General features: G+C 40.6%; 1 protein-coding gene across 2 annotated transcripts; it reads right to left on the reverse strand.

Annotated features, from left to right (window-relative positions):
* Window positions 1-74,205: 74,205 nt before the first annotated feature.
* On the reverse strand, window positions 74,206-208,542 carry LMO1 (LIM domain only 1). 2 transcript variants are annotated; one of them, XM_089523456.1, is made up of 4 exons: window positions 208,483-208,542; window positions 120,268-120,481; window positions 90,674-90,799; window positions 74,206-74,626 (listed from the first exon to the last, which is right to left on the reverse strand). In XM_089523456.1, the coding sequence occupies exons 1-4, from the start codon at window positions 208,502-208,504 to the stop codon at window positions 74,521-74,523; spliced, it is 468 nt and encodes a 155-aa protein (XP_089379582.1). In that variant the 5' UTR covers window positions 208,505-208,542; the 3' UTR covers window positions 74,206-74,520. The 2 variants fall into 2 exon arrangements, with proteins under 2 accessions (XP_089379582.1, XP_089379580.1); XM_089523454.1 differs by lacking the exon at window positions 208,483-208,542 and adding an exon at window positions 199,791-199,948.
* Between the last annotated feature and the right edge of the window lie 34,227 nt (window positions 208,543-242,769).

Below are 242,769 nucleotides of genomic sequence, written 5' to 3' on the forward strand. Positions count from 1 at the left end.
TCCAGTTCTCACATCCAGACATGGTGATGGGAAATATAATGGTTTGGACAATTCTAATTTTAGTGCTCAGTTGTATATCTTTACCCTTTAGAATCCTGTCTAGTTGTTTCATTGCTGTCTTTCCCAGTCCTAGTCATTTTCTGATTTCTTGACTGTGGTCTCTGGGCATAGTTAACCAGGAAACACCTGTCCCCATTAATGTTGCAACTGAGGAAGAGAAATTAGACATCTCTCCTGGTTCAAAGACAACAACCTCACTTCTCTTTTCCTAGCTTCTGTTGCTCTGCTTGGTCACCCTATGAATAACCACAGCAGTACTCCCAGGGTATGATAGCTACTTTGGGTGTTGGATGTGCTGCATGGAACGATTTGTTGGGAGTGCTCTATGCACTCCAATATAGGATTTTGGCAGGTGTATGCCTTCCTTAAACAATGGCAAGGCAGAATTCTCCACTATTTGAATGGCCTGCCTGTCAGTCAAGCAAAAGAGATTTAAATTCACCCTCTATGGACATATTTCAACATGCATTTCCAAAGGAGGCTCATATGTAATAGTCACATTGCCATCGGTTTTGCAGTGCTCATCCTATTGAACTTGGCTGGATTTTCTTCTCTGGGCAAATAGGGTATACAGACTACAGCTAGATAAGCTATAAGTCCCCACAACTGTTAGTGACTAAATGACATAAGCCAGACAGTACTGGAGCCATAAAACATTAGTTTGAATCCTACTGTGAGTGTCAACTAAAGTAGACCCACTGAATAAATGTGATTACTTACATGGCTCACTGTTTGACAACTATGCCAATGTTGTTTTTTTTCTTTTCCTAAATCTTGAAAAGGTTTTGTGGAATGAGGATGTGGTATCCGATTGTTGACTGTGCCAATGTTTTATAATACTTTGCTATGCCAATGTCTTATAATAATGTGTGAATTTTGTGATGCTATGGGGGATGGGACTGTGGGTATTCTCCCCTCCTACTTGGATATATAGAAGATATAGATCTTCATTCGGAGTAGAATGTAGATATATTTGTGCTATGGCAGTACACCTGATGTTACATGTTTTGTATTTTTGCCATATTTTGGTGGTGGCCATGTGCCGTAATAAATTCATTCTTCATTCATTCGTTTGACAATTTGAAGTCGAAGGCTTTCATGGACAGCATCCTGAAGCACCTGGACCGGGCTCTACAGGCTAATGGTTATTCCAGCTCAGACATCAGAAGGGCTGCCAGGCCCAGGAAAACCCAGAGGAGGGAAGACAAGCAGCCACTCAAAGGGAAGGTATTTTTACCATACATCACAGGAGTCACAGACAGAATAGGCAAAGTGGTAAGGAAGCACAACCTTCAAATGGTTTACAAACTGATGAAGAAAATACAGCAAATGCTTCACTCAGTCAAAGACCAGAGAAACCCTCTCACAGACGCAGGAGTTTACCGCATACCATGCAGCTGCGGACAAGTCTACATAGGGACCACCAAACACAGTGTGTAAACAAGAATCAAGGAACACAAGAGACACTGCAGACTGGGCCAGACAGAAAAATCAGCAGTAGCAGAACATGCCACAAACCATCCTGGGCATAAAATACTGTTTGAAGAAACTGAAATTCTGGACCATGCCAACCACTACCATGTCAGGATGCACAGGGAAGCCATTGAAATCCACAAACATCTGGATAATTTCAACCGGAAAGAAGAAACCCCTAAAGTGAACAAAATTTGGCTACCAGTCCTGAAAAATAGCAAAATGAGGATTCAGCAAATGCAAATGGGAAACCACTCAGAGTCAGGAGCTTTCCCAGCAGATAATGATCACCAATTAGCAGACACTAATCCCCTTTTCCATTAGACTCCCAGCCTGAGGCCTGCCATCAGCACAGAACAATAGACATGCAAATCACTCCTGCATTCCCAGGCTCACACAGTATATATATATATATATGTGTGTGTGTGTGTGTGTGTACACACACACACACACAACTTTTTCCAGGCAAGCATTCTCTGAAGATGCCAGCCACAGATGCTGGTGAAATGTCAGGAAGAAATTCTTCTAGAACATGGCCACATAGCCCGAAAAACCCACAAAAAACCATGTTTGACATGGTTTCAGCACATGTACTCTAGTGGGGATTAACCAGTTAACCAGGTCACTGTAAGCCCTGAATTTGACAAGTGATAAGAAATATTTAGGCTTTGTTGAATACTGAAGAAATTCAAGAACATTTTTTGTCCCAAGTGTGACTGACTCTACCATTAGTAGGATGGCTGTATTAAATGGCAAATCATGGTGTGTGTGTGTGTGTGTGAGAGAGAGAGATCTATAGAAGTGCAGACCTGGAGCCTATAGATGTATGTGTTGATGAAACAGCTTCCTTTGCACCTCATGAGCTAGCCAGTTGCCTTCAAATGCACAAGGAATAATCAGTAGTGAAGTATGATTCATGTATGATTTTGGTTGACATGGAGTGTAATGGGGGAGAATCTTGTCCTTCTCTGCAGACAGCAAGTATACCTGCTTTTCACTTGTTCCCCTTCCCCCAAGGTCTATAATAGATTCATCTACGTTCATCTACGAAAAACACCCCTCTCTAAAACTATATTTCTAACAGGTGAGATGTATACATTCTGGACATAGATTTTATGTTCTTAGAGCCATCTCAACAATTGAAATTCCTCCAGTAATTCTAATGATTCATCTTTACAGTCTAGAATGATCAGATGAAAGAGGGGAAAGGGCTTCTGTGCTATCTCTTTTATATTTCTTTATGAAAGAAAATTTCAGTGTTGGAAGTGGAGCATACCTACAGAGGCAGAAAGTAGTGTGGGATGCCTGGTGTGTTCACTTTTGTCTTACTTTTTTGTTGCTTCTTCATCTACGCATTGATAGTCTCAAGCTTGACTTCCCCTCATACACCTCTTCCTCTCTTATTCATATAGTCTGTGGTAAAAGATCCCATCTTTTTCTTGGTCCTGAGATCTACATCTCTAACATACATCTTTGTCTTCACTGTGGATAGGTTTTTTGTTGATAATATCAAATGTAAATTTCTGTACAGGCTAACATTAAACAAGAGCAGTTTGTATTCATAGTATTTTTCCCAGGTGTGATTCTACAGTTTGGGTGGATGGAGCACTGATTTTTCCTGATGAAATTCCTTGATTTATAAAATGATTAAAATTATAGGAACTATGTGCTATAACTCATGCTAAAATGCATCTGCTCATACTAAAATGGTCTCCAGAACATTCAAAGGATTAAATAGTTTGGGGGGGGGGGAAGTAATTAATAAATTCATGTCTAATTCATGTAGAATTTACAGCTATTGGGTATGGCAACTGTAATTTGAGTCCCCATGTGGTACCTAGAAAAGGGGTGGACTACAGCCTTGAGAATCCTGTAACCAGCATGGCCACTGCCAGAGAATGCAGGATGAATTTTGCTGTTGTGTCCCACTGCAAGCTTCTCAGCAATTAGCCATTTTTGGCAACAGGATGCTGATCTAGATAGGTATTGATGTTATTCTTGGACTTTTTCATTCTGGGCAATGTAGAGTTTTTATTTGCACAGGTATACAGTAGTATAAGATAGGGGAAGGCATACCATGCTTAAAGACCCTGAAGGTACTACACCCTGTTTGATCTTGAAGGCTACGCAGGGTCTGGTCTGGATAGGGGATCACTTGGATAGAAGACCACCACGGAATATTGGGTGCTGAAGGCAGTAAAGAGCCTCAGGGCCCTTTCACACTACACAGTTATACCACCATGATTCCAATTTAATAAATAAATAAATAAATAAATAAATAAATAAATAAATCGTTTGGGGATCGAGGTGGGTAACAAGAGAATTTATAGGATACACAATATAAGAATAATAAAACCCACAAAGCCCTGACCCAACACTCCCTCCCAAACTATAAAATTAACGTAAAACATGATTAAAATATATAACAGTACTACACTACAAAGTTATTCTACAATCTGCAAATGACGAGGAGATATAGTAAGAAGGATGGGTAGAATCGGTTCTGGGCAGTTATCACTCAGGATAGGCCTGCCAGAAGAGAAAGGTTTTTGTTGCTTTTTAAAAAGCTTCCAATGAGGATAATTGGCGAATCTCTTCCGGCAGGCATTCCAAGTTTTAGGAGCCATAGCAGAAAAAGACCTCCGGGAAGTCACTGCCAATCTGGTCTTTTTTGGATGATAAATTTTTTTCCCGGAGAAACGGAATGTACAGGAAGGATTATATGGGAGGAGGCATTCCTTCCAGTAGACTGGACCCAGGTGATGTAGGGTTTTGTAGGTAATAACCAACACCTTGTACTGTGCCTGGAAGCTAATAGGCAGCCAGTGACTTTAGAATAGGTATGATTCGGTCAAACCTAGATTTTCCAGTAACCAGTCTGGCTGCCATGTTTTGTATCAACTGAAGCTTCCGGACATGGCACAAGGGTTGCTCCATGTAGAGCACATTACAGAAATCAAGACAAGAGGTTACCAGGGCATGTACAACCGTTTCTAGGTTTCACTGTTCCAGGTAGGGGCGCAACTGGCATATCAGCTGAAGCTGATAACAGGTACTCCTGGCTGTCATGTCAATCAGATGAAGCGACGGATCCAGGAGCACCCCTAAGCTGTGGATGCAGTCCTTCAGGGAAAGTGTGACCCCATGTAGGACTGGCGAACATTTCTCCATACCTGGGTTGGGGTTACCTATCGTAAGTACCTCCGTTTTGTTTGGATTCAACTTAAGTCTATTTTCCCTCATCCAAACCATTACTGACCTCAGGCAGTCATTCAGAGGAGAGATGCCCTCCTTGGTCACTGAAACAGTCCGAGACATAGAGAAATAGATTTGGATGTCATCAATGTACTGATAACATCCTGCCCCATGTCTCCAGATGATCTCGCCTAGCGGCTTCATGTAAATGTTGAATAGCATTGGCAACAGTATCATGCCTTGAGGGACGCCCGATTTGAGCTCCCTCTTGGCTGAACAACTGTTGCCAAGCGACACCATCTGGAACCTGCCTGAAAGATAAATAAATAAATAAATAAATAAACTTTATTTGTATATCGCCCTTCGAAACATCAGGGCGGTTCACAGCAGACATCCATACAATTATTAAAACAACATATTAAAACCATCAATACAGTAAAAATAGTCTGTGCCAAATCACAGATGTCTCACCAATGGCTAACAGGGGAACTAACAAAGGGACTTAACAGGGACTTAACAGAGGGGGGAAGGGCTCACAAGGCAGAGGCTTAGGGATAAGCCTGCCTAAAGAGAAGCGTCTTTAGCTCCTTCTTGAATTGGGCCACGGAGCTCGGTAGGCAGCGCGTTCCAGAGGATGGGGGCCGAGGTCGAAAAGGCCCTTCTGGTGGTGTTGTTCAATCTAGCCTCTGGAACTTTTAGTAGCTGCTGCCTGCTGGATCTGAGCGTGCGGGGCGGATTGTACGGAGAGAGGCGGTCCTTCAAGTACTCTGGGCCCAAGCCATTTAGGACCGGAACCATTGCAAAGCAATGCCTCCAATTCCTAGTTCCCTCAGGTGTTCCAGAAGTGTGGCCGCTGAGAGGTCCAAGAGCACCAACAGGGCCACACTTCTCCTGTTGATGCACAGACGGATCTCATCGACCAAGGCAACCAGTATCTCGACCTGAAGCCAGTTTGAAATGGATCAAGATAATTGGTGTCATCCAAGACTGCTTGGAGCTGGTTTGCAACCGCCTTCCTGATCACCTTGCCCAGAAAGGGAAGTAGAGATACTGGTCGATAATTGTTTTTGTCCAGGGGATCCAGGGAAGTTTTCTTTAGAATGGGTTTTACCACTGCTAATTTCAGACTAGATGGAAAACAACCTTCCCTGAAGGAGGCATTGATTATAGATTGTAACAACTTTAGAGTTCCCTCACCTCCCTGGATGGCCAACCTGGATGGCCAGGGATCGAGAGGGCAGGTGATCTTTTTTACCTTACCAAGCAGCTTGCCTACGTCATCAGTACTCATAGACTGAAACTGATCCAAGATAACCTCATTAACAGAGTCACTAGACACCTCTGTTGTTGACTCTGTACTAATGCTGGTGTCTAAGTCGGCCCTTATCTGAGAGATTTTATCTGCAAAGTGGTCGTTAAAAGCGTTAAAAGCATCACAGCAGGCTCTCGTGGATTGAACAAGAGGATTCAAGGTGGAAGGAGTAAATTTCTTAACCACCTTGAAAAGCTCTGCTGGACGAGACTTCGTAGACACAATAGATGCAGAGTAGAAAGACTTCTTCGCTGCAGCTATTGCCACTCGATAGGCTTTAAGAAAAGTCCTTTGATGTGTTTCGTCAGATAAATGTAGAGTCTTCCGCCAGCGATGCTCTAGTCGGTGTCCAGCCAGCTTCATCCTCCTAAGATCTTCAGTATACCAAGGATTTCGATTCGGAGCGGGCTGGAAAGGATGCTTGGGAGCGATTGTGTCAATAGCCTTGGAAAGATCTTTATTCCAGGTAGTCACCAAGGTTTCGACAGAGTCACCGATGTTGCCATCCATTAAACCCTCTAGGGCTTCTTGGAACCTTTTGGGTTCCATCAGCCTTCGAGGGCAGACCATTCTAATAGGTGCCCCCCCCCCCGAGGAGATTGAGGATAGTTGCCTTCAGTCCAGTCTTGACCAGGAAATGATCTGTCCATGACAGAGCGGAAGTAGAAATAATTTCCGCCCACGGATATCCTGATCTGTGCAAAAGATGGCATTGAGGGCGTGACCTGCACAGTGTGTTGGGCCAGAGACTATCTGGGTTAGGCCCATGTTAGACACATCAAACATGAACTTCCAAGCTGCACCAGTGAGATCTGAAGAGCTGGTCTTGAGGGGGATGTTGAAGTCCCCCAGAACAAGAAGCCTAGGGGTTTCCAATACTAGCTCCGAGACCAATAGTGTCAGTTCGGCTAGGGAGTCTGTTAAGTTACGGGGTGGTTGGTAAACCAACAGAATCCCCAGACTATCCCTAGCCTTTAGGCGAAGGTAGATACACTCGATGGCTCCATCCTGTGGAATCCTGGAACTTGGAATTTAGGGAAGGGTATTTATAATTCTCAACCAGAGAGGCTCTGGTGCCTACCAAACTACAAACCCCAGGATTCCATGTGATGCAGCCATGGTACAGTTGGCCTGCCTCATATGTGGGCTTCCCATATGTGGATTTGAGGTCACATGGATGAGACACACCATTTAGATGAATGGTGTGCATGCCTGTGGTGTGCGCACCACATTAAGCCATGCTGCGCTGCACACGGGAGCATGCCCCATTCATCTAAATGGGGCTTGAGCATGTGCAGAATTCACTTTATGCGGGGGATGGGTGGGTGTCTAGAACAGATCCTCCATATAAAGCAAGGGTCCACTGTAGTTAAAGTGGAATAATGGTGCTATAATTGTGTAGTGTGAAATAATCCTCACTCTCTCTCTATATTCAGAGGAATGAAATATGACTGAGAAAACCCTATGATATTCATGGGGACATCATAAATTGACTGGTGACTTGAAGGCACATACACACACAAAGGGACACATTGATAATTTAGACAGCAAGATATTGTTCCAGAAGTTCTACTGTGATGGTCTCTCTGCAGTTCATAAAGTTCTTCAGGAATTGAGAAGAAGACTGTAAAGCAAAGGTGGACAACTCAGTGAGACTGGAGACCACTTTTATGGCCTTGGGAGCCTCTAGGCACCACACAGATGCTAAAAATTCAAAAACAAAACAAATCAGCAAAACAAAAAACAGAAACCTCCAGAAGTCCACTTCTGGTTTTGAATTTTTTTTTTGGGGGGGGGGGGGACATTAAACAGGTCCAGGGGGATGACTGCAATCTGTGTAAAAGATGGATAACCCATTCATACTTTTTGATGGGCAGAAAAAGGGAGAGCCAGGGAATCTGGAAAGGATGCAAAAGCTGCCTTGGAGGGCCACTTTCGGCCCCAGGATCACATGCCATCCATTCTTTCAATAAAAGAGGAAGAATCATATTGGTTTGGTCTGGTGAAACTCTGATGCCCATCCACGATTTGATCAACTGTGCAAAGAGGTCTGTTGTAGAGCAAGGAAGTGTTCTAAAGAAATATGAAACATTGTGTACCGTGTCCTCTCACCCTCTTGTTCCCCCCAGCAAAAGAAATATATCTGCTGTAATTGTCTTCTATTCAAGAACCTGGTAATTGTACACTTGTTCACTTTATGGAGGGCTAAGATTTACAGGATAAAGATGGTGGAGGAGCTAGCGTGCAGATTAAAGCGACTGGATACTGCTAGATTTATATTCCATTTGGGATGATAATGAGGTGGTTAATATAGAGATACAAGGCAGTAATAAACCATAGACTTTTACAGATCTCTCTGTGAATCTGAATCACTATTTGGTGACCGGGAGATCAATGATATACAAGAGCCCATCCAGTTTTCTCTCAGCTCACCACTCCTAGGTAAAACAGGCTTGGCAATGTCAGAATTTTCCCCCTGTCTGTCACAAGAGATTGTACAGGCAATAAAAGCAATAAATCTACCTCTGACTCCCAGGGAATGCATATATTGAATTGAGCTTTATTAATGGTTCACGGATCAGGTAATCTCACTTCAGAAATATTCCTTTCAAATAGATAATTCTCTCTCTCTCCCTCTCTCTGGCATATAGATTGCAATAATTTCTTTTAAAGAAATAGCAATCAACTTTAAAACCTTTATGTGGGGGACGAGGTGGAGTAGAGGCTCAAGGTAAAACTTAGCATTTGTTTTAGATTTGGGTAGTGCAAGAGAGAATAAAAGTTAGCTAATGCAGATTGTGTTATCTGAAAACTACAATTAAAGTATGAATTCCAATAATGTTAAAATTATCCTGTCAGAAAACAGGGCAGCTAGCAGGATGACTATACAATTCCTGCACTATACAAATGAGTTATATTTGGCAGGTGTGTATATGGATGTTACCTTGTATGCTAAAACACAACAAATATGGCAGTCACATATTCCTCAAAATGCTTCCAAAATAAACTGTTCAGATTGAATAAGAGGCTTAATTTTCCCAAATTATTTCAGTTCCAAAATGATTTCAGTTCCTTGTTTCTCAAGGACAGGAGGAGAAGAAGGGACGGATGTACAGGGGAGATGGGTACTCAAACAATAATAAATGTTGAGAAACTGGAGTGTCTCCAAAGGTGGATGACCAAAATGGTGAAGGGTCTGGAAACCATGTCCTATGAGAAACGACTTAGGGAGCTGGGGATGTTTAGCCTGCAGAAGAGAAGGTTAAGAGGTGATATGATAGCCCTGTTTAAATACTGAAGGGATGTCATATTGAGGAGGGAGCTAGCTTGTTTTCTGCTGCTCCAGAGACTAGGACCCAGAGCAATAGATACAAGCTACAGGAAAAGAGATGCCAGCTCAACATTAGGAGGAACTTCCTGACAGTAAGGGCTGTTGGACAGTGGAACACACTCCCTCGGAGTGTAGTGGAATCTCCTTCCTTAGAGGTTTTTTAAACAGAGGCTAGATAGCCATCTGTTGGGGATGCTTTGATTTAGATTTCCTGCATGGCAGGGGTTGGACTGGATGGCCCTTGCGGTCTCTTCCAACTCTATGATTCTATAAAGGGAATTGGGATGATGGGTAGCTTGCTTTTGTTTTATCACTGAGGTACTGATGCACATACCACCTGTAACATTTATTCCGTTAATTTAAATGAGAAGGGCTAACCCATGTATACATTTTGTATGTGTGCCTTCAGTTCATCCATTCATTTGTAGTGACCTCATGAATTTCATAGGATTTTCTTAGGCATTTCTTTGCATAAATATTGGATCAAAAAGGGATCTTCATGCATGTGGGAGAGGAGGATGGAAAAGATCAATCACATGCTGGCCTCATTCCCACTACCTTTTAAACTGGTTTGCAAATAGGTCTGAAGTGGTTTAAATGGCCCTTGTTCACACTTGAGCTGAATTGCAGAAGTGATTTGGAGAGGGAGGCCATGAGCTAGACCCATTTAACCTGCTTTTGAAGCTCATTTTTTCCTCATCTTTTGCAATAAATCAATTTAGCACAGGTGTGAACAGGATACGGATTGGAATCAATTCTTTGTCTGCTGAAGAGGGTCCCTTTGGAATTGAATCATTGGTTAATGTGAATGAGAAGTGGGTTATTTTACAACAATAAAATGTGATCGGGGCAAATGCAGTTGGAACCACGCTCCACTGTCGAATCGATCCATTGATTTGGATCACAAACCAAATTCTTTGTAAGTGGGAATGAGGCCGCTGTGTGTTTACCCCACAAACCTCAAGATGAGACATTTTATTCTTCCAGAGTTGTGTTTCTTTGAAGAATCCACACCTAACTAGAATATAGACATTCTAAAAAATAATTACTGGAAGCACTGTAAACAGTTGTCATCCCCCCTCACCCCGTGTTTCAACTATTTGTCAGGTACTTTTTTAAAAACAAAAACAAAAACAGATAAAACATGGCTGGGAGTTGTGGAGGTTCAAGCAGAAAAATGATTGCATCTCTGGTAATCATAATTTGCTTAAATATGCCCATGGATATGGATATTTTTGAAATCTATTGAATGCAATGCATAGCTACCATTCTCTGATTATTTACTTACTACAGTTGACTTGTGTTCTCCAGCAGTTCCCTAGGGAATTGTCTCCTTACCTAACACTGAATGACACTAATTCATTTTGGAAGGTGTTAGACTTACTTCGTTATTTACAGAATCTTGGCTGATCTTTTCTTCTCATTTCAGCTTGGAGGCAAGTAATCATATCCTTCTCCCAAACCTAGATTCCTCAGCCTAGATTTGTTTTTCTCTTTTCTAGCTGCGGAATGGCTTGATTCCATGGGGACTGAGATATATGAGGATTTATATGATGATGGGGGGAAAGATAAAATGTTAGAGGAAATGGTTCAGAAATGCTGAAATAGAAATGAAGGGCTGAAATAATCTATCAATACTTTATGCAGAGGTATGAGATATAAAAAATACTAGTTTTTATTGAGAAATCTCTCTCTCCTTCAAGAAAACTGTTTGTGCAGAATCTCTTGAGAAGATTCATTTTTTATTTATATATCCATATATATGAGTGCTGGTAATTTGAACTCCTCCAAACAATCACCTGTAAATTATAATCTTCCCAAGCAGCAATATATACCCACAAATCAGTCCCAGGGCACTGGAATTATATGTGAAAAGATCTATTTATATCACCCCAGACAGAGGGAAGAAATTTGCACAGTTTTATAAGAAAGAAATTTTCTTATTAACATGTACAGCTAATTGGATAATAAAAAGAGAAAAGCCCTTTAAAAGACCCGGGATGACTGGAGAGTTAATCTATCGAACTCTTGAGCAGAGTGATTTAGAAGAGCAGTGACACTTACGTCTTTTCATACTGTTCAAGGTGTAGATTTATGAACTGTACAATACTGCACAAAACTCCTAAACCTTTCTTATTACCCCATCTCTCTCTTTCCCATTCTCTCTTTCTCGCCCCCATTCTCTCACTCTCTGAAGCACACCTACCTAGATACCTACAAATACATACCACAGAACAGTGTGCTGTGAGACAGGCCATCTCCATTATGTTAAAAGCTATTACTTTCAGAGGTTTATAATGAAGTTATTAATGGAGATGACCCAGCAGTTAACAATATATTTCTGCTATTACAACAGAGGAAATGGGGGCAAGGGTTGGCTTTTACTTTGCATATTCCCATTCCCTGGCAAGTCATTTGAAATGATCAGAAACAGAAAAAAAATGAGCACTAAGAAAATATATTCTTCACTGCAACTGTCAGTTAACAGCCAGGCAGTTGTCTCGTCTATTTTTCCAAGACAAACCCAAATATCAAACTTTGCAATAATCAAACATATATGATGAGAAAGCATGGGTAATTGTGGCTACATCATATTTTTTCTTAGAAAGGGAACATCTGGTATACCAAACCAAAGTGGTGAAAGACACATTATGCAGCCAGTGTCACTTGCTAACAGAACTGGATTTACAATCACTCTAAAATTCTGTGGGCTAAAAATACTGCCATTGTGGACAGACAGATCCCTGGCCAACAGAATGCCCCAATTTGTTTGGATTATTAACCATTTATACTCTTCTGTTCAGCACATAACTGGCACCATCTATTTCATACTGTGTGCCCATATTTCCTGCTAAATCTCATGCATGTAGCATTGAATGTACTTCATTAGCTCAGAACTGGAGAACCTTCAGCCCTCCAGATATGGCGGAACTAACATCATTTGTCATCATTTGGCCAGACATTATGGTAATGGGAATTCAGCAACATCTGGTTCCTCTTTTGCATATCCTCCTACTCTGAGGAGGCCATCAACAACAAAACAATACACAGATTAACATGGGAATCACCCCTCCTCACCCAGGGTCACACAGTATATATACAGTATATATACAGTATATATACAGTCACTTCCACATTAGCATTCTCTGAAGATGCCAGCCACAGATGCTGGCAAAACGTCAGGAATAAACTCTTACAGAACATGGCCACATAGCCCAAAAAACCCATAAAAACCCAACATTTGGTTTCCTAGTCCTGCATTACATATCAGATAGAATGGGGCAACAAAATAGAACCCACACAGATGCACCATAGCACAAGGGCCATGAAACTGAGCACTTGTTATTCAGCCTAACTTTCAGGAATCAGTCAGTGAGAAAGGAATATAGTCACTGGGGTACAGTGCCTCCAGCTTTTAAGATGCATCATTTGATTGCCCCTGGACCTCTGCTTCATTTGGGGGTTGGGAGGGTGCCTCAACAGTCCTGTTATTGCTGCTGCTGTTACTGTTGTTAACTACTCTTGAGTTGATCTCAACTCAGGGTGATCCTGCAGATGAGACATCTCCAAGATTCCCTATCTTCCACTACTTTTCTTAGTTCTTGCAGATTCATACCTATAACCTCCTTAATTTAATCTAATCTAGCATGTGGTATTCTTTTCTTTCTCCTTCTCTCCACTTTTCCTAGCTTTACTGTCTTTTCTAATGAGTTGTGTCTTCTTATGATGTGGATAAAGTATGACAGCCTCAGTTTAATCATTTTGGCTTTCAGGAAGGTCTCAGACCTGATTTGTTCTAGGACCCCTTTATTGTTCTTTCTGGCCATCCGTGGTATCCTCAGCACTCTTCTCCAGCACCACATCTCAAATGAATTTATTTTCTCTTGCATCCATACATGGTAATTTCTAACTTTCATGCTTAGTTGTATATCTTTGCTCTTTAAGACCTTTTCTAGTTCTTTCATAGCTGCCCTCCCCATTCTTAGGCTGCATTCACATTGCACAAATAATCCAATTTGACACTGCTTGAGCTGCCATGGATTCATGTTATGGAATTCTGGAATTTGTAGTTTTGTGAGCCATTTAGCTTTATCTGTTAGAGACCTCTGGGGCCACAACAAAACTACAGTTACAAGGAATCCATAGCATTGAGCCATGGCGGTTAAAGTGGTGTCATACTGGATTGTGTCTGCAATGTGGGAGCAGCCATGGCCTCTTCTGATTTCTTGGCTGTAGTCCCTGTTCTGATCTATGTTTGATCCAAGGTATAGGCACCCTTACTATTTCTGTTTCTTCATTCTATAGGTTGAATTTGTGAATATATTCTGTGGTTATCATTTTTGTTTTCTTTATGTTCAACAATAAGCCTGCCTTTGCACTTTCTTCCTTGACCTTCCTCAGTGGTTGCTCTGGGTTTGTGATGATTTCTGTTAGTAATGTGATATCATCTGCATATCTTAGATTCTTGATATTCCTTCCTCCTCTTTTCACTCCTCTTGCTTCTGTGTCCATGCTTGCTTTTCATATAGTATTTTCTGCATATAGGTTGAACAGATAGGGTAAAAAAGATACAGACTTGCCTGGCCCCTTTGCCAATTGGGAATCATTCAGTTTCTCCATGTTCTGTTCTGACAATAACCTCTTGTCCTAAGTACAGATTCCTCATCAGGACTATCAGATGTGTTGGCACTCCCATGTCTTTAAGGGCATTCCATAGTCTTTCATGATGTATGAAGTCAAAAGCTTTGCTGCAGTGAGTAAAACATATGCTGATTTTCTTTTGGAATTCCTTGGTGTGCTCCATTAACCATTGTAGGTTTGCAATGTAGTCCCTAGAGATTCTTCCTTTTCTGAACCCTGCTTGCACCTCTGGGATTTCCCTTTCCATGTATGATTGAAGCCTATGGAATCATGGAATCATAGAATCATAGAGTTGGAAGAGACCGCAAGGGCCATCCAGTCCAACCCCCTGACAGGCAGGAAATCACAATCAAAGCATCCCTGACAGATGGCCATCCAGCCTCTCATTTACTTTTTTGCCTGATCCGGGCATGGGCCGGAATCAGGCTGCAACAGGGAAAATCCATCCTCAAGCCGGCTGATTTTGTCTCTCCTCAAGCTGGCTGATTTTGAAGGGTGGAAAGCTTCTGTCCTTGCAAAACTGGCAGGATAAACATGGCTTGGGGATGGGTCGTGGTCAGTCAGTAGCACAGCAGCAACTTCATTTGCAATAACACCCATTTCCCCTTGTTGCAACCTGATATTATCTCACGCCCCGATTGGGCAACAAAATATACGTGTGATAATCTCCTATGTTGCAGAATTTTGAGCATGATTTTGCTTGCATGTAACATTAACGCTATGATCTTATAGTTTTGCAGCCTTTGTGTCACCTTTTTTTGTAGATCTTTTCCAATCTACTGGCCATTGTTTCATTTTTCCATATCTGTTGGATATGATTGGAGTTGATTCTGTCAGTGCGGATTGCAGTAGTTCAACTGGGATGCCATCGGTTCCTGGTGGTTTATTCCCCCCCATTTCTCTTATTGCAGCTTCTACCTTGCTTTTTAGAATTCACGGTTCCTCTCCATATTGCTCTTCATTCCATCTCTTCTTCTTCAGTTCTGCTATGGAAAATTACCCTGATGTGAAGAAAATAGTTCAGCAATCAGTCACACACATGCAATGGGTTCACTAACCTACAAAACATTACTGAATATTTGTTGATGGAAGCTCTTCTTCCACAGTGGGAACCTCTGGTGTAATCCATTTTTTATCACATTTATAATAGCTGAAAACTGTAAATGAAGCCGAATTCTCATTAGAAATCAAAACGATTAAACAGAGGCAACCATATTTGAGACATATCCTGAAAAAACATGACTCATTAGAAATGATGATAATGCTAGATAACATTGAAGATAGTAGGAAAAGAGGAAGACCACAATACTGGTAGATTGATTCAGTCAAGGAAGCCATGACTTTGAATTTGCAAGTCCTTAGCAGGACTCTTTCATAGGGTCAGCATAAGCTGAAGCTGACTTGACAGCAGTTAACAACAACAAAAGAAGCATATTGTTTGCAGGTTGAGATAGCAAGTCACATGACAAATAGAAATTTAGGGTAGCTAAATTGGGAAAGTAGATTCTTGACATCTTTTCCTGCTGAAATATTGTAAATTGCTTGTGTTTATGCTGGAAATCTACCCACAGTACCCACCACTCTGTCACATCACTATACTGTGGTGGCATAGCAGCGGGATAACATGCAGCTGGGTAGCAGTTCCAGCAGTATCCTTGTAGGAGAGCCCCAAAATATAGTGATAGAAGATTTTTTTTTTGAGCCATATAACTGTTTTTCTTTTGTGCTAAATAGCAGATATATAGACACCCCCTTATTTAGTAATAATAAAAAACAAATACAGAAAAGAGAACCATCTGTTAGAAGAGTTTAGTTTAGCTCTGCAATTAAAATAATAGGGTTGTTACAATGAATAAAGAAAACATAAGTGATTCGACCCTGTAGCATTGTTACAAAAAATGGAAAATCTCTCTGATAAGCTGAGGTTGAAAGTATCAGGGGGGAAAACATGGCTGAAAAGAGAGAAGGTTGCATTCAGTCCATATAAATTTGATTTCAAATGAAACATAATAAGAAGACTACAGGCATGAAGAAGTACCCTTTTCTATCAATACAACATGTATGGAACAAATGGCCTAAAAGTATAAAAATGGAAAATTTAAAATGGTACTCATTAGAATATCTACACAAAGGAGGAAATCAAGAGTTAGGAAGAGTAATTAAAGTAATAAAAGATAAAAGATATAGAATTGTAGGGGACCTATTTGAAGAAAGAGGGGAACCAATTAGGATTAAAAAAATAACTGAACCATTTGGCAAGAAATATTGGCTTCAGTTAATGTCAATAAATAGAACTTTACAAGAAATAAAAGGTACAGGTGACAGTACATCACAATTTGAGGATATATTGAAAAGAAGAATTAGGAGAGAAAAGGGGTTAATAGGAAAGATTTACAAGTTTCTTTTGGAGAAACAAAGGAAGGATTGGTGGGTATATGGGGAAATGAACTAAAAATAAACACAGAAGATTTAACATTTTAGCACTGTCAGATAACTAAAATTAAAAATATAAAGGTAAGAGAACAACAATTAAAGTTAACCAGCAAATGGTATAAAACCCCACATCAGATAGCAATGATAAATAAAAAAAACTTTCTCCAAATTGTTGGCATGGATGTGGTCAAAAAGGAACATGCATTCATATATGGTGGTAGTGTCCCTGTGTACAAATTTTTTTGTTATATGTTAAACAGGAGATAAACAGGATGATGGGGAGAAACTATCAATTTGATAAGGAGAATTGTTTAACTCTGAATTTGAGAAAATTCAGATTGAATAAAACAGAAGATTACATAATGAAAATTTTGTTAAGGGCCACCCCAACAATGTTTTTTTTGGGGGGAATTGGTCACATTATATTGCAGAATATCTTTTATTGGAATATTTAAGGGAAAGAAAAGGAAAATATAATGGTCAAACAAACGAAATGGTCTGGTGGGAGAAATGGGGATGTGGGATTGAAAAGTTGAAAAGGGGTACAACAAAGTTGAAGAAATTATAAAATATAATAAAATATAAGATATTCCACATTATGGGTACTGGGTACTAATGTGCTTGGTCATAGCCATCAGAGGGGGAGGAGGGAAGGAGGGGCAAAAAGTATGTCATCTAATAATGATAATATTTTGTTAAGTTTTATTATATATGTTATGTTATGGATCATAAAACATTTATATATATATATATATATTTGTTTCCATGTTCTGTTCAGATATATAAGGAGCTCAACACTGCCCATTTGCTTGTAAAAGGCACTGATAAAATCATCTGTCTAAAAATCTGAAGAGTCACAGGCTATCAGTATAGATAATACTGAGCAAATTGGATAGAAGACCCAACTCAGTACATGGAAGATTCCTGTGTTCTGTGATTTAATTTCATTTGATTTTTATTTCCAGCATTTATAAACCAAGTTTTCATTTTAAAAATCCCAAAGCATCCAACATTTTTTTCTATCAGTGGCATGCATCGTATCAGGCATGTTGCCCTGCTATAAAACTAGTTACAAATGTGTCCCAAGACTTCTGAAGGGGGTAGTCTAATTTTATAGTCATACCTGACTGTTGTTTTGTGCAGTGGGTCATGCTACATCCAAACTAAGAGAATAAGAAAAGGCCGCATCTCCCAGGATGTTTCTGCACTATATTATTACATGATGCGCATGCACATGCATGCGTGCACACACATGCACACATACACACACACTAGTGGGGGGATTCATAGGGTATAGCTCTAGTTTACTCTCATGCCAATCTTAGATTTGAGACACATATTTTAAGAGCAAGATTTTTTTTTAAAAAAAAATAAGATAACATACAGGTAAAATAGTTACTAATATCACATGGCTTAAACTGCATATACACAACCCTCTACATACCTGGGGAGTAAGCTTGTTGAATGCAATGGGAACATATTTTTGAGTAAATAAGTATAGAATTGAGTTGTTAGTCCAAGAAATAAAATGTCTTTGTTGAAAGTTACCTTTGTCTCTGTTTCCCCTGGATGAATAGAAAACTTTATTTACCCTGCTAACTTGAAGTCTTTCCTATTAAAGTAAGAGGATTCTTCAAGGTTTGAAAGTAGGCTTAGGCTACCCATCATTTTTTTTTAAAAAAATATTATTATTGGTGCAGTATTATTAGAGGAAACATCAGCTGCTTCAGTTTAATTTCCCTTGACTGTCTGCCCCTTCCACAAATAAATAAATAAATTTCAAGGTTCAGCAGGGTCAAGTTTACTGCTGATAACTTTCATTTTTATAAAACCTAGTGAACAAGAACCATAAGGGATCAACGGTTATGTGGAAAATCAAGTCAATGAAATCGTTTGCCTCCTTGAAATGAGAACGGAAGGAATGAGTGTCAGTTGACTGCTGGTAGGGAAAGACAAAACAAGTCTCCCAATAGACAATCTTCAATTTTTTGTTGCAATCATTTTGTAATCTATTAACCTTCAAGCCTGGGAAAGGCCAAACGCTTTTGGACAAAATTTGCTCACCTGTATTTATTTGCTTTGCCACCTCACTTATTGTCTGGCAAAACATGAACACTGGCATTGCTGTCTGCATGTAAAAAGAGTGAGCGCAATTAGCCATCATGTCAGGGAGACCCTGTTGACATAAAAGAATGCTCTATGTGAAATAGTATACCGAGTATCTATTATTTAATCCTGTCTCAGCTATTCATTCAAGCACTCTGAAATTTAATTAGGGACTGTGTGCCTAGATCTAAGGGAGCTCCCTTCAGGGGATTGGAAGATAATAAAACACTATTATATTCCGGTTTCACCTGTTGCCTTAAAAAGACTGGCCCTGGGTGTACATGGCAAAGGAAGGTGGAAATGGTTGCATTCCTAGGCTGTTATTTCTTTTCTGAGCTCAGGAGGTAAGGATAATGGAAACTCAGAATGGATAAAGCAAAAATCTCCCCCATAGTGGCAATGGGCTCTTGAGAAAGTCCCTGTGGGTCAAACCTCTTTAACATGATATTTGTGATAGTAGTTTAATACTATTTTAACTCCCACGGCTTCATCCTCTGGAGTCCTGGGATTTGCAGTTTGATGAGGCTCTTGAGTTCTCTGGCAGAAAATTGTAAATACCTCATGAAGCTACAAATCTGAGAATTCTATAGTTTGGAACCATGGGAGGTAAAGTGGAACATCAGTGCTATGGTTGTTTAATGGGACAGAGACTTTAGACAGACTCCAACCTGAGATGGCATGAAGCTTTGATGCAAACCCTGTATTCATAGTCTCCACTTTTTGCCTGTCTCTTTTCACCTGGGGTATAAGTCCTGTCATCACTGCCTGTCCTTCATCGGGTCTGTCTGTCTTTTTGTCTTTCTCTTTTTGATAGATATCTGCTAAGCATTTCTTAGCTCTGAATGTACTAGCTTTCCAAAAGTTTGTAATTCTCAGCAAATAGTACAGAAATATCCTCATGACTGTTATGGAACTGTCTAATAGGAAGTAGTCTTCAAGCTTTCCCAAAAAGTGCTTCAAAAACCAAGCATGCCTCTAGTTTGTTAAGAGGTGGTCATGAAATGAAATGCCCACTGGACTATACAACAAAACCAGGTTTTAGATAGGAAGTAAAAATGTGTGCACATATAAATCTCCAATCTTATGGTCTATACAAATTGATCTGGAATAGATATGTCCTAATCCCCTGGTGGACTGTTCTGAGGGCACAGATGAATGGATGGAGGTTGGTAGCAGACATACTGACCCAACTTAAAGATCTTCACATCTCCAGGTTCCTATTTTGCACTGTCAAGTACATGCATGCACTTGCAGGATTGTAGACTCCCTACACATAGCTGATTTTTCTCCAGAGTACAGACTGTGTCAGGGGGAGGGAAACATCCCATTCACATCTTCAAGCATAGATCCTTGTGATTAATGGACTTTCTTGAATATGTGGAGGTTAACCGGTTAATGCAATTTTGCCTCTCATTTTTGTTTGTTCACTTGATCAGCATCTGCAGAGGACTTACATTTGTACATGTAGAGAAAAAAATCTTCTTCACCCGTAAACATGCATTTCTATAGTAGAAAGATTGGGTAGGATATACAGAAGATCTGTTCAAGAGCTCTACAAGTAGGGTTACTAGATTCGTTCCAGGATGGGGCTTCTGGAACAGGAGTTAATCATATGGGGGAAATCCCGTGCAAAAACAGGGGTTTAAAATGGAAAAAACCTGCAAAAGTGGGTTGATTTTCACACAATGTCATTGTTAAACTAATGTTAACCCAAACAGAAAGCGGAGGGAAAGTGGACAAAAGCATTCCTTATTTTTATTTTTGGAAAATCCCAAAAGTACAAAGGAGCGGCTTTTGCTTCCTTTCCGTTCAGATTAACACAAGTTTAACAACGATGTGTGAAAATCAATCTGCTTTTGTGGTTGTTTCTACCTTTTAAATTCCATTTTTGCATGGGATTTCCCCCTTGTAATAAACTCCTTAGAGCAGAATGAAATACCATAAAGCTCCACCAAGTAGGATGAAGGTGCCTGTCCTTTACTACCTTCCAGATCCCTGTGTTCATTTGTTGCCATCTCTTGTCAAATGTCTGTTACATCGCCAGTGGAAAGCAGGGTGGAATGAGAGAGGGTGTTTAAAGGAGTGTCCAGCTCTGTTCTTATTGCCAGACAAGTACTTAGAGAGGTATTTTTCCAGAGTTGGAAAGTGAGGGAGGACAGATACCTTTGTCCTACTTGATGGAGCTGTATAGTAACTAGTGCTGCTGCAAGATCTTCTAAGTATTAAAACTGCAGGAGCTCTATCCCAAATTATTATTATTATTATTATTATTAAACTTTATTTCTAGAGCGCTGTAATTATACACAGCGCTGTACAAAGTCGGTAAAATTAAGGAGTATATAAAAGCCTGCCCAAGGCGTACACTCTAAGATAATAACAATTAAATAGAGGAATAGATAAAATTACCATGTAGAAGAGAAAAGACAAATTAAAAACATCAAATATAAAAGCAGATCACATCACATCAAACATTATCAGACAGCCAGTCTGGCAACCCTATCTATAAGGGGTAACAAATCTGAGCAAGCTGAACTTGAATGAGAGTACAGAGCATAGCTTCGAAAAGTTACTTTGAGCCTACATCTCCCAGAATCTCTCAGCTGCCAAGGGCAGATAGAATCACAGAATCATAGAGTTGGAAGAGACCGCAAGGGCCATCCAGTCCAACCCCCTGCCATGCAGGAAATCCAAATCAAAGCATCCCCAACAGATGGCCATCCAGCCTCTGCTTAAAGACCTCCAAGGAAGGAGACTCCACTACACTCCGAGGGAGTGTGTTCCTCTGTCGAACAGCCCTTACTATCAAGAAGTTCTGCCTAATGTTGAGGTGGAATCTCTTTTCTTGGAGCTTGCATCCATTGTTCTAGGTCCTGTTCTCTGGAGCAGCAGAAAACAAGCTTGCTCCCTCCTCAATATGACATCTCTTCAAGTATTTAAACAGGGCTATCATATCACCTCTTAATCTTCTTTTCTCCAGGCTAAACATCCCTCTCCTCATAGGGCAAGGTTTCCAGACCCTACACCATTTTAGTCACCCTCCTTTGGACACACTCCAGTTTCTCAACATCCGTTTTAAATTGTGGTGCCCAGAACTGGACACAATATTCCTGTCATAGCCAGTCAAGAGCAACTCTCGGAGGAGGAGGAGGAGGATGAGCCTCCTCCAGAGCAAGTGCTAATTGAGGCTACACCAGGTGGTAATCCTGCTCTGCCAGGTCCCAGCTGTGCTCTCCCAGCCCCAGAGGAGGAGGCCCAACCAGGTCCTAGTGCTAGTGAGATGCCTCCTGTGGTGCAACAGCCTAGTGGTGACTCTGGGGAGGAAGCTTGCCTGGATGTGCCTACTTACAAAGAGAGAAGGGCTGAGAGTGCTTGCAGGCACAGATCCAAGACGATTGCAGAGAGGCAATTAGCTAACCAGCCTCAGGTGGCATGGGGGAGAGTTTCCCTTACTTAAGCTGTAGAGAGGCCTCCATTCAGTGCCAGAGTTTATTGCATGATTCCTTGGTGTGATTGCTGCTGGCTCCTTGTATTCTTATTGCTTTGACCTCGGACTGGACCCTTGTTATCTTCTGGCTGCTTTGATCTTGGACTGCTTTGACTACTCTGCCTCCTGGTATCCTGACTTTGGCTTGGCTTTCGGACTGCTCTGACTTCTGCTTGGCTTCTCGGACTGCTCTCACACTTACTCCTTGCAAGGTCTGTGTTCTGCTTCCACTTGCTGGGCTAAGCCATTCTTATCGGCATGTGTCTGTGTGTGCTGGCCGCAGTCCAGGACAATTCCAGGTGGGGCCTGACTAAAGCAGAATACAGTGGCACTATTACTTCTTTTGATCTAGACACTATACTTTTATTGATGCAGCCTAAAATTGCATTGGCCTTTTTAGCTGCTGCATTGCACTGTTCATTCATGTTCAACTGGTGGTCTACTTGGACTCCTAGATCCCTTTCACACGTAGTTTCATTCAGCCAGGTGTCCCCCATCCTATATCTGTGCATTTTATTTTTCTGCCCTAAGTGCAGTACCTTACATTTCTCTGTGTTGAATTTCATTTTGTTAGCTTTGGCCCAGCTTTCAAGTCTTTTCAGGTCATTTTGAATTTTGATCCTGTCCTCTGGGGTATTAGCTATTCCTCCTAATTTGGTGTCATCTGCAAATTTGATAAGTATGCTCCCAATTCTGTCATCCAGGTCATTGATAAAGATGTTGAATAGCACTGGCCCCAGGACAGACCCCTGTGGGACTCCACTGGTCACTTCTCTCCAGGATGAAAAGGAGCCATTGTTGAGCACCTTGGGGTTCGGCCAGTCAACCAATTACAAATCCATGTAACAGTTACCTTGTCTAGTCCACATTTTACAAGCTTGTTTACAAGAATGTCATTGGCCTTACTGAAATCAAGATATACTATATCCACAGCATTCCCTTCATCTACCAAGCTGGTAATTTTATCAAAGAAAGAGATTAGATTTGTCTGGCAGAGACTTCTTTCTCTGAAACCTGTGTTGACTTTTTGTGATTATGGAATTGCCATCTAGATGTTCATAGACTCTCTGTTTAATGATCTGCTCTAGAGTCTTTCCTGGTATTGATGTCAGACTAACTGGACGATAATTGTTGGAATCCTCTTTTCCCCCCTTTTTGAAAATGGGAATAATGTTTGCCCTCCTCCAGTCTGCTGGGATTTCTCCTGTTTTCCAGGAGTTTTCAAAGATTGTTGCCAATGTCTCCGATATTACATTTGCCAGTTCATTTAATACCTTTGGATGGAGTTCATCTTGTCCTGGAGACTTAAATTCATTTAGATTAACAAGGTATTCCTGTACTATCTCTTTACTTATTCTGTACTGAAATTCCCCTAATTTGTCCCCTGCTGGAGATGCTGGAGGATCCTGGGAGTGGTATCTTCCAAAGTAACTTTTCCAAGCTCTAGCTCAGCATACAACCCAGCTAGGAGGAACCAGTGGGATGTCTTCAGTCCTTTTGCCATATTACTATTGCTCTTCTCAGATCCTGGAACAGTGATGTTGAATGGAACCACAAAATGTTCTCCTCCCATGTGATTGTAGGCTTCTGAAATTATTGAACAGTGAAGGAAGGAGTCATGCTGCAACAAAGTGAATGCTGCTGTGCTGAAGGTCATATATAAAAGGGGCCTATGAAACTGAGCTCTTTGGAGGTTTGCTTTCTGTACCCAAACACTGATACAGCCTAAAACATGCTACTTCTCCCCCACTATCCACAAGTTGTGGTTGTTAAAAATGTCACATTAACAAGGCATAATTTTAATTCTGAAAATGTATCTTTTCTCCCACATTGCTTTTGTCAAACAAACATAAAAGAGAATAGCTTACAGCATATTGTACAGAGGAACATTTTGTATGGGTCTGACATTTGTTAAATAAGCCCTGTAAATACCCTGAATTAAAAATATACGTACATTTTTTTTGGAGTAACATACTAGAAATAAAAGAGTAGCTATCTATTTGGAAACTTGTTTTATAATGCAGTATGAATAACCAGCTGACAAAACAGGTTTCCCCCCCACCACCACTTTGTACAGCCAATGGCTAACAGCCAGCCAACTTTATTGTCCTTGAAATGTCATGATTTTGAGCATGCACAGAATTCTTAACTGCCCAAATTATTGCAAAGCAATCCTTTTTATTATATGGCAACAATGTGATGCTGGGCTCAAAGACTTACTAGTTAAGAAGATTATGTATTTTCGGTTTCCTGTTTTGTTAAAGTGCCAAGTCTTGCATTTTTGGCATCTTCTAAAGAATATGAAATATTCTCTCAAAGCGAAGAAGTTACCTCAGAGGAGCTCACAAACCCAGAGCTTTTCAATACTTTCTCATTTACCCAGAAGTTCAGACACAGTTTTCCTTCAAAAGCTTCCAAATTTTGGCTCTTTGTCTGTACTGACAGAAAAAAAATGTCCTTCATAGGTGGAAGTTGTACTGCTTTTGTGCCATTAATTTTGTTTTCTTTCTTTCTTCCCTCCTCCCTGGCTCTTTTTAATGTTGTGGGTATTCATATTGATAAGGCTGAGTCAGACATCGTTGAGGCAGGTGGCAGGAAGGCTTTTCCACAGAGTTCTGCCAGTGGGACTAAATTCTGATCTACAGCTTCCATACTAATCATAATGCCAGGCCGCTCCTGAAGCAAGTGAAACAACTGTGCCAAATTATGGTGTATTGTTGTAAAGAGGGGAGGCTGCTACATTCTGAAAGCACTCACATTCATTGAAAGCTGAATAAAATACACAGTAGAAAGGGAAGAAAAACACATGAAGGCTCTGTAAGATGCATGGTGTAGCAATAAATTTTTGCTCTCACCTCATTTCATGAACCTTTCATTGTGAGAGATTGTCAAATGGGCAGCCTGAAAATGGGAGATCACTGTCCTATATGATGGTGAGTTTTCTGGTTTTCTGGTGCAGTACAGTTTTAAGGTGTCTCTCCTCTCATCCACCAGTTCTCTGTCCTTGGTGGGAAAGGGAGTCTGCAGGGCTGATTCAGGGTATTTGCAGCCTGAGGCAGGGGTAGATGGATTTCTTAAAATGGACTGGGGTGGTATTTATGGGGATTAATAGTAAATTAGTAGTCTTACTGAATATAGATCAGTTATAGATTTGTAACTCTGAGTCATGAATTTGTAACCGCATAATGAATATCTGTCAATGTTTTCTGCAAAAACACAGCTTTTGCAGAAGTCCATTAATTTTTTTTGTGCACAAATGAATATTTCACCCAAAAAAATGAAATAAAAAAAAACCCTCTATGGTATTACATGCCGAGGTACATATTATCACTAACAGTGTTGCCGTAGCCATGCTATACTACTTAAACGGTCATCAATCCATCCTAAAGAACACTAGGATTTCTAGTTTGCTGAGGAATTTAGAAAAATACCTGCTGTGGAACTCTAATCCTGTAGTTCAGGGAACAATTAATGCCTCAGCAAATGGCATATCCCAGTGTTTCATAGGACAAAGCCATGTTCCATAGAATAGAATAGGATCATGGCAGTTGATGCACTCTGAATGTATAATGCAACAGATGTTCCAACCAGACATATAAAACTGGGGGGGGGGGGGGGGGGGACGACAACGGGAATTGTGTTCAGTATCAATACACATGCCACTTTTCCATCATGCAGATATTTTCCCCATAAATTACATTTGCTATGTCTGCCAATGTTCTTGCTTGTGAAAACCCTAACCCATCCAATTAGCAGTGGAAGAGATAAAGGCTGGCATTCTGCTTGGGACTTACACCTTTGTACATGGCCTTGAATTGAGTAGTTTTGCAACATCCATATTCACTTAGGGGCTGCCATGATATAACAATGTATGGGTGTCCAATGTGTGGTGGTAGCCAGTGGAGTGACTGATGCATGATAGCATGATGTGCAGTGGGTCATGATGAACATTGGAGTGCTCCAAAACTGTATCTGTACATGGGCTAGGAAGTGCCAGAGCACAATGGAAGCACCAGATGCACTTCAGAAGTGCTCAGTGCCCCATTGGAAGTGCCCAATGCTCATCACAAGAGCCTGATGCACATTAGAAATGCCGAAATGCCCAGACATGTCTGAATAGTTATGGAAAATACTTGATTACAGTGAAATAGATAAATTAACCTATTTTATTAGTAATGAACCAATGGATAGATTTAAGAAATATTGGTCAAGAACTTTAGAATACATAAAGTCAATGTGGGGTCATACGTTATGGCAAGGAGTATATGATTAAGAGTAAGAAACTGAAGAATTTCTCTGAAGATGCCAGCCACAGATGCTGGTGAAATGTCAGGAATAAACTCTTCCAGAACAAGGCCACATAGTTTAAAAACCCCATAAAAAACTGAATAATTAGTTTGTGTAAACATAGTTTTGGAGTAATATAAGGATAGGTTTCTACAAGGATTATTATAATGAAGATAAGATAGATGTTTCCTGATAAATGATGAGTAGTAGCAAAAGTGGTTAATATCAACAGAAATTAACCATAGGGTAGAGATTAGGAAGTATTTTTATTGTTTAGTATTGTAATGATTATATGTTTATTTTATTAGAAGATGGATTGTAATAGTTATATTAATTTTACCTTTATGTTTATTTTGTGGTTATCTGTTTAATTAAATTTCTTTATGTTAAAAATAAACTTTTAAAAAGTATCCAAATGTGCATCAGAACTGCCCAATGTGCACTGGAGAACTCTTGATGGTGCCCAGATGCATATCTTCACAATGCATAACAGGGTTTTGTCATATTTCTGCAATGTATCCACAGATTCGTAAAGTTACAAAACATAGACTGTGATTCTTTCATGATTTCTGATGATTTCATGGTGATTTACTCATGGCAAGCCTCCCATGTGAAAGAGTCCTATGTTACAGATTTTAAAAAATATTAACAAATTTAAAAGGGCTTTATGGAGGCAAAATAGGTTAAAAAGAGCATTCCCATATGACATGTAGATAGCACAGATTTTTCAACAGTTTAGCAGTTCTTGTGCTTATATACCTTCACACTTATCTAAGCACTCAAATTTGAAATCCAAGATACTGAACTTTTTTAAAAGTCTGGTCCAAACATTCCTTGTAAAACCTATTCAGTTGAAAGGCAGAAAAATATGCATTAAATGGAACATTACCAAAGAAAATCTCATTGTGAAAGTTAAAATGAGAGCAGGAAAAGGAGACAGTTGCAGTATCTTACAATTACGAATTCCCTCTGCAATTTTATTGTAGGTATCTGTTAAAATATATTATGAGGCAAATTACCAAAGGCACTGTGGTGTGTTAAAATTACATTACAATGTGTGCTACAGAGGGGAAGCCATTTCAGTACCTGTACTAGTGTAAAAGCCAAACCAATTTTATGACAAATGAAGTTGTAGTATTGTCAGAAATAATGAGAGAAATGAAAGAAATTAAACACACAAAACCCTCCTCCAACATCAATTAAATTTCAGTGTCTTATGGATTTATGTCAGACCCTGAATGCTAATGTGAATGTATTCTTTTTGTTAAATAATAGACTTGTTGAAAAGAAATGTAAGAAATATGGTTGTAACAGGACATGCATTATTCTGTCAGTGCTGTATTTATTTATGTATTGTAAAAACTAATCAAGCTTTAGCCTCACATCTCAGGTAACTGGAGAAGATGCCCCAATCACATCACCACTAATAGAACTGTCAACTGCCTTTTCTTCCTGGTATTAGTGCCAGGAACTCAGTCCTTACCTCACAATTACACAGCTCCCTGCATAGAATGTGTCTTTGGCCCTTATGGCTTCCTTTCTCCTTGAGCACCTTAGACCAATGGTTCTTACAGGGCTATCTTGCCCACTTTGTCTATGGTACCTCACTGTGAGAAGAAGCTGTCAGAACATGGGGTAGGGATTATGTAAATAGCAGAGGGAAGTGGCTAGATACAGTAATCAGGCATGGTTATAGTTCCAAACTAATTAGCTGAAATACCTCTTGACTATCATATTTTTGTTGCATCATTCTGTTCTTTTTGGTCAGACCTCACCTGGAATGTTGTCTCCAGTTTTGGACATCATCACCAACTACACTGACAAGCTAGAACATGTTCACAGGAAAGCAATCAGGATGATAAAAGATCTGGAAACTTAGCTGTATGAGGAATAGCTTAGAAATACAGGTATGTTTAGCTTGGAGAAGAGAAGATTTAGAAGTGACATGAGAACTGTATTTAAATACCTGAAGGGATGCAGAAGATGGAGCAAGCTTGTTTTGTGTTGTTCCAGAGACCAGAACTCAAACCAATGGATGTGACTTGCAAGAAAAGAGATTCCACCAAACCATTAGGCTGGACTTTAAAAAAAACAACAACTGTAAGAGCTGTTTGACAGTGGAATGTACAGCTTCAGAGGGTGGCGGTTTCTTTGGAGGTTTTTAATCAAATGTTGTAGGACCATCTCTCAGGAGTGCTTTGGTTGTGCAGTGCATCCCTTTATGGTAGGGCATAGGACTACTTGTACAGGGCCCTTACAGTCCCTTCCAACTCTATAATTCTATCACTCTCCAGAGTAAATAAAAGGCTGCAGGGGAAGGTGAGCCACTACACTAAGTAATACCAGGACACACCATTTGGTAGGAAAAGCTTTATTGAGTACTGCTGGCAAGTAGGGTTGGCCCAAATGCATGGGCTTGGAGTTGTCATCGACCAACCCGCCTTTTGTTAGATGAACCCAATTGCCCAATCATGGCCGGGTTTCGGGATGACAGAAGGGGAAATCAATAGTGTGTGTTCACCTCCTTGCCCCTTTGTCACCAGGGGACGCTGTTCCAGAGTTGCCCCCGCAATGGCAACACCTCAATGCTCCCAGCACTCCTGGGTCTCCTTGGGACTCCCAATCCTGAGCATCAGGGCCAGTGAAGACAGCATGTCCTCCATCACAGCAAGTTTCCAACCTCCCACAGATCCTCTAGGAAAGGCATGGGCAAGGGGTCTCTTTGGGACGCCAAATGCTGTAACCTGGCCTCCTGAAAACAAGAGAGAGTGAGTCTGCAATTTCATTCTGTAGGCTGGGCACAAAAAAGGTTCTGAACGTGGTATTGTTGTGGAGGCACAGCAGAACCAAGTGGTGCACCAGCAGCATGACCCACTCTGACTTGGAGGTTTGGTGGTTGAGAATGCTGACCACTGCGTGATTGTGACATAAAAAGCACACCACCTTGCTGGTAAAGGCCTCCTTCCAGATGTAGAATGCTACCAAAATGGGGAAGAATTTTAGAAAAGCGAGGTCACTGAGGATGCCCTTCTGGTTCCATTGGGCAGGCCATCGCTAGGCGCACCAATGGCCTTGGAAGAAGACCCCAAAATCTAGGCTCCCCACCATGTCAGAATGGACCTGCAGTCCTTGCCACAAATCCCAAGGGTGTTGCCACAGGGACACCCAATTGAAATCCCCGAGAAACTCCTCCCACAATCTGAGGTCCTCCTTGATGCCCCTGGTGAGGCAGATGCAGTGGTGGGCCTCCCTGACCCCTACAATCAACCTGCCATGCCGGGTGCAGAAAGCTCTGCCTGGGGAAACCACCCTGCACGCAAAATTGAGGTGTCCCAGAAGGGCCTGGATCTCTCTGAGTGTGGCCTTCTGGGATGCAAGTGTGGCCCGCAGTGTGGAGATGAGGGAGCGGAGCTTTTCTTCTGGCAGGCATGACACCCACCACCAAATCCAACTGAATATCCAGGTATATGAAGGAAGTAGTGGGGCCCTCAGTCTTCTCAGATACTAATGGGATCCCCGGCTTAGCAACTAGGGCTTGGAAGGTGGTCAAGAGTTTTGTGCAGCCATCCCCTTTGGCCTTTCCGATGAAAAGGAAATCATCAAGGTAATGGGTCACCAGAGGGGATGTGGCACAGCTTCATACTTCCCATTCCAGGAAGGCACTGAAAGTTTCAACGGTTGTGCAGCTGATGGAGCAGGCCATAGACATGTCCTTGTCAAAGTACCATTGACACTCAAATTTGAAACCCAAGAGGCAAAAATTATTCAGGTGTACAGGCAGCAGTTGGAATGCCAACTGGATGTCACACTTGGCCATGAGGGCTCCCCGACCTGAAGTACCCTCTTTCTTACCAGAGGCTGCTGAGCCAGGGCATCCTGTGCAAAAGGGCTGTTGGGCAGTATCCAGGCGATACCAGCTTGGCATGTGAGACCCAGCAAAGCTCACAGCAATGCTAAAATTTGTACTGCAACCACACACATTTCCCCAAATTGAACTCCCAACAAAGCAGTTGATGATCTCCGTCTGGACATCGACCGGGGAAGTGTGACCTTGTTGGTGCTCTTGGACATCTCAGCGGCTTTCGATACCATTGACCACGGTATCCTTCTGGGATGCCTGAGGGAATTAGGTATCGGGGGCACTGTGCTTCAGTGGTTCCAATCTTATCTCTCGGGCAGATTCCAGATGGTGCAGTTGGGGGACATTTGCTCCTCCAAGAGGGAGCTGACATCTGGTGTCCCCCAGGGAGTTATTTTGTCCTCCACTTTGTTTAATATTTACATGAAACCGCTGGGAGAGATCATCTGGAGACACGGGGCGCAGTGTTATCAGTACGCTGGTGACACCCAAATATGCTTCTCTGTGTCTCCGACTGATGCAGTGACTAAGGATGGCGTCTCTCCCCTAAATGCTTGTCTGAAGTAGGTAATGGGCTGGATGAGGGAAAACAAACTCAGACTGAATCCAGAGAAAACGGAAGTACTTGTGATAGGTTCCCCAGGTCTGGGGAAGGAAATTTATCAACCTGTCCTGGACGGGGTCACACTTCCCCTAAAGGACGAAGTTTGCAGTTTAGGAGTACTTCTGGACTCATCCCTGCAGTTGACATCTCAAGTAGATGCGATGGCCAGAAGTGCTTGCAACATGCAATCTTGACAAGCCAATTTTGAAAGCAATGTACCATGCAAGAGCCACATTTCCAACGTATACCAGTTTATGGTCAGAGTATAATTCAGAATGCTTGCAACATGCAATCTTGACAAGCCAATTTTGAAAGCAATGTACCATGCAAGAGCCACATTTCCAACGTATACCAGTTTATGGTCAGAGTATAATTCAGTTGATACACCAACTGCGACCCTACCTGGGTCAAAGGGACCTTGAAACAGTGGTACATGCTCTGGTAACCTCTCATCTAGATATCTGTAATGCACTCTACATGGGGCTACCCTTGTACCAAGTCCAGAAGCTTCAGTTAGTACAAAATATGGCAGCCAGATTGGTCACCGGTGCATCTAAGTTTGAACATATAACACCTAAATTGAAAGATCTTCACTGGCTGCCCATTTGCTTCCGGGCACAATACAAGGTGTTGGTTATAAAGGCCTACATGGCTTGGGCCCGAGTTATTTGAGGGACCGCATCTCCCCATATGACCCGCCCTGCACATTTAGAACATCAGATAAGAATTTATTGGAAACACCATCTTCCAAATATGTTTCCTCATCTCAAAAGGCCTTTACAATAATGGCCCCAAGGTTGTGGAATAGTCTTCCTGACGAGCTCGATCTCATGACCCCCTTGGAAACATTCAAAAAGAGACTTAAAACCGTGCTCTTTCACCAAGCTTTCACCCCCGAGGAGTGATAACCAGTCTGCCTGTCTGACAACGATATTCTGCCCTTGCCCCTGGATGTCTGATCGTTTGATAAGCTATTGATGTTATATTTATTCTTCGTATTTTATAAGATTGTTGTATGTATTCTGACTTTAGTAGCCCGAAACCCCGCTTTGATCCATCGGGAGAGGCGGGGAAACACAAATAAAATTTTATTATTATTATTATTATTATTATTATTATTATTCCTCCTCCCTGCCCTCTTTGATGACCCCCCAAGGGGCCCTATTTTGTCCTGATGTGGGGCACCACCTCAACAAGCCAGATCAGGTTGTTGATGAGGTCTCACCTGGTTTTGCTGCTCTGTGCCGCATGCCTGCAGAAGGTGGTGTCATACGCGATGGCTGCCACCTCCCCAGCAATATCCCAAGCCATGAGGATGTTGACCTTGTAGATGTTTGGGTGCCAGCCTCTCTCTGGGTATGACATTATGACCACCAGCATGTAAAATGAATAGCCCATCATCCAGTTGGTGAAGGATTGCTCGATGGGCACCCTCTTGGTCTTCCACCTCTCTTTTCTGCTGGACCCAGGGGAACAACTCTACGCCCCTTCAGGCTTAAGCAGGGTGAAAACATCCATATAGTAATCTCCAAGGATACACTTCCTGGTCTTCTTGGACAAATGAAGGCCAGAGGGCTCTTCATTGTCCTTGAAAATGGGGAAATCGGCCACCTGGAGGTCCTCCCACACTCCCTCCAAGCCTGAGCATGTGCTGGCCCACGGAGTGAGCCCAGAGGTTAGGGCCTTTTCCAACTAATAGTCCTCCCTACTGACTGAATCAGCGGACTCACCAACCCCATCCCTCTCGGCTCCTTGGCCTTCTTCTTGCTGTTATGCTTCCTTCTGCATTTCTTTTTCCTGGCAGCAGAGGAAGCACTGACCAATTCAGGGCTTGATGAGCTGCTGGTGGTGCTGCTGTTGCTACTGTTAGTACTGGCTGAACTGTTGCTGCTTCTGCTGGAAGAAGGCATGGCACGCCCCTTCTCCTGCCATTATTTCTGGCCTCTCTCTTGCCTCACTGGAACTGGTGCTGCAGCCATCTGCAGGAGGGGAGTAGTACTAGGCTCTGTGGGAGGTAGGGCACCCACACACCCCACCTGTGTCACAAAGGCTGAGAAGGTGCAGGTGAAGCCCTCTAACAGCTCATCGGGGGTGATGAGGGGGGAAGAAGGACCCTCTGCTGGTGGCGGGACTGCCCTCATTCATTTGCCCATTGGGGCCCGGGCAACCTGGCGGTTCTCCCTCTCCTCTCCCGCAAAAAGGCCAGCCTGGGTAAGTTGAGCGGCCTCATTTCCTTTAAAACTGGAATGTTATAAGACACTGGCCTTTGATATAAAATACACTATCTTCTTATCCACCTTGTCAGTTGCCTGAACCCCTACAGCTGAACATAAGGTAGCAGTAGGAGACACAGGAGGAGACAATGCTTGAGATATTCTTCTTCCATCAATTAGTGAAGCCACACCACACGTTGGAAAAATCACTTTTCTAGACCACTCCAAAGAGCCATCAGTCAGCACAGCCACAGTGAAAGGGTGGCATTCCAGGAGTTGTATTCCATCATCATCATCATCATCATCATCATCATCATCATCATCATCATCATCATCATCATCTCCAAGCACTGTAGAGGGGTATCACTGTCCTCTCTTTCTATGAAACTAGCTTTTTGCCTGTATTAAAAATCTCCTAGCTATTTATTTTTGAAAAGCAGATCTCAGAAAGACTTCACACAGTTTCATTTAGTTTTACCCTTGAGCAGTGCATTACTAATCTCTCAGGCACTGGATCTGACAAAGAAGACAGGGAATGCTGATGGCCAGTCCACATATCTCAATGAGCTTGTCCAATAGTCTCTTGAGCAGCAGATACGCTGTGTTTTGGGAGTCATCCTTGACACTTTGGGTCATTCACACTACGGAAATAAACCAGTGTGGAACCGATTAATTTCCATGAAGTTCACACTCCCCCTAAATGTAATCGGTGCAGTTTGCGGGGGGGGGGGGCAATCAAAAAGCCCATTTATACTGGTGCATTTTGCACCGGATCCCTTAGTGGTTCTTTTCTAAAGAACTGAAATGAACCAAATCTCCGATAGTGAGACTAAGCTATCAGAACGATTTAGATCCCACAGGACTCCCAAGTGCAGTCCTTCCTCCTCTTCCTGCCACCACCACCCCTCCTATATTGTTGAAAGTCTTTGAGACATTGAAGACTGTCTTTGGCAGAATTGCATACAGCTGGTATACCAGAATGGGCTACACCTGGTAAATCTGATCAAGACTGCATCCCCATTGCAGAAATAATCAGTGCTGACACCATTTTAATTGCCATGGCTTAATGCTATGGAATTCTTGGAATTGTAATTTTGTACTGTAAAACTTGCAGTATAATAGAAGATGAGAGCAAACAGCACTTTAGATGTCTATTCATCAATGCACAGAGTTCAGGAAACAAACAAGATGAACCTGAATTCCTAGTGCAGGAAGGTAAATATGATTTTATAAACATAACAGAGATGAATCCCCTGATTGTAATACACTAACTGAAGGATAAATAAGGAAGAAAAGGTGTGTTTCTGTGCATCAGCAATAACATTATATATCAAAGACAAATTCACTTGTACAGAAATCCACATTCATGATCAAACACGGCAAGTGGAAAAATAAATGGAGCAAGAAATAAAAACAACATTATGGCAGGAGTTTACTACAGGCCACTAAACAAATCTCAGAAATCTCCAAGAAACAAAAACTAGTAGTTATAGGGGATGCCAATTACCTTGATACCTTAGCTCTGCTGAGCACAGACAACAAATTCCTGATGTACCTTTCAGCTAATTTCCTCTTTCAGAAATGAAGGAAGGAACAAGGGGATCCACAATTCTGGACTTGATCCTAACCCACAGGGAGGATTTGGTTACTAGAATCAAAACAGTAGGTATTTTAGAGTGGAGTGACCATGTAATGCTAGAATTCATGATAGGTCAAAGAAGAAGGAATGTAAGATAGGCCAAAAACATATAGTCAGACATGAATATTGGATTTCAGAAAAGCTGATTTTATCAATCTCAGGATGGTGTGGGGGCAGCGTGCACAGAGGAGTGTGAGAAGGCACGAGGAGGGTGGGAGAGCATGGAGAGGAGCATGGGAAGGCATGGGGAAGGTGGGAGAGCATGCAGGGGAATGTGGGACAGTGCAGAGAAGATGGAAGCATGCACAGGAAAGTGTGGGAAGGTGCAGAGAGGGTGGGAGAGCATGCAGGGGAGCATGGGACAGTGTGGAGAGTGTGGGAGAGCATGTGGGGGAGTATTTTATGTTTTTAATTATTTTTAAAACTTTTACTGTAAAATATTTTTAAATGCTTTTATTTGTGAGCCACCTTGTGTCCCTTACTGGTAGAAAGGTGGCATAAAAATGAAACGAAATGAAATAAATTCATAGGAGCCAGCATGAGACAAGAACTAATCATGTCAAACCAACCGTACATCTTTTTTTTTTATCAGTTCACGAGTTTTTAGATGGTGCTTTGAATGCTTTGATCGTGCATTCCTCCATGGCAGGGGATTGGACTGGAAATCCCCCATGGTCTCTTCCAACTTTATGATTCTGTGAATGCTGCAAAAGTTACTTATCTGTATTTCAGCCAAGCATTTGATAAAGTTCCTCATGATAGTTTGATTAGCAAACTGACTAAATATGGAATAGATAGGATCTTGATAAATAAGAAAACTGGGCTGAAATTAATAAAATAAAATTGAACAGAGAAAAATGCAAAATTATACATTTAGGCCACAAATAACAAACCAAAAACACCAAAGACACGGGTATAAGATAGGGAAAGTTAGAAAGACTCACATCCCTAATGAGGTATGGAAAAAGCAGAGCTATCTGCTGCCTCTACTTGGAGAACAAAATGGCTTCAGCCAGTTCTGGTTCAAATATAGAGGTAAGTCTCTATTGGGGTTGAATTCCTGCATTCATAATGTAAACTGAGACTGAAGTCATGGGGGAGCCACTCTCATAGAGAAACCCAGGAGAATAGGGATACACATTCCTACAGAAATAAAATATACACAAAGTTAATGATATCACTCAATCCACCACCAGTTTTCAAGAGGGTTAAAACAGAGACCAGGGACATCAAAGCCTCCCCTCCCCCCCTGAGATGAGAAGAGTGATGGACAAAGAGGGAGGCTTAACGCTGCAGCCCAGGAACATCTGGGCCCTCCCCAACAAGAAGACCAGAAGGCCACTGATGGGCACAAAGCGGGAGCTGGGGTGGTGGTGGAGGGAAGGGTGAGAAAAACATCTAGGAGTGTAAAAAGAAAAGGGAAAAGAGAATTGAGGGAGGAAATTGAGGGAGGGAAAACATCAAGGAGTGTAAAAAGGAAAGGGAAGAGAAGGGAGGAGGGAGAGAAGGGAATAACAGGCATAAAATATAGGAACAGCTACTGGGTCGCAGCAGTAGTGGTGAATGACACTAAAATCAACTTTCACAGAGAGAATAGTAGTGTCACCATAGCTGGCACTTGTCAGCACTGTGCAAAAGGTGTCCCTCCTTGAGAGACTATTTCACCAGGAAATAGTTGAGACAGCTCAAAAACCAACAACTAGAGGGGGGAGGGAGACAGAAAACATATCCAATAAAACAAACATAGATGTTTATCACACTATACTCTTAAAGTGCTACTATTCCACTTTGACTCCTCTAGCTGCCTCCTGTTGCATTCTGGGATTGGCAGTTTTAAGGAGGGGTATTTAGAATTCTCAGGCAGAAGCACTTTAAGAGTATAGTGTGATAAACATCATAGTTAGAAGCAACGCTACACATGTAATTGAAACATGGCACATGAGAAGCATGAGCCAAGGAAAACTAGACATAGTAAAGAAGGAAGTGGAACACATGAATACAGCAGTACTAAGAGTGAGTGAGTTAAAATGGACAGGAACGGGTCACTTTGACTCAGACAACTATGCAGTGATCTATTCAGGAAATGAAAAAACAAGAAGAAATGGGGTGGTTTTCATACTAAGGAAAGATATAGCTAGAGCACTCAAAGGATACAACTCAAAGACAGACCGTATATTATCAATAAAGTTTCAGGGTCAATTTATAAGCATCACAATAATCCAGGTATATGCACCAACTACAGATGCAGATGAAGAGGAAATTGAGAGATTCTATGAAGCAGTCCAGGAAGAAATTGAAAACGTACCATCACAAGGTTTCAAACTAATCATTGGAGACTTGAATGCTAAAGTTGGCAACAAAGAAGAATCAAAAACAGTAGGAAGATTTGGATTAGGAACAAGAAATAAAGCAGGAGAGCATCTGATAGAATTCTGTGAGTCCAACAATCTATTCATTGCAAATACCTGCTTCATACAACCAAATAGGAGACTATACACCTGGACATCACCAGATGGTAAACACAAAAACCAGATAGACCACATTATTGGAAGTAGAGGATGGAGAAACTCTACCCTTGTGGCCAAAACCAGATCAGGAGCTGATTGTGGCACAGACCATGAACTGCTCATAACAAAAATCAGAATTAGGCTGAAGAAGAAAGCAAAAACCATCATTATACTAAAATATGACCTGAATAACATTTCAGATGAATTCAAGGACAATGTAAGAAACAGATTTGAACTAATGAGTATAATCATCTGGAAACCCGAAGACCTATGGACAGAAGTCAAAGACATAATTAAGGATGACTGCAAGAAAATGATAATAGTAGATTTTTGTAGGTTTTTCGGGCTATGTGGCCATGTTCTAGAACAAAAAACTATGGATGCCGGCCATGAAAGCCTTAAACAATAATAGTGCCCCAAAAGAAAGATAAGAAACAATGGATGACAGATGAAATACTTCATGCAATAAAAGAAAGAAGAAAAGCAAAAGGAGATAGAAACAAAGCCAGAAATGAGAAGACTAGGAATGGGAAGGGCAGCTATGAACAAACTGGAAAAGATACTGAAAAGCAAAGACATACAACTGAATACTGAAGTCAGAATCATTCAGGCCATTGTATTTCCAATTACTGTGTACGGATGTGAGATCTAGACAGTGAAGGAAGCAGACAGAAAGAATATCAACTCATTTGAAATGTGGTGCTGGAGAAGAGTATTTAGGATACCATGGACAGCCAATGGGTTCTTGAACAGATCAGACCAGGGCTCTCCTTGGAAGCAAAGATGATCAAGTTGAGACTATTGTACTTTGGCCACATAATGAGAAGGCATAGATCACTAGAAAAAACAATAATGCTAGGAAAGGTAGAAGAAAGAGAGGAAGACCATAAACCAGGTGGATAGACTCAGTCAGGGGGGTTATGAGCAGGGGCTTGCAGGATCTGGGCAAGGCAGTGGAGGATAGGGATTCATGGAGATGTCTCATCCACAGGGTCGCCATGAGTCGGAACCAACTCGAGGGCAGCTAACAACAACAACAACGATGATGATGATAAGGCTCCAGGTGCTCATCTCCCACCCAATAAGAAACCACTTCCAGCCACACTAAAACTCCAAGAATCTATTTTCTTTATTCACCTCAACCCATTCCTACAATAATAGCAAGATTTCAGTTTCTTCATGTGCCCACTCTCCCACTCCAGGGCAACACAAATTGAGACTTGCCTGTATGTAACTCATTGTCACCCAGGTGTATAATTTTATACAGAAACAATGCATAGATTTGTTTTATGCCTGTATATTCAATGTTCTTACAACTCAAAAATAGTTTCCTGATACTTGCAAATGAAATAGAGATAACATTTTGATAGCAACATGAGAAATCCGATAGGCATTTTAGGACCAAATAAGACTGACTCAGGGGCCATCACTGGCACAGCAAAAATTCAGTGCCTTTCTGAATCCTGCAATTCTGTGATCTGCTGTATGGCATAACTGCTCAGAATGTGCATCATAACCTATTTAGACTGCACATAAGCACATACTATGCTGTGTAAAAAGATAAACAGCAGGAAAAATTCCATTCCAGTACAAAGCACCTTGGCATTACGCATGCAATATCTGTCATGTGCTTATTGCGTTGGCCAGGTAAACTGCCAACAGACAGATTTTTGTGTGTGTGTATTTCAGTGGCAGCAGGGGAAGGGAGAGAATAGAAGATTAATTGTTTCAGAGAATGTGATTGTCTGCAACCTGCATTATGAAGACCAGATGCAATTGCACTGCCCTAGTCCAAATTGATACAGAAGGCGCAGATGTGTAAATCAGGATCTTTTCCAGATTATCTTTCACAAACGGTCACCCTCAGGATTGTCAGCACTAAACAAGATGTGTCTGTTTGTTACACAGAAGAAGAAATGACACACAGTTTGTTTGAAAACATGTTGGAAAACCAGGAGCTCAGGTGTGGGACAATGTATTTGATTTTAGGAGCTGCTGCACCTCCCCCCCCCAGCCTCTAACATGCTGGAACCTGTTTCTGGCATCAGCAGAGTAGTCCCTTCCTCAAATAATTCTAAATACACCTTCCCAAACTGCAGAACCTCAGATTCCATAGGATGCAACCATGGCAGTTAAAGTAGAATCACAGTGCTATTTTCCTGCAGTGTGAAAGGTACCAGGACTGCTGTGTGATTAATACAAAACATCAATTTCTGTTCTTGCATTACTTTTGGAAGGATGAGGAAAACCGCTGACTGACCTTACTAGGTGAGGGCAAGAAAATAAACACCAGTTCCTTTGCTCTTTAGAGTTACTTCTCATTATAGTAAAGGCTGTCAGCTTCCAAATCATTCCTAATGGCAAAGGATAATTTTCTTGTACCACATCAGGCTGAATGGCTACATAGGGTTGGGGAAAGAGTGCCACATGGCTCTCCTGGGCGACTTTTGAGCCATCAACTCCCAGCTTCATTTTTAGACTAAGAATGCGACACACATCTGTATCACTCATAAAGCCGTTCTTAGGCCTAAATCAGCCTAGGGGTTCCCCCCTCCCAACAGAAAGGCAAGCATTTCACACAGTTTTCACCTGGTATTCATACATTTGAAATTGTTTGGGGAAATTATTCTGTGCAGACAAGTGTGTGAGTTTTTTGCATAATGGTGTGTTGGTTTTATTGCATGAAAACATTTTTGTGTGCACCTCCCCCAACATGTTACTATGATTTTTTTTGGGGGGGGGGATAGAATAAGTTCTTGAAACACCTTGGGATTTGCACATAACAGTCAAAAGCTGCACAGGAATATCTGTTTTTTTCTGCAAGAAATATAAAACTACATTATTTGTCTTTGCATGCAACAGCAAAACACTTAAAGGCCCAGTCAGCATGGCCAAATAAAGTGCTGTCTCCCATCCTCTTGGCTGCAGACTGGACAATGCGCAGACCAAACCCCGGTTCTGGCGCGAACAGATTTGATGATGGCTAGCCTCCTCTGCACAAGACCTGGGGTATAACTCCATTAGCACAGATTTAAATACATCACCCTTTGCTCCATATCTTCCCAGAAGATATGGAGCTCTCTGGTCTGATGCTGGGCAGCTGTTTGAAATGAACCCTCCCTGCCACCTTGCACACCCACCACTGCTGCCAGTCACTTGCTCTGACATCAGAATGAGGTGCCCAGACATGTGATGGAGGCTGGGCACCTTGTTCTGGCTTCCAAGCAAAGTAACCCACAATGGTAGTGGACATGCCGAGCAGCATAGAAACAACTGTACAGTGTCAGAATGGAGATATTTTGCAACGGGAGAGAGCCAGGGCAGCTCTTGGGCCAGGATACCCTATGTCACTGCAGACAAGAGCAAAGATTTACATCCCTTCTTAACTTCACAGGGAGAAAGAACTCCAGGATAGATTGGTAAGGGAAGAGTTGGGTAAGGAAAGAGTACAGGTACCTAGGTGGATGGGAACTAATGGGTTTCTTAGTCATGTCAAGCTGGGTGCTTCTGCTAATCCCTATATCCATAAACAATATGCAGTATTAGCAGTCTTTCTGTGGCATTAGTTTCCAATATTGTCCCTATGGCATCATATTTGACAATGCTCTATCTATGACATTATCATTATTCTTCTGTTTGGAATCATTGGCAGGCATCCTCTTTTCTTCATTCTCTCCATCCATACTCGCACAATAGCAACCAATCTGCATGACAAGATAATACACTAACCTTCTTTAGCCATTCCACCGCACAGATGGTTTCTCAGTTTGGCAGCTGACAGCACATCCTCCCACTAACTCTCTGGTTCCCCCCCCCCTCTCTCTCTCTCTCTCTCTCTCTCTCTATATATATATATATATATATATATATATATATAGTAAAAGAATATAAACTGCTTATGGCATTATCCTACATCCACTAGCCCCCCAAAAAACTGCTCAGGGTACTCCTATTGACTCTTTTAAATAAGTATATAATTTTATCTGAATATGGAACTGTGAGGTTGTTGTTGTTTTTTTACAAAAAATCCTAGTGTGCATCTAAATAAAGTTTTGTATAGATTGAGAGTTTCAGTGACATGTTATCATCATGATCCCAAAACCTGATTCTCGAAACATGATTATTCTTGGATTTTTATCAGCCTTTTAAATGTAAACTGCAAAAAGGTGTCCTGATAACAAAACCCATGATAAATAATATAAAGATTTTAAAAACAGGACAGAATCCTATCCAGGCTTTATTTTCTCCATGTGAGTTCCACTGTGCAGGATTGCTTTACCCAAGAAGGTTTGTTACACATCCAATAGACCTCTACCCCTCTTCACCACCTTCAAGCCTTCTCCTCACACGAGGCAAAGAACACCATGGGATATAGCTGGCAAGGGAAAGTATAGTAGGGCAAAGCTAATGTATGCAGTGGCATGTGGAGGTGGGGGGGCTAGGAGCATTGCCCCCTATAAGGATTCTTCCCCCAATGAAATATACCTTTGAAATCTGGATTTCTAGCATTGCAGTAACTTTAAATTTCAGTTCAGCATTTAGAAATACAGTTTAGACAAGGAAAGGGGGAGGCAAAGATACCAAAGTAATGTGAACTTAGCAAATAGAAGAGTTCTAAGTGTGAACAAATATTCAGTGGAGCTTATGCATTAACAAATAAGCCACTTTAACTCTTCTGGTTTGAATTCAGGATCCGGGAAGGCCCCCAGATGTAATTATACCTAAATCACTGCCTATCTAGGTGGGATGCCACCACCTGGATGCATCCAGGGTAAAAGCCTCACTCATATGGCCCATTTTTTAAGTTTGAAGCTCCCTGACTTCAAAAAAGTGCTGGATGAGCAAGGCTTCAACCCGGGAAGCATTTGAACAGTGGCATCTTGCCTAGATAGGCAGTGATTATTTATTTATTTATTTATTTATTTATTTATTTATTTATTTAGAGTATTTATACCTCGCTCTTCAGCCACAAAGACTGTTATGATAACATCCGGGGGCATCCTGGATCCTGAATTCAGGCCAGAAGAGGTAATCTGGTTTATTTACTAATGGGATAAGCTCCAATGTCTCACTCACTGCAAAGATAGCAATTTGGTAGCTGCAGGAAAAGTTCATTTGGGAAGACAGAATTCTTATTTGAGGGGGCGTGCCCTCATTTTGCCCCACCATAGCTACACTCCTCATGCTGCCCCATTATCTCTACAAGAGGTTACTAGCATAAAGAGAAAAATTCTTGAAGAGTCATTATATCATTGGTCTCAAAATCTCTGATTTTTGTTTCTCAATATAAGCCACCGAGCAGCAGTAGCAGTAGTGGCTTAGAGTCCCATTTTGGGAGAACAGTGGGATATAAATCAAATCAAATAAACTATCATATAGAAATGTGTATATGTGTGTGTGCACACACATCTCTCTGTGCATGTGTGTGTATATCTGCACAAAAACACAACTGTAGCTCAGGTTAATATTTCACTCTTGTGATTAAGTGAATTCTCTTGTTGTCTACAACAGCTCATGCAATAATATTTTTTATTGTTTAAGGCAGGACTCACTGTTTTCTTTACAGTGTCTGAAAAGACATTGGAGTGGCCAATACTGAGTTGGTAACATTAGACAAAACAGATTGATAAACCATGACATACTCAGAATACCAGACAGAATGGATAAACTCCTGCCAGGGCCATAGCAGTCCTTTCTTCTGCTCCCATCTGTAAATGAGAACCAAAGCTCTTTGCACTTATAATAACATTGCCATCATCATCACCATGATGATGACCCTCGTTGGAGCACATTACAAAGGACTGCTATATTTCCTTGGAATATTGGCTAGCTTCTTTGGAGTAACATCTGCAGATTCTGAGGGAGAGAGGAAGTGATAGGTGCACACCTGGTAAGTCCTTCCCTGTATTCCAAGGGAAGGAGGGATGAAGCAAATAAAAACAATAATGAATACAACCCATGACCCCCTTTATACTATGAACTGGGAATCATGCTCCCCAAACCTTACTCTGATAACATCAAGGACAGATTATTTCTTAATTGTATCAAAGCATGGACAGCTCAAGGTATGGCCACCGCACTGCTGAGACCCTATGCCAGCACTGGGTCCTTCTGAGATGTTACTCTACTTTCTGTGGTCCAGCACAGAAACCAGGAATGAGCTAGCCATCCAAACTTCTATTACTATACCTTCTGCACATGTCATATACTGCTATACGGCTCTGTGGCAGCGATTCAAGGCTATTTACTATAGGTTTACATTTCTAATGTTTGCAACTCTTTTCTGCATGAATTGGCAATGTTAAATACACTCTACAGCTTTTATATTTACTTGATCTTTATTGTGTATATTTTGAGTCCAGCATATTGGCCAAAGATATTCCAGTGCTCAAGCATGTATTTAACAGTTTTATCTGTCTCTTGCTTATTAAATCATTACATATGTGTTTTATTGGTTTGTATTTATTTTGATGTGATTCCTTATATTTTTACAGTGTCTCAGAATCTATCTGGATCCAGGGCATTTTAGAAGGATCATAAATAGATAAAGAAATATGATTGAATGCTTACGTAAAGAATCTGAAAATACTGAGAAGTTTTAAAGCAAAGCAGTAAGCATACAAAAATTGATAGCCCGGGTTAGTTAATTGCAGGCCAGTAGTTCATGAGAAAAATAAAATATAAATCCAGTATATAAATAAATGAGAAGAAGTGATGATGGCAGTCAGCTTTTACTCACAGTAAAAGTCATAGCAAACATCAATTTATAGTAGCAAAGGGGGCATATCTTTGTGTATCAGCTGCTGAAGAGAATGACCAGAAAAGGGCTGTTACTCTCAAGCCCCATTACTGGTCTTTTCATAGTGTAAACTGGTGGGTTAATGCGTGAATACAACACTGGAGTAGATTGACATTTGGCCTGAACCAGCATGGCTTTTCTTATATTTTTGTGCTCTTATGGTGTCAATCTTCATCAGAATTTGAAAATCTGTCGTATGCACTGCAGTTTTGTTTGTTTGTTTGTTTGGGTTTTTTTTTTTTACTAAGTCATGCTACAGAAGAGCAGAGACTGACTGACAGGGCTGACTTCAGTTATTTTGCTGCCTGAAGTAAAAGGCAAGATGGTGGTTCTCCCCATGCAATGTACAAAAACCAACAGGACTGTTGGTTGCATCTTATGTCAAATGATAGAAAAGCATTTTCTGCTACATCTGAAAGCATCAAACTAGTTTTTGAACTCAGCACTCCCCCACCACTGCCCAAGCCTTAAAACCTGTGTCTGAAGTCATCTGGCTCACTCTGCTTAAAAATAGGGCCAGCCTTGATCATAGAACATTCAAAACACCATTTTGTCAACCACTGAAGTGTTGTTGCTTCCATCTTAGATTGCATTTATTGACCAGTTCTCTACATGCATAACACCCTTATTTGCTGCTGATGCCACTGACCACAATGCCCATCTAATTAGATCCCACCTAATTTTGTAAGCTAAGCAGGGTCTGATTAATCCTTGGATAGGAGATTGCCAATAAATTCCAGGCACAGTAGGCTATAATTCAAAGGAAGGAATTGGAAAAACCACTTCTGAGTATTTCTGGCCTAAGAAAATGCTATGAAATTCATTGGGTTTCCATAAGATGACAGGTGACTTGAAGGCACATTCATATAATTAGAAGCTAGAGCCAGCATGGTGTTGTGGTTTGAGTGCTGGACTATGACTCAGGAGACAAGGCTTCGAATGCTTGGCCATGAAACCCCATTTGGTGGCCCTAAGCATGTCAAACTCTCTTGGCTTCAGAAGATGGCAATGGCAAACACCCCTCTGAAGAAACCTATCAAGAAAATCATGTGACAGGTTCGCCTTAGGGTTGTCATGAGACAGAAACAATTTGAAGGCACAGAATACAATGTACTTCCGAACACAAAAAAGGCAGAAGCAACTGATGGCTCCATGGCAGTGGACTGGATACACTCCAGGTTTTCAGTCCAAACTATAAACAAGCTATCCTATCCCACAATAGGTGTAATACCTTAGATACCTCCTGTAAATCTCAGGCTAAAACCCAGAGGAGATTCACCATACCACTGATACAAACGCCATGAACTACTAGTAGAAATAATAATAATAATAATAATAATAATAATAATAATAATAATAAATTATTTGTATTTTTCTGCCTCTCCCAGGTGGATTGAGGCAGGATTATAACCCAACAGTTACAATAAAATACAAGAATAAAACATATAATTTCAAAAAAAACCCTCAGTGCAGTCAACATTTATAAGATAAAATGTTCTGATCCTGGATAGAAGAGTGAATGATGTCGTTACAGAAGATTGGGTGGATAGGCTGGCCAGAAGAGATCCGTCTTAACTGCCCTCTTGAAACCCTCCAAGGAGGTAGTAAGACGGATCTCTTCCGGGAGGTTGTTCCATAGTTTAGGAGCCACTGAGGTAAAGTTTCTTTGGGAAGTTGAGACCAGTCTGGTTGGATGGGATAGGAATGTCTATTCCTTGAGCCCCATGCATCCCTAAACAATTCTCAGTAAAGGGACTATTCCCAGACTCAGCTGCAGCAACAAATCCATGTGAATGGTTTGCTGGAAAGCATATGGAATGGCAAAATTAGTCTACAAACTTCCCCCTTAATGTCCTTACTGCAAATGTGCAGATGGTTCATTCACTGCCTACGTGTTTTCTACAGCCAAATTTCATGCCACTTTGTTTGCCTTGGACAGGGCTCTCTCAATCACATTAGAACTGCTTTTTCCTGTAATTTTCTTTTTTGCAATGGTAAATCTTCTAGGGGAATTTTCCCTAATATTTCAGTGAAACCTTGTTTTTAAAATAAGCATTGCATGTGGAGGCAAAGATTAAAACACATATCTAGACAGGCAATCTAGGTTAAATTTCACATAAGTGGATAGAGAACTTAAGATAAAATCGTTTGAAAGCAAGACTTTTATTTTCGTTTCCTGTTTTACCAATGCAAAATTAAGGGGCAAGGGAAATGAATTTAGACTAGACAGACTAATGCTGGATGAGTAAAGGAATTTCTGTTTAAAAATTAAAATAAAACTAAAATGAGGTGGTGGAGATACTGTTGTGTTCATTTGAGAGTGGTAGCCATGATGTTCCAAGGTTTAAAATACAATGGATCCTAGTTATATGCTGGAGTTTGGTTCCAAGATCCCCCGTGGGTAACAAAACCTATGAATTCTCAAGTCACATTAAATATAATGACATAGCAAAATGGTGTTCCTTATAAAAAATGGAAAATCAAGGTTTAATATCTGAAATTTATACTTTTTTGAACATTTTCAAACCGTGGGTGCTTCAATCCGTGTACAAGAAGGGCCGACTGTATTTCCATGATTCCTATTGTTATACATTGCATTTGAAACAAAGATCATTATATAAGAATGGGGTTAATTTTAGCTCAACTATTTTTATCATTATGGTATTGATAGGATTACATAAATACAGACCTTTATTAAGTCAGGTCATGCAAAAACTGCACACAGAGCAGATGTGGGAGTGCACATCCACACTGTGCTCTGTACTACAAAAATTATGTTGTCCCCATTTGAACAAGATGGCAACTGTATGGATGGAGTCCAAGTCCCAGTTATCATTGCAATATCAGTGAGAAGGTACTTCTTCCTGATTTACATTCTTAAGTGGTGCTTGTGTGGGTGTGGGATACCCAACCATATCTGGGCATAAGTAAATGTCTTAGATTAGATGAGGTTATTTGTCCAGAATTATCTTGCCCAGTCTTATATGTACATTCTGCCAATAGCTTTCAAAAGTCTCATCCACAGGTCTTTCCTATGACTTACTACCTGATCCATTAAACTAGAGATACCGGGGACTGAACCTGGGACCTTCTGCATTCAAACTAGTTTATGTACCACAAAGCCATGGCTCTACTCCTTTGAATATTTTAGAATGAATCATAATTCATGTATGCTTGCAGGCTACACAAGCATGTACACTAGAGTAACCATTGCAAAGCTGCATACTGAATTGTGAGTAGTAATGCACCTAGTTAACTTTGTTCACCTGATGAACTATGTAATGCAAGAGTGGATAATACATAGATCCCAGTCTATAGAGCACTCCTGGCATTCATAACAATTGGCTATGCCAGCTAAAGATGACAAGAATTGTAGCCCAACAACATCTGGAGGGCCACAGTTCCCCATCCTTGGTGGGGAGGATTCTGTGTACACCAAGTCTATGGGCATTTGTTCTTCTAAGCTGTTTAACCAAGCTGTTGTGTGTCTATCTGTTCTATTATGAGTGATGGAAGAGTGAACTGTGCACCCTTTGTGCCAAAGACATGAAGGGTATTAAAAGAACTGGCAAATGTAATATCGGAGCCATTAGCAATTATCTTTGAGAACTCCTGGAAAACAGGAGAAATCCCAGCTGACTGGAGGAGGGCAAATGTTGTCCCCATCTTCAAAAAGGGGAAAAAAGAGGATCCAAACAATTATCGTCCAGTTAGTCTGACATCAATACCAGGAAAGATTCTGGAGCAGATCATTAAACAGAGAGTCTGTGAACATCTAGAAAGCAATGCCATAATCACAAAAAGTCAACACGGGTTTCAGAGAAAGAAGTCATGCCAGACAAACCTTATCTCTTTCTTTGATAAAATTACCAGCTTGTTAGATGAAGGGAATGCTGTGGATATCATATATCTTGATTTCAGTAAGGCCTTTGACAAAGTTCCCCACGATATTCTTGCAAACAAGCTTGTAAAATGTGGGCTAGACAAGGCAACTGTTACATGGATTTGTAATTGGTTGACAGACCAAACGCAAAGGGTGGTCAACAATGGCTCCTTTTCATCCTGGAGAAAAGTGACCAGTGGGGTCCCACAAGGCTCTGTCCTCGGGCCAGTTCTATTCAACATCTTTATCAATGACTTGGAGGAAAAAATTGGGGGAATACTTATCAAATTTGCAAATGACACCAAAATAGGAGTAGCAGCTAATACTCCAGAGGACAGGATCAAAATTCAAAATGACCTGAAAACTGGGCCAAAGCTAACAAAATGAAATTCAACACGGAGAAATGTAAGGTACTGCACTTAGGGCGGAAAAATGAAAAGCACAGATATAGGATGGGGGACACCTGGCTGAATGAAACTACGTGTGAAAAGGATCTAGGAGTCCAAGTAGACCACAAGTTGAACATGAGTCAACAGTGTGATGTGGCAGCTAAAAAGGCCAATGCGATTTTAGGCTGCATCAATAGAAGAATAGTGTCTAGATCCAGGGAAGTAATAGTGCTACTCTATTCTGCTTTGGTCAGGCCCCACCTTGAATACTGTGTCCGGTTCTGGGCACCACAATTAAAAAAGGACATTGAGAAACTGGAGCGTGTCCAAAGGAGAGCGACTAAAATGGTGAAAGGTCTGGAAACCATGCCCTATGAGGAACGACTTAGGGAGCTGGGAATGTTTAGCCTGGAGAAGAGAAGGCTAAGAGGTGATATGATAGCCCTGTTTAAATACTTGAAGGGATGTCATATTGAGGAGGGAGCAAGCTTGTTTCCTGCTGCTCCAGAGACTAGGACCCGGAGCAATGGATGCAAGCTGCAGGAAAAGAGATTCCACCTCAACATTAGAAGGAACTTCCTGACAGTAAGGGCTGTTCGACAGTGGAACAAACTCCCTCAAAGTGTAGTGGAGTCTCCTTCCTTAGAGGTCTTCAAACACAGGCTGGATGGCCATCTGTCGGGGATGCTTTGATTGTGATTTCCTGCATGGCAGGGGGTTGGACTGGATGGCCCTTGTGGTCTCTTCCAACTCTACGATTCTATGATTCTATGGTTCTATGATTCTATGAAAACCCTTGAATTAGAAGGTTACAGACAGGAACATCTCGATTAGTGATGAAATTCCTGTGTGAATCTAGTTTTACATGATGAGTCAAAACTTTCAGAGTATGCTAGATTCTTAAAAATACAACATACTTTAGTAATGTTTTATATTCTGCTTCTCGTGTAATCAAAATGTAGTGATAGATCAGTTTGTGCTGAATACTGAACTATCTAAAGAAAAAAACACAGACACCTTCCGTTTGATTATAGATGTGATATGCACCGATTTTATCACCTTTTAAATTCATTGCCACTATAACACCTGGAGCCTTTCTGAATTTCCTAGCACTTGAAACGAGCATTTAGATGGGCTTCAGCTATGACAATGAAAAAGAACAGCACTCACTGACTTTGCAGGCAGAGAACTGGAAAGTTTACCTATCAACAAATTGACCTACCAACAAATTATCATTGAGCATTGATTGAAAAATGGTATCACCTTCACAGGGTTTCATGAATTATATCATCTGGAATGGCCATGACAAAAAAAAGCTCTGTAATAGTGAACTGTAACTGGCATCTCAGGTTCTCAGTATGGCTCCCAGGAACTCCTATATGCTCTATAATAATAATAATAATAATAATAATAATAATAATAATAATAATAATAATAATAATAATAATAATAATAATATAGTTTATTTGTATTTCCTGCCTCTCCCTACGGATCGAGGCGGGCTTACAATCATAAAAATGGAAATACAGTTACATATAAAACACAGCTTAAAAACATAGTATCATATTAAGATCAATTTATCGTCATCTTGTCTACTTAATATACTCAGAGTGGGATGTCCCTTTATATTTATTTACAAACTATCTGGGGGATAAGTCTGCCGGAAGAGATCTGTCTTAATCGTTTCCCTAAAGGTTTCTAAGGTAGTGATAAGTTGGATCTGTTCCGGTAGGCTATTCCACAATTTAGGGGGTATGACAGTAAATGCTTTATGGGAAGTTGATATCAATCTAGTATTTGGATAGTCTAATAGATTCGTCCCAGATGTTCTGAGAGTTCTGAGCAAATTATGTAGGGAGAGGCGTTCCTTCAAGTAACTCGGGCCCAAGCCATGTAGGGCTTTAAAGGTAACAACCAACACTTTGTACTGAGCCTGGAAGCTGATTGGTAGCCAGTGAAGAGATTTTAATACAGGCGTGATATGGTCAGACCTAGGTGTTCCTGTGACCAATCTGGCTGCCACATTTTGCACCAACTGAAGCTTCCGAACTTGGTACAGAGGTAGCCCCATGTAAAGCGCATTACAGAAATCAGGAGAGATTACCAGTACAAGTACCACTGCTTCAAAGTGCTTTCAGTCCAGGTAGGGACACAGTTGGCGTACCAGCCGAAGTTGATACCAGGCACTTCTGGCCATCACATCTACTTGAAATGATAAATGTAGAGATGGATCCAGAAGTACACCCAAACTGCGTACTTCATCCTTTAGGGGAAGTGTGAGCCCATCTAGGACAGGTTGACAAATCTCCGTCCCTGGACTTGGGGAACCTATTGCTAGTACCTCCGTTTTCCCTGGATTCAATTTGAGTTTGTTTTCCTTCATCCAGCCCATTATTGACCCAAGGCAGGCATCCAGAGGAGAGATGCCATTCATAGTCACTGTGTCAGTCGGAGACATAGAGATGTGTACTTGGCTGTCATCAGCATATTGATAACACTGCTCCCCATGTCTCCGGATGATCTCTCCCAGTGGTTTCATGTAAATGTTAAACAGCATGGGGGACAGAATGGTGCCCTGAGGGACGCCAGATGTCAGCTCTCTTTTAGCAGATCAGCTGCCCCTCAGCTCCACCATCTGAAATCTACCTGAGAGGTAGGATCGGATCCACTGGAGCGCAGTGCCCCCGATACCTAACTCCCTCAGGCGTTCCAGAAGGATACTATGGTCAATGGTATTGAAAGCCACTGAGATGTCCAAAAGCACCAACAGGGTCACATTTCCCCTGTCGATGTCCAGATGGAGGTCATTGACTAGGGCGACCATGTCCGTCTCAACTCTCTATCCCGTTCTGAAGCTGGTTTGAAATGGGTCCAGATAATCTGCTTCATCCAAGACAGTTTGGAGTTGGACGGTGACTCTTGAATGTACAATCCATCTCTCCAATTATATTTCCTAGGTCTTTATTCCTAAAACCAGTGAAGCTACTCCTTTCCATGTGAGAAAGAACAGAGGATCTGCCAAAGTTCTTCCTTTGATGCACTTCTCTCCCATTGACCCATGCCTTATGCATGGGAATGAGTGGCTTATTTGCATGGCAAATTATAATATTTCTTTCTTTGTTTGATTTTTTTTATTGATTTTGACTTTTCTCCTGGAGTGGGAACCAAAGCAAATCAGCTAAAAAATGAATAAGCTAAAAACAATAAAATATTAAACACAATTGAAATCATCAGGTTGAAACAATAGATCATAAGCACTATAAGATAATTACAAAGCATGTAAAAAAATTAAAAATAAATCACAAACACTACCATAAGTAACCTCACTTCAACAACAACAGAAAGATCTTTTCATTGTGGTGAAAGGAGAACAGGGAGGGGGCCAACTTAGCCTCCCTTGGAAGGGAATTACAGAGGGTGGGAGCACCACTGAGAAGTCTCTCTTCTGTAGCCTCACCAAATAAGCCAGTGATGGTGGTGGGACCAAGAGAAAACCCTCCTTTTTTAGATCTTAAGACTCCAGCAGGTGTGAAGAGGGAGATATGGTCTTTTGGATAGACTAGATCTAAAAGGCATATAAGTCTTTATAAGTCATGACCAGCACTTTTAATTGTTCCTGGAAATGAACCAGTAGTCATGGAATCTTTGGGCCAGAGCAGACAGGCAGGAAAAAAAACAGCTCAATCCTGGGTTGTCTGAAAGTGGGTTGAAACCCTCCTGTCTGCGCAGCCCACTTCCAAGGCTGGCCAAACACTGAAGGGCTGTCCTCACCATGCGGCATCAAGCCACAATGCAGAGTTTTTTTTGCTTCCTCCACACCATTTATGGGCACCATTGTGCAAACCACCTGCAGCCTCCCATTACCTCCTTCTTCCCAGCCAGATGACATTGCACTGGATACCTACCTGTATGATTGGCCACACAGTTGCAGGTGCAATGCACCATTGGGACAATGCATTGGTGCATTGGTGTTGGAATGTCTGGTTTGTGTTTGTTGTAATTACATCCACCTCAACATTAGGAAGAACTTCCCGACAGTCAGGGCTGTTCAACAGTGGAACAAACTCCCTCAGAGCGTAGTGGAGTCTCCTTCCTTAGAGGTCTTTAAACAGAGGCTGGATGGCCATCTGTCGGGGATGCTTTCATTTGGATTTCCTGCATGGCAGGGGATTGACTGGATGGCCCTTGTGGTCTCATGCAACTCTATGATTCTGTGATTCTATCCCTTGCATAATTGGCGATCTGATTTTTGCTTTGCCAGAGTCCCATACTGGTGCCAGGCTGTTTATATGCCAGTGTGATGATGCACATTTTCTGCCTTGAGTCAGAGGATCCCAGGTTTTTTTGCTCCAGTTTTTAGCCCCAGAGCACAGCTTCATTTCGCTTTCCACCTGGTTTCGCTTCATTTGTTATCTAAACAGCTAGGCTTCAAAGCAGTTAGACTCAATTCTATTTGGCCAGTGTGGATGATCCCTTTGAATACTAAAGTTGGAAGAGGCTCCATGCACCATCAGGACCAGCCTCCTGCTCAGTGTAAGCTCTCCAGCTACAGCATCCCCACCAGATACCTGTCAAGCCTCTCTCTGAAGACATGCAGAGAAGGAGACCCCACCACCTCTCTACAGAATTTGTTCCATTGCTGAACTGCTCTTACTGTCAAGACGTACCTTCCAATGTTCAATCAAAATCTATTTTCCTGAAACTTAAAACCAACCTGATCTTACCCCCTGGGGTAGCAGAGAACAAACCTAGCAATAGCAATAGCAAGTACATTTCTATACCGCTTAAGCACTCTCAGCAATCCTTCCCCAGTAGGTTTCGAAAAAGATTATTAATTTTCTCCATTCTTCTGAAAACTTATCATCCGAGTTATTCCTTAACATTTGGTTGAGTTTATCCATTTCCATCCCCTCATAGAGCTTTAATAACCAGTCTTCTTTCGTTGGGATAATGTCGCTTTTCCATCTTTGTGCTAAGCAAATGCGAGTCAGTGAGACCATATAATATAAAACTTTACCATGTTTCCTTTCTAATATCTCTTCAAACATCCCTAATAAATAAAATTCAGGCTTAAGTTGAATCTTTTCGTCTAATATCTCACAAATGGTGTCATTAATCATCTTCCAATATTTCTTAACCTGCGTACAGGTCCACCAGCAATGATAAAAGGAACCATAATCACTTTTACATTTCCAACATGTAGGGTTGCCGTTTTTAAACATTTTAGCGATTTTATCAGGTGATAGGTACCATCGGAAGAACAATTTATAAAATTTTTATCTTAAATTTTGAGAACCCGTATATTTGTAACCCTTTGACCAAATTTTTTCCCATTGATCAAGTTGTATGGGGTGCCCAATATTTCTTGGTTCTTTTATGTAGTTCTTTTATGTAGTTTTCTTCTGTTTCAAATTCAAGCAGAGTTTTGTAAATTTTACCAATTATTTTATTTTCTTTGATAAGTATTTTCCCCAAATCATATTTTATTTCCTCTAGATCAAAGCCATATATTTTTGAATCCATTTTAAATCTTTCTGTTATTTGCCTGTAGGTGAACCATCCGATATCTCAGCCCAGTTCCATAAGTTGTTCTTTGGATTTCAGATCTAACTTTCCCTTTTTAACCTCTAGCAATTGGTCATATGTGTACCATATTTTGGGTTTGGACAGTTCCCTTCTATGGAAAGCTTCCAATGGTGAAACCCAGCCTCTCATTTTTGGTAGAATTCCCTTTTTGTATTTATTCCATACTTTAATCAATGGTTTTCTAATGGCATGATTACGAAAACAACTCATATGTTTATCTTTTTCGTAGGCCAAGTACGCATGCCATCCTAAATTTATTCCATCCCCTTCCAATTCTAAAAGGTCTTCATTTTAAAGAGAGACCCAATCTTTGATCCACCAGAAATAGCATGCTTCAAAATAAAGTTTTAAGTTTGGGAGTCCTAAGCCTCCTCTACCCCGTGCATCTTGCAATGTTTGTAGTTTGACCCTTGCTTTTCTACCTCTGCAAATAAAACAAGTTATATCTCTATGCCACTCCTTAAATATTTTGTCTGAGTGAATAACTGGGATCATCTGGAAAAGGAAAAGTAATGTTGGTAAAGTATTCATTTTAATCAGAGAGATTCTTCCTAATATAGATAAATTTAATTTATTCCATTTAATTAAATCATTTCTAATTTCGGTCCAAGCTCTTTTATAGTTATTCTCATATAATTCAGTAGCTTTTTTAGTTAGGAATATTCCTAGGTACTTTACTTTCTTGCTTATTTTCATACCTGATTTTTCTTCTAATTCTTTATCCTCAGTAACCTTTAAGTTTTTTTGTTAAGGTAGCCGATTTGTTTTTGTTAATTTTGCATCCTGTTGTCTTACCAAATAATTCTAGAAGTTCTAGTACTCTCCCAATATTTTCTTTGGGGTTTTCCATCATAATGACTACGTCATCAGCAAATGCTCTGATTTTATAATTGCACTTTTTTATCCTGATTCCTTTGAATTCATCATCCATTTTTATTCTTTTTATTAGGAGTTCCATTATTAATAAAAATAATAGAGGGGAAAGAGGGCAACCTTGGCGGGTCCCTCTGCAAATTTCGATACAATTTGTCTTCTCATTGTTGATTCTTATTTTAGCATTCTGTTTGTTATAAATTTTTGTCATCGAATTGTAAAAATTTGATCCCACCTCATTTTTTTTTAGAATATCCAATAGAGTATCCCAGTTCACTGAATCAAAGGCTTTTTCAACCCCCCCCCCCCAAATCCTAATTTTTTGTCATTATGTTTTTCAAAGTATTCTAAAATGTCAATTATTAATCTCGAATTATCTTTCATATGTCTGTTAGGTAAAAAGCCTCTTTGGTCTTTATCAATCAAATTTATCAGACATTTTTTCAGTCGGTTAGCCAATATGTTAGCGAATAATTTATAATCAACATTTAGAAGAGAAATTGGTCTATAATTGGAGGGGTCTTGAGAGTCCTTACCTTCCTTTGGGATTAAAATTATCTCTGCTTCTCTCCAAGAGGAGGGTAGATCGCCCATCAAAATATCATTCTTTACCTGTTGTAATGGGTTGATTAACTCTTCAACAAAGGTTTTATAGAAATTTGCTGTCAACCCATCACTTCCAGGGGCTTTCCCTGTTTTACACTGTTTGATCGCCTCTCTAATTTACATTTGAGATATTTGTTGATTCAACATTGCCTGCTGGTCTACTGACAGCTTCTCCATTTAAGTTTTCTCAAGCAGATCATCTCTAGTTTGTTCTCGAATTGTCTGTTTTGAATATAAGTCACCAAATTTTTTTAAAAATTCGTCTTTAATGTCTCTTTGGCTGATGAGTATATTATCCCCCTTTTTAAATTTACTAATTGTTCTCTTTTCCTTTTCTTTCTTCACCTTATGAGATAACCATTTTCCTACTTTGTTTGCATGCTCAAATTGTTTTTGTTTTGTCAACTTTAATTTGTTGCTAATTTCAGTCAACGCCTCAAATTCTAATTGTTTTTTAAAGAGCCTTCTTTCATTCTGAATCTCTTTATTCTTTGGGTTTGTAGATATTTTTTCTTCTTTGTCTTTCAATAGTTTATTCAAATCGGTAACTTTTCTCTTTTTTTCTTTTTGTTTAATTATATTTTGTTGAGTGAAAAAAAACCTTAATACCGCCTTACCTGCATCCCAAACTATAGCCCCACTGGTTTCCCCATTTACATTTTCTTTGAAATACAATTGGATTGCATCTTTTGCTTTTTTCACTACCTCTTTATATTTTAGTAAGTCCTCATTTAAGTGCTGATTGTATGATTTCTTTAATTCTTTTAATGCTAATGTCACCGGATTATGATTTCTGTATTCTCCATTTCTCTAATTAGATTGTTTGTTATCAGAATTAAACTTAATCTAGACAAGGACTCGTGTCTGTCAGAATAAAATGTATATCCTTTTTCATCATTGTGGAAATATGTCCAAGTGTCCACCAAATAAATTTTTTCTTTTAAATCAAAAAAAGTTTTAAGTAGTTTACCCTGATTTAATTTGTTTTTCCCCCCTGATTTTCTATCTATTTCGGGATCGATAACACAATTAAAGTCCCCCAATACAATTATATTTTCATATTCATATTCTAATAATTTTTCCTGCAATTTTTTGAAGAATTTTCCTTTCTTTTCTTGGGGACCATATACTCCTACTATCAACATCTTTTTACCACCCCTATTAACTTCAATTCCTAAGTAGAATCCATTCTTATTGTTGAAAATCTCTCTAGATTCAAACTGATCTTTTACATAAATAATTACTCCTCTCTTACTTTTTTCAATAGCGGATATATACCCGTTCCTTAGTTTTTTGTTCTTAATCAGTCTGACATCTTTTAATCTTAGACGAGATTCCTGTAGGCAAATAATATCAGCCGGATTTTTTTCTAAATGATGAAATACTCTCTTTTCTGAGGTGAATTTAAGCCTTTTATGTTCCATGATAGGAGTTTCATTTTCAGGATATGGAGCTATAGATAAAGGGAAGAATGGGGATGCCTTTAAAGGAAGAATTGAGACCAAATTATTTTGGTTTTACTTAAAGTATTGTATCTTTATCAAAAGAAAGTCAAAAATGTTTGATGTACAAAAGGAATAACATTTAATATATATAAGTCTACAAGTGCTTTATAAAATAACTTGAATCTTGTAATTAGTCCTATATTGAATCAGAAGAAGACATCCAAGAATTTTCCCATTCTTGAAAAGATGCAGTAGAAGCCCAGGTTGCAAACAGTTTGCATACTCCCTGGTGATTGGGAAATGCGATAAGATCTGCTTTCTTAAAGTTACATCCCACGTCTATCATTGGAGCAAAATCAATGTGATAAACTCCTAAGATAGCATTTGCTGCAACATCATACTGCTGGCTCATGTTCAACGTATGATCAACAATAATGCCAAGGCCCTTTTCATGCGTAGTATTCCTGAACCAAGTATATCATCCTATACCTTTGGATTTGTCTCGAATTTCCTTTTGCTAATTTCAGTCCCATTTGCTAGTTTATCAATTCTGATCCTTTCTTCCAAAGTGCTAGCTACTGCTCTCAGTTTTATATCATCTACCAATTTGATAAGGATTCCCTCCAATTCATTATCTAAACCATTGATAAAAATACTGAAGAACATTTGCCCCAGGATGGAGCACTCAGGCACCCAGCGTCAGACTTCCTTCTATTTTGACACACAGTCAGTGTTAACAACTATTTGAGCACAGTTATCTAACCAATTGTAATGAATCCATCTGATGCTGTTTCCCTCTTCCATATTTAGTCAGTTTGCTAATCAAAATATCTTGGGGGAACTTATCAAATGCTTTGTTGAGATCTAGATAAATGATATCCACAGCATTCCCACCATCTACTAAAATAGGCTTATATAGGTCTGTCTTTGGGTTCTCCACATATGCATCTGAGGCAGTAGGCTGAAGTCTATGAAAGCTCATGCTACCAACTTCTTTCTTTCAGTTAGTCTCAAAGGTGCTACAAGATCCCTTTGCATTCCTTACTTGATATGCATGGAATATATCCCATCTCTCTTTCCACTTACACTCTCAATACAGTAGGCAGATATTTGGAATATGGTGTACAAGCATTTTGTTCCTGTTCTCTAGAAGTCACTTACATGCCTCACCCAAGTGGTCACCTAAGGAGCTGTTCAAGTCCCCCTTCTCCTTCTCCTTGAAGTGTACTCCCAGATTCCAATGAGAGGAAACTGAGGTGGGATTAAAGCCAGCCTTCGTAGGCTCAGGCATGTCAGCTTTGAGTTATATTATGTAGTCCATATTCTTAGGAGGTGTGATCATTGCATTTGGGGTTGTTAACTTTTAAATGTAAAACTTGCAAAAATATGATAAACAACTACAGGCATTGTAGGTTCTACTGGATGCCTAATTGCCATGGAAGGGTGGAGGCATAGGCATGTGTAAAATAGCACCTGTCAGTCTGTGTTTGACTGAGCCAGAAAGGCTGGATAATATACTTTGTAAATTAAAGATCCAGTGCCTCTATGTTGTGGGGTGGGGGAGACACAGCAGAACAGAATGTACTGCAATTCTTTGGTGGTTCACTGGGTATCTAGTGAATGCAACCATTCTGACAGAACACCTGTTTAACCAAAAAGCTAAATCTTAATTATGAAACTGGTGTGTACCACTATCTTTCCCCCCCAAACTGAGTACTTTTTGTGTGTGCTGGGGGGCTCAGTGTGTTACACAGGCTGGGACAAAAAAGTGTGCCAGTGGCAAAAGTCATAGGTTTGTAGGGACACATTTATTTTGTCCCAGCAGTTCTCTTTTTTGTAAAATGGCATAACCCCAAAACTATGTGTAGTAAGTGGCTAAAACTGTGGGGGAAGTGTTTTATATTGTCAGAAAATCTACATTGTAGGTCTAGTTCTGTGCAGATTCTGTACCAAAATGTGGCTTGTGAGAACAAAAGTGTTCCATTCAGCCATGAGGTTAAACAGGAAATGAAGGTAAATTTATTCAACTGAACTTTGACATAGCACCACTTTACAGATGCAATGCTACATACACTGAGGGTCTGAGCAGATGAAGAGGAAAAGCCGGCTTGCACCTAAGGTTTCCCTATTTGCAGGGTGAACGCACTGATTTTACACCACTGGCTCCCACAATGAGCCAAACACTGAAGGGCAGACTGCACTGCACCCTTCCTCTGCAAGAATGGACCCACCAAAACAAGGCATTCATAGGTACAAGCTGTGAACCACCATTATTATTTTTTCAGCTCCACTGCAAATGCATGCACATGAGTGCATAGACACACCTCCAGCAGCCGCCAATCACCACTCTCATCCCATCCACCTGCAAGCCCAATCTATGTCCTGTGCAAGTAGCCATGCAACCAGCCACTCGATTGCACAAACAATTAACTGCCCATATGATGCATCATTGCACCAAGTGACACACTGGTACACCACAATCATGGAGTCCCTCCGTATATGTCCTCTTTCCCCCCTTTCCCACTTTTCGACTGGCCAGTTTGTTAATATTATGATTACATCCATTGTATTGTTGGTGACACCCTGTGTTGGTCATCATTTTGCCTTACGGGGTCTAGGATGAATCGATGGTGCAATAGGTTAGTGGTGTAGCTGACCACTTGTGCATATGTGCAATGAATTCACAGGCAGATGACAAAAATTATGAGCAGCAATGGCTCTGGTGGCTTGCCGGTCCCTTCCCTTCCACACTGGCATGCAGTTCACACACTGTTGCAACAGTATGCATTTTCTGGCTTGACCTGGCATTTAGCCCTGGAGCACAACCTCATTCCAGATTGCTCCCATGACAGCCATGTACATAGTTTAAACATGTAAGTTTCAGAACTGGGTGAAAGAGTTGAAGCAACTGGATTCATGCCTGTAAATCCAGGCATGAATCAGAATTTGGGTCAGAATTCTGTTGGGGCATTATACCAATGTAACCCAGGGTTAAACAGACAGTTGTACCATTTACATACTTGCATGAGGAGGTATCAGATACCCCCTTATGCAAGTGGTCCTCCTTTTGCCTGCATCAGTGAGATGATATACCCTCCCGTGATTCAGAATGACCATTGTTAAGGATGACCACTAGTATGTTTCCTGAATTGTTGCTAATACATAAGTATGCCAATGGAGCTTTATGATTTGTCACTGAATGGGATCATGCTGTGGCAAAGCAAAGTTGTTTTCCTCATAACTACACACCATGAGACCACTACTACTTTGCCATAATGGAACATTGCTGAACACTGGGAGAGGGAGCTATATCTGCCATTGTTAGTCTGTAGAATTTAGGGAAAGGAACTATTTGCACAACAAACTTTCTTTGATTAATAGCATTATCACAGCCCTAGTGATAGTTGTTGAAGGAAGCAGCAGCTGGGCAGACTCTGCTTTCCTCCTCTAACCCAAATGGTGTTCAAATATTTAATGCTTTCACAGGTGTGAAAATTCTGTTTGTTTTGGTCCACCTCATGAAGTTTGCTTGGCAGTGCTTCTGCTTGCCTGTTAAAGTGGGTCATCTCCTCATTAACTTTCATCTTTAAATGAAGGTAAAAATCAGTTAATTGCTAGAAAAATGTGTTGATAGTATTTGTCTTTAAAATATTTAGTTAGACCGACTTCCATTTACCTTTTGGAATGAAGGACCCTAAACCTCTTTTGAACTGCACGGTGACTTAGATGTTGATTTTCTGCCATTATCCTTTGCAGGGAAACACACATTTTTTGAATTTTTCAGTGAAAAATATATTTTCCTAACTCCTGGATTTATGGTAGTTGTAAGCTAAAGAGGAATTCAGTGTTCATGGCCTATTCTTTTACTGCAGGTACTGGATATTGAAGCTGCTGAATATTAACCTAGCACTGATATTAATATGTTCTGAAATGTTTTGAGAAATTATTCTGGGCAGAAATACATGTGTGTATGGTGGTGGTGGCAGGGTTGCATGGAAAAATGTCAAAATATTTTTTTTCAAAAAACAAAACAAAACACTGACTGGTTGTGATGACCACAGTTCCAACTCTTGTGTCCATGTCCTGCCTTAGGAGTGGGCTCTGTGGACATTGGGGTTCTGACTCGCTTCTGGCCAGAGTGGACTTAGGCTGCACATTTGTGTCCATCTGTTCAACTCCCTAGAGTTGATATTCATAACTGCTCAGGAATCAACTGTGTTCTGTATTCACTATCATGGCACAATTGCCATGACTGTAAATGCTCCCTCAGATGTACCTTACCAGCCAGCACCCATATAAAGTGACAGAGATGATCTGTTCTGCTGGCAATCAGGGTGCAACAGGATGATGTCTCCTATCCTCACCCACCAATGATAATAATAATAAATAATTTTTTAATTTGTATCCCACTTTTTGCCAGGCAATCAAAGTGGCGTACAACAAGTTAAAATACATCCATATATATATATATATATATATATATATATATATATATATATTGCCCCCCTTAAAACAAGATTAAACAGTATAAGATTAAAAACTACATATTAAAAACCAATTAATCTAAATAATCATCATCATGGGCAGAGTTCAGATGGGAAGTCCTATTCGTGGCTGAGTATTTTATTCTGGGAAGGCCTGCCGGAAGAGATCCGTCTTAATGGCTTTTTAAAAGCTCTCTAGATTGGTAATTTGATGGCTCTCGTCCAGCAGGCCATTCCATAAGTTGGGAGCGGCTGCAGAAAATGTCCCCTGGGAGGTCGCCTTTAGCCTGGTTTTTAAGGGCTGTAATAAATTCCTCCCTGAGGACCTGAGTGTACGGGGTGGATTATATGGAAGCAGGCGATCCCTTAGATAGGGTGGGCCTGAGCCATGTAGGGTTTAAAGGTGATGATGGCCAGTGCAACAACCAGAAGTGCGACCTCTTTTGCAACTCTTTGTTGCACTAGTAACTGCTGGTAGATGCTGGAAATGTCATTCTGATGGAATTTTAGTTGTAAATATTATGTTTTGTTTAGGTATTTTATTTATTTGCTTGTGTAAATTGTTTATGCATTTTATGTGTTTTATGTAGTTTTGTAAACCGCTTTGATCTTTTTGGAAAGGCGGTACATAAATAAATTTATTATTATTATTATCATTATTATTATTCTGATCACCAGCAGAACAGACCTCTATCACTTGATGCAGGTGTTGGCTATTAAAGTAGGTTCTGGGAGTCAGGTCGAGAGCTGATACCTTGTCTCTGATATAAGCATCTGGCAAACATTTCCAGACAGCAATGTATTTTGGAGGGTCAAAGTTGCTCTTTTTTGCACAGAAAAAAGGTTACAAATACGTAACTTAGAGTTATTCACTTATGACTGTTAGGTATTCATGATTCCCATGTAGTCCCTAATTTAGGAGTTATGTAGGGACCATGAATATCCCCCCACCTACTGAGCATCACCAACTGTGACTGATGGAGGTCATTTTATCTCTTGATCAGGAAGCAGCTGCCTGCTGTCTCCTTCTCCCATAGGCACAATTTCTAGTGCCAGGGGGAATGCAGCAGGTACCCTGATTCTCCCTGCCACACTGGAGATTATTCATGGAAGAGGGTGGAAACACATGGGAGGGACCAGCTGCTTCGAGTGACAGGGGAACACATTGATCACAGCAGCTGCTTCCAGTAAGAAGAGGTTGAGGGGGTCAAACCTTTAAGATCCTTTACGTCAAAATATAGCGCGTTACAGACCGCCGGATTGCGGCGGTCTGCTGCCGCCGCTGGTTGCTGCATCTGGAAACCGCAGCAGCCAAACGGCATGGTTCCTGGATGCAGCAAAGAAGGAGCGTGAAAATCGTGCTCCTTCTTGCAGCCCAGAAGAGACGCTGCAAGGCGCTAGTCACGCACTCGCGGCGTCACTTCTGCTGCGCAACGTGCGGACGCAGAGCGTCTGTTACATCAAAATGGCGGCGGCTGTGATGAACGGCCACCGCCATTTGTTACAGACTCAGACCGTGCTAGGGTTAGGGGCGTCTGGAAGAGACGCCCCTTTCTAACCCTAGCACGGACTGAGTCCGTCCTCGGGTGCTCGTTTGTAATGGGCCTATGTATATGAACTCAGAACTTTTTAGCTTTTTCACATTTCCATCACTGATATGTGGGTTTTAGTGAGGGCATAGCATGATCATTTGGAGTCAAATTTGACACAAACAAACCAAAGTTGGCCAGATTGTATGGCTATCAAGTGCAAAACAATTTAGAGCTAGACATAGAATTTGGAAAAGTAATTTTTTTGGAATGCAACTCCCAGGACACTCAATGGGATGTTCTAGGTGAAATAGTTTCAAAACAGTAAAGTTTCCAAGCTCTGGAGGGGGTTGATGCAGAAGTCTGAAAAGTTACATTTTTGGAATACACATCCAAGAATCCCCCAGTTAGAGTTCTGGGAGTTGTAATTCTGAAGGAACTATTATTATTATTATTATTATTATTATTATTACAGTGCTGTAGATTTACACAGCGCTGTACATACTTTGGGAAGACCCAGTGTGTAGCCTCTTTGAACAAGCGTACAACCACAGCAACTCTCATAGAACAACCAGGCTCACAAAGGTAATGGACATCTCCATGTCACGTGATGGGGTGGTGTGGGGGAATCTTTGTTAAGCTAATGTGAGATGGAATTCACCACTTAGGGGAAATGTGTATTTTGATAAATTACTTCAGGTAGAGCAAAATGCTATAGCAAAATACTGTTAAAAAGTTAAATAAATGGGTCCTACAGCAAAACATTACCACACGATACCTGTTCTTGCTGTGATCATGTCAGTTAATGAAAAGGGAAACATACTAATTTCAGAGCAGCCATTACTGCACCTCTCAGCAATCACATGACTGGGGCAGCTTCTGCCACCACTCTTTCTTCTGCACTCCCTCTTAACCTCGCCTCATTGCCCTATGCCCTACCCTTTTGCAGATTTTAAATTATATTTTTATCTTTATTTTTAAGTCAATTCCAGGGTTAATTCTTCTGGCCACTCCAGCTGCAGTTGTTCCCCATTCTGTGTGGGATTGCAGTGACCAGATGCTACAGTCCCAAGGCTGGCCACGGCAGCAGTCCACAACAGACTGTTGGTTAAGAGGGCTTTTTTGTGTTTCTTTTTTGTGCCTTAGGAGGCTGTGGCATAGTCTTGGCCCAATCCAGGGGCATGTGTCATCTGAACACAATGCCCCTGGATCAGTCTGAAGGCAGTGCCTTGGCCCATCTGTTTTGGGCCACTAACACCACGTGACTGCCAATAGTAGAACTGCTGTGGCAGCAACACTTCATACCTGAGGTCTAATGGGACTGCAGTGTGATTGATGGGTTATTCCATCAATAAAAAGGGATTCCTTCATTGTGCTTCAGAGACATAGCAGCAATGGGTTGGAGGCAATGTTGTGTGATTAGTACTAATTTACAACTGTAATTGCAGTTTAAAAGTCATATGTAGTAATCTCCCTAGAAGCCAAGGTTGCCAAACTGTCGTACCTTGGCCATATCATGAGAAGATATGACTCATTAGAAAAGACAATAATGCTCAGTAAGGAAGAAGGCAGTAGGAAAAAGGGAAAACTACCATCCAGATGGGTAAATTCAGTCAAGGAAGCCATGGCCATAAGTCTGGAATACCTGAGCAGGGCTATTGAGGATAAGGTGATTCATGGAATCACCGTATGTTGAAATCAACTTGATAACAGTTAACAACAACAAAGAGCAAAATTTCTGATACTGCCAAAATGTTATGTATAGTCACCATTTGTTATGCATATGTGGCTCATACTTGTGGACTTTCCAGCTATAGACATTGCTCCTTAATTATGTGCAAAACTAACTTTATGCATCTATGGTGTATGGGAATCCAGCATTAATACAGGCTCAGCTTGAGTAATGTGGGGCTTTTAATGACTGGATCCATTGAATGAGTGCAGCCTGAGGTTGCCATGCTCTGTATTTGGGCACTAGTTACTTTGCAAGAAAACGTTGTTCTTGAGAAGGGCCACTGGCAGAAATCATACAATGATATCCAGGGTGTTATGGGTGTTCATTATGAAAAAGAAAGGTGTCTATAATGGGACAAGAATTAAAATATAAATTATAGGAGAACCAGGAAATTGGGACAGGTTATAGGAAGAAATGTTAAAATAAAAGAAAATCCTGCCTGAGGTATATTTAAGAGGGAACAAAGTAAAAGTTATAGATGGGAAGAATCAAGAGTCAGTGGCAGTGAAAGGAAATTTTGACAGTTGTGAAATACAGAGAAATGACAAATGTCAACCAGCTACTATAAAACCAACTTTTGATCTGGATGGTTTTACTGCATTAAATGTGACAAAATGTGAGTAGACAGCATTGTGCCAGAATGTGAAGTTGGATTTGAGTGCAATTATTTGAGACTTGCAGTGAGGCACTGTAGCATTGATAGAGTAATAGTATCAATATGCATATCAGGAAAAATTACGCCAATTGGATCTTAAGAGCTCATTAGACCAGAATCTAATTAAGCAGTAAAAGTGGGACTTCCTAGACTCCAGTCATAATTTCACACTAATGTAATGTCTTCAAAATCAATTCAGCACCTCAATTCACAGCTTCTGGAAACAGTTCTAGGTCACAGAGAAGATGCTGTAATAGCATAGGATTTTGGGAGAGATGGAAGATTGTCAAAGTAGCTGTTCTAATAGGATTCACCATTACTGAGCCCAAAATACTAAGCTTCTTACTTACTTCAATGGCAGCTTGTGCTACGTTATCAAGAGCTGACCTCAAGACTGAACAGGGATGTACTCTTTTTATTTCTGTATTATACAGTGCATTTTCCCCCTTTCCATAGTATGTTATGATCAGGATTGGATAATTGATATTTGGAGAGATGGTGGATATATGCCCTTGTGGTGAGTTAGGGTATTGGACAAAATATTTTGAGGTAACTTCTCTGAGATTCCTTGGGTCCATTTACACAGGCATGTGTCAATAAATGAAGACCCAGTGGAAAGTTAGAGCTGTCTTATTTGATGATTGAACTCTCATAAGATATGGAGGTTCCATGATGGTTAAATAGAATATGGAAGCCACTTTGCCACTTCTTGTCCCAACCAGGATATGCATGCATGCACCATTTCCACAATGCATCTCTATTATCTTAAAGCCATTGATGAAGAATCCTGTTAAAATAGCAAGTACCTATGCTCCAGGAAACGGGTGGATAGAATATCTTTCTCCCATTGTATGCTTGTGATATTTCTGAGGTGAAACCATCTTGTTATGCTTAGTCATGTGACTAAACCAAAAATAAGAGGCAATTCTACTTTAATGATATTTTACTTATTTTCAAATTAATAACACTATAGGACTTCAGTCAATATGCATCCCATCTTTTCATCAAAAAGATGGTCCACATACTATCAACATTTCTCTGGGATGATCCTTCATTTTCATCAATCAATATTGTTTTATTGATTGTACTGATTATTATGTATTTTATATGAATTTGTATGCCGCTTTGATCAAATTGGAAAAGCGGGATAGAAATAAACTTTATTATTATTATTATTATTATTATTATTATCATTATTATTATTCAGGTACCAGCTTTCCTCTTGTCTCATAATTCATCATTTACAGTATAACCAAATGTGTAGTGTGGGGGCTGCCTGTAGTTGAATCCTAGATTCAGCTGAATCCCATCTTGGGAGAAAAGAGAGAGAACTAATTGAATCAATCAATCAATCATTTTAGATCCTTCAAAGAAGCTGTGGTACCAAGTCATTACAGCTTAAGTTTAATGTCCTTGGCCAATATGAATTCAATCATAAACTTTATTTCAGAAATGTTATCACATTTCTTTCAAAAGCATGTCAGAAGCAAAACATATTTAAGCTGCAATCTCTCAAAGCTCCACTAGCTTCTTCATCAGGCAAGGTGTAAAAACTATACAGGAGAAACAAAAATTGAAGATGTTCATCATAAACCTGCATTTTGCTGTTTTTGTTCTTGGTTCAGATGATATGGATAGATATCTTTTGCAGGCTGGCACTTTTTCTTTCTGGCCATGTGGCATCTGGAAGATTCTCAAAGTCCAGGAAAATTTAAAATTTATTTGCAATACAAAAAGATAATTCCTTTGCAATCTGGTATGTTTCCATCCTTTGTGAAGCTGCAAGCCCTTTTGCTAGGCAGGGGACACTAAATTTCTAAGTGTATCTCATGTATAAACACACTTTCTTCAGAAATGGACCAACCACTCTAACAGAATGAAAAAAATTCTTTCCAAGACATATCTATAAGATTTAACAGCTGAGATCATATATTAAGTAAGTGGAGCATAATGAAGTTCTGTGTGTTCTACCCATCTTGGGAGAGTTGTTGTTGTTAACTGCCCTTGAGTTGATTTTGATTCATGGCAATGCAGTATTTCTCGACTCATGGCAAGCAATGTTTCTTGGGAGAGGCTGCTGTTATTTCTGCTGCCTAATGTGGGGAGGAGAGGGAAGAGAATGGAGGACAACCCAGATGATGAAGAAGCAGCTGGTCTTGATTTGGAGGAAGAAAGTAACAAGGGCACTCAAATGGAGTATAGCCTCCATTCCCTTCCCTTGAAAGCCAGATCAGCTGCACCTTCACTATTATCCACGGTTTTGTATTTCCACAGTAAGTCCAGGAATTTATCATCTGCAGATATGGGGGGTCATACTGTGTACAGAGAGGTGCAGCATCTGTTTTCTGTTTGCTTCCCATTTCCTCAGCAGCATGAGGAAGCGGCTGCAGCAGCAGCGACACTCCCTCATAAGGACTGACAGATACTTGAGGATGGTTCTTAGGTGGCGTGCAAATGGTTAGACAATAGCCTTCTGAACCCAATGTAAAAAAAAAAAGACATACATATGAGTAAGAAACTTACTTGTGTGCATGTCACTAACAGGATGTCAGCCATCAAGTGTAGGATGATCCAAAAAAATGAATGTTTCATTGATGCTACTAAAGAGTCTTCTGAAGAGATCTTGCCCATTATAGATTATTGTGATTGACCATTGTGATGGGAAACGGAGAGGACAATCTAAGAGTTCTGTCCTCAATTTATACATCTTCCATCATGTCTTGGACTCTGTTGTCTACACAATTGACTACCTGAAATGCTTGTTATATAGACTGCTTTCTTGCAAGCACTGAATTGCTCTTTCAATTTAACAGCAACTAAAAATCTCAGGCTTCATTTGTAAACCTCATCAGTTTATACTGGTCTACTGCTGGTTTGGTTGAACCACTTTCAACATTTCCTCTCTTGTTGATCTTTCACCAGGAAGCCCTCCAATGCTTCCCAAACATACTTACCCTCTTAATTTGCAATCTCAAGTGAAACAAGGATGATGCTGAGTGATGGTGGTGCGGGTTGGGAAAAGCTTTTCATATTCTGTTCATCAGCATTCCTCTTCCTTTCCCCTCCTTCCTCTTACAAGAATTTGCCAGCAAAAATTATCTACTTACTTTGGCAGTAGATAAATCTCGGAAAACTTTAATGCACATGTTGATGGGGCATGTGGAAGTAGTGTATAAATGCGTCAGGAACCTGTTGGTATTAGAAATGTCTGCTGTTGTGCCCATACGTCTGCTTATTTCCATACTAAAGACATTTACTGTATACATTTGCCACAAGGGAAAAGTTCCGTCTACTCTTTGGCAGTATTACTGGAAGAGCAGTATCGTATTTGTATTTGGCGGACTCTTCCATTTCCAGTACATGCACTGATCTTCATTCTGAACCCTTATCATTGAAAGAATTCTCTAGACTATCTCTCACCACCCAACCAATTAGTGTATACTTCTCATTACAGTTTCTCCTGTCTGCAATATGTAACTTGCTTCAGTCATGGCAAAGAGTCTCTCTTTCTCTCTCTCCACGTATCACTCTCAGCAAAATGAGTGATCATTAGCAGCACAGAGGCTGGATAAAGCTTACAAATGAACAGCTCAGAGTTGAGCTGCAAATGCAGCCTCTTTTTGTAATTCAAATTAAGCTAATAGCACAGTAACAAATTGCTGTTAATATTAGATTAACTTCTTTGGAAAGATAGGCATTCAGGAGAGTTAAGATTGCCTGGAGCTGGGCTGGCCAATGAAAGAAAGGCAGCTGAAGGAAAGAATGCTAGCCATTCTGTGAGAGATCAATTTAACAGTAAGCAGAAGAAGTAGAATGGAAATAAAGTATACATTGGCGGAACAATTACTACACATTAAGGATTCAAGGGAAGGATACAACATTTTCGAACATTGTATAAGCCTGAACCCAAACAAAACCCCACATTTTTAACTACTGCTATTGCTGTTGATCTTTTTACAGTCTCTGATTTGGATCTTGCCCACTCCCTTTTATTTTTACTGAAGTGCCAAACAGAAAGCAGGCACAGTATCTCTCTGTACACAGTATGACTCCCCCTATCTGCAGGGTGTGTGTTCTTGGACTTACTGTGGAAATGCAAAACCATGGTTAATAGTGAACACTATGGTAATGAATGGCTTCCAGAAGAAGCTGACTATACAGTTGCACTGGAGGACCCAGAGATTCTGAGAGATAACACCTCTCTAGGCATAGCAAGATCCTCCACAGCACATCTATGGTCAACATCCACTGGAAGCATACCATAAATCATGCTGGAGGACCTGTAAAATGCATAGAGAGAACAGATTTTTTTGGATGTGGATAAATAAAGCTGGGGTTCTGGTATGACCAATATTGCAGGTCATACTCGGCTTGATAGCTACTAAAATCCCTGTTGATTCTAGGCCTTAAATCCAATGGCAAGTCCCAAGTAGGATATAGCCATTGATTCAGCTGCTGAATGGTCAGTCAACATTTATATAAATTCCATTCATCCAGTGGTTCTGCTCTAGAGAGGATGAAAAATTAATGCAAGGATCTCTTAGCAGCAAAGGTACAACTTCAGGGTGCATGGGGGGTGGGAGCTGCATGATGGATGAGGAACAGGAGTAAATCGCTGTCAGTTGAAGAGGTGAAGATGCCAGCCACAGATGCTGGGGAAACATCCGGAATAAACTCTTCTGGAACATGGCCACATAGCCTGAAAAGGTCACAAAAAACTATGGATGCTGGCTATGAAAGCCTTCAACTTCACAGTTGAAGAACTGTTGCTAAAAGAAAGTTCTGTGTTTCATAAAATCTTTGTGATATCTAGGTATTTCTCAAAAGGACCCCTCACTGTATCAGGGGTTATCACTGTGTGACCAGTGGACTGCATGAGGTCCCTAGAGGCCCCTGCCAGTCCCACAAAGCCCTCAATCCCCATTTGTCTTTCTAAAAAATTCAGCATGATTTGGGTGATTTTTACCCTGAAACCACACATGTGAAATTATCCCACCTACCCCAGCAAAAACCCCAGAACCTTATGCTAACCCTCCCCCATACCTTTGCCTTCCTCTGCAGTTCCTCTCAAAATGGAGTGAGTGAGTGAAGTGATGTCACTTCCTATCACTATTTTGAGAACAACATCAGAGGAAAACATAAGTATTTGGGCTTGCTGAGGTGGGTGCAGCTCATGAGAGGACTGTATGGGGAACTCACCTCTGGCTCCCATGCTATTGCCTACTCCTACATGAAATTGTAGAGAACTGCTACTGATCATTATAGACAGTAATGAGTTATTTGGTCTCTTGTGACTTTGTTCATTAAGTGTGTTTTTCACAGACTCAATTCTGCCCTTAGGTTCTTATGACCCAGGGTATTTCTTCTTTACCAGGATATCCCTTTCTATTTGATACCTGGCCAAGATAAAACATTTTCCTAACTTGCTTGCTAGAGTTTTAGAGGATGCCATTTAGATGCTTTGTTAGTCTGAGTTGTTGGGGATGAACCCCCTCTATTTTGTAGAATTTCACAGAATCCCAAAGAATTATAGATCTTTTCCTCTCTGTGCAACCTGTTCCTTAAACTAAATGACCACGTGAATGAACCCTTGGAAGTTTAGCAACAAACATTATTTAGACCTTTTCCATTTTTCCTTCCTTCCTTCCTTCCTTCCTTTCTGCTGCATCAATCAGCATCTATAAATTGACTTGAAAGAAGGATTCATTAAGGTTCAAGCACTTGGGGCAGGGATTAACTTGCTCTGAATGTGGGGTCTGATTCAGAAGCTGAAATGCCATAGTATATGCCAGTGGTCACTAAACTGATTAGGAGGTGGTTATCTTCAGCAGTAAAAAGGCTATCTGCTAATACTAAATGCCATTTACCCTGCTCTGATTCTGTGAATGAATATTTATGCTGAATGATGAACACAGAGCCATCAGAAGGTTTTTGCTTTCTTCAGAGCTGCAGTGATAATTCAACAGCAGGTCTGAGCTTCAATACTTGTTTCTATTAAGCAAATTTGCAGTGTTCACACAAAATTCACGATTGCCTTTTTATCCTAGATTTTTTTTAAAAGGAGAGAGTTCTTTCAGACCTAAGAATGTGGGTCACAGCAGGAGGGCCTTATGTGGTACACACATATGTATGTATGCAGGTTGATGCTGTACAGTTCCTTTCCTAAATTTTTATGGGAGATGTTTTGGGATTTTTTGGTCATAGGTTCTGTAAAAGTAGATCAATAATTTCTTATGATGTTATCCTTTGTGAAATTTCTTCATGCTTCTTTTCTCTCTCTCCCCATCACCCATAAGTAACAAAACTCAAACACAGAAATGATTCCAAAACCCCTTTAGGCAGGCATGTTAGCACTGAATAGTTCTGAATTTGAAAGGATGAATAGGAGCAAGAGAATGCAAACAGGATTTGCATGGGAGTCCATGTGGTGCAGATGTTAAACAAATGAGATGCCTGGACTACAAAAGAGCTGCACAGTACAGCTTCCCAGCTGAAGTACGGCTTCCCAACTGTTCATGTGTGCACTCCAAATCTTCCTAGTTTATGGCTGATGCTTGCAGGGAAAATAAAAAAACCAGTTTAGCTAGAGAAAATGCACCTGTTGCCCTGTGGCTTTGATTTAGAGCATCTAAACTCTGGGTATCTCTGGCACAAACTTCACAGCAGAACTCCTTGTACAACCATTTCCAAATGTAGGAGAAAACACACATTGGCCTGGAGGTTGCTTATGAACCCAGTTCATTTGCCAGATAGATACATCCTTCTCTGGTGGAACAGCAGGTAAACCTTCTATCCCTATAACTTGTTGTTGTTAAGATGTGCCCTCATGCTGACTCTAACGGATGTCAACCCTGTGATGAGGTTTTCTTGGCAAGATTTATTCAGAGGTTTCCATTCCTTTTCAGCTGAAAGAGGGTGACTGGCCCAAGGTCACCCAGTGGATTTCCACAACTGACTAGAATTCCCAGAGTCCTAGGAGCTTACTGCATTACACATTACTCTGGTTTTGAGGTCCCTCCACTGGCTGCTTATCAGCTTCCGGGCCCAGTACAAGGTGTTGGTTATCACCTTTAAAGCCCTAAATGGCTTGGGTCCAAGCTATCTCAGGGACCGCCTCCTCCCGTACAATCCTCCCCGCGCTCTCCGGTCCTCTGGGAGGAACTTACTGCAGCCTCTAAAATCTAGGCTTGCGGCGACCTCCCAGAGGGCGTTCTCTGCTGTCGCCCCCAAACTCTGGAACGACCTGCCGGATGAGATCAGTCAGATAACATCATTAGACAGCTTTAAAAAAGCGGTCAAGACGGATCTCTTCCGGCAGGCCTTTCCAGATTAACCATCCCGGCCCAGATTCCCTGATTCCCTCATTCCTCCCGTGGCCCCATCTTAGTGATGGTTGAGGATCAACAGAGGGATATCAGGGTTTTTAGTTTTTAATTGTTGTTTTTATGCTTTGATATTGTGTTTTTAATATGTTATACTGTTTAATACTGTCTTAAGGGGGGGGAGGGATAAAGTGTTTTTAATTGTTATATTTTATATTTTACTGTTGTCAACCGCCCGGATTGGTTTGCCATGGCGGTATACTAATAATAATAATACTAATAATAATAATAATAATAATAATAATAATAATAATAATAATAATAATTGTACTGCTATTCCATTTTAACTGCTCTGGCAGCCTCCTGTTGCTGCATTCTGGGATTTGCAGTTTAGGGAAAGGCATTTAGAATTCTCAGCCAGAGAGCTCTTACACCTCACTGAGCTACAAGCCTCAGAATGCAAAGGAGGCAGCCACAGTGGCGGCACCCGACTTGGTGACACCTGTTGCAGGGGATGGGGCTTCTGAGGGGTGGGACGTCTGGCATGTGTGTCCCACACAGGAGCATGTGTGCATGGCAGCGTGTGTGCACACAAGTGAATTGAGCATGCAACCCTGTAGTGGCCTGGATGCAGCATGCAAGGCTTCATGGCGGCCCGGACACCACATCCATGGCCTTGCGGCAGCCTGAGCAAAATGTCCAAGGCCTCGCAGTGCCCACCCCTGTGGGAGGCGGGGGACCATGTGCGTGTCACACCCTCTTCTGTGGTATCACCCCCCCTTTTGGGGTGTCACCTAGTGCAGCCTGCACACCCCCTCCCCCGTGATGCTACTGGGCAACAAGAGCAGTTAAAGTGGAATAGCAGTACTATAAGTGTGTAGTGTGGAAATCTAGCTAGTCTAACACTCAAACCACTATCCCATGCTACCTCTCTTATACTCCCAAAAGAATATGACATATTTTGAAGATACCTGCTTCACATGATAGTTTATTAACTGAGTTCTTTCCTGTGCCAGGGATGAGTGAGAAGGGGGAGACATGCCATATTACCACACTACACTCTTATAGCGATGCTATTCCACTTTTACTGCCTTTCTGGCTGCCTCCTGTTGCATTCTGGAGTTTGTAGTTCTCTGGCTGAGAATTGTAAATGCCCCTCCTTAAATTGCAAATCCTAGAATGCAACAGGAGAGAGCCAGAGCAGTTAAAGTAATCTAGTAGAACAAGAACCAATGGATTCAAATCAGAAGAAATTCTATCTAAGTATTAGAGAGAAGAGCCAGTGTGGTATAGTGGTCTGAGCACTCGACTACAACTCTGGAAACCAGGGTTTGATTCCCCGCTGGGTGACCTTGCCTGAGGGTTGTCATAAGTTGGAAATGATTTGAAGGCACACAACAATAACAGTTAGGGAGAACTTGAGAGTAAGGCCTATCTGACGGTGGAGCAGACCTTTTTTGGACCATCCTTCTTTGGAGGTCTTTAAAAAGAAGTTGAATGGGTATCTTTCATAAATGCTTTAGTTGTGTATCCTTGTATGGAAACAGGCTGGAAGAGATGGCCGCTGTGGACCCTTCCAACTCTAAGATTCTATGATTCTTCGTCCTTTGTTTACTTCTGATTCACAGGCTACTATGGAGACACAAGATGCCTGCATAGTCCCCTATCATCATTTATTTTTATATGAGCATCACTTGAATAAACAACAGCTTAAGATGACCAGGAAACATTCATAATTTTTAATTCACACCTGTAATAAAATTGCATTACATTTTTCATAAAATAAATGTTCCAGTTTATATACAGAAAAAACAAACTGTACAGAGCCCTCCCCCAAATCCCCCCCAAAACCTCACAAACATACAGGCAATGCAGTGCTCAGCTAAGCAGGCACGACTGTACATCTAAAATTGTAACTGCTTTGTGTTTTGTGTGTGTGGGAAATACTACAATGTATTCAGTCCTTTTGGACCAAGAATTAAAAAAATATTGCAGGCAAGCTGACAGACGCCCGTCACTATTAGTGCAGGTGAACGTCCATCCCACAGTGTTTCAGCAAAGCAGGGTGTGTTATTGAACTTGGGGTTCAAAGCTTCCATTCAGTTGCCCCTCCTCATAGTCCATCTGACACAAGATCATGTTGTTCTTCAGGAAAAACTTGTCCCCCACGCAAAATCTACAAAACAATCAAACAAACAAAAAATCATTTATGCAGGAGACTTATAATGCACATCTGAAAAGAACAAAAACCTCAAGAAACTGATTTTACTCATTCTTGAGTGGGTATTACATCATTTTCATGTTTCTCTATAAAATGTGTTTATCTTCCATTAATATTTAAGAATAAAGACATTAGTTACTCTTTCCCCACCCCAGAACAGATTCCAATTGCTTTCTTTTAGATGCAATAAGCTAATTATTTGTCATAGTTATGAGGAAATCAATGTAGTACAAAAATCAGGACTGTCCCTCTCATTAGGCTGATCCAGCTGACTTGGTCAAAATAGTATATTTTAAATGGGCAGAAAGTTATTTCGTTTATGTTCACAAATATTTCATAGAAAAATAGAAAGGTTTTTTTATAGAAATATATTCCACATACATAAAATGTATTTATTTTAAGAAAACATTTCATATAAAATATATATCATATATCACACAAATAATTTATGAATTTAAATATATATTGTCTATGTATGTATTTTTATGTTTTATGTAAAAAAATTTTTTTGTATAAGCCCTTTTAAAATTGAGTAAGTAAACAACTGGTCCTCATCAATTTGGTTTGAGCGCCTGAATGTATATGCATCACCAATGTATAGTTTGAAATGAGTAAAAGAAAAGCATTCCAAAAGATCTGTGGTCTAACCTTTTCCTAGATAACAAAAGAAATTTTAAACAAATGTTTTCTCTCTTGTCCTTTTCTCTTCCAAACTTTAATTTAGTTTATGTAAATTATTATGAGTATTTATTTATTTATTTACAAAAATATTTACATCCTGCCCTATATCCAAGGATCTCAGGCTGAATTACAACCAATTCAATTAAAATGCTACATAATAATAATTTTAAAATATTAAAAACATTTTAAATATATTTTTAGTTAAAGGCCAAACAATTAAAAACCTGTTAAAACAATTTTAAATAACAGCCATAGCATATGCACATCCCGGATAAAATCAGTTATGCCCAAAGTAAAAAGCCAGATTTAGAGCTCCCAAGTCATTTAGGATTTTAAACGTTATCACCAGCATCTTGAATTTAGGCAAGAAGCATATGTGACCACCCCTCTTTTGACCATTACACATCATTTATAACGTCCTTTAGGTTGAATTGGAGTATCTTGACTTTGGTCATAACATAGACTGTCTTAGGCCCAAAACAAATGAGCAAAATAAAGTGCCTTCTGGGTGCTTTTGGGGGCATGACATTCAAATGATGCACACCCCCAAACCACCCCGAAGCCTCACTGAGGTTGCCTAAGGTGGCCCAAATCTGGCCACAAAAGGAATGACAAAAAGCCACTCCTGCTGGCAGTCTGTTTGGGAACACGACAGCAGTTGGCCTTGAAACCACACTGTTCGGTTGCAGCGATCAGAGTGGGAGCAGCTTTTGGTTGCTCCTTTAAAATAATAAATAATAAATAAAACTTTTATTTATATCCCGCTTTTCTGTTACAAGACAATCAAAGTGGCTCACAACATATTAAAATCCACATTTACAAAATTATTTCCCAAATTCCCCCCCTTAAAACAGGATTAAACATGTACAATTAAAATATCTATTAAAAACACAATTAAAAAACACAATAAAAATATAACAAGGACAGAGCAGTGGGCTAATCCATGATGTGGGGGGCAGTCATTCTGTGGCTGGGCATTTTATTCAGGAAAGGCCTGCTGGAAGAGATCCATCTTGACAGCTTTTTTAAAGCTGTCTAAGCTGGCAATTTGATGGATCTCGTCTGGCAGACCGTTCCATAGTTTGGGAGCAATTGCAGAGAAGGCCCTCTGGGAGGTAGCAGTCTGGTTTTTAAAGGCTGCAATAGATTCCTCCCAGAGGACCTGAGGGTGTGGGGCGGATTTTATGGAAGGAGGCGATCCCTCAAATAGGTTGGACCCAAGCCATGTAGGGCTTTAAAGGTTATAACCAACACCTTGTACTGTGCCCGGAAAGTAATAGGCAGCCAATGAAGAGATTTTAAGATGCATGTAATTCGGTCACTCCTAGTTTTTCCGGCGACCAGCCTGGTTGCCATATTTTGCACTAGTTGAAGTTTCCGGAGTAGGCACAAGGGTAGCCCCATGTAGAGCGCGTTACAGAAATCAAGTCGTGAGGTTACCAGTGAATGTACAACAGTTTCTAGGTCCTTTACTTCCAGGAAAGGGCGCAGCTGGCATATCAGCCGAAGCTGATAGCAGGCACTCCTGATTGTCGCATTCACCTGATTTCTCATGTGAAGTGACGGATCTAGGAGTACCCCCAGACTGCGAACACAGTCCTTTGTGGAGAGCGCAACCCCATCTAGGACTGGAGGTTGCAACCCTATACCTGGTTTGGGGGCCCCTACTGTAAATACCTCCATTTTGTCTGGATTCAGCTTGAGTTTGTTTTTCTTCATCCAGCCCATTACCGCTTTTGCCCCATCTGCATGACCCCATAGTCAGCTAAACGAAAGATTGCTTCCTACCTCTGTGGGCTCGTTCCCACTATGATTTAAAGCAAATTGCTGATCAGTTTATATGCGTTTTTAATTTTTTTAAAAAACTTGACAGAAGATGCAATTCACTGGTTTTGCAGCTGTGAGGCACGTAGTTGCAAAACCATTGAATCTCATAATCATATATATATATATATATATATATATATATATATATATATTCCCAAGCTGGGCTGCCCAGGCTGCCGCTTACATCACTGATGATTGACATGCATTTTGAAGTGGGGCAAAGTAGTGGAGATGGCAATTGTTCCAAAAAAGAAGTAATTACAAGGGGATAATGAAAAGATCCACCTTCATAGTGGGAACGATGGACCTTTTGGAATCAATTTACCAACACGGAGCGAAGGCGAAACGGATACTGGTTTAAATGTAAGTGGGAATGAGCCTTCTAGATGCTACCCAAATACATAGGCCAATTAAATAAACAAAAAAACTAAAAAGCCCCAGCAATATATTATTTTCTTCTTCTACCTAGACATATATTTTAATTCAAATTAAATAATTCAAATTATGCTGCCACAGATAAAATTCCACAGATTATTGCCCACTTCACAGTGTCTATATGTCCATAGCCCTGAGGTGACTCACTATTTATTTCATTTTAAAGGCTATGAAGCCCATTCTTTGCTACCTTATGTGCAGGACTGAAGAATACATAGAAATGTCCTCGGAACTCTGTTAGCCTTTGATGAAAGCACAAGGTTTTCAATATACAATGTAAATTGTTCTGTTTGAATGGAGTCCTGTGCTATTTAACTAATTTTATCAGAAGATCATTTAGTGGTGTTTTTCTTCTTCGTTTTCTTTTTTTATAAATCCCAAATATCATTATTTAAAGGGCAAGGCCAAAGCAGTCACTAGATATTTCACACTCCCTGCTCAGTAGCTGAAATAAACCTTGCTTAGCTACCAAGTTCTCCCAGAATCTGGTGCTTTCAGAGTATTTATACATGGAAAGAGAGACTATAATTTTCTGACAAAATATCTTAAACTCTATAAGAAGTGTACTCCATGAATGTTGGATGATTGAATGGAGTGGAGATGTTGTCAGTCTTTGCACTTTGGAAGATAGGTAATGTGTTTCCTCTCAGCCAAGCACATAGAACCAGATACAGAAATTGCAAGGCAATTTCTTCCCTTCCTGTCAAGCACCTTATTCATGTCCCAGAGTGTCTTGTTTGTTTTTTTTTAATTTAATAAAATGCATTTCATTACCACCTGAAATTTTCAGACTTAAGGAAGATGCTCAGATACTCTGGCCTAAATCCAATTGCTATTCCCAGCTAAAGTAGACACAATCACTCAATCAAAGGAAAAGAGATTCCACCTGAACATTAGGAAGAGCTTCTTGATGCTAAGAGCTGTTTGACAGTGGAATAAACTGCCTTGGAGAGTGATGGAATCTCTTTCTTTGGAGATTTTTAAAGACTGGATAGCCACCTGTTAGGAGTGTTTTGATTGTGTCTTCCTGCATGACAGTGGATTGGACCAGATAGCTCTTGTGGTGGCTTCCAACTCTGTGATTCTATGAATCTATTGGATTTACATAAATAATGATTTACCAAGATCTCACAGATTCAGTGAATTTACTCTAGGTGGGAATAAAAATTGGATTTGGACCCTCTGTTAAGGGTTGGACTTTTATTAAGCAAACTCAATGGTCGCAAAATACTGTGACTTTTGCGTTGGCCTAGTGAAAGTTATACCATAATTTTCTTTGTCAGTGTGTTTATGGATCTTTTTAAAAGAAAATTTGAAAAAAAAGTGGCCTTTGAGATGGGTTAACTAAAAACAGTACCATAATATAAATTCACCTTCTTCTGACCAATACTTTTTTTTTTTTTGCTGTTAAATTGCTACACTTTATTACCATCTTAACAAGGTTGGTGAAGGCTAAAAGACTCTTGCATTACAAACAAGCAAGTTTCATCATATAACTTCAAGGATGAGGTGCTTGTTTCTCCCTTACTCCAACTGTGTATATGACTACAGTTTTTTTTTTTTTTTTTTTTTTTTTTTTTTTTTTTTTTTTGGAGCTGCTTCTCACTGATCCAGTTCCACTGCACCACACTAAAGAGAAACATCACAGAAGCAGGAGATATGTCTGCTGACTCTTCTTAGGTTCCAAGAGCAGATGGCATCTGGTGCCTTTAGGGTATTGATGGGACCAGTCAATTCTCATGATGCTTCTCTAGTGCATGTAGTGATCTCTGCACATGTGCCTCAGTAAGTATCTATCACAAATCTCTAAAGAGTGAACAATGTTAGCCAATCCTATGCAAAAAACAACAAACACAAAAACACAAAAATCATGCACATAATAGGAAATGAAGCTTTTCCTCAACTAGGTTAAAAACTGCGGAAGCATTCATTTCATTTAAAGTGAGTCCATGTCTTTGGTGACTTAACTTTTTTCTAATACTCAGGTTTATGATAACCGAATTTGCTGATGTCTGTGAAATGTATGGTTTCAATAGTAAATTCAATTAACTGGTGGAATTCAGCATGGTACCCTCTATCTACTTTCTTGGTGAGCATTGTGGAACACTTTTCAAAGTGATTTGGGTTTACAGTTTTGAATTTACACTAGTAATATCTCCACAATGTTTCTAGTTGAAACCTATGCTTAGAAATTTGTTCTAAAAATCAAGTGTTTTGCTGAACTGGAAAGGTTTCTGTTACTGATGGAAAAAATAGAGAGCTGCTGACTTGCAACTTATTTTTGCTTCAAACTGAAAAAGCAAAAACTGAAGGAGTAGTAATGCAAAATGAAGATTAAAGTCTTGCCAACGGCACAAATGCAGACTGCTTGACAGCCGCCTCTTGCCAAATCAGCTGAGGTTTAGAGTAGCAGGCTTGGAAGACCTTGCAAAGCATTAAAAAGAAATATTTTATATTTCAGAATGACATTTTGGAAGCTTGCAGGCTAGAGTTTCAAAATGGGATCAAAATAGGCACCTCAGGGCTGTTTCACACATTACAAACAGCAAACCTGGGTTAGCCACCAAATCTACTCCCCACACCCCCACTTACACACACACACACCATGATAGGAAAGTACAACCAATATAGCTTCCTGGTGAAATTACCTGTATGATACAAAGATTTACAAATATGTTTACAACACTCATTTACAGTTTAGATTTTCAGGCACAACACATAACATCTGCACTATTGTAAGAGGAACTCAGTAGTTAGGCATAGGTAACAAAAGTAGATTAGGCTTGCATTCCTTGCTTGGTATGTCTATACTATGCAAATTACTAATGCTGCTTTATGCAGAGTCTACACAATGGAAGGTACTCATGCTTTGAATTTATTATAATTTTACATACCACCTTTATCCCAGAGTCCCTTCACACTACACAGTTATAGTGCTATGATTCCACTTTAAGTGCCATGATAACATTCTATGAAATCCTGGGATTTCCAGGTGCATTTAGAATTACCAGACAAAGAACTCATATAATACCATGTGAAACTGTAAATCCCAGAATTCCATAGTATGTTGTCAAGGGAGTTTAAGTGAAATCATAGTGCTATAATTGTACAGTGTGAAAGAGCGCTCAACAGGGAATCTAAGATATGTTACTGTTGTTGTTGGTGGTGTTGTTGACTTCAAGTAGTTTTTGACTTATGGTGACCCTAAGACAAACCTATCATTGTTTTATTTTGGCAAGATTTCTTACCATCCCCTGAAGCCAACAGCATGTGACTTCCCAAGATTTCATGGCTGAGCTGAGAATCAAACCCTGGTTTCCAGAGTTGTAGGCCAACACTCAAACCACTACACCACATTGGCTCTTAGTGTGGTACAAGTTATAGCACAAGTTAAAATAAAATACAACTAAAACAATATGTAGCAGGTATAACTTGCAGTGTGTAGAGAAGCATGACAAAGGAAGTGTGCAGAGAGTGGACCTCCTATTCCATGAATTGGGCCATTGTGTTCTTGAAGTGTGTGAACACATAAAGGCCAGCAAATAAAATGAAAATCTGTTAAGCAATATTAGCATCTGCACACACAGTATTTCCTATACATTTAAGCAAAGGCAGATTCTTGGTCCTTGTTGTTGCTATTGTTTCATTAAAAATGTAATGCCTTGGGGGAACATTGTACAGAAACCTGGATCCAGCAAACTGGCTTTCTCTAATTGTACAAGAATACCCCCTCCCAAATGATGACATTCCACTTCTGAAGTTTAGCCCCAGAAAGTTTAGGGAAAAACTTGGGGAGCTACTTTTAAAAAGGTAATTTGTTCCCCTTTACCGATTATATCGACTGAAAATTAACCTGTTGCTGTTACCAGAATGTTAAAAAGTACTTTGCTGCATTACTAGTTGAAGTGTTTGTTGCTTTTCCATTACTTTTTTTAAGAGGGGGGAAAAAGACCTGGGATTGAATAAGACATTGATATTAAACTTGATAAAAAATTCTTTTAAAATGTAAGGTAAGTTTGGTCTCTAAAAAGTAGCATTTGAGAATAATTAAAATTACTACCTGTTACAATAGTGTGATGATGTTATTTTTATTCACTATATTACTACTGAAATTTAACATCATAACATCCTTGTCACCTCTCAAAAGTAACTAGTTAAAGGTCAATGAATATATTACTTATGGCTCATTACTTCAAGGCTCTGCTTTAGTAAAAAAAAACACAGCTAAGAGCACCTGTGCTGCTCCTCAGCCCAATCCTGACACTTCCAGTTAAATGTTTGAGTAGCAAGTGAAAATATCTTACTTGAGTCCCTGAAGATCTACTGCTTTGGTTAGATGAACCAAGACTCTGACTTAGAGCCCTTTCACACTGCACCATTACAGCACTTAATGATTCTTTGTGGACCGCCATGACTGCATCCTATGGAATCCTGGTGTTTGTAGTTTGGTCTGAGGCCTCTGGCTGAGACTCTGTGGTGTAGTGGTTTGAATGTTGGTCTACAACTCTGGGGACCAGAGTTTGATTCCCAGATTGGCCATGAAACCTGCTGAGTGACCTTGGGCAAGCCAAATACTTGCAACTTCAGAGAAAGGCAATGGTAAACATCCTCCTAACAAATCTTACCAAGTAAATCCCATGATAGCCCCATGACCTTAATGTCATCATAAGTCAGAAATTACTTGAGGAAACACAACAACAAAATTACAAACCCCATAAATGTCTAGCGTGAAAGTGACCTTGATATAGGGCAGCTTCCTATGCATGGATGTAAAGCTGTCTTCCAATTATCAGAAAGCCATTCTAAAGACAATTGTGTATAAAAAAATAATCTAAAGACAATTGTGTATAAAAAAATAATCAGCACTAGAGAGGCAATGTACATGACACATAAATAAAGTTCCTTCAGTATTGTGTGAGACATTTTATAATGTAATTTACCCAGACAATGGTCAGAGAACTTTTAAAAAGTAACAGGCACAACTAGAATTAAACTATCGGATCACAGATGCTATAATTTTAACCTAGATTTCAATTTCAATGCAAGGCCTTGTAATCTAAGGGGCTGTAGAGATGGGCAGGAAGAGGCAGTGAGATGCTGCCCCTTTCTGCTCCGGATTGGTGTCATGGCAAAAGCACGCCGCTGCACCAATCTGGCCTCTGCAGAGCACAAAAAGGAACCAGTTTTTATGGCTCCTTTTTGTACCCATGTAGGGGTGCTATAGCCGCTGCTGTGCGGCTTGATCTCACCGCTTTGGCACAGTGCCATTTGGCGCCTGGGCAGTGCGGTGAGGGCTTTGAGCACGGGGACGCTCACCCCATCCACAGGATGCCACTTTTTGCCCATCTGTACTGGGCCTAAGTCCCTCTTCTGTATGTGGAAGGTATCTTTTTCATTTGCAAGAGGGGTTTTGATTGTGTAGACTGCTGATAGTGCAAAGCAGGGAGATAGTTTCCATTAATTCTCATTCTTCTTCTAGCACCTTGTTCCCCATTCTTCATTATAGAGGGCTCCTTAACCTGTGGAACACATTTCTGAGAGACAATGGAAGGGAGTGGGCTAAAAGGGGAACAACTTTCCCCCCACCTCTTCTCCCCATCCAAACCATAGGAATATCTCATGAGTGGAGCTCCACTCACCAACACTTGAGATATAAGAAACCACCTTTAAAAAAAAAGCAGCAGGTAAATTGCTTTCAAGATTCTTTCATGTACTTTCTACAATTCTTGCGATTAGCTTCAGCATTTATAAGAAAAAAGAGAATAAGGAAACAACAACAAAAAAGAAACTAGGCTCTTTGCTAACAAATTGCAACAGAGTTATTGCCAGGAAATATTTTAGAAGTAACAGTTAACTCTGACAGTAACACTAACAGTGCACTGCAGAAGATAATTAATGGAAATAGAGTGCTGAAGTAGTTTTGAGTTTGTGGTGGCTTCTTTTTCTTTTAACAGCATGTTAACAGAATACACAAGTATAAAAAATGAGTTTAACTTTTCATCAAATATCTATGTGGCACATTTTGGGAAACAAGCAAGGAATCAATTCCATAACACACTTTATGATATTTTAAGAAGAAGGAGGGGAAGGAAGGGGAAAAAAAGATATTTCAAAGCCATGATTAACACTTTATAAGTAATATTTAAATAGGGCAGTAACTGATTTTATATTAGATATTTTATAAATGTTAAATATTACAAAAAGCCTATCTATCTATCTATCTATCTATCTATCTATCTATCTATCTATCTACTGTGTTTCTCACTGTATCATCTGTATCAGGAGTAGGTAACTATATGGTGGGGTCATTTCCCCCCAGTACCTCTCACCACAACAGAATTGTCACTCTTGGCATGTGTGACAGCATACCCTTTCTGGTTTCAGTTTTCAGTTGAAAACCAGTCTTTTTTCCCCTTCCCTATTCCCATATGGGGTAGTTTGAGCTTGTCTTGGGAAGAGACCAAAACTGCCACATATTTGTGGCAGTTTGGGTATTTGAGGCTGAAAAATTACAGTTAAAAAAAATAGAGGGGCAGCATCTTTGGAGTCTATAAATAAGTCATAGAAGCCACATGAAGTCTGTGGACCACTCTATCCCCATCCCTGACCTATATGTGTTTGTCTATATTTATCTATTTATGTTCTTCCCAGCTTCTGGAAACATGTTCAGCATGTAGATCTGACCTTTGTCTGTCCAGACATTAGAGATATTGAAAAACTAAGAGGAATAGTGGCCAGTATGTTATATTTGTACATCAGAAAGAGATGTTCAAACATGTGCTAAACCTGTGTAAAGACTGGGAAAATTATTCTTAAGCCTCAATGACATTGTAAGATTGCCGTGACAATAAAACTGAAGAAGTCCATGTATGCTGTCTTTAGATGATGGGAAGACTGCAAAATTTTAAAATAAACACAAGAATGTAAGCCTCTGTCTAAAATTATAGAAGTGGGGTTAGGCCCAATTCATAGAGTCTCTTTGTGTCCCAGCTCAGTCTTTATTTTTAGTTAGACATTTTGTGGCCACCTTTGAAATGCCAGCATGGACCAAAAAAAGTCTCACAGGACCCAATGGCAGGAGGATAGAGGAGACTCAATTCCTCTTTACCATTATAACACCTCCAAACACTGCATCTGTATTTGGAAAAGACATCATTAACCCTTTTGAAGTAAGGACAACTTGTAATGCTCTACTGAATTTTTACAACAAAGGTAGTCACAATTATGAGGATAATCTGTCAGAACCCACTAGATGTCACTATAACCTCAGCGGAATAGCTGATCAAACTGGACAGCTTGATTTATTGTGCCTGCTTCTTTTAAACAGAAAGTCAGTCTACTCTAAACAAATAATGCCAGTTTTGTGTTTAATACAGTAGCTTCAATAAAAGCCACCCAAAATGACAGCTTGTTCTTTACCATACTCTTACTTCTGATCTATTTTCAGCCAAGGGGAAATGACAATGATTTCACTAAACAGCTAAATTATTCGCCAGGAATGAGTGAGTAGGGGAAACCCCCCACCAATACATACTAGGATTGCATATAGCGGAGACCGTATGGCCACTGTAAGCAAATATGGCCACCCTTGTTGGGTATTTATAGAGAGTGTGAACAAACTGAACAGAATATTTATCATCACAATGCTCTTTGTAGTTAATGCACTTGGCTGTAATCACTCCTTTAACTGCACTTTGCCCATCAGGTTGACAGTTCAGGCACTCATGTGAATGGAAATCAGTTGTGCTGGTCAATGGCAGTTGGTGATGTCCATGTTTGTGGGGTGGTGAATCGGCTGTGGGTTTTAGTCCCCACTGAAGGAGCTATCCAAGGTGCTTATGTCTATCTCCCAAATGGATAACTCCTTTAAACTTTGAACTTAAACCTGGATTGTCTCACCTACTGACATGGACCATTAAGTTAAGTGCCACTACCTTGGTTACTGACATATTGTTACCCAGGTATCTGTATGGTCAAAGGCTAGGTTGGCCAACAATAAGGAATTCTGGAAACTGAAATCTAAAACATCTGAAGGACCACAAGAAAGAAACCACTGGCAGATGTATACAGCAGCATAGGCTTCCATGTGGTGTGGAAGCCTAAGAGCAAGCATTTATTCGACAATACAGTCTTCTATACTAACATGTGGCCTTCCAGAGAGTGGGGCTAACAGTACACCATTTCAAACTGGCTTCAGGACAGGATATGGGGTGGAGACTGCCATGGTCGCCTTAACTGATGACCTTCCTAGGCATTGACAGAGGGAGCATGATGCTGTTGGTGCTTCTAGACATCTCAGCAGCATTTGACACAACAGATCATGACATGCCCTTGGAATGCTTGAGATACTTAGGAACTGGAGGCACTGAGTTGCAGTGGTTCCGTTCCTTCATCTCAGGCAGGTTCCAGAGGGTGATGCTTGGGGACAGTTGCTCCTCCAAAATAGAGCTTAATTGTGGCGTCCCTCAAGGTGCCATCCTGTCCCCGATGCTATTCAACATTTATATGAAGCCGCTGGGAGAAATCATTCGCAGACATGGGGCGGGTTGTTATCAGTATGCTGATGTCACCCAAATATATTTCTCCATGTCTTGGTCATCAGTGACAACGACAGATGGCATTTCTCCCCTCAATCAGTGTCTTGAGGCAGTAATGGACTGGATGAGGGAAAACAAGCTGAAACTGAATCTGGACAAAACGGAGGTACTTACAGTAGGGGCCCCTACATGTATTGGATTGCAATCTCCTGTCCTAGAGGGGTTCTCATTCTTCTCAAAGGACTGTGTTCAAAGTCTGGGGGTACTTCTTGATCCATTGCTTCACATGAGAAATCAGGTGAATGCGCCGATCAAGAGTGCCTGTTATCAGCTTCAGCTGATACGCCAGCTGCACCCTTTCCTGGAAATGGGGGACCTTGAAACTGTAGTACATGACTGGTAACCTCAAGACTTGATGTTTGTAATGCCCTTTACATGGGGCTACCCTTGTGCCTAGTTCAAAAACTGCAACTGGTACAGAATATGGTGGCCAGGTTGATCACTGGATCATCTAGGAGTGATCATATAACACCAATATTAAAGTCACGCCACTGGCTACCTATTAGTTTTCGGGCACAGTACAAAGTGTTGGTTATCACCATTAAAGCCCTACATGGATTGGGCCCAACTTATTTAAAGCATCGCCTACCTCCATACAATCCACCCTGTGCTCTCAGGTCCTCTGGGAGGAACTTACTGCAGCCTATAAAGACCAGATTGACTGCGACCTCCCAGAGGGCTTTTTCTGCAATCGCACCCAGACTATGCAATCGCCTGCTGGATGAGATCTGTCAAATCACCAATCTAGATAGCTTCCAGCAGGCCTTCCCAGAATAAAATACTAGGCAATGTAGTGACCCCCACGTATATCTGATGACTCTGCCTACTGCTATTGTTTTAATTGTTTATGTAATTTTAACCTTAAATTGTTTAATTCTTTTTTAAGTGGGGGGGGGGATATTTTGTATATATGGTGTATTCTTTTAATATTGTAAGCCACTTTGATTGTTTTTACAAAAAGCGGCATAGAAATAAAAGTTTTATTATTTATTTATTACAGTCCCACTTCACAGAAATGGCACAGTGGCCCCTTTGACAGACTGGGCCATTTACTGAAGTGGGCCGGGCACAAATGGTTTGGTTTCCCTTATGCCAAACCTTAATGATGTAGATAATGAGTAGCATACCCAATCATAGTTTGTGCTCAATGTGAACACTTGACTCATTTGCAATATTTAAAGTTTGTCTGGGATCAAATAAAGCATGTGGGCTAATTGCCATTTGGTTGTGCAAAAGTGATCATATAATAAAAGTCCAACTAAATGGCTTTTACCATGTGTGGGAAAAAGAAATACATAACTTCCCGCTCTTTGTGCTTCCTCAAAATGTTTGAAATTCAAGTATAAATCGTCATCTGTGATGAGATCTGTATATAAATGTTTTGGAAGCCAAAATGACATGTATAAACTCTCTACACTGATAGTGCTTACATTTCTGTCTGCAGAGGAAAGATGCTGAAGTAATGAAGAAACAGATAGGAAGCCTCCATCGCTGTATTTCCCTTTCTCCATATATTGTGTAATACCAGAATCCACCCACTGCAGGCTTATATATGTCTAATGAGAAGCTGAAGGCTATCACTACCAGTATCCATAGTTTTTTTGTGGGTTTTTCGGGCTATGTGGCTGTGTTCTGGAAGAGTTTATTCCTGACGTTTCACCAGCATCTGTGGCTGGCATCTTGAGAGAGTGTCCACATGGCAAAATATAGAGGTCACAGAGGCTATGCTGGGCATGACTGAAGTTTAAGCCATAGAAGTCTGAGCTACTCCAAAAATGTAAAACACAGAATGTTAACTGGGGCTGGTTACAAGGATCATGCAAAACTCCCGTTCTAATAGCTTCACTGGCTGCTGGTCTGTTTCCAGACCCAATTTAAAATGCTAGGTGTGAGCTAAAACACCCAATATGGCTTTGGTCAAGTTTATATGAAAGATTATGGTGGCATCCACACTGCAGAAATAATCCGGTTTGACACTGCTTTAACTGGGCTGGCTCAATGCTATGGAATTCAGGGAATTGTAGTTTGTGGTGGCCCCAGAGCAGAGGGCTGTCAAACTGGATTATTTCTGCAGTGTGGATCAGCTTCTGCCCAGATCCTGAGTTACTCAGGAAAGGCTCTTCTCTCAGGGCCGATACAGACGGGTGCTTTGTGCTGGCCTGGGCTGAAAGTAGGGCTCAGCATTTACATGGTGCAAGCCCTACTATTGGAGCCCATGTACCACCTTGGTGCATGCCCGTACATACGGGGCAAGCAATGATGATGCATGGGTGTCAGAACACCCAAACGACACTCCGCGGACACCCCTAGAATGGCTTCTTTTAGGGAGTGTGTCGGTGCTACCAAGGACAATGATGGGTGGCTTTTAGCCGCCCGTCTGTCGAGCCCCTCCGTCTCATTACCTTCACACGTATGGTTTCTCAGTGGCTGCCCTTAGGTCCTGGAACCCCCTTTCCCTGGGGAAGTTAGAATGGCTCTTTCCTTCCTGTCCTTCAGCTGACAGGTGAATTTTTTTTTTATTCTGACAGACCTTTAGAACTGAAGGTGTGGAGGTGGAGAATGGAAAAAGAGCTGCTGCTGGTGTAAGAGACTAAGGACAGGCAGGTGAGAAAACAGAAGTAGTAACCCTGGGGGAAAGGGTTGTACCTGGGCTCCAGTGTTTCTCCCCAGTGTTCTGGCTTTGGCAGTGCCACTTATGGTAATATCAGTGATTGTAAAGCATCTAAACTCCTTGTTCAGTAACTTGGTGCTGAATGGAGACAGGCCTTGAAAATCAGTCAGTTTACTTCCTCTCAATTTTATACAACTATCTGATGTTTTTCCTCATGGTTGAATTGTAATCTGGACCTATACTTCAGAGATGCCAGCCACAGATGCTTGTGAAACTTCAGGAATAAACTGTTCCAGAACATGGCTACATACCCCAGAAACCCACAAAATACTATTATATATGTTTGTTCAGAAACAAATCCCATTGAACTTTTTGGGACTTACTCTCAGGAAACTAGTGTAAGATTGCAGCCTTAATTTCATTCTCAATTCTTGACATAAATAGATTCATGCAAATCACATGAATATCAGTGGCACCAACACTTCCCTCTTTCTTTTAAACAAGAATAATAGAAATGTAAAACTGGAGGAGATCCCAAGGGTCATCTACATGGTAGCATGATTCTGAAACTTGTTTGCTCACAAAACCATGTTTTTCTCCTTTTGATAGATTCAAAAATAGTCTCTAAACAACACAGAGATTTCAGAATTTTGTGAACACTCAGGTTTGTTTCAGATGTTGGATTGCTAGTGAAATTGATGGTTCTATATAGTTTAGAAAAGGCTGAACACCATCTTGTGTATATCACCTATGTCCGGGGTGAACTAACTTCAGGCTTGAATCTTCTACTTTCAATTTTTTAATGAGAACCCCAAGATCTATCAGCTGGCGTCAGACACAAAAGACATAAACCATGAACTAAAGAATTCAGCACCCACAAATTGGTTTTCAGTAGTGCACCAAAACCTAATAGTGCTCATAGGCTTTCCACAGCAAAATTTGGGCTGCCTTTTAAAAGTTGTGCCTAATTTGGAAGTGGGATATATTAGATAGGGTTTTTTTTAATGCACTAGATCTCTTACATTAAAAATTTGTATGCTTTGTGAAATACAGTTGCAGTCTGCCTTGTTCTATGAGGGGGCAAGAAGGATAACATCACCTTGATATTCAGCTTTCCATTGATGAATTAAACCTGAAATTGATTCCATGCAACAGACAATCAATGATGGTACATGAAAAGCTACAAGACACTTCTCTGTGTGGTGGTGCCACATGAAACTCACTTGTTGTACCTTCAGTTATCAGTCTTTGCCTATTATTGCTGGATTTTAGGCATACATTATATATTCCACTGAAAAGTTATGATGTGAGCAAAGAACTCTACTGCCTGTGTGGCAAGTAAATGGGTACACTTCCAAGATTCTGTAAGGGATTATTTAGAGTAGCATATTTCTTTTCCCTCATCTCCCAGCCCAGTCCTTGAACCTGTGAGATGCCTGATTTAGGTAACCATGATTTTGAAAGCATTTATGCCAAGTGATCCTCATCTCAATGGATGTTCAGTAGACCGACTAGAGGTTTGGCTTTGAAGCGGTTCATTCTGTTGCATCCACGCTACTTAACACCACCTGCTGGTCTAGACCACAGCACCCACTCCTCCACTCCCCGCCCCCCATCCATTCCAGAATCCAAACAACCATTGATTCTGCACGTTTAGTCAGAGATCTGTAGGTGAAAAGCTTGGATGTTCAATAAGCAAGTTAAAATAATTTGCTAACAGTGGCAGCTTGAGGACCTGAGAGAAGGTGAGGCAGATCAAACAGCAAACCAGATTTCCCTGTTCCATGGGGGCAGAAACAACTTGCATATCCCCCCACCCACTTAAATCATGTAAAAGTCTTGTGTCCTCACCTCTGGTTGCAAAGCTGACAGGCAAAGCAGTCCAAGTGGTAAACATTATCTCTGGCCCTCATCACCATCTCAAAGGCAGGGATCAGCTTACTGCAGGCAGCACAATTCCCAGTGGTTCCAAAGAGCCTGCCAAGGAAGCACAGTCATTAGAAGCCACTTTAATTAAATGGCAAAAGGACTAATGAAGTGTAATTAGCAGTATCAAATACTGTATTGCACCAATAAAGAGAACTTGCACAATCCCCCGTTTCGCTGACCAGCTAGTGTGTTTATGTGCGGGAATAGGGCTGGAAGCTGTATGGAGAGTAAGCCAGGGTCCTTTGCTCACGGTATGAGTCTCTAGCTAATTTACTGTCTAATGAAGAAATCCATTCCATATGCACACAAAGGGGCTCGTGATATTTCAGTCCTAAACAATCTCATCTTTTCATTGCAAATTAAGAGTATCTTAGCAGAACATCTTTACAGGACTCTCTAGTGGACTCTCCACTTTCTCATTTGTGATCCTTTCATCAGTTCCTTACATATTTACTTTGTTATCTGGAAAAAAAATAAGCAGAGTATAATTAGGGGAGGACTGGGTGTGAATATGACCCTGCCAGACACGATCTCTCTTTCTAGACTATATAGTTGCCCCTCTGTTTTCGTGGGGGATCTGTTCCGCCCCCCTGCAAAAATGAAAAATCACCAATATTCAAGACCATGAAAACAGAGGGGTGACTGTACACTGAAGATGTGTGAAGCTGCAGGTGTTGCACAAAAAATGCAATTTTATACAACTATCTGATGTTTTTCCAAGACATGGTTAAATTTCCTTAGCCCAGGAAATAAAGTGACTGCTGTTGCATATTCTTATTTTTTAAGACACTGGTTTTGCTCCGAAGTAGTACCGATCTCAAGCACTGAACTAGGCTCCTATTGTGAGGGTTGAAGGAACTCAATTCAAAATGCTCTTAGGACTTTCCACACATACTTTGGTTTTATTTCCCCTGGTGTGCTAGATGCACCTGGCACAGCATGTCTTTTACTCTTCTTTTTCCCTCCTTCTGCCTTTTACTTACCTTGGACACTGGTGTTCCTTCTCTCCTTCTCACCCAGCACATACCTCTATCTCTTTCCTCATCCATCCTGGTGTTTGCTTGCCCCTCACCCATTCTCTCCTCACTTTCTTTCAAAAAATCAGCACATATTTTATCTCCTTTTCTTTTCTAAATTTTAGAAGAGTTTGAACACACTGAGGAATGAACCTGCAGCTCCATCTAGCATGCTGATGTCCCTCTGGGTTCACATGGCAAAACATAGAGGTCACAGAGACTATGCTGGGCATGACTGAAGTTTAAGCCATAAAAGTTTGAGCTACTCCCAAAAAAGTAAAACACAGAGTGTTAACTGGGGCTGGTTACAAGGATCATGCAAGTCCCCTCCTCCAATAGCTTCACTGGCTGCTGGTCTGTTTCCAGACCCAATTCAAAGTGCTGGTTGGGAGCTACAACACCCAATATAGCTTTGGTCAAGTTTATATGAAAGACTATAGTGGCATCCACACTGCAGAAATAATCCGGTCTGACACCACTTTAACCGGCCTGGCTCAATGCTATGGAATTCAGGGAATTGTAGTTTGTGGCGCCCCCAGAGAGGAGCTGTGTCAAACCAGATTATTTCTGCAGTGTGGATACAGCTTTTGCCCAGAACCTGAGTTCTTCAGGAAAGGCTTTTCTCCAAGTCTTATAATCGTCACAAATATGGCTTCTCAATGGCTGCCCTTAGGTCCTGGAACGCCCTTTCCCTGGGGAAGTTAGAATGGCTCTTTCCTTCCTGTCCTTCAGTTGGCAGGTGTAAACTTTTTATTCTGACAGGCTTTTAGAACTGAAGGTATGGGGGTGGAGAATAGAAAAAGAGCTGCTAGAGACTGAGGACAGGCAGGTAAGAAAACAGAAGTAGTAACCCTGGGGGAAAAGGTTGTACCTGGGCTCCAGTGTCTATCCCCAGTGTTCTGGCTTTGGCAGTGCCACTTATGGTCATATCAGTGATTGTAAAGCATCTAAACTCCTTGTGCAGTGATTTAGTGCTGAATACAAACAGGCTTTGAAAATCAGTCAGTTTATTTTATCTTGATTTCATACAACTATCTGATGTTTTTTCCAAGGCATGGTTAAATTGTAATCTGGACCTACACTGAAGCATCCTCAGCACATCAGTCTCTCCAAATGTTGATTTCAGGTAAACAAGTTTCATGGGAAACTGGCCCAAAATTTCCATCTGAGAAAAGTGCAACCTGCTCATTGCTAAAATGCTAAGAATCTTAATTGGAATCTCAAGATTGAAATAGTTTTTGGCAAAAAGAAACCTGATGTGAATAGCTTCTCTTAGCCTTTCTTTCACCAAGCCAGTGAAAACAGGTCTACCTCTCCATCAGTTGGTTCCACATCAGCTCCTTGGTCTCTGGAGATAGTTTTTATGTCAATGTAGATGGTTTGCCAGTTTTGCTATCTGTCTCCACAGGCACTGGCTGCTTTCACAGCATGACACTCAAAAACGGTATAGGCCCTCCTATGAGTTCTTGAAGATCAAATGCCATCATCCGCCCAAGTATCTACATGGGAAGTGTACCATATCTCAGTGATACGTTGCATGCTTTGTTTGCAGAAGGCCTCATATTTCCAGGTAATGGGGATGTGGAAAATCCCAAGGAGCTGGGCAGGAAAAAGTCCACTCCCTGAGAACATGGAGGAAACAACTGTGTAACAGAATAGAAAATTATTGCCCTTAACTAGATATTGAATCTGAATCTTACTCAGTATCAGGCCCTGCATAAAAAGGTGTGATGATATTGCTAAGTTTTGAAAATTAGTTTTATTTCCTCATTAGAAATGTAGTAAAAGTATGTATCTAATTAATTTTTTTTGAGGAAGTGAATTTATTTGAGTCCCTATGTTGGGAGAAAGGCGGGATATAATAATTAATAATAATAATAATAAAGCTATAGGTAAGAAGTCAGGAATTCAACTGTTAGTATTTTCTTGTGAGAATCTTAGAACAGTTTAATATTTATTTTAAGAATAGCAGTTTTTTTTAGGTGTCTATTTTACTGGGTTTTATGTTTTATGTATTTCATGTGTTTTGTTTATATGTATTTTATTTTATATTCAATAAAATCTGTTTTTAAAAATTGGAAAAAAAATAAAACCCTTCATATGTAGCCAAATTATCAACCCTTTTATACAAAAAATAAGTACAAACAAGTAATTATTTTATTAACAAAATAATGGGCTGGATCTAATCATAGAGTAGATTCTTTACTTAAAAGTTTTGCTTTTAAGTTGGGGAGTTGTACTGTAAATATCCAAAACATTCTGGACCCAATACATCCACATGAGTTAGTTCCCACTGAAGTCAAAAGCCATGACTAACTTTTCACCCTGCTTTCAAAATAGCTCTGGGTTTTTTTCCCCCATTAAAAAGAGAAAATAAATTCTATGAAAGGTAAAGGGAATTTAGAGTTGCAATCCTTACCTGGAAATATGTATCATCATGACCATCAATTGATTCTTGTGAATAAATATGCTTGGGATTGGACTATATTAAGATTCCTACCTATTCTTGAACTATTGGCCTGTTACAGACAGCCAAAATAAAGCTGCTTCGAGTCACAGTGAAGGTATGGTATTTCAATGATGCATGCATCCTAAAAGTCCAGAAGCCACACCAAAGCTATGCTCCAGTCTGGAGCGTGGCTTTGGTGTGACTTCTGGACTCTTAGGATGCATGCATCATTGAAATACCATACCTCCACTGTGACTCGAAGCAGCTTTATTTTGGCTGTCTGTAACAGGCCATTGTTTTCTCAAATGAAGCTGGGAGGAGAATTGGGCCTAATATTTTTATGTAACAGCCTCAGTGTATTACTATACATCACTCAATCAATCCATCAATTATATTTATATCTCACTTTTCTTCAGAATGGGATCCACCATTTTATACAGTTTGAAACTTGATTAAGTGATCAATTTAAATGCTGTGATTACAACTCAGAAGTTAAAATGAAAGGGTTTCTCTAGTGTGTTAGAAAATTGTCCAAAGCACACAGTTGCCATTTCATATAAGTAGATGAGCTTATGGATCAGGATCCACAATGCTGGACTTCTTAAATGGAGTGCAAACACTGGAGGTGTATGCCAGGGTTAAGCATCAGAGTTAGATCTGGAAGAGCATCAAAATTAAAACGTCTTATGATGCATAATTGTAGCAAACAGAGTCCTCTTGATATGGGGTTGGCAACACAATGACATAGTACAAGAGAGTCCATTTTCACTAACAGCACATAGCTCATCAGGATGGCTGGTGGCTTCCAGGTCAGTGAGATGAATAATCCAGTCTGTTTCTTAGGCTGCATCTGCACTAGAGAAATAATGTAGTTTGACAACACTGCAGTTTAACTGTCATGGCTCAATACTATGCCATGGAATCCTAGGATTTGTAATTTTGTGAGCTATTTAAAATTCTCTGGTGGCACAACAAACTGCAAACCCCAGAATTCCATAGCACTAAAGTGTTGCCAAACTGCATTATTTCTGCAGTGCAGATGCAGCCATAGTCTGTCACAGGTGCTATCAGCTGCCATTGCAGCTTGTGCGACTCCTATGAGAGACCAGTTGGCCTCTCCTTTGTAAGCTTCAGGCAGGTGGAAAAGACCTTTTTGAGCTCACCTCTCTAGAGTCTTACAATGGCAGTTGTTGTGCGCATTCAAAACATTTCTGACTTACAGAAGCCCAAAAGCAACCCCACCACAGGACTTTCATGGCAAGATTGGTTCAAAGGGGTTTGCTGTTGCCTTCCTCTGAGGCTGAGAGACTAAGACCTTCCCAAAACCACCAGTGGGTTTCCATGGCTTAGTGGGGATTTGAACCCTGATCTTCCAGAGTCCGACTCCAAGACTCAGACCACTATACTATTCTGGCTCTGTCAGACAGTGGTTAGTCATATTTTATTCTTCTGTTTTTTTTTAAAGATTTTAGCATATTATATAGTTATTTTAATGTATTATGATTTTCATTTTAACACTGTCCTCTTTTATAAATGTATTGTAAACCATTCTAAGGGCCCCTGTTAGAGAAAAAGAGAGGATATAAAAGTTTTATAAGTAAGTAAATATCAATATTGCTTTAGTCTTTGTGCTAGTATGAGTCGTTTTAATTATGAAAAAGCAAATTTCCAGTGTAAATTGCCTTTCACCCAGAAAAAAAAACCTTTTGAGGTACATCACTTATAATCCCATTTTACAGGTTGGGAAATGAAAACTCATTGGAAAGCCATACAAGCAACCCATGACAGAGGTAATGCTTGAATCCAGATCTGAATTCAGCTTTCTGTATCTTGTGGCTGAGAAACATTGGCCTGTTACAGACAGGCCCAAATAAAGCTGCTTCGAGTCACTTTGGAGGTGTGCTATTTCAATGATGCATGCGTCCTATGAGTCCAAAAGCCACACCAAAGGCACACTCCAGTTCTAAGGACTGGAGTGCAGCTTTGGTGCGGCTTTTGGACTCTTGGGACACATGCATCATTGAAATACCATTCCTCCAAAGTGACTCGAAGCAGCTTTATTTTGGCCTGTCTGTAACAGGCCATTGTTGGTTCTTTTGTAACCAAGTACAGATCACACAGTTCACAGAACCAACCCCCTCCAACCCCATGTTCCATTGCCTCCTGTGTACAATAGTTAAAATACATACTAGAACTTTCTGATGACCTATTTCCACATGCTCTCACCATGAGGTGACCGAAAAAGTTGCCACAAGGTCACTGGGAAAACATTGCCTAAATTCATCTTCTGTACAAAACCAGAGTCTCCTGGGCAGCCTTTTCTTGGAGAACAGTGAGTCATTTTAAGCTGTTTTCTCTTAGATTATCTGTTTAAGAATTTGCAGAACCAGATTACAACTTTTTTATTTGTACAGTGATTAGTTACCCATCACATAATCCATTTTACATTAACAGAACAAAACTAAAATAAAAATGTGTGTGGCAACCCCCCCCCCCCCCATTTCAGTAGTCTTGGGGAAGGAGGAAGACCAATGAATGAAACAAAAATGCTTGTGAATGAAACAAAAATGCTTGTGATTTTTAAAATATGTTCTTTTCTTGCAAACACTTTATTAAGAAACAGGTTCTTGCTAACCTCATGCTGCAGACAACAACTTCAAAAGAAGCCATCCACAGTAAAACCCACAATGTGTTATTTGCCCACTAGTGACCAAGCCAAAAAAAAAAAAAAGGGGGGGGGAATCACTGTAATACAGATCACATTATAGACTGCTTCCTTTAAACAAGGAATAAAGCATATTATGCATTACATATCTCAGAATCCTTCAGTCAGCAAGGTCATTTTTCCAAGTTTCAAGCCTTTCCTGTTTCTTGGTAAAAAGAAGAATGTTAAGAGAAGGATCATTGTTTCCAGTCAAGAAGGAACTGATGTGTGTTTTGCAACCTGTTTTACTACCCCTGAAACTCAAGTTTACAGCTTATGGGTACATCTAGACTTACGAACAGTTTACTTCTGTTTGGGTAACCTTTCCAATTGAGCGGGGGAGCAGTATTCTGGAGGCATCTCCTTTAAACATGCTGCAGACTGGGTTTGGATTGTTGATAAGCCATACTATATGCATGGGCTAGAACTTTTTCTCCTCCACTTAAGAGCTGATCTTATTGGTGGAGGCATAAATAATATTCTTTGTTGTTGTTAATTATCATCAATTTCACTTTGACTTATGACAAATGTATAAATGAGAGGCTTACAAGATCAAGGACTGTTATTAACTTCCCTGATAGTGTCTTGCAAGCTCAGGTCCATGATTTCCTTGACTGAGTCTAATTCACACATAATACATTATTGTCTTTTATAATGAATCGTGTCATCATATGTCACCCTATGTGGTATTCCTAGCATACAACATTTTCTTCCAACTTCAGTAGGCATGTAAACTGTATACCCTCCTGGAAAAAGCACATTGTACCACAGTTATCTATGCTGATTTGGTTAGTGAAAGCTGTTGGAAAAACTTTAAATGGTTCACAACATGGAAGTCAGATTGCCCACCATTATTCCAGTACTTCTAGATCTTTACTAGCATCTAGTCTGATTCAATGTGCAGTTTGTGATCTATAAAGTTCTAAAGTGCATCAGGCAGAGCTTCTAAAATTGTTTTGTTACAAACTTTTCTTTTTCCTTTTTTTGCACAACATTTGCCAGAATCCGCCAGACAGTATGGTCATTAAGGCCTACATTGAAGGTTATAGTCCAAAAAAGGATTTTTTTTCAAAATTTAGTCTGGTATTGGTATATATGACAGACCTGTACCTGAGGATCTTCTCCAGTAGCTACTTCCAGAGATTGGACAATTTGCTTTTGCTGAGATAGATTGTCTTCCCTGGGAATGGTTCTTTTTTTTAGAACACTCATCCCCAAACACTGCTTTCCAAAAAACATGAAAAATGAAACCTACACATATTCCCACAGCTCCAACCTTTCATGATTTGGTTAAAACTATGGACTTTCCAAGGTCAAATTGGTGTCCTTTCTCAGATACTACTGACTGATTGTCTCTCTTCTCTTTACAGTCTATAGGTTTTATGAATATACTGTAGATGGCACATAATTACTTCTTGGACAATCTCACATTTACTTATCTTGATTAGGTTTGGTCATACAAAAATAGCCTCCTTTCTGTCATCTCAGAAATTAAACTACTTGATTTTATAGCAGAACAGTTTTTGCATGCTAGCCAAGGGTACTATGAAAGTGGTCAGAGAAAACAAAAGAAACCTTCGTAAACTGCAAATCTGTATTTTTCTATGCAGTTAAATTTGGTTGCAAAAATACATAACACATCACTGATGGATCCTGCTCTCTTAAATGGCATAAAAAGGAAGCTGTCAACATGCTCTTACTGTATTTATATTAATATTGCTTACTCTTCTAAATGACAAACTTGACAAGTGGCTTTCAGTTTGAAAATCAGAACATTGCCCCTCTGATCTTGAAAATGCCCAGATCAGTTGCCATTAAAAAATTGCTGTCCTATATCCAAATGAGTAAATTAGAAGCAAGCTAATCCTAGATTTGTTCAGAGTGCAGAGCCACTCCATGTGCAAATGCTGGTGGAGGGGGGGGGGGAGGGAGAAGAAGAAGAAATCCATTATTCATCAGCATCACAATTGTGTGGAGCTCAATCTAGATTAAACAAAATAAAGGGGCCCCAGACAGCACCATCTGCATTGTTAAACAGGCACTTTTCGTTACCCTTTGAATTAGCAGCTTCTCTAAATGGAAATGATGGGAAGTTTGGACAGATGTTCACTTAACTATTTAAACAGTCAGCTTAAGGAACATGAAAAATGTATTTGGTACTGGATTCACCTGCCTCCTTCCAGGGGCTTTGAGGGTAAGACAGTGTTAAACAGCTTTGAATGTTTGCATAAGATTTAAGGCTTATGTTCTGTCCAGCTGAAATCATGTTGCCTTTTAATGTCTGTAACAAATATAGCTCCCAGCTAGTCTGTGTGCTAATCTTGTTCTCTCCCTCAAACATTCTTTTCCCCGTGTCAGCATATGAACATTTCTTATTCACTACTCCAGTACTACCATGTTTGAACTGTGTTTTTTTTTTAAAAGAGAAAGTTGCAAGCCAATAAAGTTGCTTACATTTAGAAATCTATTTTAATGTTCAAAGACCAGATGGCTCTGCCAACAATGACCCCCAGTAACCAAAAGGAACAAAGCAGTATATGGACTAACTCATATTGCTATTCATAATTAGAGTGGAACTGAGGCATGGGGTGGGGGAACACATGCTTTTGACCTGTGAGGACAGTCCTTATGTCTCTTGCTCATTTTTAAATGAGCCTCTGTTATGTAATCTGACAAGTATTCCTGATTGGCCAAATGACTTTTATGGATAATAGGTCCAGGATAGAAAAGGGGTACCAGAAAAGTACTAATTCAAACAAACTGGTTTGGATCCAAAGGGAAGTTAAAAGTAAAAACTGTTGACGTAAAGAAGTTAACTCATGGAAGACTGCACTAGCTTGGATCCTAATGTAGGCTGGCTAAAACAAGATCATGGAAGGATAGTTTCCTGACCTCTTCTTCCCCCTTCAAGCATCTGCAACCTACAGAAATCCTCTCTGGAGTACTGAAATGCTCAACATCTCATTTGGAAATGCCAGGGATGAAGGAAGGGAAGAGGATGAGAGAAGCTTTCCTTCTGTGGGCTTCCTTAAATCCATTTATCTTGGGATTTGAACAGTTATTTACTTATTCTACAAGATGAGGTCATGTTATGAGCAGCAAATGAAATGTGCTAGATCTTGGAATGTTTAGACAATTCTTCACAAGCTCTTAGTAATTTCTGATGCAGAGACCATCCACATTTCTGCACTATGCTCTTATAGTGCTGCTATTCCATGATTACTGGCCTGTCTGCCTCCTGTTGCATTCTGGACTTTGTAGTTCAGTGAGGCCTAACAGCTCCCTGGCTGAGAACTCTAAATGCCCCTCCCTCAACTGCAAATCCCAGAATGCAACAGGAGGCAGCCAGAGCACTAATAGTGTAATAGCAGCACTATAAGAGTGTAGTGCGGATCTGCAGCTCTCCTGGATGGATGTGTGGACTGTAACAGTACTAGCCTTTGAACTCCACACTTGTCAGGATTCTATATTTGTTGATATGTGCCTTCAAGTCAACTCTGACTTATGGATACCTTACTATCAGGTCATTTGGCAATATTTATTCAGAAGATGTTTGCTATTGCTTTTTCTCCAAGGCTGAGAAAGTGTCACTTGCCCAACTGGGTTTCTATGGCTGAGCATGGCTTTGGTTTCCTAAAATCCTAGTTCAACACTCAAAACTCTACACCACACTGGCTCACAAACATGTAAATGGTGTCTATATTAGGATGAAATACATTTAGAAATGCAAGATATGTTTATAAATGTGCTTTTTAGCTGACAAAGGCCATTGGAAAGGCTGATTTAAATGTTTAGACAGAAGTTAAACCCAAATTTTGATGTGGATTTCTTTCTTTGGCGGGATACAGACGGGCAAAAAGGGGTGTATTCATGACGTCATGAAGGTAGAGCCTTCAGACAGGCCTTACCTGAATGCCACCATGAACACGCCCCCCCGCACGGCCCAAGCGGGAAGAAGCGGCATTAAAAAGGTGCTGCTTTTCTCCGCTTCTTTTCCGTTTGATGCGCAGCTGCGCAGCTCCGTCTGTAAGCTGCTGCACCGGTACACCAGAATTGCTACGCCGCTAATTTAAGTTGCCCATTTAAAAGCTCCGTGTCTGCTGCGTCGCATAATGAGTCGGGGTCCTGGAACATGCGCAGTTTGCAGTCAGGCTTTAATTGCAGCGTCAGCTGCCATGCAGGTGTGGAAGCTGCAGCACAGCTGCAGCGCATTTTAAGACTCGTAACCCTAACCCTAACCCTAACCCTAACCCTAGAGCAACATGTACGCATGCGCTGCTTGGAAAGTTTGGACTTTAAAGTGAACCCCTACACACATTCCTGTGCCATTTTCACCTAACAATAAAAAACGCTAAAACTGTAAATATTTACATATATGCAAGGGAGGTGATGGGGGATGGCAGGGGGACAGCGGTGGCAGCGGAGACAGCTGTGGCTGTGCATTGCAGATTCAGCAGGAGCGCGGGGACCAAAGGAGAGGAGGCATCTATGATGCTGGTGACACTGGCAAAGTGCAAGCGGACAAGGATGCCAACACCAGCTGATCACCAGCTGGCAGGAGACCACCATTGTTCTTGGGCAGAGTGGGGGAAAAAGTTTTAAAGGGGCTTGGGCACTTTAAATGTGCCCATAGGCTTTCTGCCGCCGCTGCTTAGCACTGCAGCTGTGCAGCTGTGCATCCGCCAGCCGGCAAAAGAAAAAAAAAAGCCCCGTTTTTGGCCGCCCGTGAGGAAGCTGCCTCTCTCTTTGCAGTGTCCTCCGAGGCGGCGGTTTGGAAACTCCGGGTCTGAAACGGCCCCAGGTGAGGCGTCTTCACTGCCCCCCATGTGGAAGCCCCATCTCCTGAGCCACGCCCCGGGGGCGGGCGGTCTGGAGGCTCCGTATTCAGCAGAATACACCTCCAAGACGTCTTCCCCTGCCCGTCTGTATCCCGCCAATGTTTCTTTTAAAACTACACTAAGGTGGAAATATTGTGGAACATAGACTTATTTGTATGACTCTAATAATTAGCAGTAGCCATGATGATAAAAGAAGAAAATGCAAAGACAAGATTACTGCTGAACATGAAGAAAACAAAAATAATGACCATGGATGATCTACATAAATTCAACCTAGATAATGAGGAAATTGAAATAATTAAAGACTTCCCATACCTTGGGTCAAATATTGATCAGAATGGAGACTGCAAGCAAGAAATGAAGACTAGGAATGGGAAAGGCAGCTATGATAAAACTAGATAAAATCCTAAATCCTAGAAGGTTATCGCATGGGGGCAAAACCGTCCCCCGATGTGTTCTAATGAGCACGAGCGTGGGCACGCACGGAGCGTGATGGGAACCCGATGGGGCCCAGAATGCTAGTTTACCGCACGGTGGAACACCGCCGCTGCCGCCGGCATTCCCATCAGGTTCCCGATGTGTTCCAGGAGGCGCCATTTCTGGGAACAGTTTCAAAAACTAGCGTTCTGGGCCCCATCGGGTTCCCATCACGCTCCGTGCGCGCCCGCGCTTGTGCTCGTTAGAACACATCAGGGGACGGTTTTGCCCCCATGCGATAACCTTCCTAGTGTAAAGAACACTAAAGTTAGAATAATCCAAGCCATTATATTCCCTATCACCATGTATAGATGTGAGAGCTGGACAGTGAAGAAAGCAAATAAGAAGAAAATCTGGTGGTGCTGGAGAAGATTGCTGAGGATACCATGGACAGTCCAAAAGAAAAACAAATAGGTCCTTGAACAAATCAAGCCTGAACTCTCCCTGGAAGCCAAGATGATATAACTGAGGCTGTTGTACTTTAGCCATATCATGAGAAGGCATGGCTCTTTAGAAAGGACAATTATGCTAGGAAAGGGTGAAGGTAGTAAAAAAGAGAGGAAGATCACATACCAGATGGCTAGACTCAATCAGGAAGGCCATGGGCCTGAGCCTGCAGGACTTAGGCAGAGCAGTGGAGGATAAGGGGTCTTGGAAGTATCGGGGTTGACTCCAGGGCAGTTAACAGCAGCAACAACAACGTTGACAAAAGAGGACATTTTAATAGCAGTATTAGATTCACGAGATGCACAGAAAAGAGTGACAGTTTCCTTCTTTTATTCTGTGAGCTCCCTATAGTCTTGCAATTAAAACAGACTACTGGAGTAGAAGCCATACGGTAGATGATCTATTTGGTTTTGTTTTGTTTTTTAAAAAATTAAGTTCCCAACACTGCTTCTGGCCTATAGATGTCCCTAATTTGGTTTGAAAATGGGTGAATGTAATTGTCAAAAAGATAACCATATTCACAGTTTTGTAATGACAGAAACAACCTCCATATGTGTTTCAATGTGAATTAAAGGAGCATTTTCTATGACTGATATAGACCTGAAGATAAAGGATATTTCTCCACAAACAACTGCATTCTCCAATTTTGATAGCATGACCAACTGTGTTCTTTCTCTGCAGAGTCTAAAGGTGGCTGGGCAGCAAGGGTTGTAAGGATTTCTTTGTGGCTTAAATGGATCAAAAATTAAAAAATAAAACAAAAATCAAGATGGGTGGTAGGACATCCTCCGTCCCTAAAATAACCTGGTTTTCCAAGGAAATGGAGTCTTGTCACTCATACCAACTGAAGACTCAGACATTTTAAGGCAGTATATCATGAGATCCTCAACAATGCATGAGTCAGAGACAAGGGAGGCTTTTATCAGCTTTTAAAAAACTTTTGGTAAAATAAAAGTTGGCAAGCAGCAATTTTTTAAGTACAGATTTATTTTCCCTTATGTAGCAGGAGGGCCTAGCCAGCTTGTAAATAAGCTTAGGCTATGCAGATTTAAAATTTAACACAATTAAACTTTTACCCTGTGGTAGTAATTATGCTTAATGGCTCTTACTCTGAACTTAACCATGTCTATTGTCGTTAGCCAATCTGAAAGTAGGAGTATAGCCAAGGACAATTTTCTGTAGTTTATAGACACACTAAAATCCTGCAAGCTTAGAATCTCATTGGCTGTTGATGTCATTGTGTATAGTAAAAATTAAAGCTAATTGGCACAGAGGATCGACAGTGAATACAAATGAATTGATGGGAGAAAAATGGAATAAAAGAAAGCACGCTTCGTAGTGTGTGACTGTTGAAGGAGGGTTATTTATTTAAAGACTTCTTTGTTTATAATTATAGCAGCAATCTTTTGTACTGCACTCTGCCCTGTTCAGGGCTGTGGGTACTTCCCAAACCAATGTCAGGCACATATATTTGCCCAGGTTTAGACATCACTTTGTCTAAAGTGATGGCACGGTGAACAAGTCTTTCAAACAAAGAGAGTAGGCTTCTCAAAGAAATACTCATTTCTATAAAGGAAAGCACATCAGATTTCTGATCCTTTGTTCCAATTCCTTTTCCCAAAAAAGAGAAAAACATGTTTTCAAATTTATATCAAGGAGAAAGACCTGTTTGGCCTCCTCCTCTCACTCCCCCACTCAGAGTATGGCATGCTACCTTTTAAAAAGTTGTCAATTACATCTACAGTTGTGAAGTAATCGATTACATTAACAATTGGAATTATAAATATTACAATTGTAACGAACACCAATGAACTGCAGTTATAATTTTAAAAAGTAACTCTACCCATTTGCTGTTCAAAAAGTTACTTTTACTTCATTTAACAGAACAGAAAAGTTTATTTTATTTACTTTAATGAAGCATCACGGAACAGCTATGGCCCTGTGGTATGAATCACATCTTGGTAGGGAGGTCACACCCCTTAATTAGAAAAGTAACCATAACACAGTTATATTGTAAAGTGAAAGTATATATCATTACATTGCTATTGTAATTTAACTTTGTTCTACTTTATTATTGGAAATAAGGATTAATCACAAACAAATATTTATTTGTAATGGGTTACATTCATACTGTCTTCCGATTTCCATAATTTTGGCCTGGCATGCTAATGAAACAGCCTGGCTTTCTTTGTTACATTTGGAGCTTTATTTATATATTATGTATATATTTGTTTGATTTATAGCCTCCTTTTCTCCTGAATGGGCCTCAGGATGTGGTCCTAGTAATAATATCCTTGTGGCAAATAAATGTTGCTCTGCCACAGGATACACATGTTCTCTCCACACCATGGATAGCTACCGGCAGTCTCCATACTTCTTTTATTGAAGACTGGGAAGACAGACCATGGAAACTGTCACAAGGCCAAGTGAGAATAATCCCTACAAACAGAGCAAGGACAGTTTATCACAGGGAGGCCATTTCCAGCAGCCTCCCTAAGGTAATCCATGGTATGCTCCAATTCTTATGTGGGCTTCTTCTTTCTCCTCTAAATTCTCATATGGAAACCCGGGGCCACAGCCTACCACTAGAACTCATGCTTCTCATGATAGCCCTAACAGCACACCATGTACACTATAACTATAAGAAAAAGGCATTCTGAAATTGAACTGCCTCCAGAAATGAGCAACAAAAATGAAACTTAAGTGCCTTTGTAAGGAAAGATCTAATTGCAAAGAGCTCCTTCAGTACTTTAAAAGCAATGCTTGTAACACAGTGCTTGTGTTGAATCTCATCTCTTTGCTAAAGTCCAAATAAAGTGTAGAACATATCTTCCACCACCAATGTGGCACATAACGGCATCTAGAAAAGCAATGGGATTTAGAGAATGGATTTTTTTCTCTTGTCTCCTTTTTAGTACATTTAGGATAGGGTTTTTTCTATTTTGTTTTACCTTTTTTTTTGTATATACAGTCGGCCCTTCTTATACACGGATTTTTTATACACGGATTCAAGCATACACGGTTTGAAAATGTTCCAAAAAAGTATAAATTTACCTTGATGTTCCATTTTTTATTAGGGACACCATTTTGCTATGTCATTATATTTAATGGGACTTGAGCATACACGGATTTTGTTATACACGGGGGATCTTGGAACCAAAACCCAGCATATAACAAGGGTCCACTGTATGTGTATACTTAGCCCTTTGATATATTCTATTTGTCAGCTGTTGTATGTGTGTATTTTTATCTCCTCTGTCCCCCCCCCCCTGTAACTATGGATTATCAATACAAACTTATTTTAAGAAATGGAATGGAATTTAATCTAACCTGTACTAGAATTTATGGACATTGACACAGCACATAATAACCTTAGGCAGGGCACAGAAATGCTTGTGTTCAAGACATGAATGGGGAACCTGGTGTAATCTACTACAACTCCCTCAACCATTACTAGCTATGCTGGCTGGGCAGATGGGACTTGTGACCAAGCACCATATGGAGGGCACAGGTTTCCTACTTCTGACTTAAGAATATCCACTGCCTATAAGGCTTACCTCACCTTCCTTTTGCAGTCTCATTTTACACTCTATAAACAAAACAATTTTCCTTTAAGCTCCCTCCCCATTCTCCACAAACATCCCAGGTGCATTTTTGTAGCAGCAGTTATTAACAGGGAAGTAATCTTTTTAAAACACACTTCTCTTTGAAGCAACTGTAAGAGATGTTACCAGGGAATAATTGCGGCTTAATTGTTAAATATTTCATCATTAGTGCAAAGAACTGAACTCTACAAAAGAGAACATTCCTTAGGCTTAGAAAGTTATGTTATTTTGTGAGGAAAAGTATTTTACTCTAGCACCTCTTCGAATTAAAAAAATACAATCTATTGACTAATGTAAGCTTGACATTAATGCAAGTGACTTAGGAGTTCTGATTTTGAGTAGAATTCCTATTACCTGAACCTCAGTATTCCAAACATCAATTTATCAGAAATGATTGGATGCCCTTCATGTAAACCCATATCAATCCTATGAAAATGTACAGCAGCTGTTTCAATGGATCTAGATGTTGCTTGGACAGTTTAGATAAACATTTACCTACTTAATTAATAACATAAGACACCAATGCAATGTCACACCAAGAGAGTGCAGTGTCTTGTTGCAAACTTGAATTATATGATAAAGGGTGACCTATTTCAAGACTCTTTTTACACTTTTCCACTCCAATGAAAAGACACTCACACAGATGGAAAAAGATACAGGTGCTACCTTTTCATATTCACTCCTTGGCATATGTATGGTAAATATCTATAAGGAAGAGCATGCATTTTCTTTCTCCAAAATAAATGTGACCTTTTTTAGTTGTGCCAAATGGCAAAAACAAGTTCCCTGCTGCCTGGAGAAGATACCTCTGATATACCAAATACCTCGTTTATTTGAAAGCCAAGGTGGAATACCTGAAACAAAGTAACTTCTTGGATGATTGGAATCACAAGGTGTACTTGGAATAATATTACATATGTACACTAATGTCTATGGAGACATTTATTCTAGTATCCTGACTTTTAATTTATTTGTTTGCATGTCTACTGAACTCATCCTGTAGTGGTGCAATTAGAAATTTTAAAGATCTGCATACTGTACTTTCAGAGCCTTCTATGTGTTTGTCCCTCAGCTTAGAAAACTTTTTTTTTGAGGACTACTGTTCGCAGAATCCCTTATCCAGGATGGCCAGTGGCCATGCTGGCTGGGGCATTTTAGTTCAAAAAAGTAAATTTTCAAAGCACAGGGCCCAAATTCTTGTGTATCTAATGGTCACATAGTTTTATGAAGAACTCTAAAATATTATGCCAGCTGCATAAAGAAAGGCGCACACAGATCTGGCAAAAGTTACTTTTTTGGACCATAGGTTCCAGACTCCAATAGCAATTATGACTTTAGGTTTGGGGATTTGCTGTCCAAAAAGCAATGCTTTCAAGATCTCTATGTACCTTTTCTGTGCAGCTGATGTGGCATAAAGTTTACAGTAGCTCACAAACAGATGTGAGAGTTTGATATTTACAGGATTTTTTAAAAAAATGTAGGAAAAGATGTAAAAATGTTCCCCTCTTTCCCCTTTCCCTGCATGAACTGGCAAATAACAGGTTTCTAGGTATGAGAACAGGAACACAATAATAAATTTTTAAAAGATATGGGTAGAAAGAGAGGAGACAAAAATCTTTACATTCCAAAGGTCTAATCCTGTCTGACCTCAAAAGCTAAGCAGGGACAGCCTTGGTTAGTACTTGGATGAGAGACTGTTAACACATTTGTTGTAGTGTGACTTCAAGTCATTTCTGACATGACTATCCTAAGGTGAGCCTATCATGGGATTTTCTTGGCAAGATTTATTCAGAAGGGGCTTTGCCTTTCTTCTGAGGCTGAGAGAGTGTTAGTTGCCCATAGGTTTCCATGGCCAAGTGGGGATACAGTACCCAAATTAGTACACCATGTTGGCTCTTGCCAACAAACACCAGGTGCTATATTTCCAATGAAGGAACTGAAAAAACTACCTCTGAGAATTCCTTGTTTAAGAACACCCTATGAAATTCATTGGGTCATACATACACACAAAGACTCAAATCAGTGGTGATATAAATAAAGGTTCCAAGCACTGCAGGTGGAAGAATTTTACTCTAGGCACCATATATTTTTTCTTGTACTCTTTTGGATAACTTACATTTGTACTCATTTTTGGAAGGGAATTAAATTAATTGGTACAAAATCTGTGTGCATCATTATTTCTGAGACAATTTGGTTTTCCAGCCAGAGCATCATTTCACTTAGTGCAAGTATCCTGACAGGTGCAACTGCTCTTACCTGGATTAACACACAACTTGAGTTTCACAGATGCTGTGCAAACACACATGAACAGAGCAGAGGTCTCTTTGGAAAGTTTAAAAATTATCAGTAGCAAAACAGCAAATCTGGAGGTGCCAGAGGCAGGTTAGAACATCAAACGACTGAAAGATTTAGTCCACGCAAGCTTTTCACTTAATCACAAGGCTTTAGGAAATAATAAAAAAGTCAGCTAACAAACCAAGTGCAATCAATTTCTGCCTTTAGATGGTAGAACTTCTCTAAGTGGAGAGTCTCAGTTAAGATATCGTATTTTGGAAGGATCTTTTCTTTAAAGTTGCAGAAAATGTAATGCAACTTTTATACGATGCATTAAGCAAAAGCCAGTGTGGTCTAATGGAATGACTATTACACTTGAGAACAGCAGAGCAGGTTTTAAATTTCTCCTCAGATCTTTTGAGCAGAGTGAAGGGAAAACAAGAGGAATAGGGAAATGCTTTTGTGCAGATCAGGCAATGCCCTTGCCCCTGCCCTTGCTCTAATCTTATCACTATGATGCCCATGCCATTCTGACATGACAAACCTGCATTCTGTGCCATCCTGGAACAGTCAGCTGCAACACTGGGCCTGAAACAGAGTTCCTTGAGAAGAGAGAAACTATGATTGAGATTCTACATCAGAGTTGTGTTAGTAACTCTTCACATATGGAGTTATGTACTCATTGCTCTCCACAACCCTTGTGTTTAATGGCAATATGGCCCAACTGACTACACAGCTGAATGTGCAACCAAATGCACAATGGATGTGCATGTGCACTCATACATATACCTCATGCACTATGGCACCATATATGTAATTCTGTTTCTGCAAAGTTGAACGAAGGGATGAAAATATCTTACTGCTTCCACAGGTAAACTTACACATACATAATACAACAACAAGATTCTGCCCTATGATTATATAGGTAAAACTAGGCCTTGAAATATGACAGAGAGATTTGTGCTTCTCTATCTGACATCTCTCAAGCACGATCAGTCTGCAAGTTCCTTGTATATAAGCAGGAAGGAGAGGCAGCTAGTAGCAGAAGCAAGCATAGTAATAACCAGGAGTAGACAAGATTCTAAAGTGTAAAGATATATCACTGAATACCAAAGTCAGGATTGTTAATGCCATTGTAATTCCTATTTCTATGTATGGTTCTGAAAGTTAGAAAATTAAGAAAATTAACAGGAAGAGAAACAATTCATTTGAAATGTGATGCTGAAGGAGCATACCAAAGAACTGCCAAAAAGACAAGTAAAAGGTTGCAAGAGCAAACCAAGCCAAGATGACTAAATTGAGACTGTTGTAATTTAGACACATAATGAGAAGACATGATTCATTAAAAAGTAATGCTTGGTAAGATAGGCAGAAGGAAAAGAGGAAGACTACATTACTGGTGGATAAACTCAAATCACGGAAGCCATGGCCCTGAGTTTGGAAGATTTGAGCAAGGCTGTTGAAAATGTAGTGATTTGGAGATGTCTCATTCATTGGATCACCATAAGTCAAAATCAACTTGATGGCAATTAACAATAACAACAATAATCAAGGACATTAGGAGACAGTGCAGCTTGTAGAATTTTATTGGTCTAGATCCTTCTGTAATTTGGGACGCACTGTCATTTGTGCATTATATGATTCTAGCTGGTGAATTGAACACTCCCTAGGGGAAAAGAGCATGTGGTTCAAGGAATGTTAGAAAGATGGGAAGGCAGCAGGTGCCCAAGTGAGTATGTTTTGTATGTATTATGAAATTTTATACTGTTTTTAGCTTAATGATTTTAATTCTTTTAAAATTTTTATTATATATTTTTAAAAACAATTTTATCTGTGCACTGCCATGGGTCCCTTTTGGGGGCGATAGGTGACAGAGAAATGAAACAAACTAACAAACACATCCAATTTTTACTACTTTGGACATGTATCCTTGATTTTTTTTTTAAGAATTGCTGTGCAGAGCTGTGGTTTATGACTATTTAAGTTTGTTCCACTGTGCTTACTCAGAAACGGTAGCCCAATGAGAGCTCAGCATTTTGAGTACACCTTCTTGGTGAGATAGAAATAGTATACTTCAAGAATCAAGGTCTTGCTTTGCAAAAACAGTAATCAAAGTAGACACTGCAGCTACTGTAAACACCCTTCATCCACAGGGATCATGAAACACTTTACAAATTGAAATGGAATGTCTACAGAGTGGTTGCTGAAGCCAGACTAAGAAATAGTCCATGACATTATGCAAGTGCTGAGGACAGAGAAGACAGAAAGATACTGTTATACTGAAACAAGGTGACTAGCACCCAGAGTTCATGAGCAGTAAAACCTTTTTTCCTTAGGACATGCAGTCAATGGCTCCTCATAACATAACAGGGAAAAAAAAGAAAAGGAAAAAAAAAGAAACCATTCCTCATGAATTTACATGCCAGTTCATTAAAATACATCACAGTTCCAGCTTATTGGCTATCTCTATGGGTAACCAAAAAGAAAAACATAGAGGAAAATGGCTGATTTTAATAAGATAATTAAAAAATGGAAAGGTGTCTTCAACTCAACACCTTAATATAAGTATATGAGAAAGCCATGCTGCAAAATCCTGTCAGAATAAGGTGTCAGGAAGCTCCCATCATCAAAATTGACTTGCTCCTAGATGAAGACCTAGAAGGACAATAGGTGTGCAGTATTTTTTAAAATATATAATATGTACTCAATGTGTTTTTAAATTATTTTAAATTAACGCTTCAACTGAATTGGTTGTTTAATTTTTTAAATTTTTCTTCTATATAGGGTTTTAGCTGTTTTGTTTTTACTTATATTGTAAGCCACTTTGGGTCCCACATTGGGAGAAAGGCAGGATAGAAAATAAATAAATAAATAAATAAATAAATAAATAAATAAGAGTTAATTACAGAAGGGGCTTCCTCAGGAGATTTCTTCCCAGTACTTCCTCAGAAGACTCAGGGATGAAACAGACTGTCCTGAAGGGGTGGCTTCAAGCTACCCCCAAGAAAGCCGGATTGGGGTTGTGGCCCCAATCTGCCTTTTTGCCCGCCCAAAAGAAGTGGCAAATAACCACTCCTTTTTGCATCGGCAAAAAGATGGCTTTCCCCACCCTGCTGTGGCTTTACGGCACTCCTGTGGTACATAAATGCCACACCGCCACAGCACCTGGAAGCCAGCCCACATCTGGGCAGCCAGGCAACTTCCAGGTGTTTTCTGGGCATGCGGCATCTAAATGCCATTCCTCCAAGGGAAGCTGGCATTTAGAGCTGATCTGTTTCGCCCCTCAGTATCCTTCTGTGCTGAACCACAGATACCACTTCTTTTTGCTTGAAGGCACCTCCCCTATTTTTATGTTGTTATGTTTGTTCCCTTGCTTTATTTGTGGCATCTTGGCCTAACCTCATCACAGATATCAAATGTATTTATCAGTCGTTGCCACACTCAACAGCTGTCAGCGCAGATATTAGTACCATGAATATCAATGGTCACAACTTCATGTATGATGAATTGTCCATGAGCAAAATGAGACTGTGAAGCAGGTTTTTGTGATTGATTACTTCCTCATTTCTCAGTATTTTTGTGCAAAGACTTGTTGTGTACTAAGTTGTATATTTACCTATGTTTATAAATCTAAATGTTCATCTTAACACAACATTTAATTTCCTATTATGACCTTCCATTCCCATATTGAGTGGAAGAGGTTCTGTCAGGCATATGGTGTTCCAACATGACAGTCAACCATTACAGATATCTTCATAATAAAGGAATGTGCTTTCTCTTGCTATTCCCAAGGCCCCACTTATGGCTACATGCCACAAGAAGAGGTAACACAGTCAAGGCGAAGGGAATTAAAGTAGCCTAAGACTACCAGAAAGGTAACATTGTGCTTTCTGCAATCACATCTGCAGCAGCCTTGATATTATTCACAGAAATTGTTTACTTGCACTAGTGGAAAAAGCATTCAAAATAGTTAAATATTTGAAAAAATAAAAATGATGTAGCAGATTTGATTGATTTATTTTCAATAACACACCTGAGAAACAGCAAAGTGTTACTCAGAACTTTCAAAACGGCAAAGAACAGAATCCAGGAAACGCTATTTGGTGATAGAGATGGGACATGGTTGTGATTAATTTATACCCAGATGATTGTGATATGACTCAAATATGTCAAGCTTTGCCTGGGTTTGGAAGATGTGGCCAGTAATCAACCATCATGCCATCTGAATTCCATTAATTCCATGAATGCTCCAGATACATGTGGAGTTCTTCTCACTGTAGGAGAAAATTGTGTGTTCCTCTACACACAGAGAACACAAAGAACAAGATGTGCATGATACTTTCACAGTTGCTATCCCTCTGGTTTTTTTGGATTGGGCAAAGCCATCCTAAATTGAGAGCAAGTATAGGACAGCTACTCAGAGTCCAAGTTCTGGCTCTGAAAGTACATTTACTGAAGACAGGGGCTGAAGGGTAGGTGGTCTACTGAAGACTGGAGTGTCAGGAAGTAGCATTATTATTCCATATAACTCTTTGGGTGTATGATAACAAAAGATAGGTCCATCCCTACCATTAGGCAAACTGAGGCAACCATGAGGGGTTTAATGTAAAATATGTGTGTTTTTCTGTGTATGAATCTGTCAAGGTTTTTATTTTATTCCAGAATTTGCAACCATGATTTCTCTCTGGAAACAGATAAAAACATGAATAACCTTAATCCTAAAATGTGCAAAGGGACCTTGTAGCTCCTTTTGAGAATGAGAGAAAGAAAGAAAGCTGGTATATAAATTTTTGTAGACATCAGGGGGGAGGAATAATCAAAATGCTTATATGTTATATAATAAATGCATCCTTCAGGGTAGGCTATTTACCATCCAGTCTGAAAGAACTGGTGGTCAAACACTTCTGAAAAGACCTTCCCTTGATTCCCTGGACAAAAATAATTACAGGCCAGTTTCGCTCTTACCATTTTTAAACAAGGTAATTGAGAGAGCAGTCACTAATCAACTCCAAGTGGTTTTGGACGAAGCCGATTTTCTAGATCCATTTCAAACTGGGTTTAGGACAGAATTTGCAGTTGAGACTGCCATGGTCGCTTTAGTCGATGATCTCTGTCTGGGCATGGACAGGAGAATTGTGACCCTTTAGTGCTCTTGGACCTCACAGCGGCCATCGATACCATTGACCACGGTATCCTTCTGTAACACCTGAGAGAGTTGTCAAGGTTTAAAGTCAGCACACTGGGAAATGCTTGGATGTGTGTGTGTCTGACCATGAGCATCCAGCACTGGAAGGACAAGGCTGATCAAGCACAGCTGATGTTCATAGCCTCAAGGACACTCTGATGCCTGTGTGCACTTGTGCCTGAATGATGAAACATTTAGCTATATTGCACAGTGGGACACGACACTGTGGCACAGGAAGTAACTGAGTTTGGGAGACCACATGGTCTCAAGGCTATATAAGCTCAGGAGCTTCCAGTGATTGCTGTGTGGGTTGTAGTAGGAGAGTTGGTATTCGTGTGTGATCTGTAATATAGTGTTGGTGATTTGTAGCACTGTAAAGATAGCACTTCGGGAGACTCGGCTTGTCTGGTCGTTTATCAGCAAGAGCCGGAGTCAGCATTTGCTGGAGGGTTCCCAAAGCCCCAGCATTCTTCAGTTCCTGGAAGACATCCAGCTGCTTTTATCTCAACTGGGAGCTGAGAACCACGTTTCTGAATTTGCCAGTCATACTCTGCTGTATGCCAGCATTGGCTATATAGCTCAGATGAGTTGCTGACAGGTAGGTATCGGGGGCACTGTGTTGCAGTGATTCAGGCCCTACCTCTCGGAAAGGTTTCAAATGGTGATGCTTGGGGACGGTTATTCGACCAAGAGGGAACTCAAATTGGGTATCCCTCAAGGAGCGATTCTGTCCCCAATGCTGTTTAATATTTACATGATGCCTCTGGGCAAGATCATCCGGAGACATGGGGCAGGGTGTTATCAGTACGTTGATGACACCTAAAAATATATTTCTATATGTCTCAGACTGCAGCAGTGACTAAGGATGGCATCTCTCCTCTCAATGAATGTCTTAAGGCAGTAATGTTCTGGATGAGGAAAAACTGACCAAAGTTGAACCTAGATAAGATGGAAGTACTTGCTATAGGAACCCTGAAACAGAGTATGGAGATATGTTCATCGGTCCTAGATGGAGTCACACTTCCCCTAAAGGACTGTGTTTGTAGTTTGGGAGTGCTCCTGGACTCGTCCCTTCAGTTGACAGTTCAGATAGATGTGACAGCCAGGAGCGCTTGTTATCAGCTTTGGCTGATACGCCAACTACGACCCTACCTGGCACTGGGTGACCTAGAAACAGTAGTACAGGGCGCCCGCATCATACGCGGGGGCGCTTTACACAGCTTTCAGCATATGCTGAAAGCCACACGGGAAGGGGCGGCATGTCCCATAGGGATGAATGAGGCGCCCACCCTTGGTGTGTGCACGCTGCTGTGCCACCATGTGCACAAGTCCCATTCATTCAAATGGGGCTCGAGCATAAGCAGTATTTGCTTTATGTAAGGGAGTCCGGAACTGATCCCCCGTGTAAAGTAAGGGCGCACTGTACATGCTCTGGTAACATCTTGATTGGACTTCTGCAATGCACTCTACATGGGGCTACCCTTGTACCTAACTCGGAAATTTCTGTTAATCCAAAAACATGTCAGCCAGGTTGGTCACCGGAAAATCAAGAGGTGACCATATAACTCCAGTTCTAAAATCTTTACACTGGCTGCCAATTAGTTTCCGGGCACAGTACAAGGTGTTGGTAATCACCTTTAAATCCCTACAGGGCTTAGGTACAGCTTACTTAAAGGAATGTCTCCTTCCATACATTCCACCCTGCACACCCAGGATCTCTGAGACAAATTTACTACAGACTAAGAAGCCCAGACTTCCTGTGGTTACCCAGAGGACCTTCACATTGGCCGCTCCTAAACTTTGGAAGGACCTACCGGAGGAGATCCATCACATAACATCTCTTGAGGCCTTTAAAAAAAGGCATCAAGACGCATCTCTTCCGGCGGGCATTTCCCGACTAATACATGGGCCCTCTCCACTGTCCCACAACTATGCCTTCTTGACTCTTCTTTAAACCGCCTCATTGCAATGGGGATTAAATTTTATTGTAATTTTTATTGCAATTTTTCATAACTGATTTTTATGCTGTTGTATTTTAAATTGTGGATTAGGGATTTTGTTATTATTTTACTATGTTTTATTTTTGATTGTAACCCGCCCCAATCCTCCCGGTAGAGGTGGGCTATAAATAAATACAATGGAGTCCCTGTATGAATGTCAAGGAATAAATTCTTTGACTGAGAGTGGAAACCAGGCATCTTTCTTTGCTCTCCCCCACTGCAAGTGCAAGAACCAATAGGGCTGCCTTTGACAGCTGTCTTTGGGACACCAACTAAAAGGACAGAGAGATCTGGAGTCCCATAGCTCTGATGTGAAACTATGGTGGCATTTTGTAGCAGTGAGCGGAATGGTGTGTGTGCATGGTTGAATGCCTTTCAAATGGCAAGAGGACCCAGGCTGGCAAGTCACAGAGTGCTTTTTTCACTACAGCAACCTAAGTCTGAGACAGCAGACCTTTGATACTAATAGTCTAGCAACAATTTAAAAAAACAAAAACAAAAAATATGAATGCTTTCTTTTCAAACAATTTTCCCCCCAGACACCAGTTGAAAATGTAAAACTACTCTATTTACAATTAATTAAAGGTTGTCTTTAACCTATAATTTAATTAATAGGACATACAACTGATATGATATTGATTATGATATTGACTAGGGTGTATTATGTTGACTATGATATTGACTAAAGAATGTGATACTGACCACACCATTGACTATCCCATAGACTACACTGCATTTTCCAATAGACCATAGCACATTTAGTGGTTTTCCATTGAATGTTGGCAGTAAACTGCAATGTTTATTTGTTTATTTTTAAAATACACCTGGGGAGCACCACAGTGTGTCAGGTCTTAAAGGCTGTAAAGTAATACCGAGAATTTGATAGAATCCTAGAAGGGACCTCATGGGCCATGGACCCCAACTCAATGCAGGAACTCCAGCTAAAGCATTCCCAGCAAGTAGCTATCTAGCCTCTTTTTGAAGATGTCCAGTGAAGGAGACCCCCACCACCTCTCTAGGCAATTTGTTCAATTGCTGAACTGCTCTTGCTGTCAAGAGATTCCTTACAAAGGTCAATCGAAATCTACTCTCCTGTAACTTAAAACCATCAGTCATGGTCCTACCTGCTGGGGCAGCAGAGAACACGCCCCAGCAGGTAGGACTCTTGTGACAGCCTTTGAGGTATTCAAAGACTGCCATCATGTCACCCCTCAATTTTCCCTTCACTAAGCTGTACAAGCCCAGCTCTTTTAACCTCTTCTCATATGTTTTGTTCTCCATAACATTTATCATCCTCGTTGCTTTTCTCTGAACCTGCTTCTCTATATCCTATATATTAAAATGGGGCACCCCAAACTGAATGCAGTACTCCAGATGAGACCTGACCCATGCAGAATATAGTGGGACTATTACTTTCCTCAACTTAGAAACTATGCTTCTATTAATGCAGGCTAAAATAGCATTCACCTTCTTTGCTGCAGCATCACACTGCTGGCTCATGTTGAATTTACGATCAACAATAAACCAAAGGTGCCTTTTGCATGTAGTACTTCTGAGGCATGTATTCCCTAATACAGAAGTTTGTATTTGTTTTTGTTTTTTGTTTGCTTGCTTTGTTTTGTATGGCCTAAATGTAGAATTTTGCATTTGCTTACTGAATTTCATTTTGTTAATTTTTGGCCAATTTTCTAGTTTATCCCAGTTTTGTGTCATCTGAAACCTTGATAAGGATTCCTTCCATTTCATCATCTATTCCATTGATAAAAATGTTGAAAAGTAATGGCCTTAGGACACAACTCTGAGATGCTCCACTTCAGAGCTCCTTCCAGTTTGAAGAGCAGCTACTGATGATGATTTTTGAGCATGGTTTTCTAACTACTTATGGATCCATCTGACAGGGTTTCCATCTACTTCAAATTTAATTGGTTTGCTAATCAAAATATCATGTGGGACCTTATTAAATGCTTTGTTGAAATACATATAAATGACATACACAGCATTCCCATCTTTTACTAAATAATGACCTGATTGAAAAAAAAAGATATAAAATTAGTTTAGAAAGATTTGTTTTTGACAAAACCAAGTTGGTTCCTATGATTCCACACTGCCATCAAGATACTTACAGATAGACTCCTGTATAATCCATTCCAATATTTTCCTGAAATTGAGGTCTGTAGTTTCCTGGCTCTTCTCCCCCCCCCCCCCTTTTTTTTTTTTTTTTTTTAAAGAGAGGGACAATCTTTGCCCTTAACCAGTCCTCTGGCATCTCATCTGTTCTTCAGGATTTCTTTAAAATAATGGCAAGGGGTTCAGAGAATATATCAGCAAGATCTCCAGTACTCTGTGATGCAGACTGCTTGGCCCTGCAAATCTGAATTCATTTATGTTAGCTAGGTGGTTCCTGACTAACTCTTTATCAGTCTTGATTTGCAATCCAGATCCCTTGCCAAACTGTTGCTGCTGCTGCTTCTGTGTCATATGTCAGTTTTTCTGTTGACCCCATTCTCTCTCTCTCTGTCTTCTCCATCAGAATTCACAATCTTGTGTTTAGAGCTTGTCTTTGGACTGATGTTTGAGTTATCATCTTCACCCCCACCCCCAAGAAATTCTCCCCAGTGAAGCCCATCTGTAGCCAGTAGTCCTTGGTCTAAGATGTGAAGGTCCTGGTCTCAGAAGCCAAATTTCTTCTATCTATACTATCTATATAATCAGCCATTCACTTTTAGTACCTTCCTGTTCCTCTGCCTCAAACCCTTTCAACTTCCTGTCCAAAGCTTCATAGTCGCATGTGTTTTTGGCAGTGTTACTGGTACCCACATGAATAAGAAGAAAGGGGTACTTATGGGTGTTCTTGATTAGCTTTGTCATCCTGGATATGTGCAGGAGTGGAGTGTTGGACTGGGATTGTGTGGGACTAGAGTTCAGATCCTTGCGTGGCCATGCAAACCCACTGGAAAACCTATCTTGGGCAATCACCCTTTCTCAAGGTGATTTCTTCACCCTTCCTTCTCAGAGGAATGCAAATTCAAAACACTTTTTGTACAAATCCTGCCATGAAAACCCCATGACAGGTTTGCCTTAGGCTCACCATACATCTAACACTCCTTGAAGGCACACAACAACACTGAGAACTTAAGTTATCTTACATAATGAACAGCTCCTTGTAACCAGCTCTTTTATAATTTAGGTGTGGAGTTATTAAGAAAGTGGATCCAGACACTACGTTATTTTTTGTTGGCTAGACTGCTGACATCAGAGCTGGAGGGTTATCTTACTGTTCAGCAAAACAAAAGTTAGTATATGCTAAGAGGCCAACTTTTAACTGATCTCAGATTCCCATAAATATGTGACTTTACTTTCAGTTTGCGTCTTCCTAACAATATCAAAATAAGGACACAAGAGATGCTTCCCCATAGCCTAACCTTTCTGCAAGGGACTGTACACATGTTGTAAAACTCAAAACTTTATTCTGGTAGGTAACATATAACTGGCTAAATCAGACTGACTTAGAATTTAATTTGGAATTCTGTGTGTGCAACTGTCACTTATGATTGTTCTCCCTACCTTGCCCACCTTTAAACTTTTCCCAAGACCTAAAAACTCCTTTTTATATCCAGACATTTAGTTGTATTGTTTAAGAAGACAATTTCTCACTAAAACCTTTACCCCCTACAGGACTATGTGGTTGCTAAGCTACTCCTTCTGTTGTTAAGATTTTACTGGGTTTTAAGATTTGTGTGTGTTTTTTTTAAAATCTTTGGGCATGTAACCCATAATGCCTTGCTTTTTATCTTTTTTCATTCCTGGAGTTACATTGATAGTAAGAGAACTGAGGCTTCCCAAGCATTTGAACAGCCCAGAGTGTTCAGTGAGGACCAACCAGTGGTGACATCTTATCAGTAATTCTTTTTTAATGAGCCCTGTTAAAGAAGGCATTCACCTCTAGGAAAAATCATCATCTCACCTAGATATGTAAGGTTTGCAAATAAGGGCACATATTTCAAGAATTAATCAATTATATTGTATCAGGATTATGATAAACTGAATAGCTAGGATAGCTGGAACTTCCTCCCCCCTCCTTTTTAAACATTAAAAAAACATATTATGGCCTATTAAGTTTATTGTTGGGCAGGACTGGGAATAAAATATCTCACTGTAAGAGAAAGTAAGTAGCCAACCATGAGTCTGCAGTCATGTGAACATATGCTTCTCATGGAATTGCCACGGAATCACCAGGAGAACAGCCCTTTTCTTATTAACAATTTAATCCGTTAATAAGAAAAGGGCTGTTTTCCTGGCGATTCCATGATGAAAACACTTACGTTTCCCTTCAGTAGCACCAGGCAGGATCACACCATGAATGCTTCTGCCCCGTTTTGATGATGTTTGGGCAATGGAAGCGCCTGGTGTGATAAACTCTTATGTGTGTCAATGTATATTAAGCAACACAAGCAGAAAGAAAGAGACAACAGTTGAGTGAAAGAATGACTAGCAAAATTTGTCGAATAGACCTCTCTTTACCTCAGATAATCTCTGCGGCAGAGAATGAGATTTGCCTTTGTATAAAGTGTTGATCCAACCTCTCCGAGGCGGCAGTCGCAACAGGCACACTTTAAACAATCTTCATGCCAGTACTTATCCAAGGCCTTCAGGAGGTATCGGTCCTTGATCTTACGATTGCAGCCAGCACAGCCCTTTTGCTTCCCCTTCGGTTGTACGGATAACATTGGCACGCCTATGAACAATAACAAGAAGTATATCAATGAGAGCATGACTAGAAATACTTTGACTTATAGTCCTATAGGCATGGGACATTGCTGACATTTTCTTGGTTTTGTGAAGTCCATTCACTGTGCTTCAAATTATGTTCTTAGTTGGGCCTTTTGTTTTGGATTCTGTAACCTATTAGAGCTTGGAAAAATTACATCTTCAGTTCCCAGAACTTCCTAACTTGCATAGCTAGTGGCTTTGTTCACTGAGGAAGCATGGTCCAAAAGAAGTAATCTTTCCAAGCTCTGAACAAGAGAGATAGGATGTTAGTGCTCTCCTTTCTTATAGAAAGAGTGAAGACCTTGAATTTTGTAATTGAATCCCTTTTGGTCCATCAGCTCAGTCCAGAGGAACAGAAGTCTTAGTCATGTGTCACATAGGAAAAAGTTGCACAGGCATTGAGGTAGGAGCAGGGCTGTGCTTGATCTAGTTCTACACCAAGGCTTCCCACATTGAGTGTTAATACTGTGTGAGACTTTTCCATAATACCAGTGCTAGGGATGGCAGTAGTGGACAAGGACAGTGATTCTGTTCCAGTTCATGGATAAACAGGGATAGAGAGCCAATCTGCACTGCAGAAATAATGTAGTTTGACAACACTTTCCATGGCTCAATGCTATAGACTTCTGGAATTTGTAGTTTTGTGACAGATTTAGCCTTCTCTGTCAGAGAGCTCTGATGCTACAACAAAAAAACAATCCCAGGATTCCATGGCATTGAACCATGGCAGTTAAAGTGATGTCAAACTGCATTATTTCTTATTATATGGCAGATGTTGCCAGAGAACCATTCTTCTGTATGATAGCTTTCTTCAACCTGGTGCCTTCCATACATGCTGGAACACAACTCCAATAATTCCCAGTCAATGCTGACCAGACAAAGCTGGCAATGATGGAAGTGGCTGATCAGCATGTCATGGAGGTCACCAGGTTGGGAAAGATTGTTCTGTGTTGTCAAACTATGTTGGGTTCAGAATGGCTTGAGCAAGCGATGAACAAATATTGGTCAGATCTTTTAAATGTGTTATTACCCCCCCCCCCACCACTTTTTTTTTTTTAAAAAAAAATATTGAGACTATGATCCACTGAAAGCCTTGATATTTCTGCAAATGGGGAAAAATTTGATGAACTGTTATTGTGAAATAATTAAAGTAACATTTTAACAGATTATTACATTTAATTGCACAAAAGAAAGAAAGGAAGGTTCCATAAATGTGAATGATTCAGATTCATTGAATTTTAATTTTCTATGTAATTATAAGCTTACAATTACATTTTTAAAAAGATGACACTGAAGTAAAATAGCAGCAATTATTAAAAGAAATCAGGGTAGTTGTACTAAGGAGGCAGGTGAGCATCTCTTTAAGCATCATGATATTCTGGAATAGCTGACATTACCTGACTATGATCAAATTAACAATATCTGACTGGTACACTGGTTGGCATGCCGTCTGTAGTTGCACCCAAGGAGGTTAACTGATGAAGCTGCTTCTGGGTGCAGTTTAGCTTGATGAGTAACAGTCCTCTTATTAGGGCATCAGAAAAAAGTACCACCAAAGAATTATATACATGTTGAATGCTACCATCTTTTTTTCTGGGGTCCCCAAGGTTTCTAATCCACAAACAGAACATACAAGGAAAAACCATGCCACAGTGCCAGAACACTTCAGTGACTCCATAAAGTATCAGTAATGCAGTTACACTGTCTCACCCTCAGAGGAAGGGAAAGACAAACTCCCTCTGAATAAATCTTGCAAAAAACAAAAACCCAACCATGATAGGTTTGCCATAATAATAATAATAATAATAATAATAATAATAATTATTATTATTATTATTTGTATCCCGCCCCTCTGAGAACAATTGGGGCGGCTAACAAAGTTAAAAATACAGTACATATAAAATCCCTGGTGCCCTCCCCTCCTTAAAAAAGTATTAAATCCAATGCAGAATTAAAAACAACAAACAAACAAACAAAAAACATACAAGTTAAAAACTGACCAGAAGGTCAACAAAATCACATCAGCAAACAATCAATGGGAGCAGCAGTATCTTATTCCCAGACATTTTTTTTCTGAGTTCGGATTCTCTATTCTGGGAAGGCCTGCCGGAAGAGATCCGTCTTAACAGCCTTTTTAAAGCTGTCTAAGGATGTAAGTAGACGGATCTCATCCGGCAGGCCGTTCCACAGTCTGGGGGCGACGATGGAAAATGCCCTCTGGGAGGTAGCCGGGAGCCTAGATTTTTGTGGCTGAAGTAGGCCTCTCCCAGAGGAGCAGAGTGCGTGGGGAGGATTGTAGGGGAGAAGGGGGTCCCGAAGATAGTTTGGACCCAAGCCATTTAGGGCTTTAATGGTGATAACCAACACCTTGTACTGGGTCTGGAAGCTAATGGGCCATAAGTCAGAAACAACTTGAAGGCACACAATAACAGGAATATAGTATACTTGCCCCCGGTACAGGTACTCTTCATTTCTAGAGATTATTGCACCCAGAAATCCTGCTGAGATAGATGTAGCACTTAAAAGTAAAAAAGGACAGGTTGCAGGCGCAGAATAACCCATTTGTGTGCTTCGCAGAGACCACGAAGAAGAACGGGTGTTATCTCACTTACCTGTCCCCAGGCTGTATGCAGCCTGTACCCATTCCGGGCAGTCTGTTTGCAACCTGGTCTTTTGCTGCAGCCAGGATTTTCCTGTTTCTGAAAAAGGTCCAGGTTGTAGACAGGCTGCTTGGGATGGGTACGGGCTGCATACAGTTTTTTACTTTTAAACCCTGCATCTATCCCGGCAGGACTTTTTGGTGTGATAATCTCCTGTTATATGAGACAGGCCTACCATTTTGGAAGATTTTTGTATCCTATTAAGTTTGGAAACATTAGTAAAGAATACAGTGGTACCCCGGGATACGAAAGCACCGCCTTACGAAATTCCCGGGATACGAAAAAATTCAAAAGAAAAAAACTGTTCTGGGTTACGTTTTTTTTTTCGGGTTACGAAAAATTTTTTTGGTGCTTTTCGGCGCGATTTCACACGAAATCGCGGCTTTCGCTATTAGCGCCTATGGGCTATTCGGCTAGCGAAAGTTTCCGGGTTACGAAAGCGGCAGCGGAACCAATTAATTTCGTAACCCGGGGGACCACTGTAATACATCCATGGTGCTTATCAGATAAACACTGAAGATGCATTTTAAAGAAGGATAATTAAATTCTCACATGTTTCAAATGCACTTTAAAACAAAACAGACTTTTCAAATGGCCTAATGTTTCCATCCTCTGAAAACAACATCTGCTTCAACACACCTGTTTAGACTAGGATGAGGAAATAAGGGAAGGATTCTTAATAGAATGATAACAAGAAAACTCTCTTGCCAAGTTGAAGCACACAGTTTTTAGGCCAAAGCTAGAAGAAAATATATAATGGAATTATTAACAGCCCCTTAACCATAGTGGTTCTAGTTAATGCCGCTATAGCAAGTGACATTTTCTGCTTTCCTTAAAAGCAAGGGTGACCTGAGGGTAGTAAATGCTCAACACATAAAACCCACCACTCTTACAGTAATAATTGCTTTGTCAGAACTGCAAGCGGACAACAACAGCACTTAAGACACTTCAAGACAAACAGGGAGGTATTGATCCATTCTTTATCAAAATGGACTTTGTACTATAGAGACAGGTCAAGTAACATTCAAAAACCCTTGAGGCTTAAAGAGCCCTTCTCATTGAGCCTGCTAGAGTCACAAAATACACTTCCAGTGTTAATGCCAGCAACTTTTGACATTTTTTTAAAAAAAAACTTGCCAAACCTATATTAACAAGTCAAAATGCAACCTGTTCTCAAAGGAAGACACACAATCAATGGAGCCACTCAAAACACACCAATGGTTCAAAATATATGGTTTTATGAACACACATTTCACAAGATCTCTTCTGTGTCATTTTCTTCTTTTATTCCAAACATTCATAAATTGCCCCTCCATTCCATTTTAAATGTACATCACAAAATAAAGCAACAGAGCAATGAAATGAAATGAAAATGAGCCTATCAAGAGGTGGAAGTGGAGTTAATCTTTCAGTCAAGGAGTGATGAATGTATTTTTTATTTTAATACCACTTTTTAATACTAATACTTCCTAGATTGAGCCTATCCAACTGGAATGCAGTCTTCTTCTTTTCTCACTGTCTTCTGTCTTAACAAGCATTATTGTCTTTTCTAGTGAGCCATATTTTCTCATGATATGACCAAAGTACAACAATCTCTGTTTAAGAGCCATGGCTTCTAGGGAGAGTTCAGACTTGATTTGATCTAGGACCCATTTATTTGTCTTTCTGCTAGTCCACAGTATCCCTAGAACTCTTCTCCAGCACCACATTTCAAATGAGTTCATTTTCTTTGTATCAGCTTTCCTTGCTGTCCATCTTTCACAACAATACATAGAAATGGGAAATATACTGGCACAATCCTGACCTTGGTATGCAACAATATGGATTACTTCAACTATGTATATGACTTTGGTGATGTATACTTAGGCATGATCTCAAGTAAATTAGTTTAAAAGTTTCACAGAAATCAATAGGACTTATTATCAATTAAATCTCCTTGGAAAAGACTCAGAAGTCCATTTGCATTTACATTGCTGCATTTACTGTGATATACAATAATTTTAGCCTGGCTAATAAAACCAACAATCCATTTTGCACAGAATATGGTCTTCAATTAGATAGTCTACTGGGTATCTTCCAACTCTAAGAATTCCTCCATGAGACCAACAGTGGAATGGAAAATACTGATACAGGCTCTGAGGGTGGTGGATAAAGAACATCCATTTGCCACTGGTGATATGTGTAGCACCAGAGTTGTTGGAGGGACAGAAATATGTGTCATGGTTGGGACAGGACCCTTCCCCATGTGTCACACATGAAGAAAGAAAAACTTGCTTATTTTCTTGGTTCTCAGAGTGAATAGTAGTCATGCTCTTTCACAGGACACAGTTATAGTACTATGATTCTACTTTAACTACCACAGTATCATCCTATGAAATCCTGGCATTCACAGTTCAGGGATGGAACTCATAATTTTCAGCCTCATTCTAGTGTTTCATGAAACCACAAGCCCAGGATTCCCTAGAACATTACCATGGCAGTTAATATGGAATATAGCACTCTAATTGTGTTGTGTCAAAGTGCCCTAGACTTTATAGCATTTAAATCCAGTTCAGTAAATAAAACCCCATAAATATACACTTGTAGAATCGCTGGGTTTTTATATCAGAGATTAAAGTTTTATGACAGGGCATGAGTTCTAGGACTGGCAGTACCATTAGCCACTGTATGAGTGTCACTTCATCCATTTTATACTCAGAGCTATGATAGGTTACACTGAAAGAGAGTAACTGCCTCTTGGGGATGCACAACAAGCTAAAGGGAACTGAAATTAATGTCAGCCTGGCCATAGCATAACACTCTAACCATCACATCACACTGGCTGGACTATATCAGGGGAGAATCTCCTCTCAAAACCAACTTTATATTTTTGTTACTTAGGGCATGTCTACACAGGCCAAATGAACCAGTTTCTCCACACCATCATGGTGCCCCATCTTCATGATGTAGGGCCAAAGTCCCAGTTCAAGTGCAGACTGCCTTCACGATGTGAAGTTCTGCACTGAATCCAGTCCCTCCCTCCCTCCCTGAAACTGGATTAAAAAGACTTATTGTACTTTTTGTTCCAGATTTTTCAGGAAAATTCAGAGCACTCCAGAGTGATGTCGGGCAGTTGCTTCCACATGTGTACCGCTGTGGCACTTCACTGAGTCACAATGAGGTACTCAGCCATGTGATCGACACTGGGTACCTTGTTTTCAGACTCAGAGGGAGCAACTTGCGGCAGCACAACTGGACAGCGCAGTGGGACACATGTGTAGACAGCTACCCCACATTACTCTGGAGGGCAGAGGTAACGGGAGGAATTTGGGGCAACCTCAGGGCCAGAATACTCCGGGAGCAGCCTGGAGTATTCTGGACAGTGTAGAACTGTCCCTGAATGTCAAGATGGTAGGGCTTTATTGCATTCCACTGAGACCAGGAAGTCCTTCCTGTTCTAAAATGTTAAGCTCTTTTCTTTTCAGCCATAGATGGGAAACTTGTGGCTCTCAAGTTGTGGCAACTGCAACTAAGTATCCAAATACAGTTATAGGCAACTGGAGATGGGCAGTTCATGTATTTAAAATCTTTGGTGTGGTTTCACAAGTTTGTTCACCATTTGCTACTTTTGGTGTTGTTTGCCTTTAAGTCATTTCGAACTTATGAGGACCCTAAGCCAATCCTATCACAGGGTTTTCTTGGCAAATTTTGGACACATTTTAGCAGAATTCTGGACATATTTTAGCAGAATTCTTCCATTCTTATAAAGTGAATCAGCATTTCAACAATTTGTTCCAATCTGGAATGAAATCTCTTCAAAATATCAACACATTTCCTCAGTGAAAAAGAGAGTATTTTTTTTAAGATGGAATGTCCAATGGAAATATTTGGTTTCATTAGCAATGTTTGGGAAAGGACCTCTCTTTCTAATCCCTAGCTACCATGATGGCAGCCATGCACATAATTTCACCAATATGGCCTTGAATAGCCACTGAAGGTCCTGCGATTCAAGGTTCACATCACAATCTGTAGGATACCTGAAGATTTGAACCATCCTCCCTCCTCCAAAGATATAATAATAATAATAATAATAATAATAATAATAGGGTTTTTTTATTTTTCATTTCATAAAAATGGCTATTTTCTAGCATAGTTATGTCATATATGTACATGGCAGAAGGAATAACATGGTAGAGAACTGGAGACACTGGTTGTGTAGAAGCAGGAATTTCAGCAGGTGTTGCATGTCACGTGGTTGCATGAAAAACAACTGCTGAAATCCCCACCATTAGAAATACAGGATCCATTTCCAGTTTTCCATTTGGCAACTCTATGGATAAAACAGAGGCATGATACAGCCTTTCACACTGTACAGTTGTAGTACTATGATCCCACTTTAGATACCATGGGTTCTGGCTACATCCTATGAAATCCTTGGGTCTGTAGTTTTGTGTAGTGTGAAAGGGGACCACTACTTAGGCATGAGAAAGAAAATGAAATAAATAAATAAATCCATCCAATTGCTTTCCAAAATTTCCTAAGAGACAGGAGTATCTCGCAGCCCTTTTTGGTGCATTTGCATGCATTTAAAAGTCAAAGTTGTATGCCTGCAAAACATTCTTAGGAATGACTTCAGGTATGTAAACAATTGAAATGAAATATCCACATATCAGAAATTGCATTAAAATTAAAAAGTGGGTGGAGGAATAGTCACAAATATAATCAGAGGTTTATAACCAAGAAAGGCTATCACCAGCAAAAAAATAAAAATAAAATAAAAATAAATTACTGTATAGATAGATATTGCCAAGGAAGAATCTTGGTGAGCTTATTGAGGAAGAATATTCCAAGGATGTATTTACATCCAATTTGTCCTAGAAGACATGAAACAAGAGAGCAACTGATTAAATTTTATGAAATCATCAGTTTGTTCACTACAAACAGATTATTCAGACAACCAAAGAGGTGATTATGAACATTCACATCACCTGATGGCCAATGTAGAAAATAAGCAGACTGCATAAGGGGAAGCAGGAGATAGAGAAGCTGCATTTCTTCTACAAAAACATAACCAGGAGCAGATTGTGGCAGAGATCATGAACTCTTAATATCAAAAATTAGAGTAAAGCTAAAGAAGATCACTAAATCAATCATTGTGCCAAAATACAACCCAGAGAACATCACTTTAGAATTAAAGAGATATGAGGGATCATAATGTAAACATACATGGGATAATAGAGCACATCAAAGAATTTCAGAAGAAAATCACTCCATGCTTTATAGATTATAGCAAAACCTTTGCTTGTGTAGATCATGAAAAAATATAGGTTTCTCTTAAAGAAATGGGTGTACTACATTTGATTATCCTAATGTGTAACACAGTCAGAACAAGAAGCCATTGTTAGGACAATAAAGGGAGAAAGAAAGTGGTTATCAACTGGGAATAGGGGTCAGGCAGGGCTGCATTTTATCACCCCATCTGTTTAAGTTGTAGGATGAACATATCATATGCAAAGCTGGATTACTTGTAGACTCTGAGCAAGGAGGTGTGAAAATTGGAGGAAGGCACATCAACAATTTAAGATATGCAGATGATAACATACTTCTAGTAGAAAATACTTGGAATGAACACAAAGAAAACTTTTTTTGTCTCACATATCTAAATATCCTAAATCACAATGATTCACATCTACACATATATTTATTTTTCACCAAAGATGATGTAAATTTAGATGTGTCTGTTTAGCTATCCTGCAAAACTGGAATGAAAAAGGAGGAATCAAAACATATTTGGATTATTAGGTAATAATGGCTAATTCTCAACTTGCATAAATGTCAGTGAATGTAAAGTAGAAGTAGGTTTCTTCCCCCAACTTGGGGAGATGTCATGTCTTCCCATGTCTTTTATAGAAAGTACTGCTTGCATTTTAAGATTAGGATATTGCATTTGCTTCTCCCCTTCCCCTTTTACACATCTATATCATGTGCTTTAATCCATAAAAATGAGCTTCTCTTTTGAGTACAAATAAAAAGCACACGCTCAAATTTGAACAATTTAAGGAATACTGTTAGGAATTTGAAAACTTGTCATATCCAAGCTTCTTGCCTCATATATGCCTGACAGACAAAAACAATTTGGTTTCTTTATCATCTATTTTAGAGACACAATGGTTTTCAGAGAGGCTTATGAGTCACGTAAAAGAGGGACAGTTTCTGATTTTTTTTCCTTCTAGTTATTCGTAGAAAAAGATCTTTTTGCAGTTATCTTTGCAAGATAAAAAAACACACACACACACATTTGGTCAGTTTTCAGCAGGGGGCTTTCTAATGAAAAAAAGCTACCATTTCAGAGATCATATGATGTTCAAAGCTGCTATTCCCACTCAGATAATAACGAGCAAGGTCAACCTGTGCCAGTCGGGTTCAGTTTTTTGAAATTACATTTTGGTCTGGAAGGCTTTCCTCCCCAGCACCCGAACCAATCTGGATATGGAACAAATAGAGGCTCAGGAAAAAAGTTGAAGCTGTAATTAGCTGGCAAGTTGATATGGGAAGGGAGGTGTGGAGCAAATTTCAAAACTGTCAGAATTAAATCGATCACCGTGGATTTGTGCTGCAAACAATGAGAGAACAGCGTCTCTGTGGCATTGTAACTTTACAGTCCCAGCACTCTGGTGAGACGATTCAAAATAGAGCCAATAATATCACCAATGGGTCCCCCCCCCTTTCTTCCAAGGGTTGTTTCTAACACCTCCAAGTTCCAGCAAGTAAGCAAGCAAAGTCCTTGTGTGTAGTGATTTGTATGCAACCACTCTGTGGATTTTCTGCAAATGTTCAATAACCATATTTGTGTTGTTTCTGCTGTGTACACATAGATTCAGAAGCTTCAGCCACTGGCACTGCCCCACTGTGCGTGTACACAAGGTGCAGTTATTACACAATGGAGTGCACAAAAGACATTCTCATTCCAACATGAAATAGCTTTTAAGGATGATGCTAATATCTAAAGCCACCTTTACCACGAAACAGAAGAAACTATATAGTTTGCATAGTAAAATTTCTACATTCTCTATATTTCTATCTTCAGCAATGTTTGGATATGATCATAGCCTTTGTAAGATAGAGATGACCTACATTATATTGCTTTTCCTTCCTATTCAAAATCTCCATGCCCAATCCTGAGATGTGTACAGAGGAGTCTGAGATCTTGGTCCACACCCCAACAGAGTGCCGAGGCTGTCCCAAGATATTTTGCTGCCTAGGGCAAACCAGAGTGACACGTAATTGAATTACCACTGAGGCAGTGTTCCCCACCAAACCGGGGGCAGGGAACTATGAGTGGATGAGGGATAGTCCATGTTACTCTTACAGTTCTCTCCTTCCAATAGATGAGACATTTGCCATCCACTGGCAACTGTCAACCAAGGCAGTTATCTCATTCTGTCTAATGTAGTAGGGTTAGTATGCCCTTGGCTCAGGGATTCATTTGTGGAAAAGTTCAGTACCTGGCTCTCTTGTCAGTGTCACATTGAAAGTAACTGTATATGAATTCTTGTAGACAGGGAATTTCCTTTATTAATTTAAAAATCCCCTTGTTTGTGCCTTCACATCATGTTGACATATGGTAATCCCATAAAGTTCATAAGGTTTTCTTAGACAAGGAACACTCAGAGATGAGTTTTGCCAGTCCCTTCCTCTGAAATATAGCCTACAGTGCCTGGTATTCATTGGCGCTCTCCAATCCAATTAATAACCAGGGCTGACCCTGCTTAGCTTCCATGATCAGACAAGACCTGGTGCCTTTAGGGTATTTAGATGCAAAAAGAAATTTCCTTGCACATCAGGAATTACAGAAAGCAGTTTTCAGATCGGATGAAAGTGTCTCAGATCAGCATACAGGATTTAAGACCCAATGCTGCCTTTTCAAGAAATTAAATCCTGCAGTGACAGAGTTCCTTGAGATGAGAAAATGGCTTTTAATAAACCAGTTGAGGTCTGTACTGCATAAAATAACCTCAGCATTCATAATGTCTGAATTTGGAACCCTCATCTTTCCCTTAAAATGGAAGGCTTTGATTCCTTCCACCCTCAATAGTCATCCGAAGCCATAATAAACCTTGGGGGAAAAGTTTATTGCATGCCATTATGTGTTATGTGGTGTTTTATCAAAAAGAAATAAACAGCTTGCCAGAGGTACAATTCTACCTGGGTTGAATAAGGTAATACTGGGAATGAAACAACATATTTACAGTAACAAACTGCTACTTACTTGTTTAAATATAAGATCAAGACTTATTACACTGACAAGGCTGATTGAGTACCACTTTGGGAATAATGTTGATTCCATGTGCTCTGTCCCATTGATGCTACCAGGCTGGTGTACCTTTTCTTAGAAAAATTAGATGAGGGTTTTCTATTTTTGGCTACCAGTCCCTTTTTTTATTCCTCCTGCCCTTTCAATTTAATGGACTTTGCTGCTGGTAAATACAAAACAAAACCTGTTCTGAGCATTCACGGCTCCAATATACATTAAAAAATTATAAACACTACCTCTGGTCATACTTAAATTTATGAGAGTGTCTAAACAGGCTGCTATTGTACTGGGTAAGTGAGACTTTACCCTTCAAACGATGACAAAATGGTTTTAATCAGCCCAGGCTGTCCATGGCAGGTTTATTTCATTAGATCAACAGACTTAGTGCCAACTTAATGCAGCCATTGTTGTTGTTGTTGTTAATGATATTGTGTGCCTTCAAGTTGTTTCCCGCTAACACAACCTGATCAGAGGATTTTGTTGGCAAGATTTTTTCAGATGGGATTTGCCTTTGTCTTTCTCTGAGGGTGAGAGAATGTGACAAGCCCAAGGTCACCCAGTGGGTTTCCATGAGTTGTAGTCCAGTGCTCAAACCACTATACCATACTGGCTGTAATGAAGCTTTCCTTCTCCAAATTATTTTTTTGTTTTCAAGAAGGTAATCTTTAAAAAGGCCAGTTGCCTCTCTCTCTTCTTTGCTAATGGATGGAAATTTTCACAAGACCAGAAAAGAATGGAAGATGCTGATTGATACATGAAAAAACAAGGAATGTTCTATGATGGTTTTAGGTTTTTAGAAGAGTGGCATATAAAGTAGAGAATTTGTTGGGAAAATATGTTATACCTTTATTAAGTCCTTGGTGAGAACTTTTATTTGTAGTATGATAGCATGATTTAAAGATTATTGTAGCCATCATATTAACCTTTGAATAAACTGAGGCCCTCTCCAGATGGGCCCTTTGTGGCGCGTCCATGATGTGCTAGGGTTGCCTCGGGGCAGCGTGTGCACATGCCCCACAACCCTAGCACGTTGTGTACATGCTGCCGTTACGCAGTGCCTTACACACAGCGCGCATAACCGTTATGTCGCATCTGAGCAGCTTCCATATGGAGCTGCGCAGCTGCAACATATATGCGCTATCTTTGGCGCTTTGTGGCGCAGCAAAAAGGAGCCGCTTTTTTGAGCTCCTTTTCTGCTGTGCAGCTGCGCCATGCAATTTGTATGCTGCAGTACAGCTGTGCAGCAGAGAGAGGCGCTGAGGAGATGCCTCTTCTGGGCGGTTTGTACCCCACCTGAGTTAGATAATTAATGTAAAACAGACTCATTACCTGAATAGGTTGTGTGTGTGTGTGTGTGTGTGTGTGTGTGTGTGTGTGAGGTTTGTTTGCTCTTAGACATACTATTTCCTTATATGTTTTTAGATACAGAAAATTAGTGTGTATTTGTTTGTTCAATATTTTTTGGTATTTAGACTGCAAAGCCATTCAGATCCTGAAAGCAGAACTTGGACAGGTAACATTTTTGGATGACAGCTCCAAGAATCCATAGCCAGCATGCAGTGTTTCCAGATTCAAAACTGGAGATATCTCCTATACCTGTAATAGTTCTGTAGAAGAAGAAACTTCAGCAAGTGTTGCTTGTCACACAGTCTGTTGAAATCCCTGCTTTCTACACACCTATTAAAGGTACAAAAGTATCTCCAGTGTTCACTCTGGCCACCCTGTACTCTTCCCCCCCCCCCCCCCCCAACAAAAAGCTTCTTGAAGCTCTTCCCTAGACATTGGAGGGAAACACTGGGATGTCATCGGCTTGGCAAGGGAGTTACTGATCATATCTGAAAACATGGAAATTCACCGTCTAATTTCTTTAATGTAACTCTAAAGGTTAATTGGTCTGAAAGAATAATGTGGGGCAGCTAGCTAATGAAATATGCCTTGAGGCGTCCCTGCCTTCTTGTGTTTTGTAGAAATTGGTCCAGCGCAGAGCAGTTAGGATCCCCATGATCTTCTTTGCTCTCTATACCACAATCTATGTAGATTTAGAAAGAAAGAAAGAAAGAAAGAAAGAAAGAAAGAAAGAGCTCCACATGAAAATAACAGTAGCCGAAGGATTTTTCATTCTACCTGCATTTTATGCCTTGTTAGAGGGGGCTTTGTTAAGTGCTGCAAAATTGCATTTCTCCTTACCACCACACGGAACTAAAGAAGCCTAATTAAGAAAGTGTGTGAATGTACTGTGTGGGGAAGAAGTCGTCCTCCCACATCGCATAAGGGATCCGGCCCAAATCTTCAATTTGCCAGTTATGACAGCTAATTAGTTATTCTATTCAAAATCTTTGCTTTAAATAAAAGAACTAATTATACACAAAGGTCAGTCCCCCACCTCCTGTGAAGCACACATAATTGGCTTATTTCCCCAACATTGTGTGTGTTTTACACAATGCTCTTGGGCAGATGGCTTTAACTCTTTCCGGCTGCAAGTTAGTTTGAAAGATTTCCACACAAAATCACCATGTGAATGCTAATAGTCTCTTTGACTCAAATTTATCTCAGGATTTCCACCCCTTAAAATCAAGGAGCAAATTCTTTATCCGTTGTGGCTCGTAAGACAGAGAATAATAATTACTTAAGAGTTTCTTCTCCTCCTGGTTTACCACCTTTATTTCATCACATAATCCATTGCCTCAAAGTGTCAATTTTTAAAAAAGGCAATTACTCAGAAGATCATTTTTTTAAAGGTTACTATTCAAAACTGTGTGGTGTTTTAAAGATGATGAAATAAGCAGCAGTACTAAAATGGAAGTATACAATTTCAAATTTAACAATTATTATAAATCTGAATTGACCAGAATGGAAACTGCAGTCAAGAAATAAGAAGACTAGAAATGGGAAGGGCAGCTATGAAGGAACTGGAAAAGATACTGAAGAGCAAAGACATATAACTGAGCACTAAAGTCAGAATCATCTGGGCCATTGTGTTCCCAATTACCATGTACAAATGGGAGAGCTGGACAGTGAAGAATCTGGACAGAAAGAAAATAAACTCATTTGAAATGTGATGCTGGAGAAGAGTACTTAGGATACTATGCACAGCCAAAAAGACAAACAAATGGGTTCTTGAACAGGTCAGACCAGGGCTCTCCTTGGAAACAAAGATGATCAAGTTGAGAGTATCGTACTTTGGCCACATAATGAGGAGGCACGGATCACTAGAAAAACAATAATGCTAGGAAAGGTAGAGGGCGGAAGAAAGAGAGGAAGACCACAAACCAGATGGATAGACTCAATCAGGAGGGTTGTAGGCAAGGGCTTGCAGGATCTGGGCAAGGCAGTAGAGCCCTGGTGGCACAGTGGTTAAGTGCCTTTACTGCAGCCACTCATTCACAAACCTCAGTGTGGAGAGTTCAATACAGCCAGGGCTCAGGCTCGACTCAGGCTTGCATCTTTCCGAGATTGCTAAAATGAGTACCCAGCTTGATGGGGGCAATTAGTTTACAGTAGTAAACAGCTTAGAGACTGCTTAGAGTGGTATGAAGTGGTATATAAATGAAACTGGGATTCTTGGAGATGTCTCATCCACAGGGTTGCCAGCAGTCGGAACCAGCTCAAGGGCAACTAACAACAGAATAATCAAGTATAAGTAAATTCCTTAGGATCCTGCAGTTTGGGCTTCAAGGATCACAATTCATATTTTAGGGTTACAAAATACTTTTTCAGCAGGAAACTCAAACTCCAAACTTTACAGGTTATAAATAGGAAGGCCGATTATATCCATATCTATCTATATGTAGCATCAGTTTGAATTTCATATTTTAAAGTAAAATTTGGAATTTGTTTTCAAGCAAAGATTTCTTAAAGGGGAAATACAATGGAACAAAATGAAACATATGCTTTCATAGCTCTGTAAACGTTTACAGTGCCAGAATATTTATGAGGGTACAAAGCTAAACTTCGGACCTTTATACTTGAAAGTGAAATTATTTCTATAAAAATATTTTTCCTTCATTGTTAAACACTAGAAAATTAAATGCTCAACTCTATCAATAACACAGTCAAAACAGCATGTTTTTAATGTGCAAACATTAAGGAAGCACTGTAGCATCTGAGATAAAAGAACATGTCTATACCATCTACCATCTTGTTAATATTATATCTCTATTAAAAGAGAAACAAAGTCAGACTATGTGAAATTCAGTTATGTCCATCTGATGGAACAGTATCATCCAATAAATTATACTCCCTCTCCCAGACTCCTCCTGTTCTGGAGGGTTGTGGGATCCCCTGGAGAAGATCTGGAAGGGGAAACAGGGGACTTGCATTGGAAAGGTCCATTAGACGAGCAGAAGTCTGCTCATGTGAGATTTGGGGATTATTTGCAATTAAAGCATTGTATTCTACTTTAACTCCATGGCAAAATACTATTGATGCCTGGGGTTTGTAGTTTAATGAGGCAGTAGAGCTCTCAGGTTTAGAATTCTAAAAAAACCCTCCTTTAACTACAAATTCCAGGATTATAGCAATGGTAAGTACATTTCTGTACCATTTATCAGTGAACTAGCACTGCCTAAATGGTTTACAATGTGTAAGATGATTGCCCCCAACAAGCCTGGTGCTCATTTTATCGACCTACGGAAGGATGGAAGGCTGAGTGGACCCTGGACCCTTGCCTAGGATCGAACTCACAACTTTGTGGCTGTGAGTGGCTGCAGCACTGACATTTAACCACTGTGCCACCATGGGTCCTTTTTAAAGGATTATATAGGATATTGCCATGACAGTTAAAGTGGAATATAGTTCTATAATTGTGCAGTTTGAATGGGCCCTGAATACAGTATAATCCATAGCCAGCTTTACCATTTGGCTGAGTGAGGTAACTGCCTCAGAGAAAAAGTTCTGGGAAGGCAGTAGTGGCAGCCTCAGAGATGAGCTAAAATACTGTACTCTGGTGCATACAGCATATCATATAGCCAGTTTTGAAAGAAGCAAGCAAGCAACTAGCTAACCAACTAGATAGATAGATAGATAGACAGACAGATAACTTCTAATACATGATTACTGACATTCTGATATGTGAAGCAATCTTGAGTCACATTCTTTGCAGGTTATGGACCCATATAAAAAGCACTATGTGAATCAAAGGCACTAGTCCAAAAAATGGACAAAGAGTTCACAAGGATTGTATTCTTAAAGTGATTTATGGTTCAAGTTTGCAGACAGGGAAGACACAGCATGGCATTTGAAAACACAAGTTTTATAAGGTTTAATTCCAGCATTTATAGTTGCACCACCTCATTCCAGTAAAAGACTGGCATCTAGGAGACTGGCAAAATTAAATGAAAAGTAATCTCATTAACTTTGGTCAACACAATAAACAAGCAACGTCTCAAAGATGTCTCCAATGGTTGTAAAATGTCAGACTGTCCTTACTGCATGAACAGAAGTGAGGGGTTCTATTCTGGCAAATATCATCAGTGCTATTTTAGTCCAATATTTAAGTAAATTCTCAAATGTTCGGGAAATATTTTCATACTGAAAGGGTCAAACAGTAAATCATCAAAGACAATGATTAAATGCTTTAGCATTGGCAGCAAAGAGCTAATCTGTGATCTCCTTTCATTGGCAACAGGGTGTACCTTGTCAAACCCATAGCTATTCAATTCTTCCCTCAACTGTTAACACAAGAATTTGCTAAGAGACATTTGCCATAAATTGTGAAGGAACAGATGGACGAATGGTATTGCTTATATTTGCATATAAGTAAATTCAGCATATGCTCTCCATGCCAAATTGTTCTCACTTTTTCAGGGCACTGCTTCAAGTGCTGCTTGTTGTTGTTGTGAGCCTGCAAGTCATTTCCACCTTTAAGCTCCTATGTGGAGGAGTAACTCTGAGTCTAGAGTCTAAATCCTACTGTTAGTCCCAACCAGAATACACTTATTGATTGCAACAGCTATGTACTTACCATTAACTTTCTGTATCTGTCTAGGAAGGGAAGGTTCCACCAGTTAGAAGAGGGGTAGGCAGCTAGAGCCAGCATAGTGGTTTCAGTGTTGAACTAACTTTTTTGACACCAGAGTTTGAATCTGCACTCGGCCATGGAAACCCATTGGGTGACTTTGGGCAAGCCATACTCTCTCATCCTCAAAAATGGCAAATCATCTTTGAACAAATTTTGCCAAGGAAGCCCTCTGATAGGTTCACCTTAGTTCACTCTAAATTGGAAATGACTCAAAGGCACACAACACCAATTTTGCAACTACCGGAAAGAGTTTTGGATTTCACAGAAAAGGGTTCTGTGAATGAGACCCCCTTCTTGTCACCAAGGATCAAAAGTAAGTATTCAGGCATGACAGCCAGTTGAAAGAATCTTGGGTTGCCTGGCTAGGAGAAATCCATGCATCATACCTTGGAACAGCTACTACAAGGCAGTATGGGTACAGATGTGCTAGTTTAGAGTCAGCATGAGGAAACTTCATATCGGCCTGTTACAGACAGCCAAAATAAAGCTGCTTCGAGTCACAGTGGAGGTATGGCTTTTCAATGATGCATGCGTCCTAAGAGTCCAGAAGCAACACCAAAGCCACACTCCTGTCTGGAGCGTGGCTTTGGTGCAACTTCTGGACTCTTAGGACGCATGCATCATTGAAACGCCATACCTCCACTGCGACTCGAAGCAGCTTTATTTTGGCTGTCTGTAACAGGCCATCATGCTTTTGAGCGAAATTAGCCAGAGATGACATGCTATCTTATCTACTTAATTATGGTATCATTTCCCTAAATAAGACATGGGCTTGTTTTTTAAATGAAAGATCACTGAAGCCCACTTGTGGATTTGGAGAGAATGGAAAGATAAAATTTGTCACTACACTTTGCTTGTGTAAAAAAAAAGTTTTTTTTAAAGTCAGCTGAGTCACAATACTGTTGTCATTTAGACTTGGTTATGCATGGGTGCACTATACCCTTATGGTTCACCAGCAAAAGGCATTAAAAAGATCTATAAAACCAAAATATTGTCAGTTGTCATCCTATCTTATGTCCAGGTATGTAACTGTTCCCCAGATTTGCTGCTGTATTACAGGAAGTCATTCAAATGAAGCTGAATAAAAAGGGCATGTGCTGAAAGAGCCACTGACTGTTTGGCTCTTGCTAAAATAGGAATGAGTTTATCATGATTGACATTGATTTTAGATTTATAAATTGGATCTAAACTCATGCCAGTCATCTTTGTAACAGTACTTCAGGAGTTATGAGCCTCACTTGATCAATTGAATCCGTCATGATCACTTTATGATATATATGTGGCATACATGATATATATGTTTGCTATCGTTCCTTTTTTTTCTGTGAGGTATCTTTTACAGGTGAGTTTTGTGATCGTCTTTGGATGTTCTTTGGGTGATCCTTGAAGGTTTTCCTTTTGTTGATGTTGCCTTATTTTTCTAATACCTGTTCTCTTTTAATCTTTAATATATTTAAAAGTGTTCTGAAGTGAAAGAGGCATATCAGTTCAAGGAGGTTATACTTTTACTTCTTCCATTCTGTGTGAATGCTTGCATACAGACAGACACACCACACACACACACAGAATATCAGCTCTGCCTTCCAACAACCTTAATAGAATTTCAGCATCCACTGCCAAATGGCCATCTGATGTTCTCTTCTGTGTACAAAGATTAACACAGTCTGTCACAGGAGCTCTAATGCAGTCAAATGACAAGTCTCCAGCCTAAAGCTTTTACAGACCTTCAGATATTTCTCAAGACTTTTGGAGCCCAAATTAATTAGAAGACATGGCTGAGATGAATTAAGGACTCCTCTGTTCTATGAAAACAGAGTTTGGAAATAACTAGTTTCAAAACTGGCTACTTGCAATTAGTTTCTTTCCCCATAAATTAAAATACAACTGTATTATAATTGAAACCAATTACTTTTAAAAGTAACTTTCAAAACCCTGTGTTAAAGATTGCAAAGCTTTCCGTTTACTTCCTAAAAGCCAAGTCAAACACCTGCAGTTGACTCCCATTATTCTGGTGATGATACAGGATTGGAAAAAAGGGTTGATGGAAGAACTATAAAAAGGTTGTCATGCTTTGCCAGTGTGTGCATAATTCCCAGGTAGATATTTGCATAATCACATTTTGCATACTACCATTGGGGAAAGGAGCCATTAAAATAGTTAAAATCTGAAGACTGTTATGAATTTGAAAAAATAGCCATCTTTTCAGCATTTCAGTACCATCTTTTCACTTGAGAACATCTAAGTAAGGTTTCTCAACCTTTGCTCCCCAGCTCTTTTGTACTTAAACTCCTGGAAGCCTCCACCAGCATGGTCAATGATGATGGATTCTGGAACATGAAGTCCAAAACATCTGGAGGGCTGAAGATTGGGAACCACTAGGTAGTCTTTTACGCTTAATTTGCAGCAGAATGGCTTCTCAGGACCTGTTGTGGGTCAGGTACTATTGCCTTCATCCCCTGCTAGTGAGCTTTCCTTGGGTTATCTTCTTGGCCACTTTTGGAATAGAATGTGAGACTAGAGAGGTGCTTTGTCTGATTGAAAAAGGATGTTCTTATGTCCCTATAAAAAGTGAATGACAATTCATTTTTAAGATATAGTCCCCTAGTTTGCTCAGTTCATGAAACCAAGAGTTGAGATTGTCTTTCCAAAGGTCATGGAATCTAGCCCTCTAGTGATTCAACTGCATGCTACAACCTGACACACCTAGACTTTGCATCTTTCCAAACAACAGTAAAACTAAACAATATTCTATTCAAACTTGGAAGAGATTAGCTTTGAAGTCTCACTTTTTCTCCTATGTTGAAAGAATGAACAACAAAAAATGGAAAGCTCAGTTCTTTGGAGGAATAACTACAGACCATTTGCATGCTGAGCTGTCAGTCCATGCACTTTCCATTAAAGAGATAACATCCTTTTTCATAAGTCCATTTGGGATCCATTTTAGTGTTATCTAAAAATCAAATCTACACGGTAATCCTTTTAATGTACTCTTGACTTTTAAAAAACAGCTTTATGTTCCTTCAGGAAATGTTTTAAGCCATTACTTGGTAATTACTATTCACCCATGAAAACACTGATCTTTTACAATATATAATCAGTTTGCAGACTCAAAAATAAAGCAGGCTAGAATTTTGTCGAGTGAAAGCAGTGGAGGAAAAACCCAAAGGTTATGAGAGTAAAGTCATTTTCTACCCAGCAGTCTAAATATCAAAAGTGGTATATTTCTCCATTGTGTAAGTAAATTGTGCCTTCCTGCCTACGTGTGAGGAGAATTTTATGTAGCAAATACAGAGATCATCATTTTAAGTCAAGATAGGCTAACAAAAACAGTGGCCAGTTCTCTTTAACTTTGTGTGCAGAAAGTGAAATATTCCTCCAAATGGCTTTTGAAGTACTGTAGTATCCTTCCATACTACACATAATAGCACTGAGTGGCTACTACAGTGAAAAAACAGTAGAAACAGCAGGTCTACTATGGTCACTTCTGTTATTGAAAAAGAGCACAGCAGGCTTTAAAAATGGCCACACTACAGAACAAGGAACTAGTCTATATAAACTGTGAGCCTAATGCTAATCACATGCAGAAAGATCTTGTAGCACCTTTGAGACTAACTAAAGGAAGAAGTTGTCAGCATGAGCTTTCGTAGACTTAAGCTTAATTCCTTAGATGTAGTCTCAAAGGTGCTACAAGATCTCTCTATATACTGATTCTACAGATTAACATGGCTATATCTTTGAATGCTAATTACATCCTTGAGAGAGCCTATTGCATGCTCTTTAGAAAACAACAATCTCTGGTTGAATTATTCCACTTTTGTGGAGTCAATAGTCAAATATGTAGAGAAGGTCCCAGGTTCAGTTCCTCACAGCTCCAGAGAGGACTAGGAAAGACTGAAATTATTGAGAACTGTTACCAGTCAATGTAGACAATACTGAGCTAGATAGGCCAATGGTCCAACTCACTATAAGTCAGTGTTCTGTATTCTTAAACCTGCACACACACCCTGGCCTTTCCTTCATCTCTTAGCCTTCCTCCCCCTTTCCTTTTTCCTTCTTATTGTCTTTTTGTCCAACCTTGTAATAAGAACATAAGTGCAGCCATGCTGGATCAGATCAAAGGCCTATCTACTACAGCATTGTCTTTGCACAATGGCTAAGCAGACTACCCTCCAGCACTTCACAGTAGAATATCAGAACATGTGGCCAAAATCACAAAGGTTATGAGGAAAAACATATGTTCTAGGAGAGGCTGCAGCAGTTTGTTCTTCCCTCAGCCTACTAGGAAGGGCAAGATTCCATCCCTTCCAGTATTCTGTCCCCTGCTGACATAACTAAGCACAAACTTTTTTTTAACTTTGCACTCAGCATTTAAATTAAGATGAGGAAGGAGGAAAATGGGTGGAAGTGAATAAAACTGGGACATTTTAAATGAAGCTGAATAAGTAGGATGACAGAGAATTAATCAGGACTGTCTGCCAAATGGGGATAGCTGGAGGGTATACACCAGTTACCCTTGGGAAACTCAGAGCAAGACACAAATACAATAGCATTTGTTCATGCCAGTCATGTGGACCTTTGAATATTATTGCAGACAACTGCAAACATGCTTTAAAATGTGAAAGTTAATGAGAGATATACTGTTTAGTTCATATAGAATACACATTGCAGTAAAACCAAACCAGATGAACAGGAGGTTGGTACCCTAATAACTTGGCATTGCATTAAGAAAACATTAGAATCCAGTGCTTAAGCTAAATCTGTTTGCTTCTTTCTAGGTTTTTTACTTTTGAATAAATCTGCATTTTACATACGTTAGTACAGTAAAGAGTAGCAGCTGGAGTATAGATCAGACTTTACATCTCTACAGTACAGACCACTACTTCCATCATTGGTGTTCACAAATCTCACAAAGAAGGGCTACACACTTAGTTTAATGCACAATTATGGATGATGAATTCACATCTTATTTTATTACACTATTTAAGCTTCCAGCTATAAGAGGTTCAGCATATACTGGGGAAGTATGGGTTGTTGTTTTTCAACAAAGTTGTCTAGCTATTAATGGCTAGACAATCTTTGTCCTAGTGCTCCGTGTGGTTAGAGCTTAATCACACAAAAATCCCATGATCGTAAAATGGGGTGCTTCTTACATTAATCATGCCCTACTATGGAGAGAGGGTGAAAACCTAATGAATTTAAAAATGGCAGGGGCAGTGAGAGATGAATGATGGGAGACACTCTACATCAGGAGTGGGCAAAGTCTGGTATGCAAAGATGTTTCTATATCCCTTCACAACTCCAGAATCCCCAGACTGACAATTTACTGGCCAAAAAGAGGGAGAAATATTGCTCCTGGAAATCGCAATGTGCAACAATTTACCTTTCTAAGTAGGTTGCAAGGCTCTCCTGCACTACTTAATATCAAAGGGAAAAATATACATTTTTGATAATCAGAAACAGACTGCCAGTCACTTTGGTTTTGTAAAAAAATGTAGTCCATGTGGTCCCTGGAGGGACCTGTGGGATAAATGTCCCCCCCCCCCCCCCCAAATCTGTCAGTATTGCCTCTCCCACTCTACATCAAGGTGGGAAATCTGTGGTCCTCCAGATAGCAATAGCAAGCAAGTACTATATCGCTTATCAGTGCACTTAAGCACACCCTAAACAGTTTACAATGTGTAGGCTAATTGCCCCCAACCAGTTGGGTACTCATTTTAATGACATCAGAAGGATGCAAACCTGAGTTGAGCTTGAGCCCTTGGCTGGTATTGAACTCACAACCTTGCAGGCTGTGAGTGAGTGGCTGCAGTACAAGCATTTAACTACTGTGCCACCAGGGTCCTGGTATTGAACTCCTACCCTTCAGCCCATAGGGTTGGATGGTGGCAGTCCAAGAACAACTGGAGATCTGTAAGTTCTTTGGTTTTGTTTGGTGAAATAAGAAACTAGAATGATATAGAGCCCTTGTGTTGAACTATTTTGTGTTGCCACATGCAGCATGGCAGCTGTATCCAGACCTACAAAGACCCACATGAAGTGCTCCCAAAAGTAGTGACGCCGCCAATATTTTATCCATTCAAAAGCAGAGATGCCTCTCACCCTCCTGTACCAGGAAAAGATAAGAAATGCTATGAAAGTGGATGTTTTAAGTGATAGCCCCAAGGGTTCCTTCTCCTTAAACGCATTCCTCAGACAAAATGCTTTCAGCATCCTTATTCGGCCTACCTTGAGACAAAAACACAGTAAGAGATCATCATTAAAGCCGTTTTTGACACATTTGGTTCGGAAAAGTCCATTAATGTAGAGACCTTTCAAACATACTTTAGTATGTGCCTCAAACCAGGGGGAAAAGTGCATGTTTACAAGAGCAGTCTTAAGTAGGAAAGAAAGAATCCAGCACTTTGGGGGATGTTTCACTGTTCTGAACAGTGAGAACATTTCACTGGGCTATCCCTCCTTCTCAAGCATGGTGGGCTCAACATAATGTATTAGCTGCAAATGCAGGTAACATTCACAAAGGAATGGCCTTAAGTACTCTCCATTACTCAACATCTCATTATTCAAACCCATTATTACTGGAAAACTCAATTCAGTTAGCCCTCCGTTTTCACGGGGGATCTGTTCCGGACCCCCCCCCCCCGTGAAAACAGAGGTTTGCGCTTATTCAAGCTCCACCCTGTGTGGGTGGCCCGTGTGCGTGCACTACTGTAAATAGTGGAGGTCGCCCCTCCATGCATATTCAAGGACATGGATCTCAGATCCACGAGTCAGGAGGGGTGACTGTATATTGTCTTGAATTCAAAAGAAGTTCAGGAAAGTTTGGATTGGAAAATGAGGCCTTCCAAACTACTCTGTCCTATTTACTGTTATATTTGCCTTTCCTTTTTTAAATGTATCAAATTCTTTTTGATTAAGCATAAAAATGGGCCTGTTAGATAAGGCCCAAGACCTATCTAATAGAATTTCCTGTTTCCCTCTGTGGTGAAGCACATGCTTCTGGAAAGCCCACAAGCAGGACATGACCACAGCAGCTGCTCATCTAACACCCCCCAGCAATTGGTGGCTATTGCTACATTTTGTGACAGCAAAATCTCATAGTTTAACCCCACACTGTGTAAACACATGCACACACACATACACATGTTCCCACACACACGTAGCCCGTTATATTGCTGATGCACTCTGAGCTGAGTATTCATAGGGTTCTCTGTGACATGGTAACCTTCTTCCTGAATAGTTTTTGATGGGTTTTTCAGGCTACGTGGCCATGTTCTAGAACCAAACATAGCCCGAAAAACCCACAAAAAACTATGGATGCCAGCCATGAAAGCCTTCGACTTCTCCCTGAATGGTTCAACTAGTCGACACTGAACAGCATACATATAAAGCTCTCTCCTTGTTGAAAAGTGTATCCCTTTTACTTCTGGCTGACCAGCTGGGACAAAGAACATTATAGAAGTTTTTAAAGTGCTCATGCCATTTTACTGTCCAACACTTTTCAGTGTCATCTGAAAAGTGGACCCAGTGGAAGTGTCTTTTTCTATATGTGTTTGTAATATTATTTTCTGCCTTTTATTCTTGACATTGAAGTAGATTTTGCATTGATTCAGGTGCTCTGAAAGAAATTACTTTATTGAATTTATTTCCCCCATGCAGTTTATTATCATAGTATATAATGATGGTCACTGTTGTAATTGGTTTAATTACAATTATGGATACACACACACACGTTTCTGTGCGTGTGTGTGCATTTTTGTGTATACACAACACATGTACATATTTTATGATGTTATACATCTAACTTCCCAACACTAATTATTCATACACATGCAGGAGTTGTAACACAATGAATTTTATTTATTTATTTATTTATTTATTTATTGCTATGTTGGGTGTTCCTTGTTCAAGATTCCAGTCACTCAACCCTCCTCTCTTTATTTTCTTGTATGTCTCCTTGTTCCTAGATCAGCAAGTGTGCTATATTAAAAATATGATTTCTTCATGATGTTTTCAGTTGTCCCAACCTTAAGATCCCCCACCACCACCCTAAAGAACATTCTTTGTGGCTGACATTGTTCAAAGCCTCTTGATATTTCCCCTCCTGTACATAAATTTTGCCATTCTGGATACACAAGGATTAGCATTTGGGGACCTGAGAATCCCAGAATCCCCAAATCAGTGTTGTCAAGGGCCATGCTGACAGGAGGATTGGGGAAGTTACAGTCCAAGAAGTTCTGGAAAAGCAGTTACAATGTACATTGCTCTCTTGTTTTCTTCCCATCTTTTAGGCAATTACATGTGTGAATGTGCCTTCAAGTCAAGGACTGCTCAGAGGTGATTTTGTCAGTTCCTTCCTCTTAAATATAGCGTACAGCACCTGGTATTCATTGGCAATGTCCCATCCTCTGCACTGGATTTTATGGCTGTTGGATAAGGTTTTCCTGGGCCTTTGTTGGATTCTTGACTGCTAAAGGGAATTTGGATTTACCAAACTAATAAAATAAGCCATTCTAAGTACCTTGAAATCTTTCTAGAACAGTCTGATTCTCTCAGTACGTCTCAATTTCACTTCCTCAGGTAACTGTGTGCCAATGCACTGAACCAGAAAGCAAGAGTCTAGCAGGAGTTAGAGACACTTTGCTAACATCAGGGTTATTTTAGATTAGGGTACTTCAAAATCAATTTTGGATTCAAACTTTTAAATGGACTCATTCTCCAGAACACAGAAAACGAACTTGCAGTAAGTGGCTATTTTCAAGGCTAATTTGCTACAGCTCTGGGACAACTCAAGGTTTTATAAAGAGAAGAGGCAACTTGGACCTTTTGGTGCTTGAAGGCCTTGTTCAGGCAGGGCAAATTAGAGATCAATAAATTCAAGAAAGGTTCAGTCTTTTCCCTACAAATGTCAGAATAATTGTTGTAGTTCAGGCAGCCTGGGAAAACACATGTTACTTGAACCTTCAGCCTGCACTGTATTTAAAGCGGAACTCTGCCATGGTTTTGCAGCTTGACAAACACCTTACAGTGAACTACCCGTGTTTTACTATGGGAAAGAGATGGATGTTTCTAGCATCTAAACCTAAAGGATAAGGATCAGTACGGTAAAGCTGCAGTCCAATCTGTAGTGCAACAACAACAACAACATTAATAATATAATAAATTTTATTATTTCCCACCTTTCCTCAAGGCTCGGGGCAGGATACACCATGTTAAAATGCAAAACACAATTAAAAAGAAAACATAAAGCCAACAGGTAAAATACAATGCACTTTATTTTAACTGCTTTAAAAAAATTTAACTGCTTTAACTACCATGGCACAATGCTATGGAATCCTGTGATCTGTAGTTTGTTGTGGCACTAGAGCAATCTGACAGGAATGGCTAAATAGCTTATTAAACTACAAATCCCAGAATACCACTGCACCAAGACATGACAGTTAAAGCAGTGTCCAACTGCATTATTTCTGCAGTGCAGTGTGTGTCCATATGTACTGCATGGTCATTTCTGCTGTGAAGCACCCAAACTAGACATTAGGTTAAACACACAATTGACCTTTGTGTAGTGCTTAGCTCATGATTGGGTTGTTTGATTACAAAACAGCAATGGCTGGGGAAAGTGGCAACCGGGAGCTTCCTTGACAGTTAGGCAGTGAATCCATTCTCAGCTTGTATTCAAACTATGAAAGAATTCCTGTGTTGCTGTTGTTGTTAACTGCTCTAAGTCAGCCCAGACTCAGAGCAACTCTATGTATGAGACATCTCCAAGATGTCGTGGCACTCCCATTCCTCTAAGTGCAAGCCACAGTTAATAAAGCATGTGCAGATTTGCTTCTGGAATTCCCTGGTGTGTTCCATTATCCAACATACGTTTGCAAAGTACTCTCTAGTGCATCTTCCTTTTCTAAATCCAGAGTGCAGGAATTTCACACTCCATATATGGCAGGAATCTTTGTTGCAGAATTTTCAGCATGACTTTGCCTGCATGGGAAATTAATGCAATGGTTCTGTAATTGCTGCAATCTTTTGTGTTTCCTTTTTTATAGATTGGTATATATATATATAGATCACTTCCACTCTGTGGGCCACTGCTTTCCTCCCCCATATTTGTTGGCTGATTTTAGTTAAAATTGAGTTTATCTCTGTGGATTATAGCAGTTGTATTGGTATGTCATCTGTTCTGGTGTTTTGTTTTTCCTAATTGCTTTGAATGCAGCGTTCACTTTGCTTTCTAAAATTTGGGCTCATCTTTGTGAGGTTCTTCTTCCCATGTATAATTCATCTTTACACATTTTATATAGCTCTTCTGTGTATTGTTTCCATCTTTTTCTTTTTTAAAAAATTCCATCACGATCTTGTATTATATTCCTCTTCTTATCTTAGAGCATCCTCACCCTTGGTTTAAATTTCTCTTTGAATTCTTAAATTTTGTGGAAGAGTTCTCTTGTTCTTCGTTTTTGGTGTCAGTTTCTCTTTCTCTGCATTGATTGTTGTAGTAATTCTTCTCGTCCTTATACACTAACCACTGGACAGTAGCATTAACGTTTCTGATTATGTTTCTGTCTCCCTTTTCTCTTGCTTCACGTTTTTCTTTAACGGCTTGAAGCATTTTGTGTCTCATCCATTGCTTCTTCTCCTTTTTGGTGATTGATATTATCTTTCTGCATTCCACTTTGACTATGTTCCTTACTTCTGTCCATAGTTCTTCAAGAACTGTCATAATTCTCCAGGATGCTGTGGCCTAACACCTAAAATAGGTTCTGAACTTAGATAGCTCTTTTGAAGTTAAGACAAAATCCTAAAAGGGGATTCATGGTCCCATGGACGTAGAAGTAACCAGCCAGCACTAGTGGGAGAGGGAAAGTCTGGATCTGGGTCACAGAGCGAATGTTCTTTGACTGGTCCTAATTCAGATGCCTCTGATGGCTTGTGTTCAGTGAATAAAAATGAACGGATTAAGTGCATTAAACATGTGTTTAATATCATGCCTGGATGGCCCTGAGAAAAGGAGAAGGCATCACATATGGTTGTGGTTGGGTGATGTTAATAGAGAAGCACAGTGCAGACACCACTGTGATATACATCTAGTATGGACATAAATAGATAACATCAACACTTCTGGATGATCTATCAGGACCGAGGTGGTGCTCTGTTGTAGCTGCAATGTGCCCGGAAGTTAAATAACTTGAGCTGGCAGGCCTCCCCCTGCACACCCAGATGTGTAGGCTTTAAACTAAGGTTTATGAGGAAAAGATGGTATATACTGTACATGTTCAGAGGCAACTCTTTCCCCATCATTCCATTGTACCAGGGAACCTGGCATTCAGCACAGGCTTAGAGGCTCGGCCTCTAGAAACCTTGGCTCAAAGTAAATGGCAAACAAATTTTAACCCTGAACAATAACTGTATGCAAAATGAAACACCAACATTGCTAATGAAAGCTTAAATCAAAGCCAAATTGCTCCCTCCAAGGACTTGAAAACCCTTAAATGAATTCATGTGATTATACCATCCTTCCCTCCCCACCTCCCATGCACCAGATTATTTGAAATGAGGCAAGGAAATCTGCAAGACATATAGATGGGAGAAGTGATGTCAAAGTTCAGTCCAAAAGCAATTAAGACGGCTAATGCTCAGCAACTTGACACAGGTTTGCTTTGTATTCAGAACTAGCACTAAGCATCTCAAGAGATTGTAATTAAACCCTGTCAAGCTCAAATTAAGTTATTTAGAAAGACTCAAGAAAGATTCAAGAAAGCTTTTAAAGCACTAAATGCCCCTGTTAATATAGAAAAGTCAGGAGATAGACAGAGATTAAAATGGTTTAAAGTTCTGTGGGCACTTGATTTTTTTAAAAATTTTTTAAAAGAGAGACAAAATGGCAATTAGAAGAACAAACCACTCAAAAGATTGTGGATTGTAAAGAAATAATTTGAATAGATTTGAACCTGCCAGTAACAATATGAAAACAGTGGCAACACTGTGGGAATTTGATTTTTTTAAAACAACAACAACAACAATTTATTACCCTTTATTACCTAACAAGAAGCCCAAGGTCTGTTGTTATTGCTCCTCAAACAAGTGAAAACTAGCAAAAGTAAAAAAAAGGAGTTTTGCTACTGAAATCCATCATTTAAACTCAGTCTTTTAGTTTGATTCCCTGAGTAGAATCATTGGTTTTTTTAATTACCTCACTGGTGTAAGATGGATATAAAGGTCAGAATGATGTTGATCTCTTACATATCAGTAAGTTCCCCTATGGAAGCAGTTGGACATCTTTATCTGGCAAAGAACTGCTGTTTTCAATTCAGGGTTGCAGAAGCAAAGTGCATATGGTACCATTGTGCATGAGTGCACATTTAGTAACTTGGTTCAGTTGTGTAGTGTGGCATTCAACAAAAAGATTGCATGGCACTATTAATGCTTAAGTCAACTTGCAGAGATTTATGGTAGAATTCAAATATATAGTCGTGTTAGTCTGTGGAATCAGTATGCAGAGAGATCTTATAGCACCTCTGAGACTAACTGAAAGAAAGAAGTTGACAACATGAGCTTTCATAGACTCTTCATCCTGGACAGTCGGACTAATGTGATGCTCTCGTGTTCGTCCTGGGCCTAGTGTTGTTTATTATATTTATAAATGACTTAGAGGATGAAATAGAAAACATGCTTATAAAATTTGCAGATGACAACAAATGGGATAACGGGTAGTGAATACCACAAAGGACAGGATCATAATTCAAAATAACCATGACAGATTGGAGAGTTGGGACTAAGGCAAAATGTGCCATCCTGGGGCCTATTTAAGGGCTTAGAAGAGAGCACAGTGTCCCCACATTCCCGAGCCCTACCATTCCATAATGGCTTGCCTCCAACTACATGAGGGCTGCCATCATGACATACGCATGGTGCAGCATCCAAATGGTGCTGTGCCGACATCATCAGCGCATGTGAGGGCGCCAAGGGCACCATGCGTGCACCCTAAGAAGAACCTGTAGGGAGAGGGTTCTTTTTAGGGCTCCCAGAGGCTGCACAATTTGGTTGGTTGCTGTGGCCTCCGTCGGTGGCAAAAAGGGGTGGCGTCTCGCCATCCCTTTCTCCCCGTCTGTATCCCCCCTAAGTTAACAAAATGAATTTCAACAAGGATAAATGTAAGATACTACATCTAGGCAAGAAAAATTAAATATACAAACATAGGATGAGTGATACCTGACCTGAAAGCAGTACATGTGAAAAGGATCTTAGCAGACTGCAAATTAAACATGAATCAACAGTGCGATGTGGCAGCCAAATAACCCAATGTGATTCTAGGCTGCATCAATGGGAATGTAGTGTCCAAATCATGGGAAGTAGTGGTGCCACTCTATTCTGCTTTGGTCAGACCTCACCTGAAATATTGTGACCAATTCTGGATACCACAGTTCAAGAAGAATATCAACAAGCTGGAACATGTCCAGAGAAGGGCAACTATAATCTAAGGTCTGGGAACCAAGTCTTATAAGGAACAGCTTAGAGAGCTGGAAATGTTTAGCTTCGAGAAGAGGAGACTGAGTGATAATATTATAGCCATCTTTAAATATCTGGATGCCATGTAGAAGATTAAGCAAAGTTGTTTTCAGCTGACCCACAGACTAAAACACTAAGTAATAGATTCAAATTACAAGAAAAGAAATTCTACCTGAATATCAGGAAAAAATTATTTACCTTGAGAACTGTCTGACAATGGAATAGACTGCCTTGGGAGAGGGGTAGACTCTCCTTCTCTGGAGGTCTTTAAACATAGATTGGCTGGGCATCTTTCAGGAGTGCTGTAATTGTGTATTTCTGCACAGAGGGGATAGACTAGATGATCTTTGTGGTACCTTCCCATTCCAACATTCTATGATTCTCTGGTATACATAATCCTCCCTTCTCTAAAAGGTCTTTTGAATAAATTAATTGTGGACCAGCAGAATAAAGGGAACATCAGTTCATGCTGTATGCAATGGCATCACTAAGGTTCATGTCACCCGGTGCGGTAACTCATGGTGTCACTCCCCCCCCGACCTCCTCCCATTCCACACCCATACAGAATTCTTAATGTTTTTTGTATTAATTTACTCATAAATTATAATTCCCATATATCACTGGACATAAAATAGTTGTGACATAAACAACTAGCAAAATTAAAATTATACCTTTAAATTACAATGTCACAGAACAAATGTGTTTACATATACATGGTTTCATGTAGTTAAAATGAAAATTTGATAAAATGTGGTTTTCAAAGAAAAAAATTAAAAAATAATTAAAAAAATAAAAAATTAAATGTTGACATTTTAATTTAAAAATAAAAAATAAATAAAATAAAACTGAGGCCTCTCCTTTCTTGTCCCACAGAGCTTCACCCATTCACACCAACTCTTCAGCATTCTAAAGGGATACAGGTACATGCCACAGCCCATTTCTGCCAAAATACAGATGTTTGAGGAGCAATGATGTCACACACACACCTTAGGTGTCACCTGGTGCGGTCTGAATCCCCCCTTGTGATGCCACTGGCTGTATGGCTTTCAAATTTTGTTGGAGAAAGTACAACAATTGGAGGGTTCCTTGTAAACTGTGTTGGGTTGCTCGTTGAGAAGATCAGAGATAGTTGACAAGTCTCCCTAAAAGACTGGACCTGAGCACCAGTAATGACTGTACCTAAAACATGCAGTAGTGTTTGATGTGCATTATGGTAGTGGGTCTCAATCTCTGTTCCTCCAGAAAATTTCAACTTTAGCGGCCAGAATCCCCAACTATTGGTCAAGCTAGTTGAGGGAGTTGAATGTGGAGGATTAAAATTTGAGAACCACTATTCTGGAACACATTCTCACTCCATGCAGGACAATGGTCAGTCACAACAGGCCCAGTCAAGGTGCTGTGTGAGCTGCTTGCCCAAGAATAAGCTTCCTGAATCCTCTGCAAAATACACAGCATTTCTATGGCAGTTGTTCAGGAGTTCCTCCCATAGACAAGATGTGCAGAAAGGGCTTTGGTCATATTGTAGATTTTATATTATTCATTTTACTTAAACCCCCATGAAAAGCAGTGCCAAAATATCTTTTACACATATGAATAAGCACTGCTGAACTTAATGATAAATCCTTGACAATTATGTGGAATTCCTTTTAATGCTACACCATGTACCAGAATACCCAAATGTTTAGAGCCGGATGCAGTACAGACTCCTCCTCGACCAGCCCGATAAGCCTCAGTGTTTTCCTTTTTACACAAACATTTGCTAAAAACTAATGAACCTGGAAGAAAATGACCTTGCTCTTTACTGAATAAAAAAAGGAATTATTCACAAAATGTCAAATGGCATCATGAACTAATCAGGCAATATATTAACCCACACAAAAAAAGATCAGCTACAGATATTTTGAGAGATTTTGAGAAAAGTTCATGGATTATAAGTATCTGGAAGCCAGATTTTAAAGTACAAAATGGTCTCAAGGGAGGAGGATGTTGCATAGTCCATTTTATTACTTTTGAATCATGTTAGGTTTTTACTCCTCCCCCTCCTCTCCCTCCCCTTTCACTTTATTAAAGTGAACTTAGTGCTGGGAGAGCAGGCTTTTAATGAACTCAGAACAAGCAAAGCAGCAGCAGGCTTCACCAAACCCAGACACAACGGTTTTTATTTTTGGAGGGCAGTCCAAGTTCAGACTGAGGAGAAACAAACAGAAAGGGCTTTGCAAGGGCACTGATGGTGTACAAGTACTAGATCCTATCTAAAGGATGGAAAAGGTCTGGCTTTCTGGATATTGCTGGACTACATTGTTGTTATGTGCCTTCTGTTTGATTTTTATGGTAATTTTTTTACAGGATTTATTCAGAGGAGCTTTGTAACTGCCTTTCTCTAACAGTTAGAGAATGTGACTTTCCCAAGGTCACCCAGTGGGTTTCCATGACTGAGTTGGGTTTAGAACCCTGATCTCTTGGCAGGGGCTTGTTCTCAAGTTTACAGTTGGTTAAAAATAGTGGAAAATGTTTTGCTTCAAAATACTCCCAAAGATTATCTCAATGCAAGAGACCTCTCTTGATCTGAAAGGGAAGAATTAGCCTTTGTTTCTGACTTCATGTTCTGTTGATGACAACTTTGGTAGATTCTCAATGACAGCCAAACCTGATGGACACCTGGGCTTGAGTTCCATCCTTGAGGGAACCGTATCTGTCCTACATAAGACAAATCCTGCCTTTATGAGGTCCTGGTGGCAAGTAATTTCAGATGGGAAAAGAATGAAGCAGAAAGATTAGAAGTCAGGCTTTCCAACCCAGAAGTCAACATTAGGGCAACAGATACAATGGGAAAGCACAGGGCAGAGACTTACATTTATGATTATGTGGCTAAGACTTTTCTTTTTCCATGATGGGCAAATGCATGGGCCTAGGGGTAAATTCTTGTTCTAGGTCCCCCTATAGTCCCACCCAGAATATATCTATTTGTTATGTTTTCTTCTTCAGATTTCCTCTCAATGTTGCATCATTTCCTGTCACCATTTTGAGAAGGTTTCTGACACAAAATAACATAGATTTTCACATGGGGGGAAATGCCAGGAGTAAACAGCATACTCCTGGCATAACTGTGCAATTGTGTTGAAGATTTTCAGATGATGTACTCATCCAGGAGTTATCTGGTGAAGATCCAGGAATGCTCCAGTAACAAATCATTCGTTGTACTTCCCGATTAATGGTTTATTGCTGGAGCATTCCTGGATCTTCACCAGATAAGTGCTGGATGAGCATGACATCATCTGAAAATCTTTGGTATAATTATGCCTTTTACTTCTGGCTTTTTCCCCCCATCTGCAAATCTCCATACTTGTGGGGGGCGGGAGAGATGATGGGGTTTCTTGTGTGTTTTTGCACATGTGGGGAGCTTTCTGTGCAGAGCTTGGAAAAAACTGCCTAAAATTGTGTCAAATGTTCTTTAAAAATGGAGGAGCTTGGGGGAGTGAACAGTGAAGGGGGTTTAGGGCCTGCTAAAGTGGGTTCCAGGAGCCACATGCAGTCTGCTCTTTCTCCATCTCTGACCTAAGGTATGTAATTTTGCATTGGTGTTTTAATCTGTCTCTATTTACAAAATAAAAATAAAAGAAATCACAAACATAAAACTGATGATGATGAAGATGACTGGAATTCAGTACTGAAATTATAGATGTATAACTTTGAGTAATGAATTTGCTACATATTCATGGACATTATATAGTCATGATGGAGTTATGGTCGGTAATTGTGAATGCCCTCCTAAACCTAATTTACCAAGAAGCCACCAAACTGGGTTAAGAAAGTCTGGTGATTAGGGTATAAGGAGAAGGATGTTTCCTCCTCATGCCCACCAGTCAGCAAGGCTCTGACAATCGGAAGCAGGATTCTCATTACAAATCCTTATTGTAGCCTTGCTGGCTGGCAGCATCAAAGTTGAAATATCCTCCTCCTTGCACATGAATCACCAGTTAAATAAATCTTAATTACTTTAACATGATCAGGAGATGCTGTTTAGTTACATATACATAACTAAAGAGGTGATGTAGAATTTCAGCCAATAATAATAATAATTAAAAATTCAACATTGTGATTGCTGTTGAGCTGACATGACGTTTTCTGTGTGCATTACATCCTGTGGTAAATTGAAAGGGTGTTTTTATTGTTAAATTATTGAAAGATGTTAGCCACCTCAAAATTCTTGGAAATGTTGCTGAGCATATATATTTTAAAAGAAACAAAAACAAATGGTAATAATATGTTTTTAAAAAATAAACCATCACCTCAAAGGGACCAAATAAATCAAATAAATGAAGATACTCTCAACATATCTATATTACTTTAACTAAAAGCCCTATGGAAAACAATATCCAGAAATAAGCTAGAGTGACTTTGGAAACAAAACTGGCTACATTGATCGAAAAACAGCCTGTTAAGCATGTGGAGGTACATACAATAGCTAACTTTGGTTTCCAAAGCTATTGTGGGTCAAGCCATCACCTTGTAAATTAATTCTTGGTGTTTTGTTTTTTGCAAAACCATTGTTAATGCTTTAAAAAAATGTATGTCCTGGAAGATTCTCCAGAATGCAAAATAAATACACACACACACACACACACACACCCCTACATATATGCCATAATGTCTTATAATTTGGCCAGCTCATTTTAACCAATTTTCATATCCCCATCTTCATTTGGCTGGCTGCTAGAATATGATGGCTATTCAATCAGCACAGTTAGTGTTTTGTCTACTTGCATTCCCCAGTTTATTACAGCAACAATGGGGAGTAAACTACACCTGGAATCACTGGTGGTGGGGAGGGAAAGAGAGTAAGAAATATAACAGTGGTGCTCCAATGCAAGATTACAAAAAATGTGCATCCTCTGATTGTCTATGAGATATGATAGTGGAGAACCCATTGCTCTCCTTTCACAATGGGCTTTCCATTGAAAGGAAGCTGTAGCAAATAATAAATGGATGCAGGGAAAGCAAGGGCATTTCCTAGTCATTCCAACAACACTGATACAGCCAAGCCAATCACAAGTTGTATTGAACAACATGAGCTGTAAAATGAATTCATAATGAATGATGTGTTGTGGAGAACAGGATTGGCAGTTGTTGGATATTCCTCATTCACCATAATGAAGAATAGGGTTGGCAGTTGTGATGCTGTCACAGGATCCCTAGGTACAAGAAAACTGGATGGCTAACAGAGGAGCAAGAAGTATAGATTTCCACCATCAACACACCTGCAGCCATGAAAACAAAACTGACCATACTTTGGCATGGGAAGCAATAGAATGCTGTCTCCCATTTTTGTCTGTTCCACTCTATTGCTTGGTTCTTACCCCTGAAAGGAATTGTGGTCAGTAGCAGCTTCCCTTCCTGCCTAGTGCATATTTGCCTCACATTCTTTTTGGGGAGAAAACTAGTATAGTCTCTTAAGCAGACATGTAAAGAATATTAACATATTTTCTTGTCCTTGATGTGAAAAGGTATTTCAACACATCTCAACATAGCCAAACACCACATATTGTAAATTTGGGACACTTTAAAAGAAACAAACAATGGTTTGCATAGAAAATTAAGGTTTTTGCACAAAATCCATTTTTTGTATCGAGAACAGTATGTTTTGTGCAAAGTACACTGTTTTCTATGCAAAATATTTTTGGCATTAAAAACGTGGCTTATGTGCAATTCTTTTGCCAAAAACCTCCCCAAGCCCCCCAAAGTTGCAAAATTTTCAAAACCTCTTCCATTCTTACCCATAAGGCAGAAATATATTTGAAATTATTTGTTCCTGCATGTAAAAAGAAATAAGCAAAGCTATATATACATCTCTCTTTTTAAGTAACAGTGGTATGTTAAACCAGGACAAACTAGAATCTCCTGTAATGTAGTGGGCACAAGGGAGCACCAATTGCTCTTCCTTTGGGAACAGACTTGAGGGGACAGATGGAGTCCTGCTTTAAAGGACTCCTCCCTCTTTTGCTTACCTGCATGAAGAGTGCCTTCTCCTTGAACAACTGGTTCTTGCAGACCCATTAAGGTGCTCAAAAGGTGCTTGCATCTGAGGCCCTGTAGAGGATTCTGAGAAGATAACTCTTATTCATCTGTCCATTGTCTTCCTCACCACCCAGTTGTGTTGGGTGACTATTGTTTAAGCAGTTCCCTAATGAACATGCACAAAGGCTTAAGAGTATTTGCAAAATGTCACCCATCATCCTATTCTCCTGAATTGAGGCCCAGAAACATACATGGGGCAGAGGAAGCTATTGCTGTACCTTCTCAAGCTCCAGTAGAGCATATTTTCCTGCTGGAGACGGAAACTAGAAGTGTGAAGGTAGGGCAGAACAGAGGCCTTGAAGCCCCTGTTCTGCTTAACAGAACAGGCTGTCAGGCCACCTGGTCATGGTCTTCTGTACCAGGGTGAGGTATATTCTATAGTCACTCAGAATGATCATCCCTGCCATTTGAACCTGTTTTTTTGTTGTTGTTGTGCCTTCAAGTCTTTTTTGACTTGTGATGACCCTGAGGCAAGCCTATCACAGGGTTTTCTTGGCAAACCGCTTCTGAAAAGACCTTCCCTTGACCCCCTGGACAAAAATAATTACAGGCCAGTTTTGCTCTTACCATTTTCAAGCAAGGTAATTGAGGGAGCAGTTGCTAATAAACTCCAAGAAGAAGCTGATTTCCTAGATCAATTTCAAAGCAGGTTTAAGACAGGATTTGGAGTTGAGATTGCCATGGTGGCCTTAGTCGATGAGCTCCGTCTGGACATGGACAGGGGAACTGTGACCCTGTTAGTGCTCTTGGACCTCTCAGCAGCCTTCGATACCACTGACCACAGTATCCTTCTGTAATGCCTGAGAGAGTTAGGTATCAGGGGCACTGCATTGCAGGGGTTCAGGTTCTACTTCTCAGGAAGGTTTCAGATGGTGATGCTTGGGGACAGTTATTTGACCAAGAGGGAACTCAAATCGGGTGTCCCTCAAGGAGCAATTCTGTCCCCAGTGCTGTTTAACATTTACATGAAGCTTCTGGGCGAAATCATCCGGAGACATGGGGCAGGGTGTTATCAGTACGCTGATGACACCCAAATATATTTCTCTATGTCTCAGACTGCAGCAGTGACTAAGGATGGCATCTCTCCTCTCGGTGAATGTCTTAAGATAGTAATGTTCTGGATGAGGGAAAACCAACTTAAGTTGAATCCAGATAAGATGGAGGTACTTGCTATAGCAATCCCGAAACCGGGTATGGAGATATGTTCACCGGTCCTAGACGGGGTCACACTTCCCCTAAATGACTGTGTTCATAGTTTGGGAGTGCTCCAGGACTCGTCCCTTCAGTTCACAGCTCAGACAGATGCGACGGCCAAGAGTACTTGTTATCAGCTTCGGCTGATATGCCAACTATTACCCTACCTGGCACCACATGACCTAGAAACAGTAGTACACACTCTGGTAACCTCTCGATTGGATTTCTGCAATGCACTCTTCATGGGGCTACCCTTGTACCTAACTCAGAAACTTCAGTTAATCTAAAACATGGCAGCCAGTTGGTCGCCGGAAAATCAAGAGGCGACCATATAAATCCAGTTCTGAAATCTTTACACTAGCTGCCAATTAGTTTCCAGGCACAGTATAAGGAACATCTCTTTCCATACATTCCACTCTGCACACTCAGGTCCTCTGGGACAAATTTATTACAGACTAAGATGATCAGACTTGCTGTGGTTATCCAGAGGACCGCTCCTAAACTTTGGAATGACCTACTGGAGGAGATCTGTCACATAACATCTCTTGAGGCCTTTAAAAAAGCTATCAAGACGGATCTCTTCCAGCAGGCATTCCCAAACTAATACATAGGCCCTCGCCACTGACCCACAACTATGCCTTCTTTGACTCTCCCTTAAACCACTTTATTGCAATGGTTATTAAATTTTACTGTAATTTTTATTGCGATTTTAATAACTGGTTTTTATGTTGGTATATTTTAAATTGTGGATTAGGGATTGTTTTATTATTTTACTGTGTTTTATTTTGATTGTAACCAAGAGGCATGCTATTATTATTATTAATTTCTGCTAAAACATTATCATCAAGAAAGTATTCTCTAGTCAGGCAACAATCAGGTGCTAAGAACCTATATGACTGCCCTGCTGATATGGATTCCAGACATTTCAAGACCAATCAATATTATAATTGTTTTTATTGTTATTTATTTACATTTCTTACTTTTGTATGTTATTTGCTGAAAGCACTTGTTGCAGCAGTGTGGAACAAACCAGTCTATTTTGATTTGGGGTATATAACTTTGGTTCTGGAGCTACAGCTATTTTGCATTTGCATTTGTATGCACACCATTGTTAGCACATGATGAACAGGCTTTCAATCATACTGAAATATATATCACATAATGTTTAATATAGATAGATAGATAGATAGATAGATAGATAGATAGATAGATAGATAGTTGCAATCTCTTATTAGGTGGAGAGGCCATCCTTTATATTTTGTTTTTTATACCATGTAATAGAAACACCAGTGATTAAGATGCAGATTCTGATGACCACATGGTTAGCAGATTGGCAGTTGGAGACCCAAGCACAGTATGATGGAGTGAGCTTCCATCAGTAGTCCCAGCTTCTGCCAACCTAGCAGTTTGAAAACATTTAAAAGAACAAGTAGATAAATAGGTACCACTCTGGTGGGAAGACAGCATACTCATGGTTGTCTTTGACAACGATGGCTCCCTTGACTTTGTAGCAGAGATGAGCACTGCCCCCTACAGTCAGACATGATTAGACAGTCACGTCAAAGGGCAAACCTTTACCTTAATAGAAACACTAAAAGCAAAATATCTTGCAAAAGTGAAGAAATGTTCCATTCACAAAGGAAAGAGGAAGTTGGGGCCCTCCAGATGTTTTTGGACTACAACTCCTTTCACCTCTAGCTAGTATTTCCAGTGGACAAACTTGATGGAAGATGATGCAGTCAGACAATATATGGAAGACCACATGTTCCCCATCTTTACCTTAATCTTTGCTTTAAATACAAATTAAATTGATCCTTGTAGGTTTTTTTGGGCTGATGCGTATGTGGTCTTTCCACGCTCTCAGTTTAGGGGTGCATGGGTGGGAACCATGTGGCTCTCCAAACACTGGTGGGTATCAAGTCTCTAGATCTTTTGCCACCCCTGCAATAATGCAATCCCATGCATTACTGAAATCAATCTCACTTAGTTCAATGAGATTAATTCCAAGAAACATGGTTACCTGGGAGTTAGCGTCAATGTATTCAATTGGACTTACTTTTGAATAAAAATCTGCAAATCTGTATAGGTAAATCTTTTGTGTGGCTGTAGAAATAATCCAGTTTGACACAAATATAACTGCCATGACTCAATGCTATGGGATTCTGGGCTTTGTAGTTTTGTGAAACATTTATCCTTCTCTGTCAGAGACCTCTGGTGCCTCATTAAACTATAAATTCTATAGCACTGAATTTGGTGCCAAACTGGTTTAGTTCTGCTGTGTGGACACAGCCTAAAATAACATACCAAATTTGTAACTCTATGCCACACTGAACAGAAGAGTACCAATTCTACAAAAGTCTTGAGATGTATTTTGAAAAGGAGGGAAGTACCTTGTATACTTTGATCCTGTGTATGTGTTATTCAAGTAATACAAAATTCTTAACCAGTTTACTAGTCATCAGAACCCAAACCTGGGTCTTCTTTTCTTGAATAAGGTGGGGTTTGACCCAGACCTGGTCTCCCTGAGGTACTTCAGCATAGTTTTCACTTTCACTGTACTGATGAGATCAGTGAGACTAAACACAGTGCAGATTTAATAATGCATAAGGTGTAATACCATATTAGGCTGTCACTGAGAAAGATCTGAATCTAAATATTAAACACAGCTTCTTAAAAACCTAAACAGCTGCAGTCGTGCGTACATATTGAAGTCACTTCTGCTAAGATCCAGGTTACTTGGTTTACAAAGGCAGTTTTGTCCCTTTGGCTCCAGATCTCTAAAGCTGGGATTCCATTTTTTGCAGCTTTTGCAGGAATAGTTTTCATACCACCATGGAAGAGAAGAACTAGGTAAGGTGATGCATTACCAACATATCTGGCACCTGTTTAAAATGCTCACAAGACTGTGGACAAGAGTGGAGATCCAAATTCTCAGCAGGTGCTTTCTCAATGGGTACAGCAAAAAAAAAAAAAAAAAGTAAACACAGTAATCTCCCTGTGGTGCAGAAGACCAGGCAAATAGAAATTCTACCAACTTCTTATGGGCAACTTCAGGGCCTTTGCTCTCTTCTTTTAAGGATGTTAAATCCAAGACTGGACTTGGATTACCCAACCCTTCCACACCATTGTGAGAAATGCATGAAGTTAAGCTTCGTCAATATCTAGAAGACTACAGGATTCTCATCCCTGAAATGGAAGATGCCTTCAATAAGAGGGCTACCCCTCTGAAAAGCAGGACGCAATGCGGCCTCAAGCAGAAAGCAGCTCCCAACTGTCCAGAAAGTGTGTTTCTGACACAGTGACAATGAGTTGTGACAATATCTAGAACACACAAATGTCTCTTGATGAGAAAAATGCATAATTGTCCAGAAGTACTGTGTAGTAAAGATTCACAACCTACCTGTGTGTCATGTTTCAGTGTCAGAAAGACTGACCTTACTAGGATGCCAAACGAGGCAATTCTCTCAGATGGCAGACACTGTGGACAGAAGCAGTAGCACCAAAGCTGTTTTTTTCAGCCTCTTGGGCTTTACTGAAAGGGGAACGCTTTGTTGCTGCACAGCCTGTCCTGCATCCTCTATACTGGCTATCAGTACTGAAATATGGTTGGATAGCCAATTCACTTGTTTCTTTACACAGAATGGTAGGTCACACCATCTTCTTCATTGCCAGAGGAAGCAAGGTATCGTGGACTGCCTCTGCTGAGAGGCCTAGGTCAGAACTGGTTATGACTCTTTACGATACTCTTAGGAACATGTAAGAGTCATTGAGTTCCCAGGTGACCCACACTCACACAGAAATAGAAGTTTATGGGAACTAGTGGCAATCTGTGGGAGACATTAGTTGTCTCAACTAATGTCTCTCACAGATTGCCATGAGTTCCCATCAATGCAAAAAATGGTCCTTGAGCAGCTCTCTCATCTCAATGTTGGTGGTAGATTTCATGCCATCAGAGAAGCCATCGTGTCTGTGTATGCACCACCCATATGCCAATTCAGACAAACAACTTCACTGAAGCTTATCCTAACCATGACCCTCAGGCCATTATGGGGACAGGGACACCATCATGTTTAAACCAGCCAAGAGTACTCCCTTTGTGTGCACATGTGTGTGTATAGCACAGGCTTAAACAGCTTTTTCAGAGCTTTCAAAGCAAAGCAGTACATGGCACCGCCCATTCAACAAAATTAAGGTACACAGTACCCAAAGCCAGAGAAGTTATTCTGGCTCAGAAGGAAGAAAATTCTACAAACAGCATCCTTGTCTCTGGCAGTATAAACATAATAATAATAAGTAACAAGCTGCTACTTTTTGATGGGACCTAAATGTCTGAATCCTATTGTTTAGTCTCAACTAAAGGAGATCCATTGGATCAACAGGAGGTAACTGTGTTGGTGCACCACTGAAGAGCAGGAGATAGGCCAGAATATGTTGCTTGAGGTAGCTGCCTCAACCCACCTAACAAAAGAGATGGCCTTGCAGGAGTACAACCTCATGATCTTTTTGTGAATGTGAAGCCAAAGAAATGCCTCCAAAAGGTACTGCAGTTGTGAAATGTTTGTTTTTCCTCCTTGCCAGCATAGTGCTGCATTGTTTCATTAGAATATTAGAGAAAAACATGTGTATTTGTTTCATGGTTGGTTTCTTTGTGCATTTATACTATTTAAATCACATCACACACTTTTCTTTAATTCTGGCTATATCTCAGCATGAAGGCTACAAGGTTCTTACTCACTGTGCACAGACACTGCACTTGCTTTAGGGCAAAGACTTGTAAATTACATCGGCTGCTAGTGATTCTGATGTCAATGGCATGGTGAATGTGTCCTGGAATTTAGTCCATACTTTAAAGGTTATGTCCAAACTGCTGGGCTTTTGTGGGGAGGCAGATTTCAATATATCGGATAGCTCCTTCAAAGTTTGAATTGAAATCCAAAGATCTCCAAAGTGAGAAAATTATTTGGTATTTAGGATTCAGCACTTTGGACAGCTCTAAAAAATTTGACCAAAAGCAAAAGTACATTCAGTGCTCCACCGATACCAAAACCACTGTAAGATATATTCCTTGAGGGTAGGCACCAGTTGTGTTGAACTGAAACTGCATGAGCAACAATGGGACAGCAAATGTTGTTTTAGATACTGAAATGTTGTTATGGAATAAATGTATTCAAAAATAGCTGCAGAGACGTCCTTCCTCTAAAAGCAAGCAAGTAAACCAGCATTTACTATTCTCAATTAATGGCATCCTGAGTGTTGGGGGCATTAAGTTTTTACTGGGTAGAAGATTTAAATGGATATGAAATGGGCAAAAACCTCTTTGGCCTTTTTTTTTAAAGCTGCAAAGAGTAAATTTGATTCTGTGGTTCAGTACTTGGAATAATTTTCTCCCAGATACACATTTTCAATTAACAGTATTCAAACACTATTCTTTCTTCATTTTTAAGCAATGTATCAAAATGCAGATTAAAGTATCTCAACCACTGCAGAACTTTCAAAAAAATTAGGAATGATCACAAGTGCCCAGATGGGAAAGCAGCAAGACATCTTAATCATAGATGTCTATAGATTATTAGGAAGACCTACTGAGGTAGAACATTGTACAGTAGCTATTTTTTTTAAAAGTGAGTCTTAACAAAGTCTTCTTGAATATCCCTCTAGAATGCTGCAAAATTAAAGTGGTTCTTATATGGTTTTGTACCATTCTTTTTGAATCAGAGGCCTGGATCTTAGAGGGATATCATGCTTCTGTGGTCCCATTTGTACCTATTTTCCACTCCAGGCCAATCAAAATGGCTTATGAATGAAACATATGTGTACAATCCCTACAGATAGTTGTGGATGTGGTATTAAACCATCTAGATGAAAACCTGGAAGGAGAAGATACCTCAGTTTTGGGACATCAGATAGTAGACTGACTAAAATAACATAGAAAATATGGGGGGAAAACCCTCAGATATTTTTTCAACAGTGGAAGAAGAGAGAATATAATCTACAGAGAACTCTTTAGTAAGGTGGTTCCACCTCAGGTGATGGCCTACAAAAAGAGAGAAGTTGACATGACTGAAGATAGGAATTGAGAAGCAATGCCTAACCTACGCATGGTTAGAGGAAACCAAGTTGGATTATAATACCAAGAGTAACTATGAGTCTTTTGGTTTTCTTGTGTTCTCCTACATCTGTTTTTAGATAAAAATGATGAGAGATGGAGCTCAGAAGAGTTACTTTTTCTTCTACAGCTTCCAGAATCCTTCAGCCAGCATGGGGGATTCTGGCAGATGTGGTCAGGAAAGGTAAGTTTTCTAAGTGCTGGTAAGAAAAGAGATTGCAGATAAAAAGGCAGCTCAGAGAAGATTCCTCTGTCATGCTGTAAGGCTGTCTACACAACTGAACTAATGAACAAGCATAATTGAACATTGATGGAAATGCTTACCAGTACCTTCACTAAAAACCAGGTAGCAAGTTATGGTAAAGATGCCTGCTAAAGACTCTGTAAAAGTTGTTGTAAGTTTCTCTGCTGCTCAGTTTTAGGTGGATAGTGTGGACATTCAGCTGTAATGATTTTTGAAAAAAGGCTGGTTCTTTTCTCTCTCCCCCCCTCAATTATTATTATTATTATTTGCAAATAGGAGAAATAGGAGAAAAGCAAAGAAAAAGTGTGGAATGTACATAGAATAGATAAAGGAGTGATTCTGTTCTTTAAACGTTCAGATATAGCTCAGCCTTTTCTTTCATTTGCTGGTTTGAGTGGGCTTAAATTTCCTTTTCCTTTCTTTACACTGACCTGGGGGTGCTGACCAAACCAAAAGTAGCTCATAAATGCTTATACAATCACATATTTATTTATACCATCCAATAACAAGAGTTCACTGGGTGGTATATAGTGCATTAAAATATACAGAATACAAACAATGAAAGAATGAATAAGATAGCACAGTGATGGAGAACCTTTTAGAGGCTGAGTGCCCAAACTGCAACCCAAAACCCACTTATTTATTGCAAAGTGCCATGTCCCTCTGGCTTTCTAGTAACAAACTCTGGCAAACTCTGTACTGGGGTGATGGCACATGTGCCCACAGAGAGGGCTCAGAGTGCCACCTCTGGCACGCGTGCCATAGGTTCGCCATCACTGAGATAGCATGTAATAAAAACAATAAAACTTTCAGTAAAGAGTAAAAACACGGCAGAAAAATAAAAGAGTACAAAGTTCTTAAAGCATTTTTAAATGTCTATAAAAATTAAAAGCTTTCTATTAGTCACTGGAAACATCATAATGTAGATATCAGGTGAGCACTTCTGGGATGGGTGTTCCACATATGGAATGCCAACACTGAAAAGGCTTCTTTCTAGTTAGCTACCTTCCTTACCTCATTAAAAATATTTTAATAACTGAATAGATGGTCAAATATTCTGATCCAGTGTTATAAGTTCCTATGACCTTAAGGAGATGGGTCACCATGGAATCTCTCCAGGGTCAAACAGTAAGAGCTGTGTAGGAAGATAAAGTCAAAACTGACTAATTTATTACTCTGGCTTTTCCTCTTTCCATTTATTTTATACTAGGAAATGAGGGGGGGGGGAGATAACTCTCTGGACTAGTCAACTCTTTGGAATTCTGGGATGTGACAGACTAATTCACCTTCACAGGGGCCTCATAGAGAAGGATGGCCTGTGAAAAGACATGTCTGGCTTATTCAAGTGTTTGGAAAGACCCAACTAGCATGGCCCATGAGAGCTTACATCCCCCCCAAAAGGGGGAACATTTCCAAGCTCTGTTCTTTCTCTTGCATATTTGAAAAATGCACCTTTTAGGATCTAAGAGTGAGATTGCATCTACACTATAGAAATAATGAAGTTAAACTCTACACCGGTGATATCAAAAGTTTGGGAAACCAGTGGTGGGTTGTGGTCTCCATGTTAGGGTTTCAGTCTGAATTTTGAGGGATCTAACCAAGGGGCTGAATCCTAGTCTCCAAATAGGTTCAGCCATTTGGATAGTGACTCAAAAGTTCAGACACAAAACTAGAGCAGATTCATAGTCTCACTTTGGCTGCATTAGTTTGACACCACTTTAACTGCTGCCATGGCTCTATGCTATGAAATTTTGGGATCTGCATTTTTGTGAGCTTTTTAGCCTTTTCTATCAGACAGCTCTGGTGCCACAACAAATTACAGTTCCCAAAATTCCATAGCATTGAGCCATGTATTTATAGTGGGATCAAACTGGATTGTTTCTGCAGTGTGGATGCAGCTTAAGTCAAAGTCAAATCAAGTCAAGCCAAATTATTTTTGCATTGAGCCACATGCCACTGCAATGATAACAAACACAATATATAACAGTGGACAGAACAACCCAAAAGCTTACTAATATTAATATTAAAACAACCATGTTTTAAAATATGACTGTGGTGCTAAGAACAAGTATAAAAAAATATAACCAAAGGTCCTTAACATAAGAAAACAAGAGGTAGAAACTGTGGAACTTCCAATGGAATTCACAGAAGAAACTAGAGACACGTATGAGGGTGAAAAGATTATTGCTTTACTGATAGAAAAATCCTAAGCATTTTGGCCTACTCTCAAGATCTCCTTCAAGAATTATATAAAATCATAGAAGAACAACACATAAATTACATAAAAATTGCATTACATAAAATCATTATTGCAATGCTACACTGTCAACCTTTTTGGATTTGAAGTTAAGAAATTTCTGGACCAGTAACTGTCAAACCATCTACTGGGCAACTGACATAGTATGACCACTGATACGGAAACCACCAGTCGCCACCATGGGAAATGCTATATTAGCTGTATAGGATATTCAAGCAAAACAAAAACAAAAACAAAAACCCTGACCTTTGAAGCTAATAACAGGTAACAGATGGCAGCTGGTCTCAACTTTGTTAGTTGAGCAGCAGCAGCAGCAGCAGCAGTGAGATTGCCATTTGATCAATACTTTCTCCTCAAACTCCTGTCCCAAAAACTGTGCTTTTGTCCACTCTTTCCAACAAGATGACTGGCTAAAGTTTCACTTTCCTTCTGCAAAACTTACAAAACATGCCACTTTGTGATACCAGAAAGACAAATATCAGCAACCCAAAAAGACAGCTTCCTCACTTTTTAGTGATGGAAAGTCAATTTGCATCATTATTGCAACCAAGACTGTATAGTATTACATTTAGTTAAAGCAGTCAACTATTCTAATAAAAATGCACCTGGGGAATATTTAGAGAAAGCACTAATGATTTCTTCCCTAGTGGTTAATAAATTCACTTCCAGATCAATTTGTTCATGATAGAAACTTGAGAACATAAACAGTTACACGAGCACATTAGAGTGTGTCTTTTTCAGTATAAATGATTTATTACAATGATTAGCTGCACATAAACAATTTAAAATACAACTCTAATTAGTTTTTTGGAAGAAAAAGGAGAAAAACCTTCCTAACTCTCTCTTCACATTATGTTTTACTTTTCTAAGTGTGTACTTTTTAATTAAATCCAAATGTCACAATAAATTTAAAGTGTTTTATTGCCACTCTGGCTAAACTAAGCTATTCATGCAAACACCCATTATATTAAACCAGATGCAAGACGGGAAGTGGCCAAGGAAGGGAGAGAGGGGGTGGGAAGAAAGGCCATCATTTCTGTATTTGACAAGACTTTTTACAAAAGGTTTAAATACCGCAGGATTTTTGGCAAGCATTTTCAATTTTACCCAGGGAGGTTGGTCAGCTAATTGACGTTTAATACCATTTCCAAGTTTGAAAGCATCAGACTCCATTAAAGTGTCCCTTCTGGGGGTTTGAGCTGCAGAGGAGAAGAACCGAAGGGAGTGACACTTCTGTCTAGCCTGGGAGTTTCATCTTCAGTCTTTTAGAACTATGACTGTAAAAAGCTGGTTTACAGCCCACATTAAACTTGATTATTCTGGATAAAAGTACTGAGGTTTTAAGAGTGTTTGGATTTGGATGTTATAGGTACCACCTAATTGAGTAAGGGGCTCATGTTCCTCTTACATTTTCAGTGTAGCATCTGACCAGGCAATCCATACAGCTTGCCTGTGGAATATGTTTTATGCAAGGGGATTTGGCTGGTTCCGTTGTCAATAAGATAGGGAATCCACTCCAGGTTTTAAGCCAAACATTAAAGGAGTAATTCAAGTTGCTGAATCTACTCTAGGGCTAAAGATTAGCACCTTGGATAGAACCACAGAATCATACAGCTGGAAGAAAACACAAGGGCCATCCAGTCCAACCCCTGTCATGAAAGAATACATAATCAAGACACTCCTTTAAAACCTGGAGTGAATTTCCAACCCTACTGGAACTGGAGCTGCCCACCTCCCCTGGTGTGTAGAATACTTGCCCATCCCATCAGTAGGGCAGGTCACTGTTTCACTGGATCCTACACTGGACGTGTAAAGAAGGCTGTTTTAATTGGCTGGTGCAAATGCAATGTTGTTTTAAAAAATTAACCACAGTGAAGGAGTACGGAACTTTTCATCCACCAGATATTTTGGATTTCATCTCTTCAACCAGCATGGACAGAGGAAACAGATTGTGGGAATCATAGTCCAAAACATCTGGAAGGTGAAAGAATTTCCACCCCAGTGCTGAGATTGGGGGAAGGCCACAAACTCACACAATGCCTCTCCTTATAGATGCAAATTCTGTTTACAAGTTAGTCCTGGTTAGCAATGCATCCAAGTAGGTGTAATGTTACATTATGATTAATACTGAAAAGGAAGGAGGGAGGAATTCATGCGGGGGGGGGGGGGGGAGAGAAAAGGGCAACAGGAACCCATGACCTGCTCCTGATCTCTTAAAAATGGTTAAGAGATGGTGACTGATAATATATAATCTATGCCATACTGATCTATCCATGACCTTCTCCTCACACTTCCTGCTAACACCTGAAGCTGCTCAGATACTCAGATGAAAGAGCATTGTGGTTTCACCAACAGGTAGGTTTCTCAGTCTATTTACCTGCCCCCAATGCATAACAATTTGTATGTCTTCCATATTCCTTGCAACCCACTGCAGCTTATCTTACCTCCTATTCAGTTGCCTGATCTTCCTCTTATAAACTCTCTCCACTGAAGATCTAGAATGGACCACTCAGGGAATAACCTGAGGGGTCATTATATAGAAAAGTATAAATAACAGTTAGAAACCATTTCTTCAGTATAACGTTCAATTAAACATTATTCCATTTTAATTCTAATTTTTACCAAGAAAGTAAAACTGGATGGGAAACCGGTGCATGTTTTTCACATACCTCATACCCTAAAAAAATTTTTCATGACAACATTGTCACACCAATGTCTTCTCCATTACTTCCCAAAGACATCTGTTTGAGGAGCAATAGCTCAGAAGTACTTTGATTCAGGTTTAACAGTGAGGCTGTACACCCATGAACTTCCTCCTTCCACCTCTCATGTGTCTTATTAAATACTTCTTGTTTTGTTAAACATAATTTTTGGTGATGTCGGAGCTAGAGAATGGAGTTTCAAAAAATCCATCACCAACCAAGATACTGGCTGAGATGGCTCCATGTCTTTTCAGCTTCTGGATAGCAGACAAAACTTCCATGTGGCATTAAGTGTTTGAAACTGCTGTTTTAACTGCTTCAAAACTACATTCTAGGATTGTTTTTAGGTGGCTTTTGGGAGTTTTAAAAGAGCATTTTAATGTGTTTTAAAATGTTTTTATCTTTGTATTGTTTTAAATGGTTCCTGAATAACTTCCTGAATAACTAACACAGTTGCTCCCACTGATATGGATTGATAAGGATTATTCCAGTGACTACCCCAAGGTGTTCCGTTTCTTGTCTCTGACTCTTTAAATTGATTTTAATTGTATTTTTATTGTCATTGTTGTCATGTTGGAATTATGGTCTTGAGTTGTTTTAAGGAGGAGGGGATAATGGGACATATTTTATTGTAATGTATGATTTTTATTATTCTAAGCCACCTCGATCTTATAGGAGAGGCGGGGCAGAAATAAATATTATTATTATTATTATTATTATTATACTTTATTTTTTAAAACTTTATTAATATAAAAAGAACAGACAAAAACAACAACATACAATACTACAAACATACCAGAAACATCCCACAACCCTTACAATGAAAAACATATAAACATAAACATATTAAGAATACTAACTTCCTGAACATTGCTCTAACCCATCTACTGATTCTTCAAAGACCTGATTGATGCTAATACTTTCAATTTTTTTATTTGTTCATCACCTCAGGAGCCCTTGTGGGTTGAGAGGCAATACAGAAATACTTAAATACCCCGTTTTCCCAAAAATAAGACATATCCATAAAATAAGCCATAGCAGGATTTCTAAGCACTTGCGCAATATAAGCCATACCCCCAAAATAAGACACAGTGATAGGCCTGGGATGGAACAGAAGGGCGCAGGAAGGGAGCAGAAAGATTGGGGCCAATGGTTCTATAGGAAATTGAGTTGCAAGAAATTCAGGATGGAATTCCGGGTTTGGAGAATTATGACAATGTTCCAGATGAAGATGACTTAACTATATTTGAATAAATGTAGATTGTTGTACCATACTTAATAAAAATAAGACATCCCCTGAAAATAAGCCATAGTGTAGTCTCCCTATATAGTTGATGAAGGAGTTAAAGGCAGTGAAAGGATAAAGGAGTGGGTATAACATTTGGAAATCAAACACAACAGACTGGAGAGCCAGCATGGTGTAGTAGTTTAAATATTGGACCATGACTCTGGAGACTCTGGAGACCAGGGGTCAAATCTCAACTCCACCATAGAAACACAATGAATAACTGGGCAAATCACACTCTCTCAGCCTCATAGTGATAAGGCAACCTCAAGGTAAACCTATGATGGGGGTTTCTTCCAAGGTTTATTCAGAAAGGTTTAGCCTTTGCCTTCTTCTGAGGATAAAAAAGTATGACTTGCCCAAGGTCACCCAGTGGGTTTCCATGGCTGAGCGGGGATTTGAACCCTAACCTCTAGAGTCCTAGTCCAACACTCAAACTACTGCACCATGCTAGCTCTGTTATCTGAAATAGGTTGCCCAATTCTAGTGCTTCTGGCCTAGTAGAGAAGCTCCATCTTGACAAGGAAGATTACAACATGCAAATGGAACTGAGGAAACAAGTCTCTCTGGCTTTGCTTCGCGAACGAAGATTCAGGAAGGACTCATCCCGCGCTTTGTACAAGCGCGTTGGTGACTAAAAAGTCCAATTCTGGATAAACAGGTACTGTTTTTTAAAAAGTACAAAACCCTATTACAGCCGGCCCTCCTTATACGCGGATTTGCCATGCGCGGATTTGAGTATACGCGCATGGCAAATCCGGGGATTTTGTCCCCAATGGCAGCACGCGTGCACCACCATTGGGGACAAAATCCCCTCCTCCCCTCTTTCCTTCCTTCCTTCCTTCCCTCCCTCCCTCCCACCTACCTATCTATCTATCTACCTACCTACCCTCCCTCCCTGCTTATCTGCTCCATCGCCGTGCACCTCCTCCTCCGCCACTGCGGGAAAGGCCGGGTGCTGCTCGTGGAGGCCAAGAGGCCTGCAGGCTGCACCGCAAAAGAGCTGGGTGCAGCCTGCAGGCCTCTTGGCCTCCAGGCTGCCCCTGGCCCTTCTTCCTCGGCGGCGGGGGTAAGGAGGGCTAGGGCAAGCCTGGACCTCCTCGCCCCCGCCGCCGAGGAAGAAGGGCCAGGGGCAGCCTGGAAGCCTCTTGGCCTCCAGGCTGCCCCGGCCCTTTAAAAGCGGCGGAGGCAAGGAGGACCAGGCTGGCCCTCGCCCTCCTCGTCCCCGCCGCCGAGGAAGAAGGGCCGGGGGCAGCCTGGAGGCCCCTTGTCCTCCAGGCTACACCCGGCCCTTTAACAGTGGCAGCGGTGAGGAGAATGAAGCCTGGCCCCGTCCTCCTTGCCGCCGCCACTGAAGAAGAGCCGGGTGCAGCTTGGAGGCCTCTTGGCCTCCAGGAGCAGCACCTGGCCATTTTGCGGCAGTGGAGGCCAAGGCCGCGAGGAGGACGAGGCCAAGCCTCCTCCCTCGCGGCCTCGGCCAAGCCTCCTCCCTCGCGGCCTCGGCCTCCACCGCCACAAAATGGCTGGGTGCTGCTCCTGGAGGCCAAGAGACCTCCAGGCTGCATCCGGGCCTTTTACAGCGGCGGCAGCGGCGGCGAGGAGGACGAGGTCAACCTTCGTCCTCCTCGCCGCTGCTGCCACCATGAAAGGGCCGGGTGCAGCCTGGAGGTCTCTTGGCCTCCAGGAGTAGCACCTGGATTTTGCTGCGGCGGTGGTGGCAGTAGCGAGAACGCGGCGGCGGTGGCAACCCAGGTAAGGAGGGAGGGAGGGTGGGAGGGAGGGAAGGTAGGTAGGTTATAGGTAGGTAGGTAGGAGGGAGGGAAGTTAGGAAGGAGGGGGGAAAGAGGAGGGGGACTTTTCTGTCCAATGGCGGCGCGCGTGCACGCGTGCCACCATTGGACAGAATGGGGCTTGAGCATACGTGGATTTTGGCATACGCGGGGGGTCCGTAACGGATCCCCCACGTATACCAAGGACCCACTGTATTTAGAAGGGGGGCTTAAATCAAGTTGCAGAATTAAAGATTAAAAACCAGTAACTATGATTAAAACCTAGACACAATTATAGCGAGTCTCTATTTATGCTGTGACTAAACGTCAGGAAGGCTGACTGGAAACAGACCCAAATGGGAAGGTTTCCCGGCCAATAATCACTCTCTCCAGCAGAGTGATGCAAACTGTAATATTTCTTTCATACACAAAACGGTGTGAATGTTGGCACTGTCTTGGCCTCTTCCTACACAGCTCTCTGTGGGAAGCACTCTGTTGTTCATGTAGGGCAGACAGGGCATTTGGATGCCCCTTGTTCCTTGCTTTCCGGTGGTGGCAAGGGTAGGCATCAGACAGCATTGTGTAAAATTCAGCAGAGCTGGAGACCTTGAAAGTATTAGCTGTTCCACCACAATTCTACAGAATTTTTCTCAGTAATGTTTCCCCACCTCTTCAGGATTATTTTTCTTCATCATGTCTTTTCAAGCTCCCTCTTCTTAAGGAAAGAAAAATGTGTGTGTTTTAAGCGCACAGCACTAAAAGAAAAGAAAAAAGGCCAACTTCTGAACATATATGTATTGAGAAGAGGTCATTTGCCAAAAAAATACCACCTGCTAACAGCCATATTGTTTGACTGAAAAAGCCTATTGAGAACTGTAAGGGATATGACATAAAGAATTTCTAACACAGATTACTTAATGTCGGAGAGAAGCAGAAATCCTCTATGCAACCAGCTTCTTTCAGATGGGCTTCTCTTCAGTCTTTTTTTTTCTTTAGCTCTTCTCCCTCCATGTCCCCAAAAGCCAACAATTAAAACTTTGTTCCTACTTCCATTTTAAAAACTCTGACTCTATATACTTTCACAAAGCAACTTTGATAAAGTACAGAGGAAAGAACTGGTGACTGCTTTGAATGAAGTCCAGAAGAATTGTTCCTCAGGCTTCCTACTGGAGGTACCATTCCACCTACATGTGAAAATCTAGGCTGAAATCCTGCAAGTCCACACCCATCCCTCCAGTCCCTGGATTCACTGGGGACAGAACTACACAAGAGTCTATACTGGGCCCCATTTCCATAGGCATTAGGCTGCCAGTACTTCTTTCTCTTTTTTTTCTTCTACTTTTACAAACATAAAATCTTGATTCAACAAGTTGTTAGCAGGATTACATACTTGTTATAGTACACAATCCCCTTCAAGAATTTTCTACCCATTTACTTCCACCTTTCCATATCCTGCCCTTAAGATTACTGTTTTCCTATTGTCTGCTTACAATAATAAATCTGTCACCTTTCTTTTAAGTCCAGCTGAAATTTACATCCCTCATTGATTGCCAGTACTTCTTTCAAAGGCAACTGTTGCTTTGTGGTCAAACAACAATAAATACAGTTGTGTATCCTTTGTGATTAAGATTCTGTGCTGACAGTAATGTCTGCAGTGGGAGGTACATAAGGAGTAGATGGGGTTCTTTTGTAAGTCATGTGGGCCATTCCCAGGCAAACACTGTTTCTCTCTCTTTTGGGTAAACACAAGTGTGCATCTGCACATTTGGCTATCAGCTCACAATAATTTGTCAGCAGTTTTCTTCCAGTCTCTTTGGGTGGTTTAATGTATGGCCATGGGGAAATTCCCCTGAATGCTACCACCTCCCATGAACTGTGAGAGGAACATGAAAATGGTTATGAAGGTGTTCAAAGATTTAAGAGGTGATAAATCTGTGTAAATGTCACATAGTATAGTATAGGGTATTTGTTTATGATGTAAGATGAACCTGGACAAATTTAGAGTACAATAAATGCAGGAACAGCTAGCAGGGAAATTGCTGTCTAGTTTTCTTCATTAAGAAAACAAAAGAACCTGCAAATACACCTTTCTTCCTGTTTAAACATGATTGTGTATTAAATACTAATATAAACCATGTTAAAATGAGGAGAAAGGGATATTTTCTCATATATATATGCTCAGTTTCAGCTTTTCCCATAAAGAATCTTTTGCATTAATACTTCCATAAAACATGTTATGCAGCAAACTACACACTGACAGACATTGTGGTACAGTTGGCCCTTGGAACTCGAGGGGGGATCTGTTCTGGACCCATATTCAAGCCTCATTGGCATTAATGACGGTCACCCTTCCACAGATTTTAAAGTCCACGCATTTCAAGTCTGAGGACTTGGAGGGGTGACTGTGTAATGGTTTGAGCACTGAACTAGAATTCCCTACTCAATCATGCAATCCACTGAGTGGTCTTGGGCAAGTAACACCGTCTCTCACATACAGAGGAAAGCAATGGCAAACTTCTGAATAAATCTTGCCAAGAAAAGCTCATGATAGGGTCATTTTAGGGTTGACATACAGGGTTGACATAAGTTGGAAATGACTTGAAGCACACTACCACCAAGCAAATCTTAACAATTGATAAACTAACTTCATGAAAAGTGCCTAGAAGAACAGACCACTCTATATTTCTTTCAGCATTCTAGTTCTTTATGTGAGGGGATGTGCCAGCTCTACTGAGAAAATGAGCTAAACTTTCAGAATCTCCCTGAAAGTTTTTGTGTACAAATTTCACAGAGGAGGATTCTGAGGAAACCTCCATAAGTTCAAGGGTCAAATGGTCACCAGGAGCAGCAGATATATGGGAGAGGTGCAATCAGAAAGATGGCAGGTCAAAAATGGGTTGGGTTGTGCCTCCCCATAGCTTGAGGAAGGTTGGGCTAAATTATGGCCTGCATTAATAATAAAAAAATTCAAGAATTTTATATTTCCTCAGTGTGCTTCTTTACAGAGCTACAAAATTATATTCCTTCTTGACTGTTGCTTTGTATATTTCTAGGACATCATCCCATTTCAAAGACCTAGATTTGCCACATACTGTAAAGTGCATAATAACTCTTATTTCCAGGTGCTCTGACTCAGCCACTGTTAGCTTCTCCATCAAACGCAAAGAGGGAACAAAGGCACAAACAAAACCTCTTCTTCTACCCTTCAAAACAATGCAAGACAGAAAACAAACACATTTCATTCACAACACAGCTTAACAACCAATTTATTCTTCTGCATAGTACTAAGTGACAAAGGCATCTTCATCAATGAATGCCAGCACCTAATTATTCATGTCTCAAAATGAAATCAACTAGGAGGAACCAAAATGTCACCTTAGTTGCATTCTCTTGGCTTCTATGGTTGATGTATCCTTTCTGATATCATTACAGTCTCCAGGACATGTAGATTAGGGAGCCCAATATTAATGTTGCTGTAAAATAGTATATCTATCAACACTGTTCAAAGAGCACATTTTGTCTAGTTCAGAATTAATGTTGAATTTGTTTGAGAGTTGTATGTGGAATCAAATGGAACAGAGGTGCAAAGGATTAGGTAGCTACATGGTGGCCACAAGAGGTGTACACATGCTCTCATAACCTGATCCTGATTCCTTAATCTGATTCACTGAGTATAAATCAAAGCTATCAATTTGTGTTGGTTTCCAGATGTTAGCCTCCAGATGCTGTCAGCTCCCAGCTGCCTTCATCCTTCACTGTCAGATATACTTGCTAGCAATGATGAGAGTTGCAATCCAGCATTTGGAGGGCTACACTTTCTCCGGCCCTCATCTAATCTCTCACAGAAGGAAAAGTACAGGGATTAGGAAGTGATTTGATAAATGTTATAATATTATACTACAACAGCAATATCCATTTATTATTTAATGCCAAAATCAGAAACCCTATGCAGAAGTTATTTAAATTGCTTGCACACTAATATCCGTTAATGGCTTCTGAAGCACTGCTTTTCCTCAGTCAGACAGATGTGTGACTATAACAGCAGGTCCAGGAAACATTTAATATAATACTGAATCCTCATTAACATCCCACAATACCTATTTCTACGTAAGAGGAAGAATATGGACTGTTGCCTTATGCTGAATTCTTGAATGTTTACTCCACATTAACTCCCTATCTATGCCATGGCACTGAGTCCATGAAAAAAAAATTGCTCAGGATTCCTACCTTCAAAAGAGAAATCAATTTACAAAAGAGAAAGCATAGCAATGAGGCTATTAAAAATCGGCAGCACCAAACACACTGCATAGTTGTGAAACACATTTAAAAGTAATGGGCGGGGAGTGGGGCTGAGGTGATGTGATGTACACAGTCTAACTTTTTAAAACTCAGATTATTTGCAGTACAGTACAAGCTTATGGTTTCAGAAGACAAGCTGATGTGGCATTAATGTTGGTGCATCTTGCCCTGGAATAGCTTTGGAGGAGAGGGACAGATGGCTACTTTGAATCCAATGGCAGAAACAAGGGACAGGTCACCATTCAGTGCACACTGTGCACTGAAAAGTAATGGGAATGAGTCCCCACAGGTGGGCTTTTCCTTGCTGCTTCTACCAACTCCAGCCTACCACTTCTGATATACCCAGCACTCCTCCTGCAGCCTGACTGGAAAAGAACTTCTATTTTTTGTGCTTAGTTTTTCACCCAAGGCAGCATCACACAAGCCTACTAACCACCCCCCCCCCCCCAATTAGAGAGTATAAACCTACTGCAACTGCATTTTGCAACAGGCTGGTTATGTCAGAAGGATGGCAAAGAAGTGAGAAGGAAGACAAATAATATGTCTGCTAATTTGTTACTTCACCATGTATTGTTAAGTGACCACTGTGTGTTGTTAAGCTGCAAGCATAACACCTTAAATAAGAAGACCCATGTGCATTATGCTCTAAGTTAACAGTGGCTACTTGAAAACCAACGCAATCAGTACTGCAAAGAGAGTAGCGTTGGAATCAAACCTAACATAATCCACAGTAGTTGAACTAGTGTCAATCTACTGACCTCTTCAAGTCAACTGGGAGCATGCAGTCCTTGCAGAAGATCTTCACAACTCTAATCAGACTCAGTGAGTTCTGCAGAGATGTATCAGTTTGTAAACCTCTCTCTTGTGGAAATGAAGATTACTTCAGAGCTACCCAATTACACCATCCCAGAAGGTATGTTCTATAGCCATAACAGAATGAATTACAGAGGCACAGACAAATTGAAATTACATTCTAAAACGGATGGTAAGAGCCTCAGAAAACCAACCCAAGTAACATAATTTTATGGAAGTCACTGAGATATATAGTTAGACTACTACAAGATACAATTAACAATTAATCTGTATTATTTATTTATTTATTTAACTTTTTAAAACAAGAAGACCAGAATCCTGGGCATCTCCTAATAAAGTCATAAATACTGTTCACGCCAGCACAACAATGTTTAATGGAGCATGTTAAAAATGTGGCCAAGATGGGCTATCTATGCAGTTTGTCAGTGTGTCTCTATTTGCTAGACTTGGCAGATCTCATATTTCAAAAACTTCACACAGACTCAGTTGTTATCTTTCTTTAGGCCAGACAGCCACACAATTAATTCACCAGACTGATTTAATGTGGGTTAATTTTGTTTTTATAGCTCAAGGGTTAGCATTTTATCATAGTATATAAAATGAACAAGAAATTAGGGTTTTAGCCTAGTTTAGCTCTAGCACAGATATAGGAGGAGTGACACCTGACTTGACAACAGCATGTGTGAAAGGGATCTAGGCGTCTTAGTAGACCACAAGCTGAACAAGTCAACAGTGTGATGCAACAGCTAAAAAACCCAATATGATTCTAGGCTGCATCAATAGGAATGTAGTGTCCAAATCAAGGGAAGTAATAGTGCTACTCTATTCTGCTTTGGTTAAACATCACCTGGAATACTGTGTCCAGTTTTGAGCACCACAATTCAAACAGGTTACTGACAAGCTGGAGCCCATCCAGAGGAGAGTGACCCAAATGGTGAAAGCTCTGGAAAGATTCTTGCATGAAGTCTGAGCAACAGTACAATTCAGATATCATTACTCTACAAAATAGATGCAATAAAAACATGTGATATTGGTACCATATCAACAAGTAATGTGTGAAACAAGCTTTTGCTGAAATTGAGAATGAACAGATAGGTTTTCCTTTGGCTAGTGATGTTCCTGCCCTGCATCCCCTCAGTATTAGCTCCTGCCCTGGAGGAATAATTCCATCCTGCCTAGCAGATCACACCAAACTGTCTAAGCCTTAGAAATGATGCCAGCATTCAAGCTCAGAATCAACAAGTGTGGATTCAAGGATTAATAACAATATTGTACTAGTGTTTCCACAGAAAACAGAGATAGAAAAAAAATCTTAAAATAAGGTAAGCAGTTTGGACATCTGATCTGAGAGCTAGGAAATGAGAAAATGGGTAGGGGGGGTTAAATCTATATGAGAACATTTGTTGGGAAGACACATAAGGATGTAAAGGATATCTGCAAATTTTCTCATCCTTGGCAAAAAGTATCTTCACCTAGCTGAAAAAAGTGTCCAGTGCCAAGCAATTTTTTCATCTTTACACGAGAGAGAAAAAACCCAGCATTTTCACCTCTGTAGTAAAAATGACAAAATTTTGACAAGAAGTCCTGTGCAAAATTTCTAATCCCAAAACCATGAAATGTGAAGAACTGTTTTCAAAAAATGTGCAAAACTCTTGAAGTCTCAGTATTAATTCTCATGTGTAGAATGAAGTTAAGTGAAGATTTGCATCCCTAAAGACACTCACTTTCTTACCCTATATGTGTGTGTGTGCATGTGTAAATATATAGCTCCTAAGTTTGGCAAGAAACAGAGGATGGGAGATTGAAGCAAGGACCACATCTAAGTATGAGTTGTTCTATTATTCTACTTATCACTTGTAGTACAAGTACTTTTGTTTTTCTTGGTATACTTGTAAGAGGTAGAGCTAAGTTGGTTAGTTCAAAATTGTCTCATGTTCTGAGGTTGCAGGGCCAAATCACAAGATCAGAGCCAGCCTCTGGTGATGTCACTAAGCACTATGCATTAAGTACAAACTCCACCTACTCACAGTTTTTTTGTGGGTTTTTGGGCTATGTAGCCATGTTCTAGAAGATTTTCTTCCTGACATTTCGCCAGCATCTGTGGCTGGCATCTTCAGAGAATCCTTGCCTGGAAAAAGCGGGTGTATGTATGTATGTGTGTGTGTGCGCGCACACACACACACACTGTGTGGGCCTGGGAATGCAGGAGTGATTTGCATGTGTATTATTCTGTGCTGATGGCAGGCCTCAGGCTGGGAGGCTAATGCAAAAGAGGATTACTGTCTGTTAATTGGAGATCATTATCTGCTGGGAAAGCCCCTGACTCTGTGGTTTCCCATTTGCATTGGCTGAGTCCTTATTTTGCTATTCCTCAGGACTGGTAGCCAAATTTTGTTCACTTTAAGGGTTTCTTCTTTCTAGCTGAAATTATCCAGATGTTTGTGGATTTCAATGGCTTCCCTGTGCATCCTGACATGGTAGTGGTTGGCATGGTCCAGAATTTCAGTGTTTTCAAACAGTATTTTATGCCCAGGATGGTTTGTGGCATGTTCTGCTACTGCTGATTTTTCTGGCTGGCCCAGTCTGCAGTGTCTCTCGTGTTTCTTGATTCTTGTTTGCACACTGCGTTTGGTGGTCCCTATGCCATTCAATCATACAGAGAGCATTTTGCCTATTAGGACATCAACACAGAAATCTTAACTTAAGTGATTGTTGCCAGATCAAGGTGAAATGAAGGAACTACTTCTTCTCATCTATTTAGGGAGATGAGATAAGGAACATTTAATCAAGCATATTTGCTTCTAGTCAGTGATCAAATGCAGAGCAGATTGGAAGGTGAGTCCTGGCACCACAATGACTAGGAGGGAAGCTATGTTGGTATAACTTATTTCTTCCCTCCTAGGGCTTGTCTACATGGTTGATGTACCCAAACTTCCCCTGGGCTTGCAGCATTCCATTTACATGACACAGGATCAAACTCCCAAATCAGGTCCAGACTGTCTTCATAGTGTCCATCTCCAATGCAGGGCTTCCTCCCCCTAACCACATTTAAACAACTCACCTTTTTCTGCAGGTTTTCAGTTCTCTTCACAGTGATGATGACAGCTGCCTTTTCACTTATGGTCCCTATAAGTTTTCTGGTGCCTAGCATCAGGTGTGGCTTGATGCCTTGTTCTGACTTCAGCAGCAAACCCAGGCAGAAAGTAGGGCTGTGCGGGAAGTTGTTCACAGTGAGAGCCAAAAAAAACCCAGCAAAAGAGAGCAGCTAAGGAAGGAATTCTGGGAGAATTTGGAGGCAGAATACTCTGGGGGCAGCCAGAGTATTCTGGAAAGTGTAGACCTGCCCCTGGTCTTCCTGGAGAATTTCCACAGGCTCCCCGGAGAGTCTTTGGAAGCTGCAACAACAAATCAATTAAGCAGCAAGTTGCTGCTCTACTAGGTGAACAGGAGATTTGAACACAGTCATTTCCTCTTGTGTGGAACTGAAACTTTGCACCTTTGTCTCTTTCCTGGAAATCACCCATGAAAACTGAAAACTCAAGGTCAGAACCTGAGATCCAGCAACCCTAGATAAAAACCAAACTTTGGATTAACCAGCATAAAAGAACATTAGGAAAAATGCCTTCTTGAGACAGACTGAGGTTTACTGGTTTTCAATATTAGCAGTCACATATTAAGTATGGCATAGTAGCTACTGCCATTTTCCAGGAGAATGACTATAGCTCAATAGAACTCACTGTCAATTTCTGGTGTTTTCAGACAAAGTGAGAAAAATCAGTGCAGATAATGCTGGGCTAGGTTGACTTTGCCTAAAGTAATCCCTTGTGTTCATGTTATTCACCACTCCTGTTTTATAGTTAGAGCTTATGTCCTCACAAAAAGAGGAGGCATACAGTTATCTTATTAATAGATACTGATAGATCTGTTTGCCATAAATCTCCAAATCCTGTAGAATTACTGACTAAAAGAAAGAAATAGCAGTATGTAAACACTTCGAAGATGACGGTATAAGTGCTATATCTGACTTCTTATTTTAAAGCTCTGTTGTGAACTCTGAAGACATTGTAAGGCCTTACGAACCCTATTACCTTGAATGACAAACAGCATTTCACTTCCCACTCTGAAAGTCTTATATGCTCCGATCCATATTTAATTTGAAAAAGGCCAATCTGGCATGTTAGGAATGAAGTTGGGTGAATTCATGCAGTTCAGCATATAACAAAGTAATCTTGTTCTGTCCAGTAATGGAGACTAAAGTTGGACTATATAAAACATGCTGCTGCTTTGCCAGAAATGTAGCTAACAGCTAAGGTGGCCATGTGGCGTATTTCTCAGAGGACTATACATTTGAAGGTCCAGGTCCTATTTAAAGAATCCTGTATAAGAAAGGAAGGAAAGTATGGGCTCCAAATTTGCCCGGCAACAGAAGTCATCTGGACAACAGGCTGGGCAGGTGCAGAAAACACATCTTTCACATCACACATCTATACACGTACTGTGGCATATCCAAATTTTACATGATTCTTTGTGATCCATAGAGAATTAATGCCATTGTAGTCTAAGCCACCTAGAGGGTGCTAAGTTAAGAAAGGCTGAACAAAAGTACATTTTATGTTTGTATATCATCTGCTTCAGAGGTGTCAAAGATGAATCCATGACCATTATACTGTGCAAACTAGGAGTCAATATCTCATGTGCAACCATCACTTTGTATTTTAAGTGGGCCTCCATCTTTCTTGCTTTTTTATTTTATTTTATTTTTGGTTACTGCATTTACATACATTGAAGCAGAGCTTTTAAACAATAACTAGATGTATGTATTTGTTTCCCCATCACGCCAGACTCCTCATGTGCTGAACTAGCTATTTTCCTAGCTGCCTTGGGAATGTATAAAGGCAGGAGCCATGGCTGCTATTATAAATTCACATAAATAACCTTAGATCTTAATTATTAAAACTTACTCTTGCATACCAGGTACTTTTTCTTTAAAACAGAAATAGTATGCAAGGTGAAGGCATCATTACACAATATTAAAATGTGAGAGGTCTACGCTCTCTGTTGGTTTAGTCATATGTTACCCAAGAACCACTGATGGAGGCCATAAAGCTTCCCTTAAATTATTAAGCATAAAACACCAGACTGTAATATTTTGCTAAACTAAAGTACAGACACAGACAAAGATGTCATTTCAATATTTGAAACCAGCAAGTTTAATTTAAAATAAGAGCAAACCAATAAGCTCAGAAAATAGCACTGTGTGAGAGGAAAATTACACTCCTAGAGAAAAAAAGGGGGAAGGACTTAAGAAATTTATAAAAGTAATCTCCAAGTGGAAATTAGAAATCAACCCCTAGAAACAGAGTAACACAAAAGAAATATTACTGTCCACTTTCTAAATCAATATAACACTGCTACACGACAGAATTACCATGGTAACTCAAGTAAAAAGAATAAAGCAATTCTTATTATTTCAAAATAAAATCACAGCCTGAAGCCCAGCTTTTATTACAGCTGCTGATAGATCGCTGGCTTGTATTTATCTGAAATATTGCTTTTCAATCAGCTATTTTATGAATGTACATATTTCGCTGAGCAGCCCACTTAAAGAGAACACTTTTTTTAAAAAAGGCACAAAAAGCTAACAAATGGGGTGCACACACACACACACACAGATATGCACATGCACACACACAAAGAAAGAGACATACAGTACATGTCTCTTAATGTTTATATTAATTAGGAGTATGAGAACAGGGGAACACTATATACAGTCCAAAATTTCACCAAGGAAAGTACACTGTGCAAAAGTTTGTGATTATAACCTAAAGACCACCTGGATTTTTTATACTGTGGAAAGTATGATCCTGTGCTATTCCAGCTAAAACAATGTAGGCAATGCTTGTAAAATCAAGCCTTAATCATATGAATAAACAACAAATGTTTGTATTTGACAGGTTAGAAATTTTCGTTTGTTCAAGGCAAGCACATGCTTATAAACTTTGAGTATGAATCCACTGACTTCAAGTTCTTCTCAAAGGATGTTTGAAAGACAAGTATATTATTATCAACCCACCTAGTGCCCCAACACATGCATGAAAAGATGAAAAGCTAGCATATTGCCTGTTTTTCTAGTGGATCTCCACATCTCTACATGTTTGAAGGAACATTCAATTGGAAGATAATGACTTTGCTCAACTGGACAAAACACTGAGACAGACACACATTTCAATAAGTAGGTGGGAAGGTGGAAGTCTGGCATGGAAAGTTGAGTAGAAAAGACCCACTGAATGAGTGGAATTTACAAAATTTTAACATGTCCCATTGATTCAGTCTACTCTAGTTGGGACTTACAACTGGATTTAGTCCCATACTTCCAGAGCATATTATCAAGTGACTGAAGTTTGCTCTCTCAGTCTAAGAGAAGACATAGTAACATGATGAAAGAGAAATTTCTGCTTTCTTGTTGCCTAAGAAAGAATTTATACCATGTATCCGTTGCCTTATATATACACACATACAAATAAACCCTACTGGTTGAATCCAGACAAATGACTTTATTCTAGCTGTCCATATCGCAATGACAGCATCCAAGTCGGTCAAAATACAAAGTCTGCTTGGAGACAAATTATTCCTGGGTTGAATAAGATTGAGGAATACTGGTTACAACCAAATATTCAAATACAATCAGTTTGGGAAGATAGGTTGTATGCATCAAGAACTCAGTCTATACACATGAAATCACATGAAATACTGAACAAGAAGAGGAAGTATGAATATCCTGTTTCTGGGAAGGCAAGGGAGCATGTAACAGTCCACTTTATGGTTATACCTGTGGGGAAGCTTCTAATACACCTATGTGTATTATCCTTGCTTATATTATTTCTGAAAAATGAATGGCTCATTTTTACTTCCTCTTTGATACTTCTTATAAATGGTGCAACCACATAACTTTAGAAAAATTCTGTACAAATCCATGAACTCTTCATGCTCAACACAGTCATTTGCTTGTGTGAATTGTCCCTACAGTAGCTGTAGTGAGTAAGTACTAGGTGTGCCTACGAAAACGCAGGATTCTCAAGCTGATCCACTGGATTTCTATTACAGCTGACTACACTTGACAAGGAAGAGCTTGGAAATCAAAATCTTCAGGAGACCCATCATGCACATGAATCATGGTTACATTACGATACAAAAAAGTGTGCAGGTGGTTTTCCAAACAACCAAACACATTTCATGCTCATCATTGACTCTGTACTGCTCTGCAATTAAACATTTGGAGGTTAACACAATTTTCAAGCTTAACTCAGCCTACCAGCCATTTAAATGGGATATGACAAAGTTTTTACTCACTTTCTGGGGATTTATAACACTAAGGCCTTGTTTGCACTGGCCAGGATACTCTAGTGGCAGCCTGGAGTGTCCTGGCCCTGCAGCTGCCCTGCCCTGCCCTGCCCCCATAACTTTGGCCTCTGCTCCCACTTCTGAGGTCAGAACAAGGCATCCAGCAACAGCCACATGATTGGGTACCTCATTCTGATTTCAGAACAAGCTAGCTACCTGTGGTAGCAACAGACACACCAGGCAGCACAACAGAACTCCCCATGTGATCATGGTGCAGGAATGGAGGGCTGCAGATCTTCCCGGAAGATCCAGCTCAGCAGATATGACATTTTACTTCATTTTAACATTGCTATAGCCCAGTTCTGTGCCCAGTTCCGGCATGGCACATGCTACATATCATCCTGATTGCTAACACCAGCACCTGTGTTTGAAATGTATTTCCAGAACCAGAAGGAAACTGGTCTTTTGGCCTGTGCAGACAAGGGTACAGAGTAATAGTACCCCAAACCTGGCCCATTATGAAGTCACAATCCTGAGAAGATTCTTGTAGCTAGAGTGCCCAATGCAACTCAGCCATCTCACATGCGAACTACTGATTTCCAAATATCTTGTCCTTGTGCTTGGTAAAGTTTTTCTTGGACTATAGTCCAAGCTATTATTGGACTACAGTCACCACAATCCTTCAACCAGAGTAGCCAGTGGCAATGGAATTCTGACAGATGTTTCTGGGTTGTGTGTGCCTTCTTATGGTAATCTTAAAACAAATCTATTATGGGATTTTCTTGGTAAGATTGGTTCAGATGGGGTTTGCCACTGCTTTTTTCTGAGGCTGAGAGGACATGACTTTCCCAAGATCAACCAGTAGATTTCCATGTTTGAGCAGGGAGTTGAATTTTGGTCTCCCAGACTCCTAGTCCAACACTCAAAACTACTGCACCATGCTGGCTGTCACACAATGCTAGCTCCCCTGAGAGTTGCAGCCCAAACAAAATAGCTTCCCATGCTCTGTGCTGTAGCATGGGAGACTCATTATCTGAAGGGGGAAAAAAACCTGCACATAAACCTGTGTCAGTTGTTTACATGTCAACATATTTTAAGTTTTTCACACAAGTTGCAAATGAAAATGTTAGATTTAATTCAAAACCCTTTGTCTAGTGTGCTCTACTTAACATTTAAGTTAGATGCAGCTTACATGAATACTCCTCCATACAAAGAGGACCCTGGAACAACATACAACAGCACACAGAATGTTTGAGTTCAGGATTCCAACCACTGCTTTCCATCTTCCCCAGTCCACAACAGTAATCATTATGTAGCCACTGAACATGGTCTATGGCCTGTTGGGAGTGGGATATGTGTTCCGTCACGGCTTTTTTGGGAGGGGCTAGAGATTTTCTAAATATTCCATTCTCTCCCCCCAGGCTTTTGCAAACTGTGATTTCCTAAAAATCTGGCAGTACTCTTATGTGTGGATGGTGCTGTTTTGGCTACATAAACATAGACATACTTGCAGCCTAAATATTAAAAATACAGTCACTCCTCCATATCCATAGACTTTATTCATGGATTCTACCATCCACAGTTTGAAAATATTAGAAAATATATAAATTCTAAAAATCAAATCTTGATTTTGTCATTTTATAGAAGGGATGCCATTTTACTATGCCATTGTATTTAATGGAACTCAAGCATCTACGGATTTTTGTATCCAAGAGTGGGTGGCCTGGCACCAAACCCCAGCGGATACCAAGGGGCCACTGTATATATTCCCATTTATACAATTCTCATGAGAAAACTCAACATGTCAGGGATGAACCTAGCTTTCTCCCTGACATGCTGGTTTTCTATATGCAGAAGTCTTTCTCTTTCTTTCTGTACAGGTACCTTCAGTCATGTGAGCTTCTACTTGTAGAATGAAGTAGTAAATCTGAGAGACAAGGTTTACCACCTCAGAGAGAACTAACCCACAGTCTCTATCTATATTTAGAACACTTTCTAGAGACTTAAGGCACCCAGAAGCTCAAACAATCAAGTTTGTGATTAGAGAAAGGGCAGAAATATGGTGCTGGAGCCAGTGGCGGAGAGAATAGAAGAATCCTGTTCGATGTGATTTACTGAAGCAAAGACATATTGGGACAAAAAAGACAGGACAAATTTTTAAATGGAAAAGGAACAGAGCAACAGAACAAGTAAGTACAGAGGTGGTTAAAGTCTTTATTCAAATAAGGCCTTTCCCCAAGAGATGTGAGAGAGTGAAATCTTGAAATACAGTGATTTGAATTTGCATGCATTAAAAGCATCAGTATGACACTTCTTTTTAGGAAAGGATAAACGGGTAGGGGGGAGAGTTGTCCCTCCCCAGCGCACACCCCCTTGTTGCTGTACATGACAAAATAGTGACTGAAATGTTTGCTTTGATCCCAGCATATAAAGGGTGAAGCTTTTAGGCAAGGAGCGGCAGGTGATCTCAGCTCTTCTGCAAGTCCTAATGCTCCTAAAAGCCACTCTTCCAGTTTCTGTAATTGGGCATCAGTAGTTAATGTAGTATTGACTGCATTACATGCTCCTGTGCATCCTCTCTCTCACTAATGCCAATTGCATCACCTTGTACATTTACCATATTGCTTAGCCAATAGCTGTTAAAAGCAATTCAAATCATGAATCATATAGGAAACTTTCAGCAAGACACGACATCCAAAGGAGACAATTTACAGTTGAGTTAATCTGGGTACATTAGCGAGACATGGATTCAGGAAGACAGACCAATTTATGTTACTTTAGTTTTACCCTTTATTGCTTTGTATAGGCAAATGAATGGAAGGGCATAGAGCAAAAAAAAAAAAAAATAACAGAGAGAAAGCAGTCCCTTTCAAAAGAGAGCTTTATGCTTTACTGATAGGTCACAAGGTGTAAGGCTGTTGCCTGCTACACAGGCTTCAGATCCATAGCTGAGTATTTATAGAAACCATTTTCCCTGCAAACCATGATTTTTTAAAAAAATAATTAATGAAATCAGATTCATTGAAAGCTTATACTCAACTATAAACACATTAGGGAGCACTGTAGGGAGCAAGGAATAACTAGGGATCAAGCAAGGTCCATTTTCCTCTAGGCTACCAGATGAATTCTGCCTGCCCCTTCGCTGGCACTTCAGATGCCTTCAACTGTTAGTGCATGTCAAGGGGCGCACAGAATTAGGAAGGCACCTCTGCTTAGAATTTGAAAGCCCTACACAATTAAAATCCAAGAAAAAACAAAGCCACAGTTTCTGCCACTGCTGTATGGCCAGGCTTCTTGGAAAAATGGGGAGCTCAGATGGTAACACAAAGCTGAAACTTAGAGAGCATATTGAGGCTCGAATTCTGTTATCCATGCAAGGCCAAGAATTCATGTTTACGCAACCAATGTATTTTGCTGAAAGCAGAGCAAGAGTATGTTGATCCATGCTTGGTCTATGCAAGTTGCATGCTGTGCATTACGTGTTGTGGTTGTTCATCCTATACTTTGCATTGCAGTTATTCATCCACTATTTTACTTTGTGGTTAAGCACTGTACATTGTGGTTATGCATTCCATACTTCTATTGCAGATGTGCATCATGTATTGTGCACTGTGCAGTGGCACCACTGTGCAATGGCACCTTATGTGTTGCACAACATTACTATTCTGCATGGGGGGTGCAGTTCTCCCATTATAACTCCATGTGTGGATATTTACTCCACACTGAGGGGTAAATACTGGATTACAAACATTTTAAAAAAAGAAAGAAATATTCACCAAAATATTTTGGGTTTAGCATGGTGTATAACTCATGAAGACCCTAGTTCAAATATCACACCTGTCAAGACTCATTTTGAGCTTTCAAGCAACAGCAAATGATCCTTCTGAGTAGGTGCTGGGGCGCTGGGAAAGCCCATTGGGAATAATTCTGGGTCTTTGCACTGGCCTATCCATCATTCCCAGCTATGTGTTTATGTACTGACAGCTACTATCATTTGAGAAGCCACCTGATACATTTAATTTCTCATTGTGATCTGTAGCTATACCAGGTTTCTCTAGAAGACTGAAAATGCCAGGCAACATGGAGTCACAGATTGTGTTGCTGTTGCCTGCCACAATCCATAAACCCACCTGGGAGAAGAGAGCAATAACGTCTGGGAGGTCTAGTAGATGGCATTTTGCTGTGGGTGGAGGGTTTCATGCCTAGAACAAGCCCTGCCCATAGGCATTTGTGAATAATACTGACTGGGGTTTTCAGGATTACAATTACACATGATAATGTAAAGAGACTTGTAGGCTTTTATGTGTTACATAAATGTTAACCATCACCACCATAATAATTTAAAGCAGTGCTTCTTGGGCTCACTGATATGAAGGACCAGCAATTATTTTTTATTCCAGTGTGTTGGAGACTGGTAGCATGTTTGTGTCCATTGGCTACAATTGAGTCTTTTTCCCTGCCAACTTGCCATGGGCTGCCACTAGCCCAGGGGCCAGCACTGTGAGTAGCACCAATCTGAAGTACAAGTGGGCAAAGTAAGGCCCTAAGCTACATGCTGCCTGATTCATGCTTTCACCAATGTCAACCTTCCCAGATTACTACTACTTCTTCTTCCTCCTCCTCCTCTTTGTCTTCTTTTGGCTAAAGGCAGTAAACTGAGGATGCATCTGCACTGCAGAAATAATGCAGCTGGATGCCACTTTAACTACCATGCTGCCATCCTACTGAATCCTGGGATTTGTAGTTTTGTGAGGCACCAGCACTCTTTGGCAGAGAACACTACAGATCTTATGAAACTGCCGGGATTCCAAAAGATGGAGCTACAACACTTAAAGTGGCGTGGAATTGCATTATTTCTACAGTGTAGTTGCATCTTGACTCTCCTAAAAGCTTCCAGGTTGACAATTCACCTTTTAAATGGGTCTTGGGGAGGGAGCGTCACTGTTTTACTACTGAAAAACCCATATCCCCTTCACTGGGGAATATTTCTGGATATCTTTGCAGACCTCAGAGGACCCCAGGGCAGAAAACTGGCACTTGGACCTCCCCAGGTTACCCACTTCAGGAGGCCTTTCACATCACAAAATTATGGCACTATGCTCCCATTTTAACATCCATGGCAACATCTTATGCAATCCAAGGATTTGTAATTTAGTGAAGCACTAGAGTTCTCCGACTGAAAATTCTAAATACCCTTCCTTAAACTAACCCAGGATTCCACTGGATGTTACCTCAGTTGTTAAAGTGGAATCTTAGTACTGTTATTGTCTAGTGTGAAATAGTCCCTGATCTACAGGCTAATAATGAGACATATACTCCCCCAGCAAGGCAACAGCTTGTCACTAGACACCTGCCAAGAGTTCATGACAAAGCAATGACATATTTCTTGCCTGTATTCAATTCCACCATTTTGATTTAAACTCCATTAGTTAAAAATTACCAAGCGGAACACTTAGGCTGCAGCCCGCAATCCACTCACAAACAATCCCAGTTGCTTTAATTGTTAAGTGGTTTCAAGACTCCAGTTTTATTAGAAGTGTGGGGCTTGGAGGTGTTACCCAGAATGTGTTTCTGCGATAATAGAAAGCAAATCCACCCTGAAAAATAATCCGCAATACTGGCACTCCAGACCTCTGAAAGACCCATTTAATAAGATCCAGATTTGTCTTTTAAAATATCTTGGAACTCCCTTGAAAGGGCTGCATGCCGGGCTACTGCCTAAACAAAATTGATCAATTTAAACAGCTGTGGTAAAGCTGCAGCCATTGGCACCGTCATTAACAATTTAAAGCATGGCTGCCTTTATCTTCCTTCCCAGTTACACACTCATTATACTTGCTTTTATTTATTAGAAATCAAGTCCACTGCAATATGTTTCCGTTTCTTCCATCCAAGCTGAGCCCAGCTTGCAAGATTGCAGCCCTTGATCAATCCATGGAAGAAGGGATGGCAATTGCTCAGGTAGTTGTGATCCTGTTCTCTTCATTTTAAATGTATTATTACCATTAAGGGGAGGAGGAAACTCTGTAAAGTATGAAATTAAAGATGGCTCCATTTAGCAACTTCTCTGGAACCACACCTTTTAATATGATCAAAGGATAAATCCATTAAAAAACACCACAACATATTAAATTGCGGTTTGGTACTGCTTCAGTCACACACACACACACACACACACACACAAAATTTCTTGAACCCACAACATAAAGAAAATTTATAGGATGCATCTTGAGATTTTTTAAAAAATGGACCTTAAAAATAACTACTAACATTCTGATAGTTTATGTGTGGTTCTGAAAAGGAGAACAGTATGTGCCCTTGTGTGATTGTGTCCATGTACAACACACAATTTCAGCAGGCTGTTTGCAGGAAACAATTGGCTAAATACATTCGTGCACACTGCTAGTCTTCCCAAAGAAAGGAAGTCAGTACAAAAGCTCAAACGAGGCCCATTCATTCCTACTTCTTAAGTTGCTGCTGGAAATAATAAATGACATAATTATTATTTAATTATTTAATATGTGATTTCCTTCTTATTCGTTTTCTTTAGATCCAATCGAATCATTATTTATTTTATTTATATCTCACCAGATCTGATATTCTATTTCAGGCACTGTTATCGAAAACCCACACACAAGAGAATGCAATGTATTTAGCCCAGCTTTAAAAATATGTGTCGAACTTGCCCTCAAAACTATTTTAAAATGCTGTTTGAGAGTGTGATGGAGTCCTAAACTTGGATGTGGGATGAGAAAACAACTTCAAAATATTGCTTTGCATTACAGTTATTGGGCAGACCTGTCAAAATCATTGTTTTTCAACCTAAATTTTACACATAGGGCTGTTGTGAGACTGCGGTCATGGAAGAAGGTGGGAATACATACTAACCAAGAAACAAACATTCCCTTCAACTTTGCAGGTCACTTTCACTGAAAAAATATATATCAAAATTCCAATGTGATGTAGCTGATAAACAAAAACTTGCAGCAGTATAGTCACATTTGTAAACTAAGCACAGCTACCTCTGGACCTGAAATGTGAAGAACTAAACTGCTTCCCAAATGAAATCAATTAATCCTCCAACCGTGATAAATTCCTTAACCATTTGAGAGACAGATATTTCAGACTCCCTGACCCTTTATCAACAGACCTAATGGACTACTTTATTAATAATGTACTGCTCTTAAAAGGAACATTTTTTTGAAGAATCTGTAGTTCCAGTGTTTCATAAGAGCAGCTACAGCAAAGAGATTGATATTTTATCATCTCTCGTGAGTACAGCATGAAAATTGAATGCCAGTCTGTAGAAAGATAAAGTCTGTATCCCTACGTATTGGGGATTCTTCCACACCACAGTTAAAAGTAATACACTCTCAAATGCATACCTCCATGCATATTCTACTGTTCTGTCCAGTTTCATCTCTCTGCTCCCCACAGATTCAGGCTAAAGCAGAGCAGCAAAACTGTTTTCACACTGCAAACTGTTTCCTAACAGGAGCACCTGGGAATTAAGAGCACAAACTGAAAGGGAAATCAATTCTCCAGTCTTCACATATGTTTGCTCCCTGAAAAGCTCTAGGACCTGGGTCTCTATACAGAGCTAGCTACTCAAACTTCTGCTGCAGCATTGGAACAGCTGTACCCATTCAGTGTCCACCAATTCCAAAGAATATTGATGGACTATTTTTTAATCTCTGTAGTCATATGGACAGCCCCCAATCTGATCTGAAACTATCACAATAACAAGTACAACTTAACATCACTGTCTGTAACCTTCGCCTGCATTTCGCCTTGAGATCCTGACTTTCTGTCTCTCTTCATTCCCATTTTTTGCAACATCTTGCCTGATGAAGATGTCTGAAGAGATCAATAGTTTGCACACCATTTTGTAACTGTTGAGTTAGCTAATTTTGGAGTTTAGCTTACAGACAACATAACTTCCTTGGGTCTTAAAACACAAAGAAGCTACCTTCCACTCATCTCTGCATTTGCACTTTTGGTATGCCAAGTGCTTTGCAAACCGTATCTCATTCATCCTCAGAACTATCTCGCGGCACAAGAAACCAAGGCTGTAATTTGCTCAAGGTTGCTTATGAATCTGCAATAAAGTTGAGTTTCGAATCCTTATCTTCTAGATCAAATGCCCTGTCCAATGACACAAGCTTTCTGTTGTCACAGGTATTTACTGTTAATGCCCCTGGAATATATTATTTCCTCTTTTGGTTAGATAGAATGGAACGGCTGAAATACCAAATAATTCTTAACCCTTAGGAATAAAAATCTCCGAATACACATTTTCTGCTTCATACCTTTGAACCTCTTTTCAACTGAAGCAAATAGAATTCAAAGATTGTTATCCTAAAGGGGCAGCCTTGTATTTCAGCCTTCAAAATGGCTAATCACAAGTGAAGATCCAGTTAACTACACTGAGATTCTGAGGTTCCATCACCTTTTTCTCCTCTCTTAGCACATTAACATTTATTCTAACCAACTATTTCATCACTAGTATTATAAATGTGATACATTATAATCATCAATAAAGAAAAAATAAATGAATTACATGTTCCTTCAAATTTTCAAAATACAATTTTCATAACCCTTAGTGATCAATATGGAGGAAGCACTGTATTGGTGGCACATTAGGCTTTGCCAAAACTGCAAATTTATCTAAGTACTTACTTTTACTGCTGTCCGTTCAGATTTTCTCCCTTTTTAAAATCTATTGCCAATGATCAATGCAATCAATAACCTGAAACTGGTGTTACTCATTTTGGACAAAGCATCTTCTGAACTGTTTACCTACCGTACTTATTCCCTCAATAACAATGCTTTTCTCATTCATTTTGAAATTTTACAAAGGAATTTCAAATCATCTTTAAGTAGCTATCTTCTGAAATAGCAAAAAGATTCACCATTATAAGAGGGTAGAAGGCACACATTCTCGGATAGTAGAATACACACACATGGACAACATACAGAACTACTGGTTCCTTGTTTCAAAATACTGTTATGCTGCATGTGCAGAGGTATAGTTAAGATGTTGTTTTAGAGCAGTTCTCCTGTTCCTTCTCTCTCACCTCCTCCATTTTCCTACCATTCCCACATTTCAATACGATCAACAGTTCTTCCTTGCACTTTATATTTGTCTCAAGTTTTAACTGCCTTCTTAAATGCCCAAAGTGGCTGCTAATGGTATATTACATGAAGTTGATGGTCCCTTCTTGATCCATTTATCTATAGGCTTTGACGTGTACTATTATTCGAGAAATCTAACCTAGCATCAAATACCTGGAGTTCTCTAACTAACCCTGATCCTTCCTACCACTGTGATGGAATGACCTTTGTTCTTTTCAACAACTATTGCACAGGATGATTATGAATCTCTTCCTCTACAAACAGCTGGTGCTTCCAACAGCTGCAGTTTCTGAAACTACCTTTATCTCCATTTTCCTGGCCTCCATTTCTATTGGTAATCTTTTTTTTACTCTCCATTTTTTGCAGTTCATATATTGCCTAGATAAGCACTCTTCCCATCACCATAATTTTGAAGTAAGTGACAGATTGGAATCACCTTTTCTAACTACAAAACTTATATAAAATTTAGGTTGTAATCCTACTCTGTGGAATTTACTTCCGAGTAGACATGTCTTGTTAATCTCATTCAAGACTCACATAGCCACAAAGATATGATGAAAATGCTCAGTACTTAAATTTCCAATTCTAGCATCAGCACCTCAAATATAGGAACAGAATTACAGTATGAGTTGGTGGTGGTGGAGTGGTTGGTTTGGTGGCTTTTTGGTTTAGTTACTGATGATGATGATGATGATGACGACAACGACATAGATCTCTGCTATCTTGAAAACTTAAACTCCCCTAATATATTTTTTCAGAATGTTCAGGATCAGAAAACATTTCTACATTTTGTGACAGTGTCATTTAAAATCTACCTACTCTCAGTCACTTGACCTCCGTGATTTTCATACTCATGTGTTTTCTTTCCACTTCTACCTTACTACCTGAGCCCTGCAGACTTTCTGATCACATCTAGGTTTCTGCAGTTTCTTTCTCCTAGCAGTAATAATACTGTCCTTTTGAACATTTTTATAGAATAAGAATTTGCTTCAACTTTCCCAACATTTCCATCATATTTCTGGCAAGCTAGTCTCAAAAGACATAAGTTCTCTAAACATTTTGATTTTAAACTACCAGGCAGTCCACAAGGTGGCCAATGTAGAATAAATGGATTGAAATCAACTATGTTTAATTTGAACAATGGGATTAAAACAGAGAGTACAGTGTTCCAGTCTCACTGCTTCTGGGGTGCGAAAAGATTGATATGATTTCTGAAGTATGTCTGTCACCATTCAGAGTACATTACATTCCTCTTATTCATTTATTTACCCATGTCTCTATAGCACTACGTACCATTGCACTTTTGTTTTTCTTCATGGATTAGATTTTTCTGTGAAAATCTAGGAGAAATCTCTGGCCCAGTTATGCAAGTCCTGTTGATTTCAACAAGACCTACAGACATGTAACAAATTCATCTTTGATCCTTTCACTAAGCACTTTTTTCTTTTGGCTTTGACACCAAGCTCTGTCTCAAATGTACAACACCTCCAACTTGAGTGTGAACTAAAAATGGCACATAGCCACAAACACAGGAGGTAGTGTTTTCTTTTGAACACTTCAAACACTGAAGCGGAGATGGGAGGAGGGAGGTTTAAGGCCAGTCTATCAAATGTTTCTTCTTTCCAGGAAGACTAAGCTCTGATTCTGAATATATTCAAATAAGTTTGGAACCACATTCCATAGAATTCAAGACACTTTCTTTCCCCATCAAATATGTTTAGGATGACAGACTATGGGCACAATCCTATGCAGATTTACCTAGGTGTCAGCCTAACCCGGGTTTAGACAGAAGTACATATGTATAGCCATGCAACCTCCATAGCCTTATAATTAATAAAAGAAAAACTTTATAGTTACAAATACATTATTATATACTTTCAAATTTATTGCATGCCTACTCCAAGGCTATTAATGCCAACAAATAATTCAAAACACTTTTTGTAATAGTTATAAAGATCAAAGGAGTTTCAATTAAGGTACACATTTTCATTCACTATGGTCAACAGGCTTGCAGTGTTTCTTAAATCCTTCAAAAAACCTGCAGCACCTCTTTGATCAAAGTGACGGTGGATCTCAAAAATGTGTGTGTGTGTTGGTTTAAAAGAATGCTGTACTATCCTTTATTTATTTATTTAAGGTATTTATACCCCACCCTTCAGCCCTAAAGGCTATCAGAGCGGCTTACAATTAACAAAGATTTGGTGAAACTGGTATGTACGCTATAGCCAATGATGCCTAACCCGTAATACGATTTTCAAATCTCTTTAAAGCTTCAACCACTCCCTGTGTCGGGAAAACTTTTTGTTTTTATTAACTGTTCTTGGTTACTTTATAGATAAGCCATTAATCTCAAAAGAGGCCAACTTTTATTTTTAAGGTCCAGTGCATTATCAGAAAGAAGGACAGAATCGGACAGACTTTTTTGATATCATGCAGATCTAGTTAATTCAAAGTGCAGTAACTCACCCATATAATTGTCAGTTCATGCTAAAAGAAAATTGGGGGGGGGGGGGGGGAATATTATAATTCCCTGCAAGTAGCATCAGAATGATTTTTTAAAAAGTAACCAAAAAAAGCAGTCAAATTAGTCAAGTGATGTAAAGCATGTTAAAACACAGTGCACATATCAGATGTTACAAATTAAATGCATTTTTAAATCCCTGAAAGCAAATTTGGTCGCAATGGTCTCATACAATAAATCACATCTTGTCATGACAGTTGACAGCATTCATGTAGACAATCCACCACATACTGAGATGAACATTTTGCACTTACACAAAAAGTCAAGTGCTTCTCTCACCAATAGGTATTCAGTAGGTCTTTTAAAAAGTCATCTATAGTTATGAATTTCTCCTAAAAGTTCGGATGGTGTTGTAGGTATGTCCCATCCAAGCCATCACGATAGCATTGATGAAAGCAACAAAGTTAACATTGATGAAAGAGACATTATTAAAAGAGCCAGCCAATGTTGTCAACTATTAATTTTACACTACCAAGTTAATTTATACAGTGTCCTTTTAAATGGTCTTACATAATATACTAAACACAAGAAAAGTTCTGTGGAGCACTTTCTCCAGTTGCAGGACCAACATTATTTAACCACATCTCTGTTAGAAGTCTAGGGGTATGGGGGAAATTATGAGGCTGATTTCTAACCTTAGGAACTGGGAATACCTTTTGCTACTTTCAATACACACCTCTACCCAAATGCCCCATGCAACAGATAACACAAACCGTTACGCACAAAAACCTAGCAGCTTTGGAAATGCAAGCAATGACACAGTGTAATGATATCACTATACACAAAACCTGACGTTTCATCTCACTCAAGGCACTGCTCTGAAAGTTCTCCCTTGCTTGTCCTATGCCATTTTTGAGAGGGAAAAAATGGCACAAACAGCTAAGAAGATGGGATGGGGGTGGGGGGGATTTAGTTGCCCTGTTTTGCTTTGTTGGCTGACCTTTTCTGTTCATATTTTTGCCCAGAAGCTTGGTAAACTACCCTTTCTCCCACAAGAACACTGCATGGGAAGCCAAACCAGACAGGATGCCTTACAAGACTTGTAAACAAGTAAGTTTTCTCACTTGCTGTATTTTTTCCTAGAAACTACCCATATCACTTGCATATCAGAGGGCATGGCAAAGTTACATATCATTACTACAACCCAGCTATGCTACAGCTTTTGAACCTGTACTTTAGTGCTACACATTGACTCTTTGAGTCCGCTTCAAATGAATTCATTTTCAAAAGCAGATCCCCAACTTCTAAAAACATAATTCGCTGCACAAAATTCTGAATGCTTTCTATCTATCCACCATCACCCCCATCAGAGCCCTTCAGCAGGTATATTCTCTAACTGAACTACTTTCCTTCCTACAATGAAAGAGGGAGATGTAGATACCAAATTCTATATCGGCCCTTCCTATAAGAAGAAATGGAGCAAAAAAAATGGTCATAAAAATACTGAAGAAAGAGAAAAGATGCTGTAAGGATTTGACAAAACGTTTTTTGTAGGCTTTCAACTGTGCTATTGTTTTAACATTGTGAGCTGCTCTGGGTCCCACTTTTGGGAAAAGAGTGGGATACTACTACTACTTATAATAATGATACTTAACATTTTAATCTTTTAAACAGTATTTTATTCTTTTAACATGTAATTGGTTTTAATATTGCAATCATTGAGTTCTATTTTAATGTACCATTTTGGTATGCTTTTAACTGTACTGTTTTTTTAAAGTTGTGAGCCACCCAGAGTCCCAGTTTTGGGGAAAGGGCGGGATATGAATAAATATAATAATGTGAATCAGAAGGCTTTCATGGCAGGCATATGTAGGGTTTTTCAGGCTGTGTTGCCCTGCTCTGGAAGAACAGGAACAAATTCTTCCAGAATAGAGCCACATAGCCAGAAAAACCCACAAAAACTGTAATAGCAATAATAATAATAATAATAATAATAATAAAGATAATAATATAATAGCTGGATTTACTTTGGTTCCTCATCCTGCTCCAAGAACAGAAGAGAAAGCATGCTGGTCCTGTCCCCACATCTGAGGGATGTGCTTTTGTAGTCTTCAGTCTACTTCCTACTTCCTTAAATGCATCTGAGGAAGCAGACAGATGCCTAGGAAAGCTCATGCTGCCAACTTCTTTCTTTCAGTGAGTCTCAAAGGGGCAACAAGATCCCTTTACAGTATAGCAAAGGACCTCTCTCCAGACTAATACAGTGATAGCTTTGAATTCTAGCACACCTAAGCCAAGGAAATCATAGGCTCCCAACTTCTTTCTTTCTCTAGATTAGGTGCTACGAGATCCCTTTGCCTCCTATCCCCCAGGGACCCAAAAAAGGAAAGGGCAGCAAAGAACTCAGGAGAAAGGGATGGAAGGAAAGCTAGATGAGGTGGAAGGCAAAGAAGCTTGCTGGTCCCATCACAACATCTGTGGGATGTGCTTTTGTAGACTTAGTCTACTTCCTACTTGCCTAAATGTATCTGAGGAAGTAGACTAAAGTCTATGAAGGCTCATGCTGCCACCTTCTTCCTTTCAGTGAGTCTTCAAGATCTCTCTCTGCAGACTGATTCTACAGACTAACATGGCTTTCTCTTTGCCACACCTGAGGGAGAGATTGAAGTCTAGGAAAGCTTAAGCTACCAAGTTGTCTTTCTTTCTTTCTTTCTCTAAGTTAGGTGCCACAAGAGCCTTTTGCCTCCTTTCCCCAGAAGAGAAAGGGTCGGAAGAGAACTTCGACCAAGTGGGCGGCAGAGAAGCTTGCCTGGTCCCTCTCTCCGTCTGAGGGATGTGCTCCAGTAGCCTCCGGTCTACTTCCAGCAATGCACCTCAGGAAGCCGACTGTGGCTTAGGCTGCCCGGGGCTACCAGAGCCCTCCGCCTGCTGCCCCCGGCCTCTGGGAGTCCTGCCAGGCCGGAGGGGGCAGAGGCTAGGGAAGAAGCTCAGGCTACTACCAACAAGTTTCCTTTGCTTCTCTGGGGTCAGGGGCCACGAGGAGGAGGAGGAGGAGGAGGAGGAGGAGGAGGTCAGGGAGCAGGGAAGGAGCCGGGGGAGGGCGAGGGAGGGCACCTACCGTCCTCCTTGTCTAGCACCATCATCTCAGGGTCCGGAGGAGGGGCTCCGCGGGGGCTCTCCAGTCAGGAGGAGCTCGGCTGCTTGCTGGAGCTCGGAGAGGCGCCTTCTTCGGCCCTGTGCCGCTTGCTCCTGACCCAGCTGCCCCCTTCCTCCTCCTCCTCCTCCTCCCTCGGAAGAAGGCAAGCGCTTTGCGGATACAAAAGCCTCCTCTGCCTGCCTTGGCTCCTTCGCCGCCGTCTCTCAGGGGCCAGGAACTCAAGCTGCAATTGAGGGAAGGAGGGAAGGACCGGGGGAACTGGGAAATCAAGCGGGAGAGCGAGGCTCCTCGGCGGCTGCTGCTGCTGCTGCTGCTGCTCCCCTTCTCCTCTCAAATGGCTCAATTTGCACACTCTAATCTGCCTTAAAGGTAATTGCCTCGGAGAGCGCAGCGCTTGCAGCGAGAGAGCCCTTTCCAAAGTGGCTGCTTCCTCCTCCTCCTCCTCCTCCTCGCCAGGGAAAATTGCCCTCCACCAGAAAGAGAGAGAGAGAGAGAGGGAGGTTGCTCCGGCTGCTAGTGCTCCGGCTGCTGCCTCTCCATTTGTGGGAGCTTGGTCCCTCGGCTGCTGCCGAATAAATGCTCTCCTTTCCCAGGGAGCCCCCCGTTGACGCCGCGCGCTTCTGCAAGGCAGGCCGGCTCCGCAGCGCCACCTGCAGCCCATTCGCTGCCATGGCCGGGAAAGGCCCCGCTGCTGGGCCCAGCAGCAGAAAGGGAGCCGGGAGGGGGTTGGTTGGGGGCTAGCACTCGCCTGGGCTTGCGGTGTATTTGCCAACGCAGCTGAGGCAGCTATGGCCAGGCACTTTTGGGGGCTCCCCCTTTGCAGGACACCGGGTTTAGCTGTGGTTTTAAGGGCACTGTTAATATAAAGTGTGGGGCAGAGATGGTTCAGTTAAACTACCCTCCCCTGCATCATCATCATCATCATCATCATCATCATATTTATTTGTATCCTGCTCTTATTCCCAGAACTGTGACTCAATATTAAAAGAACAATGCAGTTAAAAACATAAAAAGAGGTGCATTATTATTATTATTATTATTATTATTTGTATCCCACTCTTTCTCCAGAACTGGGACTCAGAGAAGCTTCACAATATTAAAACAATAAAATTAAAAAATAGAAAAGAGGTGCATTGTTATTATTATTATTATTATTATTATTATTACTATTACTTATCTGTATCCTACTCTTTTCCCAGAACTGGGACTCAATATTAAAACAATATATTATTATCATCATCATCATCATCATTTATATTTATTTGTCTCCCATTCTTTCCCCAGAACTGGGACTCAGAGCAGCTTCACAATATTAAAAAACAATACAATTAAAAACATAGAAAATACAATGATCAAGCATAACCAACTAGGTGACCTTGGGCAAGTCACATTCTCTCAGCCTCAGAAGGTGGCCATGGCAAACCCCCTCTGAAGAAAACCTGCCAAGAAAACCCATGATAAGTTTGCCTTAAGGTCACCATTAGTCAACAATGACTTGGAGGCACACAACAAACCATATAAAATATTCACATAAAACCACTTTAATCTAAGCCTGGGATTCTTGGATGCAGGTGCAGGTTCATACAGAGAATTCAGAGTCAATCTTCCCTCTATTAACACCTTAAATATGGAAAGTCGGGGAGCCTACTCATATAACCCCTTCTACAATTCCGTCATTCCACCATTGCTATCTATGTCACTTTGACACCTAACATGGCTGGCAACATCCAAATCTGAAATGAAACACCACTGTCTGCCTACATATATAAACTGTATCCTTGTTAGAGTCTCTGTCCTTCTACTGCAGGAACCATAGATGAGGTTCTGAAATATGCAACCCTTTTTTTTCTTTTTTGCAAGCCAAGAAAACATTTCATCGCAGTTGCCACAATACTTCTCCCTCTACTTTACTACAGATACAAGTTGTCTTTTAAAAGTCTGATCGCAAGCTCAGGCCAGATACCCTTAATACCTATTTTTAATTAGATTTCTTATCTTCAACTCAAATAGCTTTGCCTTTCCCCTTCATTTTGAATGCTTAATCCTAACAGTCCTTGGATGTATTTGATGTCAAATATATCATTTTGCATGGAGACTCATTTCATTCAGCACTTAAAAGTTCCATTCTCATTTGGCCACTACCCACTTGCGAAGGACAGTATTTCATGTTAGAGCAAGAATATGGCCATTATAAGTGGGATTTTTATACCATGATCCCCAAAGGCACTTATTTCAGAAGGAAGCTTCTAATCATTCCCAACAAACCTACTCGCCAGTAGTAGTTCTGGACTAAAGCATTAAAGCACCTCATTTTGAGGCACCACTTCCTCCAAATTCAAAAAATTACAGCAACGGTTTCACTGGATTTCAGCCAGATTGGGCTGCTTGAAATGAATTACAAAAACAAATATAATACTTCTCTAACACACAATTAAACTTAAATAGCTACCAAACTATAACAATTTCCTGAAGCACAGCTGCCCTGTTCATATACTACCACTGACTTCTTTTAGCTTTCTTTAGCAGTATTATTTAAGGGAGATTCTTAATGTTACAATAAGCCAGCATGGTGTAATGGTTTGACTATGATTCTAGAGACCAAATCGGCCACAGAAACCCGCTGGGTGACCTTGGGCAAGTCACACTCTCTCAGCCTCTGAAGAAGGCAATGGAAAACCCACTTGTAACAAATCTTGCCAAGAAAACCCCATGATAAAGTCACCTTAGGATCTCTATAAGTCAGAAATTACTTGAAGGCATGCAACAACAACAATTTCAGAGGAATGAGATACTTCAGAGTCCCTTTGATTTGAAGGAAGAGTTAAATGTGTGCATAACTACCTCTGTTACTGAGATCAGCACAACTGAAAAGTATGTAGCTTTGACAGGTCTGTATCCCAATTATTAACCAAAGTGCCTTCCATTAAGGCATGGGTTATAATTGTTCTATATTGAATTGACTCACTGAGCAGGAGTTCAGTTCTTTACAATTCAAATGCAACCTGCATGTCCATATTAATGAGTATGCCATGACCCCAGCTTTGGACCTAAGTTGGCTTCCTTGTGTGTATTCACTCTACAAAAAAAGAGAAGAACAATGCAAAATTTAGTTGTGACCTCTCCACATCAACATAACTTTTACATGTATTCCAGGTCAGAGTGTTTGCTACTTTGATTATCTCTTGCCCAATTTTCCACCAATCCCAATTTGAGAAGGAACCAACCTTTCCATCTATTCCACCTCCATGTCCCAATATTACTTGCTATTCCACCGGTCTCATCCTGTCAGATCATTTGGAAAATGAAATGATGTTTCCTTGCTGACATACCTTGACGCTGTGCCAGGAAACATCAAATCAAGAATGTGAAAGAGATGTGTGTGTGTGTGTGTGTGTGTGTGTGTGCATGCGTGCTTCCATGTATTTAGAATGTTAAGCTATCCCATCCCATAGTGTCAAGCTTCTACCTGGATGCCAGCCCTAAGAAGAGCCTGAATATCCCACTCCAGTTAGATTTCTACATATCCACCGGAGCAACCTATTAACAGAAGGATCATTCTCCTGTATATGCTCCGGCATAAGCCTGCCCTTACTTCTTAGTGATTCCAAAAGAAATTAGTACATGACAGTCTTTACCAAACTGTAGAACAGTCTTTGAATTGTCAGTGTTCCAGCTTTCTTAGAACAGAGTTCAAAAGGTTAGTTTTTCAGAAGGCTTTTCATGACATTCATGATGACCTCAGCATCCACTTCAAGTGGAGCAACATTTATTACAGAATATCATTCCTTCTGTTTCTGATGTTCAGGAGTGAGGGCATTATTTATGTAGCTAAAACAGTATTGCCGATACAGAAGGGAAAAGTCTCGGGCTCTCGGCAGCCTTAAGTGGAGACCATGAGATTTGCAAAAGTACAAAATAAAATAAATGGAGGGGGAGCACTAAGAGGGAAGAAAAGGACCCCAAAATACAGAGTTTACCCAGTGGTCATGTTTCCTGACTGTTGCAAGGGCAGAATTGGAAATCGGAAAGAAGGGGAGAACGGAACGGAGTACTACAGAAAGGGGCAAGGCTAACTGGCCAGAGCAGAGAACAGGAGCACTCTGCACAGCAACATTTTGTTGTTGCAGGTTCCATTTATATTTTTTATTCTTAAATGACAGCACTTTATGACCCAAAATGCTAAGATTTTTTTCGAAGTGTCAAATCTGACTGCTGCTAAGCAAGACACTGGACTTTCTACCAGCCAGGTGTCAAAGGCCAATAAAAACACTTACAGCTCCCAATTTCAACACAAAGTGATATGGTAGTCCCTATTAACATTTACAAGAAGAGAAATCCAAGCAGGCAGGATAAAAAAAAAAAGTACTGGGTAAAGTAACACACATGTGGAAGAAAAAGATAGCTGCTTTTCCCAGCATCTGTCCCTGATTTTTCAGACACATTTAAACAGGCGTGAATTCCTCTGCTGGTATAAATTCCTTACAAATAATTCTGAAACACTGCTCAGGTGCCACTACAGTTTGCTACTTAGATCTCCACATCCCTCTCATCAGGGGTTTGTTCCTTAACATTTCTCCTTCTTTTTAAGTGCATCCCATTCTAATTTCCGCTTTTGCCTTGACTACCATCCCTATTATATCCTTTTATATAGGCATTCATGTGGGCTCCTGGAATGAAGGCTGTTGAGAAGTGTCTGGATAATCAATGTTCCTAGTTTCACTTCCTTACACCACCATCATTCCAGCCCCCTGAGCTCCTTATGTTTAATGACTATGTCTGCAATACATGAAAGAACCCAAATACTCCCATTAGGAAACTCGCTTTAGATCTCAGTCTTTCCTCATTGCTCACCTGCTTCCCTTACTACCTCTGTGGTGGCAGCATCCTGCTGTTTGACCCGTCAATCATATTTAAACAGATCTAGGCTGGCAGGTACCCTTTGGCCAAAAAAGGGGGGGAGAGTTAAGGGGAGACAGACAGTCACCCAGTTTACTATTAAAATGTGCAAATAAAAGATAACTGGTTTTTCTGGGTTTTTTTTTCCAATCTAGCCAAATAAAATTTGTAACATTTCTAATGCACTGCCAGGATCTTGCGGGTTGCTGCTCACACATGAAAATCAGAGCAGATGGGAATGCAAAGAAAATCCTACAGGAACAAAACAGCAATGAATTAACCTTGTTTAATTATACTGACATTATTTAGCCTCTTACATCTTTGTCTTTAGGGGGATATACAAAGGGGAAAGGGTTTGGTGTTGTTGTTTTTTAAAAACTGTACTGTAGTTACTATGGGGATCTCAGAGGAAGTCCTAGAAGAGCTTGTCTCATAGATATAGACATCTGCTTTGACTAGAGACCAAGTTTTCATGACACCAGGTTGGGGAGGCCAGGAAGGAGGAATTCCTACTGCTAGAAAACAAATTTTTGGTGATAGTACAGATTTTTTTTTAAAAAATAATAATGTGGAGAGGTAGGAAGGGTGGGGGCAAGGTCTCTAACCAAGTTGTCGGTTTTGGTATTTAGATCATTAGATGAAGTATGTCCTCCTGATAAGAAAAGACTTTTAATTTTTGGAGAGAAATAACGATTTTCAAAGCTCACGAGTGACCATAATAAAGCTCAAGTGCTTTCTTCTCTATATATTTCCCTATGAATAGCACAGATACCTCAACTACTTCCCTATGAATAGGACAGAAACCTTCATGTTGTTACCTGCCTCGATCCCCAAAACGGAAGAGGCGGGATATAAATAAATATTTAATTCATGCATGCATACTACACATGGGGCAAGACGTAACACTCAGCTTTCTCTAGCCTGCCTATCTTGCAACAGATGGGTTACTAAGTGTTCAGAGTTCTGGCCCCTGGTATGAAGGATGAGCTATGAAATACACCAAGTGAGTTCTTGTCTTTGGCTCCTTGCAGAGGAGTTTGTTTCTATCAAGTTGGATTTTCAGATAACCTAATTTTGTGGAGGGATAGAGATTACACATTCTGCCTTGTTGCTCAAAGGTACATCTTCCCAATTCAAAAGTGCACAAAACAACCCAGAAAAGGGTGGAGGGATCTAATTATGTACTTAAAGAACATAGAAAGTGAGTCAACAGGACTTTCCTTCTAAAATAACTTCATTTAGTTAACAGACTGGCCAAACAAATACATGAATAAATAAACCAGGACTTGGAACAGTTGCTTTTTTACACTATGACTCTTAGAATTCCCTTTCATGCTGGGAAGTAACATTTCCAAGGCCCATTCTTTTGGACGGAGGTACCTCTCCCAAACTGTACTTCTCTAGTATCTCCTCTTTATAGTGTCATTACAGCCAAAGCATGAGTCTACCTTAAAGAAGCACTTTTCTGACAGAGGCACCATCATGTGGAGACTCTTACTGCTCAATGATTCTCCTTCAGGTAAGGCATTTTAACAAGATTCAAGACCTTACTGTTTTCTATTTGCAACCCTCCCATGTGCTTCTCCACACTGCACAAAACTCTACTAAGGAAAGGAAAGATGAAATAGCCCATTGCTGCGCAATGGCTTTTGATGGGTGTGGAAGTGCCCTAACAATGAAGTCCTGTGTGCTGTTAACTGTTCCAAATACTGGGATTTATTTCTGATGTGCATAGCTTTGAGTTCCAAAACAGAGACAGGTTGATAAACGTTCTGTTATATGGGAGGGTGATGCCAAAGTGCTGTACATCAGTGCTTCCCAAGGCTTTGGATGTGGGAGGAAAAGCAATCAATTATTCCCAGTGTGCCAGAGACCTCTCCCATATTTATGCCCATTCACTACAATTGTTTCTTTTTCTTCCAAGGATTTTTTCCTGGGAATCAGGGAGCCAGCACCAGTTCAGAAACTAGTACTTTGAGTTGCACTGCTGTAGAGGATCTCAAGTTGTAGTACAGAAAGTTTGCCATCCAGCTTTATGACAATGTGAATTATAAACAGCAACACAATCCTGTAGGATAGGACAGGTGTTCTTATGAGGCATCCACCAAACGAATGCAGTCATAAGATTTTTAAAATAAATAAACAAAACAGAGGAAAGGACAAGTACCTGAGCTGCAGTGATAAGTGAACTTGGTACAGACCAGAAAATGGGCACTTGCACCTGCAAGAGCATGATGGAAATGCAACCTGTGTGCCTCCCGGGTAGTAAAAGAACAGCAGAAATGCTTCTGGAATCAGAGCTGATTCACAGCCTACAAGCCCAACTTTGCCATCAAAAAATTAGGATCTACGTAATGTCACGCACAAGAGCTAAATGCACTTCTCTGAGAGATACGCTGGTTGCTATACATGTCTTTTCAAACACCTGTTTGTTTGCCCTCCCGCTTTTGCATTCTGCACTTTAAAGCACATACAACAACTCCCCAATATGTTTGGATGGTCTCAGAGGTCTCCGTGCATCCTGACACAGGGGCCGGGAGTTTCAAAGTCTGCTGTTCTTTTTCTCCTGCCACAAAAAGGAAGAGAAACCTGACTCATCAGCTGAAAAGAAAGAGCCAATGCGCTTTTTCAAAGAAAGTAAAGAGCCAACATCAAGAGGTGGGCAGAGATCCTGGGGAGCCCAGCCTCTGTCGGGGGAGCCCCTTGGTCCTCCTCCCTGTTGGGGCTGAGGAAGTGTTGCTGCATCCCACACTAAAAGAGAGCCTGTCCAAAGCCATCGCCCAGGAAAAGAAAGGGTGACTACCGGGTCTGACAGCTCCAACTGCAGTGCAAGAGGATGCCGCTGGTTCTGGACTTCTCCCACAAAACTTCCAGGAGCCCATTTTCAGGAAGCACCCTTCCCTCTCCCTTGGGCGCCCCTTCCCCCCAAATGCCATTGCCCTTTCCATTAACTTTCCTTGCTTCTCACCCTCCCCTCCAAAAAAACAAAAACAAAACCCCTCCAGTCTCCCTTGGGCCACCCCCCAAGTGAGCCCTGCCTGGCTTTCTAGCAAGTCTTGACAGTAAGCACATGGGATCTTGGAAACTTGCAGCCAGCCTGCATCCCTCTCTCTCTCTTTCTCTCTTTCCAAACTCCCAACTCAGGTCTAGGCACACACCTTCCCTGATTCCCTCCATCAAAGGATCTCCCCCTCCTTTCTCCAGCAGCAGCAGCAGCATTTTTGGGAGGGAGGAAAGCCAGGGGCTGCTCCAGGGACTCCTCAATAAAAGGCAGGAGGTGGAAAGGGAGGCAAGGACAGGGAAAGCTGGGGGGGTCATAGATTGGGGTGGCAAGAAGAGCAAGGGGAGTGAGGGAGAGAGAGAGAGAAGGAAAGAAGGGAACCGAGGAGCTGATCCGCCTGGTTCAAGTGTGGGTGAAAGTGAGGGCAGCTTCTGCAGGGAGAGGGAAGGGGCGCTCTCAAAGGAAAAGGACAGAAGCTGCAGAAGAAGGAAGCTGTGGAGGGTTCTTGGGAGGAGGAGGAGGAGGAGGAGGAGGAAGCAGATCAGTGGGGGGGGGGGAACCAGAGGCGTCCTCACCGCAAAGGAAGCAAAATGGAGGACATTCGTGGAGGACGCGGCCCCATCAAACCCTCCTCGGACTCCCTCCTGCTCAGCATGGAGGAGCTTTTGGGGGAGGAGGGGGGAGACCTGGCCCTGTGTGTGTCTGTATTGGGAAGGGGGGGGGGCTGGAGGGGGCAGGGGCCCCGGACTCACTCACCGTCCTCCTTGTCGAGCACCATGCTGCCCGGGACCGGCTGCCTCCGCCGCTCCGCCGCCTCCGCCGTGCCTGGCTCGCCGCCCTCCAAGCCGCCGGTGGCCCGGGAAAGGGAAGGGAGAAGGAGCCGGGGGAGCCCTCCGCCTGCCTGCCTGCCTGCCTGCCTGCCCCGCCTTCCGCCTCTCTGCTGGCCTCGGCAAGGACTGCCCTGGCCCCGCTCGCCTCCCTCCTTTGATGGCGCCGGGGCTGGAAGGACAGGGGCTCAAAGATCCCCCCCAAGATCTGGCTCCCCTCGTCCTCGTCCTTAGCTGGAAGGGAGCTCTAGCACCGCCGCCCCCCAACTCGGGAGCCACTTTGGGGAGATGGAGGGCTGCCTTCCTCTTTCACCTGAGCCTTCCTAAGGAGGGGTCGGGGCTGGAGGCTGGGAAGATGCGGAGGCAAAGGCGCTCTCTCTCTCTCTCTTTCTTTCCTTCTTTCCTTCCTCTCTCTCTCTCTCTCTCTCTCAATTTATGGGCTCCCCTTCTCCTCCTCCTCCTCCTCCTCCCCCTTTCCCAGGGAAGGACCCTCCGATCCCCCTGTTAATTAAATCAATTCATTATGCTTAGATCTGATTAGCAGCCTCCCTCCCTCCCTCCCTCCCCTTTGAATCAATTATTCAATACACAAACATAATTGCCTGTGCCAGAGGTGTCTAAGTATTAGCTTATTTAACTCCAAGGACACTAATTACCCCTAGGGCAAGGGAACTTTTCTCATTAATTCTGACAAAACACAAAAGCACAGGGAAAGGAAGTGTGTGTGTGTCAGAGAGAGAGAGAGAGAGAGAGAGAGAAGGGGGGGGGAGAAAGCCTTGGGAAGGGAGAGGGAGGCAGGGAGGGGCTCTAACTGAGGGGGGGAGAGGCCTTGCTGGGGATCCACCTGCTCCTCCTGGATCCAAAAGCCTCCCTTCTTTTCTCTTCTTCCTCAGCCCCTTGCCTCCAATCCCTCACCCACCCTGCCCTTGTTTCACTTTCCAAAAGTACCCAGCAAGAAAGGAATTGTACATGAACTTCCCAGCTTGGTAGCTTTTTGTGGGTTTTTCAGGCTCTATGGCCACATTCTAGAAGAGCTTATTCCTGACGTTTTGCCAGTATCTGTGGCTGGCCTCTCCAGAGATCTCTCTTCCACGCCAGCATTCTCTGAAGATGCCGGCAAAACGTCAGGAATAAGCTCTTCTAGAACATGGCCACATAGCCTGAACGCCCCCCCCCCCCACACACACACAAAACTAGGGATGCTGGCCATAAAGGCCTTTGACTTCACATTCACAGCTTGGGTTTGCAAGCGGGGTCAGCACTCTGCATCTGCAGGCATTGACTTTTGCAAATTTGGTTGTTCTCTCTGGAAAAAAGAAAATCTCTAGGTCCTCCGGTGTGAAAATCTCTGGGTCCTACAGTCAACTTCTGCCAAACAAAAGTCATGCTAGAGATTCCTAGAGAGAATACTCCTCTTGGCATTTGTAGATCCTCCTGTGCAATTTCATGGTCAATTTTGGGCAGATCTTGATCACAGAATTGGTGGGGTCACTAGGGTTGGTGTCACCCCGTGTGGTAACTCATGGTGTCACACACACCCACTGACCCCTCCGTTTCACACTATGCAGAATCCTTAGTAATGCTTTTTTGCACTAACTTTATTTGTAACTTGTAATTCCCATATACCACTGAATGCCACTCTAAAACTGTTGAATGACTCGCTGGAAGAAATCCATCAGGTTCAAGAAGGCAGTCAAGACGGATCTCTTCTGGCAAGCCTTCCATGACTGACTGACTTCCCAAAATAATAAGACCACCCTGTCTGCCGATACTTATTTTTATTGTCTGCTTATCTTTTAACTGATTAACTAATTTTAACCTGAACTTAGAATTTTATTGTTTTTGAATTGTAACTAAATGCTGTATTTTATGTTGGTGGTGGGTTGGGGTGAATGTGATATGATATGATTTACTGTATTATGTATTTTACTATTTTTTACTGTAACCCACCTCGATCCACAAGGACAGGCGGGCTAAAAGCGATAATAATAATAATAATTGTAATGCTAATAGTTGTGACATAAACAACTAGCAAAATTAAAATTATACCCTCAAATTACAATATCATATGCATAACCTAAATGTGTTTACATATACATAGTAAAGATTTGGTTAAAATGTAATGTTGCTTTTTTAAAAAAAAATTAAAAGAATAATGTATAAAAAATAAAATTTAAAAATAAATTAAAAATTAAAATTTTGACATTTTAAAAAATTCGGGGGGGGGGCTCCTATCTTCTCCCACTGAACTTCACCTCACCCCCACCATCTTTTAAAGCATTTTAAAGAGATACAGGCAAATGCCACCATGGTGTTTATCACACAGAGATTTTTTGAGCTTTTTTCAGCTCAGTTTCAACGTGACTGCAGGTCCAACTATGCAAATTCACACTAAAATGTTTATGCCAAAATACAGGTGTTTGAGCAGCAGTGCTGTCATCTCCCCCCCCCCCCCACACACACACTTAGGTTGTCATCTTGTGCGGTCCACACACCCCACACCCCTTTAGTTATGCCACTGCACAGAATTTGTCCTAGAGATTCCTAGCGATGTGTCCTCTCAGATAAAATCAGAATTAACTATTTTGTGAGCCGCCTTGGGTCCCTTTGTTGGGAGAAAGGCAGCATAAAAATGAAATAAATTTTAAAAAAACTGTTTTTTTAATTTGAGTTTTTTCCACTTCCATTGGGGTCCTGGGCCCCTAACCCCAACAAATGTGGAGGGGCCATTGTAATTGTCTCTCACCCACCCACCCCTTTAGGATGCCAAGGGAGGATCTCTGAAGCATTATTTATCAAAGCAAACAATTGAGAGGAGGGAAGGGGGAGAACTACATACACCCTCTACAAACCTTTTCTTTCCACCACCACCACACACACACACAAAAGGGGGGTAAGGAAAATCCATGAAGGAAATCACCTTATGAAAGCAGCAACTGACACATCATTTACTATGTAGTGGTAACAGTAGTGAATTGTTTACTGTTGGAATTAATGTCAGTGCCCACTATTAATGTACTTGCTTCCTACGTTTACCATATAATGGGCTTGATTTTCCATTAGCAGAAAGGAGAGTGCTGAAAAGAGACTAGGCAGAACTAATACAAACTGAAATCAACAATTATATGCAGGCGCACACATTTGCGCTCTCTCTCTCTCTCTCTCTCTCTCTCTCCTTGCCAGCCTATTTAAAAGGCAGGGACTTGCTGCTTGCAAGGCGGTGAAAACATGTCTTTCCCCCGGCCCCTTTCTAGCCTGTGGACTTCTGTCTTGGAAAAAAAAGGAGTTGTAATTGATTCCCTCCACTCCCCCCTCCTTGGCCCAAATTAGGAGTTTTCCCTTTCTAAAGACTCCTATTGTTGCTGTTCGGTCAATGTGCACAGAGGTATAGAAGATACTCTTTTTGTCTCCTCGGGCAGTGCATGAGCTGATCCATTAATCCATTTGGCCTTTTCTATATCAAGAAACTAATATTCACTCTGCTCAGCTTGGGTTTTAGTTCATCCCTTCCTTCCCTATCTGGCGGGAGTTTTCATACTATTAGTGCAGGCCAGTTCTCCTTGATGGGGTTGTTCAAACTGTGGACCCATTAATGGGTAGAATCACTCACTAGAGCCATAGGATTTTGTTTTCCTGATGTAGTTATTTATTTATTTATCCTCCTCCACCGCTGCCTCCCAACAACAATTCACAATTCCACATTGTCCCGTTCACCCGTGTCAGGACTTTTGTGATTAAACCGGTTCATTTGGCAACTCTGCCCATTATCTTTAAAGCACACCTTGTCCATATCACTTAAAGCCAAGAAGGAAAGAGAGGGGAGAAAAACCTGGCAAGATAGTTGCCAAGTGAGCTTAACTGAAGCACACTCATTGCTTTTTGCAAGTATAAATATGACTTGGAATATAGCACAGTGTTCCATTAGCTCAGGATGTGTTTCTAGGAGCGTAAGGATAAAATGTCTCCAGCTTTGTAACACAACAAACCCTGTTAATTTTCTGGTCTTTAATTTTCAGTGGATGGCATATACTGCACCCACAGGAACTTGACCTGCTTAACTCAATGAATCACATTTTGAGAGAACACAAGGATGCTGGAGAAGGACCAAACCGCGGAGAAAATCATTTTGCAGCAAAGCTCTTTTACAACAGGAGAAGACTTGGTGGGTTTGATCCTGTCCAGGGGAATTTGGGTTTGGATATTGGCAGTGTCTGTTCAGTATATAAAAATTCAAAGGATGTCTGATAGGTTTAGGGGTAAGGGGTGGTGATGGAGAGAGAGACTCTGACCAAAACTGGAGTATCTTTTGTTCCAGAGTCTAAGGAATAAGAAGCAGCCTTGGGTTGACTCTATCTGCTCTGACTAGCAGCTTTTTTCAGAGATCACAGACAAAGGTTTTTATTCACCTGTGATATCCAAAGAAGATGTCAAAAGATTGAACTGGAAGTAGTTTAGTCAAAATCTATGTAGGGAAATTTTACTTAGCTCAAATTGAGAGGTGGTCGGCTACAAGGACCCTATGAAACCGTCTCCCACCTGTATACTGAGGGGCTGGTTAATCCAAGAAATGATGCAGAGGCAGAAGTCTCCAATTATAGTATTATTTTATTTAAAGGGGAAAATCACACAGCAATTCACTATCACACACTCATTCAAGGCTCACGAAACCCGGGGTTAGCTTGGAATAGGTTTTGAGGCAGAACTACGGGAGGTACTTACTATATGGGGCTTGGTTCCGAAGTCCAATTGGGTGAAGTAGGATGAGACACAGAGGTTCTGAGAGCGTTGGTTGAACAGAAGTGCTGGAGCTAGGCTAGAGATCACAGTGAAGTAGTGTCCCCATGAACTCCAAACTAGCACACTGGGGGGAAATTTCCAGAGGTTTTTAAGGACTAAAAGTAGTTGCAGGGCAAAGGTATTAGATTGTATGGGGTGAGGTAATCTGGTCTGGCAGTAGTCAAGAGAAATGGGAAGTCATTAGCCAGCTCATCAGGTGAGACATCTAGGCAATCATTGCCCATTCTTCTGATTATGGAGGTGATGATGATCCCATTTGCAACTTCCAAACTGCCTTCCTGTCTTGGGTTGGGATTTCCCTGGTGGCCTTGGTGTGACCTACCTGTCGTTGCCCAGGTGGTTGCCCATCTATAGGGTGCATCTGGGGTCATGTGGAATACCACACACACACCAAAATTCAGAATAATGCACTTTGGCTAACAGCAGGTGCAGTACAAATGTTTTACAGACCCTTCCCACAACCTCGTGGATGGAGAAATTTGCTAAGACTGAATAGTCTAAGTTACCAGGCTAGTGTTTGTATGGTATTGCAATTCAAATGTAGATTCTTCATTAAAAAAGAAAACATTAACATTAGTAGATTTTTGTGGGCTTTTCGGGCTATGTGGCCATGTTCTAGAAAAGTTTATTCCTGATGTTTTGCTAGCATCTGTGGCTGGCATCTTCTCTGAATGGAGGCAGGGACGGAGCTTGGGGTCAGAAGGGGCCAAGCAATGGGGGCAGGGACAGAGTTTAGGGTCAGATGGGAGCAAGGAATGGAGGCAGGGATGGAGCTCGGGTGAAATCGGGCCTGGAACGAGGATGAAGGGGGAGGGACAATGTTTGGGTTTTTTAAATAAAAAAGATAGACTATACGATTGATTGCTTTTGCAACTGCTTGTGAAGGCAATTAGTTGCAAAATCAATCAATCAAATATTCTATATTTTTTTATTTTTAAAAATGCAAGTACAAAGACAGCACTGAAGGGGGGCATGGTGGATCTGCCAAAACTGAAGGGGGATGGTAAACACCCCTCTGCCATTTGTCCCTCCCCTCCTGAATGCTGCGATTCCGACCTGCCGTTCCCATTTATTTGAGTCGCTTCAGGATCGATTCTTCTGAAAAGAACCAACCCCCCCCCTACTATCAAGAAAACCTGGGGGTTTGGCATTTGCCCCACTTTATTCCAACTGGAATCGATCCAATGAGGATCGGAAGCAGTTTCAAGTAGGAACAAGGATCATATATACCCCGAATCATGATTTGCTGCAAATTGTAGTGGGAACAACTCCCAGGTCTACAAAAGTTTATGCTAACAAAATCTTCCATTCTCTCAAAGATGTTAACAAGTTTCCTTTTCATATGATGGCAAAAGTCAAACTTATGCCATCTCAATTCCCCTTTTAGACGTGGAGGTCGAAATTCTGACCACATAGTGATCCAAATGCCCTTCCCCCAAATCTCACTATGTAGCAGCACAGCCTCCCCAGACATACAACCCCCTCAATACAGCCATTTCCATGTCAGAGAGTGGAGGAGAGTGGGAACATGTCCAGCTATTTTCCTTTAGCTGGATGCACTGCAAGGATGTTATCTGCAGAAACACCCTGCGAACCCCTGGAGGTCTCTGCAGATGCCTGTTGTACTGTGTCTAACTATAGGAAAACATCTGGATGCATTCCTGCTTGTCCCCCTACTCTTCAACAGCACAGAAATTGTCATATTGGGGTGGCTGAACTGCTTAGAAGGTGAGTTTTTTGGTGCTAGGATCCAATGCAGGATGTTGGCCCCTGTGTTTTTCTAAACAAACTAATATATTCTGCCACATTTTGAGAAGTCTAAATAGAAGGAGGATACGACTGGGAAGGAGGAAGCAGGAAACGACTGTAATTATTCATCCCCACATGTGAGGACAAAATAGTCAAGGATTTCCATCTCTACTGCAGACTTTATATTCAGGACAATTAGAGAAGTGAAAATCAGGGGAAAGGGGAAATTGGGGAGGGTACTGTCCCAGCACCTTGCAGGAAGACAGGGACAGGGGGAAATGCAGGGGTTCTACTTTTCGCAAGACCTCCACATCTATGCGAAGTATCCATGTCTAGTCTTTCCCCATACTGAGAAATGGGGTCTCAACCCATTGATTCTCAAATATATTTCATGGATGAGTAAAAACGTGGATCATAATCTTCCATGCTCAACACCCATGTGCTTGCTATTGCACAATTTTGGCTTTGCTTCCAAAGTATTGAGGCACCTGTCTTTTGAATGCTATGAGATGTGTGGCTAGGTTTTCAACTGAAAAGAAAGGGGAAGAGCAGCCATAGTTGCTAGCAAACCAAAGCTTTCCAAAACTCATGCCTATGATATTGTTAAAATTCCACAAAGTCTTCTTCTTTATCATTCAATCAACATCATTGCCATCTCAGTGCCTCTCTTTGTCTATTATGAATCATTTGCAAGATGTACCCCATAAAGCTTTCTCAAAGCCTTCCAGTGGGATGTTGACAAACTGCAGAGTTTCCAGCTGTTGATGTCAGTGATCTTTCCTCATTCTGCATTCTACGCTTATTCTTGAAATCCAGATGTGGGATGAAATTCAATACTTTGCCTGGGAAATCTAGCAACTTTCATAATCAGCTGCTTGCCGATGATAGGTTTTTTCTTTCCCTCCCTCTCATCTGGTTAATGAATGAAGTGGATCCCCTTGTTTAAGTTTTGAGGAACTTCATGAATCACTTCTGAATCACTTCTGAATCTGTTCACTTCCCATCTATCCATACCCACAACCCATTTCCTTGTAAATACATTTTTGAATATATCTTAGATCCAAGAGAGCGCAACCTGGGGGCTGTCACAATGAAATTTCTCCCATGACCAATCTGCATGGAGGAAGTGAAGGATGAGCTAATGAGACAATGTCACTTCCCATTAAGAGCAGGGAAGCGGTTTTTTGGTAAGAGTTCTGCAAATTGCTACCTAGCTAGTTGTGCAGTCCTATTTATTTATTATTTATTTAGAATGTTTATACCTTATCTTTTAGCCACAATAGTTTCCAGAATGGCTTGTGTTCTCATCGGGAAAGAGCTTACAACAAAGTCTACAACTGATAGAATCTCAGACCATGCTAGCTGAAACAATCTGGGATTCATAGTCCAAGAAAATACTACTACTATTACTACTATTACTACTACTGCTACTACTACTACTACTACTACTAAAATTAATTCCAAGTTGTTTGCTGGAGCTACAAGTTTTCTTCATAGGGGAGATTTTACTTTGTGTGAAGTCCAAAGTGAGAAACAATGTGATGTAGTAGTCTAAGTATTGGACTATGACTCTAGAGACCAGGGTTCAATTGCCTGCTCAGCCAGGAAACTGGGTGACCTTCGGCAAGTCACATGCCCTAAGCCCCAGGAGGAGGCAATGGTAAACCTTCTCTGAACTAATTTTGCAATGAAAACCCCATGATAGGTTTGTCTTAGGGTTGCTATAAGTTGGAAACAACTTGAAGGCTCCCCACAACAACAATTAAGCCCAAAGTCACACGGTGCATGTATAATTTACAATGCCTTAAACTATCCCACAACACTCCTAGGAATGTCTTAGAGTGCATCTACACTGTATAAATAATGCAGATTGTATTGATGTAGACTCGAGTCAGTTAATTCATACTCAAGTCACTTCAATGACTTGACTTGTGACTTGACTCTGCAATAAATGACTCACTAACTTGACTTGTGACTTGTATATTTTTAGCAACTGACTTATGGCATCATTGACTTCAAGCAGCAGGTTAAGACCTGTCCTCAGAGTAAAGGGTGTGTTTTTCATAGGAGAACACCAGATGTGTTAGGCAATGGACCTGAGGTTGAAGGATCCATCTAAATCTTACAAAAAGCTTTAGAAGGCTCCTCCAATATGTAGCAAGGACAGGCTACAGACCTCAAGCCCGTTGCCTAAACCATTTGCTATTCCCCACTGACAAACATGCTGCATCTTCTCTTTTTTTTCCCTGTTAAAGTTGGCTTCCAGACTTGAAACTTGACTTGGAAGTATTTTTCAAGGACTTGAGGCTCAACTTGAGGATTGAAGCTAGAGACTTGAGACTTGACTTGACACTTGGAGTGAAAGATTTGAGTGCACCACTGCTTTAAGTACTGTAGATCTATTTTTGAAATCCTGGGATTTTTAGTTTTTCAAAGTATTTCCCCTTCTCTGCCAAAGAGTGCTGGTGCCTCATAAAATTAGGATTCTGTAGGATGAAGTCATGGAAGTTAAAGTGCTTTCAAACTGCATTATTTCTACAGTGTAGAAGCAACCTTAAGCGGACACTCCTAGCTTACATGCCATATAAATCGGGAGTGTCTTTTTGGGTAGTCAGGGGGTTTCCAGGACCACAAGGAAAAGAAGCCTTTCGAAATTCTCCCCTCCAAGCCTTTTTTTGGAGTTGTCAGGCATTGAGCTGAGGAGTTTCCAGTTTGTGCTTTGCTAATTAGTTATAGAAAACTCTCCTCAGTAATGATTTTGTTGTTGATAATTTTGAACCAGCTGGTCCTAAATTTCTTGGAAATTAAGTTGTGCCATGTTGCACATTCTGAGGACAAATGCAGCAGCAGGTGAAATCCATTCAGAGCAGCCCCACATTCTCCATCATGTAGATCAAAACAAAAATCAGAACAAAAGAGATTACATTTAATGAGGCTGATGTATTAATTAGTTGACTGGGGTATGGAAGGTGCAGTAAGAAAGGGGTTTTCATGGCAAGAGGGGATTTCTAATTATTCCCCATATTTGATGGAAAATGTTTTCATTACAAGTTCTTCATCCAACCTGAAATGTACTACATCTGCACTGAAAAGGTAATCCAGTTTGCGCAAACAATGAGAGAATATTGACATTCTGGGACAATTTTAAACAACTCCATGATTGTTATAGATCCACTGAAATTAATATGACGACATTCCTGTGTATTTTTGTGTTCTATGGCTACTACCAAACAAGAGTTCAGATCACAGACCAGCTCAGAGAGCTGTAGTGAAGCTGCATGTAGTGCCTTTAATACCTGTGAATTCCCAGAGAAAGAGACCACAGATTGTGTAGCCTAATAGCCAGAGTGCCAGCCTCATGTTATAGAAGCACAGTACACATACTCTCCGGGGGTCTAGCTTTATGAGTTATCTTTTGGCTTTTATTTTTCAGAGTGTCAAAAAGAGGGCTGTAGTTTCAACACAGGTAATTTCACCCAAAATACTCTGTGTCTAACAAAGATTTAAGGATTCTTTTCCCTTTCAAAGCCAGAAAGCCTCCTTGGCATGATCAGATCCAAATTTCACATGCAATTAAATACAGTAGATTTGGGGCCAAGCCAATACATGTAAACCCTGGCTCATAAGAACAGCTGTACAGGACAGCACTCAGCACTTGCATAAATCCCACTGAGAAACAGACTTACACCCTGACTTAAGTTCCTTCAAAATTGAGACCCTATCTTGTTAGGTGAGAGCTTTTCCTTACAGAGCTTTGTAAAAAAAATCACCCGTTTAGTAAGGTCAGTTAGCACTGGCACGAAGAGAACTCATGTAATGTAGATAAGAGGCTGAGATTCCTATTTTGAATCTCATTGGTGGCCATTGACTTCTCCTGATTTCAATTGCTCTAGACAAAGCTTTTGTCTCTCTCCCTCACCACCACCACCACCACCACTATGACTATGGCTACTGTTACTGTTGTTATAACATCTATACCCTGTATTTTTCTAAACCCTGGGACTAAAGGCAGCTAATAAACATTAAAATAAATACAGATAATAGCTCACATCACTAAAACTGATAAAATTAAAATATAATTAAATTAGAATCATAGAATCAGATAGTTGAAAGCGACCACAATGGTCATCCAGTCCAACCTCCTACCATAAAGGAATACACACTCCTAACAGATGGCCATCCATCCTCTGTTTAAAAACCTCCAAAGAAGGAGACTTCACTATATTCCAAGATAGTGTATTCCACTGCTGAACAACTCTTACCATCAATAAATTTTTCCTAATGTTAGGTGGAATCAATTTTCCTATGGTTTCAATCCATTGCTCTGGGTCCTGTTCTCTGGAGCTGCAGCAAACAAGCTTGCTCCATCCTCAATATGGCATATTTAAACATGGTTATCATGCCCCCTCTTAATCTTCTCTTCTTCAGGCTAAATATACCCAGCTTTCTAAGTCACTCCTCATGTTTCCAGCTTTTCAGCATTTTAGTGTAAATGTTACTAGGAGTGACAGTTAGTGAAATGTTAGTTTCATTAACAGTGGTGTTCAAATCATTTTAATGCGTATCCATTAAAAATCATGAAATATGGACAATACAGTACCTTATTCAAGGTTTCCTGCATGAAAGCAATCAGTTCCAAATAATGTTTTTTTCAGGGGAAGTGGGGAGGCTTCAACAGGAAGACAGAATGAAGGTAACTTGTCTAAGAAAGGAGTTCTAGAGCCTAGGAGCAGCCACCAAGAAGGCCCTCTCTTGTGTGCTCACCAGATATACTAACATGGTGTTGGGACAGAGGGGCCATCACCCTGCTTTACCTACTGAATTTTATGGGGGTTTCACACCATCATGACAGTCTCAACTGATGAAAATCCCTTTTACCCACAACTGTTTCTGCCCTTTTCATTTTTGTGATGTTACTTAGATGAGGTTGGCAGCAGTTCATAAAAGTTTTAAAAGATGAGAACGTAGATCAGCCATAAAACAATTGGGAAATGATTGTTCAAAGTGGTGGCTGAAAGAATGGTTCCAGACTGGGCATAGGAAAGATTGTTTTGAGTGGATGAGGAGGAGCAGCAGCAGAAAGAATAGCAGCCTTGGCCTAAATTGTGTTTTAATTATCTGTTATGTTATTGATAGTTTATTCCCATTCTAATGCCAATATTTTGTAATTAGAAGATGCTGCATTTGTTTTAATCTGTGTTCTCCCATGTATGTGGATCTGGAGGAATAATAGTAATAAAAATAATCATATTTTGTCACTGTGTAAGAAGAGGGGATTCAAAGTATTTCTCCCTGACTGGGCAAGGTTTACAAATTTTTTCATATTGTTCATAAAATATAAATAATATTTTTCACGTATACAATAAAAAAAATTCATCCTGTCATTCAGAATACCCTTCAGAAGAGAGGTAATTAAGGGTATCAGTTGTAAGATGCCTCATACCTTTAGGAATTTGAGGAATTTGAGATTTCTTTAGGAAAATTTGATTGAACAAAAATATTTTTCCTATGTTAGAAAGCATGATTTTTTTAAAACAGAAAATTTGTTTCTTGTACTGGAAATAATGTGCTTTCTGCACATAATATAGTTTTCTGTACAAAGCCCACATTTTTTGTATGGAAAAAGGATTTTTTTTCTGCCCAGAGGGTTTTTCTCCAAAAAAGTCTTGAAGTTTCATAAAGTGTACAGTCATCCTCATATTTGGCTGCAGTAGGCTGGAAACTGAAGGAATTGTTTCTTTTAGAATGAAAGAATGAAATAAGAAAAAAAAAAAGCTGGGGAGGGGGAGAGAACATTCCCTCAAAAGTCATACTTAGCATTTTTAAAAAAAACAAACCAACAACAAATGGATAATGGAATACTTTATTTTAAAATGATGAATAAACTGTTTGAAATAAGGAATTCATATATTTATTCCTCCCTCATTTTCTGCATAGGAAGTAGCACAATAAACAAACAAGCAAAAATTCCATATGGCAAGTTTGTGAAGAATAACTCCCAAAGTGAGAAGATTCTCTTCAGTCCAGGATACTTCTTGTTAGGTTTTCCCAATTCTTTAGAATGGGGACATCACTAGGTGGATGCAGGGGAGGGTTTACACCTGGTGGGGCTGGCACAGCTATTGGACAAGTGTCCCCTTCTCATCTACCTAGTAAAAGTTTGAGATTCCAGATGGCTATCTGGAGCAACAGCACCACCTTCCAGCAGTGGCAGCTGCTGGGGACAGGTGTTTTCTAATTGGTGTCCAGTGTGGCCACCCCCAAGCGGCCAAACCAGACACTGAATGGTCATCTGGAGGCTATAGTACTGCTACCCAATGAGGCAGTCTTGCCAGGTGGTGGCACTGGCATTTCTGCACATGGTGTCACCTAGTGCAGGGGATAGTGACTTCTAGGGGTGGGGTTCTGGAGTGGGACTTCCAAGGGTGAGGCTCCCAGGGATGGCACATGATCCATTCCCCCATGCCGACCCAACTTTTTCCTGATAAGGAAAAGGATGGGACAGCATTTGGGAGGTGGGAGTGCACTGGGACAGAGTTTGGAGGGGCTGAGAAGGTATCACCCCTCTTCTGGGGTGCCAACTGGTGTGGGCCACACCACTGCACCTCCATAGTGACAGCACTGGGTGGTGGTTGGCCAGCCAGGGGGGTATCCAAGCAAGGCATTGGGAGGGAGAGAGGCCAGTGGGATGGTCCACCTTGGCACTGCCTCCCTCCCGCATGAGATGACACCAAGCACCAAGGGATGTCACTGCTTGCAGTGTGATGTGGCAGCTAACAAGGCCAATGTGATTTTAGGCTGCATCAGTAGAAGTATAGTGTCTAGATCAAGAGAAGTAATAGTGCCACTGTATTCTGGTCTGGTCAGGCCACACCTGGAATATTGTGTCTAGTTCTGGGCACCACAATTTAAAAAGGACATTGAGAAACTGGAGAGTGTCCAAAGGCGGGCAACTAAAATGGTGAAGGGTCCGGAAACTATGTCCTATGAGGAACGACTTAGGGATCTGGGGATGTTTAGCCTAGAGAAGAGGAGGTTAAGAGGTGATATGATAGCCCTGTTTAAATACTTGAAGAGATGTCATATTGAGGAGGGAGCAAGCTTGTTTTCTGCTGCTCCAGAGACTAGGACCCGGAGCAATAGATGGAAAAGAGATTCCACCTCAACACTAGGAAGAACTTCCTGACAGTAAGGGCTGTCCGACAGTGGAACACACTCCCTCGGAGAGTCGTGGAATCTCCTTCCATGGCAGGGGGCTGGACTGGATGGTCCTTGTGGTCTCATCCAACTCTATGATTCTATGATTCTATGTGGAAGGTGACTCTTTACATTTTTTGTTGTGTCATCTGTTGCTTTTTCTTTACTTTTTTATTTTTATCCTTTATTTTTTAAAAAAACTGGCTTGTAATTGTCAGAGAGAAGTATGGAAATTCCTGTCAGAAATTCTCTAAAAATGAGCTTTTAATATAACTTTTCAAATTAACTAGAATACATTACTCAGTACACCAGAAAGGCCATTACCATGCATTAATTTGCTTTAGCTATATAAGCTTTGTTACACTCTTGTTTCCCCAAAATAAAACATTACAGGCAAGTGCATTAGTTGTAACATGTTTCTTCCAAGTTCAAGGGGAGGGGAAGGAGGGGGGGGGGGAGAACAACCAGCTCCCTGCTGTGATAAACTAACAGGCCTTTAGATATGGTGGGAAATCTGTCATTTTCTTTCCTCTCTTAAGGAAATTATATTTTTGTAGCCTGGGGAAGAGTTCTACAGGTGCTGTGGACTGTTAAAAAGACAAATAAATGGGTCCTAGACCATATCAAGCCTGAAATCTCCCTAGAAGCCAAGATGGCTAAACTGTGATGGTCACATTTTGGTCATATCATGAGAAGACATGACTCAATAGAGAAGACTACCATCCTTAGTAAGGTGGAGGGCAGTAGGAAAATAATAGGAAGAAATGAAGAAAAGTGATAGAGCTGCATGCGTGCGGGAGACAAAGAGGCACACCTGCGGGGGGGGGGGGTGACAGAGCATGTACAGGCAGCAAAGCATGGAGGATTGTGTGGGAGGGCTGACTAAGTGTCACTCCCCCTTCTGGGTCACCCAGTGCAGGCCGCACCCCCCCCCCAGTGAAACCACTCAAAGACCTGTAGCTAACAATAATGATAAGCCTGCCCAAATCAGACTTCTCAAGGAGTCAAGAAGTGTAATACAGTTTTTCTTCCATTCAAATTCTGAATATGATTTTTTAAAAAATAAAAATAATGTAATTAATAACTCTTTTTAAATGGGGACATTTATTGTCAAACAAGTGCTCTTTGAGAGCAGTACCGAGTCATGGCACACCCAGATGTGAAATCCAGAAATCAGCCTCATCCAATTGAGGAATGCTTCCAAAACTCTCCCCTGAACTTATCACTGGATTTTAGAGTGCTGCTGTGAATTTCCTGGCCTTGTTTCTAAAGTGGAACCATTGTGTGTTAGGAGTTTATCAGACAAGGGAAATTGGAAGTATAAGCCAATGGCAATCTGAACGCAATCATGGGGTTTAAAGTTATTGCGTGATAACCTACCACACGCAATTTTGGGCAATGAGAAGTCAGTTTGAATGCAATCATGGGGTTTCATGTTATTGCATGATAGACTACCACATGCAATTTTGGGCAATGGCAAGTTATTTTCGGGCAACAGGAAGTCAGTTCGAACGCAATTCGAATTCATGTAAATTCGTTGAACTAGCGAATTCATGTGAATGCGTTCTGGCCCCACTTTCTTTTCATTTGAAATTAAGAGAAATTCCTCCCATGTGATAAACTCCTTATAAAAACATCAAGGTTTCTTTTTGACTTCTGAGTTGTATATACAATTAGGAGCACAGACACTGTGCTGCAGTTTTCAGTTTCTGCCATTAATATATCCTCTCCATACCAATTTTAAGTAATGAAAATATGGTTTTATTTTGTATTTATAAAATCAAGTAAATAATAATAATAATAATAATAATAATAATAATAATAATAATAATAATAGAAGATGCAAACTATTTCTGAGGAATTTAACACAAACTACATTTGGAGATATTCCAGTTCTGGATATCCTGTCTCAGAAAAGCCCACCTCCAATTTTCTGAATCTGTTCTTTACAAATATACATATAACACTGATAAACATCTCAAAAGTGGCTTGTTTCACAGTAACATTAAAAGCAAAGAAAAAAAATCATCAAAAACAATTGGGGCAGGAAACAGTGGAATCATTAGGGGGTGAGGGGGCTATGGACCATACTAAGTGATATCCCAGAGAGAAGTGTCACCTGCTAGGGTGGTATACCTGCATGGCTACTAAGTGCTTTCCCACTTGACCAGCAGCTGCACCAGTCCCTAAACAGCTCCTCCCAGTGGTGGCTGCTGGGGGGCCCGTGCACATTAAACTAAAGAAGAGAAACCTTTGCTTCCAGGGGTATCCAGAATTCCTTAGTGATGGGGCAAATTAAATTTTGGAAGAATCTGTCAGGGAAACAGAAAGCAACATACACCATCAAAGGCAAAGGAACTTCCTCTTTATTTTCTGTACTTTCTGTTGTGGGTGCTAGCTTCTGTACTTCTGTACTTCCGTTGTGGGCGGTAATTCTCTCTGGTCAAGTATTCTAAATGCCCTCCTTAAACTACAACTCACACAATTTCATAGAATGTTATCATAGCAGTTAAATTGGAAACACAGTGCTATAACTGTGTCACATGAAAAGGGTCCTTGCACTTTGTCCATGCCACATATCCATCTCAGTCCTTTCTCACTCCATATTCTGTTTAAACTTGTGATCAATATTAAATCAAATTTCTCCTTCTTTTCAATCAGAGCTTTATCAATACATATGTGTTCATTGGTAACAGAAGGAAAACAAGGGAAGGGGGAAGAATGTTAACTGAAGCCACTCAAAGCTGAAATAACCTCCAATTTCCAAGCTAATTGTATAGGTTGTTCTAGCTATATCAGAATTCCAACATATAATACCAGCAGTATATAATACCAGTATATAATCCTGGGTATATGAGACAGAGAAAAACAGAGAAGCAGTAATGTAAGGTAGAGAAGCCATGTCTCTTCAAATGTCATTGGACTATTTATTTATTTAATATATTGCCCTTGTGAACTGTCCCTTGACCGTCATTTTCTGGGCAATGGACTTTCTGTTAAGAACATAACATGCAACAATGCAATAAGTGTGCCATAAAACAATAACTAAAGTCAGCAGAATATAAAACCAGGTTATACTGAGCCACAGAGTGCAAGATATTTGAGCATATAACAAGCACATTAACAAAAACTCCCATCATCCATGGCCATTAGTCATGCTGGCTTTGGCTGATGAGGGCCAGAGCCCAACAACATATGCAGGGCCAAATGTTCCCAGACCCCACTCTAAAGGGATAGAATGATGAAAATGTTCGAATTCCTGGTTTCATTGGTCCTTTTGCTGGGTCTCCTCTGCAGTGTATTGGACCACAGAGAGGTCTTTCCCAGAAGTTCATCTGAAAGAATGAACTGAGACAAGTTCCAAGGGGCAATGCCAACAGTTAGCTAATTATAGCTTCTAGTTTTTTTAAAACCAAGTTGCTGGATTCAAATTTGCATTTACAAGAAACTGAGAGTTTGGAACAAAATATAAGGCGTTTTTCATTACACACACAAAGAATTAATATAAACCTCAATAATTCTGTTTAAAATACACCACTTGATGCACTCAGTGTGGGTTTGCACTATAAACACCCTTGCAAACTATCTATAGTGCCTTGGAAGTATCTCCAATTTGCATAAATATACCTCAAATATTTATAGATCAGTAGATATAAATGTGCATTTAAAGATGACTACGAAAGTGCATTACAACAGAAAGCTCTTACACATCTTCCAATTAATTCAAATAATTGCACACTGGCTTATTAAATTACACATTAGATAGATAAAATATGGCTTACCATCAGTTGCAAGCACTAAAATACTTTTAGAGAGAAGTGTTCCTGCCAAGTAGCCAGTAATAGCAAAGCTGGAGTTGAAGTGCTGCTTTGAGATCGGGGGCCATGGGACAACTAATATTAAAATTGATAATATGGGCTTGCTCTCCTCCACCTTCAAACAGCTCTTTAATCATCAAGTATTTCAGCAAGCCTTGAAAATAAACTAAGAAAAATTATTTCTTTTGGACTATATGTAGGAGGGTTCTGAGAATTATAGACCAAAATTGTTTGAATCATTTACAATGGCATAACCAGGGATTATGCCTGCACAAACACCTTCAGGGATTGAACAAGGAGGTATTCAGTACTTTATTGCATAATGCCATCTCCCTGCCCTCCCGCCCAGCAGCTACATAATGGCCCTGAAGTGCACGCTTAGAACAAATGTGTGGCAAGGGGATGGAACAGGGCATTGGTATCTTCTGGCTGTATTTATGCAGCTGGGGGAAAGGGTAGTTTTCACCCTTTGGGTTGGAGTGTGCATGCACAATGACAGTCAGGTAGCCTAGGGCACTGACTACCATTTGGCCATTGGGATGCATTCAGGGATGCCATGGCATAGCCAGGTGTGAGAAAGCAATGACCTCCTTCTGCACCTCCAGTATAAGTACATTCCTAAAGCTTTATGCTCCATCAACACTGAATAGGATCTTGGTCATAAGCCAGAAAAAGAACTTTTCAAAACTATGGTTGAAAATTGTCAATAGTGTCCATACAAAAAGTTTGTGGGATAATGGTGAGAAAACACCTACATAAGGTGGGTGGCATGTTTCAAAAACTATACAGTTCCCTCAGTCTCACCTCAGTACCCAATGTAGTTGCTTTCCATAGCTGCTAGACATGACTTTTCACCTCCACATTGATGAAATATTTAGAATCTCAGCATGCAATAGTAAGACTGAGCTTGAAGAAGGCAAAAACTGTGGCAGGGGTCCAAAGAAGCCCCTAGGTATAGGGAAAGGGCTTCTGCCAGTATAGAGGGTTGCCCATTTTCTCTGCCCTCCACAGTGTCTCATCTCAAATTGAATGTATCTGGATGGAATTGAGTGGGCTCAGGAGAGAGGTGTAGAAGAGAATGGGAACACTGCAGATTCTACACTGTGATTCCATCTTGTCTTTTGCTAGACAGTGTGGTGCAACACACAATTCAACACTCACCACCAATGTGTGCACAGGGGATTCATTCAGTGCAACCCCTGAATTTGGGATTTTGTAAGTGAATCCAGAGGTATTCATGTTCAGCCACAATATTAGTCACAAAGAGGAAGGGAAGGGAGAGCTCTTCCAGACCATGGAAAAGTTTATTTGTGACTAAACATTACTTCTTTTGACTATGCCAAAATAGTAGCTTTCCAGTGTTCTGACCCCTGCCTCTTTTTGAAAACATAGGCGGGTTACAGACTGCCATTTAGGACGCACTCCGCGCGTCCTAGGGTTAGGAAGGGTTGCCCCTTCCTAACCGGCCCTGTTCCCAACACGTGCGGAGCGCGTCCTAAATGGCAGCGCCCATCCACATGGGCACTGCCATTTTTACGTCTTGGACGCACAGCGTCCAGACGTGGCGCACAGGAAGTGACGCCGTGAGTGTGCGCCACTTCCGGGGGCCAAAAAGGAGCGCCATTTCGGCGCTCCTTTTTCACTGCGGCTGGAAGCCTCGTGGTCTGGCCGCTGGGGCTTCATGCTGCAGCTAATGGCAGCGGTGGCAGACTGCCCGCTTTAGGGCAGTCTGTAACGCACCATAGTTTTGTCTGAAGGAGCAACTATGGTTATTTGATTTAACCAATTCAGCCTGGTGCTCTTGCCTCTTTCCTATTGTTTCAAGTATGCAAGTCACAATTTGCTTGTTGAGAAAAAAAAACATCCTGTATCAAGCAATTCTTTGCTATGCAAATCATATTAAATGGACAACAGTCTGATAATGGATAAGAGAATGAAAAATATCCTAAAACATCTGGAATAAAACACACACATGTCCAAAATAATGTCAAGAACCATTTCTGCACACCTAACTCTGTTGGACTGTGGCCTGAACAAAGAAAGGCTGCTATAACATCACATAGATTTTGGTACACCTCCATTAGAAGCAAGAAATAATATCTTATTTTCCCAGCAGCTTATTCATGTGATTAAAAGTAAGATTCATGCCCTCCAACATCATTTTACTGGATTTTTTATAGAAGCTTTCCCAAATGAAAGTGCTGTTCCCAAGCAGAAGTTACGGAGAAGTTGTAAGAGCAACCATGCATTTTTTTTTCATTGGGTTGGTACCACTTTAAAGCTTTTATATGCCTACAAGATGCTAGTGGAGGGTAAATCTAGCCTTGCTTGAAAAGCAGTGATTAAAGTTTTTAAGCAGCACAAAGATTTTATACAGAGTGGTATCATATTCGAGACCAATTAAATGTCATCTTAAGTACTTAACTGAAGCATTTTTATGTATTTGGAATCAGTTAAGTGGAAGGTGCCAAATTAAACTTGCATTTAAATTTTGTCACAGAGTTAATCTCTGGAGATTATGCACCGTATTTCAAGAATGATTTCAGAAAGCTTTCAGTAAGTCTCCGTTAAGTTTGCTTAAAAAGACACAGAAACTTCTGTAAAGAAAGAAAACAGAAGGGCAGTTTTCTATGTCCTTCCTTCCACCAAGAATGAGCTGAGCATTGATAACTAGGCAAGTGCTGTAATTACATCCAAAGTACTGCAAAGGCATTGCGTTTGGGAAGTTTCAGCCAAGTTGCACATAGTAACAGCATTAGCATTAACAGCATTTTCTTCATAGGCAAGCCCTTCATTTAAAAAAGAAAAGAAAAAGCTAGAAGGAAGAGGCTTTCTGCTTGGATTCCCCCTCCCTATTTACATTATATTACAATATTATAATAGAATTTATTTATATGCTGCCTTTCTCCTGGCATAGGACCCAAGCTGTCTTACAACAAGGATGAAATAAGATAGGGCTAAAAAACTAATGGTTAAAAAATTAAACCACAGTTAAACAAGATATTGCAAGATAACAAGATATAATATTAAAAAGTAGCATTTCTTCACTCCCTTTCCATTTCTTCCTTCCCTACTTCCAGAATGCCCCTATAGTACAATTTTTAACATTTCCAGGAAAACTATTAGAAGTTCTACTATTTGCCCTGATACAAAGTACAGTACTTGACAAACTTTATCATAACTGTAATAACTATATATTCTGTATTCTAGAAGTTGGGCCAGTTTAATATGCCTGTGCCACTTGTGTTGACTATACCTAAAGGTAGATATTCCTCAGTTTTAGCCACATACAGTTGTTTTAATGGGGGAAAGGAATTGAGACAAAAATTATCCCAAAAAATTGATTACATTTTGCAGTGAAGGAATATATATTTTGTCCCATGCATATTATTATTTTGGGGGGGAGGGGAACGTATCCTACACTATTACATGATTGAAACATGATGCAGATAATCTGGTGTGAACAAGTGGCATGCAGAGAAGCTTGGGAAATGATAGCGTCTCTTCCTGCTCAAATATTAGGGGGTAGGAAGTACACAGTTATTTAATTCTGCTTAGGAAGGACCAAGCAGAAATCCAGATGTGAAGATCTGGTGCAAACATCTATAGAGAGCCCACTGTAAAGGAGCCAGAGGTATTATTCAGAAAAAATTCTGGACCAAACCATGCTATAAACCTTTGCCCTTCATAGAAAGTGTTCTTTACTACATTATGGCCAGGATCCTATATCACAAAGCATGAGGTAAAAGTTCCACAGGTGGAACTATGCTATGGTCCCTCTCTAGTCCCCTCAGGACTCTTCATTTAGCTGTTATAAACTTGACTCCATAGCCATTCAGTTACTGTAGAGAGTGAGGGAGGGGTGGGGAGAAGCCTAGCGAGACACAGAATGATGACATCATATGCCAAGATTTCAACAGATGATGTCATCCTTCCACATCTGGCTATGAAGGTTATCTGTGCTTCTCCAGTCCTCCCTTTGCTGTCTACCAACCACTGAATGGCTGTGGAATGGGAGCTGCAGTAGCTGAACAATGACTTCTGGGAGGGATTTTGATCATTGCAGAGGGAGGAAAGGAGTTCTGACTTTGGTAGTGACCAAAAGAGGATATCTGCAGGTATAAGTTGGGTTTTTGCTTGTGTGTATCACTAACAGGATGCCAGACAATTAAGGAAACAAATAAAGAGCCATGCCATATGTTGAGGGCATAATACAATAAGAGAATTATCAAAGTCAGAGGCTGCAATTCAGTTAGGGATATACAAGCAAATTTTTTTTTGGGGGGGGGGTACTGAAGGGATTGGTTTTCACAACATCCTAATGCCATGCCTAAAGCCTCCCCCACTCTCGACACTTACTGTAAAGTCCCGAGACTGCTTCACACAGCCATTTCATACTTCATGGCAGGCAAGCAGGATCAGAGAAGCATCTGGCCACCTCCCCGTAACCAGATGTGAATGGATGACATCCGTGCTGAGACCTGGTGAGGTAATCAGCCTCTTCAGTTCTCCCTACTTGCCATGAAACATGGAATTACCATGTGTCAGGAATTGCAAATGCAATTTTCCTGTCGTAAAATACTGGGAAGAATTAGTAAGTAGAACAGTTATTGTGGGGACATGGTGATTTCAGCTGCAGGTAACATGATTACTCTGGAGAAGAAGTAGGCATGATTTAAGTCTGTTCAGTGTTATTTAATACTGTAAGAGAGAGCCAGTGTGGCATAGTGGTTTGAGTGTTGGACTACGACTCTGGATTCAATTCCTTCCTTGGTCATGAAACCCACTGGGTGGGTCTTGGGTAAGTCACATGCTAATAGGAAGGCAAGAGTAAATCTCCTTTGAACATATCTTGCAAAAAAAAAAAAAAATCCCATGGAACTGCTTTAGGATTGCAGTTCCCTAAATTGCAAGGAGTTCTAAGAGGGCCACCCACTAATTGAATTCAATGGGGAAATTAATTTAGTTCAGTAGGAAGCAGTGAGAGGGCCAGGGTAACACCAGCCAGGGCACAAGCCTATTTTTACTGGTTCGGAGAAACTAGAACTCCAGAATATTAAGTATAACTCAATTTTATTATTTGAACAACAAGAGGGATGTCAATATTCACTATACTTTCCATAGTATCTGTTATACAGACATTTTATAAATAGTTTCACATATACATAATTGTGTCCCTTGTAGAGCCATAACCATCTTTCCATCAAGGAATACAATCTCATCTGATGTGGCACTACACATCTCTAAACAGGCATTCAGGGGTTAATTTTAAACATTGCTAAATCTTAACAGCATCACTTACAGTCATAATCTAGTGTTATTATTATCATCTTTCATCATGCTGGGGTGGGTTGTCAGTCCACCAATCTATCAATCAATCAGTCAGGAATAGCCCAGCTGACAAAAACAGCAGTCATTGCTACAGACATTATTCTTATTCTTATTATATTTATGTATATCCTGCCTTCCTCCTGATACAGGGACTCAAAGCAGTTAACAAAATTTAAAACATTATAAGTTAAAGCAGTATGAAACATTAAAAATACAAAGTTTTAAAAAACAATAAAACAAAACAATTAAAACATTACATTATTAAAATTTTAAATTTTAAACTCTTTAAAACAAAAACAAAACAGCACCCAAGTCAACATGTGAAAGCCTGGCAACATAAAAATGTTTTTATCTGCTGGCCTCTCTAGGAAGGGAGTTGCAGAGCTTGGGAGCAGTTACTGAGAAGGCCATCTCCCTTGTTCCCACCAAATGAGCCTGAGAGGATGGTGGGACAGAGAGAAGGGCCTTTCCAGATGATATCGAGACTCTAATGGGCTCATACAGGGAGATACGGTCCTTCAAATAATCTGGACCCAAGCCTTATAGGGTTTCAAAACCAGCACTTTGAATTGTGCCTGTGTCCGGGAAAGCAGCCAAAGGGCTGATAAGGCAGCTAGTTCTCAAACAAACAAACCCCCTCCCAGCACAGCAAAGTCAGTGTAAGCTACACAGTCCTGGAGATTCACAGTAGTTCTACCAAAAGGGATTACCAAGAGAATTGTCAGACGGTCCGAGGTTCAGGGCAACAGATAGGCAGGTCGATAAAGCTGTCCAAGGTCAAGGTTTCCGGGTAGTCAAGACAAGAAGCCAAAGGAGACAGAGTCTTTCCTCTAAAAGAGTCAGATATCCACTGGCAAAGAACCACACATGCTCCAGGTGCTTAAGAAGGCAAGGAGCCAGCCTTCAGCTGTGTCTGATTACGAAGACGCTTCTGATAAAGCCTCCGAGATCTTCGAAGGCCCTCTCTTTCTGCTCGACGCTCATTGAAGGCAGGCACACTGCCCAGATCCTCCTCCATGTCCACAGCCTCGGCACCAGGCAAACTTGACTGCTGAAATCTCTGGAGGGACCATAGACTCTGCTCCAGCAGAACTAGGGCCAGCCTCTGGCTCCTCCATTACAGGTTCAAGCCCCAGGTGCTCTGGCGCCTCCATTACAGGTTCAGGTCCCAGGGGCTCAAGCTCATCCTCTGAGTCCTCCAAGCCGTCCTCCAGGCTGGGCATGACAGCCTGAAAATGGACTGGCAGCCAATGAAACTGTTGCAACAAGGGAGCTGTATGCTCTCTGTTGCCAGCTCCAGTTAACAGCTTGGCTGCAGGTCTTTGGCTCAACTGAAGTTTCTGAGCACTTTTCAAATGAAACCCCATGTACAGCACATTACAATAATCCAAAGGGATGCAACCAAGGCATGTATCACCATGGCCAGGTCTGACTTCTCCAGGAACGGGCACAGTTGGTGCGCAAGTTTTAGCTGTGCAAAAGCACCCCTGGTCACCACTGATCCCTGGGCTTCCAGGGTCAGTGCTGAATCCAGAAGTACCCCCAAACTACAAACCTGAGTTTTCAGTGTGAATGTAACCCCATCAAACACAAGCTGAATCCCTCTTCGACTGTCCAGGAGCATTTCTGTCTTGTCTGGATTAAGCTTCAATTTGTTAGCCCTCATCCAGTCCATTACAGCAGCCAGACGCCAGTTTAGGACATGAACAGCTTCCTTGGAATTAGGTGGAAAGGGAGTGATAAAGCTGGGTATCATCAGCATACAGGTGTCATCTTACGCCAAGAAAAGGACATGCTCAAAAGCAGTGTGGTTTGTGGCTCTATCTTGGCTTCTTTTATTCTTAATCTCACCCAGGTTATCCTTTATTCAATCAAAATAAATCAAAAGAAAGGAGCTAATGGTTCCTAGGTTTATGATATCCAATTAAAACTGAGATCTTTTACTATAATCCCACCTGAGGTCTTCTAGAACTCTTTGGCTGCCTGCCTTCCTAATTGCCTCAACCAGTGTACATGTGAGGAGGATATCGTTGGTCAAATCTACTGGATATCCTCTTATCTTAATTACAGTTGAGCACATTATATCTGTTAAAGGTTATTACATATCACATCTGCTTACATCCATTGTGTGAGGTTATTCTCTGTCATGCTTTTGCTGACATTTGAGTAGGCATTTTTCCAGACATGATCTGCCACCAAATTCCCACCGATACGTAAACACACTCTTAGACATCTAGTTTTCTGTATTATATGTCATATGCTATATTGTATATGTTACACTAAGTTGAACTCTGTATTATCCCCAGGCCACAAAGTTGACAATTTAAAATGCCTGGGCTGCAACACCCCCAAGGCACTGTCAAATAGTTCTTACAGATGCTGTCTTATGCTAAAATGCTTCCTCCATATAGCTGATAAAGGCAAGGCTAGCCCTATATTTTACTGAATCAAACAAATCTTGTCCGGTGGAGTCTGCCTGCTACAAAGTTGGCTCCTTGCATAGATACAAAAACCCATATAGAGGGGGAAGCTTTTATATGACTATTATACTTACATTATGATGATCACACATGCTATGGACCAGTGGAGTGTCCTGATATAAAACAACATTGATCCAATTTTTAGAGGAGCCTGAATGCAATATCAGAAAAGGAGGCAAGGATATCCTTGTTTGGAACAGAGCTGGGAAACCTCAGGCCCTGGGGTCAAATCTCCTAGTCTGACCTTCTGGGCTACCCCAAATGATGACACTCTCTTATGACACTTTCATTTGGTGTTTCACAACTTTTGTACTGGGTTGTTTTTTTTTCATTCTAAAAAGTCAAAATGCCTTCCCTAAGGCTCAGGCATTGGCTTTAAACTAAAATATCTGTAAATTTTTCTCCCATGTTTTTGCCTTTCTCCTACCTTTCACTGCAAGGCAGTCCCTGAGAATATATCCAAAATAGAATTTGGTCCTCGGGCTGAAAGAGGTTCCTCATGAAGGCCTCATCCAACTAGATTTGCTATCTTTTTCTTGACAAGTTCAGGAGAGGACCAAAGGAATCCTTCACAAGGCATTTCAGGGCATGATATCTCTCCATTTGGTACACATGTCATATTACTGTCAATTTGCTCCATAAAAAAGAGACATATGAACCTAAAATCTGTAAGGAAAGGCTTTTTCTCAGTCCTGCCACTATCACAGGTGCACTTAGAGAGGACATGAAAGGGAGCCTTCTTAGTAGCTGCTCCCACCCTCTGGAACTCCCCACCATGGTATGTTAGACTGGTCCCCTCCCTGCTTGCCTTTCATCAGCAGGCAAATAACTTTCTGTTTAAGCAGGCTTCTAATTGGGGTGTGTGCTTTTTTTAATTTATATTTTTAAACTTCTGTGTCCTTTTAAAAATAGATTTATACTGTGTTAAGTGATATTTTAATGATATAATTATTTTTTAAAATGTGTATTCTTTTTATTTCCTCTTTTAACCACCTTGGGTCCCACTCTGGAAGAAAGACAGAATATAAATAAAATAAAATAAAATAAAATAAAGACAACATTTCTGGTCTCTCTCATGTATATGGAGGGAGATTATGCCCAGCAAGATTAAAAGGGAACTATAGGATCTAGCACGCTATAGGGAACCAAGGGGCTATACACATGACCCCTAAGGGATGGTGCAATGATGCCCCTTTTCTAGTCGGATTGGGGCTGTGGCAACCACACACTCCTTTTTGCCCCTAGAAAGGGTGTGATAGCTGTGGTGCCACGGTTATATGGTGCTCCTTTGGTGCTGCATTGTACGGATGTATTGCTGGAGGAGCACCATGATGCCGTGTGCCATGTGGAGTGGTGCACAGCATCATGGCACCCTCGAGGTGGAGTTGGGGTGTGCATCATGTGGATGCACTGCCTTGACTCTGCCTCCTCTCTGGCCTTAATGGCTAGTCTGAAGAGCCCCTAAGTCTCTTTAAGGTGTTCCAATGGCATCTGGAAGCTCCTAGGTTGGTGGAATGGTGAATCAGCAATGGATTTTACTCTGAATGTAAAGGCACTCTCCAATGTGCTGAATCTATTTGGAGAATCTGGGAAATCTTGGAAAGTTTTTTTAAGTTTCAACTAGAACCCAGAGGAGATTCACCGACATGGAAGCACTAGCCACCACTGAGGCAGTTCTTCCACTTGAAAACCCAGAAGCAAGATCTGAAACATTGGGGAAGGAGCTAGCAAGTAAGAAATGGTTGCTAATGCCTGCATAAATCTCAGCTTGGAAACAAAGGAAGAGTGTCCTGAAGAGGAAGTGAGTTTCCTGTGAATACTGATGCGATGGGATTGGAAATATGGGACTGTTTCTCCCCACTTCTAAGTGATATACCTGCCCACAAAGCCCTGGTTTTACAGTATGTTTTCATGGTATGTGACTGGGGACTTTTCTGCTGCATGTAATGCCAGTTCCCTGTTGGCTAGCTTTGTTTGGGTAGCATGTCTTCAATTACAAACTGAAATATTAGTCAAAATGAAGCATGTGGAAAATTTATATTTAAGTACAGGAGAAGTTTGTATAATTTATCAAACAGAAGGAGTAAAGCTCTTTCTTCAGTCTACACACATAAGGTCAAGAGCTGCATATGCATACTTGCTGCAACTTTCATGAATCATAAACCCCACTCCTGTTTCTTGGGGATAAATTATATCACTCCACTTATTATATATTCTTTGTATAAAAGATGCAATTGCACATGTTTAGATTCACAAAACTGGAGACGAATTCTCTCCTTCCCTCTCTCTCTCTGTGTATGTGCCTGCACAGACAGACAGACCACACAACACACACACACACACACAGAGAGAGAGAAAGAGAGAGAGATATTTTGTGTGAATATAGACCCGTCTGTGTTTGAAATGTATCATGCCCACACCCCATATAAAAAATCACCAATGAGTTTTGGGTTGTAAGTCAAAGTATAAAAGAAGTAGCTCCTGAAACTGAGCTGCTGCAAACATTCTATCCCAGTTTATATCCAAGTACTCATAAAAGTTTTGTTCTGATGTCAGGAAACAAGTCTGGTGTTAGTACATGAGCAAGGTGCACCAATCCATGTTATCCTCATTCAGTCTGAATACGATTTCTAAGCTTCCATTCACATGACCCTTTTCTTCAGTGATATAGTGATAAACTGTACAAAATCATTGCATGGGCCGCACAGTGAAGTCCTTTCATCTGAGTGATATTATGATACATGATCCTTCCACAAAAATAAGACAATGAATGCAAGGAAGAAAGTTCTTGGAGAGTGATGTTTACAACAAGAAACAGCGTATCTTGTTGTAATATAAAATTCTGGACTACTTCTGGCCCATGATCTTACTGGGATGGGTGGATGGGTTTTGTCAGCACAACTGCTGGGGTCCAACAACCCTTGTCAGCAACTCAAACGAGTCCTGGGGTTAAATCAGACCCTTGGAACAGAGCTGGCAAATTTCCAGAAGCCGAAGCGTGGCTCCCAGAGTCCAATTGGGATGACAGCAACTGGATGTCTTCCAGGAACTGCAGCAATGCAGGAACCTCCAGGGACACACAGCAAGCCGATGCTGTAGCTTCTTCTGATAAACCACCAGAGAAACAAAAATCCCCAAAGTGCTCTTTATTAACAGTGCTATAATACAAAACTAGATCTCTAATACTCCAAACCATACCAATCCAACTCCTACTTCAAACCCACACCACACCCTTGCAGCCCCTGGGTTTATATAGACTCCAGACCATGTGGTCTCCCAAACCCAGTGAGTTCAGGTGTGTAGCCATGCCATGTGTCTCCTCTGCAATCCAGACACATGTTTCATCATCCATGGCTACGTGCACTTGGACATTGAAGTGTCCTTGGCCCAGTGAGCTTCAGCTGTGCTAGATCAACCTTGCCACTCTGCTGAATGCTCATGGCCAAACACACACACATCAAGCATTTCCCTGTGTGCTGTGTTTTAACCCTTCAAATCCTGACAGGGCAATGACAGGCACATGGTAAAAAGCAGGATACGGCTAAACTTAAACCTGTGAAAATTTTGGACAGTGTTGAAAAATGTTTCTGTCTTTCTGGGAACCTTTCAGACGTCTATGCAAAACATTTAGTTATATTACACTGATTTGCTGTTGACTTCATTTGTATTTTGTAATGTTATAGTTTTTAAGTAAGATTAGTCATGGAGTACTGGAAGATCATACTGTGTGTTCCCTAGTGTGGTGGATCAGCAGATTACACATACAACTAGTCTAATTGGCCTAGTCTTCATTTTCAATTGCCATCAGGTAGTCAAATCTACTTGGCTTTATAGGATCATTATAATATCAACAAATTCACTATGTGATTCCTGAGTGAAAAAAGAACACACAACCAAGGGGAGAATATGTGCTGAAGCAGAAGTAATTCAGCACATAATGTCACAGAAAAGAATTGAAATAAGGTCAATATTTGTAGAAATCAACCTCAGCAAATCTTCTATTTTGGACCTGAAAGTGGTAATCGGAAAATATTTGGTGTAGCTCCATTCCATTCTAACAGCATGGTCTGTAGAAACTATACTTGGAAGCATATAGATTGGCCAAACCGAGTAAGCGTACAATTTGTACCAGATCATGGGATTTGGAATAGTTACCAGGACAGCTGAAAGTGCAGAGTCCATAAATATCTTCTCTCTGTTTTATTCATTCCCTCCACTTTTGGCTTGTTCTTCATTCTGGCACTTAACCAGCACCTGCAAGTATATATGAATGGTTGTCTACAGTCCATGGCAGAACTATTGCATACCTTGCTAGTGAGGATGTATACTAGCCAAGCAGCAGCTGGCAGTACTAAATGCTGGAAAACTGAATGAGCACAGATATATAAATACTCACAGGTTTCCTCCTTTGCTCTTGGATGAGGAAATGGAGAGTATATATTACTTGGCAGCAGTAACAGCTATTTCCATCCATGCTGTAAACATGATCAGGACCTCTGAATGACAAGTATGAAGCTATCTTCTAATAGCTGGAATAAGAATGAGAACAGTATGATACTATGGAACTATAATCCCTAGCTTTCCTCACCATTGGCTGTGCAGGGTAAGACTACTAGGAGTTGCAATTCAACAGGTTTTGGAGGACTGCACAATTCCCACCCCTGCTTTAGAATGATAGGAAATGGATGTGACAAAGATGAAGCATGAGATCCAGTCTCCAAATTACATGATATCAAGTTATCCAAATGGTGACAAAAACCTCAAGTGTGAAATTGCTGAGCTATTAACAAGAATGCCTGTAGCCGACAATCAAGCTTCTGAAAAGCATCCCAAAGTACCTTGTTTCTTAAAATGGGTCCTTCCAAGATGCTGAGAATTAGAGCTTCATTAGCCTATCTTCAGTCTCTGAGAAATTGCTGGGAACTATTATTAAGACTTAGAGCTTTATCGCATTGGCTCCTTCCGTTCCGTTCTGAGCACGGAACGGAAGGAGCAGGGCCGAGTGCGGAACGAGTGGGGGACAGATTTTACCGCACGCACCCATCCCTCATTCGTTCTGTTCCCCCTCTCTTCCGTTCTTAATCCGTTCCAGAGGGGGAAATTTTTGAGAACTGTTCTGAACAGTTCTCAAAAAGCGTTCCCTCTGGAACGGAATGGGTAGGGAAGAGAGGGGGAACGGAACGAGTGAGGGACGGGTGTGTGCGGTAATATTCATCCCCCACTCGTTTCCGTTTCCTGCCGGGCCGGGCCGTGAACCCGGTGCGATAAAGTATTGTGTGTTGTTAACATAAACAATTTAAAATATCCTGAAGACACCAGATATCCTGAAGACACCAGATCCCATCTGTTCTTGGAAGATAGCTAGGGTCAGGCCTGGTTAGTACATGGATAAGGAATACTAGGTTCTTTAGGCTATATTTCAGAGGAAGGCAATGACAAAGCACTTCTGAGTATTTCTTGCCTAAGAAAGCCCTATGAAATTCATGGAATTGACAGGTAACTTGAAAGCAGTAGCAACAGCAATTGCAACTACATTTTTATACTGCTTATCAGTGAACTAGCACTCCCTAAGTGGTTTACAATGAAGATTATCGCACTGGGTTCTGAGAACGTTCTCATCACGTGATGAGAACGGAACGCATTTGAGTATACCGCATGTATGTGTTCCAATCGGGTTCTCAGAACGTTTAAATGTGTTCCAAATGTGTTCCAGGAGGGTACAGATTGAATGTGTTCCCAGCGAGCTGAAACGTGATGAGAACGTTCCAACAGAAGTGTGTGCGGTATTCTTATCCGTTCTCAAATCCGTTCTCTCATTCCTCCGTCTCCTGATTGGCTGAAAGAATGACAGGCAGGGAGGCAGGGAGACAGGGAGGCAGGCAGGCGAGCGACTGCAGTGAGGGAAGGTGTGTGTGTGTGAGAGAGAGAGAGCGAGAGAGAGGGGGGGAGAAGGAGGGAGGGAAGGAAGGAAGGAAAAAGGGAGGAAAGGTGGGACAAGGAAGAGAAGAGGAAAGCAGGGAAAGAGAGAGAAAGAGAGAGGGAAAGAAGAGACCAGAGCAGAGAGCAAGAGGGAGAGGGTCTGGCTGCTTCTGCGGGGGGCCTCTAGTGTCATGTCCAGTGGGGCTCCTGTGCTGTCACAATGCAGGAGGCAGGGATGCCCAGGACCTTCTTCTCCTTCCCTCCAGGAGGGAACCCACAAAAGCTCCTCTGTTTGGAGCACCACACAAAAGCAAGCAAACAACTCCCAGAATTCCATAGCAAAGAGCCAGACAAGAGTTAAAGCGGGGAGGGAAGCTCACAACCTGAAGGTACACATTACATGCACACACACAGGAGCAAAAGGGTGTCAAGCTGCCAAAAAGGGGAAATGGGATGACAGCAGAGGACTTCTTTTCAAACTGGTTTAAAGAGCTGCAATGGCTGCCGGGGCTCTGCCCTTGGTCCAGTCCCCTCCCTTTCCCTCTGCTTGAAGGGACCTCCGTGGAGCTCCCTTAAAACCCAGACTGCCAAGGAGGGGACTCTGCCCTTGGCCCATCAAGTTACATAGGTTTTATCCTATTTTCTTCAAACATATGCCAGCATATGAAGCCCCAACGTTTTATAGGGACTTGCCTTCCTTCCCTCCCAAGAGAATCCTCGGACTCCCTTCGGAGGGAAGACAAAATTGGGGGGGGGGGGCGGCCAGAGTCCCTAGGCTTACTGAAATCCCCCACCTCCCTTCCCCTTTGGGTCTGCATCTGGGAGAGATTTTAAACTCCATTTTTGGATTGATTCCTATGGGGAAAGAGCGGAGAGAGAGAGATGGCAGGACATCCCCATAGCCAAGCAAACTCTGCCTCACCAGATGAAGACCCATAGGGCTCGCTGCTCCTTCAAAACCCCGTTTTTGGATTGATTTCTATGGGGAAAGAGGGGAGAGAGAGAGATGGCAGGACATCCCCATAGCCAAGCAACCTCTGCCTCCCCAGATGAAGACCCATAGGGCTCTCTGCTCTTTTTAAACTCCGTTTTTGGATTGATTTCTATGGGGAAAGAGGGGAGAGAGAGAGATGGCAGGACATCCCCATAGCCAAGCAACCTCTGCCTCCCCAGATGAAGACCCATAGGGCTCTCTGCTCCTTCAAAACCCCGTTTTTGGATTGATTTCTATGGGGAAAGAGGGGGAGAGAGAGAGATGGCAGGACATCCCCATAGCCAAGCAACCTCTGCCTCCCCAGATGAAGACCCATAGGGCTCTCTGCTCCTTCAAAACCCCGTTTTTGGATTGATTTCTATGGGGAAAGAGGGGAGAGAGAGAGATGGCAGGACATCCCCATAGCCAAGCAACCTCTGCCTCCCCAGATGAAGACCCATTGGGCTCTCTGCTCCTTTTAAACTCCGTTTTTGGATTGATTCCTATGGGGAAGGGAGGTGAGGGATTTCAGTAAGCCGAGGGACTCAGGAGAGGCGAGCTCCATGGCCCAAGCCTCCCTTTTTCCTCTTTCCTGGGAGCAGCGCCTCTCCCGAGCCGTCCAACCACTGAGTGGAGACGTCATCAGAACACAGCCCACAAAACGTAATACAGCAAACCGTTCTGAGAACAGTTTCAAGAAAAAGGAAGCACTGTGCGGTAAAATGCGTTCCAATCACGTTTTGATCATGTTCCAGTTTACTCAATGCGGTAATATCCGTTCCAGGAACGTTCTCATCACGTTACATGCAGAACGTTCTGAGAACGATATGCGGTAATCTCCAATGTGTAAACCAATTGGTCCCAACAAGCTGGGTACTCATTTTACTAACCTGTAAAAGGATGGAAGGCTGAGTGGACTTTGGAGCCTTTGTGGCTGCAGTACTGGCATTTAACCATTGCACTACCTGAGCTCCACACATACACATACTATGTTAACACAGAGAAGAACAGGTTTTGCTGATGAAGGATCAGCATGAATTCTCCTTACTGCTCTTTTTATAATTACTTGAAAATATGTAAATTATTGTATAGCAATTTGGCTACAGTTCTTCCAGATTCACACCAAATTCTTAGATTTATATTGAAACTCCTCTGTTAGACATAGCTGTGGTTCAAAGATTGTGCACTGAGCATGCCTGCATGTCCTGAGACTCCTGTCACATTCCATGGGAATACCCACTTATGAAGCTCCTTTCCATCAAACACCCCCTTGTTCGCCACACTTCTTGTCTTGCCGGTGCCCATTAAAAGCATAGGTATTTGTATATGCTTTGGCACGCAAAATGCAAGTGATTAATTTGTCCTTGCTGTCAGTTGCATCACTTCATAGCATTTCAGCAAATATTTGTAATATGTGATATTAAATACGTGCATTTTTACTGGGGTAAATTAGTAGGTTTGAGACTTCTAGTTCTATTTTAGCTAATTTGTTATTTTAACTATGTGTCATTATGTAAGATTGGTAGCTGATCTGGGACCTTATGAAGAAGAGTGGAGCATACATCAAATCATATCCCACCAAATCAAAAAATTTCATTTTTCTTAAATGTCCTTCATTTTGGGCTAAATTTTATCCTGCAATTGTCTTATATTTTGGTCTAAATTTTGTCCTACATTTTGTCATGGTTTTTAGTAGAGAATTATGGCAACCTTAACTGGAACAGGTCTAGCGGCCACCACTTTGAGTAATACTATTCTAGATGGTGTTGGAGGACATCTTGGAACCATGATATGCCCTAGATCTCCCTGCAGCCCATGGGCCCCTGATTTAGATTACTGGCAAAGACCAAATTTCTAGGCATGAATACTTGAAAGTAGGAAATGGTGACCCTATTTGCAGCTCATTTCTAATTCACATGTCTTGTCATAACTCTATCACATTTCACATTAAA

Source organism: Sceloporus occidentalis, unplaced genomic scaffold (assembly GCF_023333645.1).
Source record: "Sceloporus occidentalis isolate IW3139 unplaced genomic scaffold, rSceOcc1.0.p SCAF_4, whole genome shotgun sequence".
Lineage (NCBI taxonomy): Eukaryota > Metazoa > Chordata > Lepidosauria > Squamata > Phrynosomatidae > Sceloporus > Sceloporus occidentalis.

Coding starts and splice junctions, on each gene's coding strand:
- LMO1 (XM_089523454.1), bottom strand. CDS start 199,815: ATGATGGTGCTAGACAAGGAGGACG. Junction 120,482..199,790: donor GGTGCTAGACAAGGAGGACG/GTAGGTGCCCTC, acceptor TATTGTTCATAG/GCGTGCCAATGTTATCCGTA. Junction 90,800..120,267: donor TGCCGCAGAGATTATCTGAG/GTAAAGAGAGGT, acceptor CTTCCTTGGCAG/GCTCTTTGGAACCACTGGGA.